We start from the raw sequence: 288,358 nt of genomic DNA, 5'->3' as shown, positions 1-288,358 counted from the left end.
TGCGGTCATGTGACTCTGACTGGCTGTGCTCAGTGGGGAGGAGGGAGAAGTGGGGTAGTGGTTTGGGAGCAAGGCAGGGTTTGAGTTCTCTCTACCAAGAGCAGGAAATGTGCTCAGGAAATGGGTTGTCAAGCCAGAGGGCAGCAGAGTGAGGGTCCTGTAGGGGACAGAGGAGAGGAAAGAGTGCCAGCTAAGGCCTAGAAATGGTTGAATGGGGAGGAGGCAACGGAGGGAGGTTCAGAATCACAGGCCTGGCTTCTCTCCTTGACATCTTTTAGTGTTCTAGGGCATCTCAGAAGGCTAAGAAATACATTTTTTTCTTAAACATGATTCTCCCAGGAGCCCCTGCTGCTCCTTGAACTGCCCGAGTCTTCGAATGCCTGCACAAGCTCCTAGGTGTTTGTTCTGCACATAGAGGGGGCTGTTGGCAGCTTCTGAGCGGGAACTCTCTGAACAGGCAGTGCCTGGTTCAGGAAGATGCTGCTGTTGCCTGGGTGGGGCCAGAGCCCTTGAAGCAGGGCAGCTTGAGGATTGTCCATCATCCTCTGCTCCCATCTATGCCCTCTGTCTGTCCGCAAACCCAAGACCAGGACACCAGTGGTAAGCAGTTCTCTGAGATTCAGGACCAAGGTACAGATGGGAGGAGAGACGGTACAAATGGGTCATAGGGTACTTCCTCATCCAGGTATCAGGGGGAACCAACTCCAAATCCACAGTCCCCCGGGGACCTCCTTTCTGCAGAATTGAAGATGGCAGGTGGGTGCGGGCACCTGTTTGAGAGGGAAGGGAGCCGCTGGCTTGCTCTGGTCCTGGTGGAGAAAAGCGACTAGAAGTTGGCAGATGGCCATGGCGAGGAGGTCAGGACTTGTGCTAGGTCACCCTCACTTGCCCCAGGTCCCTTCTGACCTTTGTATTCTCCAGAGGGAAAAAAGTCAAGGTGATGACAAGACACATCTTTCGCATCCCAGCCATCGATGCAGTTGAAAGATGGGCTCGGAGCAGGTGGACTGCTTCAATTATGATGGATGAAGACGCTGACAGCTCTCAGGAGAGCTGCGGGAACCTGGCAAGTGTGCACTCAGCTATGACTCCTCTGGTAGCAATTTGACAAGATCAGAGCACTTTATGGAAGTAGAAAGTTTGGGGACCTTGGGGTTTGCTTGGCCCGGGGACTCTGGCTGTTGAAGCCCTTTGCCAGCCACGTAGGGTGGCCTAGCCACTGTGGGCAACCTACCTCGTAGGACTAATGTGGGGGAGGGCAGAGCCATCCCTGGGGAGCTTGTGTGACTTTTGGCCTTGACCACCAGGTCTGGGACTTTCCTGCTCGGTGTCCCTTCACTGCCACTGAGAACAGGCACCCAGGGACATCGCTGTGACTTCAGCCACAGTCTCAGAAAACAACTGGGCATCTCCTTTAAGCCAGGCACAGTGTTAGACATTGTGGGGGACAGCGCTGAGAGGAGAGTCAGTTCTGCCCTTGTGACACACTCTGTGCAGACACTGAGCTCTGTGGGGCTGGGTATGATGACGGCCCTGTCACCTCCCCTCTTTGAGCTTAGGTTGGATCACCTATCTCTTCCTGGGGATGGAGTCTGGGTATTAAACTGAGATAGCCAACACAGAGCACACACACACACACACACACACACACACACACACACAGAGATCATCACAGAGTGTCATTTAACAAATGCTGCTTTCTCTCCCTCGGTTGGCCAGTTTCCTTTGGTGAATTTCTTCATTCACTCAGCAGGCTCGGTCAAGCACTTCCTGTGTGCCAGGCCCTGGGCGTGGCTCATGGGAACTCTGCAGGATGGCAGATGAGGCGCTGACAGCCTCCTCTGCTTGGGGATTGAGGATTTGGTTGGATCCGACAGTGCATTGGCCCTTGCTGCCCCTTGATGGTTTCTAAGCAGAGATGTCTGTCTTGCAGGATGCTACGAACAGCCTTGACTATAGTCCTCCTGGATTAGAAACTGAGACCCTGGTGACCTAGGGCCCTCCAAATGTGTGTGTGTGGGAGAGAGAGAGAGAGAGAGAGAGAGAGAGAGAGAGAGAGAGAGAAGACAGACAGAGACTGAGAGAGAATGTAAGTATGAGTATGTTTGTGTGTATGTGTATGTATCTGTATGTATATATGCATGCATGTGAGTATGTATGCATGTGTATGTGTGTACATGTGTATATGTATGTATGGATATGTATCTGTGTGTGCATATCTGCTGGTGTGTGTATATATGTTTGTATATGTGTGTATGTGTGTGCGTGTGTGTGTTGGGTTCTCTGCATCCACTCAGCTCCGAAGCCATATTCAGAAGTCAGTCCAGACAGTAACCTTCCCAGAGCTGGGAGGGAGTCCCAAGTTTGGGCAACTCAGCCTAGAAGTACTGCATCCTTTGAATTCTTTATGTATGTGTGGCCGGGTATGTGTCCTGTGTGCATGTTGTGTGGAGTCAGAAGACAACCTCCAGCGTTGGTTCTCACTGGGTTTCTACCCTTCGATTGAGAATCTCACACAGGGTTTTGAACTTTGTAGTGAGGGAGCTGCGGGCAGGCCTGCTTTTCGCCTCACCCGGCTCCCGCACGGCTAGCTTGGTCCCAGAAATAACAACACACAAATTGTATTCATTTAAGCACTGCCTGGCCCATTATCTGTAGAGAGTTAGTTACTGGCTAACTCTCACATCTTGATTAACCCATTTCTAATAATCTGTGTAGCACCACTGGCTTACCGGGAAAGATTCAGCATGTCTGACCTGGTGGCTGGCTCCATGGCGTCTGCCTCATAGCCCTCTTCCCAGCATTCTGTTCTGTTTACTCCGCCTACCTAATTTTCTGTCCTATCAAGGGGCCAAGGCAGTCTCTTTATTGACCAATGAAAATAACACAATAGACAGATAACCCTCCTCCATCAGAACTTCACCAAATAGGTTAGTTGTCCTGGAATCTGTTTACCCCGTCTGACCAGTGCTTGGTCACAGCATGTGCACCACCACGCCCTGCTTTTTCTGTAGGTTCTGGGGTTCAAACTAAGATCCTCATGCTTGCAAAACAAGTGCTCTTCTGACTGAACCATCTCTTCAACACCCGTCCTTCAGATTCTTATTAAGCAGCTGCTGTCCACATTGGGGGTTAGGAAGGGCTGGGAAGAGACAGAGGAGACTTGGCAGGCCCTGTCTCTAGGGGTTCTGGCTCTAGTTGAGGGATGATGAGTTGGCAAGCATTGAGTCACGTGAGTAGGTGGGGTGAGGAGGCTGCTGTCCCTTCTGTCAGGGGACAAGAGAAGGGATGCTTAGTGCACTTGGAGGGGTGTTGAGCAAGAGCTGAGGAAGCATTGCATCCGTGTCCCCGTGGGAGACCTGGGTAAACTGCTCCCCATCCCAGGATCCCCGTGCAACCATGCTCTTCTGGACCCGAAACTGGCAGGTCAGTGCCCCCCTCTTACCCTGAGTCAGCATCCAGGGGCACTCAACCTCTAAGTCTCCTCAATAACTGTGCTTCTCCTCTAGAATTTCTCTTTGTATTAGAAAGCTAATGACATCCCCTAGGAGGCTGCTGTACACCCTACCCTCACTCTGGGACAGGGTACAGCTCTTATCTTTGTTATTTGTGTGTGTGTGTGTGTGTGTGTGTGTGTGTGTGTGTGTGTGTGTGTGTGTTTGAGACAGGGTTTCCCTGTGTAGCCCTGTCTGTCTTAGAACTCACTCTGTTGACCAGGCTGATCTTGAACTCAGAGATCCATCCACCTGCCTCTGCTTCCTGCGTGGTGGAATTAAACCACTGCCTGGTTTGTTTTGGGTTTTATAAGTGGCTCACACAGTGTTTCCTGTGCAGATGTTGGATGTTTGCAGGCACATTTTAATATGCTTCTGTTTTAGTTTGAGTCTCGAATGTTCCCCACAGACCCATTTTCTGAATAACTCATGTCTATATTGGCAAGTGATAGACCCTTTAAGAGGCAGGTCCAGTAAGAAGTTCGGTCACTGGGGAAGAGGGCCAGAGGGCACCAAACAAACCCTCTTCCTTCTAAGCTGATTCTCTCAGAGTTTCTGTCATAGTGGCAGGAAGCTGACCAATCAATCCACTATTGGCATTTTGGCTGGGGAAGAGATTCTGATGGTGATGCCAAAAATATTAAAATCAGTCACTAGCTGTGCATCTTGGGGAGAGCCACAGCTTCCCTGGAGCCGACGCCATGCAGGGCTGATGGAGGGGACCTGAAGGGGAGGGTGGCTACCCAGAAACTACTGGCAACAACCCGCAAAGAACACCCCACTTTTCAGTCACCTGTTGGTCTGAGGCAGGTGTGACAACTCGGGACCTTGCAGAGTGTGTGTAGGTAACAGCGTTTCCCTACCTGGTGCTTGTGGCTAGATAGTGTCAGAACATTTTGGTTTGTCTCTAGAACATTTTTGTTTGTCTCTTTGTTTTGTGTCCTCTCCCTTTGGAGTTTCTCCTTTGCATGCAGGGGGCCTCCAGCAGATGACAGTCATTTAGCAAAGAGAAGCCTGTTTGACTTCTAAACCAGAACCCATGGACCTTGGAGGAAGCCTTCTAGTCGAGGCCACAGCTCACTCAGGCTACTGCCTTGATCTCCTCTACCTTCCCGCCTCCGTGAATTGAGACGATTCTGCCCATTGCCACTCTCTGCCCACTCTTCCTCTTGTCTCTAGGCCAAACAGCCTCAGATTGATCTCCTGCTTGTCAAGTTGATGTTCCATAAGGAGCGCCACTTTGGAGCCCACGTGACCAGAGCTTGACCCTCGCTCTGCCTTTCCTGCTGTACGATTACTACCAATCACTCAGTTTCCCTACGGTTTCCTCGCCTTCAAAGGAAGTAGACTCTGATGCAAAATGGGGTGGGGAGGCCCAGCATCGGTGTGACTGGTGCAGCTTTCCTGCTCTGTTGACTGGCTCCCTCTCCTGAGAAGGACTCCTCGTTGGAAGTCACAGTGCTGAACTGCTCTGGCCAGACAGAGCATGTGACCGCATGGAGCCAATCAGACTGTCCTCGGAAACTTTCTCCTGCAGCTGTGGAAATACGGGTTCTTTCCTCTCTGTTGTAAGCTCTGCATTGACACAGAGTTCCAGCCTTGGGCTGTGGTGGGGACAGTTCAACCAGCAGGAGACATTAGAGATGTGGAGAGAGTGACAGGGATTTTGTGTCATGCGGGGTGGGGTCAGATGTCTTGGTCTAAAATGTATCTTGTTTTTCCTGTTTGAGTGAATGTGCGTGCCATTCTCCTCTTCCCTCGAGCTGATTGGGCTTGGGTTTCTATTATGTGCAGCCAAAAGATCCCAACTAACGCATCTTGGTGTGTGTGCGTGTGTGTATGTGTGTGTGTGTGTGTGTGTGTGTGTGTATGTGCTCGTATCTATGTACACGTAAGTTGTGTGTGCTCGTATCTATGTGCACGTAAGTTGTAGAGACCAGAGCGCCACACCAAGTATCTTCCACTCTTACTCCCTGCCTTGCTTCTTGGGACAGGCTCTCTCTCTGAACCCAGAGCTCACTGGTTGGCTAGACTGTCTGGCCAATGAACTCTAGAGATCTTTCAGTCCTCCCCCCAACCCCCAGCAATAGGATTATAGACATGACCACACAACTAACAAACACGTCTACTTAGCACAGCATTTGACTTATAGCAAGGACTCTTAAGCATTAAGTCAAGCCAGATTCTGTGCCCATTGGTGATGGGACTGGCTTTCCATATCCCCTTGCCCCTGGCTTCTTGTGAGCACGTGTGTGTGTGTGTGTGTGTGTGTGTGTGTGTGTTCACTGCCACCCAGATCCCAAGACTCTCAGGCTGCATGAAGCTTGAAGCTGGTGGGGGGACTTGGGACTTGAGCCTGCATGATGATGATGATGATGATGATGATGATGATGATGAAGGCTGCAGCACTAGACCATATAAAACAGGACCACGGACAGCGGCACACCAATATGCAAATACCTGCCACAGGACACAGACACAATCAAGCTGCAGCCGTCTTCCCCTTGCCGAGGCCTGATAATGAACAAGTAATTTATGTCCAGGAGTCAGTGGAGCCTGTCGCAGGCCAGGGCTGAAATGTTACTACTAGGGATTCCTAGGAAGGTCATTGCCCTGCTGTTGTCACTGTTAAGGATTGTCTGTAAGTGGCATGGCCTTGGAGCTGTCCTCTGGTTCTCTTGGCTTCTTGGAGGGAGAAAGCATGGTGCTTCTTTGGAGCCAATATCCTGGAACCTTTGCGAAGTCTGATGTCGGCTGGTGCACGGGCGAGGAGGCGCGATGCAGGCTGGACCCGAGCCTGCGCGGCTGTGAGGACTTGTGAGTGCGGAGGTGGGATCTTGGCAGCCTTTCTCGGTCAGATGGCAAAACTAAACAAAACAAGACAAAGTGACTTCAAAGCCTTTCTGTCTGAATTAATTTGAATCAAATGCTCAGTGTGACAGGGCAGGGTCCCGGGTACAGAACAAGGAGCATTTCCTTTGCGAGCGTGAAAAGGGAGGGAGGAATGAAGGGAAGCACCAGACTGGTGGGTGCCCACTCCCCTCCACACACGCACTCAGCCCTTTCCTGCGGGCACCGGTTTCCCCATCTGTAAATGGCTAGAGAGTCTTCACTGTTCCCACCCACAGTCAGAGCACGCCGTAATGCTCCCGTTTCGTGGGTGGGGAAATTGGGGTTCAGGGTCTTACAGCTTCTGTGTTCCAGAACTGGCCCTTTGGATTCCTATCTCCAGACACGGAAGGATGGCTCCCCAGCACAGAAATCTCTGGGCCCTTCCCTGCTCTGTCCCACCATCATTTCAGAGTAAAGGCCCTCAGGAGGTTTCCGGTCCAAATTCCACTGGGGAGGAGGCGAGAGACCGGGTGCTCCGGAGACAGGGATGGCCACTGAAGGAGATTGGGGCACTGGAGCAGGCGCTGCCTCAGATCAGCAGGCTCATTTTCCAGGGGAGGGTCTAAAAGTGGGTACCACATGCATCCCTGTACTACAGGGCCCTTAGCAATGGCTTCCCTCCTTCTCTTGTAAAGAGTCTGCATTGCTTATCATGGGATGTGGGTTGCTAGGTGATGGTGAGTGGTGGCAAGATGATACTATGCAGAGCGTGACCAGGCCCATCCGGGCCTTCTGAGACATTTGCTTCAGGAGAACTAGTGTGTGTGCTAAAACTGAATGGGTAGGCTGAGTGTCATGCCAGAGACGCCAGGAAAGTTCAGTTTCACAAGCAAAACCACACCACGAAGTCGGGACCTCCCCTCCCTGGGCTTTGCTCCCTGCAGCCAAGCGGAAGTAGGTCTTCCAGCGTGTTGCAAACTGCAGGGCGCTTAGTCGGCAGGGACTCCACGGTTCAGGGAAGGTGTGCCCATTTGGAGCCTCTCTGGGAACCAGGCTTTCCTCCTAAGTGCCCTTGTGCGGGATGCAGCAAACTAGTAATTTCCTGGTGAAGTCATAACTATTCGGGGGCTCTTCATCGCTGCGATCTCAGCTCTGTCACACCCAGGATTAGTCCTCGGCCACGGTTTTTCTCTGTCCCACTCTCTAGATAACTATAAACGGGAAGGTACAGTCACAGTATCTTTCCTTTTGTGGTCCCGGGATCCTGCTCATGTGACCTTCACCCACATACCAGAGATGTGTGTCTTGGGCTTGACCAGTGACCTCATGAGACCCCATGGTCATGGCCAGATGGCTCTGGTTTAAGGATACTTCAGACATACTGGGCTCATTTTCAAAGCCAGTTCTGGAAGAGGGAACCCACCAACTGTGGTCACACCTGTCTCTGGCCCCTCAGGAGGCCGGTCTGTTCACAATCTCTTCACTGGCCATGGCTTTCTCTTGTAGCCAAGATCCAGTGTCTCATTTGGAAGCCAGAGTTCTCTGAGTGTCTTCCTCGTGGTTCTGGGGCTGAAGGGAATTCTCAGGGTGAAGACAGCTCTGCCCTCTCGTTTCATGTCCCAGAGCCATTATTGCCTTAGGATAGTGGTGGGTGCAGGCATGGAAGCACACACATAGCTACAAGCCTCAGTGCCTTTCCCTTCCTGTGAGATTTGGCCCAGAGATCGTGGTGGAAGAAATTAGGGGTCTCCCAGTGAGCGGCAGAGTACCGCCTCCCTTGCAATTCCCCACCTGACCTCCAGGCAGAGAGGGTTTGGGGAGTAACTGGTTCTGTGGGCCATGTCTACTTCCTGACCTGTCTCTCTTTCCAACACCCAGGAAATCGCTCTGCTTGCCTCTCAACTTGCTGGGCACCTAACTCAGGAAGAAGGCTGCAGCAAAACAGAATGGCACCCCACCCTGCTGCTAACTTCTGTACATCATGCGTGTTCACCACAGCCGTTAATTTTAATGGCTGCACCGTATTTCATTGTCCACAAGCTTTCCAGCTTGACAAATTGAGTGCTCAGATGTTCTCACCCTCTTTTTAAAAATTATTCTTAGAAAGATTGCTGGGTTGAATTTCCCTGGGCCAAACTCCATCTGCTCATAAAGTAATGGTATTTATTTTCATGTGAATATTTGAGGGTATCCTGTACGGCTCCAGCATCAGTCCTGTGCACATTTCTAGAGATGCAGACGCACACATCTTTGCACACTGCATACACACACTCACACACAGAGACCCCTCCCCCACAGTCACACACGTGTGCTCGTGTACACACACACACACACACACACACAGAGAGAGAGAGAGAGAGAGAGAGAGAGAGAGCGCCACAGTCTCCTTGCTGTGGCAAATTGAGCTCATTGCTTTGAATCCAGGCACAACATAAACTGCCCCTTCTTCCTTCCAGGAATTGCCAGAGAATGGAAGCACTCGAGGGCTGTAGCCCAGGACTGTGCTATCTGCAGTGACGAGTGTGTGACCCTTGAGTGCAGTGTCCAGTGCAGGGTGGTCTTTCTCAGGCAGCAGAGTGACAGCTCATTCCAGCTGGACTTTCCCAGCCTTAGGACCGAAGGTTCTGAGTCTGTGGGACCTCCCTGCTACCTGTCCAGGTGAAAACCCCGATGGTGGTCATGTATGCAAATGGCCGGCAGGAAGTCCTCTGGCTGCAGGCCTGCCACCATAGAAAACAAAGGGGTGAGGACAAGAAGGACACAGATTTCCGTGGTATCTGGGGTACCAAGGGGGATTGGGAAGCCCACCCTCTTTAGGGACAGCTTTGTCCCCTTGTAGTGGGCACCAGGCATCCTGGACCTGCCCTGGAGACCTGCTGGAAGCAAGAGGGTGTGAGGTTGGTTGTGTGGAGAACGGCCCAGCCCTTTAGGCCCTGATTAACTGAAAGTTCTTCATCTGAGCTCGACTTGACATATCAGAAAAGGGGTCATTGGGTGAACACAGACAGTGTGCCGAACTTGGATTTCAGACAAGCAGTAAATGATTTTGTAGTGAAAGTGACAGACACACTTATTTTAAAAGTTACCTTTTGGGCCAGGGAGATGGTTCAAAATAATGACTTCATAGGCAAAGGGGCTCAGTAAGCAAAGTGCTTGCTGTGTGAACACAGAGACCTGATCAGAACCTTGGCCCCCACATAAAGGTTGATGCAACTGTGCGTGACTGTAACTCCAGCCCTGGGGGTGAGAGAAGACAGGCAGAACCTGGAGCTCAGCAGCCAGCCAGCCTTGTTGAATCAGTGAGAGTCATGTTCAGTAAAAGTCCCTGGCTCAAAAAATAATGTGGAGCGCTATTAAGAAGGATATTTGATGTAACCCTCTAACAGTTCCCCCAAACTCCCACACAAGCATTGCACACACCCACACAATCACATGCATACGCCTGACAAAAATAATATGCTGCTTGTGTGCCATTCAAATAGCCCACGGTGTCTTGTGCTTCTGTTTGCAGTCTGCCAGTCCTGGGCTCGAGGAACACGGTAGTGCTGTGGCATCAGAGGGGTCATTACCATTTTTTGGGCCATTGCTTCATGAGCAGAGACAGATCGAAGCGTGTGAATCCCCACTGCACCTAAATGCAGATAAACATGACGAACGGTAATGGCTGAGAGGAGCTGTTGGCAGCGTTTCCGGGAGCAGGTGAAGGATGCTGCTGCAGAAGAGCATGTGGATGCCAGAGCCCAGGCCTCACCTGCATCCTCAGCGTCCAGGTCCACAAGAGGACTTTCTCTTCTGTAGACTCAAGGCTCAGGCCTGGAGAGGCAAAGTTAGCAGCAGTGCCTGAGTTCCCAGGGCAGCTCACACAGTCTGTTCTGATGCTGAGGAACCAATTTCAATCATCAATATATAAGATTGGAGACTAGCTAGGAGTTCAACTTCTGTTAGGAACGCACTTTCTATAATGATGGGAACTCTGTGCCCCTGATGGAAAGAAAGATGGAGGTGCCTTAAACACTTTCTTCAACCTGGCCCTGGCTGAAGTGGCCTCTGGTGCATAGAAGTAGGGGTGGATGATGCTCACATTCTCTCTGGTGCACAGAAGTAGGGGTGGATGATGCTCACATTCATGATCAAAAAGCAGGGTCTTCCTCCCCGCTTGTCCAGCCACTGGGTCTTTTTTTGTTGGTCACCGACTATGAGGTAAGTATTTGGGTATGCTATCCTGGATCGTTTTATTTATTGTTTAGTTTTGTTTTTCTGTCTTGGGTGATTTTATTTTTTATTTATGAGTTTTTGATTGTTATTTTGTAATGCTAGATATGTAACCTTGGGCTTTACACATGCTAGGAGAGCACACTACTACTGAGCTCCATCCCTGGCCTTCTTGGTGATTTTGTAACACTTGTTTGGCATTATCTCATTTTATGGAGAGGAATCTGAATTCAGAAAGGTGAAATAACACATACACATGCATACACACATACATTCACACATGGAGAGAGAGAGAGAGAGAGAGAGAGAGAGAGAGAGAGAGAGAGAGAGAGAGAGAGACATAGCTCAGAATCAGCAAAGCCATGACCTGAATTTGTGCCTGTTTAACTTCAGAATCTTTCTTCTAGGGACTGGAGGAATGACTCAGCTGTTAAGAGCACTGGCTACTCTTTCAGAGGGCCAGGATTCAGTTTCCAGCATCCACACAATGGATCACAATCGCTTATAATTCCAGCTCCAGGAAATTTAGTGCCCTTTTTTGGTCTCTGAAGGTACCAGGCACACACGTGGTACACATTCAACAGGTACACAGGCAAAATGCCCATATACATAAAAGAAAAAGAAAGGTCTTTATGTTCTGGGCTATGCTGGAAATCTCTCTCGGGGAGCTGTTGCTATAGCTTCATGGCATAGCTTTAAGAGTCATACTGCTGAGCCATATCTTCTGGTCCAGCCACTCCAACCATGACACTTGGCTGGTTGATCATTTACCCACTGAGGCACTTGCTCTGTGGGAACTGAAGCTGCAGGCTAATGTGTCTCCAGTAGGGACTCAGGATTGTCTGTGGTTTCCTTTCCTCAACTGCTTTCGTCATGAGACTACTTAGACTCTGGACTCTCCTAGCCTTAGTTTATGGGCATACTACAATTATTAGTGACACTAAGTAGAGGGCTTTTGGAATATGGACAGAGAAAAAAATTCAGCCTGTTCTCTCTTCCTCTGTGATGCCTCAGATATACATATGGAAGGGAAGAACTCCCAAGAGTGTATCTGGAAGGGAGGACCACCCAAAGGTGCATTCAGTGAGATCTGCCCAGGCAAGAAGAGCCAGTGATGATGCCCCTTGTTGTGAAATGTTTGTTCAACTATGCAAAGATGTGTTGCGTTTGTTTAAGTATGTCAAGATATGTTGCTGTTTTACCTTGCTTGCCTAAGGCACCTGATTGGTCTAATAAAAAGCTAAATGGCTAATAGTGAGGGAGGAGGTATAGGAAGGACTTCTGGGCAGGGAGAGTAATTGGGAAGAGCAATTTAGGCTCAAGAAGGGAAGAAAGAAAAAGAGACTCCAGGAACAAGCCAGCCAACTAGAAACAGAGGAATCAGGAAAGTAGGACATATAGAATGAAAGAAAGGTAAAAAACAAACAAACAACACCAATGCAAAACATAGATGAATAAAAACAGGTAAAACCAAGTTAGAGCTGGTAGATAAACCTAAGCTAAGGTCAAGCATTCATGATTAATAATAAGTATCTGTGTCTTTATTTGGGAGCTAATTGGCAGCCCAAAGAAAATTCAGACTACAAATGGTACCCAATGTGGGGTCTGGATTTCCAAATAGGGTCCGAGAAAGCTGGAGAGAGAGAGAGAGAGAGAGAGAGAGAGAGAGAGAGAGAGAGAGAGAGAGAGAGAGAGAGAGAGAAGCAAAAACTTGGATATGGCTCCTTTAAGAGGCACTGCTGTGCAGCAGAGCACTTGAGCAGCTGGTGTGCTAAGTAAAAACCCCTGCCTCAGTGTGGAGACCAACTTCCTAGAGCTGGGGTGGTTATAAATGCAGCTCTCCATTAAACACAGCTCCCAGTTAAATGCAGTTCACTGTGTGCTTAAGGCTCAGCTTTCAGGGACCACCAGAGCTGCACATCAGAGGGCCTAGCTGCTGCTTAGTAGTTTAAGGTTTGGCTCAGACACTACAGATGCACAATAAAACAGGTCCAGACCCCCCCAATAAAAAAATCTTTAAACAGGTTGCAGTGTATGTAGGTACTTAAGAAAGAAAAGAAAATGAGTATAGACAGAAAAAGAAAAAATAAATTGTTTAAAAATAAGTAAAGTCTTTAAAGAAAGCATGAACTAATATAAAATGAATAAGCTATGTAAGATGGGAAATGCACAGGGAGTCTGGATCCTGAATGGTGCTTTGTTGACTTTGAGTTCTTTGAATGCTAGTGAGCAAATGACAGCTGCTGAGAGAAGTGGGACTGTAAAAGGAATTGCTGAATTGAACCAGCCTAGATACTTTAGGGATGTCTTAACTTTAAAATGGAATTCAGAAAATATATTGCATTGGTGGAGAGATTATGCTCTTCTTTCCACAGAAATCGAAAAGCTATGGATTCCTTCAAAATTAATAGAGACCAGATTTGATCAGGGGAGATCCCCTGAAAATCTTGCCTACAGACATAAAGAAATAAACCTAGAAAATCTACAAGACAGCTGACATATATGCTGGTCTCTTAGCATGGGAGAAGCTCTGAGACTGGATGAGACATGAGAAGTTTTGTGAGTTACTGAGTCTTCATGACTTATTATTACATGCCATCCTTTCTTATGGCATGAATAGAGATTTGCATTCATAAAGTTCAAACTATATAATCAAAATTTGTATAAAATTGAGAGATATCATTTACCTGCTCAAACATAAAGCAAAAAAATCATCTTTGGCTGACTTGTGTATAACATTCAGTCCATACTTGTGTTACTGCAGATATGTATATTACCTTTGAAAGTATGTGTGTTTTCACAGCAAGGAAACCAGACACCAGTGAAAATGGGTTGCCCAGGTCATCCAGCCTCTCAGAGTGCCTCTACTACAGTTTCCTCAGAGGTCTGTATTTGGAACAACTTCAAGGCTGCTAGTTGAGATGGTCCAGCCTCACAGACAACTTTCTGGAATTCTGGGAGCTGTTGGTCACGTGAGATAACACACCTTATGTTTTGCTTCTGGAAACAAGTTTGGTTGCCCTGTTTACACAGACTGTGCTTGATTCCACATAGTCAGGAGGAACGTCTGGATGTGTGCTTGTGCCTGATTGCTTAAAGGCAGGAAGTGCATAGCCTCGTGAGCTTTGCCTTTATAATCTCCTGACTCATGTAATTTGGCACCATGCTCTGGGATTCCACAGCCTCAGGTGTGAACCTGGCCAGTATCCATGGTCCTGGCCTGTATTTAATAAAGCTTCTTATTTATTAAAATTTATCCATGGTCAGACTGGTGAGACTCTGAATGGCACCAGACACAACCTGTGTGTTAGGCCCAAAGGTCCCCAGCCATGGCAGTCTGGTGACATGTCCTAGACAGAAGGATTTTGCCTGGGTAAACAGGATTGTTAATTAGGTAAACAAGCCTAAAGGTGCGTTTAAATCAATGGTTAGGGAAGGACTTCCTGGAAAGGTGATATTTGAACAGAGTTGTTTTAAAGAGGAACTAGCTATAGGAAGTCTGCTTACTAGGGAAACAACTCTTCCAGCAGAATCTGTTCACGGGGAACCTCTCTGACCGCAAAGGTCAGCTGCGGCAGACGAGGGTCAACCTGGTCATTCTGGACAGAGTTTGATGCCTGTGTCACCTCAAAGATTCCTGTTGTCATTTAAAACCCTCTTGCTTTTCTGTCATTTTTCTTTGTTCTCGGTCCCCCGAGAGACAGCTTTAAACAGCACAAACCTTTCTTTTTTCCTTTCTGCCAGGGACTGGTCTAGTTTGGTGGTTCCACTGCACCCTGGCTGACAGCATCTAAGGCTGTGATGCTCATTCCCATCAAGCAGATGAGGAGACTGCAGGCTCAAGTCTTTTTTCCTTTATTGAAAACTGTTTTTTCATACACTGTATCTTGACGATGGTTTCCCTTCCCCAACTCTTCTGAGATCGTCCTCATCTCCCCACCCACCTAACTCCGTGCCCGCCCTTTTTCTCTCTTGCGAAAACTAACAGATGAAAAAAAAACCAAACAAATAATGATGATGATGATGATGATAAGCCAAAGGAAAAAAAAACACAAGAAACACACTGAAAACAAAATTCATAAAACCAAAAATGGAAGCCATAAAGTACAAGCAAAAGGCCAACAAGATGAAAAATAAGGCAATATGAAGACGTCTGCAAAAAATACCATTTAGCTTGTAAAAATGAAACAAAATTCAATGTTTCATAACATTTTACAAACTCAATGTGCCATAAAAACAAATTCAAGGCTGCTGTATCACACAGTGTGGACTGTCTCGTACTTTAGGAACTATATTTGTGTTCATATAAAGGAACCATACAATCTTTATAAATATAGAGTGATAAATAAGCAAAAGAGTGTGGCTTGGAGACCTTCAGGGTCGCTAGAGCCTTTGAACTCACCCAAACTCACCTGTTGAAGTCCTAGCCCTCAAAGTGGCTGTTAGGAGGTGGGACCCAGTGGCTTGATCAAGGCAGGTAGAAGCTCTATAAATGACTCGGTGTTTGCTGTGGTCTTTATCTGGTTTGTCCGGTCTCGCACGGACCCACGTCTAGAGTACAGCAATGCTCAGGGGTGGTGGAATCTCTAAAGGACGGGGCTCAGGGGGAGGGGATTGTTCACAGAGTTGCTGGGAGGTGACTAGTGAAGTTCTCACGAGAGTCCAGTTCGTTCCCTTAGTTGGGTTACTAGAAAGGTCCAGTGCCAGCTTCACTCTGGTCTGTTTTATTTTCTTCTATCTCACATGCTCTCTTTTCCATACACGCTCCAGTCATGATGTTCTCTGTATTGTGCAATGCAACCCAAGGGCCTTTGCTAGAGCTGAATCCTGCTGTTTGGGATTTCAGCTCCCTGAACTGTAAGCTAAGTACACCGATTTTCTTTAAGATGAACCAGTTTCAAGTATTTTGCGACAATGCACAATTTTCTAATATAACCCCCCCCCAAAAGATCCCAGAGAGCTTCTATATCTTTCACCAAAATGAGGACACAGCAAGGGGACAGTTGTCTAGTGACTAGGGAGTGGCGTGGAACCTCACCAGATGTGTGGCAAAATGTTGGCAAAACACAGGACCCACAGCCTCTTGGGACACCTACGTGGGAAAAAGCCGCTCCCATAGGGACATAGGCTGACTGTGGACCACGCAGGGTGCCGATATGTTCATGGCACAGTGCAGTAGGGTGTCACCTAGGGATGGGCACAGGACAGAGGCGGGTCATTCTCCTATGAAGAGGAGGAGGATCAGCAACTAGGAGCACGTGTTGGCAAAGACTCGAGTTTTCAAGAAGTAACTGACGTGGTAGCAGCTGGTCAGTCAGGGCTGCCAGTCTGTTGGAGGGGGCCTGACTCATCACGGAGCGGAGCCGGCAGTCATCAGGAATGGGGGCGGTGCCACAAACTCACAGGTGCTGCAGCTATGGTAACCCAGGCTGCGCCGTTTTCTTCAAATAGCCCCCTAAACGGCATTTGATTGTCCTCACCTCTCCCCGTTTTGTTGGAGACAGGGTGTTGCTCTATTGCTCAGGCTGGTTTTGAGCTCGCTATGTAACGAGGGCTGTTCTGGAACTCCTGCTCAGCCTCCTGGGTACTGGGATTCCATAGGCTCTTTGCTTGCTTTCTGCACAGGTATGTCCTGAATCCCACTCGTCACCCCATCTGCTGTGTCCTCCCGTCGAGGGTCTGTGTCCTTTAGTGGAAAATGGTTTGCTGTACTTAATTCAAACTCAACCTCTCCACTTTCCCCTTGTGGCCTCCCACACCCCTCTGATTGCAGAAAGATTGTCTTTGGGTCTCCGAATCATTAATTTTGGTTGTGTAGCTCCTGCCTGGCAGAGCTTTTTCTGCTCTGAAAAACTCTGATTATAAATAGTTCAATAATACATGTCCTCCTGAGTTTAAGACTCTGGCTTATGTAATTGGAAATCTGGATGGGAAGCAAGTTAAAGTTGATGCCATAAAGACAGTAAAATAATTAATCACTTGGCTCTGCTTAATAGATTCAAGGGCACAAGAACAGCCCTGTGGCCAGAGCCAGTCATCAGGAGTGGCACTTGCTGTCACCATGATCTTGGCAGGCCCTTGGGACACAGGCCCCAGAAATCATCCGTGAGGGTGGGGCCTGAGGATCGGGCCTGACCAAGACACTGACCCCGTCCCACTCATCCAAGCCCTGCTCATCAAGGCAAACGTGATGTTGCCCATCTGTGTCTGGGTTCAGGATTCTTGTGCATCCTCCAACAAACAAGAGCCTGGTCCATCCACCCAGTTAGCTCCCAGGCTCCTTCCTCTTCAGCCCACAAAGGGCTTTGGCTTCTGCTGTCCTGTTCTGTCCTCACCTGATGAAGTGGGCAGGATAGCCCACTTTCTCATGTGTCCCAAGGAAAACTTGAAGATTCAGCTGACGTCAGAAGAAATGGGCCATGTCCTGTGTACTTTTCTCAAAGGTCCCTGGGTAGGGGTGGCGCTGGGCTTGCAGCCTGTGTTCTTTCCCTTAGCTAAGTGGCAGGATGGGAGGTGCAGGGGTCCTGAGGGAGCTGGTCCGAGGGTAGGGCCCTGCAGTCAGTTGAGGAATGCACTCTCTGCCTTAGAATGCTCCAGGCATCAGGCTGATGGACCTCAACATGGCGCCGCATTTGTTTCACATAGCATGAAGGTGGCTTCTGTCCCAGGACCTTGTGCTGTGAGCCCGAGTCTGTCCAAGGTGATTTCTGGAGTGAGCAAGTATCCAGAGGCGGGGACAGCTAGGCAGTGGTGGTACCTCTGAAATCAGGCTGACCCACTTTTTTTTTTTTTTGGCCTCAGAAGCCTCCCACTCAGAAACTGTGTGATCTTGGGGGCAGACATGACCCTTCTCTGAGCCTCAGTTTTTCTACCTGTGAAATAGGGGTAGTGGTGATGCTATTCTCCCAGCCTTAAAGCCCGAATGGCCGTTATTCGGAAAGTGTTTGCCTGGTGGTCGGCAGCAGGCAATTCAGAAGTTGCAGAGGTCCCACTGTTGACCTGTTGAATTCAGGCAGGCAGACCGTGCAGGGACCTGGGCTTCTGAGGTTGCAAGTGTTGCAGGCTGTGCCCTCCACGCCTGTGTCTCTCAGAGTAGGACCCTAGTGTGGAGTGGGGACTGATGAAGAAGGTTGGGCAGGGTCCATTCCTTCCTCCACCTGAAATTAATGAACTCTGGGGTCCCCACTTGCCCTCATCCACCATGGTTTACCTCCCCAGCTCTCCCCAGCAATGATGCCAGGCCAAGTCTCCCAGTGCTCCCATTCACTGCGGAGAGAACGGGAGGTGCAAGGGAAAATGGGACTCTTTAAATTTTCCCTCGCAGGTGGAAGGGACCCTTGGGTTCCTCTGTTGGGATCCTGGAGTAACTTGAAGTCACCTTGTGGCTGTCTGGTGGCAGGCAGGCATGTGAGCTTTTCTGTCTCCAGTGAGGGATGAGCTGGCCAGGAGACTCAAGGTGATTATGGGTTCTGCTCCTCCTGTGCTGGTGAATGGACCATCCATCTTGGGGGAAGGGGTCAGGCCTCTCCCCGCACAGGCCTCCTGGGTGGGTGTGAGGTTTCCAAACACTCAGCTCACCAAGCTAAAGACAGAAGCTAGATACTCAGGAGCTGCTGAGTGATCTTGAGGAAGTGCCTTTCGCAGTGGGGGGCAGATGGGAGTAGAGAAGCTGAGCTTAATCACTAGGAAACGGAGCATGGGCATGTGGTATGTATGGTGTGTGTGTGTGCGTGCGTGTGTAGTATGGATAGCATATCTATATGACATGTATGGTATGTGTATGTGGTGTTTCTATGGTGTGTGTGTGGATGTGTGATGTGTAGAGTGTATATGTTATGGGTATGTGTGTATGTACGTAGTGTGTTTTTATAGCATGTGGGAGAAGAGTTGAGGAGGAGGCAGCAGTGTTGGTTACGTAAGCTACAAAGGGCAGAGAGGACACTCGACACAAGAGGGACAGCAAGACTAGAAGGACAGGTGGTAAGAGGTGACTGTACCACTTGGTTGGGGTATTGGAGGGACAAACGATTGTCATGACAAGTAAGACTCAGCCTGATTGGTTAGAACAAAGTGGTGGAGACCTTGATCACCAAGCTCCGGATGGGGGATGCATTCTGAGAGGTCTCGGCAGCCACCATAAGTCTCCAGGCAGCAGAGCACTGTGCTTGGCTCTCACTTCTGAAAGGAAATGTGGCAACGGTGGGAGAAGATGGATTCAGAGAGTCAAGGATGGAACAGGAGGCTGGGAGCAAGGAGATGTGGGCAGAGCCACCTGAATGAGAGGGAGGGGACTCAGAGAAGACACAGGGCTGATATCAGCAGCCTGGATGGGCCTAGCTGGGGACGCTGGGTTTTCTGGTCAGGAAAACAGAGATGGGGGCTGGAGAGGTGGCCCAGTGGTGAAGAGCACTGGTTGCTCTTGCAGAGGACCCTGGTTCGGTTCCCAGCACCCACATGGTGGTTCCCAATGCTAGAAGATTCCATGGGATCCAGCACTCCTTTCTGAACTCTCAGGGTACTAGGCACATATGTGGTACACATACATACATGCAGGGAGAACACTCATAGACATAAGAAAATAAATAAGTCGAAAACAGAAATGGAGATGTCATTGCCCAGGAAGAGGAGGAGCCAGTTTAGGGAGATCTTGCCAGTATGGTCTGCCCAGAACGGTCTGCCCAGAGTGGTCTGCCCAGAACAGTCTGCTCAAACACAGCCTCCTCAGGGGCTCAGCTTTCCTTCCTTAATGAGGAACTGATCACACTCACCTGGAAGATAGCAGGGATTCCTGTCACTGCCTACAGTGGTGCTGTGCCCAGAATAGGTAGGTGGTCACTAAATATCTGTCAGGACATAAGCGAATGGCTCACACTGTCTGGAGAGGGACTCTGGGACAATGATCCACTGGACTAGAGTGAGCAAGAATCTTCTACTCTTGGAGGTCGGCAGCAGGAGTCTAAAGGAGTGAGGCGGTCTGAAGAGAGAACGGGCAGAGAGCAGCGGTTCCCCTTCCTCTGTTCTCTGGATGGTTAGCAGAGAACCTGGCAGAACATGATGGGCGTTGCTGATGAACAGTGAGCCTGCACTTCAGCCTGAGGGGACCTTCCCCGGGATAAGCAGCTATGGCAGGCAGGAAGACGAACTGAACTTGAGAAAGCGGCCTCAGCTTCAAGGCTGATGTGTGTGGTTCCTCTTGGAATCCAAGGTGGAAGGAGGTGGGAGCAGGGGCAGGGAGCTTGCTTGGCTAGAGTGACAGGAATCCCAAGCGCAGAGAAGTGGGACTGCATTGTGCAGAGAATGACCAATGAGAAGGCTCACTTTGGAAGAGCCCGCTCCAGAACTTGGCCATGATGCTGCCCGTAAATGATGGGTCTCTGGCCACCTCCACCTGAGGAACCCTGACTCTGTCCTGTTGGCACCCCAGGATAGGAGCTCAGGCTCATGAGCCTCCTCCCACGGGACCATCTTGGGCTCTCATTGGACACTTAGCTGCTTCCTGTATGGCAGCCAGTCTTCCCACCCTTAGGAGTTCTAGGTGCCTTTGGTCTCTTTTCACTTACGCCAAGGTCTTCAAGGGTTAGCTTAGCAGGTCTGGTTTAACTTCAAGGGCTGATTTAGCGGGTCTGGGCACTTCCTGTACTGGTCATGAGTCTAGGGTTTGAGGTCACAGGTTCAGACCCACAGGGCTCACAGACCCTGGCTGAACGCAGAAAGCTAATGTGCTCTTCAGTCCGCTCAATGAATTTATGCACCACGATAGGAAGCATGTCCAGAAATAAAATAATAGCAGCACCATTTAGAGACAGCTACTAGGAAAGTGACACTTTTAGCAGGGCTGGGGAGAAGGACGCCATTCACCAAGCAGAGGGAGGTTGGAAGGGGGGCTTGTCCCTAGGCAGAGGGAACAGCATGGACCAAGGTCAGTTTCTGAAATGAGCTTGCTCCATGCTGGTCTGAGCAGCCTGTCTGGAGGGAAGGCCCGGGGTGAGCACAGAGGAGGGCAGGCCCCACTCACTCCTGACTATAGTCGGGCTTGAGACACCCCCCTCCCCCCCCCCCCGCTCAGGACCTGGGGGAGCCACTGAAGGTTTTTTTTTTTTTTTTTTACAGAGAAGTGCCGCTGTGTGATTTTCAAACGACCCCTCCGACTTTTGTGAACAGGGTGAGGACAAGCAAGGGGATTTTATTGTGGTTTCTTGCCTTCCTCCTCAGGTAATTAAAGGCAACTGAAGAGGAGATAGCACCTATCTTGTGTTGATTATCTCCTGTCCTCTCTGGACAGAGCTGAGCTGGTCTCTGTGAGCCACTGGCAGGACTCAGGTCAGGAGGAACATGCTGGGTTGTCTCACAAAGCCACAGGTTTGCTCACCCCCATGCACGTCACTACATTCCTTGCATTTGAACAAAGGCCAAGTTCCCCTTTGTTCACAATCCCACCATTCAGTCTTCCCGAGCTGGAGTCTTCTTGAGTCCTGGACAGTTGTGAGGTCAAACTCAAACCCCACTTCCTCCATCTCCACTAGAAGTTCCAGCTCTTTGGCTCCATTGCACTCACTGGCTCCTGACAGCTGTTTTACCTTCAACAAATCTGTCCAGCGGGACTCGTGGTTGAAGAGGAGTTCAAACATCCACAGCGAGGGAAATGCGTCGTTCCTGCAACAAACACTGTGAAAGGCATCCAGTCCTGGGGGAATGTCTGATCTTTCAGGTTGTGGAGACCATGTGAACAGGGGCTGGTGAGTGCCTACTCATGCCATCCCCTGCCTGCCGTGTGACAGTTCTTCTAGACGTATTTGTCTCGTGAACGGTGTGTTTCTTAAGCTTTCTCAAGCCCAAGATTCAAGCACTCTAAGAAACATTATAGAAACAAAACAACCCTCGCCATTTTGAGCTTCTCAGGAGCTGCAAAAGGCGCCCATGCCCATCAATGTGAGCATGGATGAAGAACAATGCAAAGAGGCACCTTAATAACAGAACGCCAGTGAGGTACCCTAATAACAGAACGCCAGTGAGGCACCCTAATAACAGAACGCCAGCGAGGTACCCTAATAACGGAATGCCACACCGTGCAAAGACACTATGCTCATTCCAGAATCAAACACTCCCGTGGCGACAGCCCCCTCCCAGAACTGCTGTGCCAGCTGAGTCTTCAGGCTGGGTTCGCTATGCAGGGCCCGTTGCTCTCTCGGTCATTTGCCTTTTCCTGCCTGGGGATTTCTGGCTCAGTATTTTCTCTCCCTCAGAAAGTAGCCACAGCCTCACCCCCTCTTCAGCAACAGCGTGTTGAGAGGCTCTGTGGGCCATCTCACCCCTGACTTTGCAAATGACCAGCTCTGTGTAAATGACCATATTTTCTTCACTTTATGGGCATAATGGAACTGTGCAGCTAGATTCAAATGAAAGGACAAATGTCATTGGCCAAAATGAACAATTACAGGAAACAAAGGGAAAATAACGATTAAAGATCTTTCATTACAGCCGGCTAATTATCATGAGTTCTGGACTTAACTGTTCAGGCATAGAATTAAAAACCTTAATTATATTGTCACCTTTGTCTCTCAGCTCCCATTGCCACAAATGAATCCATTTACTGTAAGTGCTGCTGATGAGCAGAAATTGATGGCAGTCCCAGCGAGGTGGGAGAGGGGGCCCGGGAGTGTGAGGGGGGACGTCTGTACACCAGGCAGGACTACCGGGCCTGCACAGCTGGGCGGCCTCTGCATTCCAGGACATTATAAATTAGGAACACTTTTAATGAGACAAATACAGGTTTGATGGATTTTATGATTTCTTCTCCCCTTCAAACCACTAACAATGCTCCTCCTCTTTCTTCCTTTCTATTAGAGCAGGCGCTTGTTAAGTGATTGCGTTAATGGTCTTCGGAGACAGGTGAATGTGTGAGGGCTGGGGGACTTCCCTTGTGAGGCCATCAGAGGACTCTTTTCTCTGAAGAAGACAAGTCCCGTCTGTTGTTCCAAATGGGAGCCTTTTAAATCCCAGGACCGTGAGTGGAAAGGCGAGAGCATTCAGAGAGCAGGGCAAACTGGAAAAGAGAGCTCTAGGCTGGCTGGGAGATAAAGCTCTCCTCTCCAGTCGGGGATAGAGGCCACTCTGGGAGGCCAGCCACTTCAGTAAGAGCCAGGTAGAGATACCAGAGAGATGACCGATGGCCAAACGGTCAGTTGCTTGCCTCCAGGGTGTAGTGGAATGCAGCTGGGAGTAAGGACTTGTAGAATTACAACCAATCCCAGAATTGCGATTCTGGCCGCAAACCCAGGAAACAAATTGCTTGGGCTTGGATCCAGGCTTCAGCCTTTCTTGTGATTCTGCGCAAATCATCCAACTTACTTGTGCCTCAGTTTCCTCTTTTATAAGGTGAATTGGCAGTACCTACTTCTCAGGCGACTTACAGGCTGGCAAGATGGCTCAGTGGGTAAGGACACATGCAGCCATGCTTGACAACCTGAGTTCAATCCCTAGAATACACATGGCTGAAGGGGAGAACCAACTCCTGCAAGCTGCCCCTTACACACACACACACACACACACACACACACACACACACACACACACACACACAGAGTAATAAAAAATAAGCCTGTCATGCCATAAGAACTATTAAGTATTAAATATGCCAAGTAAAACGTGTTCTAGCTCAAAAGTACATCCTCATAGCATCCCTTAACCTCACGAGCCTTCAGTTTCTCCTATATACAGGAGAAACCACACGCAGACTTCAGAAGTTTACAGCAGGAGTCAATGAGAGAGCCTGAGTTTACCATTGCTGTGAATCGCTGCTGCGTCTGCCTGGGTCTGTGACGGAGCCAGCTCAGATATCAGTGTTTGAGGGAGACAAGGCAGGGATGTGATCCTGGGGCAAGATTACTTAAACCAGGTGGAAAGCCATCTGCTAACACTCTTGGTGGCGGTGGCTGTCTTAGGTGGAGGCTGGTACCTGGGGCAAGTTCTGTGTTGGGTGCATGACAGGAGGGCAGGTGGTGACCTCAGCTGGTAACGAGCGAAGTCTCCGCCCCTCTCTGTTCATGTGGGGATGGAGTACAGGCCTACCCTGATGTTGACGGAGCATCTCCTGTCTTTGGGAGAGTCGGGGAGCCTGTTACCATGGTGATGTGGAGGAGTTAATGGGATGGAACTTCTCACAGGGCTGGCTTTGGGATAGCACAGTGGCACTGAGACACTGGAAACAAAAGGGGACAGCTCGGCCACTCAGGGTCACCACCAAAGCCAGCTTGTGGGCACTGGCGTACAGGAGTCTGCTACTAGAGCTTTCATCCCACCATTGGGTTGTCCCCTCTGCTACCACATGCTGTCTCCCCTTCCTCTTCAGAGAAGAAATAAGGCAGGGGGATGTCAGTGAGATGTCAAGTGGAGAGGAAGGGGGTGGGACTTGGAGACGGGAAACAAGGGTCAGGAGGACAAATGCCCACCCTGGGTATGAGCAGAGTCCCTCTGGTCCCATCATGCCCCACTGGAAGAGTGTACAGACAGCTGTATCTCAGGGGTAACCAAAGGCCTTCATTGTTTTCATTTCTCCAAAGACCCTGGCAGCAAACAAAGCAAGACTTCTAGGTCCATTTTACCGCAAGCTGTGACTCCGAGGTGATGAGCTGCTCCAGGTTGGTGTCAGGGCCTTACAGCCAGGAGACTGACAGGGTTGAGGTGGACGGAGCTTTGTGCTTCCATCTCTCTGGGGCATTAATCTTCTTCAGCAAAGGCCTGGGATCCATCTTCTCTTCTGAAATGGGGCTCTCTGAGGTCCAGAGGCAGCTGGGTAAGAGTAGCTGCCCAATCGGCAGGTGTAGCCCTGCCAAGCACCAATCCTGCAGAGCTAATGGGCTCTGGGGAAGGACCAGACCCTATATCACAAGAGAGCGGATGTGCATTCTTTTTCCTCGTGAACTCCTCCTCTTCTGATCTTCGGTTGGCCTCTGACCTCGGAACCTCTGTTTCTCTGTCTGTAAAATGGGGCCACATATGACTTGTTCACCTCACTGTTGACAGTAAGTTAGATACTGTATTAATTTCTTTTTTTATTGCTGTAACAAAACACCATGATCAAGGCAACTTATACAAGAAAGAGTTTAATTGGACTTACAGTCCCAGAAGTTAGAGTGTATAATGGCAGAGTAAGGCAGGGTGGCAGATAGCTGGAGAAACAGCTGAAAGCTTACATTTCAATCCATGAATGGGAGGGAGGAAGGAAGGAGAGAGAGAGAGAGAGAGAGAGAGAGAGAGAGAGAGAGAGAGAGAGAGAATGCACTGGGAATGGCCCATGTCTTTTCAAATCTCAAAGACAGCCCTCAGTGACACACCTCCTCCAACAAGGCCACACCTCCTAATCCCTTTCAAACAGTTCTACCGACTGAGGATCAAGTATTCAAATATATGGGGGCCATTCTCATCCAAACCACCACACTTTTTAAGACCACTAAGGCAAGTGTTGGGATGCTGGCTGGTGTGATGGCTGACCTGCTTCTATCATGGCCTCTCAAATCTCACTCTCAGCCAGGCCCAGAGGTCACATCCTCAACTACCCACCTTCCCTCTTGCTCCACACTTCATTGTTTTCCAAAGTCCCAAAACCGACACACTTGGGCCTTTGCTCTGGCTGTTGGGCCTTTATTCTGGCTCTTGGGCCTTTGCTCTGGCTGTTGGGCCTTTGCTCTGGCTCTTGGGCCTCTTCTCTGACTGTTGGGTCTTTGCTCTGGCTCTTGGGCCTTTGCTCTGCATGTTGAGCCTTTGCTCTGGTTGGTTCTTCCATCTGGAAGTTCTTCCCCGACAGGAACAGTGCCACCCCTGCACTGCAGAAGCACATGGGGTCAATGACTGAGCACCGAAAGGACTCAGCTCCGTAGATGCAGGCTGCACCCCTGTCAATGCTGCACATCTGTGGAGAATGAGGTTTACTTTAGGCGGCTGCCCTCTGTGAATGAAAGCAGAGGGCCCCATCTCTGGCCCAAATCAGTGAGTTCAATGCCACCTCCCTGTCACTAATTTAATCTGGGGCCCACTCCCAAGGCCAGGTAGGTTGGGAAGAATGTACTCTTATGAATCAGGGTTCTTAACCACTGAGCCATTGCTGCAGCCCCATGAATCAGGGTTCTTTAGTTACAGATAATAAAAATAACGTCAGCTGTTTCAGGAAACGAGGGACTGACGATAGAAAGCCAGTTGTGCATAGAATCTGAGGCATGCTTGAGGAACAGGGCTCAGCTGGACCTCCAGAGATCACTCCTGGATCCATACTGCAGAACTGCTGCCAGGGGAGTCCTCACCTTTATCACAGCAAGGGATTGTGGAGGAATAAGAAAGCAGCCGGCTAGACTAGACGCACAACAGCGGGGTAAATGGCCTTGGATCTGCCCGGCTTCCCAACTGGCCAGGATGCCTGCGGGTGCTTCTGTACAAGTTGAAGCACAGAAGGGCAACCCGCCCTTCGCTGCCAGATATTCTCCTGAAACCTGAATCGTGTCCTGGCTGCCAGGGCCTCTTGCAAATGTAGCTTTTGGTCATGATTCTGTGTTACAGTACCGCTATGGCTGTGTCTCATTTGGGGTGTTTGTTTCTTTCCTCTTTGCTGGGACCTGACCAAGAGGTGACTTAAGAAAGCAGAGGTTCATTTTGGCTCATGGTTAAGGGAATACACTCCCTCAGAGTGGGGAGGGCACTGTGGCAGTGGGACCAGTTCTCTTTCCATCGGGATGGCTGGAGGCTACTTGCTCACATCTTGGAGCCTCGGGAAGCCAAGAAAGCTGGTTTTCAGTGACAAATTCCTTCTTTCCTTTTCACTCAGTCCGTGATTTTGGTACTGTCCACATTCACAGTGGTTCATACCCACACGATTAATCCTTGCTGGAAAAGACTTTGCAGCAAACCCGGAAGTGCTCCTTACCCAGTGCCCTAGGTGTTTCTTCTTCACTCAAGCTGACAATCAAAAATGCCCCATAGCAACCAGAGTGTAGTCTTTCTTTTACCTCTCTGTGGGACGCCCCTGGCAAGCTCATGGGACTTAGTCAACCATTTAGTACATAGGAGGGGGATGGGTGTGAGGCACATGGCCAGAGTTTCTCATTCTGGCTGCATCCTGAAAAGTCCATGTCACTCACTTCTCAGCCTTCTGGCTAAGACCAAGAGAAAGGCACAAGTGCAAGTCCACCCACAGCCAGGAGGTGGCGCTGTCCAGCCTGGGGTGGGCTTCGGGCTTCAGTCCATTTAGCTCAGGTAGAGACGTGCTGGACCACATGTCCTGCCATGATCTGATGAGTCAGGGTGGAATAGTGCCACCCTTATATTTTAACCAGAGGATGTATCTGGTTTCACCAAATCCCTGCAGAATAAAAGTTAGATTTTCTTCGTGGTGAGGAAATGGAGGCTTGGGGTGCTGAGGAGACCAGGAAGGCAGCAAGCAGCTAGAAAAACATTCTTGTTCCATTTCTGTTGCCGTGATCAAAAGCAACTCAGGGAGACAAACAGGCTCATTTGTCTTACAAATCCAGGTTGTAGTCCCTCATTTGGGGGAAATCGAGGCAGGAACTGAGGTGTCTAGTCATGTCACATCCACAGTAAAGGAATGAGAGAAATAAATGTCGTTATGGTCACTTGTGTCCAGTCTCTTGTCTACACACACACAGCCTGGAATCCACGTCCAAGGAATAGTCTTATTTCCCAACTCAATTAAGACATGCCCGCAGGCCAGTCTGTCCTAAACAACCCCCACGGAGGTTCTCTTCCCCAGTTATTCTAGATTGTTCCAATTTGACAAATACAGACAACAAACCCACAAAGAAGATGATTTTGGTGGCCTTGTCTTGTGAAGCATCATCACCAAGTATGGGGAGTCTTCATGTAGGCCCATTCCACTCTGGGAGGAGGCAAGAGCTTGGACTGTCCATTGAGGGCCAGGCTTCAGGGGCTGTCCCCCTCTGGACCCAGCCAGTCTTTCCATCCAGCTGCTGGAGGACCCGGGGCTTTGTCTATTTACTGGGACAAGGTCCTGAACTCTCCATCTCCTGCCTCTGCCTCCCTTGTGCTGAGATTACAGCTGTGAACACCAAATTTCTTCTGTTCTTCGAGGAAGGATTCCTCCTGCCCTGGCCCAGTTAAAGAGGCTGAGTGGGAAAAGGAAGGGGTTCTGGCGTGGAGTTGGTTTCCTTCTGGGAAACCATTGGCGTAGAGGCTCCTGCCACTCAAAGAATCCTGGACAGCCTGCACAGAGGCTAGACCCTGTGATTGGCTGCCCGTGCCTTCCCAGGAGGATCTGACCTCTTGTCTGTGACCAAGATTCATTCATCATGCCGAGCATCTCCCACATTGAAGGAGATGGGATTACGGATGGCACTGGAGAAAAATGGGCCTCAGCTTCTGAGTAAATGGATTTATCTATTCCCAGGCCCCGGGTCGGACCATGCTGGCTGGCAGAAGTCATTTGTCTCTTTGAGAGATGATTTTAGAAATACAGTCATGGATGTGTCATGTCTGTGCTTCCCAACCTGAGGGTGAGGGAGGAAGGACCGAAGTGTCTCCTGCCCACTGCAACCAAAGCCTGCCTGACAGCAGGGTCCGGGCACCGATGCTAATTACGACATCCTTTCTGAATGGGAGTCGGGGTGGTTCCTCTTCACTTCCTTTTGATTATCTCAGGGCAATTCTGAGAGAGCCAGGGCGAATTAAGCAGAGCTGCTGTGGACATTATTATGACTCCTCTCTGGATTTAAATGAGTCTCTTGAAAATAGGTCTTTTTATTCTGTTTGCCTCTCCTTAAATGGTAGCCTAGCCCTGAAGGCGTGGACTGATTGTGCATATCTTCGCTTTGTATCGAGCCAGCCTGTTTATCACTTCTGGGGTCCTGGAACTGGGAACGCAGACGGGCTTGCTGAGGCCATGGCTCCTCCCACTAACCTCCCCTGTTCCCTAGGGCCAGAGGAAGCTTTGCTCCCAACCCTTCAGTTTTTAAAGAAGGCATTTTCAGATCACATTTGGGAGCAGTGGATGTGAGGTGAGCATGGGGGCGGGGGCAATGGGACCCTTTGTTTCCTGTGCATGCATGAACCTTGATTTGGGGACAGGATCTGTGAGAGACATTTTTAATGAACGAGGGAAACAGGTACCCACAGAGTGGCAACAAATGACTTTCAAGCAGAAAAGAGGAGGCCATGCCTAGGTGTTTGCCATCACCTGGGGGTCCAGAAGCTCTATCCTGGCACACTGATCTTACCCTGGTCTCTAATTCTGGAACGTAATGAGAAAGTTGTGGCCGACATTTTTTCTAGTCCTTCCGTGATCTTGGCTGCTTCCACAGTAAAAGTCTTTGGTGACCCTTGCTGCATGCCTTGGATGTAGGCCTCCTGCAGGCAACACCTCATAGGGGACCTTCTGGTCAGAGGACTAATTGCGATTAGCAGGGACGGTCGCTCTGTCCTAGGGACGGTCGCTCTGTCCTAGGCCCTGGGCTAAGTACTTACCTGTGTTGTCACAGCATCTTCACAACAGCTCGGGACATGGTGATATAAAACCAGAGATGCTGAGGCACAGAGAGACCGGATAGTTTGCTTGTGATCATCACATTGTATGTGGAAAACCCAGAGTCAATCTCAGGAATTCTGGCACCAGGGGCTTTTAACCTCTGTCTCAGCAAGCTCATGTCAGGTCTTGGGAGATGGGCAGGGAATAGTCCATTGGCTCTGTCCACAGATCTCTCACGTGGGCACATTTCAGCCTCTCTATTTGTGCCATGCCTGTAGTGTGGCCCATCCAAGCACTCTCTACACTTGCCTGCAGGCACTCTCTTGAGAAAGCATCCTAACATGCCACTTCTTTAAGTCCCATCACGTGACCTAACATCTCCCAAGTGCCTGACTTAGGTGTGTTTCTAACCCATCTGGTCCTAACCGCCATTAAATTTTCTGTGGATTCCAACTGGCCTGGCAAAAGAACTCACCATGTTCTCCAGGTGATGTATTTTCAAATCTCCAAGCCTTCGGAAAAAAAAATCATTTGTTCTGGTTACTCTCATTAATTTGGGACAGGATTCTATGTAGCAGCTGTTCTCAAACTCACTATGTAGCCGAGTAAGGTGGTTTGAATGAGAATGGCCCTCGTAGGCTCTTATGTTTGAATGCTCAGTCTACAGTTAGTGGAACTGTCCAGGAAGGATTAAGAGGTGTGGCCTTGAAGGATGTTTGTTACTGTGGATGGACTTTGAGGTTTCAAAAACCCACACCAGGTCTAGTCTTTCTGTCTATCTATCTATCTATCTATCTATCTATCTATCTATCTATTCCCACTCTCTGTGAATCAGGATATAAATCTCTCAGTTCCTGCTCCAGTGTCATGCCTGATGTTCATGGACTAATCCTTTAAAACATAAGCAAATCCTCAATTAAATATTTTTTCCCATAAGACTTGCCTCTTCACAACAATAGGACAGTAACTAAGACATCAAAAACTGACCTTGAACTTCTGATTCTCCTGCCTGATTCTCTCCTTCAGGGTACTGGGATTATAGGTGTGCACCACTAAACTCAGGTTCCAGTTCCCAGCCTTTCACAAGGTGTCCTTTCTCTTGTATCTATTCTTGCCTTCGCCATGGCTTCATAGACCTCATGGCTAGCAGGTTCTCACTGGTCAGATGTGTGTATCTGCAAACAAAGCTGATTTTTTTTCTCTTTTTGAGTCTACAAAAATACGCCTGAAAAATCTAGACAATCTCCTAGGAAGAAGAAACCTTGAAGCCCTGCATGGGCTGTTAATATTTTGGTACATGCATTTGCAAAACATATCCTTTAGTTCTTCTTCTTTTTTAAATATTTATTTATTTATTATGTATACAATATTCTGTCTGTGTGTATGCCTGCAGGTTAGAAGAGGGCACCAGACCTCATCACAGTTGGTTGTGAGCCACCATGTGGTTGCTGGGAATTGAACTCAGGACCTTTGGAAGAGCAGGCGATGCTCTTAACCTCTGAGCCATCTCTCCAGCCCCCCTTTAGTTCTTCTTATTCCAAATGTGGACAGAATTGAGAACATTTTCTTGTTTCCCATGGCACACCCTCTGTTTAATCAATGCAGTAATTTTTCCATGTAAAATTATAAGTTGGAACACTTCTAAATGATGATGTATAAATCGTCTATAGTGCTTGAAAACTATTTCTCTCCCTCCTCTCCCTTCCCTCCCTCTCCTCCGTCACCCCGATTATTCACAGATGATTTCCATGGTTAAAGAGTATTGCTTGTAATGACATACCCTAGTTTATTCCATGAACCCATTCCCTATTTTGGAATATTGAAAATTACTGTAAGCACATCTGTGACTATTTTACTCAAGAGTAGGCTCAGAGAAGCCTACTTCTTTCGGGGTCAGAGAACAGGAACAGCTAAGTTGGCTTTCCAATTGGTTGTGCTCACTTATATCTCCATAAGCGGCATGAGAGAATGTCCATTCGGTTCATCCTAGCAAGAATTAAACATTATGTGTGTGAAGTCTTACCAGCAAAGGGAGAGTGAAGGAATGAGTGGAGAGAGCCTTTTGTGGGGGTGGGAATATCTCCCTGGGATGTGGCTATCATGTTGTCCCTGTCCTGCGAACTCAGAGGCCACCGTGTGTGTGTGTGTGTGTGTGTGTGTGTGTGTGTGTGTGTGTGTGTGTGTGTGTGTGAGATCCAGGGGTAGCGAGAGCAGCAGAGGATGACTTCCAGACTGTCCCCTCAGCCAATCAGTCTGTGAAGTGACCATGCCGCCATGCATGTGACCAGGCTAATGTCTCCTCCCTGACTGCTTGGATCAATACTGTACTCGCTGCAGATTAGCTAAATGAGCCAGCACAGCTGGGAATGAGCTTCCAGAGACAATGACTGTGGAAAATGCAGTCATATTTTAGCTAACACCACATGCACGAGCCTCTTAAATATCGATATATATTTATTTGCTTGCTTGATAAAAATAGATCTGATTCAAGTCATAAAATTAATTCAAATGATTAGACTGTAAATGACCCTTGTTGTGCAAACTGTGGTGAATTCTTGGCCTTTCTCATGGTTGCTATTGTTCAGATTGCTCTGGAAACGTCCCAAAGCAGGCAGTGGTTGGCTCATGCTGTTGTCTGCCAGTTTTCTGTGGGCAGAAATATTAGATGAGGAAAATTATTCCTATTTGGGTAGTGTTAGCTCACTTGATCCTTGTCACAATTTGGAAGGCCCAGTAAGTGTTGACTTAGTAAATTAATTCATCTATCTCACAATTAATTATGGAAGAGGAGCCCTCATGTATGGTCCTAGGCTTTTTCAGTGTAGCTTGAACCAGGGAGGGCAAAAATGACTTTACATAAATGTGTGTAAAAAGGCAAATTTGTGAAGCAGGTGCTGCAAAGAGAAAGATTGATGGGTCTAGGAAGAGAAACTGTGGGACACTCTTCGTTTCAGTGAGTGTCTGGAGGAGGGGTCTCTGAGGAGGTCATGTTAAAGTTGAGGTTTGGTGCCAGGGCCAGAGGGGAGGAGAGGAAGTGGCTAACACTGGCATGAGCTGGGAATGGGAAGACAGAGTGGATGAGAACAGACAAATTATGTAGGATCCGTGGGAGAAGCAGACATCCAGAGTCCCACGGAATGCAATGATAAATGTGGTTTTTGCTCTATGGGGCAGAGGAAGCCTTGAAAGTCCTTAATACAGTGGAAGGAATGGCCCAATTTCTATTTTTAAAAGATCACTCTAGGGAGAGTGTAGCAAGAAGGCCGCTTGGTCATTCTAGCGCTTAGCCTGGAAATAATCACACAGAAACTCTATTATTTAAAACACTGTTTGGCCCATTAGCTATAGTTTCTTATTTGCTAACTCTTATATCTTAATTTAACCCATCTCCATTAATCTGTGAATCACCATGAGGTCGTGGCCTACCATCAAAGTTTCAGCATGTCTGTCTCCAGTGGAGACTCCATGGCTTCTCTCTGACTCCACCCTTCTTTCTCCCAGCATTCTGTTTAGTTTTCTCCACCCAGCTCTGTTCCCCTATAGCTCTTATATAGGCCCAAAGCATTTCCTTCATTAACCAATGATATTCACAACATACAGAGGGGAATTCCATATCACCAGAGAGGAGAAATGTTGCCTATTCACCTCCAGAGCTGGTCCAGAAGAATAATGTATGTAAGTAGGTGAGCTGCAAGGTGGGGGCCTTGGGTAGACCCCTGCACAGGCCTTTCTGGGACGTGAGGGCTTCAAGCTTTTGTTTCTGCATTTTGTCTGAGTCCATATCTCATCTCACAGATATGAAGTGATTGGTGCTGGCATGATTCTTGGTCATGGAAAGGCATGGGATGGAGAAGAAAAGACTTGTGGGACTCTTTGATGTTGATGGTGTTATCCCGACTCTGAAATGTCAGTTTTTGTCCTGGAAGGCATGGGCCTTTCCTGGCTGTGGTAGGTCATTGGGTGTGTGGTGAAGGAGTGTCCTCAGGGTTCTGGTCCTTACTCAGCCTCTGGACTGATGGCATCCAGGGCTCAAGGGTCAGCTCCTCAAGTTACTCTTTCCTGAAGATGAGAAGGCCAACTGCCAAGGCTACCTCTACACTCAGTGTGCCCATGATCTTGAGACTGCACACTGCTATGACCAGAATACTAAAGACCCTCAAAAGGTTTATACACTAACTGGATCTCAAGGTATTGCTACTGGGACTTGGAAGAGCCTTGTGAGAAGTCTTTAGGCCACTGAGGGTGTGTCTTCCTTCTCTTCTTTTTGTTTTCCCAGCATCTTAGGTGAGTAGTTTTATTTGCTACACACTTCTGCCATGATATGCTGCCTGGCAGTCACTCATGGATTCAAACCTCCAAAACTGTAAGTCAGAATAAAACCTTTCTTTATAAGTAGATGACTTCAGATAGTTTGTTACAATAAGGAAAATCTGACTGACATCCTTAGCCGGCACTACACTGACATTGGTCCCCTACTAGATGTTACTCTATGGGGAAGTATTGGTCTCCTGTACATATAACCTATGTTAGGTGGATCACAATCATCTATAACTCTGGCTCTAGGGGAGATGACACAGGTGCCCAGACAAATGTGCTATACACTTAGACAACACACATAAATAACAAAATCCCCAGGGCATAGTATCTCAGGAACTTGGTCATGGGGAGCCCAGATAGGCTACCCCAGGTCCTGTATGTATCCTTCATTGGTTTATAATGTCTGCCTCTGTTGTAAGGAGATCGCTTGTTTGTTTCCCGGTGGGTCAGACTCGAAATAATCACACAGAAACTATATTATTTAAATCCCTGCTTGGCCCATTAGCTCTAGCTTCTTATTGGCTAGCTCTTATATATTAATTTAACCTGTCTCCATTAATCTGTGTATCACCATGAGGCTGTGGCTTACCAGGTAAAGTTCCCAGCATCTGTCTTCAGTGGGGCTACATGGCTTCTCTTTAACTCAGCCCTTCTTTCTCTCAGCATTCAGTTTAGTTTTCCCCACCTAGCTAAGTTCTGCCCTGCTATAAGTCCAAAGCAGTTTCTTTATTCATTGATGGTAATCACAGCATACAGAGGGAAATCCCACATCATGCCTCCTCTCAACTTTTACCTTTGTGGGGTCCAGGGATGACCCATTTCATCTCTACCTGTCCCTAGGCAACAGGGGGGCCCCCCATATGTGTAATGTATTTTCTTTATTTGTTTAAAGTGTGCTTACTTATTTGTGTGTGTCATGCCACAACACATGTGTAGAAGGTAGAGGACAACTGCTTCTCCTACCATGTCAGTGTCAGGGATCAAGCAAGATGTTGGGCTTAGTTAGCAGCAAGCATCTTTACCTGCAGAACCTCACTGGCCCTGAAGTCTAGTTCATAGAGAAAAGAAGGGGTCACGTTGGCATTGTTCACTGCTAGCTTCTTACCTCCTTTTGGCTATTGCTGTTTTGTGAAAGGAGGGAGCTATGGTCTCATGTTCAGGTGAGAGGATGGGACACAGGAAGCTGTTGGCACTCGGGGATAAGAGACTTTATTTCCACACTGGGTTCTTTCCCCACTTCTCTCCCTGCCCCTTCCTGTCCTCTTCTTCCTCTTTCCCTTACCCACCTTCACCTTCTCCTAATCTCTCTTTTGACTTTAGCTGGATTTTAGATGGAAAAACATAGCAGCACCCTGAGGTGCAAACGAAACTTGGGGACTCCTTTTAATTCTCTCTTGCCCTGAGAGCCCTTTCCTCCTTCAGACTTGTTGAAATAAGGGGTGGAGAGGTAGCATATCTGGTAAACTATTTGCTAAGTAAGCATTAGGTTCTAAATTTAAGTCCCCAAGTTTATAAAAAAGCTGGATTTGATGGTCCAGGGAGCAGGAGATAGGAGGATCCCCAGATGGGCTGTCCAGGCATCCTGGCTCCTTGCATGAGCTCTGGTGTGGGAGGTCCTTCTGTTTATGTGTTGCTTTCATTGGTTGAATAAAGAAACTGCCTTGGCATTTTGATAGGGCAGAACTTAGGTAGGCTGAGTAGACAGAACTGAATTCTGGAAAGAAGGGCTGAGTGGCAGACGCCATGAATCTCCTGCCTGAGGACACTGATTAGAATCTTGTTGGTAAGCCACAGTCACGTGGTGGTACACAGATTTAATAGAAATGGGTTAAGTTAAGATGTAAGAATCCGCCAATAAGAAGTTAGAGCTAATGGGCCAGACAATGTTTAAATGAATGTAGTTTATGTGTGATTATTTCGGGTGTAAGCTAGCCAGGCTACCGGGACAAACAAAGGGCCACCCTGCTCTCCTTGCAACAGAACTCCGGGCTAATGAGAGACCCTGTCTAAAAAAAAAAAGTGAGAGGCTCATGAGGAATGAATGACACTCAGGGTTGACCTCTGACATATATGTGCATGTGAACATGTGTACTCACATCAGAACACAGAAACTCGTGAGAACAACATGGATGCTTGTGTGTCACCAATGGGAGCCCCCAAAACAGGATCTGCAGAAATGAGTGGCACCTGCCCTGGACATCTGTGGCAGAATCCCATGGAGACAGCAGGAAGCACCCTTTAAGGACTTTGTCTGGCTGGGACAGTGAATTTGTCCCTTCCCAGCCATTACTAAGTATGTCGACGAATGATTCACAAGACAAGAAAGATCTTTATGTCCACATGATCTATAATTCAGACCCAACCTGAGAAAGCCAGAGTGAGCCAGATTAATTCCCACTCTGCTTTTCTTTACAGCACTAACATTTGGCTTACAAAAAAGAAGAACACGAGAATGAGGTAAATCTCTGCTTACTTGGTGTTTGAAGGCGTTTCAATTCCACCAACCCTCTTGGAAGGAGCTTAGGAAACCAAGTATTGATACTTTTATTAGAAATAATCATTTTGGTGTAAAGTCTATCAAATATTGAAATTTCAAATTAAGCCATTTGTGATGTTCTGTCTAATGAAGGCCATCAACTGAGGGACCATATGTTAGTACCACTGGTCAGTTGTCTCACTGTCTCCCTTTGTCATTCCAAGTAGGTCCAGTGTGCTGTGGGATAGGCCTTCTATATGGGCCTCTCTGATGCCAGTGATGATGCCAGTATGTCACCATGTTCCCACTTTTTTGTGATTATTGTGGTGGTGGGGATTGAACCCAGGACCTCAGCATACCAAGCAAGCATCCTTCCAACTGACCTATATCTCAAATTCTCTTTTTCCCTTAAACCTTTCATGCCCTGTTTGGTCTCTTGGGTCTCTTTTCTGCTGTTTGCCCCTGTGGCTTCCCATCTTCTTCTGGTTTCCTGTATCTTCTTTGTTATCAATACTAAGACCAGGGAGGATTACCAAGCCCTCTCCACCTGAGCTCCCAGTCCTTCTCCCACAGGTTCCCAGGTGGCAGCATGGGGTCCTGGATTATTAAAACCCATCACTCATTCTTTATTCATAACACATTTTTCCTGACCCTTCATCTTGAACCCGCTGTGGGCTGTCCCCTCAGTGCTGACTCCAAGGATTTAAGACAGCTCTCATGGTTTCCTCCTTCTTGGTCACCTTCTCTTCCTTCATCTTCTTTTCTTCCTCTTTTTTCTCTTTCTTCCTCTTTCTCCTCTTTCTCCCTTTCCTCTTCCTATTCTTTCTCCTTCTCCTTTTCATCCTGAGTCTTTCTAAGTCCACTTCCTGAAGTTCCATTTCCTGTGTGCTTGTCCTTTCTTCTGATGTCCACTTTGAACTTGGGAGGGAGACTATTCCATGAATTTTCTAGTATCCCTTCAGTCCTTGCTACCGTTTGAGGAAGTCCTTCTCAATGTCTCGCCTTATAACATTCAAGTTTCTTAAAATGACACATGAACTAACAAGGAATTTGAAAGGACATTCTTGAGTAGGTGTGGCTTTGTTGGAATAGGTGTGGCCTTATTGGAGGAAGTGTGTCACTGTGGAGATGGGCTTTGAGGGCTCATATATGCTCAAGCCATGCCCAGTGTCTCAGTTCACTTCCTATTGCCTAAGGATCAAAGACGTAGAATGCTCAGCTCCTTCTCCAGTACCATGTCTGTCTGCATGCTGCCATGGTCAACCATGATGATAATAGACTGAATCTTTCCATTGTCAGTCACTCAACTAAATGTTTTCCTTAAAGAGAGTTACCATGATCATGGTGTATCTTCCCAGCAATAGAAACCCTAACTAAGACATAATTCAAGTCCTAAATCAAGGTATCTATAGGGTCATTCTCCTTCTGGACTCTGTAGGACCCTCCCATGCCTCTCATACTTTCTGGATCTTCACACCATCTGTCTCATTTCCCTCCTAGGTCTTTACACCATCTGTCTCATTTCCCTCCTAGGTCTTCACACCATCTGTCTCATTTCCCTCCTAGGTCTTCACACCATCTCTCTCATTTCCCACTTAGGTCTTCACACCATCTCTCTCATTTCCCACTTAGGTCTTCACACCATCTCTCTCATTTCCCTCCTAGGTCTTTACACCATCTGTCTCATTTCCCTCCTAGGTCTTCACACCATCTGTCTCATTTCCCTCCTAGGTCTTCACACCATCTCTCTCATTTCCCACTTAGGTCTTCACACCATCTCTCTCATTTCCCTCCTAGGTCTTCACACCATCTGTCTCATTTCCCTCTTAGGTCTTCACACCATCTATCTCATTTCTCACCTAGGTCTTCACACCATCTCTCTCTTTTCTTGTTTAGGTCTTCACACCATCTCTCTTATTTTCCTCTTAAGTCTTTACACCATTTCTCTCGTTTCTTGTTTAGGTCTTCACACTCTCCACTTTCATTCTCCCTGTGGGCCTGCACATTATCTCCTCTCATTTCCTCATATTTCTTCACACTGTCCTGTCTTGTTTCCCTCATAGGTGTTTATGCTATCCTTTGTCTGTTGGGATTTCCATGTTTATAAGCAAGCGAACTAGTCATGTTGACTTGAGGCCTCACTCCAATCAGCTCAGTTTGATTAGATGACTTGGGTAAAGACCCTCCTCCCCAGGAACGATGGCTAGGGGCTCATATACCTCTTTTAGGAGAACATGGTATAGTTAGTGATGAGAGGTCTATTTGTCTCTCCACTCTCTCTGTGTTTCTGCCTCTCATTCTCTCCCTTGTGGGGGCTCCATTCAACAACAGATCTTTCCCCAAGCTCTGAGAAAGATGGACATTGTAGTAGTTTGGGGTCTCCTGTCCACCATCTTAGTTTCTTAATGCCTTTTCTGTGAATTTTGGCTGACCTGGCTATTTCTGGTTGGATCAGTCTGAATCAGGTTCCCACTCTGGATCCAGTCCCTGGGATGCTCAACACTGGTCATTTCTGGAGCCAGGGATGGGGCCAATCTCTTTCTAAATCACACAGACTGTGAGCTAGGTAGAGATGGTGGCCCAGCATGAAGGCCAAGGCCTTGCTTTCATAGGGGGTACTGGGCAGGCAAGAGAAAAAGATGAGCTATAGAGTCCCCAAAGAGCATGGCCAAGAGGCCTGTTGCACTGTCTCTATTCCCCTAAGGCTGGTGTGGGAAGCGGAGTGGGTTTATTTAGAGGGATGGTCAGAGACAAGAGAAAACCAGGGGGGAGGAAGTACTTTCTGCACACAGAGCAGTGTGCATTGAAAGGGACCTTGGCCACATGAGGAGTGTTTGGACTCTCCTGGAGGAGCGGGTGGTGAGCAACAAATACCACGTGATTTATTGAAAATATCATAAAGGCAGTCCACACAGTGGGGTGTGGGCTAAATCAGTGGCTTTCAAACATTTGCTTCTGTGACCCACAGAAACAGATTTGCAGTCACACACACACACACACACACACACACACACACACACACACACACTCATGCTTCTGAAACAAAAGTTTCACAAAGCAATCTCTTTTGCTGCAAACAATATATTCTGACATTTATCCCTTCTCTTATCTCATTTTAAAATCACTTTCAGTTCAGTAAATTGATTTCCCAGACCGGAGTTTGGACACCTGGGCTGGATGACCTCTGAGGTCCCTGAAACTCAGTGAGTCTGGGACTCTGGAAAGGCATTCTTGTGTGATGATGTTGGGGAGCGGCGAGAAAAACCTGTCTGTGTTTGTCCTTCCCTGGGTTGTTCTAGGTTTGGGCTGGGCTCTTTAAAGCAAAGGGGCACCTCAGAGAGTATTTTAGGCCAGACTCCGGGTCTCCCACACCCAAGGGCTCTCTATATAGGGGTCTGAGCTTTGATAGGACCCTGTCCCTGAATTGGGGTGCTTGAGAGGGGTTTAAAATTGGGGCAAACATTAGATGACTTGCCTCTCTTCCTGTTGGGGTTCTGGGTTCCTCTCTCCTGAGTCCCTCATGCTCACCCCTTGCCCAGGACCTTGTTTATTCCATTCTGAAGCCATCTCCTTCTAGAGATGTTTCTAGTCTCCCCTTCATTTCATCCTCAGTTTCTTCAAACTTCTCAAAGATCTTAGCCGCTACAACCTAAGGAGTAGAGGGGTGGAGACAAAATGAATTCTGACAAAGATAATTGTATGACTGCTTGGTAGCTTAGACCTAAACATGGCTGTACACTGTCAGTTCTTATTTCTTTCAAAGCCTGCATACCGAAGTCGGTGTTCTCCTGTAGGCAAGGGGGTAGTGGGGATGCCGGCAGAGGAATGATGCAGGGGTGGGGTGCTGAGGGATGAATGGTACAGGGGTGGGGCTGCTGGGATAGGAATGGTGCAGGAGTCAGAAACAAGGTGCATACCCCACTGTGGGGCCCCTCTGGGACCTGGGCTGCATTGTAGCGCCCTGGGCTTCCTTTGGTCTGGGGACCTAGGCAGTCTCTGAGTGAGATAAACAGACACGTGAAGGGCTTTGGGGACCATCATGCTGGCACGGCTGCCAGGCTGGGAATCACAGCTTTAATGAGCACTGAGTTTCTTGATGAAGCAGGTACAGGATTCCCCCCACTGGATAAGTGGAGGGAGCCATTGGCAGGAGGGGGTCACAGTGACCTTGCAGGCTTGTTCTGCAGCTGGCTCTCCTCAGAGTTCCCTGCTATCACCGTTGACAGGAGTCTTGGGATAGCTGCTGCCCTTCAAGTGTGCTCTCACACCAAAGCCCCCTATTCCAAGCATTCCGGTTTTGCTCATTGACCTCCACACCAAACACAGCCTCCTGGTCTTTGTTGGATCAGGCGCCAAGTGTCCCCAGGGTTCTGCGCAGGGATGTTCCTGTGGGTGGACCATGTGGTTTTTACCTGTGGCCACCTTCTTCAATGTCCCAATTTTCACTGTGTAAAATCTAAGTCACCCATCAGCTCCTCACTATGGTCCTCAGAATCCTCCTCAACACAGCCGCCAAGCAGCTTCCGCTGGTGACTGGGGTGAACCATGTTGTCGCCAGCTTTTTATCGCCAACCAAAGAAACAAGTTAAAAGAACAAGGGTTTATTTTGGCTCCTGGTTGTAAAGGGATCAATTCCTCAGGGTGGGGAGGGCACGGTAGAGCTCTTTACTCTACATCGTGGTGATGAAGTGTGTGATGGAGGAATGCCGGTCCCTTGCTGCCACCGGGAAACAGTGAGGAGACAGGAAGCAGTCAGGGATAACATATTTCCAACACTCAGTTTTTAGTGATGCATTTCTCCTGGTCCCGTCCCACATATGAAGTTTCCAGAACTTCTCTAAGTAGTGCCAGAATCTAGGGACCAAGCATTTCAATCCTGAGCCTTTGGGGGGGCTTTATGTTTTCAAACCATCACCCTTATTTACCACCCTGGATCTCAGGGAGGCAATCAAAATTTAATCAGCACGAGTGTATTTAATACTATCAGAGTTGGGGCTGCAGAGGTGGCTCAGGGGCTAAGAGCACCGGCTGCTTTTACAGAATGCCAAGTTCGAATCTCAGCACCCATGTGGCAGCTCACAACCATCTGTAACTCCAGTTCCAAGGGATCCCATTCCCCCTTATGGCCTCTGTGGACCCACATACACTGAGGCACACACATATACAAATAAAACAGATATTTAAAAATGAAGAAAAGCCACTCGGGATTTAGTTTGCATGCCAGCTGTGCCATAGGTGCCGGAAGTTGGTCTGGCGCTTGTCACAAGTTTGTCATAGTGATTGTTCATGAGGATTACTGTATATAGAGTTGTACCAGAATTTTTTTTGGGGGGGTGTCTATAGCTTTGGAGCCTTTCTTGGCACTACTCTGTAGACCAGTCTGGCCTCGAACTCACAGACATCTGCCTGCCTCTGCCTCCCGAGTGCTGGGATTAAAGATGTGACCCATCATTGCCTGGCTCAGGCTTTCTCTTTCTTTGGGCCACCAACCAACTCCCAAATCATAACAAGGAGGCTTGTTATTAGTAATAAATCTAATAAATAAAATAGCCTATGCTTATTTATGGCTCGCGTTTTTTCCTTTAACTTTAATCAACCTGTTTCTCTTCATCTATATTTTGCCCCCAGGCATTTTACCTTTGCTTCTGTTGTCCTGCGCTGTTGGCTGTTGGCTGCCTGATTGGCCCCAGGTGTCTCCTCTTTCTTCCTCATTCTCTCCTCTCTTCTTCTCTTGTTCTCTAGATTTCTTCTCCTATTTATATCCTTGCCCACCAGCACCTCCCCCCCCAGCCATCTCTGCCTACCTATTGGCTGTTCAGTTTTTTATTAGACCAATCTTGCCTTAGGCAGGCAAGGTGAAACAATGCAACACATCTTTACATACACAAATGTAGCATACTTTTAGATAATTAAAGTCATATTCCGCAGCACCAACAAATGTAACACATCTTTGCCCGGTTAAAATAGCATTCCACAGCACAGCGCTTTCATTCGAACAGCAGAGACAAGGGGCCAGAAGAGGCTCCCAGATCTTGGAGGTCGTCTTGAACTGTCCCTTGGAGGCACAATACTGTGAGAAACTACATAGATCACATTTGAACTCCCCACATTACATCCCTAAACATGGAGGTGACATCGCCCCCTCATCAGTTCAGTGGTGTCAGCCAAATCATAAAAATGTCCCCGAACCTTGGCTCAGGTACCCTCCATAGAGACCTGTTACCTAGAGTTAGCTGGGGCTTCACCTTGCCTCTCTGTCTTGCATGCTTCTCAGACCCACGCCTCTGTCCTTTGCCCAGAGGTACCAGGAAAAGCTGGTGCAACAAATGCCGGGCCCTGTCTGTGTATCTGGTTCCCTCCTTTGGGGTCCTTAAGGCCTTGTGCAGTATTTACAGGAATTGTCACCGAGAGCAGAGACAAAGATCATCACACAACACCAGTCTCTCACAGCTCTGCTCAAAGATGGAGAGCCTGGTTGGGAGTCATTGTGAGGCAAGACGTAGAGCCCCACCAGAAGTTCGGGTTGCAAGGGGGCAGTGGGTTGGGGGATATAGCTCAGTGGTAAAACCCTTGGCCTAGCCCAAGTAAGGTCCTGAGGTTCATCCCCAACATCGTTGGGCACTGAAAAGGGGAGGGGGGGTCACAAAAGACTGAGGACATTTCTCTTCAAAAGGCACAGGTAGGCCTCACAGGCCAGGAAAGACATCTGCCACCTCCAGTATTTCAGAGGCTGGGTTTGCATTTGCTGCTCTTGAGGCTTCTTGCATCGTTGGCTGTCTCATTGATTTTCCTGCTCGCTCATCTGCTCCTGTATGGTCCACTAGGGCCTCCACTGTAGGGCACTTTCACCCGGAGCTTTTAAGGCCTCCTGCTCCCATCTTGTGTGTGTTTGCGTGTTAGCATGGATGTGTGTTCATGTGCATCTATATGCATGCACATGTGGAGGCCTGAGGTTGATATCAGGATTCTTCGTGGACCCCTCTTCCACTTTACTCCAGACAGGGCCTCTCAACGAAGCCCAAGGCTCGACATTGTGGCTAGTCTCTTTCTCCATCCTGTTCTGTGTTTTCCATCTCTGCCTTGTTGGGGGATTACAGGTGGATGAGCATGCCCGCTTGTCATTTTATGTGGGCTCTGGGGAGCCAAACTCTGGTTCTCACACTTACGTGGCAAACACTTTAACCACCGGACTATCACAGCCCCCTTTCCCTGAATACCTTTAAAGGGATTATCAGGGAGATGTGACATAGTGCTGCCCAAGGGAAGGGCTTGTGGTGAGAGGATTGGTCCTTTGTGCACAATCTAGTTCAGTCACCCCAACCCACGTGACTACAGGTCACTTGCTGTGTGGATCGTGTAGCATAGAAACTGAGACTTTGACTTTGTTTAATTCTAACGAGCACGTTTAAGTGTGTGGAACTTAAATTTAAAAGTACCAGCCACTGCAGCTCTTGGTGGCTGTGTTGGGCAGTGCACACAGCGTGGTTAGGCATATCAACCAGAAGAGGAACAGATTTGGGGCTCAGAGGTAAACAATGAATTTGGAAGGAAGCGTTTAATTAAAAGTAACTGGGTCAAAGTTAGAGAAGGGATTGCTTATGCATAAGAGGGTCTTTGAGGCAGCAGACTGAGCTATGAACAGAGAGAGGTGGGGAGAAGAGGAGCTTAGTGTTCTCATTCTCGGGTGGGATTAAAGACGATGAAGGAACAGTGGTCCGACAGTTCCAGTTCTTGTCACCAGGGGTCCCCACTGACCTAGTGCAGCTTGGTTTCTATGGTAGCAAAGGCAGTGTTTGTGGTAGGCCAACAGCCTGTGAATATGCCAAGAACGTGGGGGTAGCGAATGACTCACCATTTGGTACTAAGCACCAAAATTAAGTATTTTAAAAACAATAGCTTAATTGAGAAATTATAGCACCCCCATTTTTGCAGACTAAATAGGCAGCTGTTAAGTCCAGAGCTGGGAAATGAACTCAGCAGACAAGTTCCGGAAGCTGAGTTGGCTGTTGTGCTAGGCAGCCCCTGCGAGGAGCCGGCCCCTGCCCCAGTCCTTCCTAGAACATGGTCACTCGACCGGGCTATCTCCACTCCCGTCTTAGTTTGAAGCTTTTGGGAAGTTTTATGTGAAATATTGCATTATTTTACCTTTTCTTTCCCCAAAGTCGCTCCTTTGCACGTATTTCTTTGTTGATCACATCACACACAGAGGCTGGGACAACAAAACCTCAGAGAGGTGACCCTTGGCACCTGATAACCCAGCAGGAGCTGCGAAGTGGATGACCACACCCGCTGCACACTGTGAGTATCGGGTTCCTTAAGACAGAGTCATCAGCAGAGGTGAGAGGGGAAAGATGCCACTGATAAGAAATTCTCGGCTGACGTTGTCTGGCGTGAGACACTGAGTGGCCACAGCCTGGCGTGCTAAGGGGAGGCAGCCTGTTAGCTCTTCCTGCCTCCTCTACACACTGACCTTCTTTGGATGCACATGACCAGCTAGAGCTGCGCTTGAGGCCCCGGATTTTCTCCCAGGCCTTGCCCAATACCAGGCATCTGGATTCCTCAGAAGCCCGCTCTTGAGACCTGTCCAGTAAGACTTGGAAGCCCAGGTCCCTACAGACCTGCTAGTTAATGAGTTCTGCAAAAACTAGGTCTGTCTGTAATCGAAAAGGGAGTACAAGGCCGCATAGTCCCTAAATTAATTCGGTCCTGCTGTAAAAGGAGCAAGGAGAGCGTTTCCGCCACTGCCTGCCGGATCCGGATCCGGAGAGGTCTGTGAGCATTGCTTCCATTTGGGGACCCATTGTTTTCCATCTCTTCAGTACAATCCGGAAAACCCTTTCCAGGTCTATTTCTCCTGTCTCCTGCTGCCACGCCAAGGCAGTTTTAACAATGCCCTCTGCCCCCACAGGTCTCTCCTCCATTTAATACAGCCGGATGGGCAGAGTATTTAATGGCTGCTCTAGACTCAAAAGTCTCTATTATTTTATTTCCCCCTTACTCTTGTCCAGTTTTTTCCCCCCAGGGTGGGGACAAGCAGATAGGAAATAAATGAGTCGTGAACTCACAAAGAGGAGACGTCAATGCAGTGGAGATGTGGCTGAAGAATTTGCTCTGGTCTCTGTGGGAGTGTCCATGCTCCCAGTATGCCCCGCCCCCATGCTGTGGGAAAGGGAATCAGGGTGTCTGAAGTCTGCTGTCTCTTCGGAGCTCTCTGGGTATGGAATAAAGGGAAGAGGGGAAAAAAAGACAAGGGGCTCTCAAAGTGCCAGCCTTCAAGAGAGGCAAAGTCAGCCTCAGGCTGCCTCGGACCCAGTTATTGTGCCCTAGTGTGACAGTACCAACTTTCCCGCCATTCCTTCAGGGTTTTCTCCCCTCTCCTCAGATGCTATCCCTTGTAGGAAGTGTTCCTTCCTCAGCCTGGAATTAGTTACTCCCAGCTGCTCCCTCAGACTCTGCTGATGTGTCCATTAAATGTGTCGTTTCTGTCAGGTTGTTTGTATGGTTGATTGTCAACTTGTGACTCGACAGAGAAGAGCGACTGAAAGGAAGAGGGGACCACAGTCACAGCGGGCAGCACTTTCTGAGGAGGTCTGAGGAGAAGGCAGTGTGTGCTCCTTCACTTCTTTCCGAATGAGAGCATCTATCGCCGCTGAGGTCAGACTCCATCTTCTCCAGCCTTCCAACACGGACTCAAACACAGTGACTCTCTGGGGGGAACATCCAGGTTTTCAGGGCTTGGCTGGGACTGCTGAGGCGTCCCGCTTGGTGGACTAAGCAGTCGCCAGGTTCTCAGCCTCTGCAGTGTGCAGATGGACTACCGGGTCCCTTGTGTGTACACAGTCTCCGTCTCATAGATTTCACATAAATACACATATCCATATCCACATTCTCTTGGCTCTGCTCCTCCAGAGAACCCTGTCTGATATGGCTCTCTTCCACTTTACACCATCTCCACTCTTCCTGAAAGGAAGAGGCTTTGATGCCATACCCTTGGGATGGAGTCCTGATTTATCACCTGCCTGCTGCGTGACTTCATGAACCCCTCCTAATCCTGGCCCCAATAACCCAACATGAAACAGGAAAGCACCAAGACCCACAGGCTGTTGTGAACAGCCTCTGAGATGCCAGCTCCCTTCTCTGGTAACTCTTTATGGCCTGGGAATTCTGAATTCAGGCTCATCTTCCTGAAATTCTGGTGTCACCATTTTCTAACCGTCATGGGCTCTGTTGTAAGCTCTCTGTGCCTCAGTTTCCTCATCTCTGAAATGGTGACAGCATGTCACCCATACTTGCTCCCTCCTATCTCTGTCTCTGTTTTTCTCTTTCTCTTTTTGAGAGAGGGTTTCTCAGTGTAACAGCCCTAGTTATCCCAAAACTAACTCTGTAGACCAGGCTGCCTTCAAACTCACAGAGATCTGCCTGCTTTCTAAGTGCTGGGATCAAAGGTGTGCGCCACCACTGCCCGGCCGTCTTTGTCTCTTATTGGAAGGTAATACCTGGCATATATAACACTCAAAATGTAAACCATTGCAACTGCTGCTATTATTAGGCAATCTGCAAGCTGGTGGGGGGCAGAAATCTCAGCCTACTGTGCTGCCCGGTGCCCACTAAATACTCATGAATAGTACTTAGTAGCGGAGGAGAACGTTACCTAGTAAATTTAGGTGGTGCATACTACATATGTACTGGTGGGTCATGTCACTCTTTGTCGATCAATAATAGTAAGATATTCTGGTGATCAGAGCTCGCAGGGGAGCGTATCTCTGGACCGGATCTCTGGAGTTCTCATCCCTGCGGCTGTGGCAGCCCCTTCACCCCTTAGCCTTCCAGTTCTTCCAGAGGCGAGGAACAACAGGTAATGGACACGCATGCACTGATGACCAGAAATTTAACCCAGAAGGAAAGAAAATCCATGGCTGCCAGCTCCCACGCAGTCGGCAGCAATTGCTCACAAGTCAAGGTCGATGGCTAGACAGATGGGAAGAACCGAGGAAGGGCTGGCATTTGCTGAGGTTGCTGATTCTCAAGCACTGGCTTCTAGTGAAACAGTGGGGGTGGGGGAACCTCCCAGTAGAACCTGCGGGAGCCTGTGGAGATCGGAGCCTTTCTTCCAGGTCAAGGGCCTGGGATTTCCCTGAGACATGTCTTGGGAAAACTGCCTACCCTGAAAAAAATCATTTCATATCTACATCTAGGTCTATGTATGAGCTGTGGCTATATACACATAGCTAATGTTTATTCAGAACTCACTGCATTCCAGTTTACCCTGACCAAGCCAGGTAATACTCAGACCTGCCCACGCAATAGATGCTAGTTCCTTGTTGTGAAATGGAGAAGGTAACAGGCCCCATGGGCATTAGTCAGGGTCAGCTAGTCTATGCTGTGGTAACAAGCACCTCCCAGGTCTCAGTGGCCTACAGCACTTTTCCTAGGAATCAGCCAAGGGCACTGGTCCATGCTATTGTCGTTGGCAGCCAGGCCCTGACTGACAGGACAACTATTATATGGAACACTGCTGCTCAGTGTAACAGAGGGAGAGAGAAAGTGACAGATCGTGTGTGGACTCCTAAAGCTCCCCTTTGGCAGGGACAGCAGCACTGCCAGTTACACTTTCTCGGCCAAAGCAAGTTGGCCACACCTAGCTCTAAGTGGATATGTCATGTGGTCCTCTTAGGTGCCCAGAGAGCTAAAAATGTTAAGTGCACAGGAAAGAAAGCAGCCATATCACCCACTGCTGTGTTTGGGGCATCCCATGGCCTCCTGGACTCGGCCCTTGAGCAGAGTAGATGTCCTTGGAGCTCTGTGTGATGTGCCAGATAAGCTGTTATTGCTTCTGTTTGCTTTATGCAAGACAGACAGAAGGACACCGTAGTGGTGTTAGTACTCACTAGAGGTTCTGGCATAGGTCCCAGCTCCTAAATAGTGGCCCTGTCGAGAGTCCAGGCTTCCAGGATGGCCATGGGTATCCGTTTTTGCCCTTAGAGACAGTCTGCCACTGAATGGCATGTGAAGGATGTCATTGAGTGCTCACAGAATTGTGACAGTGAATGGCCTCTTGGATGCTCTCCTCAGGGATGGGGCCTCGGCTGTTTCAAGGAACTTAGGATCAATTCTAGAATGAACAAGGTGCCACTTTCTATTCCCACAGAGGAGTCAGGTGTGTGTGTGTGTGTGTGAGAGAGAGAGAGAGAGAGAGAGAGACAGAGAGACAGAGAGAGACAGAGAGAGACAGAGAGAGACAGAGAGAGAGAGAGAGAGAGAGAGAGAGAGAGAGACAGATGCCGGGTGGTGGTGGTGCACGCCTTTAATCCCAGCACTCGGGAGGCAGAGACAGGTGGATCTCTGTGAGTTCGAGACCAGCCTGGTCTACAAGAGCTAGTTCCAGGACAGGCTCCAAAGCTACAGAGAAACCCTGTCTCGAACCCCCCCCCAAAAAAATTTCTAACAGAGACACATAGAGACACAGAGACAGCTATACACAGAGGAAGAGACAAAGAGAGACAGACAGAGGGAGACACAGAGAAATACACAGAGAGAGAAAGAGTGAGAGAGAAAAGAGAGAGAGAAAATGCAGCAAGCCCCTTGTGAGCAATGACGGTACAGGCTTCAGAGAAGGAAGTTTCAACTTCCAGCTGGTGGACTCAGACAGTCTTCGAGGAGGAGGTGGCGTTTGTCCTGGGCTGGATTTTCTAGTTGGTCTTTCATGGACTTGTAGGACAGTAAGGACTTTTGTTCAGGATGTTTGGAAGTGCTAAAACATGGCTGTGTTGGGGACAAATATGTGTAGAAGGAGACTGTTCATTCGTTTCCCAGTCACCCAGACCCGAATAATCACACAGAAACTATATTAATTACAACACTGCTTGGCCAATGACTTAGGTGTATTCTTAGCTAGTTCTTACGTCTTAAAGTCACCCATTCTACTATTCTGTGTATTACTACGAGGCTGTGGCTTACCGAGTAAGGTTCTGGTGTCTCTCTCCTTTGGCAGCTACACGGTGTCTCCTTGACTCGGCCGACTTTCTCTCTATATCTCTGTTTGGATTTCCTGCCTGACTTTGTTCTGCTAAACCATTGGCTGAAACAACTTTGTTCATTAACTAATAAGACATGTTCACAGCACACAGAGGGGAGTCCCACATCAGATGTGAGACTGGTATCAGCCCTGATGGTGAGAGCGTCCCCTCCACCAGCAGTACAGCAGTACAGTACAGTAATGATGCTGACCCATTAGTGGAAACAATGAGGAAGGGAACGCTGATCTTGACACTGCAGGAAGCAACTGTCTGGAAGGAGAGGTGTGGGGTGGGGGTGGGGGGCTGTCCCTTCTGCTTTCCACCCTCGTCTCCCTACTTTCTACCCTGCAGGGCTTTCGGCTTCCTGGCTTTCTTGAAGGCACCAGCAGGAGGCAGGAGGATAGTAATGGAGGCTGAGGTATTTAGTGCCTTGCTCCTTCCTGGTGGTTTGACAGTAGCTATTTTTCTCTCAATGTTTTCTTCTGATATCCTTTCAGGCCTAATGATGCTAATGGCTCCCTCTGTTCCTAGGGGACAGTTTAACCAGCATACCCTGGTACTCTGTTTCCTCTGTCTTGGTCTCACCCTTTTTTCCTTCCTCTTATGTCTAAGAGTTCACATGTGTGAGCCATGTGGAAGGCATTGGGAAATCTAGAGCATCATTCTCAGAAATGAGGGTCTCTCACTGACCTGGAGCTCTCTGAGTAATCTAGAGTGGCTGTGTAGTTAGCCTCAGTGTTCATTTGCTTCTGCTTCTTCAACACTAAACGTACAAGTGTATGCCACCATTCCTGTCTTTTAAATAAATATATATATATCTATACACATATATATACATACATACACACATATTTATACATACACACATACATTTATAAATAAATAATACATGTATATATATTTATGTGTATATATGTATGTATGTGTATATGTATGTATGTGTGTGCCTGAGTACATATATATGTATATGTGCACCACATGGATGCAGTACCCTTGGAAACCAAAAGAGGGCATCAGATTCCCTGGAACTGGAGTTACAAGCAGTTGTGAGTCACCTGGTGTGGGAACTGAACCTGGGTCCTCTGGAAGAACAGCAAGTGTTCCTAACCACTGAGCCATCTCTCCAGTTCCAACACTCCTAGGTTTTTAAGTGGTTTCTGGGAGTTGATCTCAGGTCTTCATGCTTTTAAACAAACACTTTGCTGACTGGGGTATCTCCCAAGTTCTTGTAGGGTTTTGTTTGTTTTGACACAAAGTCTGGCTATGTAGGTCAAGCTGACTTTGAGCTCACAATTCTCCGGCCTCAGCCTTTCTGAGGGCTGGGGTTACAAGGGTACAAAACTATACCAGGCCATTTGCTGTTTTTTCTTAATCAGGCCACACCTGTGTAAACATCACCACCAGATTCCCTCTTGTTTTGATCCTGGGTTAGCCATCTCCTGCCTGCCTGACATGGACGGTCTAGGGACATGCTTTCCACAAAGACACTGTTCAGACAGGCCATGGTCTCAGCAGCCTCCTGGCCTTGTAGAAGCATTTGGGAGTAATAGGTGTGAGGCTCAGATAGCAGCCCAGCCGCTGACTCTCATGGGGCAGCGGAAGGAAGTAAAGAGGCAGAGAACAGAGCCGCACAGTGTGGCCGGGGCCTGGAGGTTTGGTCTTGTTTTCCAGGATCTCTGTGACCACGGCTCTGAGAGTAGATGGGTGCTGGACACCAGAGTAGGAGAGGCAGGGGGCTTAGGATCCAAGGAACGCTGGGCACCAGGGGCTTCTTTCAGTGTTCCCACCAGCAGGGTAGGGGTGCTGCCTCAGTTTCTTTATTAAACTGTGAGTTCTTCAGCACCAGGTCATCTCTCCCATCTCTGCTGGTGAGATCACCTGAGCTGGGCTCCGCCGGTTTGGCTTGACCCGAAAAGGTCTTTTAGGGTGGGTCCTGATTCCCTGAAGTCCCACATCCACATCACAGACATGTCTGACTTACAAGGATTCTAGAAAACACCATTTTATTCTTTTCCAGACGCACAACAAGCAATCAAGAACATTCCTCTTGAGTCGGGTGTGATTTTCTCTCCAGTTCACTGCCCCTGACGCCAAATCCCAAGTCTGCTCTAATGAATATAGAAAACTCACTTGTCATTAGTTGGACAAAAGCTAATGTACTGGAGTCCTTGAGGACAGTGGGTCTCTTGAGCAAATTAAACACTCCCCTTGCAATCTTCAAGTCAATGTTAAATTGTTTATCAAACCTTCCTTCCCAGGTAGCGTTACGCTGAAGTTTCCCACCTTCTGGCCATTCGGTCAGAAAATTTTATTGAGCTGGAGACAGGAAGGAGGAGGTAATTTCAAAACTGTTTTATTCTGAAGAGGGGAAAAAAGGGTATATTGCTGAGGGTTTGGAGAAGGGTCCATAAATATACTTCACCTCTGGTGTCACTCTGGCCTTTGCTCATGGCAGACATTCCTAATCAATCATACGTCCCCTTCCCATTAACTTAAGACAAAAGCCACTTGCAAACCCGGGCCTAAGGAAGGTAGCAGGGCTGAGCATCAGAAAGCCTGGTTCCAGTGCTGTGACCTCTATTTCTTCACTAAGTCTCGTTGTCCTTTTGCTCAAATGAAGACCCTTCGTCCATGTGCCTCCTGAAGGTGCCATGAAGAACTGTAAAGAGCATGGTTATTGCTGTGACCCCCTGAGGTCACATCAGCGTCACAGTCATAGTGCCCTGGTTCCTCTTTCCATTTTCTGTTGCTATAAAATTATACAGAAAGCTTGGTAATTTATAAAGGAAGTTTTCCTAGCTAGGTTCATGACTCTGGAGTCTGGGAAGTCTAGGGGCATGATGGGAAATTCAGGAGCAGGATAACATGGTGGACAGTGAGAGACTATGTAGCTCAGACAGAGGAGGTGAAAGACGAGGGGCAGCCTCACTCCGTAACCACCTGGCCACGTGGAAACTGATCTCGTTTAGCTGTGCAGGGATGAGACAAAAATTATCTACCCCCAAACTGGAAGGAGCATGTGCAAATCTCCGAATGAGGCCTTCGGAAGTGGAATAACTTCACTTGCCGACACCACATCAATTCCACCTAATTTGTAAGCCTTGTCTCTCTACTCAGGAGGAAAAACGAACTCAGTTCCATCCATCAGCCCATTCCTGGAGGTCTGGGCTTTCTCAGGGGTTCAGGCTCAGCACCGCCAGGAGCAGAACCACAGGAAGCTTGCAGAGCATTGGGTTAGCACACACATCTTCACTCCTCTTCTGTGTCCTCCCAAAGCGGAGATTCCCAAGGAGCAGCTTCATGAGAGCACCCGAGCTTCTATTTGGGGGCCGTCTAGTGGTGATGAGGGAGTGCTGTGGCTTCTTCTCTGCTTATGGATCAATGTCTTGAGCTTTTCCACCAGGACGTACAGATGGAAGGAAACCCCAGGAGGCAGGCACCATCTCTCTCGACCTTTTCTTTGACCTCTGTTTTATGACACTTATCCCTGTTTGTTCCTGAGCATGGGTCTGGCCAGAGTCAAGTGCCAAAACCATCTGTCTTCTCACACAGTGGAATAGTCTCCCGTACCTGCTGTGATCTTCCTGCCTGACCTGGAAGTGTAAGTGTTGAAACTGGAGAAGGGTAGGGAGCAGATCCTGAGCATAGCCAAGAAACTTGTCTATTTTCATCCCACTCCCTTCCTTATCCTGTCTTCATCCACAGCAGACTGCCGGAGTTCCCACTGGGATTCTGTCGAGTGGGGCCTCCCACCACTAGCGGGGTTGTCATGAGCCAGACCTTTAGACACAGCAGCTGCTACTGAACGCACGAGGAAGTGCGGGAGACCTTCACTCACAGGCTCGGGCCACCAAGTACCCTGTGGTGGGAACGCAGCAAGGAGCATTGTATCAGAGTGAGCTAGCTAAGGTGGGAAGGGCGGGCACTGGGAGGGGCCGGTGGACTTTGTCCCCCCCCCCCCCCCCCCGGTTTCTCCTTTTTCTGCATCTGTCCTGCCTTCTCTCTCTGATAAAAGGAAATTAGAAGGAGGGAGGAAGATGAGGCCTCGGGAGAGAATCCTGTCTGGAGTTCTTGCTCCTGTGAGAAGACAAACCGTTCTCAGCCTGCCAGCCTCCCTCATGATGGAGCCAGCTCTGATTGTGGTAAATGCTGACGATTCTCCTGCCACAGCCCCTCGGGGACAGATTCTGGCAAGGATGATAGATAGACCTTGGAGTGGGAGCGCAGATGATGTTTGAAAACACGGTGGCGCCCGGGGAGAACCCGTCTGGGGCTCAGGAGCTGAACACGTTTTGTTTGTTTTGTTTGTTTCAGCTGATCTTCAAGAGAGTGGAGCAAAGCTGCAAAATGTGACACACACGGACACACACGGACACACACAGACACACACACAGACACACAGACACACACATGAACACACACAGACACACACACAGACACACTGACACACACATGAACACACACATGGACACACACTGACACACATAGACACACTGACATACACACTGACATACACACTGACATACACAGACACACACTGACACACACTGATACATACAGAGGCACACAAACACAGACACACATACACACTGACACACACACACTAACACACACACAGACACACAAAAACACTGACACACAGACACACACAGAGACATACATACACACGGACACAAACACACACACATACTGGTACACACATACACACAGAGACACAGACACACAGACACATACACAGGCACACATAGACATACAGACACACACTGACACAGACATACACACAAACACACACACACAGAGACACACATGCACACTGACACACAAACACACACACCGACACACAGACACATAAACACATATACAGGTACACATAAAGAGACACATACTCAGAGACACAGACACAGATACACACAGACACAGAAACATACACAGGCACATACATACACACAGAAACACAGACACAGATACACACAGACACATACACAGATGCACACATAGACATACAAACACACACACTGACACACACAGATACATACACAAATGAAACACAGAGACACACACACACACTGATATAGTTTCACTGCAGACACACACAGACAGACACACACAGATACACAGATACACAGATACACACACACATACACACCATTTTATCCTCTGTTGAAGCTCATGTGTGGGGTGACTGGTATTTGGCAATGTAAGAAGCCCCCACTCTGGGCCAGGCCTTGAGGAAACTCTGGAAACACAGGAAGGAGCCTGCTGTGGTCCTTGTCCTGGGTGCTTCGGTCAGGGTGCGGAAGCAGGTTAAGACAAGGATGGTGCAGAATGACCCATGCTGTCATGGAGGGGATGGCAGTATGGGGAGTGAAGGGAGGGGGCACTTGGCGTGTGTGCGTGCATGTGTGATGTGTGTGCGTGTGTAAATGCTCATGTGTGAACACAAATGCAGAGATCAGAGGACAACTTGGAGGACTTGGTTCTCACCTTCCACCATGTGGGTTCTGGGAATTGAACTCAGGCTGTCAGGCTAAGCTGGCTCCTTTACCCAGTGAACCATTGTGTCAGCTCTGACTGTTCTCATGTCATGGCCGATGCAGAAACCATCGGACAGGAGACAGAAACCTGCTGCAGTCCGTGAGAGCATCAGTCCTTTCTCCTAAGGCACCAGAAAGATGGAGAGTGCTTTGTTTTGTTTGAAGCATTGGGAATCGAACCCACGACCTTGTATATGCCAGGCAAGTCTACTACCATTGAGCTACATTTATTTATTTATATTATGTGTTTGTTTTTGAGACGGGGTCTTGTTAAATTGCCTGGGGTTGGTCTTGAACTCCCTTTGTACTCCAGACAGGCCTTGAACTTGTGATCATCTTGTAGGCATCTCCGAGGCAGCTGGAATAGCTGCACAACAGGCCCAGCCAAAGAGTAGTTTTAAGACACTGTAGAACCCAGTAAGACTGGAGCTTTAGTGGGAGAGTCCAGAGGAGGGAGGGCAAAGGGCATAGGGGAACAGAGGTGGGCGAGGTCATCCATGCTCTTCCTCCTGTGGGCACAACTGTCTTTGTGGGACCCAGGAGCATTTCAAGCTAGGAAGAGTGGAGCCCTGGGGTGTGCTTTTCCGGTCAGCAGGTTGGGACAGGGAGTGGTGATGGGGCAGAGAACCAGGGAGCAAGGAAGAAGGGAGAGGGTGGTAAGTAGTACCTGAAACATAAGCTTTATTAGGCAAAACTGGCTTCAAATTCCATCCACACAACCTTGGCAGCATTTTGGCCATTTTTGTGCCAGTCAGGATAGTATAGATTATGCTGCAGTAACAAATAGCCCCGAAATCTAAGTGGCTGAAAATGACAGCTTGCTATGAGTTCCTTATCTAGGGTTTGCTGGCACTGCTCTTCATAGGGGTAACTTGGGAATGAGTTTGTAGAAGCTTCTTTTTATTACTGCTTCTCTGGTGACTAGAACAATGCAGAAAGGGCAGGGTGATCCTTTCTGGTTCTTGAAGTGACCTGCTTCCTTTCTCCTCCGGTTTTATTGCTGAAAGTAATTTAGCCACCCTTTCTCGACGGGGCATGAAGAAGCGAGAGCTGAACTCACTGTGAACGATCCAGCTGAGACCCAAGTCTCAACTGCTTTATCTGTACAGTGGGAATAAAGTCGCCAAGCTCAGATGGGCACCCCGAGTCTAATGAGATAAGGCATGCTACAGCCTCTGTGGAATATAGTCACACTCAGACAACCACAGCCCCAAACCTAAAAAGGCGTGGGCAACCAGAGGAGACAGGAGAAGCATTCGTTGCTTGTGGGGTTTCCTAGACGCCATGGTTGACTGGCCAAGGAAAAGCAACTGAGCCTGGAACAGCTGTAGCGGGAGCGGCAGCTTTGCATGCGACCCGGGAGCGGTCCCGGTGCTTCTGAAACTCCTGCCATCAAAAAGCTTTGGGGTCCTCAGAGAATCTTCAGGCTGAGCCGGGGGGTGTTCTCGGAGGCAGTGGCAGGTCTCCTTGCCAGGAGTGTGCATTTCAAACAGCAGCTAACAGCGTTCCCACCGCCGCCACAGCCCCATGGAAATAGCATTTTTATTCCAAGAATCAGTTCCCATTCATCACCGTGAAGCGCAATACCTGGGGGGAAACGGGAACTGAGACTCTGCGCGCGTCTCCAAAGAAGGGAGGATGTCTGTGCCAGCGAGTAATTAGAGCAGGGCTCTGCACACATGCCTAATCTTTATTTAAGACATTTCACTTAGGTACACATCCAAGTTATTCAAAAGTCAGTTTGGTTTGAGGCATATCTGTCATTAAACGGTTTCTTGTCCTCATTCTAAGTTACAAAAGTGCCCAGAACCATTGTGTTCAGTGTTTACTGACACTGCAGGCTAAGCAACCTCACTCAGCCTTTTCCCTGACTTACAAGTTTTAGAACAATACTTCCTTGTGCCTCGTAGCTGAGGACCAAGAAGGAGACTTGAGCTGTCTTTTTGCTTGTTGTTTTTGTTGTTTTGCTTTGAAACAGGATTTAGAGCCTGTCCTGGAACTAGCTCTTATAGACCAGGCTGGCCTTGAACTCACAGAGATTCACCTGCCTCTGCTGATATTAAAAGTGTGTGATATTAAAAGTGCTGATATTAAAGGTGTGTGCCACCAAAACCTGGTGGCTTGAGCAGTCTTAAGCATTCCCTTAAGGGGAGAGTGAACAGATGGAATCTAGTCTGGGAGGACAATGAAAATGAAACGGCAGTTCTCAAGAGTGGAAGTGATCTTGTAGGCGCTTGGGTATCCTGGCTCACTGATCCTCTCAAGGACTGGGAAGGGTGGTGCCCCGTTTTCTCATTAAGGTGACTGGTGTGAAGAGATTGTGTGACTCCCTCAACATAACCATAGCCAAGAGTGAGGTGGAACCAGAATTATAGCCCCAAATCTAAGTCATCAGATCTTTTGCTTTGGACCATAGCACATCTCCGCGTCTTAAAGTCCTGGAGGGACTTTTGTGGGAAAGCAACAACTGGACATCTTTTCTCCATTTTTTTAGAGCAACAAAAGTAGATAAAAGGGGTAAACCACAAAGGCAGATTGGACTCTGCCGCTCAACCAGGGCTGCTCTAAGGTCCGGGTTCCTTAGAGAGAGTGAGCTTACCATGCCCAGAACTCTTCAAGAATAGGCCGAGTGGTCACAGCTGCAGAAGGTTCCTTCCTAGCTTCCTTCCTGTCTCAGGTGGCCACTGCTATTGCCCTTCCTTCCCTCCTTCCTTCTCTCCCTCCCTCCCTCCCTCTCTCCCTTCCTCCTTTGTCTTTTCTTCCCTCCTTCTTTCCTTCTTTTTCTCTTTTCTGAGAATGCCTCAATGTAGCTGGCCTGGAACTTGCTGTGTAGACCAGGCTGGCTTTGAACTCACAGAGATCCATCTGTCTGCCTCTGCCTCCTGAGTGCCAGGGTTAAAGACGTGCGCCGCCACCACCTACGTCCTGCTATCCTTTAACAGGAGAGTTTTCCAAGCACAGCACAGGTCCTGATACCCGATCATAACAAATTTTTGCTGTTTCCACTTTTCTTTTTCTCTCCTGGATGGGTGTCACATATGCTTGTGTGGAAGTCAGAGGACAGTCTGGGAATGCGGTTCTCTCCTTTCGTGCCACAGGTTCTGGGGATCAAACTCAGGTCTTCAAGCTTGGTGTCAGGCACCTTGGCCTGCTGAACCATCTCGGTGGCCCAAGAGAAATGCTTTTACATTAATATATCCTCCCCCTACTGATAACTGGGAGTGGACGGCAGCTCTACACTGCAACTCCTGGGCCTGAATGAGAGATCAGTGATATCACTGAATTAACCTCGTCGCCAAACTGGTCTAAGACATGATAATGATGCAAATAAAAACTTTACCTGGACCATGGACTGACCTCAGCTCCCTTCATTGATTCGTCCATTCTAAGCAGTGTGATTTTTGTTAGCTAAGTCTGCTGCCGTGTTTCGTGTTTGCCTGCTAGCTCCATGAATTTCCCGAACTTTCACAGGGACCTTTACATGTGGCGGTTTCCCCAGGGTGACACAGAGTCTTGTCTGTTGGGGGGGGGGGCAGTCTCAGAAGGAGGGAACTGAGTTATCACAGGTCGGCCTGAAGAACCAGGCAAGAACCGGGAACCTTTGTGGTGAGTGAGAATCGCAGGAGGGGGAGACCCAGCGGGAACACACACCGGATGTGCTCCAGTTGGGGGAACAGACATAGCAACAGCAGCTCAAAACCGGGGGATGGTAGCATGCTCCCCCAAAGCTCCCAGACCAAAAGGAAAGGAACTGGGGCTATGGATGTAGCTCTCCATTGGTAGAGTGTTCACCTAGCATGCAGATAGCCCTGGTTTTTATTCCCAGTACAGCCTAGACCAGGTGTGATGGTGCAGCCTGTGATCCTGTGAAGCCGCAATTGGCTCTGGAGGCAAGAGGATCAGAAATTCAAGGTCATCCTCTGCTGATAGTGAGTTCAAGGTTAGCCTAGAATACCGAGACCCTGTCCCCATCAACAAACAAACAAGATATGACAAGACAGGGTGAGCAGCAAGGATGCCTTAGAAGATTCCGGGCTTTATCTGCTCTTTTGGGTGCATTTCTAAGTAGGTGGCCCTGATTCTTGAAGCAGGAACCCAAACCTGGTAATAATAAATAACCAAAAAACAAACCAAACCACTAAAACACAAAAAAGCCAGCACTGGAGACCCAGGGGCTTCTAGCAGGAGGCTCAGGGTTTGCTCACAAGCCTCCTGCCCTTCACCTTATCCACCCGAGGCCCCAGGGCTGAGGGTCTGACCACACGGAGTCTCCTCAACTCCCTGCTTAGCTGCAGGGCTTCATCCTGCTGCCAGAGACCTGGTGTAGAAAGTTCCTAAGGAATGCCTGATTCTGCAACACAGTGGGGTCACCTCTCAGATCTCACCATCTCCCCTAAAGGGCTGGCAGAGAGGTTAAACAGGCCTACAGTCTCTCTTTCTTCCACTTGAGAGCTAAGAATTTCTATATCCTTAAAGTTTAGATTTACAATTCCAAGAGCAATTTGGTGCAGGAGAGAATAATAAGTTCTTTAGACCTGGAAGCTCCTGAAAGAAATGATGAATGCCCCCATGGGAGGGTAGGTCCAGGAAGAGCTCCCCAGGCCCAGCAGGACTCAATTGCCCTGCCCCTTGAACACTTGGTAATGTCTCTCACAGCGTTTCCCACCTCATGTTCTGAGTAGCCACTTGTGTCATAGCCAACTAGGTCATAGCCTCCCGAAGTCAGCGATTGTGTACTTAGCTCTTGGGAAGGGCTCATGATGTGCCTGTTGGCTAGTTGGGGTAGAGGAATATACCTTTGTGCTAAAGATGGAAGTGGCCCATCATCTCAGTGGGATGATCTACCAGGGCCCATGTTGCTTTAAAACTGCATAAAGGTCCAGGCATGGTGGCACACACCTATGCCCCCAGAAACTCCTGGGAGACTGAAGCGGGAGGGTCATGAGTTCAAATCCAGTGTGGGAAAATAGAAATTCAAGGGCAGTCTGAGTTGCATAGTGAGACCCTCTCTCAAAAATAAGGCTTTTACATAAAAGCACTGAGGCTTCGGGTTTCTTTGGATATAGAATACATTATAGAGTTAGAAGTGGTTCAGTTGTTATATGAAATGATCCCTGGATGCTTTTCATTGCTACAACCTGACTTCTATGAGCACTAAGAAAGGCCCTGGGTGCTGGCATGGGCTTCTCCCAAAAGCTTTCTTGGCAATTCTTAGTATGAGGGACTCTGGAACTGGGACCTCCATGGCATCATATTTCAAATGACCACAATAATTAAAAACATTAGAACCATGCATGTGTGCATGTAGGTACATGTGTACTTGTGTGCACATGCATGTGGCAGTCAGAGGTTGATGTTGAGTGTCTTCCTCTATTCTCCTTCTCATTCTTTGAGACAGGGTCTCTCATTAAACCTGGAGCTCACTAACTGGATTAGACCGGCTGTCCAGGGAGCTCTGGCAACCAATCTTCCCGTCTCTGCCTACCCAGTACTCAGGCTATAGAGAGCTGCTGCTGTCCTTGCTGGAATAGTTACCACCAGAGAGCTCACATTTGGGCAGAGTCTGTGCTAAGCCCAGCCCAGGGAGTGTCATCCCGAAGCAGCTGTGGGAGAACCAGTTCCCAGCTAGTTCCCAGCTGAGGAAACTGAGGCCTGAGCCCACACAGCTGAGGCTGCTTTTCTCAGGGGTCCTCCTCATTCCTGCAGCCTCACTGCAGGCCGCTTCCCAGGCGAATCTCACACAGCTCCTCAGCACTTGTGGTGTATGAATAAGAGCAGCCCCCAGGTTTGAATGCTCAGTCACCAGAGAGCGGCACCATCTGAAAAGGTTAAGAAGGATTAGGAGAGGTGACCTTGTTGGAGGAAGCTATCACTAGGGATGGGGCTTTGAGATTTCAGAAGTCCACACCAGGCCTAGTATCCTCTCCCTCTCCCCGCCCCCCAACACCAGAATGAAGCACCCATGCCCGCCTGCGTACCACCATGCTCATCATCATGATAACAGACTGACCTCTGAAGCTGTAAGCAAGTCTCCAATGAAATGTTTTCTTCTATAAGCTGCCTTGGCCATTCATCTCTCTATAGCAACAGAACACTAAGACACCACTCCACCTGCCATCACCAGGGCCTCAAACTCGACCATGTGTCTAGGTCACTCAAAGGCTTGGTTGGTAAACTGCAAGTTACTGGGCCCCACTCTAGAATGTCTGATCTTGTAGGTTTGAGTTTGGGGCCAGGAATTTGCACTCAGGACATGGTATCACCAGGTACCACTGCAACACTTGGCTCAGCCAAACATTAAGATTCGTTGCTACTATATCACTGTCTGTCTCCTTCAAGACACCAGCCTGAGCCTGCAACTGTGTAATTGATTTGTTTGCTTCGTTGGTTGTTACTGCATCCACCAGACTGGAAGCTTGGGGGGCAGGGCATGGCAAGAACAGCATCTGTTCACCTCTGGCGTGTGGCAGAGGCTCAGTTACACGTCTTGACTGAATGGGTAGTGAGGGGCTGAGACAAAGCCCCGGCCTGCCTGCTGAGTGGATGCTATAGATGTCATTGGATGCTTCCAACCTTACACCCTCCAGCTGTGCTGGCCGGTTGTCACCAGATAACTGAACACCAAACTCCTGTGTCCTGAGTGGCTTTTCTGCCACAGTTCGGCTCTGTATTCTGGTAGCTCCAGAAGCTCAGAGAGGCCAAACAATCAGGACGTGAGGTGTCACAAGTGCAATGTGTCTGGCTGCTGACAGTGCCAATGTGTGGGCAGCCAGGAGTACAGGGTGAGCCCATCTGCTGCATCATTGCCCTGTCTGGCCCTGCTGGGACCCCCTCACATCTCTATCTATCTGCCCGTCCACCCACCCGTCTGTCCGCCCGTCCGCCCGTCTGTCCATCCATCCATCATCCATCCATCCATCCATCCATCCATCCATCCATCCATCTAATCTATTTATCCATCCATCCATCATATCTCTATCTATCTATCTATCTATCTATCTATCTATCTATCTATCTATCTATCTATCTATCTATCTATCTATCATATGTATGTATTTATCTATCCATCCATCTATCCATCTCACTATCTATCCACCTATCATCTATGTATTTGTGTGTCTGTCTCTCTTTCTGTGTGGAGGGGGACAAATTGTATGAATCTTTTTTCTCCTTCCACCATGTGGGCTCTAAGGTTTGTACTCGGGTTGTCGGGTTTGGTAGCAAAGGCCTTTGCCAGCTGAGCCATCACACCAACCCCTACTCCGCCTCTAAGGACCTAACCTAGGAAGCCACAGGTACTCAGGTCTGACGATGGGGGACAGTTGATGGTCTGGAGATCATGGCTGCACACTGAAGGACGCAATCCGGTAGATCCGTTCTCTCAAAGGGGAAGGCGGAGGGAGAAGGGAAACAAGGGCTGAATGAAGACAAGAAAAGTAGACGGTGTCCCCCTCCATGTGGTCAGACAGAATGCTCACTGGTTAATATAAGCTGCACAGGCTTTTGTGGGTGTTTTGGGGTCTATCTTGAATAACCTGCCTTGGGAGATTTCTATTAGAAATGACTCCACAACTAATAATGTGGTCTCTGTCACTTAACTGGAAAGTCCCTCTTGGACCCGCACAGTGAAGCGTTAAGGAAATGAAATCTCTCTCTCTTTCCCTTTTTATTTTTGGTCACATACAGCAAACTTTGATTTGCTGAGGACGTTTCTCCAGCTGACGAGTTATAAGCCATGTCTGAATGGCCCACTGGGAACTTCCACAATCCGAGCGGCGCTTTCTAATCACTGGCGATCATTAGCATTTTAGCGGATAGATTTTTGATAAGAAAAATTTTTGCTCTGTGGGAAGAAAAAAAAAATCCTGACAGCTGATAATGTAAACAGAGTAGCAATTTTAATTAGGCCCCCAGCCTTCCTTGGGGTGGCAAACATCACACATGATCCAGATGTTTTTAGTCTTGTAGGATGAGAGCTTACAGTGATGTTAAGGTCATGAGGCCAAACAAAATCAACTACCATTTCCTGAGCACTTACTACCAACCTGGGGCCCTGCTCCCTCACCTCAATTACTTAGTTCCATCTTGAGAGAGAGCTAACTACCATTATATTGTCCCTCCCATTTTACTGAAGGAACACTGAAGCCCAGAGTGGTTCTCTGGCCCAAGAACTGGAGGTATGAACCAAAGTCTGGGTGCTGTAGAGTCAGCAGCCTTACCCACTGGGCCACACTGCCTCCCAGTTGCCATTTAAACAGGGACAGGCTGAGCGAGCAGGAGAGAGCATTAAGATCTCCCACTGCCTAGCCTCTGTGCTGGCGTGACAAGTCATGTGACCTCTCCTGGCTTTAGCCTCTTTGTGGGGTGTGGATCTTCCTCACTGGGATCTTGGGGGTCTCCGGGAAGAAGTGGCTGCAGTCAGGGGGACATTTTCCCCTCTCTTGGATCCAGACTCCACTAATCCACACATGGGGCCGCCTGGAGGGGGTCTTTCCTTGGGAATATAGGAGTTTGTCATCAATTCTGGGGGTTTCTTGCTTTCAGGGGCTCAGCAGTTTCCATTTCTCTCGGACCTGTCATGGGACTGTTGCAACACTCTGTCAAAGAGCCCCATCTCGTGTGGAAGGAAGACACTCATGCGAGCAGCCTGGGGACACCCAGGTGTGTGCAGAGTGCCTGCTTGGCACCATTGTTCCCCTTTACTGGGGGATAGAGCCATGGTTTGATCCAGAGCGTCTCAGGGTGCTTCCCCGTGTACAAGAGACTGCGTACATTGTGAGCGTGTTTGCCATCAGTGCCCTGGATCCGTGTTAAGACGGAACCTTTTTACATAGAGATTCTCCAAGTTCTAATGAAAGTTAGTTTCTCCTGATCTAGAACAAGCGGCATCACAGATTGTGTAGCGGGTCTTCCTTGTTGGACTTTCTTGGACTGCCAACCCCCAAATAATGACATGGAGACTTATAATTAATTATGAAAGATTGGCTGTTATCTTAGGCTTGGCTAACTAGCTCTTATAACTTAAATTACCCTGTTTCTACTAATCTGTGTTCTGTTTTTTACCTTTCCTCCATTCTGTATGTCTGACTTCTTCCTTCTGTGTCTCACTGGTGTCTCTCGCATGCCTAGATTCTTCCCAAGTTTCTCTCTTTCCCTGGAAGTCCCACTAAACCTTTCCTGCCTTGCTATTGGCCATTTAACTGTTTATTAAACCAATCAGGTGCTTTAGGCAGGCAAGGGAAAACAGCGACACATCTTTACACAGTTTGCTCAAACATCTTGCAACAAGGTTGTGCACTTTCTGTGTCTGACTCTTTCCTTCTGTCCTCAGTGCCTGTCTCTGTGGCCCATTCCTCTACGTTGCTCAGCAATATTCCATCGGGTGGCTAGCCCATGCCTTACTCATTCTGACATCCCAATTGTTTTTTGCTTTTAACTGCTGTGGGTAAAATCCTATAACAATTAATTTTACCAACCTTTTCAAGAACATATTTTAATTTTTCTTAAACGAATATCTAGGTATGAAGTTGCTGGGAAGATATTATGTTTAACTTTTTAAGAAATCATGAAACAGTTTTCAAAAGTGGTTGTCCCATATGACACCACAAACTGCAAAGCACAGAAATCCCAGTTGCCTTCATCCTTCCCCAGTGTCTGCTGCTCCTTGTTGGAGTGGGCGTGGCCCTGTGGGAGTAGGTGTGGCCTTGTTAAAGCAGTATGACCTTGTTGGAGGAAGTATGCCACATGGGGGTGGGCTTTGAGGTTTCAAAAACCCAGGACCAGTCTCCATCTCTCTCTCTCTCTGCCTGCAGATCAGAATGTAAGCTCCAGCATCTTGCCTGCCTGCTCACCATCACACTCTCTGTCATAATGATAATGGGCTCACACACTTTTCTTCGTATCACCTTGGTCATGGTGTCCCTTCACAGCAACACAACGCTCACGAGTACACCTACTGATCCATCTCTCCAGCCCTTGATGATATTTTTTGATAAGAGAAGTTTTTATTTTTATAATTCATTATTTTCCCCCTTTTATAATTTATTTTATATATATCCTAAGAACTGTTTGTTAGTTTGTTTACCTAGAGGTCATAAACATTCTACATTTTCTTTTAATAATTTCACTTTTTAAAATGTCTATGCTCCATCTTGAATTAATGTTTGTGTATGGGGTGTGGTGGGGTCTAGAATCTTTTTTCCTCACATAGATAACCATTGTTCCAGACCATTGTCAAAGACATTTTTCTTTCTCTACTAACTGACTAGGCTTCCTTGACAAGAAACCAAGTGACAATAGGCATACGACCCATGTCTGGACCCTCCATTCTGTTCCACTGAAACAGCCGTCTCTCTTTTCGTCAGAATCAGCTTCTTAGGTTGTTGTAGCCTAACATAGTAGTAAGTCATGAAGTTTGGTAGTGTAAGTCTTCTCATTTCTAATTGATTTTTCAAAATTCTTTTGGCTATTATTGGCCCTTTGCTTGAGACAAGACATTATGTATCCCTGGCTGTGCTGGAACTCACTCTGTGGACCAGGCTGGCCTCAAACTCGCAGAGCTCTGTCTGTCTCTGCCTCCCTAGTTCTGGGATAAAAGGTGTGCACCATCACATCTGACTTCCAGATAAAACTTAAGGATCTTAATGACTTGGATCTTTAGATCAGTTTTAAGACAGTTAATATCATAAGAATATTAAGTCATCTATCACATGGACTTTAAATTTCCCATCTCATTTGGTCATTTGAAAAGCATGTTTCTTCCACCCATTTTCATAATTTCAGTGTGGAAAATTCAGGTCATTTTTATTCCATCCACACAAGTATTTTGTATTTTGAATGTTGTTACAAATGGCATTTATTTTAACATCAATTTTAAAATTGTTTGTATGCAGAATGCAATTGACTTTTCTATTGGCTTAATATATAGTGAGAATCTAAATTCATATGCTCATTCCAATAGGTTTGCTGCATTGTGTTTTGTGTACATTTAGGTTCTCCTATACATACATAGTCATGTCCACTACAAGTAGAGACAACTTTTGTGGGGATTTTTTGGGAGGGCAATCTGTACACTTTTTATTTGGTTTTCTTGTCCTATTTCATTATCTAGGCTTTCCTCTTTAACATGTCTTGATTTTGGTAAAACAAAACAAAAACAAAACAAAAAGCAATCTTTGCAAAGCTCTTAGTTTTTCCTGTCTTTTCTTTCTCCTTCCTTCCCTCCCTCTCTCCTTTTCTTGCCTTCCTAAAGATGTACAATCAGCTGTAAGACATCTTTCTGTTCACAGAATTGGAATTTTCTAGACACACAAAAAAACAGCTTTAATTTATTAGTGTGAGTTGCCAATTATTTCTAGTTCTTTGGGCAGAGGTATTGCACCTCTTGGGTGCTGTATGCCTATTCCAGAGTCGTCTCTGATGTGACATACAGCACATTTGCACCAAAGCACTGAGTGTATAAGATGGAAGTTATTCCATCTGCCTGGGTCTCTGAGTACCTACAATTAGCAGCGCCCATGCAGCTGGTCCACAGTGTATGTATGGCTTGAGATAGAAATAAAGTTTTGTTCTTTGAGGGCACTTAAACCTGGCATCATTTGTTACCGCAGCACTACCTAGCCTAACCTCGCTCATACCACTTGCATGACATTTCAAAGGACAGGTGGCCAAGGAACATGATGAGTAGAAATGGCACATGACAACACACTGTTTTCTTCTTTGAGTGGGACAATGGAAATGTACCCCAGAGAAGCCAGCAGTGAATCAGAACCCAGACTCTCTAATAATGGCCTTGTATGTAAACAGGAACCCAGACATAGCAGACATGAGAAAAAGGCGCTTCCATTCCGGCAAGCCAGAGTTCTGTCAGCATGTGCTCTGCATAATTGAAAGCATGGCATCTCCTTTCCCCCACTTCCTCCCTGCCTGCGAATGGGAAAGACAAAAAGATCTTGTCCTCAAAAATCGTCGGGAGAAATTGTGTTGATTACAAAATGCTCCGCAAACGCAAAGTCCTATCTAAGTGGCAATTTTCTCCATTGCTCTGCCAATTGTAATAAATAAATATTGTTTTTAAAGCTGGCTCCTGGCTTGCTTTCCCGTGGTCATCCCATCAAACACTCCACCATGCCTGGGGTTATTGTCCATTCTGGATCTGCCTGCGTGTGCATGGGGCCTGGGTAATGCTGTTTACTGAGGAGTTGAGGATGCCCATCTTGTAGTAATAAAATTTGAGAACGATGTCATAGCCCATTGGAGAGGTGATGGGTCAGAACAACTCAGGGAAAATGTACATGCGCACTCTAAGGGCAGGGGGGCTTGTTCAGCATTTCTGCAGCCCTAGTGTGCAAGGACGAGGAAGTGCTCTCTACAGCTATTCAAATATGCCAGTTCCTGGCCTAGCTTGAATTCGGTGCTCAAGCTTCCCTGTGTCCGAGGTAGCCATCAATAGACTCCAGGAAAGCTTGAAGACTGTGCACTGGCTGATAGCTGCCATCCTGTCCCCTGGCTACTCATAGTGACTGTGCTGGAAACAGTGAGGGACATAACGTCTCTAGCCCTACCACTGTTCAGCTGGCAAAGGGCTCGGCAAGACATTCATTCATTTTCTTGTCCGTTTGTTTGTATACCTGTTCAGTCACTGCTTCTACCAGTACCAAGTCTGCTAACACGGACTGATATTTCAGGCAGCATTCTAGCTATCTACACTTTCTAGCCCTGGAAGGTGGCTCAGCCAGGAAAGTGTTCCCTATGTGAGTATGGGGACCCGAGTTCAGCCTCAGTCTCTGTGTGGAATCCAGGCACAATGGCATGTTCTTGTACAGCCAGCACTAGAGAGTCAGTGACAAGAAGATACCTGGGGCTTGCTTAGTAGCTGAATCATTGACATCTGGCCCCCATATACGTGCGTGTGTGTGTGTGTGTATGAGTACACATTCATGTGTGTACACACACACAAATCTCAGCCCTTAGGGAGCATATGTTCTGGTCGAATGATATAAACATCAATCAAATATTCATGCTAATAAATATTTTATCATAAAATGTAATAAGCACCACTAAAGAATAATTTAAAATTCTGAGAGGGTAAGAAAATGAAGGGAACAGACTGTTGGAGAAGCAGGTAAGGGAAACATCTCTTGGGGCAACCGACCACTGAGTGCCTAACGGATAAAACCAGACAGTGTTTGATGCAGCTAGGGGAGGAGAATGAAGTTGGGTAGAAGATGCACTTAGTGTAAGGCAGACTGTGATGGGCCACTAGAGAGGAGCAACCGCTTTCAGGGGTGGACCAGCAGAGTTGCTTTTTTTCTGGGAACTAAGGAAGGTTGACCGCAAGAATAGTGCTTGGGCTGGGCCTAAGAACTTTCTGGGTGTTTGAGAAGTAGAATCTGGGGACAGAAAGGAGGGGATGAGGCCTTCGTGTCAGACTGTGGCTCCTCTGGACTGCTAAGCTCAGGTGCTACACTCCCCCTATGGCAATGAGGAGTCACTGAAGGCCCTGGGACAGAGTATGGCGTGACTGGACTCCCTGGCTGAGAAATGGCCCTTTGTTCACTCTGGACACAACCTTTTACAAGATCCCAAAGAAGCTGGAGAGATGACTTCATGGATGAAGGGCTCACTGCACAAGCCTGGAGTCCTGAGTTCAGATCCCCAGTACCCACGGAAAGAGCCTGGCCTGCTCATACACAGCTGTAATCCCAACATTGTGGAGCTGAGTCAACAGCTCGCTGGGGCTTGTGCGCCAGCCAGCCTCTCCAAAGTGTGAGCAGCAGGTTCAGTGAGAGACCTTGCACACACGAACAGGAACACACAAACTCAGTCAAGTTCTCAAAGCCTTTAGCTACCCTTGAGCTCAGAGAAGGGACACCATGGTCAACTTTCCTTTGTCCCAATGCCCTAAGAAGACATGGCAAGACAGACAGTTGGAGATCCAGAGTCCTGCAGCTGAGCCTCTTCTCCTAGTGACAAGACAATGTGTGTCTAAGCATGGCACCCAATGTGGCTCACACTGAGCAGGGAGCTGAGTGCCAATTGCTATACAAAACACAAGAAAGGGCCTTGTGCTAGTTCTGTGCCTCATTTCAGATGCAAGGGAAAGGAATATTTTAAACACATTTTGTAAGAAAGAACAGAGTAATAACTGGGCCGAAGAAACGGACACCTGTAGGAGATGCCAGCTAACTTCAGGCCTGGCTGAATCAAGGCTTAAAGCAAATCCTCAGGATTCTTTCTCTTCAGTTTTTTGGGCTTCCTTATTTTGTGTATTGGCCTCATTATCTCCCACCTCAGTGTTTCCTCGGTGTAGGTGGTGACACACGCCTTTAATCCCAGCACTTGGAAGGTAGAGGCAGGTGGATCTCTGAGGTCAGCTGGCTCTTTTGCATAGAAAATTCCAGAAAAGCTCTAGTCTTCCATTCAGTAGAAAGAAGGAGTGGCTTGTAGCTTTGGCCAAGCCTGTGCCAAGACCGACTGTGACCCCAGTAAATTAGCCAATGGCAAGTAGAGCTCCAGGGGAAGCAAATCAGAACTGACAAAATCTACTCCCTCCCCATGGACTGTTTTCCTCTCCGTGGTCCAAAGTTGACCCATGTTCACATCTGAGAGGATTTTCCTTTGCTGGTGAATCTCATAGGTCATGGCTTATTCCTGCAGTATTAACTTTCTCTTGGTGAAGTCCATTTGTGGGCAGATTCCTTGTGCCCATAAACACTGCCAGCCCCACTACCCTCCCTCTCAGAATCTGAAGCATGTGATTTTTGCTGAGGTGGGGAATGAACTAATAGACAGTGTTTCCAAAGCTTCTAGTCCTGTGCCTAACAAGAGGCCACAAAGAGGACCTTTACCACTGGACTGAGAGAAGCAGATACACAGAGACACAGGAACACTGGGCCAGAGGGCTCTCAGAGGCTCTGGTGAAGAGTCTCCTCCTATCAGAGATTCCTCCCCAGTCCCAGGGACATTGGCTCCTCCAGTTGCTGTATCCAACACCATTCATGGCATACATGGCTGGCCTTCCATCCTTGGACTCCTTCCAGCATCTGATTTGCCTGTGACATTCCAGATAGACCAGAACAAGGCTGGCATACCAGAGAAGATAGGCTGTTTACATAGACCCTGAGATGAGGAGAGGAGAGGAAAAGGGTTGGGGAAGGGTGCAGAGAAAGAGGCAGAGAGAGGAGTCAGGGACACAGGGAACAGTGTGGCTGGAATGCTGGCAAAAGGCAAGAACAGGGACAAAGAGTGGGGACCACAAACTCATGGTGAGTGAATTCTGTCCCTCTGAAGGAAGCCAAGAAAGGGATACTTTGCTTAGTGGGAGGTTCCCTGGCTGTGATATAGAAGCCTGGGGGGGCCTCAGCTGTGCCTGGGAGCCCATCTCTGAGAAAGGTGTGTGAGCCCAAAGGCAATGGAGAGTTGTCAGGAGACAGGTGAGGAGGTTGGAGGTGTGGATGCAGTGGTTCACTGAACGGAGTCTATAGCCTTTACCACAGCCAGACACCATAAATTAATGAGGGCTTTAGGGAGCAGACAAACTCCTTTGGGTATAGGGTCAAGGTGTGTGTGTGTGTGTGTGTGTGTGAGAGAGAGAGAGAGAGAGAGAGAGAGAGAGAGAGAGAGAGAGAGAGAGAAAGAGAGAGAGAGAGAATCTGGAGACTTCAGTGGTAGTTGGAGAGGTGGGATTTCAGATCAAGCACCCAGATTCACATCCTCCAGTGGCATAGGCAGTGTCTTCTGTGGGTCTCTGGGAGAATTTAGCTCCACTTACCCAGTGTCAACCCCATCTTGCAGACCATCCGGTGGGTGGGGCCTGCCATTGGTACATCTAGCTGTCTGTGCTCCTGTGTCTTTACATATTCTTTATTGAATCTTAATTTTATTTTATGAGTGAGAGTCTTTCTTGCATACTTGTCTGTACCAAGGGCATGCCTGCTGCCTGAGGAGGCCAGATTAGGACATCAAATCCCTTGAAACAGTTACAGATGGCTGTAAGCTACCATGTGGGTGATGGGATTTGATCCTGGGTCCTCTGGAAGAGCAACCAGTATTCTTAACCACTGAGCCATCTCTCTAGCCCCCTCAATACATATTCTGATAAAGCATTTCTTATAGGCAAGGGCCACAGAGAAGAACTAGCATCCTAATTACCTGACTCTGAATGAAAGCCTAAGGACTACTGAGAGGGGAAGGGATGGACCAGAACATGGTAAAACTGAATTGCATGCGAACGTGTAAGATCATGATACAAGTGCTAGGCCATTATACTCATGGCTTACAAAGTGTAATGTCTAGCTGAGCCTTGTGGCGCACGCTTGTAACCCCAGCCCTTGAGGGGCCAGAGAGGAGAGGAGAGAGTGTCCAGCTAGCCTGGATTCTATGGAGAGATCCTGTCTCAAAAACCAAGACCAAAAGTAAACAAGAAAAGGTAATATGTATTTTAAAAATGAAAGGGCCAGGGGCAAGGCTTCAACCTTCTTCTAGCCTGGGGTTAGGGAGGGATTGGGTGCCTACTCTCTGTCCTGGGGGTGTCCACTGCCCCACCAGGGACCGGCAGAAAGGAAGGCTTGGTCTGCCAGTAGGTTTTTGATCCTACCTGCCCCTGTCTGGCCTTTGTCTCTGTCTTCCTCCTCTGGAAAATGGGACCAAGTGCCTGGCAGTGGTGTTGGGGGGTAGTGTAGCTCCAGTCAGGGGGCTAAGCTGATTGAGTGTGAGGCAGCAATGGAGGGCGCTGCTGGAAACCGGTAATTAATAAAGGAAATGCCCTGGGACTGCCGCCCAGCCGCCTCACATGACATATCTGTCGCAGGCTCGGCAAACCATTAAATGACCATTTTCTGACAGAACGACTTCTCCGCTGCCGTGAGCTGCAATGGCTTGCCAGGGGACTGTTCTCTCTTCCCGAGATCCTCTCCTCTGCCTGCCCACCCCACCTCCTCCCTCCTCTCTCTCCATCCTAAACGCTGTCCTCTTTGCTGGGCTTAGGGTACCCTGTGTCTTTCCTGTGCTGTTTCTCTGGCTGTCTCTGCCTGTCTCTCTCCCACTCTGGGTGCCTGTGTATTTCAGTGGGTACTGGTTTCTGCCTTCCTGGTGTTCCTCTCAAACTGGTCTCCTGTCTCTGTCTTTCTCTCTCTCTCTTTCCTTCCCTTCCCACTCTGCCACATCGCCCTCAGCTCTCTGCCTCCCTTCTCTCAAGCTGCTGTCTCTCCTAGGCAGCTGCCACCCCCTCCCTGGCCCACTGTACCTCTCTCTCCCTACTCCCCCCTAGCTGCTTTGACTCCCACCCTTCCCCCAGCCTCTCTGTGTGTCTGGTTTGGCTTCCCCCATCCCACGTCCCCCCTCCCTGGCTGCCTGACGGCTCTAGTTCATTTCTGCCTGTTTAATTGGGCCCCGGATGAGTTTGGTCGACAGGGCCATTCATCATGTGGCCGCGGCTGGCGGCGGAGCCCGGGGGAGCTGGGCTGACAGCTCCGCCAGGCTGGGATGCGGCCTGCGTCGGGAAGTTCACATATTTGGGCATTAGTGCAGCTATTAGTTTAACAAGCTTCGTTTATCCTTGTCACTACCACTTCAGCTTCCCATGTAATCATTTGAAATGTAGATTACAGCCAGACAAATGGGACAGCACAAGACGCGTGGGGTGGAGGGAGTGACACGCAGCTCGTTAGGGCCGCCTTCCTGGCCCCATCCCTTCTCAAGCAAGGCTTTGATTAGCTTAATATTCGCATGATTTCAGTGGGAAGCTCCAGTCACCTGTGCCGAGCCAGGGGCTGGATGGAGGTACCCAGGGTGCATCCAGGTAAAGGACCAGGCTCTCCCGAGTTATAAGACAACACAGCCTGGCAATGGCAAAAAGGGGGACCAGAACCTGCCCTGTCTTGCTTCTCCGTGGCTTTTCCTTCCCAGATGAGGTGGTTTCCAATTAGACCATGACTTTTTCCTTCCACCCTGGTCTTAGCAGCCTTAACCTTGGACTGCTATTTTAAAGCCCACATGACCTGAGGAAGGCCTGAGCTTCTCCAGACCTCACGTCCCCACGTGTACTTCAGGACCCGTCTCACTCCAGCGCCTGTGGTGGAGCCCTTCATTTCTGGCCTGTTTTTATGCGGTACACTGTGAACCAGCGGCTCTCAGGCAGATATAAACCAGGTTGAGTCTGGGAGCCCTGGGGTTCTGAAAGTCCTGTAGGGCTTGGGGGGCGTGGCGGAGACGGGGGCGTGGTGGGGGGCAGAGACGGAGATGGAGAGGAGGCTGCAGATCAGGCGGCACTTCCTTCACTGCCCCTCCTTTGTCTTGTACTTCACTTCTCTGACTCCGGCTGTTCCCCCCTGCCTTTGGAGTTTTGTATATGCCACACGTATTCTGCCAAGAACGCACTGTCCCTTGTCCTTCCCCCAACGCTCGTTCTCAGAGCATTTTTATTCCTTTAGGCCCATAGTTTGAATGCTCTTCCTCCAGGAAACCTTGCTATCTGGCCCTCGTGTTCCTCTCCTCTTACCTGTTCTTCAGAGTCTGAGCCACCGCATCATAGTCTAGCACACAAGACTAGCCTGCTGTTGTAAACTCGCTGAGGGCAGGGCCTGCCTGCTCTGATCCCTGGTTCTTGGAAGCTGCCGGGCCAGCATGCATTGGAAGGACAACATGGACATGTGCAGCTATGTGCCTGGGAAGCCTTGAGAAGCAGCCATGCACCAACGGTCCTCATGTAACAAATGTGTTGTGCTGAGACTCCCTCCTCCCGACTCCCCTCTGCCTCAGCCTGCCTGTCTCCCACTTGTACAAGCAGCCCCCGAAGCAGCAGGGGCTCCAGGGGAAAGCTCTTCTGAGTCAAGGGAGGGGCCCCCAGAAGTGACTGCCCCTTAAATAGTCCAACCGTGAAGAAGTTAGTGATGAGCGCATAGGCAGAGGTGGGAATAGAATTTGGGGTGCAGTGGGAGATGGGGGAGCAGCAGTGGGGAGGTTCAATACCTGAGGCTTGAGGACAAGAGGAGGAGTGTGGTAGCCAGCCCCTGAGGAAGCCTTGGAGAGGAGCTGCAAACTCCAGAAACCAGCCATTGGGATGAGCCAGGAAGGAAGAGAGGACAAACTCTCTGACCTTTCACTCCTCTGTCCCTCCAGCATCCCACTAGTGTCCCCTGCCTTTGGCTACATTCATCCATTTGAAAGTCGGAAGGTTGGAGAGTCAGGGTGATTTGTTCCAGAGACCAACCTTGGATACAGGTCAGGACAGAGCAAGAAGATGTGGACCAGTGTGGATGAGAGCAATGGAATGTGTCTAGCGTAGCATCTCTGTGAGATGCCTCAGGCAGGCCACAACCATCCTAGAAGGGCCACAGAAAGTAAGAGCTCAGAGCCAAGTGGAGGGTCCTCTAGAGAGGGCACTCCGCGAGCGGACACGTTCTTTTTTTATCCCCTGTCATCGCCTCACCTAGCACAGCTGACCCAGAGCCATCCTCCACCCCAGCATCCTTCCTTGGCGCTCCCTCTGTAAGGAGCTTGTCTCGCTTTCTTCCTGACACCTTCTGAATAATGACACCAGACCCCGAAAGCAACGAGTCGTGAATCAAAGTGGCTTCTTGCTATCATAAAAAAGATGTTCTAAACCCCAAACATAAAGATCGTTTTATCTTTATTAATAGTTTAATGCATCTGAGAAAGCTATTTGACATTTTTTTACACCTCCAACTCTTTCCTTCATGCATTGCTGGTCAGATTACACCAGGGTTCAGCCACTTAAATCCACTTAATAACTGACTGAATTCTACACTGAATTTACATTGAGCTACAAGCTGATTCTAGGATACAGATGAATTTTCTAGTGGGAGAAAAAGCTCAGCACCCTGACTCCTAAGTTGTAAATCTGCTCTAATAATGAAAAAGGAATTAGTAGAAGGACTGATGGGGACTGATGTCCTGTTTAACAGCTCTTCCTGATGAAGACTCTGCAGCATGGAGTAAAGGAATGTTCCTCCATCAATAGTTGGGAGTGAGACATTTTCCTCACCTGTGTAATTAAAGCAGCACACTTGCAAACACAGATGTGAGATTAATTGAAAACACATGGAATTTGCATGGCGAACAATTTGACCCTTCCCAACTGCTGGCAAGCCCAACACACGTCAGTGCGTGACATTGTGAGGAGAGAGGTTTGTTATTGATGATATCTGAATTGGAGTAGCATCTAATTGGCTAATTTTTTATTGGCGATGCATTCGCACACCACTGCCACATCACAAATACATATGCAAATGCACAGCTCATAAAGTCACATATATATGCACACACACTGCAGCCCAGCTCACCACACACAAACATAGCCCCACACCCATGCACACACATTAAACACGTATGCACAGGGCTATGTTGTACAAAGTACTCTCAAGACTCAGTGAAAAAAAGCAGGGAAACATGTTCTCTGCCTCTTCCCAACTTCCCAGAAAGGAAAAAATATTGTAACTGTCAGAAATGTGATAGGACTGTCAAAGACATGTGGAAAAAACCCAAACACACCATGTAAGTTGTGAAAATAAATCCTAATTCCATTTGTTGCGTGACAGTGTATAAACCACACATTTTTCATCAAGATAGAAAATTAAAGCCTTTCCCAGGTTCAGAATGATGGGGAAGTTGGATAGAAACCCTTGCATCCTGGCAGAAGGAGGAACATCTGTTGGCTGGGCTCGGACAGAAGGATGCTTCAGTAACACGGACAGCGGACTCTCGCCAGCCCGGTTTCTGAATTCCTCCTTGAGGCTGTGTCCCCACACATACCCAAGGATAATGGCTGTCTAAAAACGGCACAGACATACTTCTCATCTTAAAAACTCTTTGATTAAGGACTGGATAAGTGACTCAGTGGCTAAGAGTTCTTGCTGCTCCTCCAAAGGACCCAAGTTTAGTTCCCAACACCCACACCTGGCTGCTCGCAACGGCCTGTAACTCCAGCTCGTGGGGATCTGGTGCCCTCTTCTGGCCTCCTCAGGCTCCTGCACACATGTGGCACACACATAAACAGACACAGATACACAAATAAAAATAAAATAAAATTACTCAAAACTTGTTTAGTCAAGCATAGGTTAGATTGGGGGGAGTTCTTGAACAGCCTTAGCCTTCATACGTTTTCTGCATCTTCCACACCTCCTAACCCACGACTAATTCTTTCCTCCACTGAAGCTCACCTGATTCATTTTAAACCTTCAAGTAGCCTGGGAATTTTTCCAATACTTAACCCCTTCCTTACCAAAAAAGTTCCCGCCCTCTCGATAGCTGCTAATATAACTGGCATCAGTTAATCCCAGGCTCTAGAGAATTTGAGAATGTTACTCTAGTCCATTCAAAGAGGTGTCTTTGAAGCACACTTGACTTTTCTTTCCCTAAGTCAGTTTTCTAAACACGAGGGAGGATTCCGGTGTTTCTTGAGAACTTCAGTGTTGTTAGTGGGGCTCTGGAGAATGTTCTTAAAGCTGCCCAAAGACTGAACAATAACACCTGTGGCTCATTCTCATTGGCACTCTGTTCTTCCTCAAGGACACTGAAAGTCGGACAGGTATCTCTGCAGAACAGACTTCCTTGTGGTTTGAATGAAAATATCCCCCATAGGCCCTGGCATTTGGATAGTCCCCACCTGGTGGTGCTGTTTGCAGAAGCTTAAAAAGTGCAGTCTGGCTGGAGGGAAAGGTTTTAAAACCTCACACCAGCCCTTGCTTGCTCTCCTGGCTTGTGGTTCAGGACACGAGCTCTTAACTGTCCCTTCCACTGTGGCTGTCACCTGCCCCATACTTCCTGGGCATGATGGGCTCTTATTTTGTTGGAACCATAAGCCTCAACAAATCCTTTGTTTTATGAGTTTCCGGGGTCATGGTGTTTTAACAAAGCAATAGAAAAGTAACTAATACACCTGTTCTCAAAGTCTGCCTTTCATGGCAAACTTTGCCCATAAATCACTATTTTAAATAGTTCCCCTTTATGAGTGGCAGTTTCGAGCAGTTTGGTGTTTCTTCAGATGGGGAGCTATTCCCAATGCCTCATTGTGACCAGAACACTGAAATTTTATTCTGGAGTTGTGTTAGTTATTGGCTTATTGCTGCAGCAAATGAGCAACAAATAAGGCCTGGCCAAATAACGTAAGGAAGGAGGGGTTTTTGGCTCACAGTTTGAGAGTACAGCCCACCATGGTGGGGAAGTCAAGGTGGCAGGAGTGTGAGGCAGCCAGCCACACTATATCTTTGGTCAAGAAGGAGAAAGAAAGGGACACTGGTGCTCGGCTGGCTTTTTCTTCAGTCCAGACCCTGGCCTGTGGAATAGTGCCACCCACATTCAGGTTAGATCTTTCTACCTCAGTGCACTAACCTAGAAACTCTTTCACACAGGTTTGTCTTCGAGGCGACCCTAGAGCTGGTCAAGATGATGGTGTTAACCATCACATGTGGGGAGCAGTATTCACTGAGATCCAGCTCACCAACTCAGCAGTAACACAACACTTGGGGCTGCAGAGGGCCTCTGAGCTACCAGAACCACCACAGGGGAGTCCAGACACAAGCGACCTTCAGATCTCTGACTCATCCTTGCCTCTGGGTGAGTCATGGTGACTTCTGGCCCCTTGAGTGTGGCCAATTATGGGACCATAGACCTCCTAGACTTCTAAAGCAAAAAAGACTGGTGCTTATAAGGTTCTATCCTAAGTCCCCATTGTGCAGATAGAGAGGCTGAATCCCAGAGGAGGACCTTCTAATCTGAATGAGAGAGGGACCGGGCAAGAAGATGACAGTTCTCTGGGGTCTGGTCTCATCTGGACCTTAGTGGGTTTCTGAAGAGGTCCAGATCTGCTGACATTTCTTCACAGGACTACCTTATTCCTCCCCTTTCCAATTCAACTTCACTGAACATGTCTCTAAACTGAACCAGTGGAGTAGGCAATGGAGTCCTGAGGGTACCATGGCTATGCTCCATCAGCTCCTCTTGGTTATATTAATAGGATACGCAGATGGACAAATGTGGCTGCTGGGGACAGAGGTCACAGTCCTGGCATCCTCTGCAGCTAGATGCCACCACACGATTACGTTCCAGTCAGCGGAGTGTAGGCAGACGTACCAGGTAGTGGTTTTCTAGAACCTCACTGGAGGGACATTTTCTTCTTTGTCTCCTCTGTTCTGAAGCCTGGAATCCCTGTGCTCCGTCTTGGGCCAAGTGACTAAGGGGATGCTGCCTTGGGAGGGCCAAGGCTGACTGACTCTGCTCCCCGTGGGGCTCCTTGGTCAAGCTGCCATATCAGCCATGGATCACTGACCTTCAGACTCCATCTGTGAGAGCAGATGATCTGTCCTGTTTAAGTCACCGCTATTCTGAATTTGTCAGTCATTCATAGCGGAGCTAACTAACTATTACCACAGTAGAATAAATATTTAACAAGGATGTGGGGGGGAAAAAAGTCTGCTCTTTTAGCTTTGCCAAGGAAAACATTGCACTTCTTCACAACGAAATGCCCCCAAGAACCTAGACTGTGGCCAAAAGTCCTTTTAAATAAAGTGATCCCTTCTCTACATGTGCTATCAAGGGACAAGACAGAGGCTGTGGTCAGAGGCAAGAGGCCTGAGAGTCTGCGGTGGGGAAGATGTGAGAGCCACTTGCCTGCTTTATAAATTTCTCTTGGATTTATTTTGGTTAAAAAAAGTTTTTATTTTACATTTATTTAATTATTTGACTGCCTGATTGATTGGCATGTGTGCACTTGCAGTATGACATGCCACACAAGTGGAGGTCAAAAGGACATCTTGCCGGAGACGGTTGTCTCCTTCTGCTATGTGAGTTCCCGAGATCTAGCTCAGGTACTAGGTTTGGCAGCGAGTCCATTTATCCACTGGGCTGTATTGTTGGCCCCTATATTAATTTTTATTTATGTGTCGGTGCCTGTGTGTGTGTGCACATGTGCTTGTGAGTGCCTCTGGAGGAAAGAAGTCCCCTGGAGCTGGAGTCACAGGCAGTTGTGGGTCATGTGACATGGGTTCTAGGAACCAAATGCCAGTCTTCTGGAAGGACAGCAAGGACTCTTAACCACTGAGCCATTGCTCTATCCCTTGAATTTGCCTACTACATGTTGTGTGTTATCTTAAAATACTTCTCTATTTGTCTGCCTGCTGTCTGTCTGCCTGCCTGCCTATCTATCTATCTATCTATCTATCTATCTATCTATCTATCTATCTATCTATCTATCATGGTGTGCATAATGTATGTGTGTGCACAATAATGCCATGGCACATGTATGGGGGTCAGAGAACAATTTTGAGGTGTTGACTCTTTCCTTCCACCCTTATTGGGCACCAGGGACGCAACTCAGGTTGCCAGGCTTCTGTGGCAATTACCTTTGCCAGCTGAAGCATATCATTGGCCAGGATTATTCCTTAAGTGTTATCATGTTTATGTATTTATTATGCGTTTGTGTTTGCACAGTTCAGAGATAATCTGAGGGAAGCTGTCCTCTTCTTCCACCAAGGAACCTGAACTCAAATCATCAGACTCGGTGGCAAGGGCCTTTACCCACTGAGCCATTTTCCCAGCCTTTTTTTTAAAGCACAAGAGAGAGAAACAAATGAAAGCTCATTTTATGCCTTCAAAGGCCATGCCCAGGTGGACCAAATGGGCCATTCAGTGTTGCCGAGTGGCCATCCAGCTCCTGCTTGGTGCTCAGTGCCCAGGCACGCACCTTCTTCCCAGAAAAGGACAATGGGCTTCTTCATCTGGGGGGAATACAGAAAGTCCTTACAGGGCTCAATGAGCATGCTTAGCAGGTGTGGCCCATTCTTGCTGTCTGGTGACAGTACTGATTCCCACAGGGCACCTGTTCCACGCAGTCCTACAGTACCAAGTAACTTGCAGACACTGTCCCTGAACTACCGAACCCCTCAAGTATTTGCCTCCCTGCTCACCAGAGGGGTTTTAGCATGATTAAAAAAACCTAGAGACAGAAATTGGGGTTCAACCTAAAGGTCAGAAAAACAAAACAGCCACCGGCTCTTAGCTCTACCTTAGTCCAAAATGGTGATCCTGCCTCCATGAATCTCAGAATGAGACTATGTGTGTGAGCTGTCTCCTCTCATTTTTATTTCTTTCTAGGGCTGAGATTAAAGGCATGCACCCCTGGGATTAAAGACATGCACTGTCTGGCTTCTATGGCAAACTAGTGTGGCTACTAAGATTAAAGGTGTGTGTCACCACTGCCTGGTCTGTAAGGCTCACCAATGGGTCTGTTTTACTTTCTGTTTTACTTTTTTTTCTCCAAGCAAGCTTTATTTATTAAAATAAAAAATGAAATGCCACTACAAGGGGTGTTCTCCCAGCCAGGTGTGATGGCACATGCTGTCAACCTAGCACGTGGAAGGCTCCATATTGTTTGAAAAAAATCAATCAATCAAACAGTGAACATTAACAACAAAAAGGGGGGGAAGCCTGCAAACAAACAAGGACAACAGCAATAACAAGTGCAGAGTGTGGTAGCCTTCCACTGCCCGGTAGGCTCTGAGTTCACTGGTCTTTTGGTTTGGCCTAGGTTGAACTGCACCTGCTGGGGGTATAAGGGCACGCGGAGGGCCCAAGAACCCAGGCTCTAGGGAAGAGTACAGGGAGAATGCCCTTGGCATCCCTCCTAGGCCTCCACGACCTCCTGCAAAGCTGGCTGGGGTGCCAAGACCAAATAAGTTGAGTGTTGGGATTCAGATACTCAGTAACTTCCTTTTGGGGGGCCAGACCATTTGGCTTCAAGTCTTGGCCGCACTGCCTACCACCTGCATAACAGTGAAATCCCTCTGCAGGCTCAACTGGGCGGCTGGGAACGACACGCACCATGTTATTGTGCGGGTTAAATGAGATGGCACACGTGTGGCATGGCTCTTTGAGCTGTGAACACGAAATGAGATACAAGTCCCCTCTTCACTATGCAAAGCTGTTCTTCTCCATTTCTGGCAGAGTGGTAGGATTTTTTTTTACCATCTTTGGTCAGATTCTAGAACTTTCTAATTATTTCCGGTTACTAGAACACTTTCATTTTGACATCAACTCTGTTCTTTCGGGAACTTCTGTCTCAAACACAATTCAAATCTGATGCTTTGCTCCCCTCCCCAGTGCAGGGTGGGCCTTTATGAGAGCTGCGGAGACACCTTGTCCATCTTCTGTTGATGGACACACGGCTTCAAATAACTTTGATTCATTGTCTCATGGTCACTGTGGAGCAGGAGTTTGGTCAATTCCTCAGCTGGTCCTCTCCTTTGGGCTGTCAAGCCTGAGCTCAAGGCTCCTGAGAGACCCACTACCGCTTTTAAACCTCAGGGCCCTCTCCATTCCCGGGCTGTTGATAGAACCTGATTCACTCGGGCCAGCGAATCAAGTTCCGACAGTTCCAGATCAATGCTCTGGTCTCCCGGAGGCTGCTGGTTATTCCCCATAGCCAAACTCTGCCACAATATGGCAGGTATTTGCCCCTCTGCCCCTAAACCTCTTATAAAGAGACAACCTGTTTAAGTCAGGCCCACCCAGGATACTCTCTTCCCACTAACTTAGAGTCAGTGCATTAGGGACCTGCATTCCATCTGCATGACTGTGGTCCTATGGCAATCCTATGTTCCTCCCCTCCCCACTCCTGCATCCGTTTCATGTATGTTGGGAGATGTGACTCTATTTCTCCCAACCCCCTAATGAAGACTTCCCACCCAAAACAGCCTGCAGCGTCTCTACGTGCCCCTTTGCCAGGGAGAGGATCTTTGGGGTTCCAGCAGGGCACTATAACTGTAGTTACCACAGATGTAGATGTATATATGAATATAGATATCACAACCAGTAGCATTCGGTTGCCCACAAGGTACTGGCATATAGTTGGCATACCCTTTCTCTTGCTCCAGTAAACAGAAGGGCAGGCCAAAAGCTTGGCTGATGGAGAAGATGCTCAAACAGGAACTTGAAGTTCCAGTCTCGCCAGTTCTCTCAGCTGTTGCTGCTCGGCTTGAGGAGGAATTAGCAATCCTCCTCACAGGGAGGGAGTGTCTGGCCTCTCTGACAAACTTGCTTGTTCCTCTAGCTGTCCGCGCCTTCTGTCTCCAGCCTCTTATATTTGTGGTCAGTGGTAGTGGTCATAGATGGTGAGTGGAGGTGGTTAGAAAGTCAGGTCTAGTCTCTGCAGTACATCAGCACTGCGGAAAGTGACTTCAACACTTGGCTTCAAGTATGGGCCTTGGTTACGTAATTCTGGAGCAACAGGAAAAATTCTGCTAAGTGTTAGTGGCTGGTAAATAGTTAGCACTCAGTAAATGCTAACAGGCCTTCTTGTTTATGGCTCAGCCCAGAGCTGTGTTCAGAAAGGGGGCAGCAAATCAGAGAGGGCCCAAATCAGGTTTGTGGAAGACATACCATGAACCGCCTTCCACCCTCCCAGGACAGAAGTATGCTAGTCTCCACGGAGTCAGCTGGGGTTTAGCTGAGGGCAGGGCAGGGTGTGTTCCGGCCATTCTGAGCAAGGCCAAGGTAGCAATTCTCGGCATTCACGGGTGTTAGGCTGACACGGTTAGTCCTTCCCCAAACCTGCCTTCTCGTCTTCCTCATCACACGCTAGGCTGCTTCCCCGTCTCCCTTGCAAAGATTTGTGGCCACAGAATAGGCTCTGGCTAAAAGACTCAGAATGCATATCATTTCCGCCCTGCTGATGGAAGCGTCTCACGGCGTGGTCTTCAGGTGCTTTCCTTTTTTGCAGGCATGATGCTCTCAAATATGGCGAACGTGAAAACGGCAGAATCAAAAAGAGCCTGGATTCTCAGGTCACCTTGTGGAAGGCTGCCTGCCTTCTGTGAGTGCCAGCTGTGTAGACCCCAAACAGATATCTATTGGGTTGCAATTGACATTATGGGCTACGCTTATTTCATTCTATAGGCTGGCATCGCCTCGACCAATCCGTACGTTTCCCAGTGAGAGGGACAACGAGAGTGCATCTACGGAGGCCATGGTTTAAGAATTTCTGGAAGTTCCCCGCCTACTTGCCATGCTCTGTAAAATATGCACAATGTTTTCATTCCACTTCCCAGAAAGGCTTTCTTTATAAACGCTCTTCGGGGGCCTTCCTTGTGAAAAGAGGCCCGTTTTTAGAAACCACTACTTAGCGTTTTTTGGAACTTGTTATCCTATTCAGCAGAGTCCAAGTCAGAAGGCTCTGCACTCGGACAATTACTGCTCTTGATTAGCAACAAGAACTGATGAGTTGGCCTTTCCAGTGTGCTAAGCAAACTCAGCCAAGCAGAAAATATCACTGAAGGGGAAACAACAGGAAGTGATTTTCTTGGTTACATTAGTGCCGTTGCGATATTTACACATGTTTGTGGATGACGGGGGAACCTCCGCTGCTGCGTGCCCTTCCAAGCGACAGCGCTGATCTGGAAAAGCCACATCTTCCTCCTAACCTGCCCACTTTTCAGCGACTGAGGGACCAGCATCAGGCCTAGAAATGGAAGGACAGCTTTGGTCTCACCCTCTCAGACAGCTCAGGGGCAGCCTGGTGGACATTTCTCTGTACGTCTCCAGCACTGGCAGAACCTCTGTCCTTTTGAAAACAGTGTCTGTGCTGGGTGAGGTGGCTCACCCGTAACACCTGGGAGGCTGAGGCAGGAGGATCATCATGAGTTTAAGGTCAGCCTGGGCTAAAGTCAAATCCCATTTTAAACAACAAAACAAAACAATAAATAACCCTGTAAATTTGAATTATACTTTGAATCAGAGGCTGAGCTTGTACTGAGAAGTGGTACATATCCTTTTGTAAATGAGCCGTGCGTGTCTTTGACCCATTATTCTGTTGAGGAGGAGACTATCTTAATATTTCACATACAAAATTTTTGTATATTAAGGAAGGCATATCTTTTCATATTTCTTAGATTTAGTTAACCAACCACCGACCTATTTGTTTGGCATTTTGCTAAAAAAAATTAATCACATATAAAATTTTATCTATCTTATATAGTATTTATATTTCAAATACATTACTTTTATATATCTTTTTGAGCTACAAAGTCATGTTTCACCCAGTACCTATAATCTTACTATGAAAAATTGTAAAGTAACCTCTTACCTAGTCCGGCAGATGCTGGATTAAATGTAGGTGCGAGGAAAGATCTTTCTGGAGGCCGCACTGGAGAGCTAAGAAATGGAGGTAGGTGGTGGGGCAGAAGTCTCCAGCAGAGACAGCACAAACCTGCTGGTTAGAGACAGTATGAGACATCCCAAGGGCGGCTGGTATGTGACGAGTCAGCCCAGGCTGGACTTGGCTCTGCGAGTCTCTATAGTCTTGGGTAGAGTTATGGACAGTTCCCCAAATTCTCATCATCCTGCTAGCAGAGACCTCAAAGGGCTCCTGTCTCTGTGCATCTGTACACACGCACCATGATCGTGGCCACAGAACTGAAGGAAAACAAGTCAGCGAGTCACCCTGTGTGGAGTACTAAGTTACTCAGCCTTGAAAACAAATACAGCAGGAACTCTCTTTACTAAATGACCTCAGAGTTGGCCTGAAGTAGGGCTTGAATCCTCCTAACATTGGGGGAGACCAAGCCAAGAACAGCTTTGTTGATTTAAAAAATATATATATAGAAAGACCGTGCACAAGGCGTACTCCCTGAAGAAAAAGAATCAGAACGTCACAATAAGCAAACCGAAACCAAATCCGATCAGTTGGGGTGTTAATGTCTAAAACCACGATGGCTATGTCTGCTGTAAGAGGGCTTCCGGGTACCAGGGTACCTACCATTCCACTTCCTGGACTTGGCAGGCCAAGAACCTCTCCTGAAGTCAGCTCTAGCAAGCAGGCCTGGAAGTGCCCCTCCCCCACATAGCCTTGTGCTGGATATGCTTGTTCTCCTGTCTCTGCAGGCTGCTGAGGAGGGGCTTCAGCCCCTGCCTATGCCTGCCACCTCGCTACTGCTTAGGCAGCCCGACCTGGTAGGAAATGACATGGGCCCAGGTAACCATCTTTTTGGGGTCACAGTCAGGTTAGCTATGAGTCTGACATACAGAGCCTCAGAGGGTGGACCCCAGGGCACAGGGGTAAGCAGTCAATTCCCCACTCTGGGCACCTCGGTATGCAACCCCTACCAGGGCCTAGCATGGAGGGAATCTGCGGAATGAATGGACCTGAGGTGTTGCCTTGCTCTTCAGACCCCAGCATCCCTCCTCCTGCTCTGCGGTTGATGCCAAGTGGAGAGAATTTCAGGCTGGCTAGCACTTCCGCCCCTAGATTTATTACCTTTCTTCTGCTGTGACATGAAAAGAAGGATTTACTTTGGATCTCCGTTTCAGAGGGGTCAGCACCTATTAGTTTGGTCCCCTGCGCTTGGGCAGCGCACCATGGTGGTTGGAACATGAGGCAGAACCGGTGAGTTCACATGGTGGTCCAGGATGTGCAGAGAAAGGGGAAGGGGGGAAAGGCCAAAGACCCACCCGTTTCCTCCAGCTGGGCTCCACCTCCCGAAGATACCAGAACCGTGAAAAATAGTGCATCACCCGGGGACAAAACTTCCGAACACCAACTTGTGGGAAACATTTCCAATTCGATTACAATCACCCTCCTCTCCTGGGGGCTTTGTCCCGCTCCTCCGGTCAGCTGTCATGGGGGGCTACACCTGCCCTGGCTATCACAGACACCACTGTCCTGCTTTTGAGACACCCAGCAGGTGCAAGGTTTCCGTCCCCAGGGAAGCAGAAGCAGGAGCTTTGGTGGCTCCCTCTCTGTGTTACCTACCCTCAAACACAAGCGAGGCTTGGGAAGGAAGAAAAGCTGGGCTCTTGCATGCTCATCCCCCTTTTCCCTCCCCGAGGAATCATCTTCGTCGTCACCATCCATTGCAGAAATGAATGGAGGCCACACAGCCAGCTTTATTAAATATGAATGAGTCGCAGTCCATAGCCCCCACATGGTCACTCGCCCACTCCATCTCTGGCAATTACTGAGTTACACACACTGTGCCAAGGGGCACAGTGGTCCCCGCCTGCCCTTGCAGACTGACAAAGCCCGGCAGGGGCATGGCTCAGGTCTACAGCTGCCCTGCCCCCTAATGGGAAAAAAAAGCTACCCCTGGTTCCTGTGCAGCCCAGCTGCTCAGTTCTAATGGCTCAGAGACGGGGTTTCCCTCCCAGGACTGAAGAGTCTGGTCACCAAGCTCAGGCCAGACAGAGCTGTACTTTAGAGACTAGGAATGAGGTATTCTGGTGTGAGGGGCTTCTGAGCTGTCAGCACCCAGGCACTTCAGGTTCGAGGAGACTCGGCCTGGGTTTAGGTCAAAAGCATAGGAGCAGGTGCATGCCCTCCACTCAGTAATTCAGCTGTGTTTACTCCGTGCCCCAAGCTACTAGGTTGTGAGTGTGATGTGAATGGGGCGCTTGCTTGCTCTGGGGTAGATGCTCAGTCAGTTAATGAACAAATGGAGCGAATGATGTGGGTAGTCCTGGTTACTTCTGCGTTGAAGAAGCGAAGGTTAATGAGCTTAGTGAAGGCTTCCATGCCAATGAGTGACACAGTGAGTGTGTGTGAGTATGTGTGAAAGAGTGAATGTGAGTACGTGTCAGTGTTTGAGTGTGTGAGAATGTATGTGAGTGTGAGAATGTGTGTGTGAGAGTGTATGTGAGTGTGTTTGAGTATGAGTGTGTGAGAATGTGTAAGTGAGAATGTGTGTGAGTGTGTGAGAGAGTGTGAGAATGTGTGTGTGTGAGTGAGTGTCTGAGAATGTGAGAGTGTATGTGTGTGTCAGAGTGTTTGAGTGAGTGTATGAGAATGTGTGTGAGTGTAAGAGTGTGTGAGGATGTGTGTGTGTGATAGTGTATGTGAGTGTGTGAGAGTGTGGTGAGTATGAGTGTGTGAGAATTGTGTTATGTGAGAGTGTGAGTGTGTGTGATAGTGTACATGAATGTGTGAGAATGAGTGTGTTGTGTGAGTATATGAGTGTGTGAGAATGCATGTTATGTAAGTGTGTGTGAGAGAATGTGAGTGCTGTGCGAGAGAATGTGTGTATGAGTGTGAGTTTGAGTGTATGTGAGTGTGTGTGTGTGTGTGTGTGTGTGTGTGTGTGTGTGTGTGTCAGGGGATATCACCCCTCCAGTACACTGTCTGCCTCTTCTGTCACATGCACAGTCCTATATACTGGGTGTCGACATTTGTTTCTGACCCCAGTTTAACTGAGAGCCACGAAGCTGCTTACCACTCCAGGGGCCCTTCTCAAGGTGGTCAAAGACTGTGTACGGATTAGTTAAAAACAAATACAATCAGATCCTTTCTCTGAACTTAAAAAATTACTTTTATTTTAGGAACCAATAAAATTATGGCAAATATTTACAAATAATTATCTCACATAAAGGTTACATAAAATCAATTCTTCACAAGAACAGTCACTCATGAAAAGACACAGATATTGAAACTACGCCAACCTTATTGCATGTTTCTCCAGCTAATTTAAAATAAAGGTGTTGCAGCCAACCATTTAACTTAAGATAAAACCACAAATCCCAGGTTTGACGAGAAAAAAAAAAGTTAAAAAAAAAAAATAAACCAGTATACCATCCCAGTGTCCTCCCAGGTCCCACCCGAAGCCCCGCCCTTCCCCCAACAAAAGAAAAATATGTCCAACATCTTTGGCAAATTGGCACTGCTGTAATTACATTCAAATATTATCACACACAAAAGCAACACACATCACTAAGAAAAAAAAAAAAACCACCAATATTTCAAGTCAGTTCTACTAGAAAAAAGAATAAAAAAACATACACACTTTTAAGAAGCTTTTTGTTTCTCAATCTGCTGGAGACAGATCGTCTCCCACTTTCAAAGGCAATTCAATTGTGTGGTTGTATTTATTTTTTTGTTGTTTTTTTTGTATATTTTTTTAACAAGCGTCTATGCAGGCATCACAAACTTTGGCGGATACAGTAGATATGCATTTCTTTGATGCTGGGCCAGTCCCTAGGGCAGTGTTAACCATCTGAAAGAATGAGAAGCAAAAGCCACTTGTCTTCCTGGCAGAGCTCTATCGGAATGTCATCTACATCCCACAAAGACTCAATGTCCGGGGGCCACTAGAGGGTGGCAAGCCAGGGCAGTATCGTCTAGCAGGAGTCAAAATTCCAACCCCTGCTCACTGTGGGGCGGCCCTGTAACCAGGCAGAGAAGCAGCATGCTGGCCACAACAGGTCCTCATGCCCATTACCTACACTGTGCTGGTGGCTTGGGCCTGGGGCCAGCTCTGTCCCTCTCTGAGCCCTGGGACAGGCTGCTGCTGGGTCCACTCACCTTCTGTGACCAAAGGCAAGCAGAGCCAGCAAGAACTGGCATCGGGAGACACAACAGTTCTTCTGAGTTTCATGTCCTAGTATCAGAGAGAGGGTGTGTGTGTGTGTGTGTGTGTGTGTGTGTGTGTGTGTGTGTGCTAGAGAAAGGTCTGTGTGTATGATTGACTGTGTGAGTTTGTGTGTGTGCTAGAGGGAGGTCTGTATGTGTGTGTGACTGTGTATTGAGACTGTGTACATGTATGTGTGTGTGTGTGCTTGTGCGTGTATGTATGTAAACTCCCCTATTCATGCACTTGAGCACACGGCATGGAGAAGAAGGCCTGACTACGAGGCTCTGAGTTTTGCACAATGTTTAAAATGGATTTGGGATTTATTTTCTTTTTAATTTTATAGCAATTAATTGGCTATTGATCGGTTGGAAAGTCCAACTCTCCATTCCCTCAAATCCAATGAAATAGTTTCGTTAAAATGTACTCATGCTTGAAAACAAGGGGGTCATTAAATAGTTTCCTTTCTGTTCCACTCTAAGTGAAATGCACCATTTGTAAATCAAAAACCCATTGTTACATGGTCTCAAGATGCTTTTGGAGAGGATGAAGAATGTGCCATCTGCATGGTGGTTTGGGGGACTATACCCCCGTGTGCAATTTAGCAAGCGAGTGAACCAGGTCGGGACAAGTGAGACTACAGGCTGGTCTCCTGAAGTCAGGTTTTAGAGACAGTGAGAGGCACAGAAATGCCAAGTCTCTAACCTTTTTGCTAGTTTTCCTTGTTCCCTTCTCTACCCCCTAACCAAAGCTGTCCAGGCTGAGCCTGATCCCAACTGAGAGCTTACCAGCATGCCATGCCATGCCATGCCATGCCCACAGTGAGGACAGAAACAGCAACTTGGTGCTTGCTACTCAGGAGACTAAGGTGTAGGCAGAAGAATCTAGAGGTACTAAAGGGTGGCTGTGTTCAACCGCATCTGGAGATGAACTAAGAGGAACTTCTGGATTGAAACCCATGAATGGTAGTGATCAGATATGAGTACCCCATTGGTCCTCGAAGGACCCAGGAACTGGGCCTCAGTACTGACGAATTACCAAAGACAAAAAGAAAGATGGATGCCTGCTGCTCCCGGCATGCAGCTCACTCTACCTTCGCTGCATCTGTAACCAAACAGCACCTGTGCAAGGGACTCACTATGTGTTCTGCAGCTGGCCCTTGGGGACCCGGCTGCCAAGGCAGGAATAGCCTTAGCTGACAGCAAGAAAGTGTGGATCAACTCTGTGGCTCCCTCATGAATATGCAAAAGGGAATCTTGAGGTCCAGGGACAACAAGGGCCAAGGAGCTGAAGGGGCCACTGGGAGGTAGGGCAGACTGAAGGCAAGATGTCGTGGCCTGACTGTCCAAGTCTGCAATCATGTGTTTTGTTTCCTTTTAAGAAATGCACATGCCTTGGACCTCTTGGAGGTTAAAGCAATAAAGGAATAAATTTATCCAGGTGCACCACCGTGTGCCTGGAAACTATCACAGGCAGACTCCAGATGGGTGACAAGGCCAGGGCCACCAGGGAGCTGGTCTAACTCAGAGACTTATGGGGTCAACCTACTCTAGCCTGGCCTGGCCTGGCCTGTGCAGGGGTCTCCCGGGAGACCGCGTTTCCGATGCCACTTGTTCCTAGTATATGCTTGGGAGTGCTCGGTTTGCTTTTAAGATTTGCTACCCATGGCTTGGAGTTAAATTCTAGCTGAAATGTCACCTACAAAGGGGTGGATGGAGCTAAGGCTGCCAAAGGCACATCAGTCACTCTGAAGTTTGACTCCTCATAAGAGGATTTCACCCCTCAATGCCTTGTGGCCACATCTGGGGCTCTACACATAGAAAACCAGCAGCTCCCCTCATACCCACCACCACTTCCAAAGTTCTAGAAACAGTTTGAGCACCGCTCCTCTCCCTCCCATCTTCCCCAAGTGTTCATGAAAGAGCAAGGAGAGAACAGAAGGGCTTTCAACAAGACTGGTTCACAAGTTGGTGGCTGATTGGCCCGATTCAGCCCATAGACATCTTTTTCTTTTGGCCAACAGAGTGTTTTTAAAGTTTTCACTATTGAGATGCCAACTCATGGGCCAAACATGCTCTAGACACCTGGGGATATACCATACCCTGCTGCTTTGTACCCTGCCCAGAGGGTGGCTGCGAACCACCTGACCGGCCTCAGGAGAGGCCTCTGGAGAGGCCAGGTTCTAGACCAGGCAGCCTTGTATGTTGTCACAGTTTGTTCCAAAGTAGAAAGGGCAGAGAAAAGAGAAAGAAAGGGGACGGCTCATGGGACGTTTGTATCTAGACCCTGCCAGGGACTAGAGACTATGGTACAGGTTTGGACACACTGTCCTCAGAGCCTCAGGGTACAGCAGGGAAAAGGCTCCATGGGAAAACTCAGAGGTGTTTGTGGGAGTTTAGGTAAAGACTGAAAGTATCAGTGTTGATGGGACCCTCAAGGCCACCAGTCCCCAGACCCTGCTTGTTACTAGACCAACTTTTGGGCTCTGTTCTTTCTTTTCGCGTTGTAGGTCTGGGGATTTCTGGAGGACTCAGGGGTGGGAGTCTTCAAGCCATACACTTCGTGATGGGATCTCAACTCTGTGGGCAAAGAATGTGGCTCAGAGACTGGAGGATTCACTTCATCCTTATCTTCACAGTGAGCCTCGAATGTCAGGATCTTGGCCTCGTGGGGTAGTGGAGCATTACAAAGCACTGTACAGTATCGTTTATGAAGACAATCTCTAAGCTGGTGACTTAGCAAAGGGACGGTGGGTTTGTCATATATTCACAAGTTCTCAGGCTGGAGCTAGACAAATGGTGTGGAAATGTCTTTTTTTCACAAAGTTCAAACAGGACTGAAGGTCCTTGGACCAATAGCCCAGCCTTCTGCCCCGGTGCTGGTGAAACCCCAGACTCCGTTTTGAGTTCTCTGGCTTGTGCATCTGCAGTGTGAGGGTGCTAGCTGGAGAGAGCAGGTGTGCAAACATGAGACCACCCACAATGCATTTGTGTCTCTGGAGCTGGCGAGAGCAGTGTGTGCGTGAGCAGCCATGTACCTCTGTGCCCTTGTGCTTCTGCCTGGCTTCTCTCCCAGGAACCACGGGGTTGACTAATAACTACAGACTCCAGTCTGAGGCCCAGCAGCACCTCGGGTGCTTTCCTCGGAGAGGAGAGACATACAGATGGAGTTCCTTGTGTGGGCAAGATGAGGCGGTGGCGGGGAGGGAGCCACCGTGGGGCGGGGTGGGCTTGCTGAGGAAGGGAGGTGTGTGCACTGAAGGCGGTAAGGTACCTGGAGGTTGTGCCCTCCTGCAGTTTGGAACTGGGAGGAGCACAGGATGAACATCATTAACAGAGCAGAAGCAGGGACAGAGAAGGAGTGAGGATGGAGCCTTCTCCTACCTTAGCTGACAAAGGCAGGCTGAATGCAGGTTGCTCATCTCCCGGGGGTGGGCTTGAGGCCCTAGCTACCTTCCTCTGCTAGCAAGTTCCCCAGGTGCTAAGTCTGCTCCAAGCTCACGTGCCTTGCCTCTAGCTTGGTGACAGGGATTCTTGGCAGTTCTACCAGTTCGGAAGCCTGGTCTGGAGTGTTGGGACAAATGGTACCCCCTGCCATCTTGACTGTCACCTTCTCTTCCAGGTACAAGAGATGGGTAGACAGAAGTGACAGCGACCACCATGTGTTAGAAGGGGCCCAGGTCCCAGCCCTACCTCTGCTGGGACTCCACTTTACCAAGCCTCAATTTTTTCTTTTGTCTTATTACCCTATGGGAGGTATTGAGGCACAAAACAATGCGGGGTGGGGGTGGGTGTGGGGGTTCTGTTTGGTCTCCCTGTCTGATTCTAGACTTCCCTAAGCTGGGCCCCAGTTTCCTCTCAGAACTAAACTAGATGTTTTTGAGGCTCTGTGGTTCCCATTCTTGCTTCACACTTGATTGGAACATTGGCAAGATCCCGTATGCTTGCTCAAAAGTGAGGGCCTGACCCAGGTGACACTGCCAACGCCTCAGCTCCCTGGGAGGAAGGGAGAGAAGGAAAAACAGTGAGATCGGCCAGCTGTCAGCCCAGCAGAAGCTCAGAGAGGTACAGGTCTGAGGTCCCACTAGTCAGCAGACCCTAGGGACACTGTCAGGGAAATGACTGCTTGCTGTCCTCAGTTTAGACAGGGGTTCTTCTCTGCAAGAGGGACCATGTGGAGAACAGAGGTCCCAGATGAATGAATTGTGTCACTGGGCACCCCAGACTCAAGCCCACCCTCAAATTACCCATCCCCAGCTGGTCCCTCATTGCTTGTCCCGGCCCTCCCCAGCCCTTCCTCGGTCTCCCACATATTCCTCCACCTTTCCCACAGCGAGTTCCATCTTGACACCTTTTATGGACAGGCTGGCCTGCAGGTGTAAGTTGGGTACCTGCCACACCCCCACCACCTTCGTGCCCAGCCACAGTCTGTGCTCTCCAAGGGTGGCAGGGCTGCTTGTGAGGAAGCTCAGGTCCTGGCTGATGCCCGCAGGGGGTGCTGGTCCTCAGTGCAGACATCAGTCCTTTCTCTTAGCCACTGTCTCTGTGGCTGGGACAGACTTGCCCAGAATCCAGTTGTTGGGGTCCCAGAGGACAGCTGTGAAGTGCCCATGGCTGATGTCCAAAGTGACTTGAGCTTGGGCAATGCCTCAGAAAACACGTTCAGTTTGGTTCCAGGGGTCAGGAGGACCAGGAAAGCCTCAGGCTTGTCCCTGGCCTGGGTCCAATGATCTTTTGATCCAGAGAGCCATTCAGAGTCACAATGCCATCTGCACTTGATGAACCTCTTACTTTAGGAGAGCAGCTGCCCCAGACAGTTCTCTTGGAGTCCCTGGATTAAGAAAAGGACTGTTGGTGCTGCGGTGACTCCATGGAAACGAAGGTGAGAGGTCAGAGCGTCTGTCTCTCTGAGGTGTATTCCTTTGGGGAGGAACCTCAGGGGAAGCTCACGCCGTGACCACCAGTGAGCCTTGTAGATATGAAAGAAGTGGAGCGAGCTCGAGGCCAGGCATCCTCAAGGTGGCTGCTGTCCGTGTCAAAGACAGCTTTGAGTTGGAGCACTGACAGGGCACCAGGGCAGAGAGGGGTGTTCTGTGCAGGGCTGGAAGGTAGCCTGTGATGCATTGTGGGTAATCTGCTCTGTTAGACCCTCAGGTCCACAGAGAAGCGAGAAGGTATTTACATGGGTGCTGTGAAGCCAGCTCGCCTCTTCACAGATGGGCAGACAGTCAGGAGGGACTGGCAGACCGGGCTTGGCTGCAACGGTCTTCAGAACAGCAGAGAAGGCTGTCACCCCTGGGAGAAGCGCGTCAATTGACTCTTGAAATGGATGAGAACCCAGAAGTCCAACAGCCCTACCTGGATCCGGGGGCAGGAAAAAAATGGAGGGAGGGTGCTCCAAGTGTGTGTGGGATGGGGTGGGAGACGGACTTGTCGGGTCCCTCTGTCTATCTTGGGAATCGGGAAGCTGTCTACCTCAATGATATGCGTGGCGAGAGTTGGTGCACGTGGCTCTGAGGGTCAGTGGCGGTCGTAGGCGGTGGCTGCAGCAGGTGGCGCAGCTCCTCGGGCTGCGGCGCTGTAATAGTATGGGGATCCTGGAAGACAAGAGGGCACGGTGGTCAGACCTGGGGGTCCCCTTCCCACCAGTCTCCCCACCTCTGTCCCTGCTGTCCTCTCATCTGCTCAGGCCACTGTCCACTTCCCTAAGACCTTTGTCCTGATCTTTTCCCTGAACTGCCAGCCTGATCAGGGCCGCCCAGAACTGCACGCAGATGGAAGCCCCTGGTTTCTGTCCTGGCTGCGGCGCGTGGTCTCCCCTTCCTTTTGTGTGGCTTCTGGCTCCTTCCAAGTTATTGGGAAGAACTGGGTAGTTGTCCCGATGGACCTCAAAGTCTAAAATATTTAGTGTCTGGTCTTGGGTAAAAACATCTTTGAGACCTTACCTACAAGAGTAAAAGGCTTCAGGTTTTTGTTTGATTGACAAGGCTTGGCCAGCCTCTCTGGACTTACTGGCCACACTGCCCATTATTCCCAGCCATGGTCCATACCATACCCAAAGTCTGTGCCTGGTGTTATCATCTACGTGGGGCATCTCACTCAACTGTAGGGGCAGGGCCAGTGACTCCGTCTTATCAGACGCAGGACCCCTGCCTGCGGTTCCCGGCCCTATGCTCCTACCCTCTGTTCTGTCTAGGCCTCCTTCAAGTTCTCAGCCCTGCCCTCTCCTTTGGGAAGACTCTCCCACAAGCTCACTTTCCTTCCCAGGTTGAGTCACACGCTGTGGCCACCTCTCTCCTTGGTGCGTTTCCTCTATCCCAGGGCAGAGAATCCTAAACAGGCAAGAACTGGGCTCTGGTCTTCTTGGCTTTGCCCCAAGTTCCCAGCCCTGCTCAGTGAGGATTCTGGTATGAAGGAAAAGTGGTCCTGAGCGAGCAAGCAGGAGTGGAGACACCCCTTGGCCACCCTGCACAATCATTTGCTAGTTTGCTCCCTTCCTGACCGCAATGGCGGCAGAGAGAGCCACTGATCCAACATGGTGGACACTCAGAGCTAAGGGAAACTGACCCACGCATGCCGGCTTGCACGTGTAAACCAGGGCTTGGGAGCCTGAGGCAAGGAGACTACCCAGAGGTGGAGGCCAGCCTATACTGAGACCCTGCCTCAGGGGAAAATTTTTAGAAAGGAGCTGGGCTTTCAGACAAACTCTGGTGACTACTGACAGAAGTGGGATTGGTCTGGGCTCAGGCTTGTGTGTGGACGTGGACATGGGCGTGGACGTGGACATGGGCGTGGACGTGGACATGGAGCAGCTGCAGCAGTGTATGTGGGATGAGGACTCTTCCTGTCTGTACCAAAATTCTTTCCTATGGACCTGGGGAGCTGAGGATCCGGGGACCTGGCTGGATTCTCAGAACCATGGAGCTTCAAATCTTTCACAGCAAGGAGACGGATGTTTAGCAATATAAAAACCCACTCACATCACACCTCAGTGCTGAATCCTGGGCTTGAACCAAGGATGTGTGTCCTTGGTGAGAGCTTCATCCTCCATAACACAGCTCCATGTCAACAGCAGAGGGATTGACTCACTGCAGCTGACAGAAGTTGGGGTCCTATCAGCCGGTCTTATTGAGGTGGGCCTAATGAGCTGAATTCCCAGAAGAACGGGCTTGGAATTGTTCTGAAGTCTCATTCAAATCCAACCAACCCTGACTGGGTCTCTCCATAAATGGGGGCAGAGCCTGATCATTCTCCTGGATACCCTAACTGGGGGCGGAGCTGTGTGGTTTTCTTCATAGGCCCAACCGTGTCTTGGTGGAAGACCATGACCAGGTGGTTTTGCTCCTGAGCCTCAGTTGTGTTCCTCTTTAAAAAGGGATCACAGGGGGGCAAATGTGAGGGCACCCTGAAATGAGGGTGTGATGATGCTGTGGAAATGCCACCTTCTAAGGACTTACACCTGTTAACTCTTATCCGGGAGGAACTATGATGGTTTTATGGATGAGGACACTTGTTGAACCACACGCGGCTAGCATGCCATAGGGTTAGAGGACATGAGCATCCTGACGCCCTTCCACACTCTGCCTCACAGGCTGATCCACTCTTGCCCCTGACTCAGGAAGACGGGGTAGCCTCCGGCAGTGATAGTGTGGTGGCCTCTCCTGGCTGTTCCGTGAGGCCCAGGCAAGCATCGCACACCCGTGAATCCCCCAAAGATGTTCTCCTGCTGCCTGCAAGGTCACTTCCCTAATCTAGCCCTGACTCTTTCCTCCATGGGATGGGACAGCAACAAGGTGGGGATGGGGTTCATTCCCTGCAAGTCTGGAGACTCCACGAGGATATGAAAATCATGGGGGCTACATCCACAAAGGGCCTACAAGAGGCAGGAAGTGGAAGGAAAGAAGCCCTTTCTAGAAGCCCTGCGGTGAGGTTTCCAGCTCTCTCCCAGGGCTCTGTTCACCCCTCAGGGCTTAGCCAGCCTGGGTGGCAGCCTCCGCTGAGGCTTTGATTTACCACCGAAAATGAAAACATCGCCTCACAAAGCAGTCTGTCTTCTTGGCGCCCATTAGACCTCCATCTAGAATAAACTTGTCCTTCCTTCTGTCATTTTCCCCCCTAATTCACATTATCATCAATTTACCTCTTGACACAGTCATTCCCGGCTGGCTCAGGGCTGGTTCCCTCCCTAATCCCTTTACAGCGGCCACGGGCGCCCCTATTCTAATCCTAATTGACCATGGCCTGCTTTTCTGCTGCCAACCCTGCCAGCTCTGCTTGCCTCTGCTGCCCCTTCGCCAGCCTGGAGGGTCCCACAGGATGGGGGAACCCATGGGATGAGGTGCTGAGGGTAGCTGTTAGTCCTCACTCTGACTGTGTTGGTAAAGGAGGCTTCAGCCAGACCAGCTGGCGTACCTGGGGGGCCTGTGCAAGGCTGGTCTGAGTGGGAAGAGTGAGTTGTGATGTATGTCTTCCTGGGCTCACCTAAGCCTGAGGAAACACAAGCCAGGCCCCTAACATTCCTGGCCTCCTTCACCCCAAATCCGAGAAGTCATCAGACTGGATCTTTCTGTGGCAGGGCCCGTATGATGGGAGCGTGGGAGCAGACCGGAGCTATTTGCAAGACTGTGGTCAGCTGAGCCACGTGTCTTCATCTACATGCAAGCAGGATCCCTATGGAGTCAGAGCACCGGGTCTCAAGAGCTTCACGTTCAGTGCCGGTGAGAGAGGCTACCATGGTAACCAGCCTCATTTCATCCCCAAGCCAACTGAGGCCCAGGCGTGTAGGTGGCCTGGCGGATCCAGGTTATGGACTCGAGCCTTGTCTCATGTTGTAGGCCCCACACGGTTCCGACTCCCCCTGTGTTGGAACTCTTCCTGTGGCTCAGGCCGGCCTCTGGCTTGTCCTCCTGGCTTCCCTTGCTGCTGGGGCTCAGGCGTTTTACCCAAGAGCTGCCTATTAGACTCTTGTGCTGGACATTGATGGCGAAGGAAGCACCTTCGGGAAGTGGGCTGGGGGATGCCCTGTACTAGAAACAGGTGTCAAAGGCCTCTGTGCCTGAACGGTGGTGGGGAACAGCTCCCGAGGCTGTCAAGCACCTAAGGAAAGCTGCCTCCTGCCAGCTGGCAGCCATGGGGTGCTTACAGCGGAGCAACCTGGCCATGCCACTGAGTGTGTTCCTGGCTCTTGTCCCATGCCCATTTATCGAGTCTGCCTGGAGATGCTGGGAACCTCTGATGTCCTTCACTAAATATGTTTCTGCTTAAATTAGCCAGAGTGAATTCTGTTGTTTGCAATTATAAGTCATTAACCTGGCTCTCAAAACCAGCCGGCTGTCCTTGTCACACACAAGGCTTGAGTGTTGAGGGCTCTCACCTGTGTCTACAGGGGTCTAAGGTCTCCTTCTGACTGTAACTGCCCCGCCTGAATCAGTGAGGGAGCTTGAGGGAGCCCCATCACACACTGCCTAAGCACGCAGACTCTAGAGTCAAGGGGACACTTCGTCTGACACCTGTCTGTATGTGATCTGGGGTGAATGAGTCTGCCTTTCTCCTCTACTCTCAGAGACAGTAGGGTGGCTCCCATAGGGTCTTTGAAAGGATAAAATGCGATGACCCCGTGACATATTTTCCTGGTGCCTAACAGAACTGTAGACAATCAGAGTCGTGATTCTGCTTCTGCCCTTTTCTCTAGTCCCCTGAAAGCCCTCAGCACCTAGCACAGGTACTCTTGCTCCAGGTTCTCTCCCTCCAGCCTGCAATGTCACTGGACAAGGCCTGATGTTATGGGTTGTGAACTGGCTTTTCCTCAGACCTGAGCAGAAAAGCCTCAGGCCCCCAGTGCCACCCCTTTGGACACGCCACAGCCCTGCAATCTGTTCCCAGCTTCTCAGCCTTGTTCAAAGTCCCTCGTTTGTGCATATTTCACAACTACCCTGACTCCTATACCACCCCTGGGTGGTTTCATCCCCACTGCGGTGCCCCTTAAATCCCCAGAAGGGAGTATCTCTGCTAATCTCTGGGATGTCTTGTGAAAAGCACACAATGGTGACTCCTCTCAGCAGGGCTTTGTGCCACCCATGGGCTGGATTTCTGCCCTTCTCATGTTCCCTAGGCCATGAAGTCCTGCGTAGCAGCCCTGGGTCAGTGTGGCCTTAGAAAGCCATTCCCACAGGCCCTGGACCTGCTTTGAGACACACTCCCTGTGAGTCTTCCAGAATTGGGACCAGGGCTCAGTTGGAAGGAAAGCAGATCTCGTGAGAGTCTCCGAGTCTTTTGTAAGGCAGTCTGGGCCTCTTCCTCACCCGGAGCATCAATTGCCCATGCTCCTATTTCATTCACAGGTATGCATGACACACCAGTATGCAAGGAGTACAGGGTCCCAAGACCATGTCCCATGCCCAGCGCAGGTGGTAGTGAGAAAAGTGGCATCTGTACCCACCTGCCTCTGCCTCCCGAGTGCTGGGATTAAAGGCATGTGCCACTACCACCCAGCTCCGTGTGTCTGTCTTAATCAGACCAGAGTGGGGAAGGAATCAAGGCTGAGACTTAACAGGCCTAAGATTTGGCAATAACTAAGGATCCAGGGAATTCATGGGCTCTGTCTGAAGGAGGCCTTGCTAACGTGGACAGAGAGGCCAGAGCAGTCTCAAATGCTTCTTCCTCTCTCCACTCACTGCCCCAAGCAGAACACCTTTAGCTGACTATAGGAGTGAGACCGATGCTGTTACCTGAAAGCTGATTGGCTGGTTCTACCTGCTAAGGGGTTAAAGGGTGAAATCTGCATCCGGGTTGTGACCTCTGTTTCAAGTTACTTCTGCTTTGGTAGATACTCACCTGCTAGCTTCATGTAGGCTAGTTAACAAACCAAAGGGCTCTTCAAAGCTAGTCCTGCTTGGGGTGTGAGTGTGTGTGTGTGTGTGTGTGTGTGTGTGTGTCTGTCTGTGTACAAACACACTGATGATATTCACAGACCAGGCTCCTCCAGCCACGGACATTCTGCCAGTTTGAGTCTTGGATAAGGTTAGGCACTAGCTGAGCCCTACACAGCATGCCTTGGCCAGCCACAGGGCAGCTGGTTTCTAATAGCGCTGGCACGACTTGTGCCCACAGCAGACATCATTAATCAATCACTGGGCCTTAGTTCCCTTAGTAAGACAGTTTTCCAGGCAGTCAGTGCCATTCAACCCAAGTCTGTATTTTCAGTGCCTTTTATTTAGGGAATTTGCATTATATTTAATGGTTCTTAAGAAATGCTAGTTACTCATGGGCAATCATTTTTCTATCTTCTTTCCTGTCTCACATTCCCCCACTTGAGCTGCAGGGGAATTAACTGCCCTAAGACCACCGTAACAACCAAGGACACAGGGACCCCGTAAGACAGTACTCACCAAGCAGTCCTGGGTTGGGGAACCTCCACGAATCATTGTAGGAAGAATACTGAGGGTGGCTGTAGGGACTCCCAGAAAATTCACTCCCTGCAGAAGGTAGGAAGAGGGACAAACAGGAGACACACGTGAAATTAGGCTCAGAAAAGGCTGTGGGTTCAGGCCAGCTTAAACACTGACCTCAGCTCTAGTGTGGCCCCCCTGTGCTGTGAATCCAGACTGACTGTGCCAAGGGCAGCCAGCTGGACAGGGACATGAGACACAGGCCTCCCCATGCCTGGAGAATGTAGACAGCAACTCTGCTGACTTGAAGGGATGGGCTAAATGCTTAGGAAATACAACATAGGGAGTGGGCTGGGGTCTTCTAGACCCTGGGGAGGAGGCAGCTGTCCATGGTTGTAGGCATGCTCAGGAAGGCATTGTGAACTGCTTGCACGTGAAGGGAGGGTAGGGTGGACCCAGAGGACAATTCACTAAGATCCAGCAACCTGAAGAGCTAAGCACCCACCCTGGCTGGTCCCTGGGTTTGCAGCAGTCCCAAGGGAGTCTCTTTTCTGCCAGCTAGGCCAGGGCACAGCTTCACATCCTGTCCCCACACTCTCGTGGCAGCAGACTCTGCCCACTTCGTCCTCCCCTTTCCCTACAGCTGGGGCCCCAGAGGACAGACTGCATTCTCAAGCCTCTGCACAGAGTGTCTGAGAGCCTGCTGTGTCTGGCGGAGGCTTTGGAGCAGGGCATGGAAAGCCAGCAGGGGCACTGAATGGTTTGCTTAAACCCCAGGTAAGGCCCTCCCCTGCTGGAGATGACAGAGGTTACATGGTCCTGAGAGACGACCTGCGGCCAAGCATGACTCCACGATCCCCCTAAAGGGAATGCACAAAGGCCAAAGGGCAAGAGGCATTGGAAGAGATCAGTCCTCCTCCCACCTCATAGGAAAACACAGGCAGAGTGTACACACACGCACACACTACACACACACCACACACACACACACACACACACGCACACACGCACACACGCGCACGCGCACACATACACTCCTGCTCAGGCCTCTCCTGGGGCCACTCCCAGCCTGACAGGCTGAGCCTTCCAATTCTCTGTTTTTTATGCCTCAGTGGTCAGGGTGTCAGGTTCCGGCATACAGAGGGAGTGCGTGGTGACAGTGCTGGGCCGCACAGCCCAGCCTCGGCCTATCCATCAGCACTACCGTGCCTCCTCTCCACCCTCTCCCTCTTCCTCCTCCCCCTCTTCCTCCTCTTTAAGAAGCAGGTTGGGGGGAACGTGGAGATATGAAAGCCTGGATAGGGGGACACATTGTCCCTAAGACTCTGACACCATGAACTGCCCCATCAGAGGGACATCCTGATAGTGTCGTGCCTGGTCTATCTCTTATTAGCACTGTATCTCCTACTGCCTGGTCACCTCTCCCAGGAAGCCTCTCTGAGCTCCATCCCCAGTGGAACGAATCTCAAGGCCACTCAGCTGGAGTGAGGTGACACGGACCCCTGGAGGCCTGCAAAGGTACATGAGCGACATCCAAACCCACTAGGAGTGAGCCTAAGTCAGCAGCACCTCGTTCTTCCAGCTGTGTGGCTTCCAGAAGGCACCCTTTCCTGCTAGCACAGAGCACCCTGTGTGGCCCTCTAGTGTCTCAGTGGCCTTGCCTTGGCTGCAGTCTGGACCTGCAGGTCTGTGTCCTGCCTGCTCCCCGTATAATGCCGTTTCCAGCAGACAGGGTGCCCAGTAGTTCACTGGTACCCCCATGGCACAGAGTGCCTGAGGCTCTTTCCTACCCTCTTTCTGGGCCCCATGTAGGAGAGGCCCTCCCTGGGATGCTTTCCCCGACCAGCCCACCCTCCTGTCCTGCCATGGTTTATTCCACGGAGCTCATCGTATCCCAACCTGTCTTGTACACCATGCTCGTCTTGTTAATTATCCGTCTCTTCCACGAGGCTGAAAACTCCTTGGGGACAGAGTTTTGTCTGTTTATGTCTCGATCCCAAGCTTCATCACCAGGCTTGGCAGCCATCTAGCATGCACGGATGAGTAATTGTTCACTGAGCGGGTGAGCGAGTTAGTGAATGAATGGAACACCCAGGTCAGCTGGGGACAAATCACTGAGTAGGCCTCTCACTTGGACAACGGCCACCACTTCTTCTTCCATCATTACCTTCCACAGCCAGGGACCTGCTGTGGCATCTGCTGTAGGCCAAGATGTAAAGCAATTTCTGATCCGTTATCTACCGCAGCATCCAGTGCCCAGGAGGAAAGAAAGTCACCAGGGCCCCTACCTGGTGTGCTCAGAGTCATGGTGAGGCGGGCACCCGGGTCCTTTTCCTGTGACACGCCCAGTTACACTAGTACATTCTTGGTAAGCGGAGCATGGCCATCTCAGAAACATGAGACTGACCTAGAGGCTGTCCAGCCACCTGCTGGGGACGCTGCAATGGTGCCTGATTATCTGGCATGCTATACAGTAAGCTAGCGGAGTGTACGGGGTGGAGGAGCCAAGGTCTCACTACCAGGGAAGCGATCCACAGATCTGGTCCATATAGTATCAAAACTGATTGTGGGTCAGCAGACTGACCAGGTGGATGCCAGTTCTTGATCGATTTGGTACAAAGCCTTCATGGGTTCAAATCCTGAGCCTGCCTCTTCAAAGTTCTGGGACTCTCAATGGGTCACTCAACTCCTCTGTACCTCAGCTCCTTCTCTGAAAAGTTAGGGTAAGTTCAAAGCTCATGTGGTACTTGTAGGGCATCCAGAGAAGGCGCAACACATGTCAGCCATAGTGGCGAGCTCCTCCATCAGTCAGCAAGTCCTCCTCCATGTCCAGAATCTCACTGAACCTCCCAGCACCCTGTGATGCTCACGGTATTAATAAAGCTGCATTACAGACATTATTACTCAGGCCAGAACACAGCTCCAAGGCCAGCTTTCTGTCTCCTGGCCTTGAACTTGCTTGTCTTTAATAAGACACTGTTTTCCCATCCTGAGCCTCTGTTTCCTCATTTGTCAAAGGATAGAACAGACCAAATGTTTTCAACCTTCCTAAGGCTGTGACCCTTTAATACAGCTCCTCATGTTGTGGTGACCCCCAACCATAAAATTATCTTGTTAATTCATAGCTGTAATTTTACTGTTATGATCTGTATTATAAATAAATATCTGATACTTACATATTTATATATACATTTATATCCCATATAAGGCTCCAAAGAGGTCAGGGTCCATAGGTTGAGAACCACTGCCATAGATCCTACCTAGATCCACACAGTAAATATGATCCTTGTGACTTTTAGGCCTAGGACTCTAACCTCCTTACCACCAGTCTGACACTGAGGGACAGCTTATTTCTGCTGAACTTCACAAAAGCAGCTTATAAAGCAAGATATATTTAGCTTAGAGTCCTGGGGCACCTTCTGGGGCCACTGAAGGGTCACGGAACCTAGCCTTAAGGATGGGTAGAACTCCAACATCAGAGGGAGGCAGGGTCTTGGAGTCAAGCTGAAGCTGTGGCTGGACTTTGAGGCCAGTCAGTGTGTGACGTGTGATGGTGAGGCCTTCCGAGAAGCCCCAGCAGAGGCGACCGCAGAGCCGGGTATGGAAGGTTCAGCACGGAAGGGTTTCCTTTAGCATGTCCCTAATGACGGAGGTAGGGGTGGCCACAGCTGAGGAAACTGGCCATCACGGGTATATAATCCTCCTCTAGAGCAGGCTTTCACGGGTTAGGAAACCCAAGTTCCTGCTTCTAGCTTTTGGTTGGGGCTTCACGAGGTGAAGTCAACAGGCCCGAGGTCAAAGGTCACACCTTCCCTTGTGAATTTCTCCAGCGAAAAAGATTTCCCCACCTTGGGGTTCCCTGCCTCTTTCTACTGGTTCATACTCTGAGAGCCTCTGAAAACTGTGAGTCCCTTAAGTCACAGCTTTTATTCTTAAAAAGTAAGGTTCTGTAAGGTCCAAGGGGGTAAATTTGTGTCCTGATAGTCGTCACTCAGTCTGTGGGACCTCCATCCACGAGGCACCAAGCACAAATAAGACCCCAAATTAACCTGTAAGCCCCACAGGCCCACGGACCAGGAAACTTCCAGGAATGCTGGGAGTTGTAGTTCTTTAAAAGTAACATCAAAGCCTCATGGGCAAAGTACAGGGCCTATGGGTTTTGTTCATGTAAGCCCCAAACAACGTGTGCCTGGGGGCCACTCAGCTGGGAAATTTCCAGGAGTAGTCCTGACCAAATTCCATCTCGGTCAGTATTTAATATTTTAACAAAGCTTCCTTCAAATTCGGGCAACTGTGGAACTGATTTTTCTCCAGCGAATCTCAGGTTTAGCACGTGTTGGCTCTCCTTCAAGGCAGGTCTGGATGCTGTCTACAGTTGGACGCATGGAATCACTAGTGCCATGGGCCTTTCCATCCTGGGCCCCGCATGGTGCATGGGAGCACAAGGGCGAACCCAGGCTGCAGCACTCCTGAGGTGGGCTGAGCTCGCTCAACCATCAGCACTTCTCAGTGCCTGTGTGGCCTTGGGCAAGGGACTAAACCTCTCTGAGCAGTCTTCTCATCTTCAACACGGATCAATGAAAGTGTTGTCTATGGTTTGAATCTGCCCACACAAAAGTTAGGTTGGCGTTCATCTCCATTGAGAAGCATTAAGAGATTGCCATACTGATTTCCAAAGCAGCTGTACCAATTTGCACTCCCACCAGCAATGCAGAAGTGTTCCCTTTTCCCCACAACCTCTTCAGCATAAGGTGTCATCAGTGTTTTTGATCTTGGTCATTCTTACAGGTGTAAGATGGACTCTCAGAGTTGTTTTGATTTGCATTTCTCTGATGGCTAAGGATGTTGAACATTTCCTTAAGTGTCTTTTGGCCATTTTAGATTCCTCTGTTGAGAGTTCTCTGTTTAGGTCTGTACTCCATTTTTTAAAAATTTATTTGTTTTAGATTATTTGTTCTTTTGATGATCAATTTCTTGAATTCTTTGTATATTTTGGAGATCAGACATCTGTCTGATGTGGGGTTGGTGAAGATCTTTTCCCATTCTGTAGGCTGTCGTTTTTTCTCGTTGACCGTGTCTTTTGCTTTACAGAAGCTTTTCAGTTTCAGGAGTTCCCATTTATTAATTGTTTCTCTCAGTGTGCTGCTGGGGCTATATTTAGGAAGTGGTCTCCTGTGTCAAAACATTTAAGTGTTATTTCCCACTCTCTCTTCTATGAGGTTCAGTGTGGTTGGTTTTATGTTGGTACAGCCCCAATGGATATAAGTATGGTGATTTCTCAGAAAATCAGGAAACAGCCTTCCTCAAAACCCAGCAATATCACTTTTGGGTATATACCCAAAGGATGCTCAATCATACCACAAGGACCTGTGCTCAGCTATGTTCATAGCAGCATTGTTTGTCATAGCCAGAACCTGAAAGCAACCTAAATGTCCCTCAACCAAAGAATGGATAAGGAAAATGTGGTACATTCATACAATGGAGTACTACACAGCAGAAAAAAAAATAATGACATCTTGACTTGAAATTTGCAAGCAAATGGATGGATCTCGAAAACATCATATTGAGTGAGGTAACCCAAACCCAGAAAGACAATTATTATATGTACTCACTCATAAGTGGTTTTCAGACATAAAACAAAGAAAACCAGCCTACAAATAACAATCACAGAGAACCTAGACAACAATGAGGACCCTAGGAGAGAAAACATAGATCTAATCTACATGGGAAGTGGAAAAAGACAAGATCTCTTGAGTAAAATGGGAGCATGGGAGCCATGAGAGAGAGTAGAAGGGGAGGGGAGAGGAAGGGAGGGGAGCAGAGAAAAATGTAGAGCTCAATAAAATCAACAACAACAAAAAAAGAATCTAAAAGAAGAAGAAGAAGAAGAAGAAGAAGAAGAAGAAGAAGAAGAAGAAGAAGAAGAAGAAGAAGAAGAAGAAGAAGCAGAAGCAGCAGCAGCAGCAGCAGCAGCATTAAGAATGTGGGAGCAGAACTTACTTTTGGAGGCAGGGCTTCGGGGGAAGTAATTAAAGATATCAGAGACCATGGGGAAGGACATTAACACCATGGAGCTGTGGCTTCCCGAGCAGAGGAACCTGAACTGGGAGTTCTGTGGTCACCTGAGGTCCTGAACCACCTCCAAACTCAATAGGATCCCCACCAGCAAGAAGAACTTCCCCAGATACAGCTACCTGACTGAACTTCCCAGGCCTCGGAGCTGTGAGCTGAGGCAGCCCTTACACGCTACGAACTACGTTCTTTATAAAGTACTGCGGCATTTGACTACAGCAACAGGAAATGGACTACGGTGAGCACTTGCATCACAGCGCCAGAGAGAAGCAGCGACACAAGGTTCCTGGAAGGAAAACGGGAAGAAACCCTAACAAACTGGAACCAGGCCCTAGGAGGGTTTCTCAGCTTTCACTGAGTTCTTAGTTACACAAAAGCAAGCCAAGATCTGGGCTTAGGGGTGAAGGCAGAGAGGGCTGAAGTGCTGTGCATGAGAAAATGGAAGGGCCAGATAGGAGGGTCTTAAAGATGCACATGCCCTACATGGAGTGTGTGTGTGTGTGTGTGTGTGTGTGTGTGTGTGTGTGTGTGTATGTGTATATGTGTACACTTTAAAACTGAGAGTCCTAGATCCAACTTTCAGGGCAAAACTCACTCCCTGCTCGCCTCCCATGCATTCATATGGCTTGTCATTCACTGCTGTGGCTTGCATGTGGATACCCTCTCCAAAATTCATGCAGAAACTTGAATGTCACGTGACTATTTTGAGGGTGGCCTTTATGAGGTGATGCGGTCATTCAGAGGGACCTCGGTTCTTCTCAGGAGAGTGGGCTGCAGAAAGTCAATCCAAACCTTCTTGCCTGGCTCGTGTGTGCCCTAACCCTTCAGCTTTCTTCCACATTATCACGTCCTGGCGCCATTGCTATGCCCACACACTTTCCCACCTCCTGGACAGTGAGCCGAGATGGACTTCTCTTCCTTATATATTACCCAGCCTCGGATGTTTTGTGACAGCAACAGAAAACACACTGAGACAACATCCGCAGACTAGAGTTGGTGTTTTCCCCAGACATGGAAGTCAGAGGAGATGTCTGGGTGCGGTCTTTGTGTGGCCAATGGAGTTACGATGAAGACGCACGGTCAAAGGACAGTATAGATCATAGTGCCACAGGCCAGGGTGGGAAAGAAGCCTGGGAACATGGCAAAACTGGGAAGGACGTCAGTTTTCTATGAGGCGGCTAACAACAAGGGCCTAATTCCATCTTGCTTTTAGTTGAAGACCTAAGGGAGAGCATCCAGAAAGGAACGGTTTGGCCCAAGGAGGCACTGTGTGAGCAAAGGCAGGAAGGAGTTGGCCAGTGGTGGACCAGGATGGGATTCTAGCTATATGAACAGGTCAGAGAGAAGCAGCCTGGGCCATGCCCTGGGTATGTGTAGCCTGCTCTTGCCTAGAACTGCCTACCACAGAGAAGAAAGGAGAAAATGGCCTGGAAGGGGCTGGAAAGATGACTCAGAAGGAGAGCGCTTGCTTTTCCAGAGGACCAGAGTTCAGTTCCCAGCACCTACATTAGGCAGTTCCCACTTGCCTGTAACTGCAGCTCCTGTGGATGCAATGCCCTCTTCTAGCCTGGGAGGGCACCCACACACAGGTGGCGTACACATATGCAGATGCAAAGGCATAGACATAAATAAAAACAAAGTCTTTTTTGAGAGAAAAGAAAATGACTTGTGATGTCACGTGGACCCAGGCTACAGACCAGGCTGCACCACTTGCAGGCATGGCCGTAGGCTGTGGATTTACTCCCTTGAGGTTCAGCTTCTTTCTCTCTAAGTAGGACGGAAGGGGAGTTTCAACTTCCTAAGCTTGTGGAGAAGGTCAAGGGGCATCATGGTTATAAACGATCTGCAGACCCCAGTTTGAGGGGAAGGGGCTGGATTTCAGCCTGACAGAGAAACTGTCATGACTGACAGAGAAAACTCCAGGCAGGGGAGAGGGGAGCCCAGGCCCCCTTCCTCAGCACAGCGCTCCATAGAGCTTCAGAGGACACCCACCACCACCCTGGCCACCCCTTCCCATCCTTGGCTATCCCAGGCATGTCCACGCTGTATCTTTCCATCACTCTACCCTGTCACTTGTCAGTTTTGCATTTTAAAGTAAGTTACCGACATCAGTACATTTTCTCTTAAATATTCCGGCGTGCATATCATGAACTAATGTTCATAACTGAGATAATGAAGACATTTTCCTTTTGGATATAGAATTTACATGTAATGAAACCAATAAATTTAAGTGTACTGATGCTTTCATTTGACAAATGCATGGACCATGTTACCTAAGCTCAGGCCTGGCAAGTTCTAGAATATTAGCATCACCCTACAGAGAATGCTGAAAACCCAGATGTGTGAATTTAATATAATATGCTGTCAGGTAACAGTGATGACCCGGGCTCTGGTCACTGAAGGAGGCTCCTGGTGCCACCAGAGTCCCACTGAAGTCACTAAGCAGACTAAGTTGGGGAAGGGCTCTTCTCTTAGAAGGAAGATATAGCTCAAGTTGAGCCTGAGGGTAGAGGCCTGTCATCCCAGTCACTCTGGAGTCTGAGAAACAAGAGGATGGCACATTCAGGGTTGGCACCACAGCGAGAGCTCAAGGCCAGTCTGTGCACCATAGTGAGAATCCATCTCAAAATAGAAAGTCACAGGAGGGCTAGGGCACTCCTCCAGCATGGGCAATGGCCTGGATTCAGATCCCAGTACTGTCAAAAACAAGCAAACAACAAAAACCAAAAAGAAAGCAAGCCAAACGAGACATTTAGGACAGACGTGGGATTCCCCCAAACATCACAGCCTTCCAAACACAAATGGGTCAAATACAAAAGTGAAACTCTCACGACAATTAAGTTCAGAGGTGGCTGTGATAAAATGTTCGGATGCAGTTGCCAGGGAAACCTGCGACTTCAACATCATAGATGTTTTCATTTTCCCCTTCGCTCAAAACCCAGGGACGGCAAGAAAGTCAAAGTTTCCAAAAATTCTCAGAAGTGACAGGCAAGCAGGCTCCTCATAGCTCTTAATTAACCCAAAACGACACCTGCCAGATGATGGGGATTTGCGAGCTCGCTGGGGGCCGACCTGTCTGCAGATGGTGGGCTCCCACCTCCGCTCCAGACCTTGGCCGGCTGCAATTAACATATGGAAAGTCTTTCAAAGTGACTTCGCAGTCAACTTCTATTTCTGAAGGAGTCAAGCTGGGCTGTGAGAGAAAATCTTTGTGGTAAAGGAAGAGGATGGAAGAGGAAGAGGAGGAGGAAGGGGGAGAAGAGGTCTAGAAGGGGCTAAGGTTACCCTAGTTTCTCCCAGTGGTCTTGTAGAACCACGTGACCGGTGGTGGATAGGGATCAGCGGGCACCTGGACGGTTGCTGTTTGGAACTGTCCGTGACCACAGTGATCTAAATGAGGACACGACACAGACACAGCCAGCTTATGCGTTATTATGCTATTTAATACACATATTACATATAGACAGGATATACACAGATACACAAGCACATGTATGATATACAGAAATATGTACAACATATACATAGGTATGTATGTCTGCATATGTCTATATTTGACAGAGCTGTGCCAAACTCTCTCTGAGGGACCAGTAAACACCTTACTTCTTACCAAACCTCAGTTTTCTCATCTGTGAAGGTGGTAGATAGGCAAATGACCTCCAAGAGGTTTCTCTCTCCATCTTCCCTGAATCCAGCCTCCAGCTTGGCCCTTCAGAGGCCGAGGGATGCTTGCCTTTCCTCTCCACAGCAAGACCTTCCTGGGCTCCCAACAGGGAGGCAAAAACCCAAGCTCAGGAAAGGTCAGCCTGTCAACCTGGACAGCCCTGCATGGTGCGTATCGATCGGCCGCTGGGAAAAACCTCTTCTCCTACCAGTTCAGGTTTTCCTTCAGAAATGCCAAGGGAAGAGAAAAACCAAGAGAGAGAGAGTGGGCACAAGGAGAGAATGCACAATGGGCCCTTTCTGCTGCTGCTGGCCCACAGCAGTGCGGGAGAGACCTGGGTGAGCACAGGCCTGAGCACTAATGCTGCTACTGCCAGCCGACGGCGGTCATGTGACCTCCCTGACCGCCCCCCTCCCCTTTTTGTGCTCTGCTTTCTATGTCTACACTTAAAACCCTGTAGATTCTTCAGGGACTCATGACTGCATTATAGCACCCCCACTTCAGGCCCTGGCACACCAGACTCTACCGCGTTGGTCCATCGGATGCAAGAGTGGAGCCCGGAGCTGTGCAGTCCTATTGACGCTGACACAGACTAATGAATAACTCTGACTCTTACAGGCATAAATGTCCATTAGCCAGCGGCCAAACAAGGGAGGTCTATTGTCTTGTCCGCCCCCCCCCCCAGGCTTATTTCCCCTCTTTCTTGGACACGCTTGTCCCAGTAGGCATTTCCATTTGAGATCATTGGTCATGTTGGAACATGTTTGGAGCAGTTCTGGTCCAGTGTAGATCCGCTTTCTCACGGCAGTCTCACTCCAGAATTCTGACCCATTATGCCCCAATCTAAGCAAGCAACGGGCAAGACAACACACACGGCTCCCTTCTACTCCCTATGGTGACAGAGAGCACCAGATTTTTACGGGTATGAATGTGGGACAGGGGCCTGGAGCCCCACCATGCCTCAGCAGGATGTGCCCACAGGCTTTCCACTTGTGAGGATGAACTCCTAAGTTGCCTCATGGAGGCTAGTCAAGGCCCTTCAGGATCTGCTTACAACGGACCTTACAGCCACACTTTGCTTACTTTGCTGCATACCATGTTCCAAGTCCCCACCCTCCTGCCATTTCCCACAAATGAGCCATTTTCTTCAACCAGAGCTCTTCCAGCCTTTCAGCTTCATGTCCTGTCCTCGACTCATCAAGCCCAGCACAAACGCCATCTTCTCCAGGAAGCCCTTCTGGACAACCCTCCCTAGTGAGAGAGTCCTGCTCTGTCCCCTGAGGCCCCAGCTTCCTGGCCAGACTCATGGCTGCTGTGGACAGCATTATTCTTTACTGAGTCTGCGGCTCCTCAAGCTTGACTCTGGTGACCAACAGACCGCTATAGCCCAAACACAGGGCCCTGCTGGTGTCATCAATGCCAACTGTGGGCGCTGAGTATGGCCTACAGTGGCCATAAACTATTCCTAGGAGCCCCCACGCCCAGGTAACTCTTCCAGGCCCCAGGTTCCACTGCTCAGATGGAATGACACTGAGGTGTGGTCTGTCAGACCTGAGAAAACTACCTTGAAGAGGAAACAGGTTTATTCTGGCTCATGATTTTGAGGTTTCCAAACCCATTGGTTTGAAGTTTGCAGCCGGGCAGCCTATCATGGCAGAAGACAGGACAGAGCAAAGCTGCTCACCTCACAGTCAGGAAATGGAAGGGAGAAAGTGGAAAGATTTGTGGCTAGAATTCCCCTCAATGTCCCCACGACTTCAAGAATCCCATAGGCCCCACCTCTTACAGGTCTTACTACTGGTCAATAGCGCCAGACTGGGGCCTTTGACTCAAGGGCCTCAGGGATCCTTCCTGATCTAAACTATAGTTGTTACCAAGAAAACTCCCCCACATATCCACGAAAGTGTCTAATGATGTCAAGCTCACTGTGAGAACACACTCGGAGCAGCTTAAGAGTTGGAAAGAAAGAGTAAAATGGTTCTGATGATGCCTGAACCCAGACATGAGCTTAGGGAGACTCACCTGCCATCTCTGATTTGGGGCTACATCTTTACTCTTAGGCCTGCACACTAGTGCTGGACCGTGGTTCAGCACATCCATCTCACCCAGCATTCACAGCGGCCTTTCTCCAAGAGGTCAATGTCCCTGGTAGAAGGAGCCCAGGTCCCAGACCTGTGAGCACGTCTGTGTCAAAGGCACATGGATGTCAGCAGAGGGCAAGGTAGACTCAGGCGCAGCGTGGCAGCTGGAAATCATTTTGACTAAGAGAGCCAGGAAGTGGCTTGTCTGGGTCTCAGAGGATGTAGAACCTCATCATTTGCTTGCCTCCAAAATTCCTATCTGTCCACCTGCCAGTCCAGGCAACACTAGGAAGCATCAAAAGCAATGGAGGGAGCCCCAGCTCCTCCCAGTCCAGAGGCTCATTCAGCAGGATGTTGGATGCCTCCCCTTAAGGGCCCATGTGTTAAAGATTTGGTGGTCAGGGTGGTGCTCCTAAGAGGGACTGTGGGTGTTTCAGGTGGCCTTGAACTTTCTGAGGGTGGGTAACTGGTCCCTTTCTCTCTCTGCTTCCTTATTCACCATGTCACTATTTATTCTTGCCACAGGCTCACACCAGAGAGACTGCGGATCTTGAACTTGAATCTCCATACCTGTTGATCTTGAATAAGCTTCTTTTCTAGGTGAGGAGCCTGTCTCAGGCATTGGGTTTTTTTGTTGTTGTTTTGTTTTGTTTTTCTGTAGGGGACCCAAGGTGCTGTGGATACTTGGCAAACAATGGGCCATAGCCCTGCTCGGCTCTCAACACTGTCACAGCAGCTGCAGGGCTTGGACCCTGGCTGGCAAACCTGGCAACAGGGGACGCTCTGAGCTACAGCGTGAGTTTAAAATTAATGACAGAAAGACTTTCTGCAGTCTAAGAGCATAGTGGCCACTCTCTGTTAACAGTTGGGAGGTCACTGCCAGGCCTGGCCAATGCCCACTGGCACTTACTTGAACGGCATTGGAAGTCAATAATTTTGTAACCAAATCTCAGGGGCTGCCCTGTTGTTATCCCAGCACTCACGGGACCACATAATATTGACACACTTGAAAGTTCTTTGTGAAATAAAAAGTGTGACCCAAACTTATTAAACTCGGTGCTTTGTAGGACTGATTGAAAAATGAACATGTTGGGGACTTTTATCCTCTGTGTTAAAGGGTATATGGTGTAGGAGGTTCTTCTGTCTGTGTGTTGCTTTCATTGGTTATTAAAGAAACTGCCTTGGCCTAGTTGATAGGGTGGAACTCAGGTAGGCAGGGAAGACAGAACAGAATTATGGGAAGAAGGGCAGTGTGGCAGATGCCATGATTCTCCTGCCCGAGACAGATGCTGGTTAGACTCATGCCGGTAAGCTGCAGTCAAGTGGCGATACACATTAATGGAGATGGGTTAAACTAATATGTGAGAGATAGCCAACAAGAGGCTGGAGAGTTAGCCAATAAGGGTCAGGCAGTATGTGAATGAATACAGTTTCTGTGTGGTTATTTCGGGACTAAGCTAGCTGGGCGGACGGGACCAAAAGCAGGCCCTCTCGTTCTTTGTAACAGGTATATTCCAGATGGTTAACACAAAAACCACAACTGATCAAAGTAGAGAAAGTGAGTGTCCACGGAGTATTCCACCACAAATGAGACATTTACACCACACACACACACACACACACACACACACACACACACCCTCCCCCAAGGCTCAGCAACCATCTCAGGAGAGGGGACAGAACAATTCTAAGACCCAGAGGTCAGGGAAGACTGGAGTCAAACAGCATCTTCTGGTGATGACAGGACCACTGCACCGTGAACTCCCAGCAGCCGTGGCTGCCTGTACAAGGCCTGCACAAGACCATGCCAGTTGGCATTCTAGCATGAAACTAGAGAGTCTAAGGAGCGGTAGACAGTTGACCGCTTCTGGGAGACGAGTCAGTTTTCTTAAGAGTACGGCCCTGGTGGGTCTGCCCTGCTCCAGAAGATGTCCCCACACCTATATATAGGAACTGGATATAAATTGGACTTGGTGGGTTATTAAAAACAAAAAGAAGAAGGCAAAAGTTTGGGAAGGGGTGAGGAGTGGAGGGTGGATCGGAGAGAGTTAGGAGGGAAGAGGGGTAAATATGATAGACATACTTTGTATGTAAGTATTAAATTCTCAAAGAATTAGCAAGATATAATGTTAAAACACATTTCAGGTGTTTCTATCACATTTCAACAAGTATCTAAAATCTTGGTTGTAAAGAAATCCTTAAACCAAGACTTCTGATCATGTGTCCCTTTCAGCTTGCCCCTTCCAATTATCTTAGCCTCAGTTTCCCACAGAGGGCAACAGTAAGGTGGATGCAAGATGAGGATGGTGCCTTGGCTTTCTGCCCCTGGGGAATATTCCAGGACTGGACCCTGGACCAGTGACTCCTGGTTTGCTTAATGATACTCCAATCTCCATCCCTTCAATGTGTTCTCTTTGTTTATTTGTTTGTGTTTTGAAAATATTGAATTTCCTCCAGACTGACTGTGAAGACCTTGTCCCCTGGTCCCTGTGTCACCAGCTCCCAGTCTCAAAACATTGTCCCAGGCCACTCCAAGTCCGAGACCCTCTAATGTCCCAGCACATCCCCAGGGCATACAGGGATTCCATTCAGCCTGGTGCCAGCCCAAAGTGAATGTACCTCCCTGTGGCCTTGACCTGGCCTGTCCCTCAGAGCAGCCGTGGGTCTGGGAGTCAGCAGCCCCATCTGCGACTGCGGCTGGACTTTCCCTGAGCATCCTGGACTGACTGATGAGACGCAGGTGAAGGTGTCGTACCTTGCTGGGAAGTCACAGTGCTAGTCCCGACCTGCACTGCTGCCATCAAATTTTAATGCCGCTGCTGACATATTTATGGAAGGCCTCCCCAAGCGTTTGCGAGGAGACCAGACAAGATTTACCTCTGCAATTACTACTGCGGTGTGTGGCTGCACTGTGGGCTGGGAACTCCGAAGCCCAGAGCCCCGTCGCACCCCGAGGAACACACTCAATTCTGCACACCTCTCCTGCCCCCAGCATGCAGGGGTAGGACTGGGAAGTAGAGATGAATCAGATACGGTTCCTGCCCACGGAGAGCCCACAGTCTGCAGGAGGGGGCTGTACACACATAAATTACCTTCCTCTGAGGTGGCTGGGGACCAGTGTGCTGAGACAGGTACTAGAAACAAGTTGGGGCTTTTGGGGGAAACAGGGGAGGGGAGGCTTATTTCTCTCTTCAGAGCCAGGGTTGAAAAGGAAGCCAGAGATCAGAGCCTTTGGAGTCCTCAGCTGCTGGGGCTCTCCTGGTTCCTTCCTTGCAAGAAGGGGCTCCCCAAGGCTTCCATCCATACCAAGCTGGTCTCACGGAGTCACACCCCCTTTTCAATAGTACACAATCCTTTGGGTGTTCCTTTCTTAAAGGAAGCAGTGGAGTATACCCGCTCCTTTCCGGTCACCCTTCCTCACTGGGCCAACAATTCCATTTTTAAACTCTGCTATCCAGATTCCCCTGCAGAGCTGCCCCAGGGCAGGAGCAATGCTCAGTGACTTGGGGGGTGGGGCTCAAGTCTGGATGCTCAGCATAAGTCAGGCCGTCATCCACAGAGCTCTGAGACTTTAGACTACAGTACACACCCCAGACTGAGTTATCTGAGATCCTTAATCCCAGCATGCAGGAGGCAGAAGAGCGGACCTTTGTGAGTTCCAGACCAACTAGAGTTATATAGTGAACCATTGTCTCACAGCAAGAACAAACAAAATAAAACAACAACAACAAGAAAACTCCATCAGTCTAGCTTATTTGAACCTGAGTGGAGCCAGCTGTCAGGATATGGTGAGTCAGTTTGAAAACTAGGGAGAGAGGACTGGTCCTCAGAGGGGCAGGGTTGGCCTCTGGCAGAGAGCTGTTTGAAATATAGATTTCGGAATTGGCAAGCTGAGGAGCTGGACCACCTTCTGCTTTGATGTTCCCTTGGCTGTGTGAAATGGCGTTGGAGGCACCCTGGTCAACACTGTAGAATTTCTCAGCATCCGCTGAGGCTTAAGAGTCCAGGCTCTGAAATTGGTTCCTCAGAGGTCAGTTGCTAAGAAGGCTGTCCCCAGCAGGCTAACTCCCAAGGACTTGCTGCGTGGGAGGCCTCCTGTCATAATTTGGGGCTACCATTCTTCACAGTGTTTGGTAAGGGACAGGCACTGTGAAGGGAGCTGGATTTGTAGCACCCTCTGGCTAGAACACATGCCTGGCATGGTCTTGTCTCTACTCCAAAACTCATTAAATCAAAGCCCTTCCCCAGCCTGGGCCTCAGTTTCCCCAGGAACATAGTGAGCAGGTCCACCTGGAAGTTGCCTGTCCTGAGGGAAAGCTTCCTTCTTTTAAATACTTTAAAAAACATTGATCTATGTATGATGTATGACATATGTATGTATGTATGCATGCATGCATGCATGTATGTATATACATATTTGTATACATGTTGAAGCTGGAGGACAACTTTTGGGAGTTGGTTTTCTCCTTCTACTATATGGGTCCCAGGGATTGAACTCAAGTCGTCGGCCTTGGCCGCGGGTGCCTTGACACTCAGAACCATTTTATGCTTGAGAATTCCTCTTCCTTAAATATGACTGACCCTTCACCTATGTGTCCTCTGTGACTGCCCCACAGACTTGTCTGAGACAGACTGGGGAAAAGAAACCAAGTCGGGCGGGGGAAGGAGAGGAGAACTATCTTGGTGATCAAGGGGAGAAGAATGGAGATGTTTCCCAGGAGTAAAGGTGCTGAGCAGGTGGAGAAGTAACCCAGGTGTGTGGGAAGACTGTCAGGTGCCCACCTTGAGGCCAGGTATTAAACAGGGTCACTATCTCACCCCTTTGCTCCTATTCCAAGTACAAAGAGGGTGCCTGACCTAGATCTGGAGCCATGGGTCTGAGCAGATCAGTCAGGAGTCCCAGGTCTTTCGGAACTCACGCTCTGGGGAACCAATCGCCCAGTAAAGCCGGAGCATAAAGTACAGAAAGAGCACAGTGTGTCAGACAGCGCTGTGCAGGGAGAGCACAGTGTGTCAGACAGCGCTGTGCAGGGAGGAGACACAAAGTAGGGCTGGAGTAGGAAGGGCGAGGAGGAAATGAGATTTTAGGGAGAATGGCTCGGGTTGCCCTCCCTGTGACTGAAAGGGAAGTGAGAGCTAGCCAGGTGAGTAGGGCGGGAAGAGCCGTGGAAACCCGCTGTGCAAAGGCCCTGAGGTGGATGGGCAGAGGAGCGAGGAGTCCTGTATGGCTGGAGAAGGAAGAGAGAGGAGGGAAAAGATGGGGAGAGAGTGGCCAAAGGGTCATGGCAGGACTCTGGCATTCGCACTTCAAAGGAGAACACGACCTGGTTTCGGGTCACTGGGGCTGCTATTTATTAGAAGTGGTCTGGAAGCTGGCAGTGGTGGTGCACACCTTTAATCCTAGTGTTTGGGAGGCAGAGGCAGGCAGGTCATTGTGGGTTCAAGGCCAGCCTGGTCTACATTGCAAGTTTTGGCAAGCCAGTACCTGGGTTTTTATTGTTGTGACCACAGGGGCTCTTATAAAGGAAAACATTTAACTGTGGCTCGCTTTCAGTTCAGAGGTTTAGTCCACTGTCATTATGGCAGAAAGCATGGTGGTGTGCAGGCAGACAAGGTGCTGGAGAGGGGCTGAGAGCCCTGCATCAGGACTGAGGCAGCAGGAACAGTCAGAGAGACTTGGCCTGGCTCGAGCTTCAGAAACCTCAAAGCCCATGCCCAGTAGCACACTTGCTCCAACAAGGTCACATCTACATCCTAATCATTCAAATAATGTCACTCCACATGAATCTATGGGGGGGGCCTTTCATTCAAGCCATCACACCCCATCTCAATGAAATAAAATAAGATAAAGGTTTGCAGGAACAATGGTGTCCGTGAGGAGACATGGGGAAGCCATCACAAACATTCACTACAAGGCCAATCTCTCCAAAGGATGAAAAACTCTGACTCTTGGGGCCTTATGCCACAAGGCTGGCGAGGCCGGGGCCGCACACCATGCAAGCAGATGGTCACTGGCCAAGTCTAAGACAACGCATGGTGGTGGGATGCTGGGTAAGATGGAATGTGCTCTGGTTTAGCCTTGGCTGTGCTTGGCTTGCCCATCCTCTCATTGAGTCTATGACAAGAGCGGTGGAAGATGGGACTTTAAGGTTGTGGCGAGGATTCTGGCAGAGAACAGATGTGGAAACTGAGTTAACCAAGGATATGTGTGTGTGTGTGTGTGTGTGTGTGTGTGTGTGTTTCCACCACGCACAAGAGTGTAGGGAGTGAGGCATCTCACTTGTCCACTAGGGGGAGCCCTGCAACCCTTTCTTCAGCAGAATTAAATTGGCAAGCCTCTTTCCCAACTCACGCAGGGAATTTCAGAAGTTCCCAGCAGCTTTCGGGATGAAAACAGATGTGCCCCGAGATGTGCCGGGGTTCTGTGGTTGGCATGCTATGAGAGGTTGGCATACAGAATCCAAGGTTTCACCAGTTTCTTCCCATGACCCTCACCCCAAATCCAATCAGAATAACTGGGGAAGGAAAACTGTAGGGAGCAGAAATGCTGTCCCAGGCACTGACGGGAGCACAGCGGTACCCAAACACTGTCTGCATGCCTCCTGGGCTATTAAATAACCCACAGGTTATTAAAGGTGGGTTAATCGGTCCATGAGCGTGTGTCTTGTGCCAGGCTCTGGACTGAGTACGAAGCAGCCTTGTGATGCAGAACAAGCTGAGGCTCATGACCTGCTGTCTGTCCCCAGAGATCCGGGAGAAGCCAGGGCTTTGCATTTCTTGGGTCTCTCTTACCTCTTCATTTATCTGGAGGCTTAAAAAGGCCCAGCGAGGACCGAGAGATGGCTCAGCCACGAAGAGCACTGACTGTTCTCCCAGAGGACCAGGTTCGGTTCCCAGCACCCACACGGCAGCTCACAACTGTCTGCAACGCCAGTTCCAAGGTATCTGGTACTGTCTCTGGCCTAGGAATGACTGTCTTGCTTACTGAACAAGGACAGCCAGATGACAGGCAGGGTGATTTGGGGACTAATTTAGGGATCTAGCCTGCTTTCCAAACTCTGCGTCCTGGCAAGCGGTCCTGTCTGCTCAGGAGAAGGAACAGGGTCCCAAGAAACAGCCTGAGAACAACCCTGAGAAACTGGAATAAACCATGGGTCACCTGCCAGGGAGAGGGTGATCTGAGTTTTCCCTTCAAGGAGCTCTGACAGCAGTTTCATGGTTGAGTGTTTGCCTTGGGAGGCACCCTCAGCACCACAAAAGAAAAAAGAGAAAAAAAAACTGAAATAAAACGTTTGGAAGTTCAAGGCTAGCCTAGGCAACAGAGGCAGCCTTCACCTCATAAAAAGAAAAAAAAAAGGCTCTGTGAGACTATAGGGCTCTATCCTAGTACTTCAAGTCACAAGGGGAAGCACGTACCAGCTCGATCCTCCATGAAATGGGGTAGTGCCCGCCTGACTTCCAGACGGACAGTGAAAGGCCAGGGACTGAGGGGTGGAAGCGGTCAGTGAGGGACAGTACTTGGAAGGTCTCAAGTAATGCCACTGCCTCTACCACGCAAGGCCTGCCTGCACCCCCTCATAAGGAGCACAGAAAGAGGGCACCATTGGGAAGGTGTCGATTGCAAGTCGGGATAGAAGCAGAGCTCCTTCCGAGCCCAGCCATCCTGGAATCAGGAGTTGAACCACCTTCCTGCACGTGTGCGGATAGAGAAGGTACTCCCAGAGCCCCATGGGAACGGGCTGGACCCTCAGTCAGGGAACACCTCTCCATTCTCACGTCGCCCCATATGCCCAAGCCAGCCAAGGCCAGTAGGCCTGAGCATGGGCCAGCCTCCCCCGCAGCCCACCCGCTAGCCTGCCTCAGGCCGGCATGGTGGCAGGCCCTGCTCGCTCCCTAGGGAGTCTGCCGCCAGGCCTGATGGCGCTAGCCGAGGGAGGGAGGCCGCCAAGCTGTCAGTCTGGAGGTGCCCCTCGGAGCTCCTCCTGGCTGGAGCAAGGAGGGTGGGCCAGCTCTGGAGCTGGGCTGTCAGGGCCTTCACGGAGACGAGGCCGGAGAGGCCTGCCTGACAGCTCGCCCACTGAATTAGGACCATTTGCATGCTAATTTTTAGTGCTCCGACGGGCTGGCAGGCAGGCTGGGGTGTGCGGAGTGTGCAGAGAGGCGCACACCTCCCAGCCCGCCTGTGAAGGAACAATGCTTGACTGATCTAGCTGCGTTAACGAGCAAATTATGGTAATTTTGTTATTACAAATGCATAGAAATTTCCAAAGCAGGCAGCCATTCAGGGTACCTCCCTTGCTCCTCCCTGCTCCTAAATACTGAGCCTCCTGTTTGTACACACGGATCAGCCCCGGGCTTCGGGACTGAGATTTGCACGCGCCGGCCTTCCCTCGGAGCCCTCTCATCATGAATGGGACGCATGCATCCCGGTGGGCAGGTCAGCCTCCAGCTGCTGTGTCCCTCAAACCTCACCCTCTTTGTATCCTGTTTGCTCTTGGGCCTACCATTTCAGCAAAACCACTCCCAAACACCATGTTCAAGTTGGCTTCCCTCCATCCTAAACATGAAACATGGTCACTTCTCCTCATAGAGGCTCTTAGGGCCTCAGAACCATTTGGTCTTGTCTGTGCCCTCACCGAGAACTGGGCTCAGCCACACGGAAGAGCCTGCGATTACCTGGAGAATGAGCGCGGGAATGAACAAGAGTACCAGTGAAGTGGGACAGCCAGAGGCTAGCTCACAAGTGAGGACCCCACCCAGCTGGCTCCCCGGCAATGTAATAAATGCCACTTCCGGAATTTACTTGCCAGTTGGCAGCCCTGCCTGGTGTTTGTAATTGTCCACTGTAGAAAGAACAACTTGCCCGTGTTTTGGTTGGAAGTGCGTCTCTGGAAGGATGCCCTGGGATGCATCCAGGGAGGCCCTGCTTCCTGGGCTGGAATGGGGAGGGGTGTGGCCACACCAGGAGCAGGGCTGGGCACCAAGGCCAGCAGTGTAGCTGCCTCGCAAGGGTGGGGTGGTCATGCGTCCGGCCCTACAAGGCATGTGGGCGGCCCTGCTGGTCTGTGATCGGGATTTCTGGCCAGTCTGATGGGGCTAAAATCCATCTTGGAAGTTGGTGAACTATAAACCCTCAATTCCAGGATGCCTGTTGTGAGGAGGGTCTGCTTCTGGTAGCTGGGGAAGCAAGGGCTCAGTCAGTACTGGGAGGCAAAGGACTAACCTAGGGTGAAGACTTTGTGACTGCAGGCCACGGGCTGTGGTCTGAGTTTTCTGTTTGCCTGATTTTCTGGTTAGGAGGTTCCCTCTTCCAGAGGGATTGAACCCAGAGAAAGAATGCAGTCATTGCATTTTGTCCAGCTACCTGACTAGGGTAAAAAGCAGAGCTGGAAGTAGCAGGACCCCCCCCCCACACACACACACAATGCCTCAAGATTCCAGGCCTACTCTGCTGGCCTGGGGAGGTCACCATCTATATCCACTGGGTCGGGGCAGGAACAGCTCTCAGAGCTGGCCAGGCCCACAGGCCCCAGCAGGAGTGATAGAGAGAAAGGGGGACCAGGGCTTTCCAAACACTTATTAGAAGCACTGGTGCCTGGAACATTCTGGAAACACCAAGTCTATGTGAGGGTGGGAGGCAAGATGCTTCCTTTCCTTGCTTCAAGGAAGACTGAGACAATGATGGGACATGAGGCTGGCTGTTCCTCTTGCCTTCCCTGTGACTCTGCCCACCGCCTCTCCTGTCCTTAGCTTGGCACTCCAGGCCTCTCTATGCACGAGGGAGGGTAAGATTGCTGTGGACCGTCTGAAGACCTTTCTGGTCCCCGAGAGGTACGCGTTAGCGTGGAACCCATCTGCAGTCCCCAACGCAGGCCTGCTTCAACCACCTGTCCAACAGGGTGGACTTGCCCACTGTGGGCAGAGCCGCTAGCTGCAGCCTCTCTTGAGACAGTGCCCACATGGCTGCCCCTCCCACCATGATCCACTCCATCCCCTCCTAAAAGAGCCCAGGAGGTGGAGGCTCTGCAGGGCTGATTCCTGAGTGGGGAAAGTCAGACACAGATTTTTTTGTGTCAATCAGTTTTTTCCTGTTTTTGTCTCTGCTCTCACCCCCAGTCTCATTCCTGGGTGTTCTCTCTGTATGACTCCTTACCTAACGTGTTCTTGGAAAAGCGGGGCATTCCCCAAGTACCAGTGCATTTAATTCAGCCCAGGTCCCTCAGAACAGACAGGGTGCTGTCGCTTGTCACAGATCAGCCCAGGCCCCAACCCTTCTCTGGCGCCTCACAGAGAAAGCCACTTCTAGAAAGCCACTTCTAGACACAAGTATGGAGTGTCGAAGAGTCAAACTTGGAGTGGCTAAAGTCCTTTCCTTGTCCTCCAAGACCTGCACTTGCTGAGCGGCTCCAAAGCAGCCCTTTCTCCTGGGCCTCAGTTTTCATCTCTGTCAACTGGGCCAACAACCAAGCTGCGAGGTTCAGAAACTATAAAGCTCTGAGAAAATAAGAGGTCGTATTCTTAGCACTTGGGTGAAAAATGCCTCAAGATGGTCCCAACTGTTCTGAACTCTGGTCCGGCAGGACAGTTCCCAAAGCATTTCTGAGCTGGGATGTTCTTTAGACAAAAGAGCAGGAAGAGACAGTTGTCATCTTAAAGTCTTTCATTTCTCTCGTGCTTTCACCCCTCCTTGCTTCTTCCTTCCTTCCTTCCTTCCTTTCCAGCCTGGCATTGAGTCTCCCTTAAGTCCTTAATTTGTGCCTCTGCACATAGGCTCCTTATAAAGACAATTCATTTGTTCAGGGTCACCGCGTGGTTTTTCATTAAAAACAAATTACCCGCATTCAGGGAGGACATCTGGGCTTCCCGGCTCCCATTAATGACTATATTTCCAGCCTCCCTGGCCTGGTTGGGCTCCTCTTGCCTGTCACCCTGCCTGCCAGGCCCCAGGAGGACAATGAGAATGACAGCCAAGTGAAAGGGAAAACATGAGGGATGAGGGCGAGAGGCGAGTCCCCTGGGAGGGGAAGGAGGGAAAAGTGGAGAGAAAAAAATAAATAGCTCCAACAGAGGGTAACAAGGGCCATTGTCTCAGTATCTTCCAGAGAGCAGCCAGAGCCAATACTGGAAGGACTAGGGCAGCGTGTAAATGGGGCACAAGCCCCACGTAATTACACCCTGGACCCTGAGCCTGGACTCCGCTCAGGCCAGTTATGGGAGCAAGCAGTGAGGGTAGTATTTAAGTTCTACCTACAGCTCTCAGACATCTACTAGGTGTTGGGACCGGGCATAGTCCCCCCCTCCGAGAGGAGCTCCAGACTGGGTCTAACCCCAAAAGCAATCAGGAGACAGGGGCACATAGCCCCAACAGCTCCAAGCAGGCAGATCACGGCTGACCCTGGGCAAGGCCCCGGGGTGTACACAGGGGAACTTAGTGCACAATAGGGAGCCTCAGAGAATAAGTGTTGGTTAGCCCAGGGCCGACTCAACATTGGCAGATGGATAGGATGGAGAAAGGAATATCCCAGAAACTGAAGCACAGTGTCCTAGCAGCCCAGCAGAGTCTGGCGCCTCAGGGGAGCGCTAGAGAAGCCATATTCTTCCCTGGGACCCAGAGACTAACAGGCTTCACTTCCTCGTTCTCCAGGGGCACCAAGGCTGGCTGAACTTGAGATAGGAGTTCTAGACCTCACTCAGTCTGCTTGCTCCCAGGTCGACTATGGCGTGATCCAAACTAGGTACATCACCACCAGAGCTGTTAACTTGCTTCTGAACTAGGGTGAGCATTCCTGTCTCACAAGGCGCTTTCAGTAGCAACTTGGGTAACAAGTATGTATCATTTCTCTGGATGGTACATCATGAAGGTTAGTGGGTGGGTGGCAGAAGAGTGGAGATTTGGTATCATTTGAGAACACTTTCCTTGGAGGACAAAAGCCTCACCTTACTGACTCCTGCTGCTTCTGGGGACTCTGGGCTCTGGAGAGAGTTGTCTTAGGTGCAGTGAGCTAGAGGTGGTGGCTGGTCCAGCAGAGGGCTGACAGCTGACAAGGTCTTGGAAAAGAGGGTTGTGGATTCCCGCAAGCCAAAGAGGCAAAACAGCCCAGAGCTGGTTCAGAAAGACCCTAGTGCATGCAGGACAAGGCATGGCCCAGGTCCCGTTGTGTACCATCATGTTCTGGCCCTTGGTTTGCTATTCCCCCTCCCCTCTCTGACCAGCCCAAGTTTTTCCAAGTGAGAACTGTCTTCCTAGGCCCCTCCCATGCCTAGGGACAGTGGCACAGATACCTCTGAAGGCTTTTGCCATGGGAATATGGACCATGGTGTGTTCCCCATCTTTACGCCGCCCTCCATAGAAGCACATGCCTCTCCCTTCTTTGAGCCTGGTACCCCCTGACCAGGCTAACGTCATCCCTGGGCTTACGTGATGCCACACTCTCTAGGCCTGACAAGGTGTCCTTAGGTGGTGTGAGAGAACTGTCTGTATTCTGTCAATCATGTTTTAAATAAATGCTGATTGGCCAGGCAGGAAGTATGGGTGGGTCAACCAGACAGGAAGTAGAGGCAGGGCAATGAGAACAGGAGAATTCTAGGAAGGAGGAAGCCCATTCCTCCCAGTCCTGCCCAGATCACCGAAGAAGCAGGATGTGACCTGCCCCACTGAAAAAGGGTACTGAGCCATGTGGCTAACAAAGATAAGAATAATGGGTTGGTATAAGTTATAAGAGTTAGCAAGAAGCCTGAGCTAATGGGCCAATCAGTTTATCATTAATATAGACCTCTGTGTGATTTTCTTTGGGGCTTACTAGCTGTGAGAACTGGGCAGGACAGAAACCCCAACAATAACACTTAGGCTCATATGTAGATGATCAACAAACCAAAGGGAGGAACCGAGGGTTGCTGACACCTCGTCATCTGAAGGCCTTGCCTTTACTCATTGTGGTCAAGGGGGTTTAACAGGGAATCGGGTCTGCGCCAGGTCCCTCCTCCCCAGGCACCCAAGTATCACCCTGTGCCCCTACAGCACACTATTAATTTCGGCTCTAAAATTACAAAAACCTCATATCTATAGTCTTGCTCTGGAAACCACTTGACCATGAGCGATGTGAGTGATTATTAGCTGTGATTTCTTAGCAATCATGGTGTGGACTTGGGGACATTTGCAAAGTGAGACAGTCTATCCTCAAATTGTTTTCAAGTATGATGAAATTTTTATGAGCATTAAATGTAATAGTTAATAAAAGTTAATGTTGCAATCTGCAGGCATTTCACAGAACGTTTATTAAGGCCAGCCTGCCAGTTTCTTTTCTGGAATCTCAGAGGTGAAGTAATCCCCCCTCCCCCAGGCATCAGACTGTGGTAAAGTTCTGAAAAGGGAATAGGCCTATGGCACAGGGCCTGTCTGAGATCCTGACCCCCTCTTTATAGTCTTGTGGGAGATCCAGGGTAGGGCGCCTGCAGGATCTCCAGTCTGGTAGGGGCTGATATCCATGATAATGTGAGAAAAAGCAGAAGGAAGGCTGGGCAGGAGTGAGTGGGGGTTCTCAGCCTTAAGTGGTCCATTGATGCCCAGTGGCACCAAATGATCAAAAAAGCCAGTGTGAGCCCCAGGCTCTCCAGCATGAGAGCCGTGGTGGGGTGCTCTCTGACCTGATTCCTCCTATGGCTTCAGTTTCTCCTACCCTACCCCATTCCCTGCTAAACAAATGAGGCAAGGTGCTTCCTCATTTGCTCCCAGGCAAGATTCAGGTAGATAAACCAGAGAGAACTGCCAGGGGCCCTCTTGGCTGGCCTTTTGGCAAGCAGTGGTACTGGAGACATTCACAGATAGATCTAGGCCTGGAGTCAAGCTGCTTTGTACTGACTGTGGGGCCAGGGGCCAGGGGCCAGGGATGGCGTCCTTCCTCAGCACTGGATTCACGTCTAATCTCCACATCAGAATCTGGCTTGATCATGGCCCAACCCAAGACCCAGCAAAACCATCCAACCTCTTCAGAACTCCATGTGTCTCCCATGATCCTCTCTGTACCAGACAAGCACCCCAACCTCTCAGCGGGGGAAGGCCTTGGAGGCGGCAGGCTCAACTCACCCCTTATGCAACCAGCATGCACGACGCCCACCAACGCTTTCACGTCTTCTAAAGCAAATCTTGACTGTAGCCCCTTTGTCTACAAGGCCACGACAACCTAGTCACTGTTTGTTTCCAAGGAGTACCACCAGGAGAGGGTCTGTGGTGGTTCGAACCAGAATGGCTCCCATAGGCTCTTATATTTGAACACTTGGTCCCCAGTTCGTGGGAAGGATCTGGAGGTGTGGCCTTGTTGGAGGACATGAGTCACTGGAGGTGACTCTGAGGTTTCAAAAGCTAATAGTAGGCCCAGGCGCTTGCGCTTTCTCTCTCTCTCTCTCTCTCTCTCTCTCTCTCTCTCTCTCTCTCTCTCTCCCTCTCTCTCTCTCCCTCAAACTTGTGGAACAGATGTGAGCTCTCAGCTACTTCTTTAGCCTCTACCTTCTGTCTGCCGCTACGTTCCCCGCCATGATAATAATGGACTGATCGTCTAAAAGTGTAAGCAAGCCCCCAATTAAATGCTTTTGTTTTACCAGCTGTCTTGGCCATGGTGTCTCATCACAGCACTAGAAAAGTAACAAAACAAGGGCCTTTGATGGAAGCTTCATCAGAATCTCAACCCAGCCTCACACACTGTGACTGGAGCCTTGGGTCAACCACCATCATCAGAGGAGTCCGAGACCCGGAAGTCACGAACTGTGATCCAGAGAAGTACCCAAGGTACGGTCTCCTCACCTACCAGCTCCAAGTTCCTCTTATGTGATACCCTTACTGGCAGTCTAAGGATACCCTGGGCTGAGTCATCTTTCTCTGCTAGGACCTTTTTTTTTTTTTTTTGATTAACCTGTGTAAGGCACCTGCTGGGGCCTAGAATATGCCTGTCTCTCCTGCGCTCAGCTTCTAAAAGGGACTTAGGTTATGATGGAGCAAAGGTTATTAGTGTGCCCAAAGGTTCCAGATTTTCAAGCTTTTGGGCACCCATTCCTGGTGTGGTGGTTCTGAGAGTTTGTCCTGGTCTCCAAGGAAGTTTGGGGGGGGGGGCTTTTCCAGTGGAAGTGTGGAAGGACTGTGTATCTCTGCTACATCACTTCATAGCCCCAGATATGAAGAGAGCCTGGAAGCATTTCTTGCCCATTTAGAGTAGAGATGGGGGGACTCCAGAGCTTCCTGGGCTGGCTAGATGACATTAGTGCAGACACCAGCCCCGGAGTGGCAGGACCAGGAAACTCCTGTTTCAGACCTGTTTCTCCACCCACTGCCTCCTCTTTTAGGAACAGGAAGCCCCAGAATCATGCACAAGGTCCTCCTATTAGTGTCTGACAGTCTCCTTGGCTCAAGCAGGACCTTGGCCTTTGTAGCACCTTCTCCCGAAGTGTAACAAGACCTCTGAGGGGTGCCAGTTTCTCCCCAAGCCCAGAGACACCTTGGTGGATCTATCCACACAGGACTGAGCTATTTGGGAGGACACAGAGGCCTCAGGTCCTGAGCATGTTCCAGACATCTCCATCAGAGCATTGCCTCATGCCCTGACGCTCAAGAGTGTGAATATAGTGCCAGCAGGACAGGCCCCTGATCTTCTCCTCTAGCCCTGCAAAGCTTAAGACCCAGTCCCCCCAGACTCCCATGTGTCCTGGTCCCCGGGTGCCCACACTGTCTGGTCCCCAGGTGCCCACGCTCTCTGGTCCCCGGGTGCCCACGCTCTCTGGGGCTCTTAGATGACAATACTGGTCCCTTACCCAATATTGACACTTCTGATTAACAAATCTAGTCTTCAAGCTTCAGCTCAAATGATCTCTGAAACAGCTCTCTTGATTGCCTCTACTCCATTCCATTGCTCCAATCAACTCAACAATCCCTTCCCCCAACTTCCCAGGCACTGTATACATTCCTGGTTTTTTTTTAATCTTTCATCCGTCTGTCTATCATCTATCTATCTGTCTGTCTATCTATCTGTCTGTCTATCTGTCTGTCTGTCTGTCTGTCTATCATCTATCCGTCTGTCTGTCTGTCTATCTATCTATCGAGTCTGCACACATGGATGAGTGTGGAGGCCACAACACAGTCTCAGGATCACTCTGACACTTTCCACTTTGTCTTGACAGTTCCCCACTGGCCTAGAGCTCACCCACACAAGCAAGGTGGCCAGTAGGCCCTGGGATCCTCTGGTTTTGCCTTCCCAGAGCCGGAATGACAAATGTGAGCCACCGTGCCTAGATTTTTATTTTAAATGTGGGTTCAGAGGGTTGAACTCAGGACCTCAAGCTTGCACACCAGGTATTTCACTGACTGAGTCGTCTCCTCCACGCCATAACCTTTAATAAACTACATGGGATAATTTACTTTTTTTTTTAACCTGTCTCCCAAATTAGACTGTGAGCTCCCTGAGGGCAGCAGCCGGGTCTGAAATGACACACTGGACCCAGAACCAGCACTTAGTGTTTCTTAGAAAATGCATGAAGAGTTAATAGCTAACAAGAGAATGGACCTCCTGTGGCTTCATGTTTGTGTCTGGGTTCCTTAGTCCGTTCCTAGCACGGCAGAATGACTGGAGGCCACACGAGGGCAGCAAAGAGTCAGAAACAAGCAACAGGTGGGCACTCTGGGACCCAGCCCAAGTCAGAGTTCCGCTGAAGGCCCAATGAGAACTCAAGCAAAAAACAGGAGGTGGCAGGGGGGTGGGAAGCCCACAGGAGGAGCAAAAACTATCCCTTCTCTTGAGAAGCACCCAGAGGGCAATGACTCCACCTCCCATCAATGCTGGAGTCTCCAACTCTTGGCTGGCTAGCCTCTGGGGGCCTTTCCAAACTCGCCCAGTTCACTGGGCTCTGTTCTAACTGTGGGAGGGGTCTCTGCGCGGGGTAGGGATAAAGTGTCCCAATTATATCTACCACCTGGGCCGAGTATGATTTAGAATTGGCAGACCGCACAGGAGTGCCCTGCTAAATTTGGCCACATCCTGCCAGGTTCTAGGCCCCACCCCTTAAGCCTGACTGGCAGAACTCAGAATCAGGGATAGTCTCACCAGGGCAGGAAAAGCCTTCCTTTCCTGACATCCTAGTCCCCAGATCCTGTGACTATGTAAGACTTCATAGCAGAGAGAAATGAAGGTGACAGAGAGAATTACGGTCGCCGGCGAACTGTCCTGAAGCAGAAGGAATTAGCCTGGTTGGACAATAAACCCGAGGTAAGCACGTGACTCCTCTCGCAGGAGGCAGAGGAGGTCTGGGAGGGAAAGGTGGCAGCGCACATGATGAGGCCCCACACTGCCAACTTTAAATATGAAACAATGAGGCCATGCGTTAAAGGATGCTTGCAGTATCCACAAGCTAGAGAATGAAAGACAACAGCCCTCCCTTCCGCGAGTCCAGAAGAAGCTCAACACCCTGACGTTAGTCCAAATTAGACTGTTTTGGGCTTTTGACTTCAAGACTTGGAAGAGAAACATTTCCATTGTTTTAGGTCACTGGGTTAAGATCATTTGTTATGGGTGCAACAGGAAATTAACACACGTGGGTGACTGGAGAAGGCTTGTCTATGTAGGGGAACAGAAAAGTGTGCAAGAGCCAGGCGGGCTGGAAGAAAGGAGCTGAGAGAGCTACGGTGCTGCGGCCAGAGAAGCAGGTCCCTCGCCATCAGGGCAGAGCACAGTCAGTTCTGCCCTACCCTGCAGCTTGCTCCAGACTTCCCTTCTGGCCTCAGAGGCCCCTCCTGTCCTCGTCCTTGTCTATCACCTCCTCAGAGACCATAACGGTCATTTCAGTGTACAACTTCATCATAAGGGTCCTAGAAGTCATGTTTTTCAATCCTTGACTACTACTGAGAACTAGAGTGCCCAGGACCACAGGGACCACGGGGCCCACAGGGCCCACAGGGACCACGGGGCCCACAGGGACCGGTCATGCTCCTTCACACACACTGCCCCGACAGGTCTCCTGTCCATCAGCTTCTGTATCCCCTGCAGCCTGGGGAAGATGGGAACACTGTCCTGCTGGTACTTTCTCCTAAAGCTCCAGAGCAGGAGCAAAACAAGGGGCTGGGCAGGAGCCCTTAATGCCTTCAGTGATTCTCAAAGATGCTTACCCCGTGTTCAGACTCACTGAAGCCAAAGGGCAGCGAACTCCCTTCCCTGCCACCCAGCGTATTTAAGAGTTCCAAATGCCAAGTCAATATCTGTGGGGCTGCCCAAACATCTTCAGGCAGGCGTCTAGTACTTACTCACCGATCAAGACACTGTGGAATCTTTGGTGCAAAACTTTTGGCATTTGCTGAGACTTGATGAAAATAAGAACTGAAAACTGTCTCCACCTTAAGCTGGTAGAATGTGCGGGTTTTGCTTTTGTCAATGTAACGAATCTGCAAGGAGCTGCAGGAAGGAACTCCACAAACACCTCAGAGCTCCTCACAGGACACTGCCGGGCAGCAGGAGGGGCAGACAGCCCTGCAACAGCCTCAGGGCCAGGAAGCAGGGCATGCCAACAAGCTGCCACTCAACACAGAACTCACCAGGCCCTTTTTCTCACAGCCCAAAGTTCAGCTGCCTGAGTGTACCCTGGAGGCAGTCCCTCTTGTGTGTGCCCTGAAAGCGAATATTAGAAACGAAAGCCTCCACTTACACGTAGGAAACAGCAACAGCCAAGCATTTCCTAAAGCCCACAGAGGCAGGGAGTCATGGGGTTTCCGGTTTCCCTGCAGATTGCCCAGCAAGTATGGGAGACTGATTCACACAGTGAAACCATCCATCCCAGTGCGGCCGCCTCAGTGCTGGGAAAAGCAGATAACGACTCCCCTGGAGTCATGTCAACTGTTTTCTCAGAACACGTCAACAGGCACGGCTGTGAGAACTGGATCCCAACATAAATACCTCATGGGCTTAGGACCCCGCGAGGTTAAGCAGCAGAAATCTGAACAAATGTAAGATCAAAGCCCTCAAACAGATCACAGGGTAGTCTCGTCCCGGTCCCTGGAACCTGACGTGTGAGGCTTCCTGAGTGAAACCTGTGAGTGCCAAGACAGGTTGGCAGACGGGAAGAAGGTGGGAACTTGGGTGCCTTTGTGTAGGAGAGAAGAGAAGGGCAGTGTAGAGACTTGGCCCTAGGACTTGGCCCTACAGCGCCAGGAAGGAAGAAGCTGGAGGAGTTGAGGAGCAGCCACTCCCCAGGGCTTCCCAGGGAGTGGCACTTTGCTGGCACCAGCATCTTGGCCCAGCGATCCTAACTTCAGACTTGTTACAGAGATGTGAGGGAATTCTCCTGTTACCCCGAACACTGCATTGGGTGTTTTCTTCTGCTTGTCACAGGAAATTAAAGCACTGGTTTATCTGCTTCACTCTGCCACCATCCCCTAGCCAACCCTCACAGAGGGCACCTAGGACGTGCTTGGTACTATGATGGCACCCAAGGCTAAGAATTCTCCAGTGAGAGCAGTGTGCACAACACAGCTGATGGAACACAAAACACTAGTGGCCCCAGCAGGGACCATCTTGGAAGCTCGTGGGCAGTGACGTTTGTGCTCAGACCTGGAGACTGAGGCTGGATCTCAACAGGTCAAGGGGGTAAGTGGTCCAGCCCAGGATACTGAATGAAGGAGATGAGGGACTGGGGAAAGGGAGGGTTGGAAGAGGGGCCCACAAATTAAGCAAGAGCCAGACCCTGACAATGTACGGTGGGGGAGGGAGCTAGACCACTGCTCTGTTGAAAGGCAAGGCCCTCTGCGCTGGGAAGACAGGCCATCCAAGAAACAGGTTTGGAGACAGCGTAGAAACGTTCCACGGCAGTGGCTAGGACACTGAGGACCAAGCACTAAGCTGTCTTGATCTGGCACTGACTGCTGCGAGTGTGGGAAAATAGAAAGCCTGGGAAAAGAGAAAGCCGGGAGCCAGTCAGGAGGAGGGAGTGGTGATGCGGAAGGAAGCAGGGGCAGATGTAGAGAGCCGCGTGATGCCACACCTTAAAGGTGGCACTGGTTTCACCTTCCATCTTCCTGACAGTGAGTGCTCTCAGGTGTGAACAACTCCATATATGGCTAACACTTTCTGGCTTGCTTCCGCGTTGCTGGACCTATCTGCATTACCCACGTGGCTTGCTGGGGTTGGCTACCCAGAGGTTATTTAAGCTATGGGCTGGCTCTGCCCGGGGCGAGAGGGTGAAAAGCTTGTTCAAAAGTCCTGAATAAAACTGCAGTAAGAAGAGTCCGGTGTTGCATCTTCCTTGTTGGCAAGGCGAACGCCACAGGCAGAGATATGGAGAAGGAAGAATTCAGGGTTCCTGAACAGCAGGCTCCCCAACCGTAATTCTGCTTTCCTCCCTTTAATTCTGTGCAACTCCCCTCTGCGGTGGAGGACGGAGTCCCAGAAGTCCCGTGTTCCCATTGCAACAGATGGAAGATTGTGGCTTTGTACGGTGACTCCCGCTGCCCTGCTGGATGAGAAGCTACCACCATCCCACTGGGGCCTCGGTCAGGTCCATAGCCATTTGCACGTGGGGCCTGATACTGTGGCTGGAGGAACGACAGGGTCCAAGGGCTACTTTGTTTTGATAAACCAGAAAAGGTTCTGCTGCCTCTCTCAACTTGGTCTCTGGGGGAAGTGGCGGTTTTCTGGGAGGGCCATCAAGGTAAGGCGACTTTAATCCACTCTAATTGGGACCAGGACCCAGGGTTGCTACAGCAGTTTCCTCCTGAAAAGCCAGGGTTAGGGGACTTAGGAAGCCCATTTGCTAAGGGCCAAGCTCATTAGCAGCCTTGTGAAGTCCACTAACTTCTTTGGGTCCCGGCCATTTTGGAGAATGGGGTAATGCCCTCGAGCTAGCCCATCTGACAGCGTTGTTCTACGTAAGCACAGAGAAAGGAGTTTGCCTGTTGATACGGAAGTGTATAGAAAGGCAAAGAGCCGCTCTTGAACGTGGTCTGTGACCCCAACTGCCAGAGGCTGGAGAAAGAGGAGCCCAAGGGTGTGGTGGTGGCAGTGCGCGCCCACCACCTCTGTGAGCCTGTGCGCTGTGTTTCTCCTGCATCCGCCACAGGGCCATCCTCGCAGCAGGAAAGACAACACTCTCGCTGTGCAACCTGGCAGGCCTCCCAGGTGTTGGCAAAGCCCAGGACAAGAGTGCTCGTGGAGGCCATTTCCCATATGTCTCATATTTAAAAGGCATAAATCAAGCTAACAAACCGTTAAATGAAATATGCTCCATCCTCCTACCTTGTTAAATACACTGTGCACGCAACTAGGCCAGGATGGAATTTTGAATTGTGGGGCTCCTTGAGATTCTCTGCCAGGGTATGCGGTGTGGGAAACTCCACTTGCCTGTGCCCTAATTGGCTCCACTTGTTGTCATGTGAAGACACACACACACACACACACACACACACACACACACACACACACACACATCTGTGAAGCCTTATATACCTTATACTCAAGCTTGTTCAAGTCCCTAAGTCCCTACCAAGAGTTCACCATCAGGGGTTCACAAACAGGTCATTAGGGCATCTTTAAGAGGACAGCACTGCGGTAGAGCCAGAAGAAGCTCATCTCCATCTGGGTGAGCCCCACGGTTCTGCGGGCTCACCCTGGGCCATGGGATAATGGGGACAGAGGGCATCCTTTAAGGAATGGTGGTCTCTTTTCTCGGTGTCAAAACTGACATGCCACTGGTGGAGGGACAGGTTTTAAGGCTTTCACAATGTTCAGTCTAATTCAAGTGGCAAAGTCAGGAGTCGACAGCCTATCTGCCTTGAAAATACACTTCTCACACTCAGGGATAACGCCACCAAGAGCACCTTGTGGGGCTTCTATGTGGTTCATGTTACACAGATTGGGGAATAGAGGAGAAGTTGAGGGAGGGAAGAAAGGATAGGGGGATACTCCAACTGGCTGGCCCTGCACCCTTCTGGGCCCTGGCACCCAGTAAGGCTGACCAGGGGCTTTTTAAGTGTCAGACAAGGACCCACCCTCTGATGCCCTCCTCAGTGCAGCCCCAACTGCAGAAGGGGCTGAGTCAACCTCTGTTGATTTATTCAGGTTGCTTTCTCAGAAGCATGGAGATCACCCAGGCTGCTTTGGGGCAGAGAGTACCCTCCCACAGCCACCCCATCTGCCGCCTGCTGTGGAGATGCAGGCAGTGCAAACTCACCGGGCACCATCCCTGTCAGCGTCGGTGCGGAGTAGCTGCCCTGTCCAGCGGGGGGGACGTGTGGCGGGTACCCAGGAAGGGTCGTGCTTGCCAAGTCGCGGCCTAAAGAATCAAAGCAACATATCACAGGGTGAGCATCTCTGCAGCCTGATGTTTGGCCACAGCTCCCCGGACATTCTACACGTTTGTCACTTCTGGAAACTGAACGCCAGCGTGCCCTATTCCCCAGGTCACTCATACATGCTTACACCACACACACACACACACACACACCCCTCAGGGAGGTGCAACGATATCAGTGCCACATATCAGGCTGTGTACTCATGTGATTTTGATTGCTCTGCCTCCACCTTGTTGCCCCTGATTGGTTCTCAGCATACAATCCATCCTTCTCCTGCCACATGTAGCCCAGCCCACCATTGCCTTCAAAGATAGGCTCACTCATCTCCCCCCTCCATTCCCAACAGCATGTGGTGGGAGCTCCAGTCCCATAGTTGGCCTTGTATTGCATTTTCCATCCTAAGATCCAAATCTCTTCCTTTATTCAGTAAACATGAAGGACCCTTCTCCCAATCCAATATTGCCTTGCTGCTGGTACACAGAGGTCAAGACCCTCCCGTGGAGGCTCACAGCTCTTTGAGAGCAGGGATGACTTCCTGTCCATCCCTATGGCCCTGCTAGAGAGGTGGCAATCCATTAAGGGTCTTTCACTTTGCTCAAGAATCATTGCAAGAAGAGCACAGAGAGCTCCCCTTGGCTAGCCCACGCTGACATTTTGGAGATGGCAAAACAGACTTGAAGCAGAAAAGGGGAGCAAGTGGCTCAGATCTCACAGGGACCCATGGCAGAGCAGGTACCTTGTGGCACATAGTAGGCATTTTGTGCATAAGTCTACAGGGTAACTAAACATCCAAAAGGTCCGTGGAAAGTAATCTCAAGGTAACGGAATGCTGTAAGCAAGGAAATCACAACCGTCTTCCTGTCTGTGTCCCTTCAAACCCTCCTGCAGGTTATATATGACAGGGAGACCAGTGACAGGACGTGGAAGCCAGACCTTGACAAAGCACTGTGTTCTGTAGTTTCTGGACTCCAAGGGAAGCCGCTGTCCTTGGGGAGAGAACTGGCAGCTTACCCTAAAAGGAAGAGGCACAGACACTGTCTGCCACCCTGGGAAGTGGTGGGAAGTGATGGAGGTGTGGGACTAGGGTGTGGACACCGAGGATAGGGAGAGGGTGGGGAGCCAGAAGCGCCCGTGGGCTGCGCGATGAGTGACTGCTAATCACGCAGAGCCGAGATGGGTCTCAGAGCACTTCTCAGTCTTTCCTACAAACCAACTGCACACATATGGCCTCTGAGCCCAGCCCCACCGGTGGCCGGAGGAGGGCCACCACTAACCAACGCCCCCCAAAAAATCCACGCCGGCATGCAACATGAGAACATGAGCATGACCAGAGTGATTCCACAGCTCTTCTAGGGCCATCAGCGAGTGACCGTTCCCGAGGCTGCCCCATATCACAGTTCACCAACCTTCCAGAACTTCAAGAACCCCAGAAGCCCCCAAAAGGAGTCCCCTGCCCCTGCTCATCATTTCCCTGGCTCTGGGCTGGGAACCCTGGCTCAGGTGTCTTTACATGAGGTATCAGAGTTGAGCAAACGCCCCAGGATTGACTCCCGGAGTCCCTCATCCTCGGCAACGAGGCAATCCTCTCAAGGAGGAGCAAGACAAAACCAAACAGTCGAGCTTGCAGGACCAGAGATGATCAAGGAGGTTAGTCCCATTAGGCTTCCTGTATCTCTCTGCAAAGTCAGGGCTCCAAGTCAAGTCTTTGTGCCCTAAGGTCAGAAGGGCACAGGGCTAAAACATTTTAGTGAGGGAAGCCATTCTGTCGGAGCGGCAAGGGTCTTGAGAGTCCAAGCAGTTCCCTCTGTTCCTGTTCAAGAAGAGAGTCAAGGGGGGCTAGGGAGGCTCTTCTTGCCATTTTGCAGATGGAAAACTGAGACCTGGTGGAGGAAGAGGAGCAACTAGCTTGGGGTCCACTGGACACAGAAGACTCCTCAGTCCAGGGCCTACCCTAGCCCAGGGCCCTGAAAAGGGCAGTGTGTGCCCATGGAAACTCAGAGGGTGTGAGTGAGGGTGTCTGCCTCCTGGGATCCAGTTCATTCTTCGACAAGTGTCTGCCCTTTGGGTCATGTTTGGTCAACAGTTTTTGCTGCTGGTACACACTTTAAAACCTTGATCCTTCAAGCAAAGGTTCAGAAAATCAGTACCTTGGCAAAGAGCTCGACTCGACTCGGAAGGTCACAGGAAAAAGCAATAAAAGCCACTTGGGGTGAGGAGGAGGAAGGAATCAATAAATAAATGGGGAAACAAAGAGATAGACACAACCAAGGCTCAGTATTTGAAAATAAAGTGACGTGAATAGCCAGACCACCTCGAACATGCCCAGTCTTGTCTGAAAAGACTAATAAAACAGACAGACCGAAGTCAAGGTTTAAAACAAATCCCATAGATTTATCAAGATAAATGGGTCCAGGCTGCTGCTGAGGGCCGTGTCTGGGTCCGTGGTCCAGCTGCAGCTGAGTTCAGAGCTGATGTCTGTGACCAGCATCACCACAGGGGCCAAAGGGACCATGTGTGATGAAATCAGAGGGCCATGCTGAGCCAGGCCCGCCCTCGCTGGCCCTGGGAAAACTGGCCCTGCCTCTCACTGGACACTGCAGCAGGAGAGCTGGCCCTGACCCTCACGGGAGAGCTGGCCACTGTACTTGTGCGAGAAGGCCTCAACCCACACCACAGGCGAGGGAGAGCCGACCCTGAGGGCAAGGGCATAGGGGAGCTTGCTCTGCCCCCTTGCCTGAGGCAGGCATCCCCAGTGGCCTGGACTGACCAGCTCAGCTACCACCCAAGCCCACAGCCAGGGCTTGGGTTGGCCCACGCTAACATCTACTGCACCTAAGACCTGCTGGAGCTCAGAAAGGGACTGGTCCCATGGAACGATACCCACGGGATATCTCAGTGAGGATCCAGTGATGATGGTGGACCAGAAACCAGAGGCCTTGAACCAGTCCAGTGACTCACTGCAATGAACATTTGCTAGTAGAGCTGATTGGACAGAAGGGTGTACTGTGTGACACACTGCTCCCAGTGCCACCAGGACGAATGGAGAGGTGTTGCAGAGGCGGGAAAGATGGAGAAGGGAAGTGGTTTTTTTGTTTGTTTGTTTTATTTTGTTCTTGTTCTTGCTGGTTTGCTTGTTTGCTTGCTTGCTTTGTTTTATTTTGGTTTGATTTAAAAAAAATCTTCTTTTTGGAAGGGCACTGTAAGGATGAGGGAAAGATAAGGGGGACTGGGAGGTAGGCAGAATTAGGGTGCATGATGTTAAATTCTTAAAGAATCAATAAAGAAATTATGTTAAAATCTTAAAAAGATAAAGAATGAGCAGAGATATAACTAAAATCATAGAAAAATAATATCCATAAAGATGAATATTAATTGCATACTTATAAATATGAAATTCTGGACAAAAAGTTTGATTTTTCTAGGAAAACATAAATTACCATAATTAACACAAGAGCAGCTAGAAAATACCAGTGGTCTCATAGTCTTGGGAGAAGTAGAACAAATGTCTTTATTAAACAATAAATGCCTTGTCCACTTAGCTTCCTGAGCAAGTTTTTATTTGTTCTTGTTTGGAGAAAGTTGCTTTAAATCTTCAAGGGATATAGTCTTAAATAGGGTTATTAAATGCCCTAGTTTATAAACCAAGAGAGTCTTCCAAATTCATTCCACCAACCTAACCTAATTGTGATGTAAGCACTTAGCAGACACAGCAGAAGAATTAAGAGTTAAAGGTTAGCATTATGACTCACTCACGTGGTACTAAGTTATTTCGTTCTTGCTACTGTCAGCAATGGTAGCAAATGTCCACTATCACACCGATTGAGCAACTCAGGACAGGCAATGACAGGCTAGGACCAAATGAGTTTCATTCCAGGTATGAAAGGATGGTTCAATATCAAAATACTGATTAGAACTTCCTATCACTATTTAAAAAACTGGCTGTATGAAAGAGATGGAAAAGACACTGGCTACTACCCAAACTTCGTTCTTTATATGTTAGTAAATAAGACCGAAGTACACTCTAGTCTTACACTGATTTTAAAATAGTCAATATTTTATACTATACTTCATCGTTGAAACACTTGGCCCTCAGGCTGAGTCTCTACTGATACTGAGGGGTGCTGGGACTGTGGGGAGCAGTGAGAAAGGGTGGCTGGCAACTGTGAAGGCAAGTTGATAAGGTGGACAACAGAACTGGATGAGCAGGTGACACAGCAGAGAGAGGAGGCCTTTGACAGGCCACTGGACGTCACAACAGAGATGGCTGTCAGTCTTCAGGGAAGAAGCCACATGCTACCCCAAGACAGAGCTATACGACACTGGACACACAACACTCACTAGCACTCCGAAGGGGGAAGACATGAAGACCACCCAGGGCCCTGTGCAAGTCAGACTACCTCTCTCTCAGCCTCAGTTTCCCCAACTTTAAAAAGACTTCCCAGTTCAGTCTTTCAGAGCCCCTGAGGCTCTTGCTGGCCTAAGTGTGCACATGTGTGAAGGGCTATTATGGTCATGAGGTTGCAAGTACTAATAGCCTTAATTTCCCCTGAAGGTGTGTAGCGCTGCCCAGAGGATTATAGGTATGTCTCGGGCTGCTAGAAGCAGGTTCTTCCTCAGTGCGGCTTGGTGCTGGCTCCAGCCTTGTTGTGGCACTTGCCGGGCTCATTCCTCATTCTTTCCCTTCCCAACAGCGTGCCCTGTGAGAAGGTGGCAAATGGTGACATGTGTTCTATCAGGAACCCTGCCACTGAGTCTCTTGGTTCCTACGTGCTCCTTTGTGTTACCCTGTAGCTATGAGCACTCTCAGGAACATATTGTTGTTGTTGGGAAAATTGAGGAAGTCAGACTGACAGCTTTTTGTGTCATCTCAACTTTCTGCACTTCCGCCAGAGACCAGTACCAGTCAGGATGGAGGCTGTTGATGGACACTATCCATCCTATCTTCATCACTGACAGATATGGACCATATGGACCAGGGCAGAGGACCGCCTCCAGCTTAGTGCGTCAGAGCAGCCTGCAGAAGAGCGAGGAGAGCATCAGCTCCTGCTGCCAGCCCTGCTTTACCGCTGACCTGGTATGACCCTGGGAGACTCTGCACCACTCTGAACTCCAGTGTCCTCATCTACAAAGAGCAACACTTTATACCGCTCCTGCCACCATCTTGAAAAAGGAATGGTGACGGGACTCCAAAGAGGTAGCAAGGACATAACCACATTCAAAAATTAGGGGAATGGAAAGGAATGGTTTTTAGCTCTCCTTATTGAACAGAGAGGGCTTTTCTGCCCCATGGGGCCTCAGCCATATACCTTGCCTTGGACAACAGAGTACTAGTAGGTACTCCCCAGACAGCACTTGATGCGAGAGTGTGTGTCTGGGTGTGGCGCTGGGTACTTCTGTTGTTGCCATGAGAACATGTCTCACCTAGCCTCTCATCCAAGAAGTAGGGAGTCAGAGTAGAGAATGACTCATCCTTCCCTGATTCAGCCACTTCCCGCTGACCCTCAAAGGCATGAGCAAGACAAGCGATTGTCGGCCCTGCATCGCAGTCTGGTTGACTAAGCCTCTGATGATTCACACAAGATTTCAATGTGAGGTCTATTGTTTTTAATCCATATTCTCTACTACAAACACGCTTCCTGGGGCCTCCAAGGACTCCAGTATGAATCCAAGTAGAAGCTGGACACATCCTGGGGAGGAAACACAGAAAGAATTCAAGGCTTAGCTTTGCCGTGTTGGCCTCTGAGGACTCTCCTGGTCTGGAGCGTGGATCCCATGACTCTGAGAGCAATGGGCATTTCCCCTGTTCCCTTCTCTATCACTTGCCTCCATCGGAACAAAGCAAGTAATAAGATACTAAGCTCTTGCTTAGCTGACCCAGAATCAACATCTCCAAACACAGCACGACACAAAGGTTCATGTCTATGCCCCTGCTCACCACGGAGGCTTTAAAACGAAAAGAAAATGAAGATGACCATAGCATGGGAGAAAATATTTTCAAATCAATTTTCTCATAAAAGGCTTCATCTAGAATATATAAAACATCAGAAGTTAATAAGAGAGAGAGAGAGAGAGAGAGAGAGAGAGAGAGAGAGAGAGAAACCAATTCCAAATGAGCAAAGGGCTTTCATAGGCACACGGATGAAAAGGAGCAATGGGAGCCCAGATTAAGCTGCTCAGCGCCTTGGCCATTAGGGAAATGCAAATCAAAGCCACAGTGACAGAGTGTTTCTCCCCTACCAGGGTGGACGCATCTTAAAGACAGAATATAATCTTCCATAGATGAAGAAACCTGGAATTCTCGTCTCCCACTGGAGGCAATGTAAAATGGTACGCATACTTCAGAAAGCCTGGTGGTGCCTCAGGAGGCTGGACACAGAGTTCCCACGTGACCCAGAAATTTCTTGAGTTGTGCCACCAATAGAAATGGGACCACGTGCCCCTGTGAAAACCCGCCTGTGAGTTCATAGGAGCTCTGCTTGTGATAGTTCATGTACCCACCAACTGATGGACGCAGAAAGTCCAAGGTTAGATTCTGAACATCTTCCAGAAAGTCTTTGGATGAAGGACAACAAAAGGGGTGTGGATATGGATGAACACATGAAGGGAAGGTGCCAGACATTTTGGAATGTATGTAGGGGAGAGAGCAGGGTTGGGCCAAGGCAAGCCACATCTGCCCTGAGGAGCATGGTCGCCAGAGGGCAGCCCTTCCTCCAGGGAGGAGAGGCTGGGTCAGCGCTGTGAGGCCAGGCCTCAAGAGCCAGGAAGCCCCCATAAGCAATTCTCCTCTCACACACCCTCCACAGTTACCTCTGGAGCCAAATCTAGACCTCAGAATGTGGCAGGGAAGGGTTAAGTCTGGGAGACACGCGGGCCTGGGTTCAAATCTTACCTCCACTACTTACTACCTGTGTGACTTTTCAGGAAAGTAGTAAGATTATCTGAGTCTTTTTTTCTATAATTGGAAAAATAGTACTTTTAGGGACTGAAGCAATGACACTCTTTATGACCGTTTTCAAAGTCTGGGAATGCTCTCGTGCAGAGGTGGTATGCATTTTCCCTCACCTTGGACTCTGTGCGCTGGACACTGGCCAACCAAAGGAGCCATAGCTTTTCTATGCGGCGTGCTTTGGAGCAGGACTTCTCACGCCAGTCTTCAATACCAGCTATGCTTGTAGCATGGGCAATGCTCTAAGTACCGCTTGGATTTTGTAGATAACATTCATTTAACCCTCAATACCTTCGTAAGACAAGCTCTCTTGCTGGCCATTTTCCAGACACGAGAATGAGGATGCAGAGGTCAGGTTTAGGCATCTGTCCAAGTTCACACAGTTGGTAAGTAATGGAGCCACACCCAAACCCTGGACATTCTGACACCAGATCCCTCAACGCCCCCTCCCAACCCCACACCTTGACTCTTGTCCTCCTTCTGCCTCTGGACTGGAACTCTCCAGAGATCAAGAGCTACTGTTGTCCTACCTTGGTCGGAAGGAGGTGCAGAAAATGCCTGTCAAGATGATCTGAACCCAATGATTCGGGTCTGCTCGGCCGAAAGAGCCATGGCTCCCTCTTACCCACATCTCAGAGGCTCTTCCTTGTTACCTCTATAAAATGACCAGACCTTGCTTACCAGTTTTTGCTCAGATACAACTTTTTCTTCCATCCAGCCCCTTCCTAGGTAGACTGTGTGTATACTAATCGGAGGGGGGGAGGTTGAATCCAATTAACTTCAAATTTAGCTCATAATGAACTTATCTCATTTTGCTACCAGCTCGGTTCTCATTGTGTGGCAGTAATTAACCACTGGGGGTTGTCACTCTTAGACACATGACACAAAAATCCTCCAGCCCTTGCTTCAAGCCCTTGCAGAATTCATTACTCTGACAGTGTTCAAAGCCTTCACTTTGAATGCCACGGGACACAGACTCAACTCCCCCTCCACCTACCTGATGGCAAGTGGGAGGGAGAGACAGGACGGACGCGCCACTCCATTCTCAATGGAGAAGCAGTCATTAACTGTGGATGGGTTTGGGCTGGGGTGAGTGGACAGGAAGCCAAGAGAGGGGCTGCTGTCCTTGGTCCTGACGACCCCGGGTAGACAGGAAGGAGGGCTCTGCATGTAGTCTCTCCTTCCACCCCAGCTATAAAGGACTACGGTGGAACCAGTTGGAAAAGGTTCTTCCCATGCTAATACCCTATGAGTTGGTGTCCTCTGTCTTGGGACAAATAGAGAGGCTGGTGCTGCTGGCTGCTGCCAAGAGTGTCTGCCTGATACCAGCGCACAGTCCCCCCGGCCGCCCCAGAGCCTCTGAGCTGCACCTGGTAAAAAGAGGTTAAAAGTCAGTCTCGCCGTGTGTCCAGGAATGAAACCTCCTGAAGGAGATGGGGCTGCTCAGACAGCTAGGAGTAGGGGGTGTCCTGCTTTTCACATAGTTTCCTTTCATTTGGAATATCTTGACTATGTCAATGCTAATAACTAATGTGATCTTAAAATTTAAAAACATAATTATTTTGCAAGCATTTATAATGAAATTTATTTTAAAATTTAAAAAACAAAACTAAAATAAATATATATCCTGAAGAACAAAGAAAATACGTCCAAATGTTTAGTCCCTAGACTTCCAATTTCCCACCATTACCCATGCACAGGGTCCTGGAGTCCCATCTGGGCCACCTCATCAGTAGTAGCTCCATCCACTGCCAGGCCTGGCTTGAGTCAGGACTGTTGCTCAGGACCAGGAAAACGCCAGAGAGCCCCTGATGGAGGAGGCCAAGCAAAGCACGACAGCACCCAGGAAGACAGGGGTGGGAGTCAGTCAGCTTCCGGGGGCCACCCTGCCTATTCATTTCTGTGGGTGACAGTCTTAGCTTCCTGTCACTCTGGTTTCAAAGTGAGAAAAATTTTTATGAAAATGAGACTCCTCTTCACACCCAGCCAGCCTCTGGGCCCTCCTGACTCTCTGTCCCCTGCTCCGTGACACCGACTTGCCCTGCATCACACTGTCCCTCCCTTTGTCCCACCATTCTGGCAGCTTCTCCCAGGCATCCTCGCCCCCATGCCAAGGCCCTCTTTGGCCTAACTGAAGAGTGCAAAGGCAGCTCACTTGTTCCTGTCCCGTTCTAGCGTCACCACAACAGCAGACACTTCTTCCTCCCTCAGGGTTGCTCACGGTGTCTTACCAGAAGCTCCTTTCTCACAGCCAAAGAGCCACAAGAAACCTTGCTCTTATGAGTTGAGGAATATCCCTCACAACTTAAATAACAGGTCATAAATGTGGGCCATGGACAGAGCCCTTCAGTGTCTCAGGACATTCTTTGGTAGCAGACCAAAGGTTGCATTTCTAAGAGAATGCATCTAGCTATGTATAAGCTGAGTTCTGCACAGGCTAACATGCAGATTTCCACTGGCTAAGAGAGATAATCTCCCAGGTTTGGCAGAGAGGCCTCATAGACTATTAACCAGTTATGTTTTCAATCTAGTTCTTATGCCGACATATTTTTAAAATCCTTTTCTTGAGGAATTGGAAGTGCAGCTCAGTGATAGACTGCTTGCCTAACACACACCGGCCCTGGGTTCAATCCCCAGCATTCCCCACCCACAAATATTTATTTGTTTTGTTGGTTTGCTTTTGAGGCAGGGTTTCTTTGTGTCACCTGGATGTCATGCAACTTGCGTTGTAGACCAGGCTGGCCTCGAACTCAGATATCTGCCTGCCTCTGCCTCCCAAGTGCTGGGATTAAAGACATGTGCTACTATTCCTGGCTTTTTTTTTTCTTAAAAAAATTTAGGGGGCTCAGGAGATGGCTCAGTAGTTAAGAGCACTAGCTACTTAGCTACTCTTCCAGAGGACCTGGGTTTGAGTCTCAGTGCCCATGTAGCTACGGAGGCCCACAACTGTCTGTAACTTCACTTCCAGGAAATGCAATGCCCTATTACGGCCTCTGTAGATGCCAGGCACACACATGGTACACAGACATACCTGCAGGTAAAACACCCACATACAAAATAAAATGAGATGATTTACATTTACACATGAGTGCTTGTGTGGACATGCATGTTACAGCATGTGTATGGCAGTCAGAGGACAACTTGTGGAGGTTGATTTTCTTCTCCCACCATGGATTCTAGGTCATCAGACTGTGTGCGCCATCTCTCCAGTCCACAGACAAGTTTTAAAAAGGCTTTTTCTGATCCAGAAACATCCCTGTTTATCAAGTAGTCTTGGAACCAGTAAAATTCCCAACTAGTTAACAAATAGAATCAGATCTATATAGATTGTCGGTTTTCTATTGGTATAGTATTCATGCGATGGCTTGGATCAGTGTCTGTCAAGGGTCCCCAGCGTGGCACTGCTGGAGAAATGGTGAGACTGCAGCCAAGTTGGACCTAGGGGGAGGTCCTTAGGCTATTTGGGGCATGTCTTTGAAGGGGACTGTGGGATCCTGGCATTTTTAGATTTTACTTCCTGGTCATTATGTAAAGTGCCCTCCATACACACTCCACACTGCTGTGGTCCAACATCCCCACTAGAGGCTCAAGGAGTCAGGTCCACTGGATCCTGGGCTGGGAACTGCGGTGCCATAGACTGAGTACACATCTCTCTGGAAGTTATTTTTCCCTAGTATCTTATTATAAAAATTATAACTAAAACGATTATGTTTTTAACCTTTCAAAAGTGTATTTGCTATCTGCTGTAGGAACCATGCCTGGGACAGTGGCATGGGAGGAAGGTTTTTAGCGAGATGGACAACTGCCACTTTGGGGGAAATGGAAGAGCAATACCAAGGACTTGGAGAGGGAGCAAGGCCCGTGGCACAGCCTCTCGTGCGAGCCTGCACACAGTGTGCACAGCGCTAGCTCACAGCCCCCACCGGCAGCCGAAATGTACAAACGGACTGTTCAGAAGTCCCTCTTCTTTGGAACTTGTCACTATCAAAGATGTGCTGTTTCACAGGGGGCCCTGCCGCAGCAACCCATCTCGGCCTACAGCGGCCAGCTAATTGAGAGGAGTGGCAGCTAACCATCACAGGAGGGCTGGCGGGCTCCTAATGACAGGCGTATTAGCCGTTAGTGTAGGAGTGTTGTTGATCTAGAAACAATAAGCCTATGCTTCTTTTTCCCAAATTACTAATTTCTCACATGTAACTAATTCTGACTGACCTGTCTCTTACTAGCCAGACTAAACGTGCGGCCTGGGTCTGTAGGGCCAGAAGGACAAATACGAGCGCTCAGGAAGTAGCTGGGTACCACTTACTTTTCCATCTCCAGTCCTCCCAGCCCTTCATCTGGGCAAACCTCAGCTACTTCTCCGAAGTCACTGGGAGCTGTGCCCTCTCCCCAATCCTGTGTTTTGAGGATTTTTCTTTGTTTTGTTTATTAATTTTGTTTTGGTTTTTGAGATAGTCCTCTGTTCCCAAACACTAAAGTCACTAAGTAGCTGAGACTGGTCTTGAACTCCACATCCTCCTGCTTCTACTTCCAAGTGCTGGGGTTAAAGGTGTGCACTATTATACCTGGCTAGTTAGTGTGTGTGGTCGGAAGGTACTGGAGATTAGACCCAGAACTTGCATGTGCTAGGTAAGATGTACTGCTGAGCCCTGGTGTTTTGGTTTTGAGAGTGTGACTTCCATCTGCCTGGAGTTTTAGAACAGATGCGGAACTTAGTTGATATTTTTGTGCACCTTTGGGGCTTCCTCTTGTCTCACTGGTGACTGTTGGTCCAACACAATGAAAGGCAGAAGGCAGAGCTCTGACTGGCAAGGCCAACAAGCAGCCCCACCACACCAGTGGCTCTGGGCCTTTCTGCCAAGACCAGTCCTGTCAGGGAGAGGAGGGGTTCGTGTTTGCAGAAAGAGGAGCCACAAGGCTGGTCCAGTCACTCATTCATGCAGTATCTGAAATCTGCTCAGTGATGCTCCTGAGTGCCCCAGAGAACTCAGACAGGAGAACAGCCCTTGTAACAACCAAAACATCATGCATGTAGCTCTTACTGAGCTCCAAGCACAGGGGCTCTGTGCACATTCTATCTGAGCATCACAACCACTCTGGGAGATGGAACCTTTGCAGTCCTTAGTTTGAAATAAAGTACTCAGATAGTAAGGGTGTGTGGTAGTTATGCTGTAACTGGCCCCCATAATCTCATAGGGAGTGGCACTATTAGGAGGTGTGGCTTTGTTGGAGAGGGTGTGGTCTTGTTGGAGGAAGTGTGTCACTGTGGGGCTGGGCTTTGAGGTCTCCTATGCTCAGGATAACCCTAGTGTCTCAGTCAACTTCCTGTTGCCTGCAAGATGTAGGACTCTCAGCTACCACCCCAGCACCACATCTGCCTGCACAGTGCCATGCTCCCCGCCATGATGATAATGAACTGAACCTCAAGCCAGCCCCGATTAAGTGTTTTCTTTATAAGAGTTGCTGTGGTCATGGTGTCTCTTCACAGCAATAACAACCCTAACTAAGACAGGGTGAGATGCATGTTAACTGAGGCTCTGACTTCACACCCTTAACCCCCCTGCCCACCCCATGCATCCATCCCATATATCTGGTTTCAATAGATAAACTGCAAAATACAAAATGCACCTTCCCTTTAACTAGCAGTTCTGATTCTGAGACTTTACCGTGGAGATATGCAGCAAAACGCACCAAGACTTGCATTTAATTAGAAGAAAGGACAGAGAAGGAATTCGAATGTGGGGATTATGGAAAGATCTCCAACATATATTATTAAATGTATAAAACAAAATGCAAAAAAGTATTCTGTACTATATAGTTTTATCCCTGCCAGTAAAAACTAATGGATAAGAGCCATGTGCTAAGAGACAAATAAGACGTTAAGGTGATACGTCTACACAAAACTGAACAACAAAGCTGAGGTTGGCAAGGAAGAAGCTTATTTTTCATTTTACATTTTCCCCTACAGTTTAAATATTTAATCACATGAATGTATTACCTTCTATTCAAAATTAACATTTTCATTTAAAATTAACTTTTTTTTCTTAAGAGTCAGACACTGTCCATTCCCCAAGGGGTCCACTCACAGTCTAGAGGAGAACGATATTTAAGACTCATGAAGTTGCTGTCCCTTGTTCTGGAACTGAGCTGCCATAGGAGAAAGTCCTTGCTTTCCAGCATGGCCTCGTGATGCCAAGAGCATCCTGGCCATGTCACTTATACAAGTAACAAATACTTATCCAAAATTCATCAGGCCTGTCCATGCCAGTATCCAATGCTCAGTGGTGGCCTGTCCCACCTGCCTGGAATGCCCCAGTCGACAATGTCAGCCTCTTTCCGTGTGGCTATGAACAGCCAAAAGAAAGGTCTAAGGCCTGTTCTGAGTCCTTCCTGCCTTCAACTCTGGAAAAGCTAATCTTCAGAGGCACATCGCTCCGACAGACTTGGTGGCTTGGTTTCCCAGGCTCCCACTAATATATTATGAACAGCAGACTAAAAAATGGGGAAGGAGACTTTTGGCCTGCTCACGTTGCCATTAGGAAGAGTGACAGGCAAGTGGCAAGGACACTGTGTTGATTACTTTCCTTATTGCTGTAGCAAAATACCTGGAAAAAGCAACCTGACGGCTCACTGGTTGAGAGTACCATCCCTCGTGGCAAGAAGTCACAGTGGCAGAGCATGAAGCAGCTTGACAGATTACTTCCTCAGTGGGGACCAGAGAGAGATGGATGCTGGTACTCAGCTCGGCTCTGCTTTTATCCAGTCCAGGGCCCCAGCCCACGGGATGGTACTGCCCACACTTAAGGTGGGTCATCCCATCCAGCACACTGCTCCCAAACAAGCCTGGAGGTTTGTCTGCTCGGGCATGACCCTAGGGCCAGTGGAGCTGGCAATCCGTATTAACCATCACATTTGGAGATAGGAAAATAATAGGAGCAGATACAGAGCCCAAACCTCAGGAGTCAGGATAATTAGTGGCAATACCAGTGACTGCCCACAGTCTCCCAAGTCTTCACTGCTGTAGCATGGGATCAGTCATGCCTAGTCACAGGATAAGCTTGGGTGAGGTCGTCAGAAGTAGGCCATGTTTTGCCTTCTAGCCTGGCTGTGCATCTCTTACCAAGACTTGTATAGACAAAGAAGTCTGGTAAGCCACCCACCTCATAGTTGTCATTAACAGATGGTGAAAAATTCTTTGCAGGGGGTGGTACCAAGACACACCTCTATGAGGTTAGATTGCTGATAGGTGTCAACCACACCCCTTCTCCTATATCTTCCTGTCCAGACCAAGTCATCTCCAAGATGCTGGAGAACTAAACTATGTCTTCGCCTCTTTTGTTTGTTTGTTTGTTTGTTTGTTTTGTTTGAGAGAGAAGCTGGCCTCAAACTCACTATGTTACTGAGGGTGGCCTTGAACTCCTGATCCCCGTGTGCTGGGATTACAGATGTGGGTCACCATGCTTGACTCCCTTTGGTCTTTTGATGTTTCAGAATCACACAGTTGCTAGCCTAGACCGAAGAGGACAAAGTTGCTGAGTGTCCTCCTGCCCAGGGCTGCCAGGACTGCTGCCACCTATTTCCCATAATGCTCTGCCCACTCCTAGTAGCTATTGCTGCTGTAGAACACACTCCCCAGATCTAAGGTTGTAGGACAGCCTGTCCTTCTGGAAGATGGCATCTGTATCTAATACGTTATTGCTAAATGGAAAAACGAAGGCACAGAAAACAGAGTTCTCAGGAAGATGTTGTCTAGATTCAAGAACATTCCATCTGTTCAAGGTAGGTGGCAAGGCATGGTGGTTAGGGACAAAGGCCTAGGACTGTGGTCTCCATTAAGCTCCTGGATCCAAGTCTGATAGCCAAACAAGCTGCTTCTCCACATTCCAGCTTCAAATTCATAAAATGAAGAACCTTCTGTCTGCCCCATAGTATTGTCACACGGATGAAACAAACATGTTTGCACACAACACTGCCCAACCCAGCATGTCCACTCATGATGCCGCTGTTGTCACCTATGGCTCCCTGACCCTGCAGTTACCCTCAGTCTGCCCATATTGGTCTCAGAAGTGCCATTCTGCTTATGCCAGGTCACTTGGCAAACCTTCCATTGGGCCTCAACACTTATATGGCTAAGTGCATACTTAGTTAAAAGAATTTTCTAGATACTCAACCTACTGGGACCCAAACTCCAACTGTGCCACTTACTAGACTTTGGAAAGGCAACAGCCTCTTGTCTTTACGCACAGCCAGTTGGGGGAGAGAGAGGCTACAGCTCTGTTAGGAGCTGCAGATCCCTGGCCCCTTGATTTTCTTTGTCTGCCGCAGTGAACTGAGCAAAACACCTGTGCCTCCAGCTGCTCTGAGCCTGATGAGCCTGCAGCTGCTCTGAGCCTGATGAGCCTGCAGCTGCTCTGAGCCTGATGAGCCTGCAGCTGCTCTGAGCCTGATGAGCCTGCAGCTGCTCTGAGCCTGATGAGCCTGCAGCTGCTCTGAGCCTGATGAGCCTGCAGCTGCTCTGAGCCTGATGAGCCTGCAGCTGAAAGATCCTGAGAGCTGGGCGTGGCTAAGGATCCCTATATAAGCTGCCCCTGAGCACAATAAAGGTTGGCATTCTTGTATCAAGGGTGGCCCGTGTCCGTGTCTCTCTCTGTCTGTCTCTGTCTATGTGTTTTTAAGTCTCTCAGCCCGGTTCCCGGCTCGTGTACCGTCTTATAGTGGCACGGGTGCTACAGGACCGCTTAGGGTTTTCACACAGCTCCTCTTTGCTGGGACAGTCAGGAGGCTTGAGACAGAGTTGTGGGCCACCCTTGCGGCCCACTCTCCACATGACCAGCCCTTCCTTACACATACCCTCTTTGTGCTGGGCTTTTGCCAGGTTGGGACCTGTGTGCATCAGGTGATGGTAGAACTGGAGCCACTGAGTGAAGAGGGACCCACTGCTTCTTCCAGTGTGCAGAGCCTTGGGAGCCACTCACCCCTGTCCCACAGTGATGCAGCCTGTGCTTTGCATGCACTGTGGCTAGAGAGCCCACGTTGAGTGTGTACTGTGGTCGCAGAGCCTGTGCTGAGCGTGCACTATGGCCGCAGAGCCTCCGCTGAGTGTGCACTAACTATGGCCAGAGAGTCTTCACAGAGCATGCACTGTGACTGGAGAGCCTGCACCAAGCATGCACGGTGGCTGGAGAACCTATGCAGAGCATGCACGATGGCTGGACAGCCTGCACCGAGCATGCACTGTGGCTGGACAGCCTGCACCGAGCATGCACTGTGGCCGGAGAGCCTGCACCAAGCATGCATGGTGGCTGGAGAGCAGTGTGGGCATTGGGGAGCTCCCACTGTCTATCAGACATTCTTACTTGAGTGCCTTGTGCCATTCAGTCATCCCCACATTCCTACGGCAGAGAGTAACCAGTGCTGTTGTTATTGAGGTGCTGAGTTCCTGCCACTGACAGCCTTGGGCGTGCATCAGTTCCTTCATCTACAAACTTAGACTGGTAAACAAGAACGAAGACTTCATACACATAAAGCCTGTGCAAATGTCCTAAGTATCAGTTAGGCTGGTTTTACACCTAGCACATCAATGTAGGTGTCAAGTGATGCTGGGACAGATTTAGTAATTTGCCTAAGGTTGCATAGGCAGAAAATGGACCAGGTTAGGAGTGATGAGGATTGGATTTAGGACCCCAGCAGCCTGTACTCTTAGCCACCAAGGCCTTTGCTCTAGGCTAGCATAGATCAAGCATGGTGGAAGGGGCCTGCTGGTCCTTACAAGCTAAGGAGTGAGGTCAGAGCTGGAGAATCACATGCAAAGCCCACTGGGGCAGAACCAGCCTGGGCCGGAGAGTGAGAAAGCCCACCACTCCCCTACTATACCTCAGGTATGTTCACTCCCCTCTTGGAACATCCTGCCTTTGAACCCAGAGCCCTGGTTTGCTTACCCAGGAGATAAAATAATACTACAGAAATATCGAAGGACTCAAGAAAAAGCCAGTAGGTAAAGGTCCACATCACGGATACACATTGATCTCTTGCAAGGGACTCGGGTCCACCCCTGAACCAGCCCCACAACCTGTCCTTGTCACATCCTGAGGTCTAGATGTCAGTGTTACAGAGCCCTGCCTGGGGGGTGGGCACATCTGGGCAATGCTGATATCTGACACAACCTACTCTCTCCTTCATCTCTTTCCCCAATCCAATGAGTAAGGCCAGCCTTGGTAAGCAACCACCAAGAGTGAGAGGAGGGTTGGGCAGGTGTGCTGCTCGCCAAAGAAAACCAAGCCTGCCATGCTGGGGCACCTCCTAAGGGGCATAGCAAATGAATGTGCTGCAGAGAACACCCATTAAATCACACTGCTAGGCTAGCACTGCAGGCAGCCGGAGCATGGCCCTCCCCTCCCAGAGAAGCAGGTATGTTCACAGCGTTCCTACTTGCTCTCAGAGTCTGGGGCTTGGGTCCCAGATGAAATGAGCCAGAAAGCATTTTATTTGTTTTGTTTTGTTTCTTTTGGCAGCAACCCCAAGAATCTTGGTATCTTCTTGGACTCTGCAGACACACAGCCATGTAAGCAGAGTCTCTGGAGCCTTCTCAAGGTCACTGAACAGGGAGAGATGGGGTAACACACAGAGAAACCTGACAGAGCAAGCTCTGCCACTGCCCTCTGCCGCTATGCTACCAGCAAACAACACCGTGCCACTAAGCCTCACTTATTTGTTTATTTTGTGTTGGTGGGTCCCTGAGGGCATGCATGCATGCACGATCTTGCATGTGCACATGAGTGTGCTTGCTTGTGTGTAAGCCAGAAATCAACCTCTGCTGGTGTTCCTCAGGAGAACCTACACACTTTTTTTCCTAATTGCTTGTGTGTGTGTGTGTGTGTGTGTGTGTGTGTGTGTGTGTGTGTGTGCAGCACAGTGCATGTGTGAACATCAATGGACAACTTTCAGGAGTTGGGTCTCTCCTTCCATCATGTAGGGCTCAGGGATTGAACTCAGGTCGACCAACTCAGTGAGAAGCACCTTTACTGGCTGAGCCATCTCACTGTCTCACTGGCCTTACCTTTTATTTTAATTTTTCCTTTTGAAACAAAATTCCTTAGTGGGGCCCGGGACTTGCTTGCCAGTGGGCATCAGAGGTGGGTTTGTCCCTTCCTCCCTGACTCTGGGATTACAAGAACTCAGCACCACTCGAGGCTTTTCATGTGTGTGCTGGGGATAGAATCAGACCTTCCCACTCGCGTGGCAAACACTTTCTGATGGCGCCCTCTCCTTAGTCCCCCCAACCTCACTTCATACACCTGCAAATGTGAGCAAGCCGTGGCTTTGCCTCCTGAAACTTCCAGGGTTGGAACTAGAGGAAGAAGAAGAAGGTGTGTGTGTGTGTGTGTGTGTGTGTGTGTGTGTGTGTGCGCGCGCGCAGAGAGGGAGAGGGAAGAGGTTCTCCAGTGTGACGTCAGTGTGAGTTAGGCTTTGCTTTGGGAGGGGTTAGGCATTTAAGACAGAGCCTTGCTATGTGGTCCTGGTTGACCTGGAGCTCCTTCTGTAGTCCGGGATGGCCTCAAACTCAAGATCCCACTTCCCCAGTCTCCAAAAGGCTGGGGTTATAGGTGTGTGCCGCTGTGCACACTCAGCACGCACCTTGAGTTTGAAAGCTCATCACACGGTAACTGGCGGTCCTGCTGCCTGCACACTATTTACACAACCCCAGGCAAGGCAGCTTCCACTCCCAGTATCCTTAGCCCCAAAAAGGAGCAAATCTACTCAGTTTGAACATTTTTGTAAGTCAGAGGGAGCTGCGTGGAGTCTCAAGTCATAGGCACAAAAGGCATCCCTTCTCCCCTCTGGCCTTCAGGTCCCAGGAACCCAGAGGTACCCCCATCCAAGTCCCTTTCTCTCTCCAACCATCCCCACCCAAATGCAGAGAATTAAAACATGCAATCACACAGCTTCTTGACGGGAAATGCTTCGGAAATTTTCGGCTCCATTTACTTCTCAATCTAATTTTGTCCTCGGTTGCACATTATGCGCGAGATGGGATCTCATGTGGTTTGCCCAGCGCTCCACACACCAGCAGGAGGCAGCCAGCAATGCTCCTGTCTCTCCCCAGCACATGAGAGGCATAATGAGGGCATCCAGCGGGCTCTGGTGGCACCCCTGGATGAGAGGGCCCGCCTCGGGCACTCCGGCACAGGTCCACCCACCTCTCCTGCAATAGCCTCCAGCTGGGGACTAGGGAATATCGTCATAGCCAGTTCTGGTCACAACAGAGGTCCCCATTGCGGCTCCAGCCTCCTGAAGAAGGCTGTGCCTGTGGCTCTTCAGTGCTTCCAGTTCAGAGTCAGGTGCCCACTGCCCTTTCCCCAAACATTTTGATAGAAGCGTTGTTTTCGTTCCACACCACAGACAACTTGTTCTTCCTCACGTCACTCTGTGATGCCCTCAGCATCTCCCCTTGGGCAGACGCCTCCGCAGGTAAGGCAGCCCTGCCCCCACACTCCCTGTCTTGAGCACACTCAGAGTCCAGCACACAAGTTCCCATTCTAGCACTTCTGAGCCTGCTGGGACAGCTGCTCACTAGGAGACTCGAGCCTACTACCTCCAATAGTCACTGGGGACCCTGTCACCGTTCCCTGGGAGTGCCTGCACCATGCTTGGCACAGAGCCGAGACTGAGGGCCCATTAGCTCAGAGAGCATCTTCCCCGACACGCCACTAGGCTCAGTCTGGGTGAAGTGCTGGGGTTTTGAACCCATGTGGACAGGGGTTTTTGTTTTGTGCTTCCTCATCTACCTAGTCTCTCTGCTCCAACCAGGGAGCTTCCCTGACTTATCTCCCAGCTATCTCCCCCCACAACCCCGCTGGACTGCAGCCATCTCTAGCCTTATTGTTCCTCCTTAACCCACACGACTACAGTTGGCCCAGGTCCTCGCCCTTTCTCTTTTGAGAGTTTGCAACCTCTGTCACCCAATCAAAGCTTCTTGCTATGTCTCATCCTCATTACGTATGTCCTCTGCCAAGATCCCCCCCCCAAAAAAAAGAGTCCTACAGGACGCCACTTGCTATTTAGAAGCCTTGGAGGTACCTTAACTTCTGAGCCAATTCCCTGGGAGCCCCCGTGACCTGTTCCTCCCTCGCCTCCATCTGCTTATCTCCTTTCTGGTACATTCCCTCGCCATGACCACACTATTCCCTCTGCTTATAAGCTTGTCCCAGCCTGGCTACTTCCTCCCCTTCCAAGGCTCCAGTGTAGGTGTCTGCAGGAAGCTTCCCCTGGCCACTTCCACACCTCGGGAAGGAAGAGGTGGCCCTCCTTGGCTCCAGAGTGCATGCCTCTCTCACTGTCCCTCCAGTCTTTAAAAACGTTTTCTTCTGAGGTCCCAGAAGCTTGTTAGGAAAGGTATATCCATGACCCCACGTGACCCCTCCAACAATCTATGAAGAGAGAGCTCTTCTTGTTTCTAGGTGTGGAAACTGTGGGTTAGAAAATTTAAAATCCCTCCCAGGCTCTTAAAGCAGAGGTCAAGGACTCTCCCTAGGACTGACCGTTAGGCAGGTGCCCCAAACTTGATGGAGATGCTCCGTGGCTTCACCCTGGGGGAGCTCCCTTGGTATCCACTTGGTGTGTGGCCCACGAGGACCAACACTTCATTTTGCTTAGCCCCAGTTTCTCCTTCTGTAAATCAAAAGTTAAGGCTTTCCTGTTGCCCTCTGGGAGGGAAGGAGCGCCAGCAGGTAGCGGATGCTGAGTCGCTAAGAAAGCCGTGGCCGGCAGTGCAGAGGTGAGAGAGTATGTATGAGTAGGCTTTAGGTGCTGTCCCAGTGAGGAATTTCTTGCTCATCTTAGAACCCAGGGCTCTTAACTGGCTTCTTTGAGACCATAGGTGAAGGAAGAGTTCCCATTTCCTCCCTAGACCAGAGTGTCCCTGAGATATTTAAAATCACCACCTCAATGTGCCCATCCCCCCACCTCCTGCCAACACAATTGTGACAGTCAAGCCAAGTAAGGGGCAAGGAGGATAAAAATCCATAAAGGCTCTGCAAAGTGGAGGCCAGGGGAACACTCCAGCTCCTGACCACCAGTTAGTGACGTCAGGATTTATAACTGTATTAAATGGTGTGACAGGCAGCCTTGATATATCAGTTCTCCTTCTCCCCAAATCACAGACAATAAAAGCTTTGGCAGTGAAAGTCATTCATCATCATAAAGACCCGAGGCATCTTGGTCATCAATTTCACTCACATCCTTAATACCCTAGAGAGGGGGCAGGAGTTGAGCACCTCAAAGCGGGGAGGGAAAACATGAGGGGAGATTGAACAGGAATAATCACAAAGGTCAAAGAAGGGATTCACCCGAGAGGGTGCCAGGCAGACACCATCACTTCCTGCTGCAGGTGAGCTCCAGTCACAGAGAGGCTGGCCACTTGGCCCCGCCCCCAGAACACGGAAAGGAGCAGCTGAAACAGGACCCCCCAGACCTGAACTGGGAGTTCTGGGGACTAGGCAAACACACGTGGAACCCAGAGCCTCGGGGCTGATTCCTTTGGGAACCTCTTCCTCCATCCGGAAGAGATTTTGAACTAATGAACCGAGCAGAATCTTTTCATCACCTAGCCCTACCCTGGCCGTCCTTGTCAACGCTGCTCCCCTTAGTAATAACACCAGAGCTGGTGTTCCAGGTAGTGAAGGCCGCTAAAATATTCCCAGTCCGACCAGTTGGTGGAACCCTTAACTGTTCTCCTCTTGGCCCTTCGCGCCAACCTCACCCCAAACCCAACCACTTCGATCGTGCATGGAGATGGGAGTCTAGAAGAGGAGACTTGGAATAAAATTTGAAGGCTCTAGTTAGCGAGACCAGCCGGCCTTCCCATCCCATGGATCTTCCTGTTAGTCTTATCAGGTACCCGGCTGGGGTTTTCTACGACCCCTCAAGGTCTAACTCTTGCACTTGGCCTCTTTGGTCCTCTCAGCCAGGAAGAGCAATATTGGATAAGGGCACAGGAAGCCGTCTCGGCTTGAAGGTAATGATCTGGGAATACATCCGAAGAGAACCAAACCCACAGTCATGAGCACTCCCTCACAGGCTTGGCCAGAAAGTTGGCAGAGGGACATAGTGATAATCAGCTCTCTATTGCTTCCCCCTCAAAACAAAAGAATGAAATAAAGTTTGGGTCTAGTAGCAGCTGCTGGATTGGTGTGGGATCCTCTTACTGGAAGACAGTCTATGCGGTGGGGAAGTCTTCCAGGGGCTAAGCTAAGCCTCCCGGTATTGCTGAACATCTCCAGGTTGCCTGGCCCAGATAAGAATATGCTAATATGGAGAGGGCCCAAGTTTCTGTTATGACTTGAGTCTGAGTTGCCCCCCACTCCCAGGCTCATGTTTTGAATGGCTGGGTCCAGCTTGTGGCTGTAGGAGGCAGGGCATGGCTGAGAAGTAGCTTAGTAGGAGCTGGTCTCCGGAGAGTCCACCCACTCCTGGTTCCAGCCTGTGTCCTCTGCTTCCTGTCTAAACCACAGTGTGAGGAACTCACCATGCCCATCTCCCACCAGCCGCATATTCTGCTGTACCTTCCCCATGGTGGCAGATGGAAATCCTTCTGAGATAGTGAGCCAACGTAAGCCTACCCTTCCTTCAGTTGCTCTGCTCAGGCACTGTGTCAATGATGAGAAAAATAGCAAATACAGTTTCCCAAGATAAAAGGGACATTGGTCGTCTGCTTTGTGTGTGCTCTGTCCCCTGGATTGCGGTCTGCCCCACTGAGATCTCCTCTGCCGCACTTCCTGTCTGTCACAAGCACAGCAGGCCTGGCGAGAGGCTCCGTGGTCAAGCGCGTGGCCTCTGTAGCCTGGCTGTCTGCACTTGGATCCTGACTCAACCGTTTACAAGCTGTATGGCATTCCGTGAATTTCTATGCACCTCCCCCTGTGCCTGTTGTCACACAGCGAAGTGGAGACAGTGAGAAAAACCCCTTTCCAGAATGAGATGCCGACTGGGCAAGTCAATATAAACCAAAAGACTGAGAACACTGCCTGGCATGGGGCAGGGCAGAGGCACATGTGTGTTTCCTCCCTAGGGGTGACTTTAGGTCGACTGGCCCCTAACTTGGGTGTGCCTCTGTCTGTTCAAAATTAAGACTATCTTTCAAGAGAGAGGCCTGGCCCCAGAGTTCACACAGATTGCCAACTCCCTCCAGGAGGTACAGGGACACCATCCTGGACAAGACACAATAGACACATACAGAGAGATCCCTAAGGAAAGAAGACAGGCCCGTCCAATAAATAGAGGGCACCCCAAGACTCGGGCTGACTGCAACCTCGCCAGGCCTTCATAGACATTCTCAGAGTGTAGGAGTCCTACAGCCTCAGATAATGAAAATAAAAGCTAATAGAGATAAATTAGAGAGGCTTTTTTTTTTCCCTGGGCTTGGAACATTGGCAGCAGGGTGGGGAGTGAAGGCGCCAGATAGCAGAAGCCAATGGATTGGGAAAGAAATAATAATTATGATATTATCTCAAAATCAAATGTGCCTCTTTGCTCACAGAAGATATGTATGTGTGTGTGTGTGAATTATATCAATAACCTTGACCATGACCTAGCAGGGTGGAGTGAGGGGCGATTAGCAACAACCAATCACCATGGCTCATCTATCCACTTGTCTTCTACTCCCCTGAGTCCCTACTGTATTCCAAGCCGTGCACCAGGCTGGATTGGAGGAGGCAGAGGGGATTGGAAACAGGGCCCAGATGAGTGAGCATCACTTCTAACTGGGACAGTCAGGGGGAGGGAGTGCTTCTTGGAAAAAGTAACACACACACACACACACACACACACACACACACACACACACATGCACACACACACGTACGCACACACAGACTGCTCCCAAAAGACCTGTGCTGAAGGCACATGGGGAGAGTCAGCTGGTTCCCAGGCCCCAGGGTGGGAGTGTTTTATCGGCAAAGCCCTGGTCGGGTTTCATCTTCCTTCTAGGAGTCAAACCTGGAACACCTGGTGCAGGCAGGGTGCCAGGCTCTCGGTAGGCTCGCAGGAATGGGCACAGTGCTTACAGATTATGGGACATTTGCCTTGTCTCCAGGGACACCTCACTATAGCCCTAGAGTGAGGGGACTGGCTGGGACTGGGACTCCCATCCCTAAGATGCCTGAAAAGCGATGGCCGGAGAGGGGAGATGTTCTCAGAGCCATAGGAGTGACAGAGGCCAAGGGTGTGGTCTGACCCGACTCCAAGACAGCCATTCTTCCTTTCACACTTGTCTACCACCTCTGGGTAAACAACAGGGCATCCTAGTCAGGAGGCCGGCAGGAGCCAGGGCTCCAGTGTGGCCAGACGGAAGAAGGTGAAAATACAGGCCTGAATCCAGGCGCCCATGTTTTAACCACTGAGATAGGCACTGAGGGAACCTGCTATAGCAACAACCAGGAACTAAGACACAGGAGTTGTCTAGAATAGAAAACCAGAGTCCCTGGCTCCATGGCAGCTATCCCTTTGTGTGAAGACCTCAAAGTCTGCCTCTGCCTCTGCCTCAGGCTAGTTTCCTGAGATCCAGATTTTTGAAATAAGACCTAAATAGCCCAGGAGGGAGTGCCATGCCTTTCAAGACCAACTCACGTGATAGTTCATCTTAATCGTCCCTTGGAGTCTACCGAGAAATACCTAAGAGATCAGTAAAGCCTGCCTCTGAGGGCATTTATGATGGTGTTTCCTGAGGGCTTTGGCCTAAAGAATGGAGGAATCCATTGACAGATTCATACATGACAGCATTGTGGGGAGGCGGAGAAAGGAGGCCTAGTCGTAAAAAATGAGCCCCGTGAGGCATGTCCTCGGGGTGTGCCGTGCCATGGCTTCGCCCTGCATTGCTGTCCTCTGCTTCCTGGCTGCCATGGTGTGAACCTGCTCTTCTCAGTCATGCTCTCCCCGTAGGATGGGGCAATACCTCGGAAACCATGGGGCAATGCGTCTTTCCTCCCTTAGGTGGTTCTATCAGATATTCTGGTCGCACAGCAAGGTCCTACTCCTGTGTCTGGAGGGAACTGAGGCTCACACACAAGCAGCTGAAAACAGGGGTCCCCCAGCCCTCAATCATCTAGCTGCAGGGCGAAGGCAGGCAGACTGCTCTAGAGTCTTACGGACACCATGCCATGTGCTCAGGTTTCACAGCCTCAGGGCCAGCCTGTGCTTCAGAACACAGGAGGCTCTGTCCAGGGTCCTGTGATGACAGGGAGCTCAGTGCTATCAAAAGTAGGGCAGTGGCGGGGTAGCAAGCAGGTGAAAACCCCTCCCACTTCCAGCTGAGGGAACCCAGGCACCTTCTTCAATCCCAGCACTCAGGAGGCAGAGACAGGTGAATCCCTAAGTTTTAAGGCCAGCCTAGTCTACAGAGCAAGTTCAAGGACAGCCAGGGATACACAGAGAAACCGTGTCGTAGAAAACCAAGGAACAAAACCAAAAAAAAAAACAAAACAAAACAAAAAAAAAAAAACCCTGAACTTTGAAGAAAGAGGCACGGTAAGTAGGGCATGGTGGCATGAAATTCCAGCACTTGGGAGGCAGAATCAGAAGGACAGTCCACTAATGTAGGAGCATCCTGTTCTACATAGTAAATTCCAGACTAGTCATACATAACAAGATCCTATTTGCAGACAGACAGACAGACAGACAGACAGAAGTGATGAAAAATTAACCCCTGAGAGCAGAGAAACATGGCTTCCCTTAGATAACACTGCATCCTCACAAAACCGTTCTTCGAATCCTTGGCCAAAGAGAAGGCACATACGCTCCCACCCCACCCCCACGCCCCACCACAAGCACGCGTGCACAGGGTCTCCCGGGAATCTGACACTTTCCCATTGCTTTGTTCTGCCTTGTACAGGTTTGTATGTGTGCCTCCACCATCAGACTGAGCGTGCTGATACCTCAGGCCCCACACAGGCCGACAGGCAGGGAGACCCAAGTCTTGTTGGCAGGAGGAACGAAGGAATGAGTGAGTGAACGATACAAGGCGGTACCTCTACAAATCAGCAGGAGCTTTGTTCTCTACACAGGGAGAAGGTCTGGAAGCTCTCTGGCCAGAACCGGCTAATGAAGTCACTGCTTTAGAAGGATGGGTCACAGCGGGGCGCGCCAGGAAGCTGGAGGCCCAGAGACCCACTGGAAGGCTATTTGGAAAGGTAACCTCCAAGCTGCCTGCCAGTGTAAAAAAATAAAAAATCTACCAGTACATTACCAGGAGGGCCATCCAGCTTCATTTTATTTTTATCCTACAAAATACAAGGTCAGAAGCAAGTAGAACACTTTCAGCGGATATTAATTTTTTTAATTGACATCACACTTTACGCAAATATTAATTCATTCATTCAACAAATGGTTCTTGGGAACACTGGGCTAGCCTAAAAGCAAAGCATCATTTCTTCAATGTGTGTGTTAACTATGGAAAAGCCTGTGTTTCAATTTGCCTTTCAACTGATCAGACCTCTGGGCTTCTAGGGGCTCAGAGTGGTCTGAAAACTCTGGGATCCTAAGAACCCGAGGACCGACAGCCATGGATTCCCTTACCGATGCGGAAACAAGCATTTTAAATTCAACTGGATTTGCCCCAAATCATTCTGGAAGGCAAACAGGCCGACGTTGCAGGGAAAGAGGAGACTTTCCATCTTGGGCATTAAATCGTTTTATACAGCAGTCTAGTCTGAGCCAGCACTGTCTAGGTGGTGACCTAAAGAAAGAGTTCACTGCTACTGCAAAGGCTCATGACAGCTGGAGGGTGTTGGGCAGCTAGCAAAGGGAATGGGAGGGGCCTGGCAGAGGAAGTAGGCGGGGCTGGAAACCCAACTGCCAGAGAGTGCTAGCAGGTCAGGTAAGCTGGAGGGCCAGGTAGGTGTTTCCTGGGGCATCAAAGGGGAGGTGGGTCTCTTTCCACATGCCCCATGTTGACCCAAGAGGAGCAAGTCCACCAAGCTTTCCAGAGAGGTGTTATTTGAGACAGGGTTTCTCTGGGTAGCCCTGGCTGTCCTGGAACTCACTCTGTAGCCCAGGCTGACCTCAAACTCACAGAGATCTGCATTGCCTCTGCCTCCTGAGTGCTGGGACTAAAGGTGTGTACCACCACTGCCCTGCTAAGAGAGGTGTTTTATTCTTTAGGTCTAATCCTCTGATTTTATTGAGGCCACTTTTAGACTATTTTGGTAGTTGCTAAATAGACAACATTCAGAAGCTTAAAAATGTAAACAGGGATTTCAAGGTGGTTCTGTGGGTGAAGGCTCTTGCCAAGCAAGCCTGGTGACCTGAGTTCAATCTCTAGAACTTCCGTATGGCTGGGAGGAGAGACCCACTCCAGGGGAGTGTCCTCTGACCTGCATGTGAGTGCCATGGCTTGTGTGTGTGTGTGCGCGCGCGCGCGTGTGCATGTGTGTGCATACGCACACACAACACTAACATCTTTGCAGATATAAATGGCTCAATAATAACGTACTCTTTTCACACTCTGTGCTTAAACCTGGTCGTGTGTGCCTGAGGTGCCTTCCAGGGTGTAGGATGCACAAATACAAGCATGCATTTATAGTGTCCAAGTGCACAGTTACACAAAAGGCAGCCTATTGTGTGCAGTGCTCTCTGCCTCGCAAGTCACAGAAAATGCATAATACTAATAACCCCAAAGAGCCCTCCCCATAAAGCCACTGTGGACTTTATATGTCTCCTCCTGGTGGACATTTTGGATCTTTCTCTGATCTTCAGGATGAAAGGTGACAGTTTTAGTGTTAAAAACATGTTATGCACATCAAAAACTCTTTGGGGTAGACATAGGCCAAGGGCACATGCCAAGCTGAGAAATATCTGGGGCAATGCTTAGGTGTGTGAGTTCACAGCACAGATGCCAGCCTAGACTGCAGTATCCTCAGCTCCTAACCTGAAGGGGCTTCAACGGAAGGCAGCTTCCAGCATGTACCATACGAAGGTTCTTTGCTCTTGAGATAGTAAGGTCACTGGTAGCAGAGGTGACCCAGTTTTGTAAGGAATTGTGCAGGGCTATGTAAAGAGTCCCACTACCCTGCTTGGTAGTTTCTACTAAGTCCGAGAAACCCCAAGGTCTGAGTTATAGGCTGGGCCCAACTGGCAGTTGAGAGGGAACTGAGAAATGGCCCCACCCCTTAGGCCCCTTGTTCTCTCATATGTACATTTACAGGACACTTTCTGGGGCTGTGTCTTCTGCTGGAAGTGTGTTTTCCCCAAATAATCCCAAAACTTCTCATATCTGACATCTCTGATCACATGCTGGCCTTCTGGGGAGACTGATTCACCACCTCAGCCCACTCCCCACCCAGCCTTTCGATAATCTCTCCTTTGGGTTTTGCCCCAAGCTCCTGACATTATGAAACTGCACTGTGTGTTCATTCTGTGTTGACTGTAAATGCCACCCCCACACCACCCTCACATGCAGTCACACCCAGTGAGGGCAGAGACTGTCCCCAGGGACCCCACAGAATGAGTAGCTACTGATATCACCCTTTCCAAGGCACGAAGCCACTTCCACAGCCCATTTTCTCCCACTGGAAGCTGATGGCCCAGCACTGGGTCCCAGCTCTCATGCGGTATTATGACTTTCACTGTCTTTTCCCCCAGCCCTTTTCAGCAACCTGGGTACACAGACATTTCTCAGAGTCTTGCTTTCATTTTTCATTATGACTCCACTCTGAGGGAAGAGGTATTTAGCTGTGTCTGATGAGCCTCCACACGCCTCCTAAAAAGTGGGTCAAAGGAGGTGTTCCCCATGGAAGGATGAACAATTGGTTGTTCAGAGCTGCCTGGCAGCTAGCCAGCAGGAGCCTGAGTGAGAAGCAGAGCACATCTGAGCAGGAAGCCTCCTTAGAAAAGCTCCAGAGTCGCTCAGTATGAGGGGGTCGCCCACCAGGGGCCTGGATCCAACCCTGAAGATTGCCCCCCAAGGGTCCAAGTCCCTCAGTTCACAGGCCAAAAGCAATGTAGAGGTTTTTAGTGTTTCTCAGAAGGGGGAGATTGTCCATTGCTTGCTGCACAAGCATGAGGGCCTGAGCTCATCTCCCTAACGCTGTGTGTTTAAAAGGTGGGGTAGTATTCACCCCGTAATCCCCGCGCTGAGTAGGCAGAGACAGGCGAATCCCGGAGCTCCATGGCCAGCCAGCACAGCTGAGTTTGTGAACTCCGGGTACAGTGAAAATCTCCAGTTGAAAAGCAAGGTCAAGAAGGATCGAGAACGACACCCAGCATCAACCTCTGACCTCCACGTTTATGCATGCACGTGTGTCAGAACACACAGGTGTGCACACCCACATGAGCACACACACAGAACTACAAGACACACACACGAGAAAACATTCCTGACTGCACTCAGGCCCTTGTACTTCCTGCCCCTCAGTCAGATGTCCTGACAACAAATGTCCTGAGCCTCTTTCTGGATGTGTGCAGGCAGAATAAGGACCCTTTGAGAGTCCCCAAGAGTTTGCTCCCTACCCTCCCCCATAGATAACTGGCACTGGGATAGTCTGTGTTATACACCAAGGATGGAGGGAACAGACTCATTTATGCAAGAACCAAGATATATATTAAGTATATTAAGCACCATGCTTAGCACTAATCAAGGTACACTCAAAATATCCTCACAAGATGCCAGACGCCAATACAGACATCACCACCACCGAGCTCTTGCCGAAGATGCAGTGGATCTTGCTGGCATCACCAGTATCACAAACCAGAAATGAAAAGCCAAGACAAACCCCTAAGCATCGAAGGCAGGCGACAGAAATGGTCATTCTCCCATTTCATAACTAGAAAAACCGAAGCTTACAGAGGACACTGACTCTGCCCCCAACATAAGAGCACTTAGTGGCAAGCATAGACTCAACTCCTTCCTTCTGGCTCCTGTTCTGAGCTCCTTCCTCTAGCCTCAGCTCCTGCTCAGAACAAGAAAGCACAAGAGTGTCTGGGGTCCTAATGCTCCAAACATTAAATGTAGCAGGCAGAGCTGGATGGAGACGTGGGTACTTGGCAGCTACTCTCTCTACCTTTGTGGGTCTCACCCACCGTGTTATAGAAGGGCCTCTGTGGATTGATGGGAACAATGTCAGGGATGTCTCAGATCGCAGGCCACTACCAATGTGGGCCAAAGGAGGCCTTCCTCGGTGTCCTGCCATTCCAATCTGCTGATGCAAAGACCTGGTCCCCAGGGAAGAGACCACAGGGACATATGTTGGCCTAACTCCTTTATTCTCAAAAAGGTCAGGGAGGCCCAGCTTGGGGGCGAGACTGTCAGCTCTTTGACCAGTGGGGAGGCAGGCAGAAGCTAGGAGCCTGGCCCCATACCCGCCATGCCCTTTTGTAGGTAGGTAAACCCAGTAGCTGCCCCATCAGCAGGCCTGGGGCCCAAGGACACACCTGCAGGTAATTAGTCCCAATCAGAACCGGCCTAAACTGCTGACAGAGCAGGAACTGGCTGGTCATGTCACCAAATTTGCAGATGGTGAGTGCTTTCTGAAGCGTGGCCCTGGCTGGCAGAGCAGGGTTTAGCTTAATATTTAATGCAGCATATAAATGGTGCGGAGAGACTGACTCGGGCTCTAATGAGACCTTCCTTGGGCTGCCTGGCATATGGATGCAGGGATGGGGGTAACTCGGGGACTCCCATCCCCCATTCTCTTTGTGGCCAGGAAAGATGGACAGACGTGGACAGGCGGATCAACGGCCACCAACACAGCCACTAACACGGGCTGAGGTAAATGAAGAGATCTGGGGCCCAGCAGCTCTGGAGCCTTTCTTTCGAGGTCTGGAACGTTTGTGCGGTTTGTTTTCCACGCTGAGGGGCATTGTTGGCCGACAGATGGACCATGTTTCTCTTTTTCCTTCACTATGGCCTTGTCCCACCAAACATTCAAGTAGGTAAAAACCTGTTTACAGTCGTTTGAATTGGGAACTACACGTCATTTCCACGTAAGTGTGAACCTGCCACCTCCAGTCTTCACAGACCTCAGACTTCCTAGGACCCGAGCTGCTGTGTCTCACTTGGAGCTGTGCTAGGAGTTCCTCAACCTGCTGGTAAACCATAATGCCAGGATGAGCCCATATAAGTCCCCCACCCATACCCATTCGTGCGTGTGTTCTGTGTACGGGAAAGCCCTGGGTCACCTCATTATGTCCGCAGTACGGGCGTTCAGGATGTGGACCACAGACACACATCACTTGGCTCCTCCCGTGCTTCATAGTCCAGGCGCTGTTCTGATTTTATTTAAAAGTAGATGTGAAAAGAGGTGTGGTGGTTTGGATGGGAATGGCCCCCACAGGCTCAGCTATTTGAATGCTTAGTGTCCAGTTGGTGGTGGAACTGTTTGGGAAGGGTTAGGAGATGCGGCCTTGATGGAAGAGGTGTGTCACTGGGGGTGAGTTTGAGATCTCAAAAGCCAACACCATTCCCGGTGTCTCTTTCTCAGCCTCCTATGTGTGGATCAGGATGCAGGCTCTAAGCTCCTGCCTCAGTGTCATGCCTGCCTGCCTGCTGCCAGACTCTCTACCATGACGGTCATGAGCTTGAACCTTCGGAAACCATTAGCCCCACTGAATGCTTTCTTTTATATGTTGCCTCTGTCGTGGTGTCTTATCAAAGTAACAGAAAGGTAACCAAGACAACAGGCTACAATCTTCGTAAACTTAGATATCAAGAATATAATGGGGGGGTCTGCAAACATTTGCAGAAAACCCCACTGTGATAACACAGGGAAGGGGTGCAGAGGCCTCCTACTGAGACTCATGTACAAGCATCTGCTACACAGGATGTGTGTGCATGTATGCATCTACTACGTGAGCTCAATGGTTCCACTAAAGGCAGTACGATAGTTTTTAGCTGTGTTATGTTTTGCATCTTTAAAAATGCTGTATTGTATTTTACATATGGGCTCATACTTTATTCCTCTACAATTTGTTTTTTAATCAAATGTATGCCTTAGACATTCACGTTGGTGCAGATAGCTCTCCTTTGAAAAACATTTATTATCACTTGTGTGCACCCGTTTGACTCTACGTGTACCATGTTCATGCAGGTGCCTGCGTGGAGCCCAGAAGAGGGCGCTGGAGTTTCCGGCAGGTGTGAGCCCTCTGATGGGTGCTGGGACCCAAACCTGCGTCCTCTGCAAGGGCAGCAATGCTCTTAACCACTGAGCCATTTCTTGGGCCCCTAGCTCTTCGTGTGTGTGTGTGTGTGTGTGTGTGTGTGTGTGTGTGTGTGTGTGTGTGTGTGTTGAGGTGAGAGATAGGTCCCCTGAGCCGCAGTTTCAGTTTTTGGAGGCTGTAAGCTCCTGATATGGATGCCGAGAAGAGATCCTAGGTCTTCTGGGAGGACTCGAGCACTCTTAATCACCAACCATCTCTCCAGCCCCTTGTCTATCTTTTCAGGGTGGCACAATACTGCGCGGTGTGAAAGCACCATAATCTACTCAGCCAGTTTTCTATTGCAGAGTCTGCTTTGGTTCTATTTATTTGCCGTTATATATGACAGGCAAAGCCATCATTGCAGGTCTGGAGAAGGAGTTCTTTAAAGGGAACTGAAAACTTCTGAGTCAGAGGGTACTCAAATGTACTTAAAACTTTGATAGACATTGCCAAGTTTTCCTCTAAAAGGAATTACATCTATTTATGTTCCTATAGAAATATATGAAAATACCTTCCCTTATTCCCTTTCCGACACCAAGCCTTAACCCAGAGCTATTGGTATCCAGCATCTCTTGGCTGTTTTAACTTGCAGCTTTAGACATCAGGGCAGGTGTTCATCTCCCTACACACTCTGGAGGCACTGTGCTTTTGCCAATAAACTACCCATCCGCTGCCTAGTTTCTTTACAGGTTATTTTTATTAATTTTGAAAATGTTTATTTTTGTTATTTTTAATTATGTGTGTACATCAGTATGTGTGTAGGGTATGTGTACACTAGTGCTGGGATTGGAAGTCGGGTCCTCTGCAAGAGCAGAGTGTGCTCTTAATTGCTGAGTCATCTCTCCCGCCCCCTTCTTATTTGTTTTTATGTATTTGTTTGTTCGTTTTATTTTTGTTTCTTTTGAGACAGGGTTTCTCTGTAGCTTTGGAACCTGTCCTGGCATTCATTCTGTAGAGCTGGGCTAACCTCGAACTCACAGAGATCCACCTGCCTCTGCCTCCCAAGTGCTGGGATTAAAGGCATACAGCGTATACCATCACTGCCCGGCCTTATTTGTTTTTAAAAACCCTTTTTACAGAGGCTAGAGAGATGGCTCCACAGTTAAGGGAACTGTTACTCTTAGAGAACCCAGATTTGGTTCTCAGAGCCCACACCAGGCTGCTCACAAAAACCAGTCACTTTAGTTTCAGGGGCCCTGGTGCCCTATTTGGGCACCTGCACACATATGGTGCACATACAAATAAGCAGGCACACACACAAACATATAAAAATGGTGCTTAGCAATATTTTTTGTGTACACAAAAGTTCTTTACATATTAAACAAACTAACTTTTATCATCTGCATTACATTCCCTACCATAGTTTTTATTTTTGTCTTTGCATGTTTTTACATATGAAAGGCTTTTAACATTTTTCAATCATTTGCATTTGAAACATTTTTAAAGGCCTTTTCTACACTAAGATTATAATCTTCTGTAAGATTTTTTGTACTAGTTTATTATGACTTTTTTAAAAAGTTTTGACTAACTGGAATTTGTTATAAATGATACATAAATACACATGTTTAGGGGTACACTGTGATGTTTTGATATACAAACAGCACAAGGTGTCATAACTAAATCTGGCTAGTTAGCATATCTGTTAACTCAACCCATTTGTTCCCATGGAGACAGTGAAATGGGGATCTGGCCACATAGATTTGGACCTGTTTCTGCGCTGTCCAGCCCAGCCCATATGTTTGAAACCTTAACTTCTACAATAGGTTTAGGTACTATAGAATTATCACACATTTTTGTTCTTATTTAAAATTTTATTACATTCATTATTTTTGGTTGGTTGGTTGTGGGTTGTGTGTTTGTATGCGTGTGTGTTTGCATATGTGTATGTGTGTGTGTGTGTGTGTGTGTGTGTGTGTGTGTATGCGTGTGTGTTGGACAGCAAGCACTTTACCCACTGACTGATCTTACTGGCCCCTTGTTACCTTGCCATATGTTTTGGAATGCCCTACTTATTTCTTTACTTCAGAACATTTCTAGCTACCCTGCAGTGTTTATTTAGCCAGCATTTAGCACAATTTTGACGATTTTCCTTAAAGTCTATTGTGCTTTCCTTGGGGTTGCTTTACGGTAAGCGGTGACTTGGGAGTGGACGCCTTTCTGACAGTCAGTCTAGAAAGAAGCATCTCTTCATTGTTCTGTTCTGTCACTGTGGTTCTAAAGCTAAATTTATTCTCTGGGATCATATATATTGTTGTTGAAGGGTTTGTTCTCCTATTTTGCTAAATATTACTTCTTTATAAGAAAGCTAATGATTATGCTGATAATCGGAATATGCCTTCCATTTTGTATGTTTGCTTTTGTGTTTTGAAGTTAGGTCTTACTATGCAGCCCAGGCCGGCCTCCAATTCCTGATCTTCCAGCTCAGACTCCTGAGTGCTGGATACCATAGGTGTACCCTCCCATGCCCCATTCTAGAAGGCCCCTGACATTTCAAAACTAAGCATAGCCCTAATTTTGGTCAGAGATGTTTATACTCCGTTTCTGTGCTATAATGTGACTTTAAAAATGAAGAAATTCAAATAAATACAAACTAATGTCTGGTCCAGGGTTCTGAAAACCAATCCATGTATCTTACTCCTGGTCCCCCCGCAGCCTTCTGCAGGTCTGGGAGCCCCTGTAGCATGCTGCTGGCCTTTTCAATTGCAACTCTGCGGATCCAAGTATAATACACACTCCTTTCTATGCATGGTTTCTAACGTGAATGTGGTGGCCTTTGACTGGGAACCATGGAGGCCTGTTTGGGGATCTGCTGCCACTGAGCCCCAACCTGCCATGGTCCAAGGGACTACGACCCAATGGTGCCAGATCTTCTAATATTTTGAAAAATCAGAAGACTTTTTTTTTTTTAAGTCTTGGCTCAAATTTTCTGAAAGCCCCATGAGGCCCAATTAGAATTATCTGAAGGCTAGATTAGCCTTAGCTAGCAAGCATGCATCTCGTTCCCACAGACAAGAATCTTAGCCTCAGTGTTCACTGGACTATTAACCAGCTAAATAAGCATGCGCCCAAACCCACTTCTTAAATCCTGCCCCAAACTTTTCCTCTGCAGTACAGTTTCCTAGGCGGCTAGGGTGGCTGTAACTCAGTTTCTTACTCCATACAGTGGGCACATTTGAGCTTGGTTTCTGCCCCTGTATAACAGCTATTGTCATGGAGGTCCCTAGTGAACCCCGGCAGGGGTCCTCGGGAAACACCTCACCCATCTGCAGCTCCCTGGCTGGCATCCCTTCTGTTCACCTCCTCCCTGAAGCTCAGCTGGCTTCAGGCTGTTCCCCAGCTTAGCTAAACCGAGTACCAAGTCATTCTTTCTCTGCCCAACGCTCATGTGGTACCCAGACCTGCACACAGGGCTTGGTTGTTTTTACCCTGAGCCCCAGAGCTGATTTGGTTGTTAGGTCTCAGAGACAGATCTCTTTTCTCATCACTAAGGGACCCTTGGGCCTTAGATTTGCCTCGTTCATCCTTCTGCTTCAAATACATGAGAATTTCTTGGTTCTGTCGCTACTTTCAGGTTATGACCATCAGTCAATGAGGACATCTTGCCATCTCTGGTTGGATCCCAAGTTCCAGCCCAAGTATAGCCTGCCAGCCCCTACTATCTGTCTGTTTCATAATCTGGAGACCCTCCTGCCTCCTGGGTGAGAGACCCTCCCAGAGCTGGCTGTAGTGACCATTCCAGGGCTCCACAGTACTGGGCTGGAGAAGGGAATCTCCCACAGTAGCGAGTCCTACAGTGACCAGCATGAGAGGGCTCCGGGGAGTCACAGCAGACACACTTGCTGGCTAATTACTTTGTGCTGGGCAAGAATCCAAGTGCCTCGTGCGTGGGGACCTGGCCATCCTCACAAGAGTCCCATACTACAGCCATTGTCACTGTTCCCAGCATACAGATTGGAAGACCACAGCTGGACTTCTGGTACAGCTCACCCAAGATAGTTGGCACAGGACAGGTTGGAACCCTGCAGAGGGTGAAGGCCTGCACTAGGGACAGAACTCAGGCCCTGCACATGCTGGGCAGAGCCCTGGCTGAGTGGCACCACCAGCCTGAGGCCCCTACTCTTAATTTTCACTCTGATGGCGATAATGGAGGCTGCCAGAAAAGCCAGCTGCTTGGCACGCACCCAGTCCCTCCTAGCCCTTCTGTGCGCAGCCTCAGACTGGAAATCTGAAGCACCAGTGGTGACTCACAGAGTCCCTCTTCTCCTGGAAGGTGATGCCAGAATTTCCTGGCTCGCGAAAGGAAGAAATCCCAGACCTCTGAGTGCCTGGCGCCACCACAGGGCCCCTCTGACTGCAGTCCCTGCCTCTCTCAGGCTCCTCTAGTTTTGCGAAGCAGTGCGCAGTCATATCGCATTTCAGCCACAACCTGTGTCCCATGTGTCCCAGCAGTCTGCCACCTGACCCGAGCTGGGACCTTCTAACCTCATTAAAGCAGAGGCCAGTCATATCCAAAAGCACAAAGAACAACTTCCAACCTCACATTCTCTCTCTCTCTCTCTCTCTCTCTCTCTCTCTCTCTCTCTCTCCCTTCCTCTCCCTCCCTCCCTCCCTCCCTCTCTCTCTCCTTCCCTTGTCTTCTTCTTTCCCCCCTAAATTCCCATCCAGGTATGCTCACCTGTAACAATGGGGTAGGACTGCGGGCCTGGCACGCTGCTTCCGATGTCAGCAGGGGTGGGGCTTGTCAAGTTAGCTTTCATGTCGTCCAGGCCTCCGGCCAGTGAGGCCATGGCTGAATACTCTGTGGTCTGAAAGAGGAAGCAGACATCTCAGCATGTAGCCTAGAGGCACCCTGATCAGATGCAAGGCCATGATCTGTCCACAGAGGTTCCGGGAAACCCAGGCGGAAAGGGCAGATGCAGCTCAACGGAGCAGCACGTGTCTCCAGAACCGACCACTGTTCCCAGGTGGAAAGATGGGCAGGAGTTCACACAGCATCACAAGACGTCAGATCTAACCGACAGACACTCCGGCTCAGCCCCAGAGGCCAGGGAGGGCGTCAAAGCAAGCAAGGCAGAAGTAAGAGTCTACTTGCCAACGGCAGGGGCAGCCTGGTTTCTGGTTTGGGGGCTCTCAGACAATAGGGTGGGACCCCAGAAACAAGTGTTAAAAAGGAGTTTGAGGAATCACCCAATCCAGACCCATTTCACAGATGGACAAACTGGAGTCCAAGAGAAAGAGGACTGGGTCCTTAGAAGATCAGAGAGAATCCCGATCCAGGGGCTAGCTGATGTTCCCAGCCCTAACAGCACATAGAGCCAACCGAGTCACAGTTTGACGAGTGACTTTTGGATTCTGGAAGCCGATGAACACTTGTGTGCTAAACATTCCAGGCACAGACGTCAAGTTTATCAAACCCACGACAACCAAATGTGTTGGCAGGGAGTCGTGTCTATTTTCTTAAGTCACTCATGAAATCTAAGCCTGTGATGAGCCATTTCCTTGACATTGAAGCCGTTGCAGAATAGCTTCCATGGAAGGCAGAAAAAATACCAGCCTGGACCTTCCCACTCAAAGAAAGATGACATTATAACCATACACGACATGTCTTCGCGCCCCTTCCAAATCCCACTACAAACATTGAAAGACAAAGGTTTCGGTTGTGTGTACCGAGTTTTGGCCGGGGGCTTCTCTGGAGCCTGGCCTTGCTAACGGCGGTCACATCCTGTCTGTTCAAGGTGACATACTTGGCAGGCAGGGACAGTAGTAGGTGGGTGAGGAGGCTGAGAGCCTGTGACTTGGAGTTCCTCATGTACTTGGGAAAGTGATGGTTGCTATTTCTGCGGCACCGCTTGGCAGGGCCAGCGGGTGGAGCGGGACACGTGTCCCCTGAGGAATGGTCCCCAGAAGAAGACCTTCCAGAGGAGGAGAAGGCACTGAGGTGGGATGGGAAGATAGCCAAGGCCGGCTCCTGTCTTCACTGTGACAGGTCACTCTGTATGAGCATCCCTGTGCCCCTCCCCAAGGCTTCATACTCCATCCCATGAGGCCATGTTTGTGCCTCGGGAGTTTGGGCAAGACCTGAAGCTGGCCCCATCAGGTGCCTTTGCCTTTTGCATTTAGGTCTCTAATCCACCTGGGATTGATTTTTGTGTCTGGTATAAAGATCTAATCTCTCCCTTCTCCCCATTTCTGAATGGATAACCGGTTGCCCATTGCTGGTTATTAAAGAGTCCATCTCTTCCTGCTGATTTGTACATCTCCTTACCTATATATCAAGGTTCCGTGTGTGCACAGATGGCTTTCCAGCCTGGATCCTGTTTCATTGGTCTATTTATCTCTCCCGGTGCCAATAACACACCATGTTAATTACTGCAGATTTCTAGTGGTCCCTGGTGCAGGTAGACCCGGGCCCCAGCCTGGCTTCTCCTTGGAGTAGCTGGGCCTGCTATAGGCCTAGGGATTCTTTGCTACATGTTTTTGAAATCAGCCTCTTCTGGAAGATGATTGACAAGCCCCAGGCTGCCCTCAATGGGCCAGACCTCAGGACCCTAGGGCCTGCGGTCTCTCTCGGCTCCACTGCAGCCCTCGGCCTCAGCTGGCAGTAATGCTGCTCAGCAGCCCTTCCCAGCTTCCAGAGAACACTGTGTCGGGGACTTCACCTCTGACTTCCATCTCGAGCCAAGATCCGCCCATGAAGGGGGCTGTGTTATTCCACGTCTCAATGCAAAAGCTTGAGACATCGATTCTAGAAGAAACATGATGAACTTAAAGCCGAACAGCACCTCGGGCCCAGGATGCAAACATGGGTCCCTCTCGCTCCAGCATCTTGACAGCTACCCTAAAGATTCTCTAACTGTGAGGCCCAACCCGTAACAGTGATGAAATCAAACCGTTGGTTCCAACTATTTAAAGCTGAATTTCTTTGTTTTATTTTCTTTTAGCTGGTTCTTGATGCTATTTGGGGGTGGTTTTGAAAAAGGGTTTCACGTAGCCTAGGCTAACCCTAAACTTACTTTGTAGCTGAAAATGACCTTGAACTTCTGATCCTCCTACAGTCAGCTCCCCAGGGTCAGGACAGCGAGCATGGATCATAACACTCAATTTCCTGCCGTGCTGGGGATTGAACTTAGAGCTTCACGCATGCCGGGTAGGCGCTCTACAGGCTGAGCTATATCCCTAGCTCACGGGTAGCAGAATTAGAAGGCACAGAACAGAGACCAAGGCTTTTACACCTAGAAAAGTTAAGTCCTATTTTGTAAATCGTGGTTCACATATGAGTGGGCAGAGAGGAAAATCCGTTTCCTGCTGCGAGTTAGAAACAGCAGCATTTGAAGAGCATTTCTGCATTCCATGCAGCAGCGAGCTGTTGGGGAAAGGTCGCTGTCCAGATTCCCTCCCTGTAGGACAGAACTGCGGCTCATGCCCTAGAATGCTTCTGAGATAAAAGCTCCCCGGAGGCAGCTACCTCCTGCAGTGCACTGCCATGCCTCTAGGGGGAGTCTCTTTTGAGGTGGTACCATCTAGAGTTCCTGGATGCCTGGACATGGGTCCTAGTTCCTCTTCCTGTTTCTCCCTGGATGCCTGAGTGTTTGGGGATTAATGAGTGCTGGCCTTCAGCTGCTCTTCCCTCCTAGAACCTTCTAATTAAAATTACTAGAAACTGTGCCTAGTTTAGAGGATCAGAGGATGGGATTATCACCTGTTGGCCATTGACTGCAGTGTAGTTAAGCCTACATGGTGTTAATAGAAGGGGTTTTCTGAACCAGTGTTTGGAGGTCCGTGTGTCAGTCTGTCTCTGTGTGAATATTCGCAACCTCCAGCCCCTTGCCCGAAGCTTGCGAACTGGGTTCTAGCACACAGAGCACAGACACGGGGGCGCGGTGCGTGGCACCTGAGCACAGTGAGTGTCTGTTTGCTTCACCTATGCTGGGCCCTGTTGCGTGCATGCGGGTGCGTGAGACAGAAGATCTCCTCCACAAGCTCCCGGAGAAAGATGCAGCACCCCAGAAAGCCCATCCTAGATAGAGGAAAGCACCTGGCCAGTCATTCTTGTAGGTCAGCAAGGGTTTCTGGAGGTGGGCTGAACGAGCTCTGTCCCTTGAGTTGGAACAATTGAGCAGAGCTGAGAGGTGAAGGGAAGGAGGGAGTCAGATGGGAATGGGGCACTGGCTGAGGCAGTGGATGCGAAGGTAGGCCAGCTGGAACTGGACTACCATGGATCTCTTCCATGGAAACAAAGCTAAGTAACGAGCAGCTCCTCCAGGCCCTCAGCACTCCAGTCAAGTGTCAGCACAGCCCTCACCTTCCCTGGCCACAGTCTCCAGGACTCTATCTGCAGCCATGGCTGGCAGCTGAGGCTATAGGGAAAGCTTAGGTTGCCCCCTAGGAGACAGAGCCATTTGCAAAAGTGTGGCTGATGGGGATTTCCTGTTTCTTCATGTATTTAAATTTCCAGGTGGAAACCAATAATTGATTTTGTTCTGTGTCAGACAGCGTGCACAGAGTCGCTCCAAACTGTTGGGTTCGCAAGACTAGGTACTTTTGGCACGCAGCGAAGGCTCACTGTGCCAGTCACTAAAGCACCGGGTCGGCTTTCAGGAGGGCAAGAGAAAGAACCTCACTGAGGAGTTCAGGCTTGTGGGCAATGGTTCTCACAAAGGAGGCTTTAGCAGCTCTGTCTCCACCCAGCAGGAGCCCAGTGCTGCTGCTGGGATTTGACAATTCTTCCTCCGCTCTAGGAGCAGGCTGCTATTTTTTATGGGGGTGCTCAGTTGTTCCTCCAGTCTCTCCTCGGAGCTGCTTGTGATGTTCAAGGGCTACTGTGTTCTCTCCCATCTCCAGGGCTTCCACCGGCTGGGCTTCCAACATTCCAGGCTCCTATCTGTCTCTGTCTGGAGGGCCATCTCCGTATGAAAAGAGCTTCTACATTGTCCCTAAGACCCGGCTCAAAGCTGACCTCCTTGGTGAATCCATCCCTGGTTCTGTACCGGCCAACGACAACATCACTCCTTGGCTTCCTCACTCTGTGGCTTCTTGCATGACTCTGTCATAACACCTACATCTATAGCAGCTATTTGTCTCACTCCTTTCAGAACGCAGGGCCTCCCTACAGCCTCCCTGCAAGTGTGCATTGAATGAATGAATAAATTAATGAATGAATAAATTGTCCATCCACATGACATAAACTACGGATCTCAAGAATTTACTGGAGGCCAGGAATGCCAGTCCATGCTAATAATCTTAGCACCCATGAGGCAGGGGGATCCAGAGTTCCAGGCTAGCTTGGGCTACACAGTGAGATCCTACCTCAAAAAGCAGGAAAACAAAAGAATTAACTAGAAAATTTTCAAACAGGAGCTCCAAGTGACCCAGTAGCCCTGCCTCCTCCTGCTCGTACGCCTCATCAGGCCAGGTGATGGGAAAGCTGGGTCCCTGCCCAGTGTTGGTCAAAGTCATTGGAGAAACACATTTATTAAAGACAATAAAAGAAAAGGGTCGCGCCAAGGTATTTTTTTAACCTCTGGAGACACTGTCCATTAGAATATTCAAACTCCTTGCCCTTCCCTCTCTTAATCCCCTGGGGGGAAAGGTTATTTCCCATGCTGAGTTGTTCATTTGCCTCTGACCAAACAACTAGCACATTAGAAACCCACTGTGGGTCCCCTTTAGCTTTGGCCGCTGGAAGCTCAGTCAAACTCGGGGCTCGACCAGCAGAACCACACCGCTGCTGGGCCCTGGAAGAACAGCCTCCCCTTTTCGCTACGGTACATTTGGACTCCTTCAGACGGACTTTAGACATGCGTGATCACTCCTCAGATCGCCTCAGACAAGTCCTCTGTGGAAAATGGGGCCTAGGAGAGATGCACTCTTGTAAAACAGGGGATGAGAAGATGTAAAAGATGAGCCAGAGATGAGAGAGGGCTCCTGGTGCCCCGTTCCTGGTAGCAATTCCTGTCTTCTTCCATTTCTCTGTCGGGAAGCCAAGGGGACGTGAATGTAGAGGGTGCAAACGGACACACACTATGTGTTGATACACCCACACTCTGGGCTCATCACCCCATCCCAGTCACCCCCAGTCACAGAGCCCAGCTGTGTTCCCTACTCTCTCCTTCTCTGAGCCCTGCAAAGTCTGTCTGAAGCTGTCATATCAGGCTCCTGCTCCCTCTCCTGGGAGCCCCTGCTGCCGTCCTCCTCCATGACCCAGAAACAAACAGTAACCGAGGCCAGCAGTTCACAGACTGCCCAGTCCCGTACAAACAACAGAACTAAACCCCTCTGCCTGCAGCCACAGACACCCCTAAGGCCCCACAGGCCATGCCCACCAGTTCAGACTGTGTGCCCTCCTTGACAGAGAGTAGACTCCAGTTCGTGGTGGGCCTCACCCTCTCTTGAACATCAGAGTTACAAAGACACTCAGAGCTGCCTTCTCTGATGTCTGAAGTCCGAGAAACAGAGAAGTGGGCATGCTTCATGTTTCTCTGTCATTCGAAATCTTGGCCCAATGGGAGACAGAAATGAAGCTTGGAGAGATCGCATGGGACTCTTGTCCCAGCTCAGTCTCTCCTGGACCCATTCTAGCGGGAAAGGCTATATGCATGTGAGACAGGGTGAAATGGTGTTTTCGTTCTAAATCCTGGCTGCCTACCTTCAGGAAGCTCATGAAAATCTGATGGATGGGAGAGGGAAAGCAACTTTGGAGACAAGTTCTGAGCAGTTGAGGAGCCCTAGCCACAGACTCTGAGGCACGTGTCCCAAGAGAGTGCGCACCGGATGTCGTTCGGGTCCCTAGGAAATTACCTGGAAAAGCACTGCCTGGGGCTGCACCAAGTATTGTCTCATCAGCACCGGGCACCACTGCCATAGCATGGAGGAGAGAAGAAACAGACACGTGAGCAAGAGGGAAGTGAGAAGAGGGGCACAGCATGGGCATGAGAGTTCAGGGTGCCACCAGCCAGCCCTGGACGGGGAACCTCCATGCTGGGGTACTATGGCCTCGGACAGCCCTTGGGAGCCCAGTCAGAACCAGGACACCCACCCCTTCTTTCCTTCTTTCCTTCCTTCCTTCCTTTTCTTTTCCCCCCACTCCCCATGATGGTGTTTAGGTGTCTGTCTGAAGGACCAGACACTTGCTCACCTCCGCCCCTACCCAGAGGAGGCTAGGGAAGAGGGGGAGAGTCCTCAGGGCCTGGCCTGAAGATGGAGACTGGGGAGTGAAGGTTCTTCCCCTAAGAATGCCTCAAGGCTTCTAGAGACTTCCATCTGGGGCGGTTCACTTTATGATCTCTAATCCCTTTCTAACGCTGATCACTCTCTGCCATTATCACTGGCCCACAAGACAAAGCACCACCTCCATCTTCATGAAGTGAATTCCAAGGTGAGAAAAGAGAGGCAAGGAGGCCACTAAGCCAACAGGGACTTGGAGATATGTCAGTCAATTCAATAAGTACTCTGATTTAGGTAAACCATAAAATGTGTACTAAAAAAAAAATCATGCCATAAAATGGAAAATTCATGCTTGATAACAGCAAGGAATTTGCTAACTTTTCAGGTATGATAAATGAGATGGTTATACTCCGCTCAACATCTTTAGAGAAAATCAAGCCTTAGTAGTGAAGTGAAGCACCGTCGAGCAGGGACTGAGCACCGCATTCATGTCTCTGCATCCCGAGGAGAGATGCTGTGCAGCCAGTCTCCTTGCCCTTCTGCCACTACTCCCTAGCTTCTGGGACAGACTGCATCCCTCAGAACCCAAGCAAAATAAACTCATCCCCCTTAACTGGCTATTTTTAGGTATCTGGTCCCAGGAAGGAGGAAGTAATCTCACCAGCAGCCCCCAAGTACCGTGGCATAATAAGAACATCCAAGAGGCCAAGAAGAGTCAGAAGTTCGTTCTCTGCCCCCTCTCCCCTGTGCCTGCTCTGCTTCTCCAGCCTGCCGCATCCCTACTCCAGCCTCTGCCTTCAGGGACTGTGAATTCCAAACCATTCTGCAGAAAGGAGATCTCACACCTTCCTCCTTCCCTGACACATCCTGCAGGTCCACTATCTCGCTGGGACCCTGGCAGGTGGGCAGAAGGGGAAGAGCAGCTCAGGAAGGAGGCCGGGTGTTCTCACGCCTGCTCACGCCAGCAGTCCTTCAGCCCAGAGGCAGAGATGGAGCAGAAAAAGGCTTCACTCATACGTAGTCATTGCCCCAGACACAGGCCAGCGCTAGGTCTCACCTAAGTTCATGAAATGAACCTTGAAAATGGTCACACACTTCCTGTTCTCAGCTCCTTTTCTTATCTGGAATTTGGAGATTTGTGAGCAATTTTGGAAGGCCACGAAAACATAGAAGAGGGAATGCTAAGAGCACAAGAACTGGAGGGCAGATCTTTTTCTATTCTCTTTCCTCTTTTTTTACTATTTCCTTCCTTCCTTCCTTCCTTCCTTCCTTTCCCTTCCTTCCCTTTCCTTTCCTTTTTTCCCACTATCCATGGCCAAGCATGCTTAAAAACAAACAGACAACAAGATCAACAATACACTTGAAAAACACCTGCTAAACAGGACAACAGCCAAAATGTTAGGGTGGAAAATACTTCAGTGAAACTGCTAAGAAGTGGAAGCGCAGAGGGGGTTGTGGCCTCCACAAGTGTCGGGAGTACGGCTGCCAGTCACCACACCTACCTATGAGTTCACCATGAGAAAGAGGCATGTGATTCCCCTGCATTACTCTACGTTCGTCTACAGCGATCTCAAAATGAAAGGTTAAATTTGTTTTCAAAATAACAACTGCAAACCATCAGGTTTTAGCATTCTGTCTCTACTAACCAAATTAAATGAAGCAAAATTTGAAAATAAACTTTTTTTTGATTGTAACACTAGTAATAGTACCTGTCGTCTACAAAGTAGACTTGAGGCAGCAATCGTCAAGGATCCTGAAAGGCCTCCCTCTTCCCGGAAGGCCTCCTGATTTCCCTCCTCTATGCCCCCAAAACACGCCAGTGTGCAGATCTCTACCAAGCCACGTCACCATTGCGGTCTTAACTACTCAGGGTCCCCATCCTCCAGCTAGAGAGTCAGCTTCCAAAGGAGTGACAGAGTCCCCCTTATCTTCGTGGCAGCAGCTCCTGACCCAGCTCAAAACAGCGGTGACACAAATGCCTGGAACCAAGTGAACAGGGACAGGTGCCTGGCCGAGCTCTGCCAGTGGTGTCAGAGGGGCTTCACAGTGCAAGGGAGGGACAAGCGATGACGAAGGTCTTTCAGCTCTAGCAGAATAAGGGACAGGACTGGCAGAGACTGCGTCTGTTGTCTCTCTAGGACTGTGGCCATGTATGGGTCAAAACGATTCTCAGCGGAGCAAATGGCTTCCAAGGAGACGCATGCAAAGTTGGATGGCGTATCTTCTTTCTGTCTGCAACCCCAGAGCACCCCAAAAAGCTTCCAGGTGGGATGGGCAAAGCAGAGACACCCCAGAAAGGACAGTGGGATTGGGGGGCGGGGCATGACTTCTGTCCTAGGGAAACTTTCAGCAAAGAGTAATGAAGAAACCTGAGACCGCCTCTGGCAGGCCTTAGATGAGCCTCAAGGCTCGGGGCCCAAAGGCAAGACGCCAGCGTCTATCTGGTGTTCAGAGCTCACCAAATGTGTGTCTCAGTGACAAGGAATTCACCACTCCCTGAGGGTCAGCTCTACTGCCACAGAGCCAGCTTGGGAACAGTGCTCACCCCGGAGGCCTCGAGTGAGCTTTCTCTACTCCAGCGCCATCAAATGTCCCCTGAGCTTCCCAGGCTTGTCTCTTCCTGTCTGATTCCATACAGGGCTCCAGGGGCTCCGCCGCCCCTTCTGCACCCCTTCTCTGGCTGGGGCACTTGCTTCGGATTCTGAGGTCCTCACTTCCTGGCTCTTCATATTGCTCTCCGAGGCCATGAACACTCACTCCAACTTTATTAGAAGGAAGCGGAAGTGATTGTGTATATGACAGAAAATATAAGCATTCGCTTCCTCCCCCAACCCCAGCCAACTAGTGTGGCATCAGCAAGCTCACATGTGTCCACAGACACAAACTGGAAAGCCCCTCCTCACAAGGACACCCTCATTGTCCTGACAAAGATCTGAACCTTGGGGCATTTTGAGAACTGAAGTCCAAGTCTGGGGCCACTGGAAGGGTGAGGGCCTGCAGGGCTGAGGCCTGAGGGTAGGGGAGGAAGACTCCCATGAGGCTTGGGCCTGCTCCAGATGATCAATCAGTCCAGGTCCTTATGTGTAGAAGAAAGGAACGTTCCAGAAACAAAGCTCCATCTTACGCAACCAAATTCCACAGCTTTCCCCACAGCTGTCCCACCCTGCTTTAAAGCCAGCAATAAGCTAGGAGGGTCATTCCTGTCAAGGAAATGTGGGATTCTTATCTACCAAGACGCCTGAGCAGGAGATGAAAAAAGGGGACCCTTTTCATCATGGGAGGAGAGGAGCCACCCCAAGATGCCCACAGTTTGCCTTCTTTCATACTGTCTAGCTGTGAAGAGGAGAGAGAGGTTTTCCTGGGACCAAGAAGAAATGATAATGGACCACTTCCCTTCTAAGAGAGAAGTATCAGATAGAGCAGGGACAGGGTACGGGTGGGGCAGAATGGGATAGGGGTGGGGTGAGGAGGGAAGGGGTGGGTGGGCAGGGCAGACCCTTCTTCTGACCCCCTCCACTAGCAGAGCAGAGTAGAACCATGCCTATTCTTCCCACCCCTCCCTTACGCCAAAAGGCCACTCTCTGCCCTTCTGTCCCTGTCAGAAAGGACTTTCTAACAGGCAATCTTCTACAAAGGCAAACACAGGGAGCCTAAGGGAATGGCCTCTTTGTCACTAAAGATTCCCTAGGCCAAACAGAAACTGCAATGGAACTTCAGAAAAAGAAGGCTAAGAAATCCACGAACACAGATCCACGGTCTATAGTTTAGAGGACTCTGCTAGAACTAAAGAAATCCTAACGCACCTTAAAAACTGGAAATAGCTTGCCTGTTCCACATGCTTCCTACACACGGGACTGTCGCAGGTTAAAAGGTATTGATTCATTTAATCCTCCGAACAATCCCGCAGGGTATCGCAAACCCCCTTACAGATGGTGAACACGAGGTACAGATGCCAAGTACCATGAATGTGTGAAAACCAGCCCCCATCAGCAAATAAAAAGGAAAAAATGCAAGAGAATGAACGCCGCCTGAACCACCCTCGGTCACTGTCCTGAGCCCTGTCACGTCGCAGATGAGAACACTGAGGCTGAGGAACGCACAGAGCGGGGGAAACGCATGTGCTGATTCCCGAGTCTGTGTTCATTTCTCTGTTTCTCGATTGCCTTGCGGTGAAGCGCTGCCGCCCAGGCCAGGAGGGCCAGCTGCAAGGTGGCCCACAGTCTTCAGCATCTTCAACCTACTGCTAACTAAACCTCCCACCTCTGTGCCCACTCCCTCTGCCCCTCAGACCCTCGCTCAATAATGAAGTCTTCTAGAAAAATACTACCAAACTGTGGTGGAGAGGCTGCTTCGTCCTTAAGAGTACAGACTGCTCTTGCAGAGGACCAGAGTTCTGTTCTCAGGACCCAATGTCCAACCCCTGTGGTGAGATACTCACCAAGACATAGAACCCAAGCTCCAGGGAATCCAGTGCCCTCTTGTGGCCTCGATGGGCAATGCACTCACACAAACCCATCCCCCACCCACTCCCATTGAGACACACACACACACACACACACACAAGCATAACAAATACTACAATTTTAAATATTTTTTAAAATAAAATGCCCTCAGATTGGCCCAGTCACAGACGTCATTAACTTCAGCATTTCTCCTTTTTTTCTTAGTTTCTGTGTATGTGCAAATTTATGTGCACCAGGTACATGCAGTGCCTTCAAAGGGCAGAAGAGGGCATTAGAAGGCCTGGAACGGAAGTTACAGAAGGTTATGAGCTACCATGTGGGCGCTGGAATCAAACTCAGGTCCTCTGTAAGAGCAGCAAGCACTCTTAACCACTGAGTTATCTCTTTGGCAACCGGCCCCATATTCTCCCTTTGAGTACTGAAGCTTGTATATGATTTGTTTGTGGTGCTTAGTGTTGGACACAAGGCTGCTTGCTAGCTAGACAAGCCTTCGGCCACAGAAAGCTCCTGCGTGATAAATTCAAAGGATGAACACGCTCAGATCGAATGTCAACATTAACAATCAATCTTCACACCCATGGGCAACAATAGAGAAAGCAAGGGCGTGGTATTCTTAGATCATTAAGGACAAGCTGGGCACCTACCCATCAGTTGGCTCTTACTCTGTGCTCTTTACTGAAGGTGACATCCTGACTTTACTAGAAGCTGATGGAAGGAGATGCTGGCTGGCCTTAGGTTTCAGCAATTCTGGAGAAGCCCAAATGTTATCTGAGTTAACAGTAAAGAAAAGGTGGGCTCAGTGGCAGTGCTGCTTCTGCACCTTTCTGTCAAGGTTAAGTTTGCGTCAGAGCCTCTGATTTCCATTACACACTGCCTGCACTTTGCAGTAATGTGTTAATTTCATGAAGCCTGCACCTCGGAACAGGAAACAAAGCATAATCATTATTTTCAGGGCTAATGCCTATAATTTATTTAAACAAGCAAGCCGTTTGCCTTGAGACTGTACGTGTAAACAAGCCCGCATCTCCTAAAGGCTCAGTTAGAGTTGGTATAAAGCCTTGGTCCCCTTCCAGTGATGCTCACATTCATTTAGCTCCTTTCCTGCAAATCAAGGCTCAGAGAACACAAGCATGCTGGCTAGAAACAAGCTCTGCACAAACAAACAAAAGCTATCAAGCCAAAGGCAACTGAGACCCATACCCAATCCCTGCATTCATCCAACAAAACCATCTCTGAGCCCAACTGCCCGGCAACCCCCCACCCCCAAATATCTCATTTTCATTTCCAGAAGAGGAGGAGATTTGATCCTTAAGTGGAAGACAAGTTTGGTGTAATAGGAGGCTGAGAAATCTAGGCAGGCTTCTCCTTGCCACCCCGTGTCAAGCTCACAAAGAGAAAAATCGTACCATCCGACATGGTTGGGAGAGTTTAATCCAAAGCGGTGCTAATTAATATCCCCGACTTTCCAGAAGCCAGAGCCACATACAGCTGCAAGGGCAACAAGGCTGTTCTCCCTTCAATTTTATGGGAAGAACATTTTCATCACTAAACCGCCTCCCATGCCCTTCTCTCTTCGCCAGATTAGCCCCGAGAAGGAAGCAGGCATGATCCGTCTTTCGGTACCCCTTCGTTTCCCATTAGTTTTATTATTTATATCCCATTTGAAAAGTTATTGGCAACTCATCATGCACCTGGCCAGAGCCCTTCTCCAACAGGCAGTGGCACCTTCCTGAGTCCCCTTGTCAAGGGGAGTCTGGACATTTGTCATCAGAACTGATCAACTTTTTTGCTATCGGTCTTGGAGAAAAAGTCAACCCAGTGGCAGACACCCCTCCCCATAAACGTGGATGGTTCTAAGTGCGCCCCTCTGTGAAATCTGTGTCACAGCCCTGGGGAAGACCCTATTGGACCCTTTACTCCCAGACAAACGTCCTCAGTTTCTACCCCATTTTTAGCCCAAACTGCCAGAACCCAGGCAGACCGCGCGTCTTACCATTTTGTTCTCAGACCCCACGTGCTTCAGGCTGTCTCTTTCCAGCCTCCTAGAGGGACCCCCAAATCCAATCTAAATGTTCCGAATTTACCTGTTTGTCTTTTATACATATAAATAGCTGCATTTCCATTCTCTCTCTGTTTCTCATTTTCATTTGGTTCTAATATCTGCATGTAAATGTCGGAAAATAGCATCTGTAATTGGAGATTATGAAGTATGGCCAGCTCCTGACAGGCTGCTAAGGAAGATGGATTATCCTCATTTTTCTGTAAATTTTGTCAATTTTGGAATTCATAAGCTATCAACACTGATCAAAATGGGACTTCACAGCTGTGTCAAAAAAAGGGGGGGTGGGAGTGGGAGCGAGAGCTCACACAAGCAGGAGCGCGCAGCAGCAGCATGGGAGAAGCAGATTGGATGCCCAGCATCATAGGTGCCACCCTTGGTCCCCTCCCCTCCGCCCTAGCATCTCCCTCAGCCCCAGCTCTGGTCCCCTGGCTAAATCAAATAGCTAAATCACAAGACTGAGGGGCCGCAAATCCTCTAAGGCGCCCACTCCAACCCGGACTTAATTTATTGCCTGCGCTGCCTGCCTTATTTATCCCGAGGAGTCCATGGCGCTCCCTGCTCAGGCCTCAGAGGTGTTAGCTCCTTCCAGACCATCACAGCCCACTTGAGGCAATTGTGTTGGTCTCTCTCTCTCAATTTTCCCATTACTGGGAGTAAGTACTGTTGGGACTCTGTAATAGCCCGACTGCAGCCCATATCAATAACAGATGAGGTTTAATCGTCCAACACAAAAATTATTTAGGCGCAGTAAGGACATTCAATGTCATTTGCATAATGGCATTTCTATCGCGCGCACCTAACCCGTCTTGCATAAACAAGGCCTTGGGACCATAAATAATAATAAATCATGACGTCTGCACGCCTCTTGTGGTAATAGGAGCCACTCTTTGTGAAAATTATTTCGGCAGGAAATGGGCACTGTAATTTTAAAGACATGTGGCGCGGTGAGACACGGTAAATCACGTGCGTTCGCACATGAGCCCCGAGAACAGCTTGGGGACCTGCCCTCAGCCCGTGGTGACATACTGGAGCACTGCAGAATGCCAGGCCTCCGGGGAGAAAACATCCTGAGCCTCTAGAACAGTCACTGTCCCAGGAAACACCAGGATGCTCAGAGCCCAGCAGGAAGGAGAATCAACTTGGACCCGCAGAAGTTTCTAAGTCTCCAGGTCAGATGCCTTCTTTGTTCTAGGAGAACGGAAGCTCCCTCGGGGCAGCTACTTTTATCCACCATGTTCCTCCTCGCCTCCTCTGTACCTAGGGGTACAGACTCTGGAAATATCCTAAAGTCAGGTAACGAAATAAGGGGATCTCGAGACTGGGTAGTGAGAGGAGAAGGGTCCGGAAACCCAGCTTTGAAAAGGACAGGCAGAGGCACGTCCCCAAAGAGGAGTCAGCAATGGACTGGCGCAGAAGAGCTGCTGTCCCCGGTGTGGTGGGGGCAGCTCAAAAACACCCAGGAGACTCTGTCGTACTGCAGGCAGCTGTGCCGGAGGCGGATCACACTCAGATGACGAGGCTGGCTGGGAACGCCAGCCCTTCCTGTCAGACCCATGGCCTCTCCGAGCTCCAACTTCCTCTTCTGCGGAACACACCTAGCCCTGTGCTTTCGCGGGGCGACCCTGAACAGCAATCCACAGACTGCACGGAGAGGGAGCACACAGAGCTCTGTAGGAGGCCAGAAGCCTGCTCAAGCACCGGCTCAGCTTCTTCCTGTGTGTGTTTGGGAACAAACAGACCTCAGATTTCTCTACCTGAGAAGGACATAATGGCCAGTGCTTCTGGGAAACGATGCGGTTGTGTGATGAAGTGCTTTGTTTACTTACACAAAGGCTTGGCGTTCAGGAAGTGTTTGGAGAAAGGAGTTTCTCTATCCCTGCCTCCGGGTCCTCTTCTGCGGCTCTCACCCCCTGACAACACCCTGAGAAATATCTAGCCGGATGTGCGACACATCTCCAGACAGGAGCGTCAGCCCAGCCATCCCCGCCCTGTGCCCAGCGTACAAGTAGAGAGGAGATACTGCGTGGGCCTACCTGCTTCCCTGAGACTCTGACAGATGAGCACCCTACTTCCAGGCCTTGGCATTTGCGGATGGTACCAAGAACCTATCTAGACATTTAACAGCAGATGCTGTATTTGTTTCCCAAAATAAGGAGAAGAAACAGTGATCACTGCTCCATGAGTCCAGCCTTTCTGACCGGCAGAGGCTCGGGTGAACAGCACAAAGTGCTGGGCATGGCGTCGAGGTTTAGGGTGTGGTGCCCTTGGGCTCAGGAAAGAGAGGGGCTCTGGTCCACGCAGCTTTATATGCAAGCCTTGCATCCACCGAAACACGCCTGGCTTTGCTCAAAAGTGAAAGCCTGGGGTTTAGTTTTTAGTGTTGTGCCAACATTGGTGTCTTAGTTTTGGTAAATGAGCTGTGGTTAAGCCAGACATTAACGCTAGGGGAAACTGGGTGATGGGTGTGTGGGAACTGACTGATCTACCTCTACAGCTTTTCTGAAAACTTTCTGTAATTTTTCCAAAACTAAAGTGTCTGAGGGGGAGCAGACCTCACTCATAGTCAAAAGAAAACAAATTAAAAACCACAACATCTCATTTCTCATCTTCCAGACTCAAAAGGTTGAAACCAGAGTTCCTAGAGCCAGGCCTTTCTCACACGGGAGCATGAGCCTCATAGGGGAGCAGTTTAAATCTGTGTTTAAAAATTCACGGTATTCCGGTGGGAGAAATGGAGAAGAAGAGAGGCTCCTTGGGGAAGGGAGAGGGAGGAGAAGAGAGGCCCTTTGGGGAAGGGAGAGGGAAGTAAATACAAGAGAAGGAAAGGGGTGTGCAAAATAACAATACGGGTGTCTGAAAAAGCCACAAGGAATTATTATAGGAACCATTTACCCGAAAAACAACTATAATGCATGTGATTCAGTGAATAAAGGCATATATAGCTTTAATGAGCCTTTCTCATCGAGGCTCACAATCCTGCCCCCAAGAGCCAAAGATCACCTAACAAAACCCCCAACCCCAGACATGAGAGGCCCCCTTTGGTTTGTTAGTCAGAACTTTCGAAGACAGCCCCAGAACATACAGCCTACTGATGTTCTAGCTACCCTTGGCTAGCCCTCAAAGGTGGAAGGTTGTTCTTCCCTATTGCTGAAGGAAGACATCATGAACTTCAGACACAGAGTCCAGAGACCTCTGAGTTGGTTCTGACCTGAAAGCATCCTCCTTGAAGACCAACATTCATGATACCAGAAGGTGCCGTGCAAGCGTATTTGGAAGGCAAGGGGGCAACTGACAGGCTACCCTGCTATGACACCTATGAACCACATCGGCAACCAGCATGGCATGATGATGTATGGACACATCAGTGGCATGCACACCTTAATGGTAGCCAACTGCTCTCTAATTAGACTTAAGACTTGCTCATCAAGAGGGAGACCATGGCTGGTCCTGCAGACCTAGTTAACCACTCAGTGCTAATGAAATCATGGTTATTAGAGGAGGATCTACAACCTTCAATGCACTAAACCAGCATAATCCATAACCACAATCTGTAAACATTTGTCCTTATAACCACAGTTAAGAGCAGTTGTCTTGCTGGGCAGTGGTGGCACACGCCTTCAATACCAGCACTCAGGAGGCAGAGGCAGGCGGATCTCTGTGAGTTCGAGACCAGCCTGGTCTACAAGAGCTAGTTTCAGGACAGGCTCTAAAGCTACAGAGAAACCCTGTCTCAAAAAACCAAAACTAAATAAATATACAGAATAGAATAGAATAGAATAGAATAGAATAGAATAGAATAGAATAGTTGTCTCCTCTCATCAAGGAAACATCTTCTTTTCTACTGAAGGAGACCACACAGAAAACCACAGCCAATCAAAACACACAGCTGTGGAGTCCAATCTCAATGGATACATCTACGAGCCACTCCTGCACCTAAGACTCAGGGGACCTTGTGGAAGAGGGCATGGGAAGGTTGTAGGAGATGGAGGATCAGGGAGTCTGCTGTGAGACTGTCTCTCCTAGTAACATCAGAAGCCAAACTGGTAAAGTCTCACCAACATGACTGTCCAACAAGAGCTGACCAAGGACGACACCAACAAACTTGCCAGACTGGATGGGGGAAAGACCACAAGGCCTCAGCCCCACACAAGGAACTACAGGCAAAGCGGGGAGTGGAAAAGTGGTCCCCCCCGCAAGGGATGAGCACACCAACTGGTTATTCAGTGCCAAATGGTCAGCCCTGAAAATGTATACACAAGCTACATCACATGGACGCAACAAGTTCCATTTAGGAATATATATGTGTAAACATATATATGCATGTAATAAAAATTAGTGGAAGAAGAGGTCATGAATTTGAAAGAGAGTGGGGAGGGATATGTGGAAGGGTTTGGAGGGCAGAAAGGGAAGGGATAACTATTGTGATTAAATTACCATCTCAAAAATAAATAAACAAAAATATTTAAAAAAAGAAAAAATTCATAATGCACATATATTGAGTCAGCCATTCTACCCCTGAGAACATATGCCAGGGTAGTCTTTCACAGACACAAAGAGATATGAGGGGAAATGCCCATTATAGACTTATCAAAGAAAACTATAAGAAGAAACCAAAAGCACACATCCTAAACAATCTTTGATAGCTCACACGGTAGAATGCTATTATAATTGTTAAAGAGAATAAAGCAAAGCTGGGTGTGGTGGTGCACACTGGGAGGTGGAGGCAGGAGGGTAAGGCGTTCAAGACCAGTCTCATCTATATTAGCAAGTTCGAGGCCAACATGAGCTATATGGGACCTTGTTTCAAATTTCAAAGTAAAGAAAAGAAAAGCAGCAGCACATTTTAAACAACATCTATGTAGTGTGTGTATGTGTGCACATTAACGCCACATGTACATATGGCGGTCACAGCACAACCTGCAGGAGACAGGTATTTTTTTTTCCATCATGTGGACTCCGGATTAGACTCAGGTGGTCAGGCTTGGTGGCAAGTGACTTGACCCTTGAGCCATCTCACCAGCTCCAAAAAGCAGTATTTTATTTCTGTGGCACAATCCCAAGAAATGTTCGTTAATAGAAGACAGCAAAAATAGAACACTGCACAGTGCTCTACCATCTGTGTTCCAAAATAGGAGGTCACAGTGGCTATGCTGCACCTGTGTTTCTCAGGCACCTTTCACCTTGTTTTGGGGGGGTCCCCCACTGTCCTGGAGCTGGCCAATTAGGCTACTCTGGCCAGTCAGTGAGCCCCAGAGATCTTCCTCCCAGTACGTCTGGCCCTTATCATGTGTTTTAGGGATTGAACTCCGCACCGTGTCCTTCCCACAAACACAGAGATGTCTCCCTCACTCCCTCACCCCCTCACCCCTTCACCCTCTCACCCCATAAATAATCTTTAGGAAATATAGAATCAACTGATTATAGGGCTATCTCCTAGAAGTGTAATTAATCATTTTAAAAGGAGGGGAGAAGGGAAAAGATGGAGAGACTGAATTTTTGCTCCATGCTTGTAGTATTTCAAAGTTTTGCCATTTTGCAATATCCCCTATTATGTTATGCTTTTATAAATTTTTGTTTTAGTTTTTGAGACAAGGTCTTGTTATGATGTAGTCCAGGCAAGTCTTGAACTTGCAATCTTCCTGCTTTCCCAGAATTACAGAAAATTATCACCCCAGCTAAAAATTTTAAAGAGAAAAATAACTGTTATACAGGTGAGTGGCAATGGGCAAGTGAGTGTCTTTGGGGCTGGAACTGAGCCATATCTGCAGTCACAGGTCCTTCGGGACCTGTCTTGATATCCCTTGCATCACCCAATCTGGGTGGCGTGACTGCAGGACACCTGCTCAGCAGTGGACACCTGGTGTGTGAATCTGTGTGCCCAGGAGCCCGAGGGAAGAGCCCAGGCTCTCTCGTGGATCTGTCCTGCAGCCCCAGAGAGTGTCTAAGCTGGAATGAATTTGGTGGTATCATTCCCAACCTCCCCAAGTTTTGGGTGAAAACTGAAGAGGAAGGGCTGAAGAGATAGCTTAGGGGTTAAGAGCACTCCCTACTCCTTCAGAGGTCCTGAGTTCAATTCCCAGCAACCACATGACAGCTCACAGCCATCTGTAATGAGAGCTGATGCCCTCTTCTATCTGATGCTCTCTTCCGTCATGCTGGCATCCATGCAGATGGAGCACTCATATGTATAAATAAATAAATATTTTTTAAAAATAAAAAAACTGAAAAGAAACACGTGTTCTGGGGACACTGAACGGTGACAGATGGGTATCCTCAAGTCAGAACTCGGGCTTCAGGGAAAGCAATGCAGGCCACGGAGAGGCATCAAGAGATGCTTCTGGGTCTCCCTGGGTCTCACTTGCTCCACCAGCAGGACAGGGGCAGCAGCTCCCGTCCGTTTGTCTTGGGCTCTGTCCCACTTACTCACTTCCAGAGGCAGAAACTGGGCACAGTGTCGTGACCACACGGCACTTTTTCACCCTGGACTGCGGTGCTACCCATGCCTGTGCCGGAGGCAGAGCACTCAGCAGGGCAGCCGCTAGAAGTGGTGGACCCTGGCTTTCCCCAAGTGAGTGAGCACGGAAGGAGCAGTGGTAAAAGCTCACAACCTGGGTAGTCTGGTCAGTCTGGTGAGGCCGCAATATACCAGAGAGTGAGAAGTTCCCGCCAGCCTTGTCTCGAAGCCCTTCTCCACACTGAATCTCCAGTTGTCGCATCTGGGGCTCTCTGTGTCCTTGGGAAGAACCTGTTCCAGTTCAGACGCCCCAGCCCTGCTAGTTCTGTTTATTCTTCTCCATCTCAATTCTCCCTGCCCCAACTCCATGGACTTATACCCTTTTCTTTGCATTCCGTTATGCGACCAGGATCACACAGCCTTGTAGGATTGTGGTTTATCTACAGAACGACAAAAGCATGCATCCCCAGAGATGCATCCCTTGGGATGGGTGCAGGTCCAGGGTGTGCCAGACACTTTCCCACCTGACTGGTTCCTAGTGTCCTGCAGGTAGTGGCTCTGGTCCCATCTCCCATTCCTCATTTCAAATGGCCACTCCTGGTCTCCAGGGCACGAGCCTGGGGTTTCACACACCTAGAACGACTTTTCAAAGCCAGAACTTGGTGTTGCCAAGGAGCTAATCGCATTTGTTGCCTTCAACATTCTTGGAGACCTAGCTGAGAGAGCTTGTGAGTTAGTTCAACCCTCACACGCTTGCACACCCACAAGCCACACCTCTACAGAAGGTTTAGTATAAGGCAAAGAGTTAGATCACTGTCCAAGGAAAAAGAGTAAATATTATCTCAAGAGAATTTTCATAATGAAAGTCTCTGAAACAAAAGAAATAGAGAAACTTAGAGAGGGACAAAGAAGTCTTCCAACAACTCTTAGTCTATTAAACATTATCAAATTGGTTAACTTCGATTGCTCCACAACTTATTTCCCACTTTCCAGGAAAGACTGAAGAGAGCTCACATAATGCAAAAAAATACAGAGAGGTGTAGAGGGGGAAATAAAAGAAAGCCCAAGTCAGAGCCTAAAATAGGAGCAAGGAGCCAGCGAGATGAAAAGAGGCATTTTTCACCCAGCTTGGTGACCTGAGTTTGATAATCAGGATTCACGTGGTAGAGAGAACAGACTCCTGCAGGTTGTCCTCTGCCCTCCACATGTGTACATACACAAGAATAAATAAAGCATGGAGACAAATAATAACTGTAGTAATGAAAACTGAACACACATGACATGGTGGGCATAGTCTCTCTACTTCATAGAGATCCTCCGCTAACTCTCCCACAGCTCAAGAAAGCTCACTCTCGATATGTCCATTTTGTAGACAGAGAAATTGAGACTTAGCAAGGCTACCTCGCCTGTCCAAGATCCTGAGGTTGGAGGTTGTCGGAGCAGGCTAGAACCCACAGCCTTGATGGCCCTGCTCTTCACACCCCCAAGGCCATGATCAAGATGAGAAGCAGACGGAGATGCTGCAGGAGAAGCCACTCTCGGTTCTCCTCACTACCACCGGGAGAAGAAAAAGCGATGAATAAGCAGCTTCACAGAGTCCATGAGAGGAGACCTGTGTGGGACTCAGCGCTCTCAGACTGACTCTCATCCGGGCACTATTTCTCCCAGCCCCCTAAGAATCAACGGAGTCATTGATGGTCATCCCATAGGTGACCTTATACAGAGGGGGTCATGGATCACCTCAAGGTGCAACTCAGTGAAAGTAACACTGAGGACACCATCCAGGTGGCCCAGTCATCCAACTGAAAAATTTTAGAATAAGTGGAAGACATAGAGGTTGTACACTGCCCAGCAGTGCTCCCCAAGAATCACATGTAGGAACTGAACTAGCAACAGTGGGAAGCACTCTGAGTCCTAACCAATGATAACAGAGAAACCGCTGTCTTTAGACAGATGCAGACCCGGCTAGGAGAGGTACTGGTATCCTCTTGGGAAAGCCAAGCGGCCTGAAAGAGACCCAGGCTGGAGTCACTGACAGACCGCATTGGGAAGAGTGTCTGTAGAAGTGTCTTGGATCTTCTCCAACACAGAGCACTACAGTCAAGACCTTAGCATCCTTACTGTCAGAAGACTATGATCTGGAAGACTCTTGGGACAGATGTAACCACACTCCTGTCTCTGCCATAAAAAAACAAAGGGAATAAAAACTCCCTTTGGATAGCTGGCTTTGACCAGTGCTGCTTCCAGTATCTTCCAACATGGAATTGATGTCAAGATAAACAAATCAAATAGATGGTCAAAGAGATTGGTATTTATAGATCAGTTCAAACAGAAAATGGTAACTTTTATTTTAAGATACTAAAGTCATAGCTATTCTTTCTAGCAAATTCCACCCACTGGTCCAAGTCTCTCAGTCATTGTCCTAGAGAGTTAGTTAGAAGATCATATGTGGAATCAACATTGGGGTGATTGTTCCTAGAGGTCTCGACCTACTGAGTCTGGGACAGGTTCTGATTTGCCGTAGGGAAGCTTCTTTTTCTAGAACTATGACAACATGCTTGATTTTTCTAGATTCCTGACTAGCTCCAGGACCTATTCCATGGCTTAAAAATACAGGTGGTCCACTTGTGCTGTGGAAAATACACACAGGAACGAATGTAAGGAGCGGCGATGCCTGCCTTGTGGTGGAATTCCTTTTTATTTTTTTAAATTTCTTAAAGCAATCTTCTCTCATTTTACATACCAATCCAATTCCCTCTCCCTCCTCTCCTCCTGCTCCCCACACACTTCACCCCACTCCAACTCCCATCCACACCTTAGAGAGAGTAAGACTTTCCATGGGGAGTCAACAAAGTCTGGCATATCACTCTGGAGCAGGACTAATGCACCCCTGTCCCCATACCTAGACTGAGCGAGACAGCCCTCCAAAGAGAATGGGCTCCAAAAAGCTAGTTTGAGCCCTAGGGATAAACCCTGGTCCCACTGCCAGTGGCCCTACTGACTACCCTAACCTCACAACTGTCACCCACACTCAGAGGGCCTACTTTGGGCCTATGCAGGTCCCCCCCTGTCAGTCTAGAGTCGGTGAGATCCCACTAATTAAGGTCAAGTGTTTCTGTGGGGACCCCCATCATGATCTTGACCCCTTTGCTCATGTTATCACTCCTCTCTCTCTTCGACTAGACTCTGATCACAGTGCTTAGCTATGGGTCTCTGCATCTGCTTCCATCAGTTGCTGGATGAAGTTTCTATGATGACAATTAAGGCAGTCATCAATCTGATTACAGGGCAAGGTCAGTTCAGGTACCCTCTCCACTACTGCTTAGGGTCTTAGCTGGGGTCATCCTTATGGATCGCTGAGAATTTCCCTAGTGCCAGGTTTCTTGCTAGCCCCATGACTCCCTCAATCAAGAAATCTCTTTCCTTGTTCTCCCCCTCTGTCCTTACCTATCTCAGCCATTCCATTCCCTCATGTCCTCCTCTCCCTTCCTTTCCCTCTCCCCCTCCCAATTTTCTCAGGAGTTCTTTCTATTTCTGCTCCCCAGGGGGATCCATGTATCTCTCTCTTAGGGTTCTCCTTGCTACCTAGCTTCTCTGGGGTTGTGGATTATAGGCTGGTTGTCCTTTGCTTTATGTCTAATATCCACTTATGGGTTCAGTAGCTGGGCCCCACCCCTGGAGACACTTGAAGCAGTTCCTGACCACTAGGCAGTTCCACAACAGACTGTGAGAGCCCATGACCCTCTTTCTGTACTTAGCTTCTAACCTTCAAAACAATACAACGATGAGTCGGCCAGGGCCAAACAGGGCAAAGTGATCACCTTTACCAAATCCCATACATGGATGTTGGCCTTTTCTTTTTTTCTGTTTGTTTTATTTTAATTTGGTGTTTTATACATACTGAGCACACACCCCACCACTGAGCTTCTCCCTAAGTTCTTAAAGAGAATCAAAGGTGTCCTCCGCAAATCCCATGCTGCCCAGGACACAGGCAACAAGGGAGTTTTCCTCCAGACAGCCCATATTCTGTAATTTGGTGCCCAGATTTCATCCTAAATACATTCATAATAAATTAACATGCCTGTTCCCAGAAGAACGTCCCACAGGGAAGCCCCAGCAGATTCAGACTTGGCCTCAGGAGCCACCAATCCATATTCAGTACCCAAAAGCAAAGAGCACCGATGCTGAGAAGATGGAAATATTTTCCTGAAAGGGTTTCTAAGCATTAAACCGGATGGTGCAAAGTAATTAATTGTATGCATTATCCAGATTATGTACACACACATATAACATTTAATTACATGTATGCACATGTGTATACATATGTATAAGTTAAGAACGGTATATAGAACATGTATATGTAAGTCTATAGACCTTCCAGAACCATCGCTCACACCTTGCTGCACCTCCTACTAGGGCCACCCAGAGCTCCCTTTCCCCAGACAGAGCACACACACATGTCCATGACCTTTTTGCCACTCACCCTCTTCCCCTTTGCTTTCCACGTGACAATCCCTTGCTCACTGTCCTCCCCACCACTTTATGTGTAGTCCCCCAGATGGTAGGCTGGGGCAGGTAGAAGCCCTGTCTGTATCATTTAGACAGTCTCTGAGGGTGTCAGAATACGGATCAGTAACCCCCGAGCATCTCCTGAGTGCAGGGTTAGATTCCAACACCAGACTGATCCTGGCTTCTCCTCGGGGCCCTGCTATGTGGGCCATGCAGTGCAGCCTGAGCAGGAATGACAGTGACAAGCGTCTCCGGGAACATGCTCCCTCCCTTGCTCCAGAAGGGATATTCCAAGCCTTGCTGGCTGGCCCCTCTGAATCTCTTGTCTGAGTTTGTAGCACCTCCTGCCCCTCCACTTTGAGCAATATCCAAGTCCTGTCATGTCCCCTGTTTCTCCAAGGAGGCAGGAATGCACTTGTTTGCAGAACTAGAACTATTCATGTCCAACCAGAATTAATAATTTACTACAAGGGTTTCTCAGCTCCTCCAGCAGAAGTCCTAAAAGTGGTACAAATTGTTATTTTTATTGCTTTAACAGGATTTCCCCTAGAAGCCTGAGTTCATTTGCCTATATAATCTGTAGCCAGTAAATGCAGAGAAAGTCTGGGAAGGAGAAAGCCCCAGCCACTCAATGGCACAAAGGCTCTACCGCTGCAAGCAGATGAGACCTCTGGACCACTGCAGGGGGATGGGACCTCTGGACCACTGCAGGAGATGGGACCTCTAGACCACTGCAGGCAGATGGAACCCTTGGACCACTGCAGGAGGATGGGACCTCTAGACCACTGCAGGCAGATGGAACCCTTGGACCACTGCAGGCAGATGGGACCCCTGGACCACTGCAGGAGGATGGGACCTCTAGACCACCGCAGACAGATGGGACCTCTGGACCACTGCAGGAGGATGGGACCTCTAGACCACTGCAGGCAGATGGGACCCCAGGACCACTGCAGGCAGATGGAGTCCCTGGACCACCGCAGGCAGACAGGACCTCTGGACCAGTGCTCCTCTCCACCCCAGTTCTAGGCACTCTGGTGCAAACTGGATCCTGCCCCCATCTTGCCCTATCTGTTACAGGAAATTTGATCACACTGTGAAGCCAGAGGTTGCATTATTTACGGGAAAAAAACCTATTTTCTTGTGGTACCCTAGCACATACCTTTAATCCAAGAGTTTTCTGCCTGAATATATTTAACAGGATTAAACAAAGTCAACCATAGATCAAGAGGCAAAGAAGCAACCAGTTGGCAGGAAATAGACAGGATTATTTTTTAAAATAATTTATGAAATTATTTATGAAAAAAGCTACAGAGAACAAGAGGGAGGCAGGAGGATGGACGGAGAGACGTGTAGGAAGTAGAAGGGAGGAACACTGAGTTTGAAGAGTTCTGTTTGAGACAATGGAGGAGGCAGGAGGCTTCTGGGACATCGGCTAAGGAGGAAGGCCAGCTAGGGGCTTTCTCTCTCTCTAAACTAGCAGGCTTTCACCCCAGCATCTGGCTCTGGAGTTTTTATTGGTAGTAAAGTCAAACCGTTGAGATTAGAAATCCTGCTGGGATTTCTAGCGCTCTTTTCTAGAGAGACCCTGCTAAGCCCCATTTACGCACATCTCATTTAATCAAGACAGCACTGTGGCAAAGGTTATCATTGTCCCTACGTGAGATATGCGGAGGTTGGGGTGGAAGCACTGGTACTCGAGCATCTTTAAACACCTTTATCCAAGAAGGTAGAAAAGTGAACCCTTGCCAGGAAGCGATGGGAATCAGTGATCAAACCCAAATGCTGCAAGTAAGCCTGTGCTTCCTCCAGGCAGTTCACAACCAGCGTTAGTAGAGGTTGTACATTGCCAGGTCCCTGGTACCGTCTCCAGTGGGGGGCATGCCTCCCTTCTATCTCTGGGGCTGGCTGAACAAGGCTGGGGGCTGCAGGCTCCATGTTCCTCCGTGCCTTACCCGAGCCACAGCTACTCCACCTTGCTGTCTGCTCTCACACCTCCTCAGGTCTCCGCTCACCTGCCCACATCAATCTTCCACACACACCTGACCGCTCCAGCTACCTCCAGACCTCCCACTTCGTGTTCGCCTGCCCTGAACTTCCCTGAGTCAGCGCTCAGGAGCCATCTGCTGCCAGTCTTCTCACAGAGCCCGGGGCTGTCAGATGCTTGAATACCAGGCTGCCGTAGGTGACGGTCCTCAGCTCAGAACACAGGCATGACTAAAAATTCCATCATTTCCCCAAGATAGAAGACACAAGTCACTTCTCTTGATTTCCCCTGGGCCCTGGTTCTGTCCCTGGGGCCACAAAGATACCTGTTCCTTCTGCACTCCCACGGGGGCCTTCCTGAGTCAGACAATACCTTTTTCTCCGGGCCAGACAGCTCCAGTTCCTTGAAGGGCAAGTTTGGGAGGTGGAGAAGTTGAGTGGTATGAGTGACTGTTAACGCTGGCATTGTGGGGGGCAGTTTAGGTGAAGAACAGGAAGACAGCCTCCCAGTTTTGTATATTACTGACTTACTGTTTGGATTTTTTGCAATGTATTACATTCCTTCTGGAATAGACTTTATTGGGATAGACCTTATTGGAATGGGCTCTGCTGGCCACTTTCTAATTTTCTGAGACTTTCTAATTTTCCTTAGACTTTTACCTTTGGGGGGAAAATGCACCCAGGGGCTGTATTAAAAACGGCTTAGCAGTTAAGAGCATTAGCAGTTACTGCAGAGGACCAAGGTTTGTTCCCAGCACCCTCGTGGTGGCTCATAGCCATATATAGCTCCAGTTCCAGGGAATATGACGCCCTCTTCTGGCCTCTGAGGGTACTGCATGCACACACAGTGAGAAGATACATATACAGGTAAGCAGACAGAGGGATTCCATAAATGTTTTCAAGGTCATGGTCTGCTCCAGGTGCTGTTCTGCTTCATTGCTCAGCTGTGTTGTAGATGCATGGCTAGATACTCTCATTGTGTGTGTGTGTGTGTGTGTGTGTGTGTGTGTGTGTGTGTGTGTGTGTGTGTGTTTCCACCAGGACTTAAAATTTTGGGCACATGGATTTTTTTTCAGGAAGTTTATTTTTGGTGTTTCTGGGTTTATTTCTGTTGTTGTTTTGATCAAATCAAATGAAGATTTATTAAGAAACACTAAGATAGGACTCTCACAAGTAAGAAGGACTCCAAGAAATGAATGCCTTTTGTTTGTAATTACCGTGTGTGTGTGTGTGTGTGTGTGTGTGTGTACTCATGCATGTGTGAGTACTGAGGTGTCATAACACACAAATGGAAATCACAGGAAAAACTTGTAGAAATTCTATTCTTCCACCCTGTGGGTACCCAGGATTGAATTCGGGTCATCAGACAGTTGTAAGCTGTCATGTAGTTGTTAGGAATTGAACCCGGGTCCTCTGGAAGAGCAGCCACTGCTCTTAATCACTGAGCCACTTCTCCAGTCCCTGGACTATGCATTTTTTAATTTTATTGCACTGTGATCAGAGAACACAGTGTCTAGGATGGGCTATGGGAGTCATTTGGACTTGCTGTCCCAGCTGGGGAGCTGGCAGTCTCCTAAGTTCTGTCACCATATGTAGAGCCTGTGGTTCTGCGACTCGGCCCTGGTGATAGCTGCTTCATGAAGCTCGTTCACGACATTGCTTGAGTCCTACAAATATCCCTGCCAGCATGTTGTCAGTATGACTGCTTCTTTGGGTTGTTAAAATCTTCTAACGATATCGGGGAATTTGGGGCTGGTAATTTTTGCTTCTGATATTTGAGACTCTGTGGGCAAGAGTGTAGAAATCGGGGATTGCTCTGCTAATTTCCTTGGAATTGTTTTTGCTATCATTAAACAATGACTCCTTTATCTTTGGAGAGGTTTGGGACCTTAGAATTTATTTTCTCTGGTGGTGCTGTTATCAGGCAACTTTTTGGCTGGCATTGATGGGTCTATATTATCTACTTCATTACTTGAATTCTTTCCATTCCATCTTGTTTCAGGTTGTTTTCTATAAAGAGCATGTTTGTATGCTTTGGTTATGTCACATGACTTATGATCTGAAAGTTTTTAATCTTAAGTATTTCCATATAGTTCTACTCTTTATGATCCAACTTCTTATTTGTCTTGCATTTTCCTTGTGCCCTTCCTTCCTCCTCTTGTCTTCCTTTGGATTTCCTGAGAATACTCTGTTTCTCTCCTTGTCTCATCTGGCTTGGAAGTCACGTATTCTGTCACATCTAACAACACGTATTAGAGAGAACCCTGAATTTACTCCTCTGCCCCCAATAGTCCCTCACATGTCCACCCTCTACCTGGTCAGCATGAGGCCTTGGAATGCTGCAGTTGTCAGTAAAGCCTGCAATTATTATCTCTTCTTCTACTTGTGTCTAAATCCCCAAAACTAGCCATGATTTTGACAGTCAATATAACTTATTGAATAGTCCTGTTTAGATTATCCTTAATTTGCCATTGTATTTGTTACCGTAACTTCATAAAACCTACTGTCTCCTATGTTTTGTGTCCTTCTTGTAGGCAATGTCTAGTTGAGTCCCCTGACTTTCCTTACACACCCTGCCCTTCGCCACCCTCTGATGGGCCCATTCAGACCACTTAGGTCCAGAGTGGTCCTTACAGAACTGACCTGATAGCTACTGTTTATAGCTTCCTGTTGTGCAGCCTCATTCTTCACTCCACCTCCCCTTGCTGTACTCCGTTTCCCATGATTCCATTTTGCTTCTTCTGTTAACACTTCACTTACTCTTTTTAGAAAGTTTTATAAATTACAGTACTTCCCCTGGAATTTGTAATACACAGTTATAACACTCCGTCTACCTCCAAAGTGACATCATTTCTCCTCATCAGCAGGTAGTACAGATACTTCCCATTCCCTTCCTCCTGCCCCCGAGACATTGCTGCATTCATTTCCTGTATCTATATATTAATCAATTTATACTAATCACTCCATCCAATGTTACTATTACTAATTTAAACTAGTTTTAGTTAGTTACATTAAAAACCATAAGTTTTATTTCATCTTCGTTCACTCTGGCTTCCTCCCTCGTGCAGCTTAGTTCCTGACTCAGATAATTCTCCTCTCCCTTCAGTACTCAAGTGCTCCCTTTCTAATGTTTTTAGATTAGTTGGCTTTATTTTACATGTGTGAGTGTTTTGTCTGCATACATGTGCATCAAATGTGTGCAATACCTGTGGAGGTCATAAAAGGACATCAGAGCTCCTGGAACTGGAGTTACAGACGGCTGTGAGCCACCGTGTGGGTGCAAGAGTAACAAGTGCTCTTAACCTCCCAGCCACCTCTCCAGTCCCTGAAAATTATTTCTTAGAGAATTTCACGTAATGCATTTGAATCATATTGAACTCCACTCCTCCCCCTAATTCCTCCCAGATCCACTCCCTCCTTCCTACCCCCTCAACTTCCGATGCTTTTTTCCCCAATCTCCTATCGACTCCAGCTTATGCCGCCTATGTACTCCTGGGATGGGCCATCCCCGGAGTGTGGCTGACTTACCAGGAGGTGCACCTTAAGCCTTTAGCACATTAAATATTAAACCTCATTCGCTGTTTACACAGTTTCCCACCAGAAATATCTGTAATTCTTCACTTTCTTCCTCTAACAACATGGCGGGGTTTTATTTCTATTTCACTTGCTTGTTTGTTTGTTTGAGACAGGGCCTCGCTATATAGCTCAGATTGGCCTCGAACTCAGACATCTGAGTGCTGAGCTTAAAGGCATGCATGTCTATGCCAGGAGATATGGTGGTTTTCTAGTCCTCATTTCTTGAGTGACTTTGTCTTGGATCTCCTGACATTTGGCTGGGACAAGCCTCCATGTGGACAGTTTGGTGCTTGTAGGGGTTGGGGTTCTCTGAGATTCGGATTCTTGCATCCGTGGGTTAGTCACTTGTCTGTCACTGTGGGAAACTCTTGACCGTTACCATTTCAGGTATTTATTTGTTTTCTCTTCTCACATTACATGAGTGTGGCTCCTCTTTACATTTCCCCTGCAGTTCAGAGCTTGGGGCTTTTTTTGTTAATTTGTGGTTTTGTTTTGTTTTGTTTTTGTCTTTTTTTTCCCCTCTCTCTGCATTTCAGTTTGGGAACTTCCTGTTGAAAGAACTTCAACAAGTTTGGTTATTCTTTGCTAGGCCTTATGTACTCTATCAGTGAGCCCAGCAGAGGTATTCTTGACTTAGGTTCCTCTTTTTCTTCCTAGCACGTTCTTCTGAGTCTCCCCATCATTTGCTATTACCCTCATGGTTTTGCATCCTGCCTATTTTTTCCACCAGTGCAATTAATGTATCAACTATACTTATTTTAGGTCTTGAATGTTTCCAAAGTCTATGTTGTGTGTAGTTCTTCTTGGGACGCTTTCTTTCTTCTTGCTTTGTTTTCTCTTACCTAGCTTTCTGTTGTAACATGCACCATGCACATGCAAGATTGGGGTTACGGCTTAAGTAGTACAGTGTTTGTACCCCCCATCCTCGGGTTCAGTCTCCAGCACCACACACACAAGAAGGCCCGGAAATGTCCGTGTTATGGATCAAGTGGTAGGAATGGCAGCGAATGGGACTTCAGTACGAGCTCAGTTCAGTGTAAGCAGGAGATCTCTAAATCTGCTTTTTCGTGCATCTTCAGAATTTGCAGCAACTGTTAACCCTGGGACCTCAGTTCTCTGATATGCCAGTAAAGTCTGTTTATTTTCCATGTGTTCAGCTTTATTTTTGCAGTGAGGGTGGAAATGACAACTTCTAAACGCCCCCTCTCAGAGCTGAAACTGGAAGCCTCTAATCTCTCGCTGAAGTCACTGTCTAGCCATTCAGTGAGGGGCTTTGGTGGTAGACACCACCTTAAATGATAAGTGATTGCTTATTTAATTATAAGTCAAGTGTTACTCTCTCCTGGGCGTTCAGGGTGTATACGGGTCTGTACTCAGGACCATGTGTGTGCAAGCACATATGTGTGTGCAGGTGCACATGGAGGCCAGAAGTCAGCCTCAAATGCCATTCCTCCGCCCACCTTGTCTTTCATTGGGTCTTGGGGCTCCCCATATTGGTGTGACCCTATGGTCAGGGAGCCCCAGAGATCTGCCTGGTTCCACCTCCCCAGCACCAGGATTCTGTGCACATGTGATGATTCATTTCAGGACTCTCTCTCTCTCTCTCTCTCTCTCTCTCTCTCTGTGTGTGTGTGTGTGTGTGTGTGTGTGTGTGTGTGTGTGTGTTGTGCTGGCAATTGACCCTAAGATCTCAGGCAGACACTGCACCACTGAGCCACACCCTCAGCCACGCCTGTGCAGAGTGGTGCTTAGAGTGAATGTAGGGATTTTATGACTTCATTTCCCCCACTCTTTACCTTTCTCCGCTGTGTTCCTAGTTCCTCAACTCTTGTCTCCCAAACAATTAATTTCCTGTTCAGCTGTTTCTTAGTGGGCGTTTACCCTGTCATTGAGCTTTTAATTCTAATGGGTACCAACCACTTTTATTTCTAGATGTGATTTTCTAATCTGTATCTTTTTAAAAGATACTTTAGTCTTTTATGATGGTTTTTACTGTTTCTTTTAATTTTTCTGTTCTCTTAGGTTCTTGGAGTTGGATTCTCTGGCTGTCTCCTGTCTCACTCTCATTTCCTCGCAAGTTTTGCATCTTTTAAATTGTGAGGTCATTTTGAGTAGCTGTGGCTTATTCTGTATGGAGTACACACATAGTTCTAAAAGGGTCAAGAGGAACAAGTTCCACGTGGTCCTCTGAGGCATCACTGAGATTACACCAACATAATTCAGTTAGTATAAATTTATACTCGGGTTTCTTATGCAAAGTATGACATGAGAAACCACACCTGGATATAGCACAGGTCTGAGGTTTCAACTTCTCACTGGAAACTTCTATTCTACTCTTAGTCTCTCAAGATAAGGATGAGCCTGGCCTACACCCTTTTCCACAGACAGTGCAGGCCTTCCAGCTGTTGGTCAGTTTGCCAGTGTATCGGGGACAACTCTCACATCACATAGGCCAGGTCTCTGCCCAAATCAGCAGCATTCTCCAACCCCTCATTCACTAGAAAGAACACAGGATGGGCACTCTGGGCCATCAGGATGGGCACCCTGGGCCACCAGGACGGGCACTCTGGGTCATCAGGACGGGCACTCTGGGTCATCAGGATGGGCACACTGGGCCTTCACGACGGGCACCCTGGGCCACCAGGACGGGCACCCTGGGTCTTCACAATGGGCACCCTGGGCCATCAGAATGGGCACACTGGGCCTTCACGACGGGCACCCTGGGCCACCAGGACGGGCACCCTGGGCCATCAGAATGGGCACACTGGGCCTTCACGACGGGCACCCTGGGCCACCAGGACGGGCACTCTGGGTCATCAGGATGGGCACCCTAGGCCTTCACGACGGGCACCCTGGGCCATCAGGACACTAGCTCTGGGAGTTTGGGCTCTATGTTCCCTCTTTGTTTCGGCCCCCAAGGACCACTCTCCCAACCTCAGACACAGCAGAAGTATTCTACCACTGCTCTTGGTGTAGCGCTCCTATCATTTGAAATACAGTGATGGGAACCTGAAGTGGACCCGATCGTGTTAACAACCTATGTGCATTTTAAATATAATTTGCAAACCAGGAAAGGTTTGTTCCTATAATTTTGAAGAGTTTTATAATACTAAATTCCTTAAGCCAAACTTCCAGTGTGGCTTCAAAACTAACCAAGCTATTGGACAAGAATGCCTGGTTCTTCCGTTCTTTTTAATTTGTATTTTATTGTTTGAGCTGGGGTCTCGTGGGGCCCAGGATGGCTCAATCTCACCATGTAGCCAAAGATAGCCAAATTTCTGCTCCCCCTACCTCCACCTCCGAAGTGCCGGAATTCTGGGCATTACCACACCAGGTTCGTGTAGACACGGAATCCAGGGCTTTGTGCATGCTAGGCAAGTACTCTACCATCTGAGCTGCATCCCCAGACTATTTCTGTCTTTTAAATTGCAGCTAGTGGCCAGTGTAGTTTGAGGGGAAACACCTCGACCCAAGTCAGCTCTTACACAGGGCCTTAGGCTGTGTCAGCCAGTATTTCTTTCTGCCGCACACCATAGCACAGGTGGCCAGTGTCACGGACACGCATGTCTGTAAGATTTTCAGGATGAATGAATGAATACATGAATGGGAGGGCAATCCAGCACGGTGCAGGCGGCTCTGTGACAATCCCCTTGTAATCTTAAACGCCACACAAACGGAATTGGCCTGTCATCCAAAAGAGTAGGATAGACAGGAGGGGGGAAAATGTAAACATGTCAAAATAAAAATAAGAGATGGGTTCTGATTAATTCCATACCTTACAGAACACTAAAGCTTAAAAGAATCTCAAGGATGGCCCGGTCTAATCCAGCACCACAGGTGCAGAAACCCTGGAGGAACGTTCCTGAAGCCTGGGGGTCCCGTGCTTTCATTCTGTGACGTCTCCCTCAGTCATCCCCCAAGAATCCCCTTGCCTCGCGAAACAGACAACATGATTTGGGGGGAATCCACCCTTACACTTGATCCACAGGAAGAGAGAAGAGTGCCCCGTGGCTTAGAGAGTGTGTTCAAAGCTGCCTGGGAACACATGGGTGTCTCCGAGGCAGTGTCTACACAGCAATGCCAAGAAGGCTGAGTCCCCAGACCCAGGTCATTTTCACACTTGGGGCTCTTAGCAAGGTTGACAACAGGAAGGGAAGAGAGAGGGTCACCTAGGCATACTAGGTACCTTTAGGGACCTAGCAAGTGAGAGTTACTGAACACTCCATCTCAATCCAAAGACAAGGAGACACTGAAGGGAAATAGTGTGCGTCGTGTGTGGGTGTCGTCTGTACCGCTCTTTCTTCACCCTGGGGAGCGAGACCACTGCTCACCCCTGCCCTGCCACAGACAGTCCCCTCCACTCTTGTCGCTCCCTGACAAGGAGTGAGTGCTCACTTCTCATCCTCACTCTGGCCTTGCTGTGCTCCCTTGGCTAAGCCACGGTAAAGCTGTCTCACTGGACCTTTGCTGTCCCGTCTGCCTAGTGGGGTGACGGAGATTCTTGTGACCTGGGAGGAAGAAGCATCGAGTGGCTCTTTGCTGAATCTGCCAGGGCCCGTGGTGAGCAGTGAGCAGTGAGCACCTACTGGCTATGATTCTACGGTAAGAGTTAGCACTCTGTGAGCCTGAGTCAAACAGGAGACAGAGGGTGTGGGTTTATGGGGCCATGAGTGACTCACAAGAGTAGACAGGACTCTTGCTTGATCTGGACCAAGCGGACAGGGATAGGTGTTCAGGTGTGAACTGATGCTCCGTGCCGTGCAGGGAACCAGTGAGCAGCAGATTAGAGTGTGAACAGCATCCAAGAAAGTGCTGCTAAGCACTTGCCAAGCTCTTCCCCGTGTCCCCACACGCAGGCGTGTACTCATACGTGTGCACATGCCAGCCTGAGAGACATGGTTAGCAGCCCTCTTGACACGGGAGCAGTTCGGCTCCTGTAGTGCAGGGAGGTGAGACCCAGCCAGAGTAAGAGCATCTTATGGGCAAGTAAAGGAACATTGGATAGTGAACGGTTCTGGAAAAGTCAGACTAGGGAGGAAACCACAAGCAGTTCTTGTGGCAGGGTGGGCTGCGGGAAGAAAGTTCCACTGACCACTCCAGGGGCAGGGCAATAGGGAAGAAGTCCCAGAGAAGATGGATTCCTAGGAGGGAGCATGGTCCAGGCCACAGCACCTGGATTCTCTGAGACTTTCTGATCCCGAAACAACATCAAATGTCCTCACTTCCACATCCCGTCTTTTGGGGATCAGAGTCCCTGACTTCCTGTCACTCAGAAGACAGTCCGGCTCCATGCTGGTGTCCTCCAGACCTTTGCCCCTGCTGTTCCAGCTGTACAGAAAACCTTTCCAGGCAGCACTACCGTCTCCACAGGCCCAGATCTTCCCAGCCCTCCAGACATCTCCAGGGACCTTTCTGTGAGTGTGGCCTGATAGACCCGTCTCCCTGTTCCTCCTCACCCTCCTCTCTTCCTCATGACAGGACACACATACACCAGGGAGGAAAAACGAGGCCCCTGAAGCCAGAGCCTCACATCCCTCCCCAGTGCCAAGGTCTCCATTCTGGTTCCTGGTAGCTTCTGAGTCTGCCCCTAAAGACCAAGATCAGGCTTGTTGGGTGACGCCAACAATCAGCCCCTTCCCACGGGGAGGATGCCCATGGGAGCAGGCAAAGTTAGAAACCAGTCCACCTGCTGGCCGACAGAAGGGCCACCATGCAGTGGGCAAAGCTGCTCCAGAGAACAGGAGGCACTTCTGGTGGCTTTCTGTTAGACAAGGAACAGGCCATCTCCTGATTTAACCCCCTATGACCTTTGAACTTCCCAGGAGGTCAGCAGCACATCCCCGTCCCCAGCTGTCTCTCTGTCTCTGCCCCAATGGGAGGGAGGGCCCTGGGCCTGTTCCATTTTGCTCCCGTATTGATCTGTTGGCAGCAATGGGCTGGATAATTAGCCAGGAATTAGGGTTTCTATTACAGCCAGGAGGCTGCTCCAGCTGATTTATCACCTGAATAATTTACTGTGATTGAAAGGAAATTAAAATGAACTCCATTTGACAACTGTGAGCTTTTATGGGCTTTAGTGAAGGCTCAAAAGCCAGATTAATAGCCTAGTGTTGGTTAATAGTCTGCCGAGGGTAAATACAGCAGGCTGCAATCGGCTGCGTCCTCTCGGTGGCCGGAGGAGGGACCCACTCTGCCAGAGCCAGTGCCCACCACAGTGACAGCCAGCATCAACTTGAGTTTTACTGAAACAGATTCCACTGCTGGACACACATGTGCATCTGCGCACAGCCGTAAACACACACACACACACACACACACGCACGCACACGCACACACACGCACGCACACAGACATGCACATGCGCGCACCCACATCAGCAGATTCTTTTTGCCCCCTACTTCTCTTGTTCCGTGGTAACTTTCACTCACCTGTCATCTAGGGAAAACAGAACTACTTTTTCAATAACCATTTTGAGAAGGAAATGCTTCCTTGGCCCAGAGTGAGTCTCCTTAACCTCTTCCACCAAGGCAAAGGGGATTCCGAGTTTCCCTTGAAAAAGAGTCCAAGATGGCCACCCATTCAGAGCAGAAATTAGCAGGAAAGGCTCCCAACGGTGACCTCGGGACCACCCTGACGTTAAGCTAGTGATGTATTTCCCAGGAATGGGATGGGTAAGCTGTCCAGGCCCATGTATGTTCTGGAACGACCCACAGACTGTCTGAGGAAGGCCTGGCAAACACTAGCCCATCCAGGACCAGATCCCAGAACCCTCCAGGACACAAAGACCCATGACACCATCTTGAACAACACGAGGACAGGGAAGAGCCTTAGGTCAGACTCCAGCTCTGTGGCCTCAACCATCCTGGGCCTGAAAATGGGTATACAGTTTATTTCAAAGTTCAAATCCATAAACAGGGCCTCAGCGGTATGACCCAGCCGCTTGGAGGACATTTAAAGGGACGGTCCAGTGTGGGCTGCATTCAGTCCCTGTCACGCAGAGGTGAGTAACCTCTGCTCTTACTGTCAGTTGGCTGCACCTGCTGTCATTGTCCACCGTGATTACACAAATAAGAAAACTGAGATCCAGGAGAAAAAAAAAGCGAGGAGTTCAACAGAGCAGAGGCAGGGCTCAAAGCTAGGTCCTAGCTCCTCAGTCAGGACATGCTCTTCATTGCCCCCATTAGATCATTCAGTGAAAGTAACAACAAGCCCTGCACCAGGCCACTAACAGAGACGCAGGCCACTTGATTTGCTGGCAAGTGGATGAGATGGCCAGTCTCCACGGCCAGCAGCTCAGGGGCCCACTTCTTGGCATCATTACCATACCACTCTGAGGGACCACAGGGGTCACAGGCAGCACCCACGAACAGTCATTCGGAAGACAGTGAGCAGGAGGGGCTCGAGGAGCTCATACCCTCCATGCTCGAGTCTTACCCTGCAGCAGCCCCTCGCTCGGCTCAAGCCATCATTTGTCCCTGGTGACTGGGAACAGGGCGCGAGGGTGTGTCATTCATAGTCCAGTGCCTGCCTGTGTGCAGGGCGCCCTCCAGCCTCACCTTCCATCTCTCCTCATTACGGCGTGCCTCAGAGAGGTGAAGCGGATTAGCCAGAAAACACTGAGTCAGTCATTATCCTGCCGGCCATTTGCCTTGCTAGACCTGCCTCGGAACTCACAGACAGGCCTGCCCAGGCCACAGTGTTCTGAAGGACACCACAGAAACACATCTTCCCAGAGCCCGCACAGCTCAGGCCTCCTCCCTATTGGGCCTCGTCTCCTCCTGAGCCCGTATGGCCTCAGCCCTGGGATCTGTGCAGCAATCCCTCCTCAATACGGTTGCCCTCGGTGCAGCCCTCACAGTTAATGCTTCCCCCTCTTCAGCATTCCACATCATCCATCGGGCTTTCTCAGGTCTGTGGCTCCCGAGTTCACATCACACCAAGTGAGCGAGGAGGTGCCTGGACAGTTCTGGGATGCCTCCCAGGGAATGCCTGCTCTTGGGCCCATCTTCCCACACATTTAAATGGATAAAGTGGAACACAGCTTCCGGGCTTCGGCGAGACTCCCATGAAATGCAGAGGGACTCGACACTCAGTGTCTGTGTTTCATTCGTACTGGCTTGATGGAGATGCTGACAACCTTGTGTGGGAAAGCCAGGCCAGGCACAGAATCCTGGACCCTTGGTCACTTATTTACGTCTCACACAGCTCAGATGAAATGTGGCCTTTACCACCTCTCAGAAAGATTCAGCTGTGGAGGGCTGCTGTCTGAGTGAGTCTCCTCCACAAACCCAGGCTCTAGAAAGGGGTCAGCTCTGCCCAATGCACATGGCCATGTCACTGGCAGGGGAGGGATAATTTAACTTGTGAGAGAATGAGCGACATCCTCCCTCGGTCCATATGACCAGGCTCATCTCTTCAGCGTCACCTCCTGCCCTGTTCCCTGAACCCGGCCACACTGGATCTTTCCACTCCTGCTCTCTCCACCGCCCCTCAGGGCCTTTGCCCTTGCCATTGGCTCTGCCAGACACATTCCTCCACGCCCATATCCCCTATTGTCATTTACCATGGCAGTGTCCGAGATGGCTAGTCTCTGCTAGAGGCCATGTCACAGGAACTTAGACATCTCTCTAGTACCAAGCTGTGGTTCTTCTACAAATCTACAGGTTTGGGGGTGAGTCCAAGCTTATCTGCTCACTGACGGGCACATAGGAGCTGGTTCTGTGCCTTACCCGTACTAGACAGTTGCCAGGGTTTGCTTAGCAAATACTCGCTGAGCAGTCTTAGGCAAGCTGCTTTGTCTCTCTGGGCCTCAGTTTCCCCATCTGAAAGCAAACTGTCTAAATGGTCTGTAATCTCCTCATCTCAGAGAGAGCCATAAAAGAAAGGCTGGTGCCTGACTTACCTGTCAGAGCAGGGCCTTCCGATGACTGACCCCATGCCTAGCCTAGCCACACCTGCCAGAAGTCCCATGATGCCAAGCAAAGGCCAAACATCACGAGATATCATCCATACCCTCCATTACTGTGAGCCTGAGGCCACAAAGAGAGTCTATATATCTAGATCATGTTCCTAACTGAGATGACGGCAAAACCACCTGGCGTGGCCCAGAAGTTCATCACATACACCCCTATCCAAAGAGCCCGGGGAAAGCACACATTCGTTAGCAGCAGAGCAACCATAGGAATCACGTGCCTCTGTGGCTGGCTACAGACAGAGCTAGCAGACCAAGGAGCCTCAGAGGCCCCCTGAGCAAATCCCCCTGGCCTTGTGGGATGTTGTCACCAGCCAAGTTTGGCCAACACCAACAAAAAGCCCACTTTGCAAAGACCCTCGGCCTCACTGTACAGATGCCCCTGCTTCCAGGAATGACCCAGGCCTGCACGGTGGCAGCAGGTGTCGTGGGCAGGAGTCACGGCATACCTGCTCTGGCTTGATGGGCTCCGTGGTGGTGAAGATGTCTGAATAGTGCTGCCTCTCGAACACGCGGTCCAGCACCTCCAGCTGCTGCTGTGTGAACAGATCTCCCCGCATCTGCTTCCGGAGGAAGTCTCTGCCTGGAAGGGAGTGGCCGTTTGGCACTGGAGACTCCTGGATACCTTTGGTGAGCATGAGAGAGAAAGGGTAAGTGGAGGCTACTCTGCCACTCACAGAGGAAAGGCCAGACCCTGAGGCTAGGAAGGGGGCCTGACTGACCCTCCACCCAGCTCCCTGTCCATGACAGGGATTCAGGGGCTGCAGGACAAGGTCACCTGCTGCTAACTGCAGAGCCAGCTGCTCATGATCGCACGCTAGACACTGCAAAAGCCGGTCCGTTAGGGGTTTTGTCCCTTACTTTGCACACGGACCCCTCATACATGTGCCGCGGTTTGTATTTGTGTTCCCCGTGCTTAACGTGTTGCACGTTTGATAGTGAGTGAGTGTGTAAAAGGGGTGGAGGGGAGGAGGCCATGAGATTAGTAGCTCCCTCCTCTCGGCTTCCTGTCTGGTGGTGCCTATTCCTCCTGCTTCCTCCTCCCCCGCATCATCTCAGCTCTTTCCTCTCCCATACAAGCATGTGCACACTCACACGAGGCTGGGCCTGCACCACAAGTTTGAACTTGCAGAATCACGAGCTTCTTCACAAAGTTACCTGCCCTGAGGAATTGCGAGGCGGAAACCAAAACAGGAACTAACTCAGGATATTACTATTCTCCCGTTTCGCAGATGAAAACTCCAGGCCTACAGAAATGACACAGTTTCTTTGCCCAAGGATTTGAGCTCAGGGTGAGTCAGGGACTTAGTCATGGGTGGTATCGCCCCTGCTGTACCTCACCCTGCGCATTCATCCAGTCTGTAACACACTGTTCTCGGAAGCTAGGAGGACACTTGTACCATTCTAGTCACACACTTGTGCTAGATGACTTGACAAAAACCTGTCAAAATCCCATGTGCGCTGTCCCTGAGAGACTGCATTTCTGGGGGTATATTTTATAGCTGGCTTATGTATATGGAACGTGATAGATGCACAAGGTTCTTGGAACAGAAGGCTGGAAACAACCCAAGTTTATTCATAGGGATCTGGCCAGACAGGCTGTGGCGTTAGTGGAACAACGGAAAACCATGCAGCGGCGAACAGCAAGCAAACCAAGACGCAGAGACTTTCAGGATCCACAGTTACATGGAGAATGAGCAAGGTGCAGCATCCTCATGTCCACAGGGTTTTGTGAAAACAGAGAAGAAAAGATGGCTTGATGTGTTCTTACTAATGTTCAGATGCATGGATTCTGTGTATACATATTTTCTAGCACAAATATAAAAGAAATATTGCATATAATGCAACTGCCTTTTGTTTCAGAACTTGAAAGCACTGCCTATTCTGATGCATAAGTTAAGAAAGTATCCTGCTATGTTAGCTGTCCACCATGTCTGTCTCTGGGGATGGTGTTTTTAGTTCAAAGAAAATACAATGAACTATTAATTTGAAAAATGGGGTTGAACCGTCTTTTGTATGTTTTAAATTTCACACACACGCATACATACACACATGTACACGTGCACACACGCACACACACATGTACGCACGCACACACACATGCACGCACGCACACCTGCAATGCTCAGCTTGTTCCCGCTCAGCAACTGCTCTGTCCAGTCATCCTGTCCCAGCCACTTCTGCCCCAGTGACCTTGCACTCCAAAGCACCCCTCAGGTTTTTTGCTGCCATGGAGATCATATCAATTTTTAAGAGATTGCTTTCTGCTTCCCTACTTTAGCTAACCTCTCCAGCCTGCACGCTGCCTCCCAGTCAGCCAGCAAACTCCAAACAAAACCAACTCCCACCAAGATCTCCACTCTTTCTCCTACTGGTTGTTTCCCGAGAAGGCCCAACTCTCTCTGCCTTGCCTGCAGGCTTCCCAGCCAGCCAGACCCTCTCGCTGAGAGTCCTGCAAGGGTATAGCTTCGTCTCCTGAGGAAGCCCAGGGAGGGAGGCTTGACTCTGGATCCCTGTGGACAAGGTCACTGGTCACCAAGTAGGGCCCAGCACAGAGTGAGGGTTCAGGGCATGGAGACAACTCAGGTTGTGTACAATAGGTCTTTGGGCCCCTTGACAACACTGTGTGCAATGTGGGTTCAAGCAGCTTGGTTGGGACCTGTACCCACTTCTACAGGGTCTTTCAGGAAAAGGGCTGGCCTGGTTCAGCTGTGACTTTTTCCCTAAGCCAATATTGACCCCATGGGCTGCACTCAAGAGAATTCAGGCTGCTTTGATGACCCAGATGCTACCAACTTGTCCCAAGCAAGCTCTTCCATTCACATGCCTGATGAGTGTGGAAAAAACCAAGTGACGTTTCCTTAAGAAGTCATGGGATTGCTGAGCATAGTGGTGCATGCCTGTAATCCTAGAATTCAGGAGGTGAAGGCAGGAATATCAAGAGTTCCATACTAGCCTATCAAAAGATTCTCTGTCAAGAATAAAAACAAAAAACAAATAATTAACAGCCACAAAAAGACTTAGGACACTCCTAAAGACATAATTACACATTCACTTTAGTAAATACTTAAAAAGTTACTCTGTACCAGGTAATATTAAAAACTTAGGATGATTTTGTTTTTAAGTATGTGTATGTATAGATGTTGTGTCTGTGTGGAGGGGTTATGTATTCATAAATGTGGGTGTCCACAGAGGTCTTGGTTCCCCTAGTGTTGTAGTTACAGACAGTGTGATAAGGGTGCAGGTACCTCTGCAAGAGTAATACATACTCATAACCACCGAGCAATCTCTCCAGCTGGCAAATTAAATTTTTATAAAGCAAACAGGAAGAGAGGATGCAGTGGTGAGGGATGCAATCTCGATAGGACAGCCGACCTCCATGAAGAAATCAAACAAACAAACACGTGACTGCACACAGCCCGACAGTGAGTATGAAACAATGCACAGAAATACGCACGTGTAACCATGTAAAGCTAGAGGGAATGCCCCAGCCCTTGGAGGTAAGGGGTGGGAGAGCTTCTAAGGGGTGGGGCTGTGTTTGAATCCTAAGTAGAGGATGGGTAGGAGAGATGAAATCCCGGGAGCCTGTAGAGAGGCTCAGAAGCACAGAAAACTTGAATCTTACTGAAGGAGCCCCGAGCAGACTTGAGCAGCTGGGGAAGAATTACCCACTTCACTTCTCAACCCTAGGCCCTGTTTCCTAAACTCTGCTTCCACCTGCATCTTTGGAGACCAGGAGCCAATCAATATAGCGTTTGCTGTCAGCCTGTTAGCTGCAGGTTACCCAATCACCCCAGGAGTAACACAAACTACACTTCTCATTGGCCTGTGCCCTGCTTTCCAGGACGGACAACCTGCAAGTGCACACACTTCCTCCTCCAGGATGCCTTCCATCCTGCCCCAGTACTTTTCCAGCTCCTGTTCCCAGGACTCTAGCCACACCGCATCTCTGCAGCAAGCCCCTGGCCCTCCGTGCTCACACTGTGCTATTCGTTACTTCATCACTGTCGCTGCTGGATGAAGTACCTGTGCAAAGCATTTACGACCAACACCTTCCTTCTGCAAATTTGGTCTGTACGAATCAGGATCCCTCCATGGGTCTTCACTCAGCCATTCCCTCTTGCCTCAGCCCAGCTCTGCAAATGTTGATGCAAAGGATGCAGCCATAGACAAGTGGGCCCTTTCCTTCCTGGAGTTCTACCCATGGAAGAGGCAAACATTAACTGGAAACTACTCAGGCCAGGCCAGGCGCAAGGATCAGCCAAGGTGAGCACTCTAGCAAAAAGGAATCTGGTGCCAAGAGGGCAAGGACACACCAGTCTGCCTCTGGATGCTGTGCACAGTGGGTGCACTGTGGGTATGAGCGGCACCAGGAGATCATGTGCTCGGAGGCAGCTACAGAGACGAGCACAAAAAATCATCCCCAGCACAAGGGCAAGTCTGACCGCCAGGCAGGCAGTGTGACCGTCTGTGGCGCTTCAGAGATGTTGACTTAATTGGAGGCATGTGGTCTTAGAGTCAGACTACAGAAAGACTCAGACCGGTTTTATTTCAGGGAGAAACTCCAAACTCACACCGTGGATAGTATGCTTAAATATATAGACAGATATGGGCAAAAGTGCAAAGATACAGGGGCATGGTATCTTTAAATCTTTTTTTTTTCAGCTCCAAATCAAATAATATGTAATAGACCCAGTGCTGGGCTTAGTCAACCATGGCTCATAGAATTAACATTCTGGAAGCTAGCTTCAGGGGAGCAAGGGGCAGGAAGCCCCTTCTCGGGAAGCAAAGAAATGCTGGCTTCAAATTTCAGGTTAAGCCAATGTTATTCAGAACCCAGCTTTGAAGCTAAAAGCTTTATACAATTGGGTTTGGTCACGCAAAGCAGGAAGAAGCAAGATGGCCTGAGATTCCCATCTGGTGGGAGAAAGCTTTCTCTTGTGTGTCTTAAAAGATCACAAAGCCATTGCGTTTTCTTCACAGCACGGCGGATTCTGGGAGTTTGCATTTCTCTTGCAGGGTTCTGGTTTTTTCTTTGAAAACCACCACACACTTTATGTCTAGAGATGCTTGCTGGGAGCAAAAAGATAAAAGCGAACAGGAGTCTGCAAAACCCCTCTGGCATCATGGCCTCTGGGACTTGGCCTCGGCTGGACACTGAGGAGCCCTGAGAAACCAGGTTGGAGTTTCGGCAGCAGCCGCTAGCTATTCTCAAAGTTCTGTTTCTCCACAGGTCTGGCAGAGCCCCAGAGCCATACAAATCTCTTCTGTCCTCACAGCTTGTCCCCAGCAGGGCAGCCAGGCCCAGTGGGAGAAGTATTAAGAGCTGGCAAACCTGAGTTCGAGCTGTGTGTGCTTGGCTAAGCGTCTCTCTGTCTCTGGGCCCCAGAGTACCCACCAGTAAACTGAGGAGGTTGAGGACCACTGAGGTACTCACTGAAGCTGATTACAGTGGTACACACCTGTAATCCTTGCTCCTGAAAGGCTGAGGCAGGAGGATCAGGAGCTTGAGTCCAGCTTGGACTCCATAGTGAGACTGAGGCTAGCTTGGGCCACAAAATGAAATCCTGTCTTAAAATATATATAGAGAGAATATAAAGCCATTTCTAACTCCTTTCTCATTCAAAACTGACTTATATTTTGTCTGCTAAATAGTATCAAATGACCACTGTCCTCTATTGCATTTATAGGCAATGCCACACATATGACTACCAATGCCCTAAGCGACTGCTTCAGCCAACCAGTATCTAATTGTCAATGCTTTGTTTAGAAATGGACTAGCAGTAAGGAAGAGATTTCTTTAGGGAGAGAGGCTCCTGAGAGAGAAAAGAAGAAACCCCCCTCTCTGTCTCTCTCCCTCTCTCTCTCTCCATCCCTCTCTCTCCACCTCCTTCTCTCTCTCTCCATCTCCCTCTCTCTCTCCCCCCCTGTGTGTGTGAGAGTGTATATGTATGTGCATGCCTCATGTGTGTGCGCGTGTGTGCACGCACACATGTATCCCTGTATGGGGGGGGACACGTGTGTGCACGCCTGTGTGTGCGTGTGGCCATCCTTGTATGAGAGACGGGGGGGGGGCTACAATGGGACCCAAGGCTTTGGGAAGAATAGGGAAGGGCTCTATCCCTGAGCCTTACCACCCAGGCCTAAGGCCTCCCTTTTCTTCCCCAGAACACATTCCCTGAAGCCTTTACAATTCCGGCAACACTACTCAAGCCCCACTACTGTGTTTACAGACTCTCCATCCTTCTTCTGGCCCCAGATCTTCCCAAGGTACATCAACTGTGGTTCCACTGTACACCCAGAAGGCACACTGCCAACATACAGACCCACCATTTGCCCCTGGGGTCCTGAGCCAGACTGATGGGACTCAGTTGCCACTTAAGGCATTTCAAACTTGGGTCAAATGAACTGAAGGAACTTGGCATTGATCTTTGCAAGTATAGTGACTAGTTCTACAAGCAGTCTAGACAGCCATGGTGACCCATACCTGAATTCTCAACACTTGGGAAGTAGAGGCAGAAAAATCAGGAGTTCAAGACCAGACTCTGCTACACAGCAAGTTTAAAGCTAGCCTGGGACACATGAGACCCTGTCTCAAAAATTAACAAACAAAACCAAGTAAAAGTGACGTCTATAAAAACAGACCAGTCATGTTAATCCGCATCTTAAATGTTTTGGGCAGAATTCGCAAGACCCTTGCTGTGGGCAAAATCAACTGTGGAATTTCTCCACAGGAGGGGCTCAAGGTCACACAGGCTTCACCAAGGGTAAGGAGCCAGAAGGGGCTGAGGCTGGCTATGTTAGCTGGGGCTACATTAGCAAAAGCATTTCTGCATCTGCCCCAGCAATGAAAGAAAGAGGCTAGGCAGAGACAGTGGGAGCACGGGCTCCCCAACCCTCTCGATGGCCTCTGCTGTCACTATCTTTTACATTGGGAAAACCCTTCACGCCACCTCCCTTTCCAGGCCCAAGGACTCTGGAGCCTCGGGAGCCTCTGTGATCTGCTTTCCCAGTCAGGACCAGATTCTGCATTCCCCACCTCCACAGTGTTGAGCAGGCTTCTGCCTGGCTTCTGCTGCCTCTTCCCTGCTCCTTAATGCTAGTTCATTTCGTGCCCCGCCCTGTTGAATGCGAGTTCACTCCATGCCCCATGTTGGCACACCCTTCACCCTGCCCAGCAAGTTCAGCCTGAAAGCCACCTATTTCCCGCAGCCTGCCTGAAAGTCTAAATTAGTCACCCTTTCTTCTGGGTCTCTGTTAGAGGGCTTTTCACAGGTCACAACTCCAGTCTGAAGCTGACTTCTGACCATCCCTCCTCTGAGCTTGGTCTCAGGGAGGGAATCTCCATTTCGAGTCCCGGGAACTGGAGAGATTCAGCTGTTGCTCAAGATCACACAGTAAATACACAGCAGAGCATTTCCAGGCTTCTTACTATGCATGAGGGTGAAGAGGATGTGGTTCGGGATACTGGGGAAGCCTGGGTACTCCATATCTACAAACCCATGGTACCTAAGCAACTTCTCCCCTCTCCCAGTGTGTGTGTGTGTGTGTGTGTGTGTGTGCGCGCGCGCACGCGCGCGTGTGCTCATATGCATATGCGTGTGTGTTTTACTCAAACTAAAGCCAGAGCCTTGTACATACTTTCTAAGCGCTCTAGCGCTGAGTCTTTTTCACCTGTTATTTTAAGACAGGGTCTCACTGGGTCAGTCAGTCTGGCCACGAGCTCACTCTGTAGGCAGGCTTTGAAGTTGCCATCCTTCTGCCTGAACCTCCAGAGTAGCTAAGATTCCATCCAGGCTTGTGCCACCAGGTCCTGCCTGGACATTTCATTAACCTTTCCTAATTCTTAATTTTCTCATCTGCAAAATGGGATGTTCACCATACCCGGAGTTACCAAAAGAGTCACTGCAAACCCCAGAGCAAGACACCTGGTGCTGTTTCTAAGATGGCAGGTGCGCTAGCTCGTTTCCCTTGCTGTCTGAGGGTAGAGGCTCTGTGTTGACTATCTCAAACAGGAGATGCTGATCTTCTGATCAATGCTTGTTGACTAGAGGAATAACCTAAGGAGATGCAAGGGGCCACAGGGCTGCACACTTTGGGGAAACTCCACAATGGCCAGCCTCCATTATGAGTTCAGAAAACCACCCTTTGCCTCTGTGACTCTGGAGGAGGAGCGAGAACAACACCTACAGGTTTATTTCTCCCTAGGATTTGAAGCAGTTCACAAATGTTGACATTGGGGTGGATCAGGACAGCCTAACAACCTAAGGGGGCCTGAGGAGGGGCTGCCTGAGGTCAGGGTGCCTAAACAGGTAAAAAGCACCAAGCCAGGCAAGGTCACAGGAATTTCGGCTGGGACAATCATAGCCAGCTGGCTGCCATTTCAGGGAAGCTATGGGGGAACCAGACTTCTTTCTAGGGACCAGGGTGGCAGGGCAAAAAATAGTCCATGGCAGCCCAGAACCCAGATAATGTTCCAGGTGATTTTATACATCCCTCCCTAAACTAGGGGCACAGACTGAGAAAATCTGAAGTGCACGGAGGAAAATTCCACTGGAACCACCACGATTCAGCCATTCGTTTCACCCAATCTTCCTTCACAGGGAAGGAAAACACGAAATTGTAAAATTGGCAAATGCATTCAGGTTTGACTCGAGCGAATCTGACCGTGCTATGTGTTACCCAGTGAGCCAGAGGTACTGGTAATAGAAAGGACCCAAGGGACTAAATATCACTTCCTCGGGGATGGCACCTGTGAGGCCAGATGGCAAAGCACTTTGTCTGGGACCAGAGAGAAGGTCCAAATCAAGCTGCCAGCCCAGGCCACAAGGCCCCTGGTGCTGGCACCAAGTCCCTCAGTTTACTACTCAGGAGTACCAGGTGGGTATCTGGTGTGGCCCTTGCTCCAGAGCTTTGAGGGTTCGAGTCTTAACTCCCACCCTGGGGTGGAAGATGCAAACAGTGGACACTCAGGCTTGTTGTGCCTAGAGAAGCCTTGGGAGCCTGCAGAGCAAACAGAGCCCTGGGGTCAAGCAGCTGACTCACCCACTCTCACAAACCCCCAACGACAGCCAGTATATTGCTGCCTTAACTTCCAAGATGAGGAAAACAAGGCACAGGGAAGTTAAATTCCTTGCTCAAGGGCCACAGCTGAAAAGTAGAAGACAGAGGATCCAAAAGCAAGCAGGTATTCCAGCATGTGCTCTGAACTCAATCTAACCTACTCCGCATAATCCAGACTGGGACAGGACAGTTCAAAAGGGCTCCTTGGAAACAATTCAACTTGAGTCCTAAGGTGAGCTGGAAAGAATTAGCCAAAGAGAGGTACCGTACAAAGTCCACTAGCCCATGCAAGGCCTCCCTCCCTCCTTATCTGCTCAGCTCCAAGACTCCTTATCCAAAACGTAATCCCACCCCCAGCACACAGCAGTCTGTCTCCCTCCCCACCGCTGTGCATAAATAAATAAATAATAGTTTCAAATCATATACAGTCTGCCATCTTCACATTACCCCTATTTGAGTTTTTAAATCACTGTTTTTATTTTTCCGCCTCCAAGGACAATATAACTAGAAAGAAGGTTCATATGTTGAAGTGTATCTGTCTGATCATTGCACAAATGTTTTCAAGAGAAATCACTATATTCCTCCAAGATGGTTATGGGTTTAGGCATAGATCAAAGTGAGAGGGGAAAAAAAGATATATCATCAGAGATCCAAAAATACTTTTCATTTGGAGAAGATACCAGGCCATTTTGATAGGGCTGATGGAATCCTTGTTCTGTCTCCATTACCTGCCTTGGGCAGCCCCAGCCAGGAGCCAACGGCCAAGATGATATTCGCCATAAGATAGTCCCCGATATATATAGATATATATATATATATATGATCTTCAACCTCTATTGATTGACCAATTTCACAAGCAAAGACTGGTGAAATGAAGCTGAAATGAACATCATGCTTTAACTCATTGAACCTATCAGGCCTGAGTTAATCTCACTGTCCACTGTCCCTGATAGAATTCAATTGATCAATCATGTTTCGGTGATAGTACCATTTCACTGGCTTATTGCTTCTTCATTTCAGAGCTTGACCTGTTAGATATACTCGGCCTGGCTCGACTTCTCTTGGATACACAGAGATCGGCCTCTGCCTGCCAACGTGTGTCATCTCCCGTCCCAGCTGAAAAGAACTCCAGAGGCTTCTGTGTGTATCTGGTGTGTTTTAGGCTTTTACGTGTATCTGGTGTGTTTTCCCACCAAGCGCGCACACAAGAGGGGCGGGTTTATGGAAGACAGCAACCACAAGTGCCCAGAGCTCTTCTTTCTGCACGGAAGCCCTGTTCCTTCTCCCCTATGGGAGCAAGTACGTGTCTGGGCTCTGAACTCAGCGTATTTCTACATTAGACAGCCAAGTGGTATGCCTAGGGAAAAGGTACACCAGAAAACGATAAAAATAACAATCTCTACGCCTCGAGCATGTTCATGCTGTGACATTTACCTGCTTACCTGATTCTAATAATGACCTCAGTTACCAGCAATGGATTATAGCTCCCAATGTGCAGATGAAGAGGAGATGGGCTCTTTGAGGTGGTGGTACCTGCCTTAGGTTACAGTGTTACCAGACCAATTGATACAAAAACCCCAGTGTGTCAGTTCCTCTGCGCCTCTGACCTGCAGAGACCACCCCACGGGCAATTTCAGAATGCCCAAGGCATTTCAGGCAAACCATTCTGATCCTGACTTCTTGGATCTTTGCACTTTTGTTCTGAAAACTTTTGAATTTAGGATGGATTCTAAGATTGTCTGCAACCCATAAACTTGGGGGACGAGTCAAGTTCAGAGTCGCTCAAAGCCACCCAGACACCTAGCAGCCTCATAGGAACCTTTGCCCTGAGTCCTCCACTCAGGACTTCCTGTCTTCTCCTAGAAGGTTCCCTAATTTATATCAAAGTGCCCACCTGTATCCACAGCAAGAACCTCACTCTCCATTTTCAACATGGTCCAAAAGCTGTTACAGTTTCTTTTTGGCATTTAATTCATTTTCCCAAAGAAAGTCAAGATGATGCTTGGGGAAATCAAGAGTTGTAACTGGTAGGGCTAGCTGCCTGGAGGAAGAGACTCATGCAGCAGCGTGAGGGTCTCTAAAGAGAGCAAGGCAACAGCAGCTTGTATCTGGTCGGAACCACAGTCTACTCTCAGATGGCGTGGGAAAGAAGCACGAATAAAGCTGGCATCTCTAGGGAAGTCATTGAGGGAGCTGGCACAGGGCTGAGACGCAGAGGTGGGACCAAGAACTTCAGGACACCCTCTATGCCACGTTTCTGCCACACACATAAATGGCAGCCATCTTCCAGGAAGCTTAGTCCTCATATCCAGAGTCCACAGTCTCTGTCCTAGGAAGCCAGCCCCTTATCTGACCTTATCAATACACTCACAGTTTGACTCAGACACTTGGGAAGGAACCCTGAACCCTGCATGATCTGATGTGGCCACAATGGGGAGAGACATCTCCCAGGCAAGCAGGAACTTCTTATTCGGAGAGAGGCCACGGCAGGGGAATGGCTATCTACATAAGCGGCGGGTGCAAGGGTGTTATTAGCAAGAACTGTCTCTAGAAGTGGTGGCTGTCTAGGGGTAGGTGACAGGAGGGCCTGGGAGGGTCTGCTGCTCTCTTAGCGAGATCCACAACTGCTCACAACTGATGTGACCTTCCTGGGCCGGAACACTCCCTCTGCAGCCCTGCATTTCCTTACTTCTTTTTCTTTCTTCTTATTTTCATGGGTGTGTGTGTGTGTGTGTGTGTGTGTGTGTGTGTGTATGTGTGCATACACATACACACACACGTTTACATGTATGTGGCAGAAGCACATGAATGTGTGTACATATGCATATGTAAGCCCAAGGTTGATAAAGGGGTAGCTTCCTTGATTGTTTTCGCACCTTATCCTTTAAGGCAGAGAGCTGCCTGTCTAGCTAACCAGCTTACTCTATCTTTGCCTTGTGTGGTCAGAATGACCAGTGAACTGCCACACCCATCCAGCATTTCCATGGATTCTGGGATCCAAACTCCTGTTCTTTGGCTTACAGAGCAAGTGCTTTAACCATTGGGAGGTCCCCCACCCTGCCTCTCTGACTCCGTCCCCTCATACTCCTGTTGCAGTTCCTCTGGTCTCCTCACTGCTCCTCAGCTACCTGAAGCACACCCTGCCTTTGTACTTGCTATTCTAGAACTTTCCCAGATATCTGTTTGGCTCATGCTCGTTTTTCTCAAACACCATCTCTGCATTCAGATTAGCTTCCATAAGACAGTCCCTCCCCGCCCCCCAGGGATACTCTATCCCTTAACTCCTTCCTAGTTTTGTTTCCAAGCCTGTGTGTACCAGACCCTGGGGTCCATGCCTAGCTCTGGGGGAAAAAAAGGCATTCAACAATACAACACCAGTCATTCTTATTTTTCTCCGTCTTCAGTAGAATGCCACTCCTGTGTACAAAGGCTTTTGTCTGCCTCCTCCTTTGCTGTGTCCCTGCCACCTGGGCCTAGAACAAGGCCCACACAGAGCAGGCATCCGCTTCTACGATGGTAAAAGTGGACAAAACAAACAGTACAGCTGCCTCTCGGGGTCCTTCTGACTTTCATGCCCAGCGCAAGGCACCACTGAGCTACTGAAGGGAAGGGAGTTGCCAGGCCTTGCCCACTACTGAGACCACAGCAACAGCAGCACATGAGAAACTGATCAGTGGATGACCCTCTCCTCAGGAGGCCTGGCCTCAAAAATGTCTAGCTTTTGGGAGCCAGCTCTGGCTGTGGGACCTTCCTGTCCCTTACCTCATCTGTGCACTGGGGTGGGTAAAGATCAGAACAGGCAGACCCCAAATAAGGGAGAACAGCAAGGACCTGGGGTCACACAGTGAGAACAGAACAAAGAAAACTAGTGCCTGATTGGGGGGGGGGTTTAAGCCTGAAGACCTGAACCTGCAATCCACCCCCCCACCTCACCTTACCCCTGCCCCCACTCCCCCACTCCCACTATAAAGGATGGAAGAGAAAGTTGGGGTGAACCTGAACTATTACCAAATGAGGCCTTGTCTCAAAAAGTAATTATTTCAGTTCATGAAAATGACAAAGCTGGGTGTGGTAGCCCATGGGTAGGTAAGGTTAGTTCTCAGTACGCAGAGGCAGGAGGATCAAGAGTTCAAGGTCATCCACCTGGGCGGCTTAGGAAGTTCAAGACCAGCTTGGGCTATGTGAGACCCTGTCTATAATGAGCAAATAAAATGGCAAGGTCCACAGGGAGAGGAGGCTAGACTGGATCTCTGGTTCAAACATCTTTGGGCTCTGGGATCAAGGAAGACTTCTTGGAGGAAGGTGATATGTCAGCCAGGGTTGGGTTTGGGGGCAGGAATAAGGAGGTCAAGGAAATCACAGAGAACAGAGATGAGGGGCCTGTACTCAATGACTGAGATCCCCTGGGAGTCCAGCAGCCTTCAAAGCTTACATATAATTCAAGTGACATGCTGGATTTTTTTTTTTTTGTCTTCACAGTTCAGGTCTTACACACAGTAGATACACAGAATAGGAAGTGGTGTGTGTGGGTGGGTGTGTGTGGGTGGGTGTGTGTGTTTGGTTTGGGGGACTGTAGGGGAGACACGGTCTTGTACAGCCAGGGATAATGTTGAACTTCTGCTCCAAGAGTGCTGAGATTGTGGGTGTGTGCCAGCACAGCTGGCTAATGTGGTTCCAGGGATTGGACTCAACCCTGCCGCATGCTAAGCAAGCTCTCGCTCAACCGACTGCACTACCGCTCCAGCTGCAGGCCTTTGCTTTTAGGAAGGCTTGCAGAACTTCCCACAGGAAGATCACACAGAGGGAGACCTTTTGTAGCAACAGCCCTTCGTGGGCATCTGCGGTAGGGGGTGGGGGTGGGTCTGGTGTCTGCATGTGTGTGCTCACGTGTGGAGGTCAGAGGGGACGTTGGAGATGTCTTCTGTTGTTGCCTTCTTACTGTTTGAGACAATCACTTGCTGAACCTGAAGCTCACGAATTCAGCTAGATGTACGGGCCAGCAAGCCCCAGGTATCCTGCCTCCTCCTCCCCAGCACTGGGATGATGGGCTTCATGTAGCTTCTTGTGTGGGTGCTGAGGATGTGGATTCAAGTCTTCATGCTTACGTGGCAAGTACGTTACTGGCAGTCATCTCTCCAGCGCTGGTAAAGTGGCTCTTAGTAAAGAGTAATGGGATGAAAGGGTTTGGGAAGTCTGTGAGTCGCTGTCATTTGTGGAGGGTAGGGGTTAGGACAGTGAATGAGAGGGACCAGAGATGTCACAAAGCACAGTGGGGTTCAAGGAAGATTGTTGCGTGCTGCCAGGCTTGGGGTACATTCTTGCACTCCCAGCACTAGGATGAGGGAGGAAAAAAAGATCAAGGTGTCCTTGCTCGAGGTTGGGCAAGTCTACTTGTCTCAAAAAAAATCATCCTGAACCGCACATACCTTTAGAATGACACATTCGGCAGTCAGGTTGTTAGAGACTGTGTATAGACATCTGGGCCAAGAACCTAACTCTCTTTTATTCAGAGCCACAAAACCTTGGTGTTTTAATATCTACTGACTCCCAAGAATACAACCACCATATAAATAGGAGGAAGACGGCGCTTTGCACTGGCTGAAGTTTTATCAGGACATGATCACAATTTCAGAGACTCGGTTTACTGATGGCAGGACCGCCACAGGCATTGATATTGCATAAAGCCACAGCTGTCTACATTTGTAGCTGCTGGATTCACGACGATTCCGCACTAAGAGCAAGCGCTAACCGCCTCCCCGCGTCTCCTGGTGCAGTCACACCTGAGCCTGTATGTAATGAAGTACACATTTCATTATCACTTTATTTGGTGTTCCCTTTTTTGTTACAGTTGGGCATTATATTGCTTTTTAAAATGCTGAGTGTTGGTAGGCTATCTTTTACCTGAGTTTCATTTTAGGGCAGCAAAGGGGGCACTACATCACACCCATTGCCAGGAAAAGAGGCTGGGATGACAGGAGTAGAGCTGGCTGGGATGAACCATTTCCTAGCTCTTCCAGTCTTGCCTTTAGAACTGTCCCTAACTGGAGATCATTTTCCCAGTCTATGCACTGAGAAAAGACTATCTCAGTGATGCAAAGAATTGTCCAGAAACTGTTTTGGGGACAAAAGATGAGTGCCCAAAAACTTCTCTGGAAGCCTGCTCCTAGAGGCAAGACCTGCCTCCTCCACTTGGTTTTCAGCAAACCTCAAAGTTAGCACAGTGGCACATGCCCGAAACCCCAGCTCTCCAAAGACAGAGAAGGGAGGCTTAGAAGTTCAAGGTCATTCTCAACCGGTCTACAGAAAAAAGAAGAAAGGAAGAAAAAAAAGAATGATTTCTCAAATTCAAAAATCCTGCTGGCCTACGCCAAGGAGGGCTCCAGGTTCTGCCTTAGCTGTTCCTTGCCTATTCCCAGCTACCCACAGCCAGGTACAGAGGGCAAAGGCAGAAGAAGAAATGACACTGGGAAACAGAGTATGGTGACACACGCCTGTAATCCCAGCTGAGAGTGCTGAGGTAGGAGGATCAGGAGGTCAAAGCCAGACTTGACCGCACAGTGAGTTCAAGGCAGTATGGCTTTCCACGAGACCCTATCTGTAAAACAGAAAAGAAGGCTAGAAATGTCACCCACCTGCTGTCCTGCAAACGTGGACAATGAGTTTGGGGGCTACGAGAACAAAAGGGGAGGAAGTAAGGTGAGCAGGGAAGAGCAGGGAAGGGGTCGAGGGCGCTATTGCTATCTATGCCAACTGCATCTGGCCCTCAATTTACTGCCTCTGCGACCTTAGACTGTTTCTTTAACTGCCCCCTGGTTCCCATCTGCAAAAATGAAGACAGCAATAGTCCCCATGCTTCTGAGGGCTGCTGTGAGCTATGCCTGTCACACAGAGAGCCTGTCACTGTCTGCCTCAGGAAGCTGAGGAGGGGGGATGATTTATTCCCAGTGGTTACACTGCATGCAACACCCAAGGGCTCTGAGGTAGAAGCAGAGGCCTGACCCTGGCTCCAGTTTCCCCGTTGATGTCTCCCACTCGGCTGGCTCTGTGAGCCAGTTTCAATTCCCTCCCTTTTGCAGATAGGGAAACTGAGGCCTGGAAAAAGAACAGAACAGGGACAAGGTTCACACAGCAAACCTGTGTTGCATTATCAGTCCAGACCCCATGCAGAGCATACCCGGCTTTCTCAGAGGCTCTGCGCATCAATCTGCACACCTGTAAACGGCGGGGGTGAGGGAGTAGGGAGTTGGGGAAGACCCTGGTGCCTAGAACCAAAGAGAAACAAGATTACCAAGAAGCTGACTAGCTCACAGCTCCAAGTCAAGCCCTGAAGTCTTCTGGGATACACCTCCATGCCCGTCCTCGGAGCTCGAAGACATCCTTCTCTGCTGGGACAAGGAAGTCTGCCTGTGGCAGGTGTCAACGCCAGAAAGCATGAGGAAGCAGACAAGAGACAGAGCTCCCTGGTTCTGAAATGCTGTCCCTCAGCTCCCCAAGCCACAGTATTCGAGGAAGGGATGCCTTTTGTCCCTTTTGTAAAAATAACAAAAAGTGACGGGGACCTACTTTCAAGCTCAGTGCCAAAGGGGACAGTCATAGATACAATCAGGAAGATTGGCCTGTTCAATAAGCAAGGGAACTCGATGTATTCCTATCTGGCTCTGTGCTTTGAGTCCCTTATCCGCCATCTGCAGCACTGTCCAAGGCGGCCCGGAGCTGCTCTCCTGATGAGCCAGGCTCGGAGGTAACACTTGCTCTGTCCCCGGCCCCCAGCTCCGGCGCCCCTCTGCTCAGCGCGCGCATCATCTGCTCGGCTGCGCAGCTCCTGCGGCTGGGCTCCCGCGCCCGCACCCCCCGGGGCGGCGGAAAGCTGGCATCCGTTGTTACCATAACAAACTCAATTGTTCTCAGCAGGGCCCCGGCAAATAAAGTCATTCATTACGGGCCTCTCCCGGCCACCGTGGGCTGCGCGGCAATCAGCGGGCCGCGGGCTGCCCCCTCGCGGGCCGAGACACGCGCCAGCGCCGTTACCTGCCGGGGCCAGCCCGCGGCGCAGCGGCCGCCACGCTGCGCCCCGAGGCCCAGCCGCAGCGGCGCCGGCGGGAGCAGCTCCCGGTCGCCGATTAGTTTTATCTCGGAACGTCAATTGACTTATACTGATTGGCTTCCAGCCGCCAAATGTCAATTAAATTGCAAATGTTCAGCGGAGGCCCAGCGCGGGGCGCGATGGCAGGCTACCCCTTCCCGAGGGCGCCCGGTGCTGCCGCGGTGGGTTTGATTCCTCCTTCCACACCAGGCGCGGCAAAGCCGAGCCCTCCCGGGGCCAAGAACCTGCAGGTCCAGCCTGGGGATTGGAGGGAGGTCCGCGGGGGCACCGAACAAGCCAGTCCTGGAGTAGCTCCGGCTTCGGGAGAAGGGACCATCGCTAGGTGCCAAGGCAGGGTCCTCGGAAGCAACTTTTGGCGTGGCCTTTAATAAACCCCTTTCTCGCTGCTCCCGCCTGTTTTTCCTCGCCTGCCAAGGCTCAGAAGGACTTGGAGGCTTGGAATCTTCCAGCCTAAGCCCCGGCTTTGAGTGTGCTGGAGGCAAGGGTTGGAAGCATCAATCGGTTGCCTGGTACACACATAGAGCCAAGTCCTAAAGCATGAACTGAGCGTCCCCCTTCCCCCGCCCCAAGCCTCTGAAGCAGATTCTGTTTGCTTGCGGTCTGGCTGACTTGCTTTGAAACAAGGTCTCTTTTATCCCAGGCTAAACTCACTGAATAACTGAGGATGACCTTGAACTTGTGATTTTTTTTTCCACATCCACTCTCTGAGAGCTGGAATTACAGGTGTGCACCACCGCCACCTTTTTTTTGTGGATCTGGGGTGAAACTCGGGGCTTTACAGACCCTATACAAGGGCTCTACCCAACCAGGAGGCACTACTTTTGTTGTTGTTAAGTTCTGTTTTGTTTTTGTAATAGGATCTCTCTATGGAGGCCTGGAGTGAGCGATCCTCCTGCCTCCACCTTCTCCTACTGGAATTGTAGGCAAGCGCCACCATGACTGCTGGAAAAAGACCATATTGTCATTATCACTGCCACTTCCGAGAGAGTACCTGGAGCAAAAGGCAGAAAGATTGTCCCAGGGTTCCCAGAGGACAAGTGACCAGTCGGACCTGCATTCTCCAGAAAGTCTTGGCTTCATTGCTGTTTGTCGTGCCCCCCCCCCCCCCCAATAGATGAGAAAACTCATCCTTGGGCAAGATCCCAAAGCAGATCTGTAAGATGTACGGCATTATGGCTCCAGTAGGTGATTGGTGCCCTGGCGTTTATAAAGCACTTTCTTGGGCACTGGGACTCACTCAATTGCCAAGCTTTTGAGGGAATCGTTCACTCTCTCCTTGCTGGTAAGAAAACAGAGCTGCGTATGGTAGCACATGCCTGAAATCTCAGCACTTGAGAGGTCCAAGCAGGAGGATTGGGAGTTCAAGGCTGGCTTAGGCTACCCATCAAGACCTTGTCTCAAAAAGTGGAAAGAGGGGAAAGGACTGTGGAGATGTCTCGGTGAGTAAGATTGCTTGTTCTTCAAGAATAAGGCTCTGAATTTGAGCCCCGGGGCACTGGCATAAAATGCAGAGCATGGCTGCATGTCTGTAACCTTCGCATTAGGTAGAGATAGGTGGATCCTGCGAACTCACTGCCTACAAGTCTAGGCAAAACAGCTGGTGGAAGACCTGTCTTGAGACAATAGCACAGAAAACAATAGAGGAAGACTCCTGATGTCTTCCTGTGACCTCCCCATGAGTGTGCACAGGTGTATGCACCTACACATTCACATACATGCACCACACACATATGCCGCATACGCACTCATGCACCAAGAAGAAAAGGGGAGAGGAAGAGGGGAGGGGAGTTCGAGGCCCGCCAAAGCTTGCTCAAGTTCAGCAGGAAGGGAGTGCAGAGGAAAGACTTGAGGGCCCAGCATTTGAGAGTCCGACACTCTCAGCCCTATCTCAAAGGAACGAGGAGAAGCCAGACTGGGACTTTGCTGTCCCCCCTCTCTCCCTGAAGGGAGCCAAGAGGACAACACATGAAGTTGATCTGGAAGGTGATCCGGAAGATTCTCTGAGCCATGCCGAAGAACAGGAAGGAGCCATTTGCTGGAGAGATGCAGCCTCGGGCCCCAGAGAGGTTTTGCTGCTTGCCTGTCAACGGTCTCCAGCAGCCCTCCCTGTCTGCCTCCTCAGTCTGCCTCCCCCAGGTTGTCCCTTGAGAGAGCGCTACGAGGGTTCTTAACTGATAAAATGTCCAGCATTTAAAAGATACAAACCCGGCCAGTCTCCCTTTGCAGAGGAGAAATGTTCACTGAACAAAAGTGCCATTCAGAGGTACTGGATGAAGTCTGTGTCTCAGAGAGAAAGGACATGAAGAGAAGATGTGGGGGGAGCGTGGGAGGAGAAAGGAGAGGGGATCCGGAGCTAGAAGACTCATTAGGCTTCCAGCGTCCAAAAGGGGGTCCCGATGGAGCAGGACCGCAGCTAAGGCCACACAGCAAGGCAGTGCTGAAACCGAGCAAGGGAACCCAGGCTCTTCCACCCCTGTGTGAGCTCACAGCCTACAATAGCCCTCAGGCACAACTGGAATCTGTTGAGTTTCTGCAGCATGGGGCTAAAATGCTGCGGTCTAGAGTCCTTGCTGCGTGTACAAAGCACTGGGAACCATCCTGCGCATGACATAAACCGGGTGTGCGGCACACCTTCAGCCCAGGTAATCCGGTGGGAAAATCAGAAGCCCAAAGCTCATCCTGGGCTACAAAGCAAGTTCGAGACCAGCATAAGCAGCATCAGACCCTATCTCTATAAATGAATACCTTCTGGTTGATTCTTTTTCTTCTGAACCTAGCCAGAATAATCTTATTAAGCTGATATGTCATTTTTAAACAAGAGAGAAAGCCAGACATGGTGCTTGCAATCCTAGCACTTGGAAGGCTGATGCTGAAGGATCACTGGGAGCTGGAGGCCAGCATGGCTTTACAGTGAGACCATGGGCGAAAAATGATGGGGCGGGGGCTGGCAATAGCATAGCAGATAGAGGGGCCAGGTGGTGGCGGTGCACGCCTTTAATTCCAGCACTCGGGAGGCAGAGGCAGGCAGATCTCTGTGAATTCGAGGCCAGCCTGGTCTACAAGAGCTAGTTCCAGGAAAGTCTCCAAAGCTATAGAAAAACCCTGTCTCGAAAAAAAAAAAAAAAAAAGAATAGGAGACAGAGAAATACCCCCTCAAGATTTTGTTACGGAATCTTAGAGTCAGGGTAAAACTCTGCTCTGATATTAGAGAAATAATGATAATTTTCTCTGGCCAGTGCAAATCAAATATTATAGGTGACATTTTTAGTTACCAAGAAAAGTGGGGAAGACCCCACTTTTAACAGACAAAGAAATCAAGGAAGACCTTCAGTCGTGAAAGCACATACAGCCAGTAGCTGAAAGGGACCCTATACACCCATGGTGTCATCCATGTCAGTGGCCGACCAACACCGGAGCTAACTAGCTCCACTGTGTCAGGGAAGAGTGTAGAGCAGGCAAACCAAAGTGGCAGGTCCTTGCCCACCCTGCCAAACTCTGGGCTGAGCTGGGTGACCTTGAACAACTTCCTTGACCTCTCTGAATCTCTAATTCTAAAATAGAGGGTCATGAGAGTACCGTGTGGTAAACTGACTGCAGGCACTGCATCATTAAATGCATGCCATCAAACCTTGTCAGTGCTGGCGATTGAATTGTTCCTTATTGTAGTTCCTGGTCTGGGCCACAGTCCAGTCACACTAGGAATACATGCTCAGGCATCAGGCAAGAGGAGAATCATAGGCACACGTATGTATGCATGTGTGCCTTAGGCCAGAGTATGTTCCATCCCCTGTAGAATAGTCTTCCTAGCTCCCTTCTATGGGGGTTGGTGGCCATGCTGGAGGATTTGGGTTGGACAGGAGACTAGGAGTCTGATGGATAAGGCTCTGAGTTCCATCCAACAGCCCCCCTTACTAACCAGCCAAACCCATGCTTTAGTCATTCAGCCTCCCATATGGGACACACATGCTACCATGCACCAGACCCGAAGCTGGGCACCAAGGTGACCGCGCAGGCCTGAGCTGGGCACTAAGGTGACCGCTGCCAACCCTGAGCTGGGTACTAAGGTGACCACTTCAGGCCTGAGCTGGTCACTAAGGTGACCTGGTGACCGATGTAGCTGTGCATCCCACCTTGATGGGATTCACTGCTTTTGGGAATCAAGGGGGATGGATGAGTGACAGGTGTTTTATTTTTATTAACATTGCTGAATGGACAGGTGACCAGGGGATCCCTCTTTGTGGAAGTGACAAGCTGGATCCTGAGGTCCTGGAACATCAGCTGGGTTATGGTGGGGCAGGGAAGGGACACAGTACCAAAATGAAAGGCCTTGGGAGAGTCCTCAGCACCTCACATGCCAGGTCTGTCCCTGTGGCTGAGCTGCAGACACAGCCAGCGCCTTTGTTTCCGTATGGGGAAACTTAGGCTCACATGTGGCTCCCAAAGTCACAGGAGTAGCGATGGGTGAAGCAGACCCCAGGTTGCCTGATGTCGGCAGGAAAGCGCAGGTGGCGCAGGTGGCGCTGAGGAGCTGCCGAAGGAGCTTTGGTTTGACAGACTGAACCTGAAGTAGTGGGGGCTCAGTCGCATGAGACAGCCAGCTTTGTTCAGAAGTTCAAAGGGCTTCTGGGGGCGATGTGAGAATGGTTAGACTCTCCTGTGAGCCATGGCTCAGAACGGAATTACAGAGGAGACACTAAGTGTGCTGTGCAAAATACAGCCTGGAAAAATCGGGAGGCAGAGACCAGCATCGACTGGAAGCAATAGTGAGAAAGGAACCATGTTTGGATCAGGGCAGAAGCAGTGGAGATGGAGATCAACAAGGGGGTTGAAAAACCTTTAAGACAGAGACACGGTGTCTTCAAGCAGACATCTACCAAAGGGCCTTTTCCTATGTTTGTGGGCAGAGATCCAAAGCTGAGGAAGGAGGACATCAAGAACCCTGTAACAGTCCCTAGGGACCCAGACATACAGTCACACTCACACATACACACACACACACACACACACACACACACACACACTCCGAAGCATTTCCAATCAGATATTTTATTCAAAACCAGGAAAAGTTTTACTGAAAGATATTTCCTGTGAGAAGTGACCTGCCCAAGGTCACACACCAAGTAAAAGCTCAGGGTAGACCAAAGAATTCCTAGAAACGTTTGTGTCGAGACATCTGGACCACAAGGTGAAAAAAAAAAGGCAGAATTAATCCCCACAACCATGGTCAACCTCCTCTCCGTCAGAGTAGGGAGACTCAGATAGATGGAATACAAAGACAAGCCACTCCCACCCAGGAACAAGCATACCAACTCACAGATGTCCAGTACCCACTGCCCTGGTACCCTAGACAGCAACTAAGCTGTCCTGGGTCAATGGTGCCACCTGGTGGTTGGTGCTGGGAAGTTCTAACCCCGCCTCACTTTTAATCCTTTCCCAAGGGGCCACACCTGTTTGCTCCTAGCCCCCTTGATCTCACTATAAGCGACGTCTCTCACAACATCATCTTCTTGATAACTTCTTTCAATGCATCTTATTTCCCTGGCACATCTCGGCTTGCCTCAGGGCAGGCTCTTCCTCTCCAGCTAAGCGGAGATGAATGCAAATGATACGCACGCCGGTGAAAGTGAAGACTGGAGTGTCAGAGTGAAGTCAGACATGAGCACACATTGTGCACACACGTGCAGATGAGTCACCTCCCCTGATGTTCTAGAAACACCCAGAAGCCCCTGCGCAATCAGATCAAAAATCTCCTTTCATATCTGCTTCCGTCTAGTGCCGGGCATCAAGATAGATACTAAAGGCACTTTCTTATTATATTTCATTCCCAATCAGTATCATAGCTGAATTTTTTTCTCCCATCAAAAATATGTCCAGGGAGGGGCCTGCAAGCCAGTGTGGAACTGAACTGGGTAAAGAGATCAGTGGGTCCCCCAGCCCTGAGGGAGCACAAAAGGATGCAAGCTGTAGGGAAGTCAGACCTAAAATCCTACGGACAATCTGCTGGAATGCAAAATGCTCAGTGGTCACATTTCTCTGTGGAAGCAAAGGCCAAGAGAAGAGTCAGAAACCACACTACACATCCGCTGTGTGGGAAGACTGTCAAATCCTATGTGTCTTACCATTCCCAGTTAGGAATGAGAGACCCCGGCGCCACCTCTTTTAACCGAAACCACATATCTGTTCCCCCTGTCTGTATGAGAGATGAGCAGGCGCGTTCAGGGTTAGGAGCAGCCTGTGCAGAAATCCCCGAAGTGTAAGTCCAGAGACCCAGGGGGTTCCCAGGACCCCTCAGGGGGGTCTTGAGGTTGGAACGATTTTCATCATAATGTCATGGTGTCATTTGCGTTCACCTAAGCACACAGTGGCAGTTTGCAGAGTCTGGGATGTGTGGCCTTCTGCTAGAGCGGCATCGCTGAGACTCCGACTGTCCTCTATCAACCCAGACACTAAGGAAACTTGCGCAGGTGTAGAACGGCCTCACGCCTACTAAATTTTCAGTTTGGGAAACAGTTCTTATGCATGCTTTATTTATTATTATTATTATTATTATTATACACATCACTTGCTTAGTGTTGTTAGTTTAATAAATACATAATTTAATTTTACCCACTTTAATTAGTCCAATAATTTAATTAGCCCTCAATAAGTTTTACATTTAAAGGGGTCCCAATACCCCAAATTTGAGACCTGCTTGTCATATCCCAGGGCTTCCCTGAACACCAAAGCAGGGATCGGGTGTTAGAGTCTGGGAGACTGTGGGAGGCTTGGGCAAAGCAGGCATTTAACTGGGGGTGGGGAGGTGGGGGGGAGGGTCAGTGTCTCTGGCTCCCACGCAGGCTCTCCCTCACTGAATCAAAGTGAAACTGAAGGACCAGAGCTAGGAGGAACTGAAACCTGGCCCCCCACCCATGGGACAGGCCCCAAGCCCGAGGGAAAGACCCATGAAGCCGGCAGGAGACCACCTGGACTCTTTGCCCAGGAGCCCTTGCAGCTGGCTGTCTGGGTCTCAGCTGGAGTGCTCATGGTTTCAAAGGCTGGGCAAGGAAGAGCCAGAATGGGAACTAGACACCCAGTCCTTAGCATCTCTATGGACCCCAACACGTCCTGGGGGTGATGTCAGAGCTTCTCGCCCTGGGGAGTATAACACACATGACCTCAGCCCCACTGTTCTGGACATCTACAGCATGGTTCCTTGGCCTCACCCCAAGAATCTGACTTCCTAGCCCACCCGCTTCTGGTCCACACCCCTGACCATAAGGGTGCACACACTCGCGTACACGGTTACATACCCTTTGCCACTTCTGAGACCTGCCTCCCATGGCTCTAGGCAGGGCAAAACTCCTTTCTCTAGAGTCTGGGCATGGATTCTAGAAGCACTGGGTTCTTGAGGCCTAGGAACTAGCACACCTGAGGTGCTAGAGCAGGCTGGGAGCAGTCACCCAGAAACCCAAAGGGTGGTCATCCCCCAGAGTTCCAGAGTCCAACCTCCAGATGAAACCACGACCTGCAGCCAGCCCACTGCCGCCTCGCTCTGAACAGTGACCGCAAGCGAGGACCTTGGTCATTGCCTGGACAACAAGAGAATTCAGGGAAGACGCCATCTAGATGAGTGTACAGGACATCCCTCACAGGGCTAGGGAAGTCACAACAGGGGCCACAACAAACTGGCAGCAACCACCTACCTGCCCCCTGAAAGCTACTACGACAATGGATGCCTCCGTCAGGCAAAGACCATTGCTTTCCAGGCCTCCATGATGACCCTGGAAGCAGCCATGGCCTTAGCGAGTTGTGAAGGTTGAATGGCTAGCACTGAGCATCCACACAAGGGAGCAAGCTAACTAGGGACAACCCAGACGGGCTGGCTAAGCTAAGCAACTTCTTGGGTAGCCCCGGCCAGACGGAGGGTGCTGATGCATGATAGCTGAGATGCAGGGCTCAGAGAACACTCGTGGCCTGGCAGCACTGAACAAAGACAGGAGGAGGAGGGAGCCACAGCTGGAAGCTCATGGTGAAGTGTCTCTGAGCATCAGTGGGTGAGCTGCTCCTGCAGCAATAGACTTGAGGTCACAGGGCCTCTAACAGTGAGGACCACAGAGCACACCAAGGAGTTTCTGGGGATCCAAGTTTTCTGGGGCTTACCATCTGACCCAATCGGACACCTCTTCCATCCCAGCCTCAGTTCTCATCCACATAATGACCTTGGAGAAGGTCGTTATGAACCTAACCTCCTAGCTGCTGTCCATGACATAATCTGATGACTCTAAGGACCCCTGAGACACCCAGCCCTCCAGTCCCAGGCACTGTGCTTTTGTCCTCTACCCTGGGGGACACCAGCTGGTGTGCACTCTGCACCTCTTTCCTCGGAAAACTGAGACTTGCTCGGTCCTTTTTTTTCTGTGAAGGAGAGTGGAAAACTCAGTTCTGAAAGCAAGAAGAAAGGATACGGAGTGGCCCCTGGCTTGGCAGCCGACACTTGGGGGCACTGTTGCTCAGCCTGGCTGTTTGTGGGCTCCCCAGCTTCTCCTCCTTTCCTTCAGATTCCTTCAGTACCCCACCAAGCCCTGACTGTTATAAACAGGAAGTCAGCAGCGGGCAGACCTGTTAGTTTCAGGGCCAAGCAGCTTGAGCTGTGGCTACAGCCTGCCATCCCACGCCTGAGACAGTCCTCACATCTTCGAGTCCCCAGCCTCATTTATTTAGTATGTACTTAACTCCTCTAGGGGAACCACTTCCTTTTAACCTCAAGATAATCTACCAGGCTCTTGCCACCTCTCCTTCCCAAATGACAAAACACAGAGATTCCGTGACCATATTACTTGCTCAAGATCTTACTACAAGAAGTCCTCAGACCATTCCTCTCCTGCTCTAGAATGGCTCAGAACCTGTGTCCCAGGTTCAACATCGCTAAGAGACAGGGCTCCCCAGAGATCACAGATCTGTGAAATAAATCGTGAGGCAAGGTCTATGGCTGCCACTAACTGCCGACAGAAGAGCCTCTGCTTTGCCCATTTCTAGGAAATCTTACAGGAAATTCCCCTACTCTGCCCAGAGGGCAGGCAATGTATGCAGAGAAAGATAGACAGACCAGTGCCCACCAACCTCTGACTAGAGTGAGCGCTGAGCCTTGTTCTCCCATCCCTCCACACCACAATCCTATACGAGTTTGCTGCGTCGGACTCTGACAAGTAACGGAAATTTCTTATTGGGGTTGATAAGAAAGAGAGATCAAAAAATAAACAAAGAGAAAAAGTGTATGGGGTGAGTGACTAACAGAAAACACACAGAACTCGGAGAATCCAACATGAGAGGCGCTCCCAAACAAAAGGGACCACCAGAGACACAAAAACACCCTGGCAACAAGAACAGACAGTCGTGGGAGGAGCCCACAGCCAACAACCCCAACCTCACTATGGGGGTCACACTGAACTTGGCATTATTTTAACAGACTGGCACCTCAGGGTCTTTCTGTCCTTCCTAAAAAGCCAGAAGCCTGTTTGCAGCAAGCCTGGCTGCCTTGGGAGGAGCTTCTGGCCCAGCGTCTACACAGGTGCTGGGTCGTTCGGGTTTTCTGGGCTAGTGAAAGGCTTCTCACTCCACTGACCTCGGGTATTCATGGCCTTTCAAACTCAGGGGAGGCGGGGAGGGAGGTCGAGGGGATCTGAATGGGGGCCCTTGAGACCAGCGGAAGAAGACAGAAGAAGGTCTCGCTGGAGATCAAAGTCCCAGGAAGCAGCAGAGGGGCTGCCCTTTCACCCACAGCTGCTAATCACAGCCCCGCCTGATGCTCCCAAGTCCAGTCTCCTGGCAGCTCCTTTAGGTCTTCTGGAGACAGAGGTCTCGCCTCTGGCACTGAACCCTAAGCTCAGCAGGGTCCTGGGACAACTGCCACAGTTTGTTGTTTTTTTTTTTCATGATAGGTCACAGGTGAAACCAAGGGACCAGGCTGCCTCTCCACAAGATTCAACCTGCCCTCACCCTGAAGGTCCAGGCCTTCCCCAAAACTCCCAGACATCTCTGAGCAAGATCTTGGCAGGGGGTGGAACCACCCAAAACAGAACCCTTACCCAGTTCCATCCCATGAAAAAGCAGATTCAGAGTCAGCCAAGATAGCAACAGAAAGGTCACTTCAAAGTTTGCATGTCACAGAAGCACCAGCTGCCTCGGCTGTCACAGCCTCCAAAAGTCACAGTAACCAAAACAGACGCCTCCTTTGATTCTCCTGCCCTTCTTTTGTCCAGCCCTTGTTCATCTCTCCCATCCTTGGTCCAGTCTAGCTGGTATGAGGGAACACACACAATACACTAGCCGCCTTCTGCTCCCCGGAGCCCCCTTTAGCCCCCCAGGTGCTACCCACAGAGGCCACAGGGACTTGATGCTGCCTCAGTCACACAACAGTTTGGGCACAAAGGTCATCTCCCCAGATATGGTCCCAGACACATCCTGGAGAGGAAGCTGAAATTTCTAGTCCGAAGGGTCTCTTGCCGATGTGCTGGTCTGCCAACGTCCTAAGCTGTTTGTGTGGCTCCGAGACTCTACTCAAGCAGGGTTTTCTGTGGAGGCCCTAACCTGCTAGACAGAAGCCCTGGGATTGAAGAGGCATTTGCCCTCCTCATTAACTATGAACCTGCTAAAGGGACTGATAACCCATTCTTCCAGTAAGCATTTAGTGACCACCTATTACATGTGCGGTGTTGCTCAGTACAGTAGGCATGGAAATACGACTCATGCAACTGAGAGCTAAAGGCTTTTTTCTTCTTGTTTTAAAACAGTTTGGCTATGTACCCTCAGCTGGCCTTGAACTCACTATACACCCAGGCTGCCTTCAGACTCACAGCCACCCAGCCTCCTGCATCATTACCCCAAGGGCTGAGATTATAGGCATGTTCTACCATCACATTTGTCTAACTTTTTTTTTTCATTTAATTTCAATGCATTTAAATGTTAAAAACAGAAACCAGGAAGGTAGACTACTCAGGGTGGGAGGATCTGTGGCACAAGCTTGAGAACATGAATTCAACCATGAACCCATATAAAGGTAGAAGGAGCCGGCGGTGGTGACGCACACCTTTAATCCTCCAGCACTTGGGAGGCAGAGGCAGGTGGATCTCTGTGAGTTCGAGGCCAGCCTGGTCTACAAGAGCTAGTTCCAGGACAGGCTCCAAAGTCACAGAGAAACCCTGTCTCAAAAAACCAAGGAGAGAGAGAGAGAAAGAAAGAAAGGAAAGAAGGAAGGAAGGAAGGAAGGAAGGAAGGAAGGAAGGAAGGAAGGAAGGAAGGAAGAAGGAGAGAACCAAGCCCACAAAGCTGACCCTCAAGCGCCACATGTACTCTGTGGCATGCGAAGGCCCTAACTCACACACATCACCCATATACAATGGTAATACTAATTAATAAATTGAAAACAAGTAGCAAATAAAAAACCAAGAATTACACAAACTATAAAACTTCATTGCTTTGACAGGACTGACAACATCCGGTTTGAGGTTTCAGATGAGATGTGTCGTGCCTGTAAAATGCACACCATATTTCAAAAACTTAGCTCCAGCAGAAAGAGGCAGCACGGCATATCCTAAGGCTCGGTTATATGTTGAAATGATAAAGTTTAGCCTAGGGAAATATGTTAGGATTAATTCCACTTGTTTCTGTGTAAGTGTGCGTGTGTGCACACAAAAGTGTGGGTGGGTGCACAAGCATATGGAGGTCAGATATTCATGTCAAATGTTTCTCTATCACCCTCCAGAATGATCTATCTATCTATCTATCTATCTATCTATCTATCATCTATCTATCTATCTATCTATCTATCATCTATCTATCTATCATCTATCTATCTATCATCTATCTATCATCTATCTATCTATCATCTATCTATCATTTATCTATCTATCATCTATCTATCATCTATCTATCTATCATCTATCTATCTATCATCTATCTATCTATCTATCATCTCTCTATCTATCTATCATCTATTGAGACAGGACTTTCAATGAATTTGGAGCTTAGCAGTTCGGCTAGGCTGGTGAGCCAGTGAGCACAAGGACCCTCTGCCTGTTTCCCCAGAGCAGGATTACAGGCTCACACCACTGTTTGAAGCTTTTTAGGACTCAGAGGGTACAAGCCCAGGCTCTCATGATTGTTTGGCAAACACTTCACCAACCGAGCCTTCTTCTCAACCCTTAATTCCATTTCTTTCTTTTTTCTTTTTACTCATTTTTGGGTTGGGGTAGGGGATTGGCTGGTTGATTGCATTTTTGTTTGTTTATTTTTGTTTATCTTTTGAGACTTGGCTCCCATATCCCAAGCTAGCCTCAAACTTACTACAGTCAGAGGCTGACCTTAAACTCCTGATCCTCCTGTGTGTTACCATGCCCGGCTTTGATTTTAGTTTTTTGTGATAGTCTTGCTGGTAGCCAGGCTAGCCTTGAACTCAATCCCACCTTTGGGTGCTAGGAGTAGAGGAGGACATGGTCACTCTCGTCCTTCTTGTTACTGTTTGGTTAATTACACCTATGGCTGCTTTTCTGTTTCTACTGAACAGGGCTGGTGAGCCAATCATTTCCAAAACCACATAAATACCCCCAGACATTCAGCGCTGTATCCCTTTTTGGTTTTTCAAGACAGGGTTTCTCTGTGTAGCTTTGGTGCCTGTCCTGGAACTCGCTCTGTAGACGAGGCTGGCCTTGTTTAGATAAGGCTGGCCTCGAACTCAGAGATCTGCCTGCCTCTGCCTCCCAAATGCTGGGACTAAAGGCGTGCGCCACCACTGCCCAGCTAGCACAGTATTTCTTGAGTCTCTAAAGCCGTTCTATTTTCAGACTAGTATTCAGCCACCTGACATGTTTGCCACCTCTCTCCCTTTCTCGGTACATGCTCACTGGAGTCCCAGACTGGCACACTCTCCATTACCCTTGACTGGCACGTTCTCTCTCCTTAGCCCTCCAATGCATCTCCTGAGATGAGCCTTCCTAGACCCCTCGGATCTAAACAGGCCGCTCTCTCCGCCCCCACGGAGGTGTCACCTCACACTCTGCCCTGTGGAGAGACTTAGAGACTTCAGTTGATCCCCCTAGCCTGTCCTCTGCCTGAGATTGTGTCCAATCTTCGGCTACCCAGACCTGAGGTCTGGCTAGGAGAGCTCACAGGGCAAAGCCCAAGTCCAAGCTGGAGATGATAGTGCACCAGCGAGCCAAGTGGGGGACCGCACCAGGATGTCTCAGCTACCGCACAAAGATGTGGAGCGAGATGCTCGGCTGTCTTCCTCCTGACCCCTGAACACCCCTTTCCTGCAGAGACATCCTGAAGCCTGCTTGCCATCCTAGAGGCCAGCACCCTTCCGTATCCACAGCGAGAAGCCTCATCCCAGCTGGTCCCTGCTGTGCTCAGTCACTCTCAGTCGCCCGGGTTACTGGCTCATACTCTCTCTACTTCCAAACCCCTGAGCTCAAGGTCTCACTTCACCAACACCCTCAACATCATCCAACCCTACTAACCACGCTCTGCTGCCTGCCACTCTCTCAGGACCCACCCCAGGTTCTACCCAGCCAGTCACAGGCTGCTTCACCTCCACAGCTCCTCTCTGGAGGATGGGGCACTGACAAGATAACAGTCCAGATAACACCAGAGGGTGAAGCCGCAGGGTTCTTCAGTCCCTTTACTTTCCAGTCTACACAAGTTGAGTGACTGTCAATAGCACAGAACGCCCTGGACCCTCGGTTACCCTCCCTGCTAAAGTGAGGGTGCTGGCTCTGCCCCTTCACCTCTCTTTGGGGCTAATGCGGAGATTCTGGGAATACAGAAGAAAGGACAAGGAAGGAGGAGCCCTGTGTAGGGCCCCTGGCCCTGAGACATCTCCTCAACAAAAACCAGTTCTCTGTTGCACCTACTCCATTCTTGCTGAAGCAGGACAGCCATGAGGGACCTCACTCAGGTCTCCATTCTTCTCAATCCTGCAAAACTTCTAAGACTACCAAGTCCTTCTTAGCCTCCATACCACAGACTGAGATTTCATGCAAAGTCTTCCTAGAGTTCAAGACAACTAAAGTTTCAGGCCTGGGAGGACCACAGAGCACCCATTCCTACATCTCATTCTGAACGTTCATGGTTTTTTTGGTTTTGTTTCTGCTTTTTGTTGTCTTTGAGACAGGCCTTGCCGCGCAGCCCACACTGGTTCTGAGCTCATATTCCTGTCTCAGCCTGCCAAGTACTAGGATCACAGGCATGCACCACTACATCCCGACTGCTGCGTGCTGTCCTCTGATCCCCACGTGTATGCCATGCCACTGGTGCACCCGCACCCATAAATAAATAAATGTTTTAGAATCAGTATCCCCAGAGCAGCCGCCATCCTCAGTAAACAGCTGATTAACCAACCTTCAAGGACACCAGACCCCTTATAACCTACTGTGTGCCTGGCTGAGAGGCCAAAAAGCTTCTTCTGGTCAAAGACAGTTAACCATTTAACTCTCTAGCACCATGGCCTCCCGCCATCAGAATATGTCTGTTGAGAAACATTAAACTAGATTTTTTTTTTTTTTTTGCTTTCTCCAAAAATCTCTGCCTGCTTTTTCAGCTGCAAAGGAACATCCAATAACCCACCCCTTCACTGTGATCAAACAGAGCCAGGCACCAGCTTGATACATCTGCTTAGAGTCCGTGTGACACTTAGAAAAAGATGACACCATCAACTCCATAAACCAACAGAGATGGCAGGCCCACTGCCTCCCGCAGCAAGCTGGCACAGCAACCCACTGAGTTAAACACGTCTGACATCTGTTCCGAAGTATGGGAGCAAGGGAAGGAGATGAAGCTGACTTCGAGAACCATGAATCATGCCAACTTGGACTACCACTGCACACGGAGGCCAGCTCCAATGCCTGGGGCATAGAGACCCCAGGCCAACCCACCACTGGGCTCACTAAATTGTCTAGGTGCAGATGTTAAGTGATTAGGCATGTATTCATGACAACATGCATCCCTTACATGATGCTGAGGAAGAAATGTGCCAGCAGATAGACAAATGAACCAAAGTTCCTGTCGTTCTGTTCTCCAGCCCCAGACCACAGCCTGCATGCACGCACGCGCGTGTACACACAGACACACACACACATATACACACACACACACATTTTCTGACTAAGGTTTTATAGGCTCCCAAGGGGTCTTTTAGCGGAAGGAGACCAGATTACGGCAGCCTGTGCCCTACACAGAGGTGGCCAGCTCCAATAGCCCAGGTAGCACAGGAGAAGGTTGTCATCTCTGTAATTCCCAGGAGGCCCCGATGCTCCTTTATCTCAGGTGCAAGGGCAAAAAGGGGATAGTGTGTTTCCCTCCACCCTTCGTCATCATCTCTCCACAGAGGAGTGTTTCCAGTTCCTGTCCTTTCTCCACACATGTGCCCCTCCCTGCAGAGCAAAGCAGTGGCTGCCCTCCCCAACCCATCGAGGAGACGTTGTCACTGAGCTAAGACCGTCTACACAGCAGCCCTGGGGTCCTCTGTCCTCAGGATCCTCTTAAAAGCAGCGAAGCACAGGCCACAGTGACTTTTCTCACCCAAGGAGTGAAAATGGGTGGAGACCAGCAAGGAAAGAGTCCCAGACAGGAGCTTGTCTGTCTTCCTTGTCTCAGAGAAAGGATAGAGCCTGGGAACTTGGTCCTCTGCAGGTAAGGGTGTTGAGCTGGCACTTTTGCTCACCCTGCATGCCCTTCACAGACCCCATTTGGTCCATCCCTGACAGGGATGCGTAGCCATCTCTTACCTTCATCCCTCTTGCGCTTGTTGGTGTCGGCACTGGGGGACGTGATGCCCAGGATGCCACTGATGGAGTATGAGGAGCCTGCAGAGTCGGTGCTCACCGACGACACCTGCGTCACCGAGCCTGTAGACACTGCAGAAGGAGAGCGGTGGGGGCCTGTCACAAGGGTGCTCACTAGAAACACTGGGCTGGGTACAACTGCCACAGGCCCAGCAGAAAGGAGTGCAAGCACAGAATAAAAAGGGAATTACTGCCGGGTGGTGGTGGCACACACCTTTAATCCCAGCACTCAGGAGGCAGAGGCAGGCGGATCTCTGTGAGTTCGAGCCCAGCCTGGGCTACAAGAGCAAGTTCCAGAATAGGCTCCAAAGCTAGAGAAACCCTGTCTTGAAAAACCAAATAAATAAATAAATAAATAAATAAATAAATAAATAAATGGAATTGCTAAGATCTCTGCCAGTCCAAGGGTGCAGGAGACAGGAGGGCATGGGAAAAGGGCAGCCGGTGCCACCTCCAATGCCAGGAAAAGACCTAGATGCACACTTGAATCACATTCATCTCTGCTTACATTCTAGCCGTGCCTGTATACAGATATTCTCTCTCTCTCTCACTCTCTCTCTTACACACACACACACACACACACACACACACACACAGAAAGAGAGAGTAAATAACGTGTAATAAAAGAACACTCTCCACCGTGAAATATAGAGAAAGACAACGTGTCCCCCTCCCACTGCCACCCTGCTTTTCACTTGGCCATTGCAGCAGCCCAGGGTGCTACTGATTGTTTTACTATTTGCCAAATGAGGGAAGTTAGTTTCATAAAGTGAAGAGCTTCAAAGTAATCTAGCTACGCAGCACTCATAACTCTCCTCAGGTCTAAATTTTCCCTACCTAGAAGGGGAAACAGAGGTGGTGACTTACTGTAGCCAGGGCCAGGTCTCTAAGTCCCAAAGGAAAAAAGAGGAGGGGACTTAAGCAAGTTTCACAATAACTAGAGTCCAGGGGACCTATGAAGGTCCTCTCTAGCTATATGGCTGGATTTCCACTTATGAGATGTGGGGGTTCTTCCTCTCGTTATCAAGACTAGTAGGCGGCTCTCACACACCTCTCCATGAGCCGTCAGCAGGGAGCAGATGGAGCCTTTTCTCTGCAGAGCAGGGCATAGGTGGAGGAATAAGCCACATTTCCTTGGAGCAGAGGCAGCCTCTGGCTCTAGAGACCTACAGGGTACAGGGCCTTTCTGTTCACATTCGAGCTTGAGTTTAGATCTCCCTTAAGAAACACCAATGCAGAAATTGCTAACTTCCCTTTCCCTTCACCAGAAAAAAAAAAAGGCTCCTCAAAATAGATTTATGCAAATCCCATGACCTCTCTGTATTGAGGTGCAAAGAACAATGGAATAAAGAGACCACTTGGCACGTCAACAGCCACACACAGAAAACAGGCTCGGCTGTGTCCCTGGCAGAGCTGATGACACTTGGTTACGTATTTTGCAATCACACTGGGCACAGAGGACTCACGTTCCAGTTCTGGCTTCACACAGGACTTTAGAGTAGTCACTGAACCTGTGAGCTCCAACTGTCGACACTCAACAAGTCTGTAAACTATATGAGGCTGTATACGTGTGAGATAAGGTTTTCACAGAAATTTCTGGGGTAAAACAAATCACTCTGTTGAATTACTGGAGAATTATTCCTGTAATGCTACTGAAGGATAGTTTGATTCTTTTTCATGCTATGTGCCCTGAAACAGTTAAAGCCACAAGTGACATCTCAGCAACAAACACCCCCTCACCACACCCAGGAAACCCTTCTCAGCCCTGTCTTTCCATCCAGCAGAGAGATGGCCCCTTCCTGCTACTCATGTAGACCTGTCTCCTGGGCTTTGGTGTTTTGTTGGTTTTTCATTTGATTTTTTTGTTTGCTTGTTTGTTTGTTTGTTTTGTTTTGTTTTTCAAACTCCCTTCCCACATTCTTCCATGGGATTGGAAGCCTTTGAGGACAGGGACTTTGGTCTGGCATTGCTCTCCAACCCCAGGGTTCTCCTAGCAAGGGCATAATAAAGTCTGTCTAATGGCAGTACAGAATGAAGAATGGTCGTGAGCAGGGAGGACTTCTATCTTACCTTCCTTCAAAGAGCCGCCACCCTTGGTGGAATCAGAAATCTCAGGGAACACCTGGTTTGTGCCCCTCCCCCACACAACAAGGGAGAAACTGATGCTCAGAGGTGAGACACTGATCTAGTTGACTGGGTGAGCTAATGACAGAATTGGAACAGTAAGCCAGGTCTCTGCCAGAAGTTCAGGTTTTTCTTTAAAAAAAAGAATGGCAGCGGAGTCTGGAGAGAAGGCTCATTGACGAAGAGCACTTGCTAAGAGAACTTCCAGAGGACCTGAGTTCAGTTTCCAGAACCCATATCAAATAGCTTGACGGCCTTTAACTCCAGCTCCAAAGGATCCATCGCCCTCTTCTGGTCTCCTCAAGGAAGCACACACACACATTGCACATACACACGGATTTATCTGGCAGTGATAAATGTACTGGAATACTGCACAACCTAAGATGCAGTGCTGCAGAATTTTGGGGGTCTGTGGTACCCAAACTGGCAGACATTTGCCGAATAGCCACCTGCTTCCTTACAGTAGAGCGACTTTTCCCCAGCAACCCAGAAGTATTCCCTCGTGCCAAATGGAGACATGACATCAAGAACACGCCTTGATTATGAATGTCATTTTCAACTCCTCTTTGAAGAGCAAGCAAGAAAAAAGTTTAGACCTTGGAGTGTGACAAGTTAGGAGTCCACCCTTATGAATCATGGTCACTTAGACTTCCCCTGTGGTCCTCAGAAACCCCGTAGGCAGCCCTCAACAGTTGGCAGCGTACGAGAGAGTGAAGCGAGAGCAGAGAGGAGAAAAGTTTGGGAAGTTTTGCTACATCTTCACTCAAGACTGCAAGTGCACAAAGAATTGCAGAAGGCTGGTTATAGAAGAAAAAAAAACACATTCAAAACTACTTACTGACTAATGATGCAGAAAATGTTATGAATAAGTATCCCTTTCTTGATTTATTACTTTAATTATCTGACATTCTATAGACCCCCATTAGTGGATTTTTTTTGGCTTAGATTTCAATTTTCTGTCTCATGGTGAAAGCTATTTATCATAATAATCAGTAAAATTCAAAACCTTTTAGCGGTATTTATAAAATTCATTTGCCAGGTTCAGCCCTTGGAGAATGACAAAGAGAGAGCATTAGGACGCGTGTGAAGTGTTTTATGCAGAATTATCTGTCCATAAGAATGATTAAAAGTTCTTTAGAATATTTGGAGCCCATTAGATTTTCAAATTTTTTTAAAAAGTTCTTACCTATGCTGTGACTGGAAGCTGGGACTGGCTGGTTAGGGGGCTGCTGTACTTTTGTCCGGATGATCCTGTAGGCAGTTAGGGGGGAAAGAAAGAAAAACAAATGACTATTTACCATTGAGAAGGAAAGAGAGAGACCCTGAGGCTGGGGAGTGGCTCCCTTGGTAGAGTGCTCACCTAGCATGAGCAAAGCCCTGGGTTCCACCCCCCAGCGAGGATGGAGCTGCATGTGTTGGTACCACACGCACAGTCCCAGCACTAGGGAGGAGGCAGAGGGAAGGAAATCAGAAGTTATCCTCAGCTATATAGCAAGTCCAAACCTAGTGTAGCATACATGAGCCCCTATTTTTAAAAAGGAAAAAGAAAAAGAAAACGGAGGGAAAGAGAAACCTTAGCTAGTTATGCCGAGATACAGCAAAGGGGCAGAGCTGGGGTGGGAGATAACAGGCCCAGACTGCGAATTATGAGTTCTGAGGAGTTTTCTCACTGAGTGTCTTTGGGTGACTGGCATCACCCCTGGGCCCTCAGTGCCTCTCTGTTCAGTGTTGTATTGTCTGTGTTTTGGTTTGTTAGGTTTTTCTGAGGCAGAATCTCATGTAACTCAGGCTAGCCTCAAGCCCCCTATCTATCCAAGGCTATCCTTGAAATCCTGATCTTCCTGACTCTCCTAGGTGCTGGGATTACAGGTGTGCACCACCACACCTGGCCGAGTGACTCCTTTTCTGAAGACAGAAGCTGATGTGATATTGGTCCACGTCGGCCGAGCTGGCTCTCAGGTGTCGCTTTAGCCCCACCAGATTCTTCCCCTCAGTAGAGCTCGGCTCCCACCTGAAGGACTAAAGAACTGAACCTGTCTGTCCTCTGTCAGGGCTCTCGTGTTGGTTCCTTTGCCCTAAAGACTCCACAAATAAGATTAATACATCCACTAGGGAAATTAACTAGAAAGGATGTGCTTGACAAACTCTGTAGAAAGTTTCCAACTATCAACGTATCACTCCAGCTGTGGTCTCTGAGAGACCGAAGATTCCGGTTCCCTGGCCAGAGCAGCCTTCAGGGCCGCCTGATCAAAGGATGCAAACTGACCACAGAGCACAGAACCCAAGTTTCCATCAGAACTACAAAGGATGGAGTCGCCCCCGCTACTGCCAAAGATGTAAGAGCAGGTTCAACAGACCGCACACTTGTAAAACCAAAACTTCATTCAGTTAAAACCAACAAACTTTATAGAAAGGACCCACGCAGCTAGAGCCAGGAGTGTCCCACTTTGCCTTCCCAGAATCCTTGCTGTGCTTCTGACATGAATCTGATCACATCTTGAGTGCATCCATTCGACCATGGGCCTCAGCACAACCAGGGAGTTCCCATAGGTCGTTCTCCACTTGATTAAGTAATCAAATACTCTTCATAAAAAATGAAAACTTTGCACAATGGCTCGCTGTATTTAAGCAGTAAAGGCATCAGAGACTTCCCTGTGCCCAGAGTCTAGCAATGTTGATACTCTGCAGGAGCTTGAGGAACCTTGGGGGCAGACTTCCAGCAGGACCCACACATGGGGCCTCCAGGAGACCAGGGCACATAATAAAATGGTGACTTTCTCAAGAAAGGCGCTGTTCCAAACTATTACTTTTTAACAGGACAGTTGGTAGAATTTTACATCATTATCAAAGTACCGTGTGTTTATTATAGACTACTGTTTACATGCCTGTGTATGTGTGCATGTCTGTGAATAGTGTGTGGGTATGTGTAAAGGCCAAAAGACAACCTCAGATGTTATTACTGGGCTAGGCCGGTGGCTCCAGAGATCTGCCTGTGTCTGGTACAATAGAGCTGGGAATATAAGTGTGTGTGTGTGTGTGTGTGTGTGTGAGAGAGAGAGAGAGAGAGAGAGAGAGAGAGAGAGAGAGAGAAACAGAAAGACAGAGAGAGACAAAGAGAGACAGGCAGAGAGAGAGAGAGGAAAACGATAGATAGATAGACAGACAGAAGACAATTTTCTGGAGTCTGTCCTGTCCTTCACCATATGTGCTCCAAGGATCAAACAATCCTCAGGTTGGCAGCAAGCACCATTGCTGGCTGAACCATTTCACAGAACTCTACCCAGCTTTTTAAATGTGGATTCCGAGGAATCAAACTCAGATCCCTGTTTGCGCAGGGCAAGTCCTGCGCCTGCTGAGCCATCTCCCCAGCCACATGCAGACTATGTAGATGACATGGGGACATATAAAGACCATCTCTGTCAGACATGGTGCTGCATGCCTGTAATCCCAGCACTGAGACACAAAACTGAAATTTTGAGGCCAGCCTGAATTGAGACCCCTATCTCAAAAAAAACAAAAAAACAAAAACAAAAACAAAACAACGGGGAAAAATCACTGACATTGGATACGTTATTATGCCCACATTCCTGCTGTGAAGACACCATTTCCCACCAACAAATCAGAACCAAGCTGTGCACAGTTTCATATCTTGCACTTTTCACATGGCATTACACCAGGAACTCGTCACATGCCAAACCATTGCACCTAAATGCTCATTTTGAGGCTGTCCCGGGTTTCCAGCTTCTGCTCGGAGTGGCAGGTGCCTCCCGTTAACCTCACTGGATGGCCAGCTCTGCCTGGCCTGACCTTACAGCTTGGCATAGGCACCCAGGGCACTTGGCATCATTAGCTGTTATCTTGGAATAGACTTGTTCATTCGATGCTATAAGTCTAATCGTAGAGCATTTGCATCTTGGCCACCTCAGTGAAGTCGTCTGCCCTTTTCTGGTGAGTCAGCTCAAACACCTCCTCAAATGCAGCAAACATGTGCACACATCTGTTTGTCTGTCACAATATTTAAAGTAGTTGTTTCCACTCAGCAAACACAGAATAAACAGAAGAAAGACCTGGAAGCAAGGTACTTTCCTTGACCTCTTGAATTATGCTGCTACCCAACCTAGTTGAGTTTTTATTTTTTTAAGATCACATTGTGTGTGTGTGTGTGTGTGTGTGTGTGTGTGTGTGTGTGTGTGTGCACGGCGGCGCATGCACCTCAGAACAATTTGCGGGAGTCGCCGCCTTCCACCTTGTGGGTCGAAGGTTGTCAGACTCGGTGACAAGTCACTACCTGCTGAGCCATCCTGCCAGCCTTGATCTAACTTTTCTGCCAGCCTTGATCTAATTTTTCTGTGTGCGTCTACAAAGATGCAGCAGATGAGTGAGTATTTAGATTGCTGGATATATGTTCTATTTCCTACCGAAGTCCAACATAAATCCCTGCCTTCTTATGAAATTTGTCTAGAAACAAAGCAACGTACATATTTTCACATTTCTTTTCAAATACCTATAAACCACTGGGAAAGCATTATGAAAGGCCATAAACCATTAACAGGCCTCTGCAGCACAGGGAGGAAGCGAACAGACCCCAGAACCAAAGTACTGGTGTTCAAATCCAGCCTTCAGTTTCTCATCTCCATGACCTGGAGGTTGCTCCTCTGAAAAATGGGAACAAGAATCACTTCTACATCATGGAATTATTATTATTAGGGCTGAATTAATAAACTATTGAGATGTGGCCGATCCACATCAAATGTCCAATAAATGTCACATGTCACCATTTTCATTACTGTCTTCATAATGACGAACGAGCAGCTTCAACTTTAAAACATTCAGATGCTTCCTGTTTGCCTAAGGCACATGGAGCAAGTGTGATAACTCACCCAGAAGGCTGAGGCAGGAGGATTCTGAGCTCAAGGCCAGCCTGGGTTTCATAGTGAGACCATATCTAAACGAACAAGACCCATCCTATACTGCTAAACATAAGCATGGCCCAGGATAACACAATGTTAACAGACTGATACAGATGAGGAGGCTAAAGTCCAGCACGCTCCAGTGATCTGGCCAGGGTCACCCAGCACAGGGCAGTTCAGACTCCTAGCCCCCAGACCTGAGCTACATTTGGAGGAAGCAATCCCTCTGCTAACCACATCCTGTATGAGACATAGAAACTATTTGGACTCAGAATCCCTTTTTCAGAATCTAAGGAATTTTTACATTATAAGCATTTAAGGATTCCATTTCAGCATCCTTCCTCCCTTTTGAAAAACTAAGTCCCCCTGACCACATCTGTCATCATCTCTCACACAATTTTACTGGAAGAGATCTTGCAGTGAATTGGAAAAGGTGAGATGGGGGCTGGGATATAGCTGGATGTTACGGTTCATGCCTAGCACACACATACACAGTGCTGCCTTCAGGCTCCAGGACCACCTGAGTTGGGTGTGATCCCAGTAAGCTGAGGTAAAGGTAGAAGGGCCAGAAACTCAAGATCATCTTTGGATACATAGCAAGTTGAAGGCCAGTGTAGGTTATATGAAACTCTGTCTCAAAAGAGGGGTAAGGGGCTGAGGGGACAGCTCAGCTATTGGATTATTTGCCATGCAAACATGAGGACCAGAGTTCAGAACCCAGAGAGACTCGTGTGAATGCAGGGCGGCCCGTCCACAACTCCAGCCTTAGAAGGTAGAGAACAAAGGATGACCATTCCAAGATGGTTACTTAGACTATCACTAGCAAGCTTTGGCTTCAACCGCGAGACCCTGCCTTAGTCAATAAGGTAGAAAACTGAGGATGAGTCCTGACATCAAACTCCAACTTCTACATGCACATACATACACCACACACACACACACACACACACACACACACACACACACACACATATTGCTAAAGAGGAGAGAGAAAACCACTGAAGGGACTCCAGCCAGCCGTGGGGTGTCTTATGCCAAATACTGGTCCCTTCAATCACACTGCTAAAGCTACCGTCAACACTGAGAGATGCACGGGCCATCAGCTACACTGAAAATCCAAAAGTCTGGGACTAAGATGGGTGTATCCACAGTCGCACTGAAGCCTGCCACCGGCATGAAGAAGGAAGAAGGGGATTGAGGGACCGTCTCAGAAGACTTGCTGCCAAAGTTGAGGTTAAAAAGTAGAAGTAAGGCTGGCATGGGGGCACATGCCTGCAATCCCAGCACTCAGGAGGCCGAGGCAGGTGTATCAGCAGTCACAAACCTGCCTGGACCACAGAGTGAGCCCCTGCCTCCAACAAACAAAACAAAAATAAATAAAGTAGTTAACCAACTACCACTCAGCAGGCTGCCTCCAGCTCCTGCAGATTATTTTATTGTTGTTTATCGAATAAATAATAAGTATGTGTAAGCTTTAAGATTTTCCATAGAAACCTGACCTGAACCAGTAATGCTGGCTGGCCCCACTTTCCCACAAGCATGCAACCAGTTGGTGCTAAACAGAGCTGGTCTCCCTCACCGGGAATGCCACTTGTCCCAGCACTAGGCCACTAGTTTAGGAGCCACAGAACTGGGACAGAAAAGGGAGGACTCCACTCCACCCACCATTTCAGTAAGCTCTGAGACGGCCCCCTCCAGCTGACACCCTGCCTGGACTACAGAACTCTCCAGTACAGCTGCCCAGCATCCCAACGAGCAAGGACTCCCAGAAAGTCCCCCCTAGCCTGGTAGACGTGCTTCAGTGATATCTGGCTCCACATCAGCCCTGTTTCCAGATGTAGTTCCTCAAGACAGTAGGATGGCACCTGCCTCCAGGGGTGAGCGGCAGCAAAGACGCTGTGGCCCCTAGAATAACTATAAATGCAGATATCACCTCTCTGGCTGTTTAAAATAGAGGAATAGTGAGACACCGCCTTGGTGGGAGCATGGCTAGGAGAGAGCTATAGACTCTCTTTCTTTTGACCCTTGCAAGCTGCTTATCTGAAGGTGCATAATTCTCAATGCAAAGGGCTCTGCCTTCCTATAAAAAATAAAAGCAGTTCTGCAGCGGAAGGCATAGGCTTTCCAGTGAGACTGGGGTCAGGGGGTGGACTGGTAAGAGGCTGCATCACATTTGGGGCACTCTCACTGAAGGTGCAGTGAGAAGCCCCCGAGAGAAACACTGCAAAGAGGTATGGATTCCAGGGATCGGCAGTCAGCAAAGCATACCGTGATGCCCTGAAATAGTGAAAGAATGGGGGTGTCTCCTCCTGGCCTCCTTCCCACAGGCCTCATCTTATTGGCTCTACTCTGGTCTCCATCTCAATCACCTTTCCCCTGACCTTTCCATCAGGGCCTCAGCGCTACACCTGCCACAGAACAACAGCTCTGAGGGCTGTGGGAGACCACAGATAGAGAGGCCATGTGGGGACACAATAACTGGCCACATGTGTGGACTAAGATACCCAGGAAGTCCCAGAATCTAGCCATGGCCCACCACCAGCATCAGAACCTCTGTGCCAGGCATTCCTGGGCCACTCATTCAAGTCAACCCTCCAGGACCTTTGCTACATCTGTAACTACTTCTAGCTTTGCTTTACATGTCTCTGTGAAATGATTTATTTTGGACTTAAATGTAGTTTTAAATTATACTTGTTTATTTATTTCCATTAGGTGACAGTGCATATAGAGATCACAGACCAACACCAGGAGTTAGTTCTCTCCTCAGGCATGGCACCAAACGCCTTTCACTGAGCCATCTTGCTGTCCCTCAGATGGATCATATAAGGCTACCAGACCTCCCTACTGTAAGAAGCTAGGAGAATGCTCGCAGTGTTCGAAAATTCACGGGTGTGGTATGGCACTTAGATTTTCCTAAATCGTGTGACAAATAATTCCACTGCATTCCAGAAGATAAAGCTGGAGCTCTGCTATGTGCTAGCCTTGAAAGGAACTGCCACCATTTAAAAGTCTAGATGTTTCTCGTGTGCATGCATCCACATCTGCTTGCACACAGAGAGCCGGGTTTCTAGATTCTCTGAGGAATGGGAAGATTCTGGCTCACACTCCCAGCGGCACTCAGCTGACACTCAAGAGTGGCTCCCACCCACAGGGCTGTGCTGTCTCACCTGCCTCAGTCCCTGGAGCCTCTGGAGTCTCACATGTCACCTGCTTCCTTCATTAGCCACCTGCCTGCCCCACCCACAGAGGCAATGAAGTTTGTGACTGCCGTGGGGGGCACCCAGGGTTATTCTGTGGACCATGTCATTGTGTGTGTGCCCTACATTGGGAAACATGTGGGCTCCCTAAATACTGACCAGATGTTTGTGCAAGGTTGCCCGACAGAGTGGACCAACTTCTCCACTATCGCCTCTGTTCCTGCCTCTCCATGCTCCAGTGAGCCCCGGCTGGACACTTCCTGCCTTGTAGGGATCTAAGCGGCATGGTGCTTAAACATGGGGACACTGGAACATGTCTAGTATGAGTCCAGCTGCCAATCACATTTTTAAAGCTTAGACCAAAAAAGAGAATGTTAAATAGCTCAGTAATCATTTTCATACTGATGGTACACGGAAATACTTTTTCTCTATGCTGGCTTAAGGAAATATAATCACAATTAATTATGCATATTTCTTTTTGGTTTCTTAATATCTACCAGGAAATTTCAAATTGTATCTACTAATAATAGAGTGATATGTATTAGTAAAATTCACATCTTCCACTAAACTTTCACTGGAAAGGTGGTTTGGATCTCTGATTTGCCAATTCTCTGTTCTGGTAGCAGAATGCTATCATTCTGAAATGCAATTTACTTTTAAAAAAAAAAAACAATGACCTGAATACCCAGGAAAAAAAATCAAGTTTGTTCTGTGTCCTGGAAAACCTGCAAAGAGTCAGGTATGGAGAACTCGCAACTGTAACCTTTCATAACTCAGGGGAAAAAAATAGACTCTACACCCCTCACCCCAGGCCCCCTGGCCTCCTCACCTTCACCTCAGTTCTGGCTGTCTGGGCAAATCTAAAAGGATTGCACCCAATTTCTGACTTCTTCAGCACCTTGCAAGACAGCAGGGCTTCGGTATGGATTTGGTTGATGAATTAGCAGGACTCAAAAAGCCAGCACATCCATCCCATGATGGTGTTGTGCATTTGGGCCCACCGTGCTGCCATCAGGACCAGAGGAGACCTTGGAGACACACCAGTCAGACCTCCTCTTTCTTTCAAGAGTGAGTAATTCTCTGTGCCCAGGCAGGCTTGGCACTAGCCGCAGAAGGGTGTGACTCTGGAGAAGTTGGAATGGTGCAATTCCAGGACGCCTGACTTCTTTTTCTAATGTGGGTTTTAGAGAATGAATGTTTCTGTTCAGCTCCCCACTCTATGCCCGACTGTGAGCTTCTCGATTTAATTGCTTATTTCTTTGGGTTTGTGAGGCAGGATCTCAAGTCTCTCCCTTGAACTCTCCAGGTCACCCAAGGATGACTTGAACTCTATTGTAATTCCAGACGCTGGGATTACAGACCTATACCACTACACCAGGTTTAAAAGGAACTAGGGATGTAACTCTGGGCTTCCTGTATGCAAAACAAGCAGTCTACCAACTGAGCTACACCCATTGCTCCTGCCTATATGTTTACATGGGTCAGAGACGGCACTATCTATAATAGAAAATTACCTTCTCCAGGCGGTGGTACATCTATAAACCCAGCATTCAGGAAGCTGAGACAGGAGGATCATTTCAAGCACATAGCAAGTTCCAGGTCAAGGAGAGATACAGAGTGAGATTCTGCCACATTAAAAAGGAAAGGAAGAGAAAAAGGGGGGAGAGAGGGAGGGAGAGAGGGAGGGAGGGAGAGAGGGAGGGAGGGAGGGAGGGAGGGAGGGAGGGAGGGAGGAAGGAAGGAAGGAAGGAAGGAAGGAAGGAAGGAAAATTTTCTTCTAGAATGTAATTTTCATTTTATGTAGTATTTTTTATTTTTTGAGCTGGGGGTCTTGCTATGTAGCCCAGACTGGCCTCAAAATCATTGTTTCCCCAGCCTCCAGAGCGCTTGGATTACACAGATGTATTACCACATCTATTCCAAGGCAGAACTTGATTTTTAAAGCTCTGACGGTATCGGGCAATATGCTTTGGGTCAGCCTAAGGGAGAGAGAAGAAAGGACGCCGTGTGAACTCCAGGAAAACGCTATGCCTGGCACCATGGTGGAGCAGGCTTTTGTCTCTCCATGGGCGAGAGCTGAGGGTGCCTGGGAGCTGGCACCTTTTTGACTCTGAAGCATCTGATATCCCTGAAGACCTACACTAAAATCATTAGCAACCCACATTAGAGCCCTGGGCTCTCAGAAAAACACAACACACACACACACACACACACACACACACACACACACACACACAAGATTTTGCTGAGATCTCACTTCACTTTGGCAGCGGGGTTAGAACAAGAGCTGTGTGTCCCTAGCCCAAAGGGAACTTTGTTTCCCACACCTTGTGCTTCAACCTCGGTCCAAACTGGAGGCTGGACTGTCTGCCTGGGAGCCTCTGGGATGAGTCAGCACTCAGACCTGGAGCCCCTGGCAGGGACAGGGTGCTTCTGAAGGCCTGATCAGGACAGTTTATACTACACTATCGACAGTTCATACTATACGATCTACACAGGCAGGTAGTGACCTGGGTGGTGCCAATCACTCCTGGCTCAGAAAACTCAAGTGGCCTGGGCGTTGGCATAGTGTCCTTTCCCTCAGCTGAGGAGCCTTGTCCCTTTTAGAGAGGAGAAAGGTAACAGAGTCCAGCAAGCACCATTGTTCCCCTCTGGGATCCAACAGCAGACCGCCCTCACCTGTTGATGGAGCTGACGCTGGGCACCGTGTCATTGTCACACACCCGCTCTGCCAGCAGCCGGTCCCTGATCTCCCAGGCAAACATGGTAGGATTTTGGCGTTTATACTCAGCGATTTTTTCCACCACTTTGGGAGTGGCAACCTTTGGTTTGGATCCGCCAATCACCCCCGGCTTGATGCTTCCTGTTTCATAATACCTAGACCCAAGAGAAAGAGGCCACAGTTAGCCATGGGAGCCACGGGAGCCACGGGAGCCACGGGAGCCTGCAAAGTGGATGAACATTTGAAACAAGTGTGATTTAAGATGTGCTAAAAATATAAACGGCAAAGCAGATCTTTAAATGTAGTACTAAAAGCTATTAAATAGCTCGATAATCTTTTAAACTGCATGTCTTAAAAAATTGTATTTTGTGTGCATGCATGTGTGCATGTGTGCATGTGTGTGCCAAGCTCAGAAAGCAACTTTCAGGAGTCAGTTCTCTCCATCCACTGAGGAGTGCCAGGGATCAACACCTAGCCACCATGCTTGACAGCAAGGGCTTTGATCCACTGAGCTATCTGACCAGCCCACTAACCATTTTCATATTGGTCATATGTTGAAATGACAATCTGTACGCATTGGGTTAAATAAAATTCATAATTAAAATAAATCATACTAGTTTCATTTCACTTTTCTACGTAGTCTATGAGAAATTTTCAAATGGCTCACATGACTCATATTACATTTTATAATATAATTATAAAAAACATATATTGGACAATACAACAGCAAGCTACATATTAACAAAATGCTTTCACATTCATCCATCATTTTACAGATTATAAAAATTGCAAGATAGTTTTTCCTCTTCTTCCTCTAAGAGCCCTGAGCACATCCACTGTTTAAGATGAATGAATAAGCGTCTGCACAATGAAGGGAAGTACCCTTCTGTGATAGCGAACATAGCTTTACAGACGTTAGATGCTTTCCCTGGGGTCACAAAGGATTAGGGTACCCAGTCAGGACTCCGGTCAAGCCTCCTAAACTAAAAATTCTCCAGAAAGGTGGTGTAGACCTCCAGTTTGCTGGCTCCCATCCCCAGAACAATGTCCAGAGTTCTCTGAAGACTCTCTATGATTTTTTTCCAAAAGAGAGAAACAATAACCCTGATATAAAATTAAAGAGTGTTGGGTTCCAGCATTAATGGGACATGTGTATTAGAAATCAAATCCCAAGCAATCAAAAAAAACCAACCACGATTCTCGACAGCTCTTCTAGGGGCCTCCCCTGAGGTAAATGGCTGTTTCTAAGGACATTTCCATGCTATCAGCTTTTCTCGTTAACGCAAATAGGATGTCAGGGTTTTACAGCCAAGCCATGCCAGAGAGAGGGGTGGCACAAAAGCTCATTTGAGGGGAGGAGAAAAAGGGACCTGCTTCTTTTTCTGAATTCTAGCTATCACTGGACACCTCTCTCAGTGTTTGCAGGGGAATTCCTGATTCCCTCTTCCAAAGAAGATTATCTTGAGGTTGAAAGATTTTTAAAAAACATTTTAGAAATTATAAGCTTTAAACCTCGAATATTTATAAGAAGTAAGGTAAGGGTGGCACAGATCTACAATTCTAGTACTTAGGAGGTAGAAACAGGAGGACAAGAAGTTTTCAAGGAGACTTGGCTACATACATGCTGAGAGAGAGAGGAGGAGGAATTGGAGGAAGAAGAAGAAAGGGAAGAGGAAGTGGAGAAGGTGGAGAAGGAAGAGGGGAGGAGGAATAAGGGGGAGGAAAAGAGAAAGAGGAAGAGGAAGAGAATGAAGTGATTCTACTGGATGGATGGAAATGTGTCCTAGAAGCAATGGTGGAACATTTATAGGGTTGCTAAACTCTCAGCTTGGATAAGTTTGTTTAGGGCCAAATATGTGAATATTCTGGAAGTGAAGACATATCTATCTGTCATCAAGAAGAGTGAGTCATTTACAATTTTAAGCATAAAACAAAATCCAACTTATCTTCCTTTTTTATAAAGTTGTTGGAAGCAAAAATGTTCTTAATCACAAAAGGGTTCAACAGATACCCACAAAAAAATATTTTTTGATAGAAAGTCATCTAAATTCTAGTACACAGCATCTCTGGAAGACTCTACAGTTCTTTCAACCTCTCTAAAGAAAGTCAATTACTTTCAAACTTATTTATTCTTATTTTACAAGCATTGATGTTTTGTCTGAATGTACGTCTGTGTGAGGGTGTTGGATCCTCTGGAACTGGCCTTACAGACAGTTGTGAACTGCCATGTGGGTACTGGGAATTGAACCCAGGTTCCCTGAAAGAGCAGCCAGTGCTCTTAACCTCTGCGCCATCTCTCCAGCTGAGAAAGCCAATTATGTACTATCACATAACAACTCCTTATTTTGGTATAACACTCTTGAGTATGGAGTTCTTCAAATTACCATGGTCCTCACACATCTTTTGAAGTCATCAGGATTTTACAAAAGATAAAATAAATGATTGGAAGACTAAGGGACTTGCCCAACTCCTCTAGTCACAGAGACAGCCCAGATTTCAAACCAGACTTTGAGTCCAATACTCTTCGCATTACCACAAGTTTCTGCTTTGATTATAACATTTTAAGCATTAGTAGTCGCAATCCTTACAATGACAGAGAGATTTACTATTTGCAGGGTTTTTTCCTCAAGCATCCTCCACTCATTCCATGAACCAATAATTACTAGGTCCTCTTAGGGCAAGGACAGTCTCGGCATAGGACTTACATATACGTAGACCACACTGTGTTCGCAGAATACATGAATCCAAAAGAACCACAGTGGCCAAGCAGAAATTCACCAGGAAGCAGAATAAAGTCCCCTGCTTACGTGGCTGGTCTGTGACAGCCCAGGGCTCCCTGCCCAGCCTGCTTGAGCAGTGCGAACTGTGGAATTCCGCAGTCTTGACACTCAAGGTCTCTGTCTTGCATTTGACTGACACGTGGGCTAGGCTCTTAGAAGGCAACACAGACACTCCTGAAACCCCAACTCAAGACTGCGTCAAGTGAGGATTCAGACTTAACAACCATCCTTTCATCTCAGCAGAACAGCCGTGCAGCCCTTTGGCTTACAGACAAAAGATGAACAGCAGCCACCAACCCGGTGCCCCTCGGTGCAAAGAGCTGCAAAGAGCCTTAGGTTGGGAGTGGAGAAGTGCCATGGCTGTAGTGATTCTGACACCAACTGGCTGTGTGATCTTGACCCTCAGCCTTCCTCGGCCTCAGTTAGGGAGGCTATTGGCTGAGATTCCTTTGCACAGCTATTAGGATAACAAGAATTCAGAATGGCCCTGAAGACTTTGGGGGCAAAAAAAAAAAAAAAAAAAAAAAAAAAAAAAAAAAAAGGACAGAGAGAGAGAATTTGCATAAAGTAGAGTGCATGGATGGGGATTAAAATCCTCACTGTTTTATTTTTAGCGAGTGACATGCCACCAAAGTTCAAATGACCAGGCATTCACAATGAGAGGAGACAGCAGCCCTGCTCTGTGATCTGACTTGGCCTTCATAGGATGCCCAGATCGTCTATAGCCCTGAGTTCTAGACTGAATGTCCACATTCCTGTCAGCCCACATACCTACTTGGAGGAACAGGAACCCTTTCCTGTTCCCAAGGACTTTTTCTGCCTTGCTCCACAGCCACCACACACCACGCACTCTATAACCTGTCACCCCGTGAGCACCCATCAAACTCTTCTAGGGGGTGGGGGCAATCCGCGGGTCAAACAGGCCAAGTTCAGAAATTCCCAGTCGCACTGTTTTAGGACTGAACTTGTTTCTTAAAAGGCAGTTCTAATTAGAGTGACATTTTGTCCACTGTGGTTCTTAGTTATGAAAATAATGAGCTATGAAATTCCAATTTATTGTTGACAACTTAAACGGCCAGGCACCGGAGCGGCGCATAACTTCCGAGTGCCACTCTGCCCAGTGACAAATCTATTCTGGTCCACGGGAGTCTGCTGACCTGACTTTAGAAGAATCCCTGTCCACCTCAGTCTCCATGGGAGATATAGAGAGCTTTGGGGCTCTAGAACATGAGACCCAGTCATTTGGATGTCTGAGAAAGGCTCTCGGCAGCTAGAAATGCTCAAACAGTGAACAAAATGTCAGCTCAGTAAAAAATATCTCAGGAAAAACAAAGGAAGGGCCTCCCCTCTCTCTCCCCTTTCACCCCCCACAAAGAAGCATCTTGCAAAGACGGTAGGGACCATTCAGCTCCAAAAGTGAGACTGGAGACTTCTAAAAAGCTTCCTCTCACCCTCTTTTCTTTTACATTTCCTATTCTTTCTTCCCTTTGTCTTCTCTCTTCCTTCCATCTCCCTGAATGCTACTTCCTTTAGCTGCACCCTCTTTCATCTTCCCCTAACCCACCATCTAACATGGCACCAGGCTTGATTTCCTATGCTCCTTTCTGAACTCAGGCCGGGACTCATTTGCTGGCTGAGTGTTTAACAGAAGTGGACTGAGTCCACGTCCTCCATGGCTGATATGACCCACGCTGGGCAGGAAGATGACGAATAAGCATAGGGGTATGTGGCTCTGATAGAACTGCCAGATTCCTGTCCCTGAGACGTCTTCCTCTGGGCTTTATCAAGATCCCCTATGTGGTTATTACTACTATTATGAACAGTGTTAACACTGTTGGAACAATTTTTAAATTCCAGCAGACAGAACAGAAAGTCATGACGTCACTGAGAAAACTTGGAAAATACTTCAAAATGCTCATGACTGTCAGTCAGGGGTGAATTGTTGAACCATAATGCAAGCTCAGGACAAAGATGAGGATCACTGACCCCAGGAGGAAAAATGGCAAGAAAGCCCTGAAGAGCTAACCTGAGAATGTGCCTGTCTGCCCGGGAAGATCTAGAACAATGTCATATGCCCAGGACATTAAAAAAACAAAAACAAGCAAACAACAACAACAACAAAACAACTACCAATATGTTTTGGGGTTACGGAGAGAGACAGAGTTCCAGAGTCATTTAGGCCCCCATCCAGCCCAAGTGCTAACTCGGCCAGACATATGCCAGTCAGCCCTAGAAAGGTTTATTTCCTCATCTTGAAATCTTCCTGTATCGTGCTGAGGCTGGCCAAAAAGAAAGGAAGGAAGGAAGGAAGGAAGGAAGGAAGGAAGGAAGGAAGGAAGGGGAAGGGAAGGGAAGGGAAGGGAAGGGAAGGGAAGGGAAGGGAAGAAAAGAAAAGAAAAGAAAAGAAAAGAAAAGAAAAGAAAAGAAAAGAAAAATAAACATGAGGCTAACCGTCTGCACAGTCCTTTGAGAGGACTGTCATTGTAAGTATTTTGCTTGCAGCAAATTGCTGGGTCAAGTGGCAACTTTCAAATGTCAGATTTGAGAGTTAGTGTTTGCTGCTGTTTTGTCTAATTTAATGTGTACTTAGGATGCCTGTCACTACAAAAAAAAGAAACAAAACGCACAGAAAGAAAACCCTTACAGCAACTTGAGAAGGCTGATAATACAACTGAAGATGATGGCTGGATTTTAAATATTGAGTGCTATTTGAAAACATTTAAAAAGAAAATAGTGAGGGCGGGCAATATAGCCCAGTGGTAGACAATCACTTAGCACACACACAGCCCTGCACCAAAAGAGAAAAAGAAAAATAAGGAAAGAGCAATCAACTATGGTTATATAAAACAATGTATGCCCCCAACCCCAGCCATTCCCTTGACCCCAGGCTCGCCTAAGAGGTTCCGGAGAAATTCCCAAGAGCCTCTGACTTTTGGGTTCCTTAAAATAATCCACCAGACTTTTGAGAAACATATTGCTCCTCCTGACAAAGTCACCCTATCCACATGTCACTGAAAACTGGGTTCCACGGTTTCTTTGATTAGGAGGATCTCAAAAGATGTTGCAAACTCTCAAGTACTGAGTATGGAGAGCAAAACGCTGCCGTGTCTCACTGTCAACACTGGCACCTTGAACAGCTGCCGACTGTCTCTGAGATCTTTCTTAAAGCGTTGAGGGAAGCCTGGAGCCCGTCGTGCCTTTACCTGCCAAGAATTTTGCTGACACAACCATGGCTGACCCGAAGCTGCCTGGAGATGTCGCAGGGCCTGACACCTTGATGGGCAAGTTCCACTATCCTTTGGCGGACTACATCTGGGAGTGGCCGTCCATTCACAAAAACCCCCCCAAGCTGATTCACTCCTCCATGTCCTGAAACAGATCAGAAACAAAGGCAAGGGGGAAGGGTGGTTAGAACCAGTCACATAGTAGAAGGGCCCTTCTCAGCACCCAGAGCCCTCTGGTCACAAATGGCTGGCAGGCTAGATGTCTTGCACTTGGAGTCCAATCATGCAGATGACATGAGGACTCTAGGTTGCTTTTTTAACGCCGGTCTTAGCTTTTGTTCATCTGCAGGCAGTCAACGGAGCCACTGGTAGCTCCACACATTGTTTTTTTCTTTTAGTTACTAGCATTTTCCTCTTCATTTGCGGGAATCGGTAAGGGAATGTGTAAAAGAAATCTATATGAAAGGAACACAATTTACTACACAATGCTAAATTTGAGGAAGATCCTGGGGAGAAAATTATATCTTAAGATAATCAGATTTAAAGAGGAAAAGAAAATAGTGGAATTCATTTTCCTTTTAACAAATGTCTTCAAAAGTGAAACAGACTGTTCTAAGATCTACATATCGAGGGGGAAAGTGTTTTTGCATCAGCAATCTAATTCAAGAACTGAAGACTTTCTTTTTAATGACCAGCATTTTCAGATCACTGAGACAAAACCTAGCCGCTACCTTAATTTAAAAATAGGAAAGAAAAATTTAAAGCCTTCCTTTAAGATGGTGAGGTTGACGTGCAGGCCTGACCGTTGTACCCTCTCAGAGCACACAAAAGAAATGAGTCACAGGGTCCTCTGCACACGGCACACTCCACTGAACCAGGATTTGTTAGAAAGGTGTGCCCCTGGAATTTTGGGCAAGTTTTGCAATCTGCAAGCAGGTTTGAGTTGGTTAGGAGGAAATAAAGCAACTGAGTACCAAATTTTTATGAGTGCCATGGAATGTATTTTAAGTAAAAGGAGTCAGAAAAAGCCCCCTTTCCACTCTGATGTTCCATACTGGTAATCACCTCCAGCAGAAAGGAAGCAGGACCTGAGTAAACTAAAGAGCCGGTTCAGGAAACCGACCGATACAATGTAGCGTAGTTGGCCCTTATAGCTTTGAAGCCCGCTAACTTGCATTGCTGAAGATTGAAACTGAAGCCAAGTTAGAGAATATCCTGATGCTGTTGACAACTCAGAGGCCAAGGAGGGGAAACCGCCTAGCCTAGGACAGACTGAACTCTAGAAAGGAAGTCAAGGCACCTCCAAGGTCACACACACACACACACACACACACACACACACACACACACACACACACACATCCACCCTCCAACTTTAAAACAGAGAAACAACACCCACAGTTCGGCTACCACCACCCTATCCCAGTCTTAGACTGATCTCCAAGCAGGCCCATGAACATCTGAAATTGAGGGATAAAACACTCCTAAAACAATCTTTATTCTTAAAAGTATCTAACAAATTCACAAATTGGTTTCCCAAATCTCCAAGTTCAGGCTATTTCCAAGAAAACCACAATTTTAAAAAGGTAATTTATATCACTTAGTTTCAAACTACACTGGATTTTTCTCTGGCTGTCAAAATGTACCTTTAAGGAATTTTGATTGTTCTGAAACATTGCACACAGGAGAAGAAAAAATAGGAAGAGAGAAAAATTTTCCTGAACAGGGTTTTATAGCTAGAGACATAATTGCATAGTTTACCTAAACAGAAAGATTACAGCAACCCTGAGCAAGAGCTTTGTTCTGGGACAGAGATCATCTAAGGGGGGAAAGGGTGAAACAATTTTTCCAGAAGAGGCTAGATCTAAGTAAAACAAAGTATATCCATAATTGGGGTGTGCTCATTGGGAGGACACAGGTCAAGAAAAGGCAGCTAAAAGACTCAGCACACATTTGCTATGATCTTAGGATCCAGGCGTTACAGCCAATCTGCAATTATTGTTTACTAAACCATTAACAATCGAGACTTCCTGCCCAAAACACGGTGGCAGCCTTCAGAGGACTTCAATGCCAAGAGCAGTTCTGTAGGGAGTTTGTAGGTTTGCACCATAAGAAAACAAAAACATAAACAAACAAACACCAAGAGTTTCCTAGAGTCGGGTCTCCCTAATCACAGTAGATTCCCCAAACTACCTCCCTTTGGCCACAAGGAATATTAAGGAATTTGCAGACTCCAAGGCAAGTGCCTACAGCTGACATGGACTAGACATAGGTGAGTCTTACTTTTCTTAACTTTCTGGACAGGCCCCAGAACCTATTGGTCCTCTTGCCTCATTCATGAATCTAGCCAACACAGAGCACTTTATGACAGGCCTCAGGAAAGGTGCTAATCTAAGACTGGTAAGAAAAGAAGTCCAAAGTCTGCGGGAGAGTGGAGGTAGGACAGGGAAAGAGAGGTATGTGCACAGGATATAGATGCTATAGACTCTCTATACTCTCTCTACCATAGAGAGGAGGGCCAAATGAGACAGAAGGCAAAGAAGGGAAGGCTAGATAGGGCACAGAGACTAGATTAGGCAGGCAGAAGGAGTGGGGGAAGGAATGAAAATCTAGACTAACAAATGGAAGAGGATCTCTAGAGGACGGGTCTCTATGGGTGGGGGTTTGTTTCCTCTCCCTCCCTCTCAGGTCTTTCCCCAGCTTTGTATCTCCTCAAAGACTGAAGTCCCAAGTTCTACGGTGGATTCCAGCTAGGTGAGGGCTCATCTGCCAGGAAGGCACAAGGCCAAGACATGAACTCGGCTATCCTTCCTAAGAGGAGCAGAATTTAGTGACTGGCACAGAAACGGATGCAAGCAAGTTAGGTACAAACTGGGAAACACACACATATAGCAAAAGTAAAGACCGGTCCCATCTGGAAGAGCACGGTTTGAAGGCTGATAGAATGATGGAATGGTGGGTGACACTAGGACCTCTGTGTCTCTGCTCTGGAAGGAACTGGTTTCTGCAGATGCTCCTCAGACCTTGTTAGGGATATATTGACCACAAAGGACACTGTCCACACCCCCAAAATTATGGTTAGGCATAGATAATTAGGAAGGTAGTGTCTGCTGCTAGCTGAAGACTGAACTACAAGAGCCCGGATCATTGAAATTCTTTCTAAATGTACCAACGCAGAAGGCAGAGGCAAACAAGATCACAGGGAGTGGACAGCCAAGTGCTGACACACATGCTGTGAACACAGACATAGCTGGACTACAGAGGTAGAGCCTTGCATGTGTGTACACTCCAACTGACCTCTCTGGGATCAAGTCCTTCTCTTTCTTCCTTTCCATTAATTCTCCAAAGCCAAACAGCATGCCTCTATTCCCAAGAACCAGCTGCAACTGATCTTTGCCAGTCTTTTTATCTCTCTAGCCTCAGTATCATGTTCTGGAAAATGGCGGTAACTGACAGTTTGGGTCACACTCAAGTGTGGCATTGGCCACAAAAGTACTTTGTTAACTAGCAGGCAAAATGCTTCAGAGGAAGGAACCATCTGGGGAAGAGTCACTGTGTCAGCGTGCTTGATGGAACTGGAGGAGGGTGTGGGGTACCTCTGAACTCAGAAGCCCGCTGGGCAGCAGTGCCTGTCCCTCCCAACAGAAGCTATCCAAGGGAGGCAACAAGGAAAAACTGACCAGAGGCAGAAATAAAGATGGAGCAAAAGACCCTGCTATACCACCTTGCAGAACCTGTTTTCTTTCTCTGCCTTCGTTGCTAGCAAATTGGGACCCAGAGACAGACTACACTGGGCAAGCAAACAGCTTTGGACTCAAGAACTAAGGGTCTTTCCAAAGAAGCCAAGGGTTTCCTCTAGCTCTGGAAGCAAGGCTGGCCCAGCCCCCACTGTGCTGCCAGGGAAATTGAGAATGGGAGGAGGGAGCACTTCCCGAGGAGGGGGTAGACTGAAGGCCCGGCAGGAAGGCTTAGGCATTAGCAGTTGGTTAACCAGCACCTGGAAGGAGCTGCTTCTCCACACGGATGCACACCGGAAGACCACCGAGTCTGATGCTATCTCCCCAAGGGCTTGGGCATGACCTCTGGGCAGCAGAATTCTGGACAGAGAGAGGCAGTGCGGGCCTTTGGATTTCTGCCAGTAAGGAAAGAAGCAGGGGAGCCAGCCCTACCCATCTTGTTTCCCAGTTGCTTTTTGACTGAGCCAACGCTTGCCCACCTCTCAGTGTGTTGCCCCCAACTCGTTTGTTTTCAGGTTCGCTCTGAGTAAAAGCAGAGCGGCTCAGAACCACTTTGTGCAGGAAAATGCAGTGGAAGACGCTGGAGCCCTGGTGGACTGGAAACCGCTTAAACCCAGTCCCCAAACCGGGAAGAATCGTTGGGGCTGGGACCAGAGCAAGCTGCTTCTCTCTGCGAATCTTGTTGCTGCTTGGGAGGATTACCTCCAACTAGGATATTGACACAAAGAGAAGCTGATCGGCTTGCAGCCTGCTTCGGCGGCCTAAACAAACCTTCCCCTGCGGCCAGGCCACTCGACCCTTCGTGGAAGACACGAAGATTCTTGCCCCAGTTTGCCTTCCTTCTAGCCGGGTCTCTGCTGCCTTTGTTAAACAGGGGACCCATGACTACAGTAGATCCCGACTGGTTGAGGTTAAGCGAGCTTGCAGCCGGCTGCTAGCCACGGAGTTACTCCACGATCTCCAGTCCACAGAGACCCGAGCTGGGCACCCGAGAGCAGTCTGCCAAAGCCTGGCGCCTTCCCCTGGCCGATTCTACAGCCAACAGAAGGAAAACGCGATTCGTTCCACTTGGAATTTCCCTGAAATCTCCGAATCTAATCCAGCGTTAACTCGCCGTGAGAAGAGCGCTCATCTCACAGGAGGCTGTGTTAATGGGTGAACTGGCAGAATCCCTGCGGGTCAGCCAGCAGGGCCCTGCCGGTGCCCGAAATGACCCTGCCGGTCTCCTGCACCGCACAGGCTTTCAGAAGGAAGCCGCGCCTGCATGGGACTAATTAGCTTGCTTGCTTGCTTACTTTCCTACTTTTTCTTTTTCTTTTTCTTTTTCTTTCTAGGAGAGAAGCCTTCTCAAGGCAGGCACCCTACAGAGAACGACCCAATGGTGTCTTTAAAGGTCTCTGTCAGTACTGGCTAACGCATAAACTAAAGTGTAACTTAGGGACCCGGACTTCGTTGATTTTTTTTTAAATCCCCTCTCCTCGATCCAGAAGACGTTTGGAACCCCGGATCATGTGCACTTTCTTAACTCTCACTTCTTCACACATAAAGGGACCGGTCGGGGCCTCACTTTTCATTCTAAGCATCAGTCTTGGTCAGGTCCATAGCTGAAAAGGGCGCCAACAGAGTTGGGGTTTGGAACGCTCTCTGAGATTCTCACTGACCTCTATTAAAACTTCCTGCCCTCCAACTGGCCCAGTTCCTAGCCTTCTATGAGTATGAACCAGGGCTCTGAGAATTAGCTTCAGGAGACCAGGAAAGGCTACAGCTCGCTGCCTACACTACCTCGTTGCTGGAGGCGGGATTTACCATTCAGGCACTTCGGCCTTGGCGGCGGAAAGCATTCCGCGTTCGCTGCCTGAAAGTCTTGCACTTTGCAAAGTTGTCTACGCAGCTACAGAGGTCCCAAGCCCTCCAGAACTTATTACCTGCCCCGCAGTCCGGCACCCCCAACCCGACCCCGGCCGGAGAGTGAGAGAAGCGAGCTCGCCGCCTACTTACTATGCATGGATGCAAACGGGTCGTGCTTACAGTGTATTTCCATCGGGGCGCTCCAGACTGCAGGTCGGCCCACGCCGTTGCCTCTCCGCGCCAAAGGGCTGCTCAGGGAACCTAGGGACCCGCGCCACTAGGCCAGGCACCCTGTGAGGTGGGCTCAGAAAACACCTCTGCAGCCGTGGGGGTCCCTCTCCAAGCCTCCTGCGGAAGATCGCGGAGAGCTGAGCCGAGAGGCGGGAAACGGTGCTCAGGCAGTCGGTCTGGGAGCGGGCGCCCAACTGCAGCTAGTTTCGCTCCTCCGCGGGCTCAAGCGGCGGCTCCCGGCCCACACCCGAGAAGCAGAGGCCCAGGCGCCCGCGGCGTCGAGGGCATAGCGCAGGGGCCCACCTCCGGGACAGCTAGGGGCGCTCGGAGCCGGAGCAGAAGCCTGCAAGAGGCCGCGAGCACACGGCCCTTCGTCTCACTCCGGGGCTGCTTCGGTCACTCTGCTTCGAGGGTCTGTCCACCCCTCGGCCTCCGCCAGATCCTTCCTGTCTCCCGCTGCTCCGTGTCTCTGGGGCTGAACGTGCCCCTCCGTCTCTCTCCCGCCGGCTCTCCGACGTCTCCGACGAAGTTGCAGAGAACTCCCTCTCCGGCCGGGCAGGGGCCGCGGCGGATTCTAAGACGCTGCCGCTACTAAGGTTGGGAGCCCGGAGCGCCCCGAAACTGCAACCCTCGAAGCCCGGGACCCGCCGCCTTCAAAGTTCCCGCGGGCCCCGAAGCTCCCGGCTCATTCGCTCCTGGCTGTGCCCTCACGCTACCAACTCTTGGAGCCCGCTGCCCGCTCTTGGGGGTCCGGTTGGACTATCCCTGGCTTGCCTCTTCCGGGACAACCACCGCGTCTGCCGAGCGGTGAGCGAGGGGCGCAGGAGCGGATACGGGTCCCTGCCGCCGGGGCCGCCGGGGCCGCCAGGGCTGTCGGTGCTGTGATGAAGCCCCTGCCGGCTCTAATGCCCGCGCTACTACCGCCGCCGCCGGCGCTAGCCCTTCGCCTGCTCGGCGCGCACAGTGCGCCACCGCGCCGCCCCGGAGCCGCTTTCAGGACCCGCTGCGTGTGGACAGCGCCGCCCGGGGCTCAGCCTCCCTCCGGGCGGGGGCGGGGCGGGAGCTCACCTGCCAATCATGCCTCACCAAGCCAATCAGAACGGGGACATTCGGCCCTAGCCCGAAGTACTGCCCTATTGGTTAAGCAACCCACGGACTCCGCCTGATTAGCCGGTACCTGGGCAATGGGAGAGAATGGGGGGCGGGGCCCAAGCGGCGGCGCCACGTTCATTGACAAACGCGTGGGGAGAAGGCCTAGTGGATCGCGGATGGAAAAGGGGGAGAGACAGAACAGGGCCCACTCTGTGTCTGGAGAGCCCGGCTCTTGATCCCACAGAACCAACCTTTCTGCCGTTGGGATTCTGGGATTGAGAATTAGAGAATGAGGGCAACCAAGACAGGGGACGAAGGGTGAGGATGAGAGAGAAGTCTCCAGAAGGCAAAAAGAAAGAAAAGCACCCACAGTTGTTGGAGGAAGTCGTGTAGCGCAGTAGAGATTCGGCTTTCAGTCTAGGTTGAGGAGTTACGTGTGTATACCTGCCGCTTCAGACTCATTTTGCTCCTCAGTAAAATGGCCAGTTTAGTGAAGGAGTCTTTGATGCTGGTTCCTTCCAGTGGAAAAAAATCCTAATTTTTTCAAGAATCTACTAAGCGACGGCTGCCGTCTCCTCTGTATCCCCCCCCCATTCTCTCCAGAGTCCCCAGTGATGCATTAACCAAAGGCAGAGTTGGGGAGATATTTGCTTTGAGGTTACCAGAAATTGGGGCAGTCTCGAAAACTTGGACCAGGTTGTCTCAAGCAACGGAGCCATAAATCCTTTTTGCAGTCTCAGCCTAGGAGCTGATAGGTCCCTTGGGAGCTGGTGATACTCTCAGCTCAAAGCTTCTGTCAACAAGAGGATTTCCGCATCTGGTGCAAGGCCTCCTTTAAAACGGAAGGCGGGCACTGGCATCCAGCGCTAATGAGAGCACCTGAAACCCGCGACTATGTGGTTGCTTTCGTTTACAAGAGCCTGGCAGTGTGGCACCAAGACGACTACAAACGCTGCAGTTTCCAATTGCCAGGAAAAGCTGACCTTCCCTCACCGTAGCTCCTGTAGACTTTAGGACAAAACAGAGTTCCAGCGACATTCTGCTGATCCAGCAAAGTTCTTTAGCCAGCCCATGGCTCAGTTTCTCAGGAGTGTAAGACTCTCAGACCGTAATCAGAGCTGCTGGACTTTTTAAAAAAGGAAGTATTTTCACTTAAGCAGCTATCCTTCCGTGAGCCCCCTAGTGTGCTAAGACCCAATGCAGACACTGAGCATCCCCCTGCCCCAGCAGTTGTGGGAGTGTAGACTAAACATTCACCCCTTTGTATTGTAAGTGATGACCCTCTGATGCTAAACATAAATCCACCTGAACAAGGACACAGATGTCTGCTGCAGTCATAACACAGAGGGGATAGAGCTCAAGCTGATCTTTGGAGGACCCTGGGGCCATTTTTCCTATTTACTTTCTGCCTGAATCTTTCTTCATTGTCCAGTCTTCCCCCCTTGCTCCACTTCTAACATCTCTATACTAGGTCAATCCTTGGGTCCACTCTCTAGAGCTGTCTTGGTCGCAGCTGCCTGGTACAAGTAGGCTTTGCTGACACCATCCCCACCCCCACTGGGCCACAGCTGCAGGAAAACGGCCAAGGCTGGTCTCTGGGGACTCAGAAGGCTGTGGTGTGCAAGGTGGTGGGTGGTAGCTTTCTCTCTCCATCATCTGCAACCCCTCCCAGTCCTGATCCTTTGCCCCCCACACCCACCTCTGCCTTAGGGCCGAAAGGTTACAACAGGAAAAAGACTGATGGCAGAGGGTTCCTTTGGCTTTCTCCTGTAGCTCCGCAAGAATTCATTTCCAGGCCAGGTATGGGACTCTTAATTCCCACTAGTGAGTTCAAGAGTACTGCCCCGGAGAAGCAGCCAGTGATACTGCATGCTCCTAACCATGCTCCTTGAGCTTCCAAACCCAGACCTAGGATCTTAAAACTGAAAGGGTTCTGGGGCAATGTCCCTCCCCCACAACACACACTTTACAGATGTGGAACCTGAGGGTAGAAGGCAGGAAACAATTTATCTGAGATCATACTAGAGCAAGTCTGAGACAGAGGGAAGGCTGAAGGCTAGAGGGGAGGAGATGTCAAACCAAATAATTCATCTGGACAAAGTCTGAAGGGGCCAGTTGTCCTGTATTGTTTGGAGAGAATCCCCAGCGAACTCTGAGGGCAGGGTGAAACTGCAGATACCATTTTAGCAGGAACAGCCCAGATTCCCCCTTTAACAGGCGGGGATGTTTATCTGCAGGGGTGTGTTCTCCTCTGTGGAACCCACCCTAATCAGTGAAGGAAGGTAGCCCCTCCTTATACTTAGTGATCTTGGGTCAGAGGAAATTTCCTTCGGAGTGGGTTTTCTTTGTCACTCCTGGAGTGTCTGAGCTCTGAGAACTTCAAATACCCAAAGAAGTGAAGAGTCCTGATATGGACTCAGTCCACCCAGTCCATCCTTATTACAGGCTGCCAAGCAGTGGCCCAGAGAGGTTCCATGACCAGTCTGAGGTCAAACAGCTGCTCCCTACTAGAGCTCTGCTTCCATGCCTTACTTTTGCCTTCATCTGCAGCCTGGGTCCAGGAGGGGCTAGCAGAGAGCTACACAGAGGGCATAGAGCTATGGAACCAAATCACCATGGTGGTGGTGGGGGGCCAGGACAAAACAAACAAAACGCACAACATATTTCAATTGATTAATTGCTTTGTCAAGTTTTGCTTGTTGGAAGAATGATCATTTTGAGAGTATTTCAGAAGCCAAAACACCTTTGAAGAGGGGGCTTCTCTCTGCACTTGAGACTTTACTTGATGGGGGTCACATGCCACACCCAACCCCTCCCCAGCTCCCCATCACTCCCTCCAGTCTTCAGAAAGTCAAATCCTCATCATGCTGGTGCTGCTATGGAGTTCTAGCCTGAGAGTGACTCTTGCAGCTCAATTCCATCCCATTTGCCTGCTCTTTCTTCCAATAAAGCAATGTCTTTCAAGACTCAGACTGGGTGCTCAGTTGGGAAGGATCCGAGCTGCCTGGGCACTATCGTTCTAACCTGATGGGTTCTTTTTAACCTTTAATTTGAAAAAGTATCAAAGAGGAAAAGCAACTGGTCTGCAATTGCACAGCAAATGGAGCTTAGAGACGCCCGTCTGATTCCTGAAAGTGGATCAAGAGTCTGCCCTCCCTGGCCTGAGTTATGTTGCAGGAATCACTGGGGAGGAGAGCATTAAATCAATGCTCACATTTCCTGTGCTGAGACTTGTCACCCCGACCAGCCTGTCCTTGCAGAGCTGGAGCACCAGGACAAAGTCTCTCTCCCAAGACTTAAGACTTAGCAGTTCTTTCTCCTAAGGCCTCAGCTTCTAGTGCATGAAACAGAGAGAACAGGATGCTCTGGAGTGTTTCCCAGAGCTTTGTGAGATGCCATCCCATGCATGGGAAGTGCTATTCTCCCTGCATCTAGACCTAGTCTTGTTTGGTGAGCATCATAAGCTCCTGCCCTCTGAACCTCCACCTCCACTTTTAAAAGGAAGGGGAAAACTGTTTAAGTGGCTCCCTGATGTGTGCTGGCCTTGCTTAGCATTGGGTTTTGAGCTACAGAGACACTAGGAGTGAGGGAGCTGGGTTTTGGAGAAGGGATGCTGTGTGATTCTGGAGGAAGGAAAGGACAGCTTGGTGGCCCATGAAAGGCCTAGAAGTTGAGGGCCATTTGAGTGCCTGGACAGTTCCTCAGTCCCTCCTCTGTCCTAGTCTGAGTCCTGAGACAGGCAGAAGGGTACTCTGGCCTGAGCTGTGACTGCATTCCAAGCAGGTGGCTTTTACCCTAACCCATCAGTAAGGGGTGTGGCTTTTAGGATTGAAGCTCCAAAACCCCCAGGATTACCCCTACACAAACCCCACCTAGTCTAACGGCACAGAAGAGTGAAATGCTTTATTGATTAAATGATTATTCAGGCGATTGAACTAATCAAAGAGCCCATCGACCGCCATGAATTACATTCTTGTGGTAGACAGCTTGTCGGGAGAGGCAGCCACTCAGACCCCTCTCGACTCACATGCATCCAACCCATTTCCAACAATAAACAACCCAGATACAAGTACCTTTGGGCATCCCACCACTTGGAGCAGGGAAAGTTGTCTGGGAATGAAGAGGGGAGAGGGACTAGAGTTCCAGGTTTCTGCATCTCTACTGTCACAGCAACAAGCAACGCTCTTCTGGCCACTGTCCTCGCTCTCTTCTGTTGTGTCTTTTCTGGACCCACAAGAATACTGGTTTGGGGTCTAAATTTTCTCTTCTCTGCTCTTAGACTTTTTTTTTTTATCAAGAGCTGGAGTAGAACTGGGATCTCACAGATGACCCAGGAATGAGAGGAGTGGGTTTCCTGCCATAGTTCAGAGTATTTGTGTGCACATTGACACGGGGCTTAATGAGAAGAGGGGGTTGTCTTACCAGGCTATGCCTTAGGGTAGACAGAGGCCTTCTGCTCTGCCTCATCTTCTCTGACATAAACACACCCTGATACCCAGTGCCTGGGCCTCTGAGAGACACAGGGGCACTGTGACAAGAAGACCTATGTGCATACAGTCACCCCAGCTAAATGACCAAGCTAGGCACATATATACACCCACTTGAGCTCTCCTCCATTGGAGCAGCACCCACAGGACACAGCCTGAGCGTACAGTGTGACACATAGACACATACAACGTCAGGGGCTAGATGAAAACCTAAAGGCAAGTGATTTGAGAAGGGAGTGGGTGAGGGGTGTCAAAATGTCATCAGTAGCCCACAGAGGGCTTGTTCTCATCCACCAAAGTGTGCCTACTATGGGAGACCCTTGTATACAAATGCAATTCAGTAGTACCCCAGGATAAAACAGTACACAGTGCACAGTGAGGGCCCAATTGCCCTGAATTCACATCATTTTTGATTCTGTCTCCCAATATAATAAGGCTTGGGCCTGGCAGCACATGTTTTGAACACTACACCCCAGTAGGCCTAGAACCATGTCTCTGCCTGGAGGCAAGCACTTGTGTGTGTGTTGGCATGTATACATTGGACAGCTGTTGACATCCAAAAATGGAGGGGTCGGAGTCACCACCTCTTCCTTCCTTCCAAAGGCACTTGGGAGAGGAGAGGTGAACAGACCTTCAAAGCAGCAAATGCACAATGAGTGAGGTGCTTATCAAAATTATATGTGAAATGCATATCCTCGCTTTGGAGGCTTCAAAAGAGCACCCACACAAGCACCAACTCTTAAGCACACACTAATACACCCAGGGCAAGATACAAGCTTGTGAAGACACAATCAGGCACACAAACTCAAACAAAACACTCCTTTAGGGACACACAAACTTATCCACACACTCGTGCACATATTGAACCTTTTAGGCAAACACACAGACCCAAACTTCCACACCTCCAGATTAACACCAACACAAGCATCAGAAACAGAAACAAACAAAAACCAAAGAAAACGGGTCTCCTTGAAGACAGCAGGAAACAGTAGTGAAAGCCCTACAAACACACGTAGAACGACAGGCCTTTCCCGAGGAAACTCGGCACATCCCCTCTGTTTCACGTGGGCGCTAGGAATGTGTCCCAGAGTTAGCGTTAGCATGGATGATGCCCGTTTCACGGTGGTCCTACCTGTCCTGATGGTCCGAGGAGTCGGGTAATTTTTCTCTAAATCCATTTTGATATTTCAAGACTTGATGAAATGGACAGGGGGAAAAAGTTTCCACTTTTTTGTGCCCTTCCTTTTTTTTTTTTTTTTTTGTGCTGGGGCCGCTCACAAGTCGGAATAATTCAAGCCTTCCGCTCCCCCGCCGAGCTGGGGTAGCTGATCACTGAGCTGAAACTAAACGTTTTAGGTGGAAAAAAAGCGTCCGAAGGCACCGTGAAATGATTAAGGAACTAAAGAGCTTCTCGCCATGTGAGATCATGTCCTGTTCTCGCCAACATCACAAGATGTCCCCAGACACGCCGCGCCCCCGGCGCACCGCCCCGCACTGCGGGGCTAGGAGCCGGGAAAGGGTGTCGACTTTGCGGCCTGCCCAGCGTGCCAGACGGGGCGGACCGGGCTGGCCGAAGGCGTGCGAGAGGCCCGGAGAGTAGTAGTGCCGCCTCGGTGCCGCGTCGGACTTTTTTTTATAGGGCGTTGGGGGGAGGGAAGGAAGGATTTAGACTGCGCCCCGCGTTAGTAAGTAGCGCGCCTAGGGGAAGGAGCGGACTGAGGCTAAACCCGAGCTACCCGGTCGCACCTGCTTCCAAACCTGCGTCTGGGGATCGCGGCCCTGTGCGCTTTCGTTCTATATGCAAACCCTGTCTCGTAGGTGCCAGTAGGCCCGATTTTTTATTTTAAAGAAAGAGCAGTTCTACCAAGCAGATGATTTTGAATACTGTGCTAGCACAATTGTCAGCCACGGGGGACGTTCCAGCATCCTCAAATTCACCCCTAGGGCGGCGCCCGCCATCGGAGTTCCCAATTTCCCCACCCCCAATCCATCTGCAATCTCCATAGTTTTGCTGGGCTCTACTTCTAGGGCAACTTCACGTCCTTACTGTCCCCAGGTTCCACTCAGCTCTCCAGAGCAGGTTCCTTTCCGCCCGGAACTCAGAGGTTCAACAGAAAGATTACTGATAAAACCCGGACCTTTGCTTTGGAGATCCCGGGCCAAGCAGAACTATCTCAGTAAATTCAGAAACAAGCGAAAATTATGAACACCTTACCCAGGCCCCTAAATGAAATCCCACAGCCCTTAGGCCAGAAGACCTTGTGGCATCCCCTGAATCCCCAGACTTGATTCCAGAGGTGAAATCGGACGCGGAGAGACTAGGCAAAGGTGTGGCGCGTCCCACTCTGCTCCCTGCGGCCCAAGCCTCTCCTCCTGTCCCCTCCCCAATCTGGAGTCGAAGCTGTGGCCACTGGAAACCTACGGAGCCCCGCCGCGGGGTGGTCGCTGGGGAAGTTCTCCAGGGCGGGGGAGCACTTCTGGCCCGCTGGACAATAGCAGTTTCGGAAACTGAATCGTCCTCAGAGACAGAGTTTGTTTGATTTTTTTGAGGGGGTGGTCACGAGGCTGGGCTGCAACCTAGGGGGAAGAGCCTAGAGTTCGAGGATGGGGGAGGGGGCTAGTGGAAACCGGACATCACGAATCCACTGAGCAGATTTTGCCACAATCGGAAACGTGGCTGAGGAATCCCGAGCGGCCCCCCACACCAAAGGGGTCTGCGCAGTCCCCCGTGCCACCTCCTCCCCCTGCAGCCTGTGGGTCCCGGTCCCTACTCCGCGGTTTGATTTTTGGCGGTCCTGGAGCTTTAGACTCCGGGCCTCTGCTCTGGCTTCCCGCCCTTCCGCCACGGACGCCTGGAGGCTGCGCTGGGGAGGAGCGGCCTGCCTGCTCCAGGAGATCAAAAGCCCTTTCGGAATTGACAGTTCTCCCTGGGCTGGGGCGGGAGTTGTAGGCTTTTCTTTTCTTCCTATTTAGGGGTTTTGTTTTGTTGTTTGTTTCCTGTGAGTTTCCATTATCTGTGAATCTTTTGTTTCTTGCGTTTTGCTTGTTGGTTTTCTTTTTTCCTTTGTGGAGCTGATTTTTTGCAGGTTTAGCTCTGGGGTGGGTATTGTTGTCTGTCTTGCCTGCTTTGATTTTGTGTGGGTTTTGTACTTTGCCCTTGTAGACTGTCTCTTTGCCAGGCCTTTCCTCTGAACAGTGTTTTGATATGCTCTGTATCTGTAAGTGACTTGTGTGTGCTGCGTTGGTAAATGTGTTTATTTTGTTTTATTCGATTTTGATTCCTTTTAATGAGCTGTGGTTTTGGATGAGGGTTTGGGATTTGTCTTGCTGTGTTGGCTTTACTTGTGTATTTGTGAGACCATATGACGAGTTTGGGGTGTATATTTTGGTTTTGTGGGGGCTTTGGGATTAAGGGAGGGCACACTAACCACTATTTCGTTCTTGCCTACATCTAGCAAGGCACCAGGATTAGACCAAACACCACGGAATGGCGGGGTTGCCAGACTCCCCAAAAAGTAGACCCGGGGGCGCTCTGTGCGCCCTGTGCGCCTCGGACCAGTGTGGAACGAACATGCGTTCCCGAGGGGGCGCCCGTTGCAAGCCACAACCTTGCGGGTCGTGGTGCAGAATTCAGAATCCCCTTCCGCGGTACCCAGGCCTAGTCACTGTTCCCTTACTCACTCGACCAGCTGTGGTTTGATGTCTTCTTGCGACCGGTTAGCGTGCTTTTAACTCCTCCAAACCCCCTGCCAGCAGCGTTGAACGTAGAGGCAGCTCCCCGCTGCGGAGCAGGTGACCAAACTAAACCACTTCGGAGGACACGGAATTGATGCTGCGGCCCTAGAGATACCGTGTAAGGGCCAGGAAGCAAGGAGTCTAAGCTCAGAAAGGAGTCCGGATCCCTGAATGCACCCTACCTCCTTGCCTAAAACTCTAGAAACTTGTGTTCAGCTTTTGGGCTCGGAGTGCCCGCCCTGTTTGCAACCGTAGGTCTGTATATCCACAATTGAACACATCCGTACACATAGCCTGCGGGCTCCGCAGCGGCGGCCTGCAAGGTGGAACCAGCGCTGGCATCGCCTGGAGGAGAAACCAAGTCGTAGTGACTGGAAATATTCTAAGAACAGAATAAGGCCTTTTTTTTTCTAGTCACGTTGCCGCAATAACACACTAACCTCAACGTGTGTATTTTAATTCTACGCCAAGCAGTAAGACGAGGGCGGGAGGGGGGTGGGAGAATGATGCTAGCTAAGCCGGCTAGGAAATGCTAGGAGTATCTATAGAGAAAGACAGAATGGCAGAGGCGAGGCTGGGAAGAGGCAGATTGGAGGCCCAGGAAAGGGGCTGGTGCCACGGCTCCCAAGACCCCGCGTGCTCGTCAGTGTGTAGGAAGGAGAAAGCAGAAACCGAGAGCAGAGAATGACAGGAAAAGAAAAGAGCCGCAGAAGGGGTTGGCCGAGGCGCGCGCAGTGAGCTTCCCCCCAGTCAGGGGGCTAGAGTCAAGGGGGTAGGGAGGAGGCCGACAAGGAGAGGGGCCAAGTTCGAGCTCTTCTACTAGGCAGGGGAACACCACCAGGAGCAGAGACTGAGATTCGGTTCTGGCCCGGCGATCTCCCTCCCCAGATCTTGGGGTACTAGTGAGGATTTGGGTCATCCTTGGCTGCCTGGGCAAGCCCTGGGGACAGTCACCCGAACCGACTCTAGCCCTGGGGCTTCCCTCTGAAGCCCGTGAGGTTGGTGGGTGGGAGCAGCTGTCCAGGCAGGAGGCAAGGAAGAGGCCCCGCCCTAAAGTCGGGACCCCAGGTCAGCAAGATCCCGTGGCCTGAGCTGGACTTGCCGGAGTCGAGTTGGCGCAGCACGCACGTGGTACCGCACCTTCAGCAGGCGGTGCCGGGAAAGCCCAGCCCCGCCCTGTGTCGTAAGCCAGGCCCAGACAGTGGCAACAGGGAGAGTGGACATGGAATCAGAACCAGTAGGACCATTGCGTTAAGCTTGGAGCTTGCCTAGGCACTGTGCCTGTATGGATGGGGTCGCCCTCCACCTTCACTTCTTGGGGCGCAAAGTGCAAAAAGGACACAACATCGGTCACTTGCCGCGGCGGGTTTTTAGGGCTGGTTTGAGTCAAAAACACTCATTTCTGCTGCTGTTAAGTTCCTCTGCTTCTAGGGGGCTTCGAGCTCTGGAACTCTGGCCGCTGGTTCGCTGGGGTACCATGTGACAGCCACTCGCCGCCTGGAAATACTCCGGTACCGCGGAATATATGATGGGGGCTATGTGCTCCGGGGAACTGATGCTTAATGGTGGGTTATCTCAATTGTTTTTCTTTACTGCTTTTCTTATTTTAATTAAAAAGGTGCGATCAACGAGTGCAGACCGGGGTCGTTTGGATGGGTTCATCTCAACTCAAATCCAATAGTTCAATTCAGTTTCACGACTGGTTTCCCGTGCACAGGAACACATGGCAGACATCAAATGTATATGCTGTATACATGTGCACAGAGGCCCGATTTGACGGCAACTCTTAGAGAAATCTGAGATTAAATCTACTCTCCTAGAGTTTCACTTGCAATATATGAATACGGAAAACCGTCAGCTGTATTTAAAATTTGCTAACACGTCCCAGCAATTCAATATACCTTAGGAATCCAAAGCGAGGCGTTGAAAGATTTGCAGGGATTCTGATTGAAAACAACTGTGAATCCGTTGGATTCTTTCTATGTTTTCTTTCCAAAGTAGCAATACCAGAATTGTCAGTAATAAATCATATTTTTCTAAAAAAGGTTGAGTTTTTGTTTCTGTCCGTGTTTGTAAATGGGCCTTTCGCTCTCCCTACTCGTTTTTCTTCTTTCTTCACGTTGCACGTGAGCTTTAAATATTCATACACCAGCCCAGACTTACATTTATTCAATGTGTTTTAAGCTAATAAAAAATTAATGTGATGAAATTTGATTCCATGAAGTATTGGAATATAGAGGTACTCACTTCACAGGCGGTTTGGAAGTGGAAGCAGCAGGCTAAACTGTTCTTTTGCGTTTTAATGCCAATAATAATACCAACTGGAAGTGAAGCATTAGTAGGCCCTTTAATGTTCCCGGCTCACTTTATTCGGTTTCTCTGGACAACTTGGAGCTATGACAGGGGGTCACAGCAGGATGGGGTGCCTTCCTGAAGCCCTGAAATGGGAATCTGCAATGCGGACTGTTTTGGGTTTTTTATTTTTCTTGTGGGGAAGTATCTTATGTGGGTGGTCAGAACTTTGCTGGGTATAAAGTCTGGGCTTGAAGATATGGCTAAAATAAAACCGTGCTCTAAAAGTCGTTCAGATTTTGTGGCTACCTGCTTTCTGTGGGGAGCGGCTTCCAGAACTCAGCCTCGAGTAAGGTGGACAACAGAAGTCAAGTCGAAGCCCAAAGGTCTGTGGGAGGAGCCCTGACACCAGCCCCACTGCCACAGAGACATTTCCAAAATGCTCAACTTTGCTTTGTAGTGGAGGTGGGGGCTAGACCACCCTATGGTATTCTGGTATTCCAACCTGAACCAGTTTTCCAAAAGGAAGAAAACTGAAGATCTCTCCAAAGAAATCTTCAGTCAGCTGGAAGCTTTTTGGAATATAAGGTTAGTTTGCAAAGACTGTAAACAGAGAAGAAATTAAAAAAATAGCTATTTGAAAAATCATTATGTGCTATTCTCTTTAGGAACACCCAGGGGTCTACCTATCACACGAGGAAACCCTAGCAGTTCACTATACCAAAGAAACCAAGGTGAGACACTGAAAAGACTTGAGATCCAAGGATAAAAAAATCCTACTGACATAATCACACCAAGTTATTTGTGCTAAAAGCCTGCCATAATTTCCATTCCAACAAGTTTTAGAACAGCTGCTGACAATTTTCTGGGGGAAATCTTTATAAGTTCCCCCAGAAAAAAACTAATTAAGCAACACACACTCAGCTTTTATATAGACAATGCCTATCTACTCTACAAACTTATCACATACATACACATGCTTATATTTAGTTCTCTACGCTGATGGGCTTAGGATCCAGGTGGGTTTTTCTTTTTATGGACAAATTCTTATACAAAAAGAAAAGGAGAGAGAAACGTTTTGGTGAACTTAAAGGGGACCCGGTTTTTCCTGGTTTGGTATGTCATTTCACAGGCCACTTGAACACAGATTTGTGTACCTCAAGAAGTGACAAAAGAGAATTAGGCAAGGATGAAAACCTGACTGCCAGGCAGGCGCCTGCAAGGCAGGACCTCAGAGCACTCCTCCGGACACACGTTCCTCGTGGTGGGGAGTTTGCCGCCTCTAAACCAAGCCCAACCTTTTGTCTTTTGACCTCTGATGCATGAAATTAGGTAGCAAAAGAAAATTCGAAGAAAAGGAAACAAAAACATGGAAAAACAGCCCTCTCTGACAATAGTCATTGTATTGGATCATAGCTGAGCTGCCCTGCACAGCCAAAGTGTTTGATTATAAGGCAGTGGGTCTCCCTGGCCACTGGGGTTCCTGGTCTCCTTTGTGGGTGATTTGCATTTGTTGGGGGAGGGATTAAGCACTCTTTTTAATTAAGCTTGGAGTGGGGTTTTGTCCTGGCTGCTTTCACCAAAGCCTGTTTAGGGAGTTAGACTTTGGTCCCTCCTACCTCCTAGGCCCTCTGTCCTGGCTGGGTACCTGCTCTGCACCAACGAGGGCAGCTTCCAAGATCCAGAGAAAACGCTTCGCCTAAAGCTTTTCTAGCCACTGGGTCTATGCAGGATTCCTGACTGATGGGGAGGGAGGGTGGCGGTTTTTGCTTGCTTGCCCGTTTTAAAGGACCAGCTATTCCAAATGCACTCCTTTCCCCCTGAGCCAGGCAGCAGTCTGAGGTACTAGAGATCTTTGCTCTCTTGGCCTAATGGGTTCCCCTATCAAGAGAGCCAGGGTGGAGAGTAAAATGTTTCCTGAGAGGGCCTCAGGTAGCCTTGGCATAGCATCCTCTGCTCCTCATAGGTTGTGTGGAAGGGTCACAGGCACAGTCAGAAGCCAAGGAACAATGCCATCTGAGATCCAGGCCCTGTCCAGAAGGGAGACAGGCACGGAGAGTGTAAGATTAGCTGTGAACAAGACTCTGAGATAAGACCCCAAGGTGGCAAGCCAGACTCTGGAAGGACATGGGAGAAGATCTCCTTAACTCTTCTACAAAGAATGTTGAAGAGTTAGTAGGACTTCACTAGATGCCCTGGCTAGTTTTGTGTCAACTTGACACAAGCTAGAGTCCTCAGAGGGGAAGGAGCTGTAGGTGAGGAAAAGCCTCCATGAGATCCAGCTGTAGGGCACTTTCTCAATTAGTGATCAATTGCGGAGGGCCCAGCTCATGGTCAGTAGTGTCATCCCAGGGCTGGTGGTCCTGGGATCTATAAGAAAGCAGGCTGAGCAAGTCATGGGGAGTAAGCCAGTAAGTAACCCTACCACTACCTCATGGCTTCTGTATCAGGTCCTGCCTCAGGATCCTGTCCTATTTGAGTTCCTGTCCTGACTCCCTGATGAACAGCAATATGGAAGTGTAAGCCAAATAAACCCTTTTCTCCCTAACTTTCTTTTTGGTCATGGTGTTTTGTTGCAGCAACAGAAACCCTAAGATACTAGGAAAATAGAGACACAGAGGACATAATTAACATCCCAGTTTGCAGATAAGGCTCCTGGGTATCAATGTGCAAGCAAAATACTATGGAAAAAAAAAAGCTGGCTAAGAATTAGAGGTGTGAGGGTGGGTAGCAAGTGCCGAGAGAAGGAATTCTCACGGCCAGAGAAGCAGAGCAAAGAAAGCAGGGTGCATTGTGGGTGGGGGGCAGGCTTCCTGCTCCTTTTACCAGATGAACTAAACAAAGATGATGGACCGGCTTCAGGACCAAGGCAAAAGTTTCATTTCTCTTCACCTTTCCCTTCTCCGGTGTGGGAGAGACATTCTCCAAAGACATCAGCCTGGGAAGCATGCAAGCAAACCAGACTGAAATTTCCTTCATTACTACATCCTAGTAAGGAGTTAAGGGACCCTCCCAGAGACAGCCTGTGAGTGCTATTCCTTGTCAGACCATCTGGGTGTTTGGAGATGGAATATTTGTGCTCTATCCTCAGCCCCCCTCCTACATTGTAAACTCCTGAGCAGGCTCCTCCTTAAGGTGCCATCTCTTTGGCTGGTAAATTCCTTTCTAACAGAAGTTTCTAAATTTCAGCGTGAGGAGAGTCCCTTGAAGATCCCAGAGAGCTTGGTTAGTGCTAGGGGATGAGGCTTAGAGCTCCAGCGCTTCCTGACTTCCCCAAGCGAGCAGACAGGTACCAGAAGTACCTAGCCATCCACTGAGAGATACTGACTTAGATAGGTTTCCAGGGCAGGTCTGCAGCTCAAGCACTGAGGGTTCAGGCAGAAAGACCTTGGGTTTGAGGCTCAAAAACCAAAATAGGAAGAAAGGAAGGGAGGGAGGGAGGGAGGGAGGGAGGGAGGGAGGGAGGGAGGGAAGGAGGGGGAGGGAGGGAGGGAGGGAGGGAGGGAAGGAGGGCAGCAGAGAGGAAGGAAAACTTTTCAAGGAAGACATCCCAATCTATTGATTGTCTCTGCCTCACTAACCAGGTCTGCAACTGTCCAAACATCAAGAACTTGGAACTTATCAGAATGCCAGCAACCAGACTCCCCTAAGCACCAGCAGCCAGACTTAAACACTTATTTCCAATCTGCTTCAAGAGGGCCAAAGAAACATCCTACTTTGGAGACAGGCATGCATGTTCCCTCCTCTTGTCCTTAATTTGATTCCATTTGGTAAACAGCAAAATGCTTAGGACTGAGTACTCCAGGGAGAGGAGAGCCTCCTGTCCTCAGTGGCTCTTAGGCGGAATGCAGAAATTAGCCTGTAATGTGACAACTCAACCAGGCTTTTAACTAAGTACTGTAAAAGAAATGAAGGAGGGGTCCTTCCTTTCTCCTGCTAGGGGTATTCATAGATATTTGAATATTTAGGGGCCACAGCAGGTTACGACAGAGTTACCTTAACTCACTATATAGCTGAGGCTCACCTTGAACTCCAGGTCCTGCTTTCACCTCCCCAGTGCTGAGACTATAGGTGTGTGTCAGCACATCTAGCTTACAAAGATCTCCAAAGGACATAGCATTTTATCCGGATAGTGGAAGGGTGAGCTAGAAAAGATAAGACAAGAATGCTACATCCTGAAGCTTTGGTAAGAGCAACGGGGCAAAAGAAGAACAAATACCTTAGCCTGGTTAGAAACTGGTTAGGCAGGGGGATAGAGAAATTCCTGGGACCAGCTGAAGAGACAGTCCCCAAAATGTAGAATTGCGCTCATCTTAAGGATTGGTCCACTTACCCATCAGTCCCAAGCAGCACCCATAGGACTTCCGTCCTGGGCTTCTGCAACTACACGGGGTATCATGGGTTTATTTCAAGTACCTGGCTCTTTAGTGGGGTCCATGCTTCTGCTAATGAGTTTGTCACACTATCACAGCTCCCTGTTCGTCTCTTGCCTTCACAGTGCATGTTCCATTTCCAAAACCCCAGGAACGGCACAACACTTGCTTTGGTGAGTCACATGGACGAGTAAAGTTTCTCTGCACGGTCCTCTTTAACCCTCTTCAGGTTCCCTGGTCTTTGAAAGACAGCCTCACCTCTCTCCTCCCCAGTTTGCTAACCGTGACAATGGGGGACATAACTGCCCCCCACTCACCTTACCCTGCACTGCTGTCCTAAGAACCAAATGATAGACTGCCTGGCTAGTTCCTCCACAAAATAAGGATGGGTTTTCTTTGATCCCTTGGTGCTGTTAAGGAGGATCTATTTTGGCTGACTAGATACAGTTCTCCTTTAGTACAGGAACCTATGGCCCAGCATTTGACAGGCTCTGAGTGGGGTTTGGATAGGAAGAGGCCGACAGAGCTCACGCGTTGAAAAACTGTATGTTTCCTTTGAAAGGATTCTTTTCTCACACTGGGAGAAAGGAAGCAAAGAAATTCAACTCAAGCACATCTGAGGGTTGTGAGGTTAACAGCTGTCATGATACTGCTGCTGGGATTCTGAAAAGACAATGCGGGGTGCAGACTTGCTGGGTAGCACACAGCTGGGCAGAGCTAAGGAAAGCCTGGGATCCTGAGGAGGAAATGAAGATATGATAGCAGTCAGTACCACATTAATGAGGGGCCCTCTACTGTGTATATATACAAACACACAGCACCACCACCACACCACCGCCACCACCAGGCTAGAAACTGAGGAAAGTATTTCACACTATAGATGAGTCACAAGTATTCTGTCCCATCCTTCACCTTCCAATGGGCATTCTCTTAAGGGAGACGCTGAATAGGGCAGAGCCTCTGGAGATGGTTTGATGTGAAATGTTCCCCCACAGGCTCATGTGTTTGCATGCCTCATCTCCAGACAGTGGTGCTCTTTTGGGAGGTTCTGGAACCTTTAGGAGGCGGGGCCTATCTGGAGGGAATGAGACACTAGCCTGGGGTCACTGAGAGTCATAGCCTTGGATCTTTGCTTCCTACTCTGCAAAGGTGTGAAGCTTGAGGAGACCTTCCTCAGCCGTGGACTAAGTCATACCTTCTCTGCCCTGAGGAAGTAGACCCTCCCAAACCATTTAACCATGCCCCCCAATCTTCCCTCTCCTGTTTAAGTCTGATATCTTGTCACAACAATGCAAAAAACAAACAAACAAACCAACAAAAAACCTAAGACATCCTCCAAGAAGCTATAACCAGTAGTTTATCAATTAGTGGCCTGCTAATTAAGCAATAATTGGTAAATAATTCATTAACAGAAACAGAATTGGAATAGTGAGCCACATTGAATTGAACCATCTGCCTCTAGGCTGGCTGCTCTACTCCATCCCAGTAAGCAGATGTTTGGCCTACAGCTGAGTACTTCCAAGGACAGTAAGCGCTCTAGCCCTTTGCATTGTGGGATACCCGATAAGACAGCCTTTCCTCAAGAATGAGTTGGCTTCCATCTGCCTTCTGTCCACTGTTCCTAGTTCTGCCCTTCGGGGATTCACTGAGGATTCTTTTGGCAGCATCTGCTCAACTAGCATGAGGGAAGTTCCAAAATCTCCCCTCTGTCATTGGATGAATAACCTCAAAACAAATGTTGAGGCTTGAAATACCAGTTGGAAGAGCACACTCAGGAGGCAAGCAGCGGCCAGGATTCAGGGCCCATGAGCCTGGTCTGCAGGAAACCCCTAGAATGTGCTTCTTCCAGTGCCTGTGTCCTCCTGGAATACACACTCCTACACAAATGTGTCTGGCTGGGCTGGGTGTGGCTCGGAAGCAGAGTGTGGGAAGGATGTTGCTACAGCACAGCGGGAAGCTGCGGGTTTGCCCTAGCTCTGATGAGACAGCCCCTTGGGCACCAGCACCAGCCCTTCTCATTCAACAGATGTTGACAGAAGAGACCCAGAGGAGACAAAACTGTCACTTTCCATGGTAACTGACATTTGTTTTATTTTTGTTCTTTTTGGTTCATATTTAGAGCTTTCGTTTTTTAATCCTTCCTTCCCTCCTTCTTCCTTCCTCCTTCCTTCCTTCCTTCCTTCCTTCCTTCCTTCCTTCCTTCCTTCCTTCCTTCCTTCTTCCTAAGCCATCACTGTGTAACCCAGCCTTCTTTTGGAGTTATGATCCTCCTGCCTTGGGCTTTCCTAGTGTGGACGAGACACACAGCACTGCCTGTGCTTTTGTCTTGCTTCCTCGTTTAACTGGGAAGTCTTGAATGCCCCACCCTTATTATCACAAACTGTCACCATATGCTTAGCAGGTTTTACTAATGATGGCTTCACAGATGAGACCTCAACGGAGGCTCAGACACAGCCTGATTCTCTCCCTGCCCATTGCATCCCACTGACTTTTGTATTGTCCTTTGAACCGGGACCTCGCTTGGCCCAGGCTGGTCATCAACTCCTGTTCCTGTTGGAAATAGAACCCAGGGCCTCACTAGACAAGCCCTGACTTGCAGCCCTTCTCTTCTAGCCCACACTGATTTTTCAAAGAACAAAGATCCAAACAATTTCTCAGTGCCTTCCTGCAAAGTCCTCAAGGAATCCTGAGAGCAGACGGAGGCTCAGCTGGCTCAAATTAGGTGCTCATGTCACAGTGCGGGCACTGTGGGTCCCTTCGTTCTTAGACCGTTATCACCACTGCCTCTAACACTTAAGAAATATGTAACGTAGAAATGGCGATCCAGTTCCTGCCAGTGGGGAAGAACGGACAGTAAGACTTGGCTGAGCAACTCTTAACCCAAAAGAGAGAAAGGACATATTCCTTCTCGTTATGTGTCTGAAATAGAATAATGAACTAATCCTGGATTTTAAAATCTGCTGTTTATATTTTAATTTATTCTTGGGAAGGTAGGAGGGTCTAGATGAAAAGCAATCTGTGGGTCTGATTCCAGGATTCACAATTGTAAGCCATATCTAATCCCTTTCTCCGGTGAGAGATTTATGAACGCTGCAACAGACTATACCTATGCGGTGCAGTTTCTCAGATTTTTATTTAGTTTAAAACATTTGAACAATGAAGGAAATTGAAGGAATGAAAACAGTCCATAACCCTGCCATCTTAACAAATGAACTGTTGCATGTGGCGGGATTTACAGGGTGGTTTGTTAGTGCACATCCTTGTGTTCAGCTCTCCCCCCACACATCCTTGTGTTCAGCTCTCCCCCCACACATCCTTGTGTTCGGCTCTCCCCCCCCCCACATCCTTGTGTTCAGCTCTCCCACACATCCTTGTATTCGGGGATGTGTTCGGCTCTCCCCCCACACATCCTTGTTTTCGGCTCTCCCCCCCACACATCCTTGTGTTCGGCTCTCCCCCCACACATCCTTGTGTTCGGCTCTCCCACACATCCTTGTGTTCGGCTCTCCCCCCCACATCCTTGTGTTCGGCTCTCCCCCCACACATCCTTGTGTTCGGCTCTCCCACACATCCTTGTGTTCGGCTCTCCCCCCCACATCCTTGTGTTCGGCTCTCCCCCCACACATCCTTGTGTTCGGCTCTCCCACACATCCTTGTGTTCGGCTCTCCCCCCCACATCCTTGTGTTCGGCTCTCCCCCCACACATCCTTGTGTTCGGCTCTCCCCCCCACATCTTTGTGTTCAGCTCTCCCCCCCCCTACATCCTTGTGTTCGACTCTCCCCACACACATCCTTGTGTTCGGCTCTCCCACATATCCTTGTGTTCAGCTCTCCCCCCCACATCCTTGTGTTCGGCTCTCCCCACCACATCTTTGTGTTCAGCTCTCCCCCCCCCCCCCCGATCTTTGTGTTCAACTCTCCCACACATCATTTTGTCACTATAATGTCCCATGCTCTTCATAATTATCATTTAAAAATAAATGCTTTAATAAGAATTTTAATAACCACTAATGTCCTCTTAAGGGGCTTGCCGTCCTCTTGAACTGAGTATTTCGAAGGACTCCAGCTTTCCACTTTCCCAGATAATCCTGTGTGTGGCCTCTTACAGATCACTTTCTTCTATTTTTGTCATTTCCTTAATATCCCCAGATCTAGATTTTCTGGGTCAAAGGGCCTGAGCTGCTGCATGATTCTTAATGTGTGTGTATATGGGAAAATCATTCTGTGAAAGTCTTTTTATGAATGTATTTTGCCTCTGGTAATGGACAGTTACCACGACTTATACTGTGCCCTTGCAACTGCATAGAAAAATCTATTAACAAATGAAATAAAACTTGATAAGCAACCATTTTAATTCATTTAAAACAGCTGGACAAAACTGCTGTGAGCTGTCTTCTCTTAGCTCTGTTTCTGCCATAAATGTCTAATCTAGGGGTTGGAGAGATGGCTCAGAGGTTAAGAGCATTGCCTGTTCTTCCAAAGGTCCTGAGTTCAATTCCCAGCAACCACATGGTGGCTCACAACCATCTGTAATGAGGCCTGGTGCCCTCTTCTGAAGAAAGAATACTGTATACACAATAAGCAAATAAATAAATATTTTAAAAATATCTACTCTAAGAATTTGGGAGTAGTTATTTTACCCATTTTATAGCTGAGGAAACTGAGTCTTACTTAACTCAGGGTTTTGCTCGAAGCCAATGAACAAATGAACAAATGGAAGTGCAAGGCTCTGTTAGGGACCAGGAATATTTCCACTGGTTTCTTTTAACCTCCTGGACGATTCTCTGCAATTTCAGTGCTGGGGATTAAACCCAGGGCCTCGTACATGCTAAGCGTGTGCCCTACCAATGAGCTCTATTCCCAGGTCCTCTCATCCATTCCACCTCTGGATTGTTAGAGAAGCAGGAGAAAGACATTCAAACCTGTGTACCTTAGGTCTCTTTGCTCCTCTCTCTACCATGCCCATCGTTTGGAAGACATTTTTTATACTTTATTGCAGGACCTGACTTTAAAGCCCAGAAGGGATGAAAGGGATCCTTTCACACCACTGTTTCATTTTGCATGTGGAGCCACTGAGACCCAGTTGGAAGGGCCTTTAGGTTCATCACTGAGATGACAGCAGAACTGAGATCCATCTTCAGGTTGGAAATGTTGCCTAGAGCCTAGAAAGGGTTACTAACTTCTTTTTTTTTTTAAGATTTATTTATTTATTATGTACACAGTGTTCAGCCTCCATGCATACCTGCAGGCCAGAAGAGGGCACCAGATCTCATTACAGATGGTTGTGAGCCACCATATGGGTTGCTGGGAATTGAACTCGGGACCTCCGGAAGAGCAGTCAGTGCTCTTAACCTCTGAGCAGTCTCTCCAGCCCCCTAACTTCTTATGTTAGTAAATCAGTGCTGTTTTAGTTCTTTTGCTTGTTTTTTTTTTAAATTTTTTTTATGGTTTATTTAACTTTATTTTATGTGTATTGGTGTGAAGGTATCAGATCCCCTGCAACTGGATCTTCAGACAGTTGTGAGCTGCCATGTGGGAATTGAACCTGGGTCCTCTGGAAGAGCAGTCAGTGCTCTTAACCACTGTGCCATCTCTCCAGCCCCCGTTTTACTTGGTTTTTGTCTTTAAAAAACATCACAGTCAAAAACCATTTGAGAAACACTGGAGGACCAGAGAGATTGCTCAGCTGGTAAAGGCACTTACAACCAAGCAGGATGGATACTGGAGTTTGATCCCCGGATCCGTGTGGTAGATGTAGGCCAGTGCATACCTGTAATCCCAGCACTGGAAGTGTGAAGACATCAGAAGAAGTTCAAGATCATCCTTGCTTTCATAGTAAATTTGATGCTAGCCTGAGTTATGTCTTAAAAACAAAAACAAGCAACCAAGTGAACAAGAGATTTGTTTACTAATGGAATTTCCGAAGGTCCATATTCCAAAGGACTTTTTTCCCCCTTTTATTTGTTGCATTTGTTTCTGGTTGCTTTGATTTGAGAACTAATTCTCACTTATTAGGTTTTGTTTTTAAAATTAGCATTTGTTCTATTTCTTGTTTTTAAAGGAAATTACTAAGTAATTACAAGCTCAAATT

General features: G+C 49.1%; 1 protein-coding gene across 5 annotated transcripts; it reads right to left on the bottom strand.

Annotated features, from left to right (window-relative positions):
• Positions 1-86,650: 86,650 nt before the first annotated feature.
• Positions 86,651-273,383, bottom strand: Pax5 (paired box 5). 5 transcript variants are annotated; one of them, XM_087897152.1, is made up of 10 exons: positions 273,000-273,383; positions 260,452-260,617; positions 254,426-254,623; positions 244,826-244,890; positions 241,459-241,587; positions 208,983-209,158; positions 170,028-170,157; positions 133,104-133,205; positions 99,096-99,182; positions 86,651-93,305 (listed from the first exon to the last, which is right to left on the bottom strand). In XM_087897152.1, the coding sequence occupies exons 1-10, from the start codon at positions 273,043-273,045 to the stop codon at positions 93,229-93,231; spliced, it is 1,176 nt and encodes a 391-aa protein (XP_087753278.1). In that variant the 5' UTR covers positions 273,046-273,383; the 3' UTR covers positions 86,651-93,228. The 5 variants fall into 5 exon arrangements, with proteins under 5 accessions (XP_087753278.1, XP_087753279.1, XP_087753280.1 ...); XM_087897153.1 differs by lacking the exon at positions 273,000-273,383 and adding an exon at positions 266,208-267,237; XM_087897154.1 differs by lacking the exon at positions 273,000-273,383 and adding an exon at positions 266,238-267,235.
• Between the last annotated feature and the right edge of the window lie 14,975 nt (positions 273,384-288,358).

This window comes from Myodes glareolus, chromosome 16 (assembly GCF_982192425.1).
Source record: "Myodes glareolus chromosome 16, mMyoGla1.1, whole genome shotgun sequence".
NCBI classification, from domain to species: Eukaryota; Metazoa; Chordata; class Mammalia; order Rodentia; family Cricetidae; genus Myodes; species Myodes glareolus.
This window is presented reverse-complemented; position numbering and strand designations above follow the sequence as displayed.

Bases quoted from the DNA above. Each gene is read 5' to 3' on its own strand.
- Pax5 (XM_087897152.1), bottom strand. From the start codon at position 273,045: ATGGATTTAGAGAAAAATTACCCGACTCCTCGGACCATCAGGACAG. The intron at 241,588-244,825 runs GTAAGAACTTTT...CTCCTTCTGCAG, and splicing joins AGCTTCCAGTCACAGCATAG to TGTCTACAGGCTCGGTGACG. The intron at 93,306-99,095 runs GTGAGTACTGTC...CTTGTCTTCCAG, and splicing joins CCCCAACCCAGGACTGCTTG to GATCCCCATACTATTACAGC.